The 249,858-nt window shown below is 33.8% G+C and overlaps 13 protein-coding genes and 1 long non-coding RNA gene across 29 annotated transcripts; 4 read left to right on the top strand and 10 right to left on the bottom strand.

Moving 5' to 3' along the window:
* Nucleotides 1-13,436: 13,436 nt before the first annotated feature.
* On the top strand, nt 13,437-17,754 carry LOC107073669 (fatty acyl-CoA reductase wat-like). 3 transcript variants are annotated; one of them, XM_089171475.1, is made up of 9 exons: nt 13,437-13,594; nt 14,153-14,332; nt 14,954-15,047; nt 15,131-15,376; nt 15,520-15,665; nt 15,735-16,037; nt 16,170-16,430; nt 16,518-16,775; nt 16,863-17,754. In XM_089171475.1, the coding sequence occupies exons 2-9, from the start codon at nt 14,163-14,165 to the stop codon at nt 16,966-16,968; spliced, it is 1,584 nt and encodes a 527-aa protein (XP_089027601.1). In that variant the 5' UTR covers nt 13,437-13,594; nt 14,153-14,162; the 3' UTR covers nt 16,969-17,754. The 3 variants fall into 3 exon arrangements, with proteins under 3 accessions (XP_089027601.1, XP_089027600.1, XP_089027599.1); XM_089171474.1 differs by having other exon boundaries at nt 16,167-16,430; XM_089171473.1 differs by having other exon boundaries at nt 16,137-16,430.
* Nucleotides 17,755-28,156: 10,402 nt separating this feature from the next.
* LOC149032909 (putative fatty acyl-CoA reductase CG5065) lies at nt 28,157-35,407 on the bottom strand. The gene is made up of 5 exons (XM_089171465.1): nt 35,397-35,407; nt 29,245-29,338; nt 28,916-29,161; nt 28,627-28,772; nt 28,157-28,557 (listed from the first exon to the last, which is right to left on the bottom strand). Exons 1-5 carry the CDS (start codon nt 35,405-35,407, stop codon nt 28,272-28,274), a joined length of 783 nt encoding a protein of 260 aa, XP_089027591.1. The 3' UTR covers nt 28,157-28,271.
* Nucleotides 35,408-38,788: 3,381 nt separating this feature from the next.
* On the top strand, nt 38,789-42,898 carry LOC149032908 (putative fatty acyl-CoA reductase CG5065). Of its 4 annotated transcripts, none has more exons than XM_089171523.1 (9): nt 38,789-39,001; nt 39,562-39,741; nt 40,363-40,456; nt 40,540-40,785; nt 40,929-41,074; nt 41,144-41,446; nt 41,579-41,839; nt 41,927-42,184; nt 42,272-42,898. In XM_089171523.1, exons 2-9 carry the CDS (start codon nt 39,572-39,574, stop codon nt 42,375-42,377), a joined length of 1,584 nt encoding a protein of 527 aa, XP_089027649.1. In that variant the 5' UTR covers nt 38,789-39,001; nt 39,562-39,571; the 3' UTR covers nt 42,378-42,898. The 4 variants fall into 4 exon arrangements, with proteins under 4 accessions (XP_089027649.1, XP_089027648.1, XP_089027647.1 ...); XM_089171522.1 differs by having other exon boundaries at nt 41,576-41,839; XM_089171521.1 differs by having other exon boundaries at nt 41,546-41,839.
* A 16,661-nt stretch (nt 42,899-59,559) lies between these two features.
* LOC149032904 (fatty acyl-CoA reductase wat-like) lies at nt 59,560-162,854 on the bottom strand. Of its 4 annotated transcripts, none has more exons than XM_089171646.1 (9): nt 162,211-162,854; nt 140,723-140,902; nt 140,009-140,102; nt 139,680-139,925; nt 139,391-139,536; nt 139,019-139,321; nt 138,626-138,919; nt 61,068-61,325; nt 59,560-60,979 (listed from the first exon to the last, which is right to left on the bottom strand). In XM_089171646.1, the coding sequence occupies exons 2-9, from the start codon at nt 140,890-140,892 to the stop codon at nt 60,874-60,876; spliced, it is 1,617 nt and encodes a 538-aa protein (XP_089027772.1). In that variant the 5' UTR covers nt 140,893-140,902; nt 162,211-162,854; the 3' UTR covers nt 59,560-60,873. The 4 variants fall into 4 exon arrangements, with proteins under 4 accessions (XP_089027772.1, XP_089027771.1, XP_089027769.1 ...); XM_089171645.1 differs by lacking the exon at nt 61,068-61,325 and adding an exon at nt 138,283-138,540 and having other exon boundaries at nt 162,211-162,853; XM_089171643.1 differs by lacking the exons at nt 59,560-60,979; nt 61,068-61,325 and adding exons at nt 137,778-138,194; nt 138,283-138,540 and having other exon boundaries at nt 162,211-162,852.
* LOC149032907 (uncharacterized) lies at nt 62,544-67,398 on the bottom strand. Of its 4 annotated transcripts, none has more exons than XM_089171665.1 (4): nt 67,330-67,398; nt 66,426-67,230; nt 65,410-66,244; nt 62,544-63,594 (listed from the first exon to the last, which is right to left on the bottom strand). In XM_089171665.1, exon 3 carries the CDS (start codon nt 66,048-66,050, stop codon nt 65,412-65,414), a length of 639 nt encoding a protein of 212 aa, XP_089027791.1. In that variant the 5' UTR covers nt 66,051-66,244; nt 66,426-67,230; nt 67,330-67,398; the 3' UTR covers nt 62,544-63,594; nt 65,410-65,411. The 4 variants fall into 3 exon arrangements, 2 of the variants coding, with proteins under 2 accessions (XP_089027791.1, XP_089027790.1); XR_016176308.1 differs by having other exon boundaries at nt 66,426-67,391; XM_089171664.1 differs by lacking the exon at nt 62,544-63,594 and having other exon boundaries at nt 65,097-66,244.
* Nucleotides 66,978-84,864, bottom strand: LOC107073617 (putative fatty acyl-CoA reductase CG5065). Its single transcript, XM_089171453.1, has 6 exons — nt 84,732-84,864; nt 68,320-68,413; nt 67,991-68,236; nt 67,702-67,847; nt 67,330-67,632; nt 66,978-67,230 (listed from the first exon to the last, which is right to left on the bottom strand). Exons 1-6 carry the CDS (start codon nt 84,752-84,754, stop codon nt 66,978-66,980), a joined length of 1,065 nt encoding a protein of 354 aa, XP_089027579.1. The 5' UTR covers nt 84,755-84,864.
* LOC149032906 (uncharacterized) lies at nt 82,793-83,703 on the bottom strand. Its single transcript, XM_089171508.1, has 2 exons — nt 83,273-83,703; nt 82,793-82,918 (listed from the first exon to the last, which is right to left on the bottom strand). Exon 1 carries the CDS (start codon nt 83,582-83,584, stop codon nt 83,279-83,281), a length of 306 nt encoding a protein of 101 aa, XP_089027634.1. The 5' UTR covers nt 83,585-83,703; the 3' UTR covers nt 82,793-82,918; nt 83,273-83,278.
* Nucleotides 90,120-94,228, top strand: LOC149032905 (putative fatty acyl-CoA reductase CG5065). Of its 5 annotated transcripts, none has more exons than XM_089171659.1 (8): nt 90,120-90,337; nt 90,892-91,071; nt 91,692-91,785; nt 91,869-92,115; nt 92,259-92,404; nt 92,474-93,169; nt 93,256-93,513; nt 93,602-94,228. In XM_089171659.1, exons 4-6 carry the CDS (start codon nt 91,900-91,902, stop codon nt 92,778-92,780), a joined length of 669 nt encoding a protein of 222 aa, XP_089027785.1. In that variant the 5' UTR covers nt 90,120-90,337; nt 90,892-91,071; nt 91,692-91,785; nt 91,869-91,899; the 3' UTR covers nt 92,781-93,169; nt 93,256-93,513; nt 93,602-94,228. The 5 variants fall into 5 exon arrangements, with proteins under 5 accessions (XP_089027785.1, XP_089027787.1, XP_089027786.1 ...); XM_089171661.1 differs by having other exon boundaries at nt 91,692-91,795; nt 91,880-92,115; XM_089171660.1 differs by having other exon boundaries at nt 91,692-91,795.
* A 2,310-nt stretch (nt 162,855-165,164) lies between the features above and the next one.
* Nucleotides 165,165-165,492, bottom strand: LOC149032903 (uncharacterized). Its single transcript, XR_016176201.1, has 2 exons — nt 165,414-165,492; nt 165,165-165,322 (listed from the first exon to the last, which is right to left on the bottom strand). It is a non-coding gene; the product is annotated as an uncharacterized LOC149032903 (long non-coding RNA).
* A 65-nt stretch (nt 165,493-165,557) lies between these two features.
* Nucleotides 165,558-167,484, bottom strand: LOC149032902 (cleavage stimulation factor subunit 2-like). Its single transcript, XM_089171462.1, has 3 exons — nt 167,276-167,484; nt 165,720-166,294; nt 165,558-165,620 (listed from the first exon to the last, which is right to left on the bottom strand). Exons 1-3 carry the CDS (start codon nt 167,482-167,484, stop codon nt 165,607-165,609), a joined length of 798 nt encoding a protein of 265 aa, XP_089027588.1. The 3' UTR covers nt 165,558-165,606.
* An 18,261-nt stretch (nt 167,485-185,745) lies between these two features.
* Nucleotides 185,746-192,872, bottom strand: LOC149032901 (fatty acyl-CoA reductase wat-like). Its single transcript, XM_089171642.1, has 9 exons — nt 192,671-192,872; nt 191,936-192,115; nt 191,212-191,305; nt 190,883-191,128; nt 190,594-190,739; nt 190,222-190,524; nt 189,823-190,116; nt 189,475-189,732; nt 185,746-189,386 (listed from the first exon to the last, which is right to left on the bottom strand). Exons 2-9 carry the CDS (start codon nt 192,103-192,105, stop codon nt 189,281-189,283), a joined length of 1,617 nt encoding a protein of 538 aa, XP_089027768.1. The 5' UTR covers nt 192,106-192,115; nt 192,671-192,872; the 3' UTR covers nt 185,746-189,280.
* Nucleotides 192,873-209,476: 16,604 nt separating this feature from the next.
* LOC149032900 (fatty acyl-CoA reductase wat-like) lies at nt 209,477-213,268 on the bottom strand. The gene is made up of 9 exons (XM_089171648.1): nt 213,076-213,268; nt 212,341-212,520; nt 211,744-211,837; nt 211,415-211,660; nt 211,128-211,273; nt 210,756-211,058; nt 210,363-210,626; nt 210,019-210,276; nt 209,477-209,931 (listed from the first exon to the last, which is right to left on the bottom strand). Exons 2-9 carry the CDS (start codon nt 212,517-212,519, stop codon nt 209,826-209,828), a joined length of 1,596 nt encoding a protein of 531 aa, XP_089027774.1. The 5' UTR covers nt 212,520; nt 213,076-213,268; the 3' UTR covers nt 209,477-209,825.
* A 10,319-nt stretch (nt 213,269-223,587) lies between these two features.
* On the bottom strand, nt 223,588-231,298 carry LOC149032899 (fatty acyl-CoA reductase wat-like). The gene is made up of 7 exons (XM_089171461.1): nt 231,061-231,298; nt 230,729-230,977; nt 230,440-230,585; nt 230,068-230,370; nt 229,694-229,987; nt 229,349-229,606; nt 223,588-223,681 (listed from the first exon to the last, which is right to left on the bottom strand). The coding sequence occupies exons 1-7, from the start codon at nt 231,223-231,225 to the stop codon at nt 223,588-223,590; spliced, it is 1,509 nt and encodes a 502-aa protein (XP_089027587.1). The 5' UTR covers nt 231,226-231,298.
* A 6,287-nt stretch (nt 231,299-237,585) lies between these two features.
* LOC149032898 (fatty acyl-CoA reductase wat-like) lies at nt 237,586-244,552 on the top strand. Its single transcript, XM_089171460.1, has 6 exons — nt 237,586-237,682; nt 237,933-238,092; nt 243,607-243,700; nt 243,784-244,029; nt 244,175-244,320; nt 244,390-244,552. The coding sequence occupies exons 1-6, from the start codon at nt 237,586-237,588 to the stop codon at nt 244,550-244,552; spliced, it is 906 nt and encodes a 301-aa protein (XP_089027586.1).
* Nucleotides 244,553-249,858: the final 5,306 nt, after the last annotated feature.

The raw sequence follows: 249,858 nt of genomic DNA, 5'->3' as shown, positions 1-249,858 counted from the left end.
AAGCTCTTAATAATTTTTTGTTAAGCCATATCAATTTTATCCACAAAATTAAATAAAATTATAAATTTAATTTGACTGACACTTCATCTTAAATATGTAAATACACTAATTACACTCTATCATATAATTTAGCTATTTGTCATTTTTACAGTTGGATAGGGTATAGAATGTTAAAAAATAAAAAACTTACTCTATAATACAAAAATATATTTCCACAAGGTATTTAATAAAATATAATAAGTATTTTGGAATTGCACTATTAAACAAAAACTTTAGAAAACTTTTTATCCTATGATATACTAAACATGTTGGTGAGTGAATAATAACGATTATAACAATCTAAGTATTAAAAACGTTATCTTGACAAAAATATCTGTTGAACTAGGTACCTTTATTCTACTGTGGTCTTATAACGACGCTGAATATCATATAACTGACCTTTGGATTTATATATGTGAATGTGTAAATGTATATGTATATGTATATGTATATGTATATGTATATGTATATGTATATGTATATGTATATGTATGTGTACCATGAACTTAGGATCTACAGCAGCGGTTCTCAAAGTGGCCGATGGCACGACCACAATTTAAAAGTGAAACTTTGTGCGCGGTTGTGCAATTAGAAAAAAGTCATAAATTCAATAAATAATTTTTTTCATTTTTTAGTTACAACCAAAAAAAAACATGTTTGCCGATCACACGTGTTAGAAGTGAAACTTTCAAAAAACTAAGTTTCGAGAAAATGAGACAAATGCACAGTTTCAAAAGTAAGATAATTGTATGATTTATTTATTGTAAAATTGTTACTATATATATCAAAAGGCACCGGTATAATCTTGGGATTATATTTTTATTATGTTGCTCAACAATAGAAATTCTAATTTAATTAATAAATTTTATTATTGTTTAGACCTAGCGCTATGGTAGACACTTTACCTAGCCTCAACTAGTTTAACCCATTGCCGCACACTTTTATTTGACGATCGTGCTTAGAAATACGAAGATCGGACGGTTATAGCCGTCATTTGCGGCAATGGGTTAAGGATAAGACTCTGCATAAAAACTAATTCCATTTATTTAAACCTAACCCCTATCTTTTACAATGTGAGAAAGCCAAATCTTTTGTGTTCTTTAGAATTTCTATAAACTCGTTAATATTGTAACTTGTCAAAATTCTTCCATATATTTTAACCCACTTGCATCATAAACGTATATATATGCTTAATTTTCTAGTCACTATCACCGAGGCGTATAAATACTTAAATGCGTTTATCATTAAAAATCAAAATATTTAATAAACAAAATAACACACACTCTAACAGTATAAGATTACAGAGAGAAGCACTGATACTGATAATTGTTACATTGCTTGGAGGCAATGATTATTTTTTATTTTTATTCTTTTTCTTATCTTTTATTTTTTTCTGCTTTCATACAATTTTACACCTATATGCATGATAAAAACTTTCTAGCAATATGGTCCTTTTTTCATATTTCCAAATGGCGCAAATAGGTTGAAAATGCTACATCATCGTCAGAACAGATTTAATTATTCTTTGAATATACTTCTGCAACAAATAATATCAACGAAAGCCTTATTAGCATATTCAAGCTACATATTTTTACTGCTTCTTATTAACCTTGGTCTATAAGTTCAATAAGTCAATTTAAATGCTATTACGTATGTCCGATTGTAAAACACTTATATTTTAAAAATATGTACCTGGCTACTCTATGAGACGTATTTTTGTACGTTATTTTTTTTTATGATCGGCTTCTGTATATTCTTATTGAACAATGTTAGACGCATTTGCTATCAATAAAATATAAATCTTATAAAAATATAAATAATAATATTGTAAAATTATCGATATAAAGATTAAATGATAATATAAATTAAATAATAATAAAATAAATTGACTTCTCGTCGATTTCAGCAGATACAATAATTATAATACAATACAAATACATTGCAATATAAAATAATACAATTACAATATTAATATGGTCACCGATCGAGTTTAGAATATGCCTAGTACTTGAACTTTGGTCGTTCGGAATAAAATTTTTGAACGAGTCAGTGTCTTTAGGTATTTAGGATCGATCATAAACCAGACGAACGAAATTAAAGAAAAACTCAAGAAAAGAATCAATTTAGGCAATGCATGCTTTTATTCGGTTAATAAATTACTCAGCTCGCGGTTGTACAATCATCCTTTTGGTAGTCCTTTATGGTAGTGAATCTTGGTCGCTTACGTTACGTGACGAAAAAAAAGTAAGGGTTTTTGAAAACTAAGTTTTTCGTATAATTTCGGTGCAAAACGCGATGAGAAAACCGGCGAATGGAGAAAACTTCATAACTAAGAAGTACATCGAACAAACAAATCGGACATTATTAATGTCATAAAATCACGCCGATTAAGATGGGCTGATAATGTGGCGCGTGTGGGGCAAGATCGAACGACGCATAAAATATTGGTCGGTATACCAAATGGGAAAAGACCACCAGGTAGACCGGGACGTAGATTGGAGGATAATATTAAAGAAGTGATCTGAAAGAAATAAGATATAAAGACCGCGAATGGAAGAATTGCGCTCAGGGACGGGAACAATAGCGGGATTTGGTATTTGAGAGAATAAACTTTCGAGCTTCTAATGTCAACTAATAAGAATAATATTATTCCTGCTTTTATGTACGAAATAATCTACTAATTCATGGCTTACAACGACTACTGATTATTCTTTATAGAGTAGAGTATTTAATCGTTGTGAAAACAGTGAAATGTTCCTGTTGTATTTATTCTTGTAAAATTATTTTTACCAAAATGAAAAATAAAAAAAATATCCCATGAATGCCAGATTCTTTTTTTTTTGCATAATTTGTTTACTTTAATGTCTTTTAAGGCATCCACTTCTAAATCAGCTGCGTTGGACAACGAGAAAAAGAAAAATCTTACACGTTACAGACAAAATTTACTTACTAATATTTAAATTAATTATTATTATTAATTTAGATATTAATTATTATTATTTTAATTAATTATATATATTTATAAAATACTTTTGAGACTTTGTAATAGTTCAACGACAAAATATGCGAATTCCTTTTTATTCCTGGTATATCGAATGTGCAATCGAGTTGGGCCGTCAAAATAGTTTCCTTAGGCCGGCGATACATGTAAACGCCTAAAATTTTACCGTTTTTCAGAGACTTATTTAAAATGGAAGGAATAAATGAATCGTTTTGAAACTCTCTCAGCATGTGTATTCATTACATATTAACACGTTGACTGCCGCGCGCGTTACAGTGAAATCTTCTTCAGGCCACGCGTACCGCGTATACGGAGTGTACGAAGCGTACTCTGTTCGGTATTTCCACCGATATTTAAAAAATGCGAATCGTTGATTATCGCAAGAATAATCTCTCGGAAAAATGATTCCGGAGAAGCATTGGACGCGCATGCAAACAATGTTATGCAGATAACAGACGTCGAATAGGCCGATCAGAGACACGAGGGCATATAAAGAAAACAACAACTTATTGTCCAAGTTGTCCCGACCAACCCCAGCTTTATATTGAATGTTTTAAAGCTTTACATTCTACATAATTTTCTTAATAAACCATGTTCGAATAACTTTTATTACAATAGTTTATATTAATAAAATTCTATTATAAATTTAAGTTTATATTAATAAATATAGTTTATAATAATTATTATTCAATAGTTTTGTTACTTCCTCTGCGAAATGTCTTTTTAAACACATACGAATATCGCAAGTAGTCAAATAAGCGTCACCCCAATACGGTTGACGCAGCTCGATCCGAAACTTGAATGTCACCCGAATATGGGTGACGTGGTAGTCAACGTGTTAAAATATAAGAATCTAAGTTATTTTTTTCAAAATGGCCGCCGTAGTAACTAATCTCCTGAGGCCCTCACAGCGAAACGCATCAATCATGGCGATTTTTAGCTTTAATTACAGCAATCTTAAAGTTAAAAAAAGGGTCATAGCGTGTTTATAAAACATGTATCTTCTAGTTGAACAAAGAAAAAACTAAAAAGTCAAAAAATCGTAAATTTGCACGACTTAGACAAAAAAGTCTGATTTTTGCTTCTTTTTTTTAACGGTTTTTGTGTCAAAACTGGCAATTCCTGAAAATTTTTGAGGCCTTTTTCAATTTCAACTAGAAGCTAATAATATAAAGACAATGTGTGGGTAATTTCACAAGAATCGGCTGAAACCTTTTTGAATTTTCTTTCACCACAGTTTAAAAAAAGTCGTTTCAAGAAAAACGCGTTCAAAATTTAGCTTTCGCGTCTAACGCCAAATTAAGGCGGAGTACTTAAATGAATTTTCAATCGATAAATAATGCGAATTTCATTCTAAAAATTTACAGGCATATTTTTAGGATTGTAAACTAACTATTTATGAAAAATAGGAAAATTCGTTTTTTTTTTATTTTACATCTATCACCCGCCCTAACACTTTCAGTGTCACGCTCATTTTCCAGGAAGTTCCATTTAAGCCACGCTTATTTTTAAGGAATTCCCGTCAGGCCATGCGCGTTGCTTAGAAATATCCATGTTCTACTCTGTCAGCCAGCACTGACTGACGCGGCCTAACGAAAAGTCTAGTGTCTGCCACTGGTGGTGAACGTGGCGCTCAAAGTGTTAGAGAAGTTGTTAAGCACTTTATCGCGTGCAATGTTGCATGCAAATTACTATATGTTCACAACACTTATATTATTCATCTAGTTTTTCTGATCTACTGTATATAATACTACATATCTTTTCACAAAAGTTGTTTATTTAACCCTTGCACTCAAGATGATTTCGGCCAAATTAGGGAAACATTTTACACGTAAGTATTTTAAAGTTATTTATAAACAAACAAACTTATACAAATAATCAAATTTTTCCAATTTATTTTTTTTTCATCAAAAACTACAAAATTTGAAAATTATTATACTCTGTAATTAGTTTTTGTATAATATTTCGTAAAACAATACCAAAGATGCCTCTTAGGTTTATCAGGACGCATATCACAATAACATGTTACTTCCCGCCTACCTACAGACATATTACGATCAGAACAAGCCTTACAGTCCCTTTAAGTATTATCTAACGGGACTAACGAAAATACCGCTATGCTCGCTCACCTCTTCATCATCTCTTTATAGAAGAGAACATACGTAACTTTGACTACGTAATTTGGTATAGAATTTTATTAAATAAGTAAAAAAACTATAAGTAGCTGCTGTTAATTTTTTCCTTTTGAATTAAGGAAAATTGCAGCGGGTTCGGCAAGGTTTTATATTATAATATATTAAATGCAAAGCTTCAGTCTTACTTTATTTTAATATTAAAGATTGTATAACACTTATATTTTATAATAGAACCTTTCTTATAATACGTCCGCGCTTCTTAAGTGATCTTCTTCCACTGTCTAGTAACTATTTCCTGATATACTTCCTATCCCTCTTTTGTCTTACCTATTAGTAACTATTGTTCTTTGGGCGCGCATATTTGAATATTACATTAAGGTTAGATGAAATTGTGGATTACTTTCTTATTCCTTTTTAACACTTCCTCTTAATCCTCAATTTCTTCTTTACATTATATTATATATATACCTTTTTTACAAATATGTAATCCTTTTGTATGCCTAATCAATTATTAACTCTAACAATACTACAAAAAAAAATAAATTTTAGTTCTCTTAATTAGCTATCTCGCAGAAAAAAATTTGGTTGTATTTTACAATGTTATTTTGTTACTAAATATTCTTTAAATCTCTCAAACTTGTTGTAATTCAATGCTTTTGTTAATATATCAGCTATTTGGTTATTGGTGCTAACATGTTTTATGGTAACATTATTTAATTTTATGTGGTCACTTAGAAAGTGATATCTTACATCTATGTGCTTAGATCTTCTATTAAATATACCTGTTTTCATTAACTGAATTGCACTTCGATTATCTACATGCATTATTATTTTAATTGTTTTATCTAGGAGTTCTTCTAAAAAGTTTTTCAAGTATAGCACCTCTTTACAGCAGTCTGCTGCTGCAATAAACTCAGCCTCTGTTGTTGACAGTGCTACTATTGGTTGTTTTCTAGACGCCCAGCTGATTGGTCCGTCACACAGCATTATTACGTATCCACTGGTGCTCTTTCTTGTTTCAGTATCGCCTGCAAAATCTGCATCACAGTAGCAGTGCAGTATATCGTCATTCCCAGTCGATGTGTATGAGATTCCACAGTCCAAAGAACCCTGTAAATATCTAAAAATTCTTTTAACATTTGTTATATCACTACCATTGGGTTTTTCCATTGATCTGCTACAAAAATTTACTGCATAACATATATCTGGTCTTGTTTTCGCAGTAAGATACATCAGATTACCAATGGCCTCTCTGTATGGATAATTTTTATTTTCTTCTTGGACTTCATTTTTCACATTGCTGTTTCCAAGTATGGGTGTGTTTACTGGATTTGCATCCTTCATGTTAAACGTATCCAGAATTTTCCTGGTATATTGTTCTAAAGACAATTTTATTTTACCATCACCGTTTTTTATCTGTATACCTAGAAAAGATTTTGGATTAGTAATTATTGATAGGTCGAAAATTTTTCTTAATCTGGAAACAATGTCTTTTAAAACATCTTCATTATCTCCGAACATTATTCCATCATCAACATGAGTTGCCAAAATTGCTGTGTTGTTCTTCCTCTTGAAGATACATTTTTTAGTAATGAGCTGTTGAAATCCATGTTTCTTTAGTGTTTCAGTAAATTTTTTATTCCAGCAATTTGGTGCTTGTTTCAGTCCATACAATGCCTTTTTTAATTTTCCAAATTTTTCTTCTTTTCCATAACCTTCAGGCAGTTTTATAAATATGTCTTCCTCTATAATTCCATATAGGAATGCTGTTCGTATATCAAATTTTATATATTTCCATTTGTTTTTACATGCTAATGCAAATAGTGCTCTTAAGGTTGCGGTATTGACAACTGGACAGAAGAGTTTCTCGTAGTCTAGTTGGTCCTTTTGTTCAAATCCTCTTGCAACCAAACGTGCTTTGTGTCTCCCGTCTTCCTTTTTTGTAAATATCCATTTTGTGGAAATGCATTGGTTCTTCATTGCTTCTTCTTCATCTACGATGTCCCATGTATTATTCTTATGTAATGAATCCTTTTCATCCTCAATTGCCCTTTTTCATTCTTCCTTTTCATCACTGTTCATAACCTCACAGTATGTTAAATATGCAATGGGTTCTCCATATCGTTCTGGGCTTTTTCTTGGTCTTTTTTGATCTTCTTAGTATCTGTTCCAATCCTTCTTGGTCTTCCTCTACATTCAGCATCTCTTTTTCACTGTCGGATTGTTCTTCATAGATTTTTGTTTCTGGATCCTTCCATTTTTCATCATGCTGTTCTTTCTTTTCATTAAATTCCTCATTGGTCTTAATATTTTCAATTGTATTACAGTTTATTCTTATTGTGCTGTTCACCATCTTTTCTTCAATGCATGCTACTTCTCGCGCAATTCTTATTTTCCTATTCTCTGGATCTCATAGTCGATATCCATTTTCAGTATATCCAACAAATATCATTTCCTTGCTTCTAACATCCAGTTTCTTCAATGGTCCTGGAGTTTTTACATATGCTTTACAACCGAATATTCTTAAGTTTTTGAGGTTAGGTTTTCTTGAGTTCCACAACTCATATGCAGTTTTCTCATTTATGATGGTTGGACTTCTGTTGTGTAAATAAGCTGCAACTCGAACTGCTTCACCCCAAAGGTTTTTATTTGTGTTACTTTCTGTAAGCATTGCTCTTACCTTTTCAGTTAATGTTTTATTCATCCTTTCAGCTTTACCATTTAGTTGAGGTGTGTATGGTGGAGTAAAGTCCATTTTAATTCCTTTATATTTACACCATTGCCTTACTGCATTATTGGCATATTCCTTGCCATTGTCACATCTAATTGTTTTTACCCGTTTCTCCCATTTATTTTCTGCTAATTTTATGTATTCTTTTATTTTATCTTCCATCTCATTTTTATGTGCTAGGAGAAATACCATTGTGAAATTAGTATAGTCATCAATGAATGTGCAGAAATACCTCTTTTTATCCCATGTTACTGGTGTTATTGGGCCGCAAACGTCAGTGTGTATTATCTGCAAAGGTCTTGTTGCTCTTTCTCTTACACTGTTAAATGGTTTCCTTTTCTGATTTGCTTTTATACAGGTTTCACAATTGCTTAGCTGACCAAGTATCCCCTTGTCTATCTCCATTCCAGTTGAGATTTCCAGGAGTTTTTTCATATTATCTACACCCAGGTGTCCAAGTCTTTTGTGCCAAAGTAGTTCTGCATTAATCTTAAGTGATGTTTGCATAGCTTCTTCTCTTGCATTGATAGTATATAATCCAACTGTGTTTTTTCTTCCTTCTAATATAATTTTATTATTTTTACTTATAACTACTTTATCTTTATTGAATGTTACCTTTCCTCCAGCTTTAGTAATTTCGTTCACTGAAAGTAAATTCTGTGTTAAGTCGGGAACATAGAGAACATTTTTTAGTTTGCACCTAGCCATTTCTAGTGATCCGAGCTCTCGTGCTGTCATTGTGCCTTTGGTACTAGCTATGTTGATCTTAGTATCTACTGACTTTGACTTTGTCAGATGATCCTTCTGGTTTGTCATGTGTACCGAGGCTCCCGAGTCGACTATCCATTCTTCCTTGGACTCTTCCATACCTGCCATAAATGCCACTTTTCCACTACTTGTTCCTGGTTCATATTCATTTAATCGCTTTCTAAAAAAACAACTATTTTCAGTATGATTAGTTTTCTTACAAATTTTACATGCTGCAGTTGATCCTTTTCTGCAATTCCTGGTGTTATGATTATTTCTCTTGCAGTTGTGACAATACATAGTGTCTTTTCCACTTTTCTTACAGTTTGCTGCAATGTGTCCTCTTTTGTGACACTTGAAACATTCTCTTGTTTCAACTTTCATTGCTATCTCTTCCTCTTCAGCTACATGGTCCCTTGCTTCTTCAGCTAAAAGACGAGCCGTCAAGTTTGTGAGGGTTCGATTATCTGCTGGTGTTGATTCCCATGCACTGATGAAGTACCTGTACTTTTCTGGTAATGTCGTTAATATTTTGGATATCAACATGCTATTATCGATATTTCCTCCAAGAGATTTTATTTTATATGCTATATTATTTAATTCAGCAATGTGTGTTGCCACATTATGGTCTCTTTTCATTTTATATTCAAAAAATTCTTGCATTGCAGAGCATTTTTGCTGTGCAGTGTCTCTTTCAAAGATTCCTTTTAATTTGTGCCACATGGCATATGCTGAATCACATGTTATTAGATGAATTTTAAGGGTATTATCTATCGTACTTACAATAAATTCTTTTGCTTTCGCATCTTTTCTCCTCCAAACTTCATTGCGTTTTTCTATTGGTGTTTCATCATTTATTTGATTGTGCAGATCAGCTGCTTCTAGAAAGATCGTCATTTGGAATTTCCACATGTTATATCCATTTGCATCTCGCAATTTCTCAATATTATCCATTGTTCCAGTTATATTGTTTTCACTAGCCATCATTTCTCTCTTGATATTCATGTATATTTTCTTGCACACTTAGTTTTATTTTATTTTATTTTATTATATTTTACACGCGGTCGTTTCAATTGCCGAACACGTGCTCTGGGCCCATAACCTGTAAATTTTTCCCTTTTGAATTAAGGAAAATTGCAGCGGGTTCGGCAAGGTTTTATATTATAATATATTAAATGCAAAGCTTCAGTCTTACTTTATTTTAATATTAAAGATTGTATAACACTTATATTTTATAATAGAACCTTTCTTATAATACGTCCGCGCTTCTTAAGTGATCTTCTTCAACTGTCTAGTAACTATTTCCTGATATACTTCCTATACCTCTTTTGTCTTACCTATTAGTAACTATTGTTCTTTGGGCGCGCATATTTGAATATTACATTAAGGTTAGATGAAATTGTGGATTACTTTCTTATTCCTTTTTAACAGCTGCAAATATATTCTTAAACAACCATTCATATCTTGTTAATCATCTATGATGAAAAAGTCATTCCTATTCCTAGTCCTAACTCGTATTTCAAATTAGAAAATTTATTTTCTTTTTGAACATCGAAGCTATTTTTTTTCTATTTATTAAAAGATTTGATACCATTAATTATTAGAAAAGCTCCCAAAGTGGTAAACAAAAAATAATTTAAGGAAATATAATTTATAGCGGATGATAACGTTCGGATCTTGTTTCAAAAATTACCGACGTTTCGGTTGGTAAATGAAAATAGCATTAATCGATAACGAAAAAAAACAAACGAAATTGCATTTTTTATATTAGTATTTAATAACTATCAATTAAGGTTATATTACCTGTGGTACAGTAAATACAGACGTATTTCTCCGATTTAATTAAGCATTCTCATTACGATCCTTGACTTGTCCACTTATACAACTATGAATTTATTTACCATTTTGAAATAAATATTACTTTTTATAAATTAAAAAAACATTAATACAATTGCTAATGATGCAGTATTGTTAACAATTGTCAATGAAAAATATGACGTTTTAAACCTGACATCAGTAGAAACACTATAGGAGGGATGTGCCATGTAGATTGCTGGGGGACAGGAACTAGTGTAGTCACGTGATTGCGCGCGAAATATTCAAACATTGAAATATTTATGAAATAATGAATTGCATCAAATACAGAAAAAAAATGAATTATATTTAATGGTAATTAAAAATTTATATTAAAATAAAATAGGGGACACAAAAAAATTATTATAAATTCAATAAGAAAGATTCAATTAAGTTTGATTTGATATAAGGCAATAAGTCTGTAAACAAACGATAAGTTATAGGTTAGGTTTGTACATTTATACTTGCAATTATTAAATGAGTAAATTAAACTTACACTTATAGAAAGCTACTAAAAAAAAAAAAAAAAAAAAAAAAAAAAAAAACAATTAAACATAAATATCACTATAAAAACTATAAGTATTCCAAACTTAAACTAATCACAGCCGTTAATACATACTAAAGATAAACATGGCTGCGTGTTGATCGGAAGCTGTCCCCCCAAATTTTCAGTCCAGCAATGTGTATAGGGCGTCCCTCCTAAAGGGTCGCTAGACATCAGCGAAATTAACGACTCTTAGCGGCGTATTTCCGAAAATAATCTTTCCTTTTATTTCCCTTCGTATTTGCTAGTTATTTTCCTTTGTCGATCGCCCTCCTGGTATCTGGTTCCGTGCTTTCAATATTAGTAACACATGTTGTAATAGATTGTCACAGACTAAAAGTATAATTATTATACTAAGAACTATGGACTAATACTGACAGGTATGCAGACTGATACAGATTAAGAACTGATAGACTAAAGAACTGCTTTCTTACTTTCTTTCACATATTTATATCATAAATGAGTAACACCCTTTTGGAAAGGGGAGAAGATTTTGAATACTATCGATTAATAACAGAAGGATCCTCCCTACCATAGTGAATCGATGGGTACATCTTTTGTTTTTAATAAAAATCGTAGTGAAATCATGCATAACGGAACTTCATTTTTTTTAAACAACGGAATATCGTTTCCTCCTATAGTCCGAGTGGAGTAACCTTTCACTAAGGTCGATAGCGTATTGAAACAGGAAATAAAATAAGGAAGAAACTACATATTAATTTTATCGCCTAAACTATGTATATACACCTTAAATGTTTATTTCATATATACATACATTTACGTATTTTTCCAAGTTATTTGAATAAAAGAACAAAGTGTTTCTTTTCATTATTTCGAAAAAAACGATGTGTCAGAAGAAAAAAAGAGAATATTAATTAAACATGTAAACTATTATAATTTTGTACAGTCACATTCGCCAAGCATTATTTTTGTTACAAAGTTTACAATTAAATTTAGAAATATCGCGCCAGAGTTTTATTCTGCATCCGGTGAATGATCAACTGGTACAAAAGTACGATTATTAAAATTAGTAGTTGTTTACAAATCAAGATAACGACAGTAATTAATATTTCAATGATTTGTTTAATTCAGATTCTTATTCCGATGTCCAATAAAAAGTCGATGGTCATTGAACTTTGAGATAAGCGATGTCGTATACCACGATCAATACCGATTAAAATCTCACCGCGAAATGGTTTCTGTACTTCCTGATCCACAGTCAAAGATTCTTTATTGACATTTAATTTTCGCAAAAATCCATTTTATTATTTACATTTAAAAAAAGAATATTGTACGCAGATTATATGTGTTCGAAGTGTAACCTTAAAAAAAATAAGTTTCGAGAGATTCAGCCGAATGCACAGTATCAAGAGTAAGATAATTGTAGAAATTATTTATTTTAATATTGTTACCATATATACCTAAGAGCTCCGATACTATCTTGTTATGGGGGTAGCTAATAGAAACGATCAATATCCAAATTGTATCAATTACGATAGAATGCTGAATGCGATAACAATTGATAGAAATACGTCTATATATATAGTTCTCGACACTTATAATAATCACTCAGATTTTCATATCTATGCATAATATATTAGACCCTATGGAAAAATTTTTTATAAAAATCTTTAATTAAAATAAGAGATTAATACCATCTTTAAGTGACAATCTAACGTCAAAGACTGCAAACGGAAAAAGAAAGAAACTAAGTAATTTTCTTATAATTTACTTAAATAACAGTCTTTATTATCAAAAAAATTATCTCGTGAATAGTAGTTTATGTTTACCTATCTAGCACAGATTTAACAATCCTATCGATAATTACAATAAAAAAGGACACGTTTATAATAAAGATCTCGCAAAAAATAACATTACTTTCATTTAAATTGACATAAGTATTATCTTTAGTGTTGTGTTTTCCATTCTTTCTGTTAAAGAGCTAATATTAGATTTGTAGTCAACTATTTCAAAAAAATTCATATACTTATTCTCCAAATAAATCAAACTATATTGTCATTTTTTGGAAACATGTTATAAAATTGGGACTACTGTACGCTGTCTAAATTGCTAGTTTTCTTCGAGAGTGTACCGTGGTCAAAATGGTAATAGTTTACGATAAAACATTGCTATAAGACGGTGTAAAATTTAGAATAATTCAATTAGCATGTTATTGTAAAACAAACATTTTCACGGTGACTAGGATTTTTCCTATTGTATTGTTTGCAAATTGATAATATTAAGCGTCTACATTGTACGCAAGTGGGATTATCTCTATATAAATGCAGAGGCCGACTAACTAATATTACTCAATCATATTTTGGAGTGGAACTAAGCTACTTAGAAAAAGTTCAATAGATATTTTTATCAAGAGGACATTTTTAATACTTAGTTTATTATAATCTTTTTAATAACTAACAAAGATACTTAGTTCTTCATAAGATAAAAAGTTAATAAAAGTTTTTGTTTAATATTTTAAAATCGAAAAACTTGTCGACATATTTTATTATATTCATTGTGATCAAAGTTGTTGAGATAAATAGGTAAGTTTTTTATTTTTTACTATTCTATACTATTCTTAACTGTTAAATTCACAAAAGATCAAATTTTTTAAATAAGTGTTATACCTATAAATAGGGTAAAAGGAGAAACGAGCTAAATTCTCTATTTTAATTTATGTTTCGAATTAAACTAAAAGTTGGATAAGAATTTATTGTGATTTTATATTGAATGAAACACTAAAAAGGCCATAGAATATGAGAATAGCTTCAGTCATTAGAAATATTCATTGGCATGTTTATTTTCAAACATTATGTCAAAAAACTTTTAAGTTTATTAAATAATTACTTTATTAGAATAAATAGACTTATTTTATTTTTGTTTGTTCCTATAGAAAAATTAATTTAAAAAATAAATAAAAACTGAATTCTCCATTTATTTAAAAACTAACAACTTTGAAGCATAATTAGAAATAAAAGCATCTATTTCAATCCCTTATAAATAATTACTTATCTTTAAGATTTGTCTGTCTTCGATAAATACTATAAAGTGAAATTTTTTTTACTTTATTTGTATTTAATGTTTTTTTTTTATTATAAAAGAATTCAAAAAATGGCATTATTAAGCGGACAAACGTATCAAGAGGAACTATTTCCGATGGTAGAAGAGCCAAATTATTATAATCAACGAGGAGAAATTGCTACATTTTATTCTGGAAAGAAAATTTTTATAACAGGAGGCTTAGGATTTATAGGACGGCTTATAATGGAAAAACTTTTAAGGTAATGGTATATTGCTTACCTAGGGAGGTAAAGTAAGAAATGTCTCAGAGTACATGTAATTGTTGGCCGATGCTTCGCGTTGTTGACGTTCGCCTCGGCCAACAATTACATGTACTCTGAGACATTTCTTACTTTACCTCCCTAGGTGAGAAATATACTATTTCGTTCTTAATTAAATCAGTACATTCAATATAAGCTTATAATCATAAATTTTAAATAAATTAGGATTGTATGTACAATCGGATAGTTTTTGTTAGTAGTTTTATTCTCCTTGAGATTCATATTGTGTGGAATAAATACCTACAAATATTGTTCAAGTTTGAAGTCTATTAATTAATTTTATCTTTCGAAGCAATGTAAGCTTTCTAAATAAGGAAAATAGCATAGAATTTTTGTCATGCAAAATGATAACTATTTTTTTTTACAGATTTATTTGCTAGAACATATATCTATCTAATAGTACCTGTATTTAAAGATAACGATTATTATTCTTTATTTTTCTCTTTTTCTACTTCTCGCTTTACTTCTATATATAAGCTTTGACACAATAATGTTTTATTTTATAAGAAATTAATTTCCGCTAAAAACTTTTACTATAAATGCAATTGCTACGGTTTACAGATGTTGTCCAGAAATAACAAGGATTTATTTGCTGGTAAGGGCAAAGAAACAGAAGGATCCGCAAACTCGATTTAAAGAGTATTTCAATGATGTTGTGAGTAACGTTAAACAATATGTATTTATTATGATCGTAATAAAAGATGTCACGAATATTACAGTTTATATTTAAATCTTCAGATTTTTGATAGGTTAAAGAGAGAGCAAAAAGATGTTGAAAAGAAGATTATTGTGATTGAAGGAGACACGAGTCTATTGAATTTAGGATTGTCAGAGAAGGACCGCGATCGCATTAAAGATACCGATGTAATTTTTCACAGTGCAGCATCAGTACGTTTTCTGGACAATATTCGTATTATAGTTAATACGAATATTAGAGGAACAAGGGATCTTCTCTTGCTTGCACAAGAGATGAAAAGCTTAAAGGTATTTTTTTCCTAGTTAAATCATCCGTATAAAAATTCGTAGGTTTAAGCACAGTTCTCGACTAGATCAATTTATTTATATATAAAACTTAGTTTAATTCTAAAAATAAATTGTTCTAATTTTATAATAATTTTGTTCTTTAGGCCTTTGTTTATGTTTCAACAGCTTACTCGCACTGTGTTTACAATACAATCGAAGAAAAATTGTATAAACCACCTATGAAGACAGAAGACATAATTAGATTGACAGAGATTTTAACCGAAGACCAATTAGATTTAATCACCCCAAAGTAATAAAACATGAAACCTATTGCATTCTTTTAGACATTAGTCTATAGGCATATTCGTTTGTTTTACAGGCTACTGGGGAAGTGGCCTAACACTTACGCATTTTCAAAGGCAATCTGTGAAGATACAGTACGGCAATATTCTAATGGAATTCCAACTTGCATTGTTCGGCCATCCGTTGTTGTATCAACAGAAGAGGAACCAATTGCTGGCTGGATAAACAATTTCAATGGATTTACAGGTGTTGTTTTTGGTACCTCAAAAGGTATTTTACGAACACTGTATTGTGATAAAGACTTAACTATCGATATGATTCCTGCCGATTATGTTGTCAACAACATTATTGCTGCAGCATGGGATGTTGCACAAAAACGGTAATTTGTATCTCCTTTTTTTATGTACTACTAAAATAGACTTTTACTAAATCTCTTAAAATATCATTTACATTAAATAAGTTAGAACTTTTTTTGCAGATACATATCACAGAGTGTTAATGTTTCCAGCAGTGATAATAAGTACTTACCTGTTGACGATGAGATTCCAGTTTATAATTCTGTTTCCTCCGTTCAAAGACCAATTACTTATGATACTATAATGAGAAATGTAATTTTTGAGGGACTTCAAGTCCCGTCGAAAAAATTGCTTTGGTACGGCTCATTATGGCCTATCAAAAACTATTATTTCTATATCTTTATGACAATTTTTTTACACTGGATACCAGCAATAATAGTGGACGTTCTATTATATCTAAGAGGAAAAAAGCCAATGTAATTTATTATGATTTTTAGATTAACAAGCTATTTATTATCCGTCGATGTAATAGAGCATAAATAAATAATTGGCATTTTTTTCAGACTGCTTAATATCTACAGAAAAATAGAAAAGTTTAAACATGTAATAAGTTTCTTTTCCATGAATGAATGGGAATTTACAAACGATAATGTCTTGAAGTTATGGGACAAATTATCTATTGTTGATAAAAGTAACTTCTTCTTTAATGTTGCTGATATTGATTGGAAGTGTTTTTCTATTACTTACATCAGGGGATTGCGAGTATTTTTAATTAAAGACCCAATGGATACGGTTGAAGAATCGAGACCTTTTTATAGAAGGTAAATGTTTTATTATCTTTTTTTACAAATAATATTATCTTTATCCTATGTATAATTAATTACTCTTTTATTGTTTATCGTTTCCAGGTTGACAATAGCTCATTATACGTTGAAGTGGTTTAGTTATTTTTTGATTCTTTGGATTTTATATTCTTTATTATATTTTATTTTTACTTACATGTTTTATTTTTGACAATCTGTGAAAAACGACAACAAAATAATCTGTTCATAATTATTAGCAGATAGAATAGGATAATGGTTTTCTTAGAATATAAGTAATTTTCCCTATAGGTTTGAAATATTTTTGCTATTAGATTCATTGTCTTCATTTTTTGAAGAGAAGATGTCTACACGTTAAAACTATTAGCAATTATATAGATGTACGGATCTGTTTTTATAGTTCAAATAATATGTGATGATTATAAGTGAAATGATAAAATGTTTAATGTTTACTTAGAATGATTAAGAACGTAGAAAAAATGGAAATAAAAAAATAAAAACTTATCCATCGGTCCTCTCTCATAAAGAATACAATAACTACAAATAGTTCCTTATAAGAAGAAATTCCTTAACTCCTAACATTTATATAACCAATTACCTCTTAGGCACTACGCACCACTATACTGACTTTCGCGGATGACATCTATTAAAATATATCATATTATGTAATACATGTAATATTAATTATTAAAATAAATTTTTAACGTTAGAGTATATGTGATATATTTTAAAGAAAAATTATTATTCTACCAATAAATACTTTATTTTAATATACTTTCGTAGAGAACGGCATTGTCTGTTGAACCCTTTTGTACAAAAAAACAGCTCCGCGCAAAGTTCAGCAGTGCTTAAAAAATTAAAATAATGCGAATAATATGTAATTACGAATGCTGCATCGATAATATGTTTATATATTTAATAGAAAATCTTTAGATGTACAATTCTTTAAAAATAGTTTAAATGGATCGTTTATTTTGAATGTGGTTTAAGTCTATTTAAAAAAAAAAAAGAGATATCACATAATTTATGCTTAATTTATTGTAAACTTTTTATGTGGATAACTAGTTAATATTTAACTTCTTAAAAAGTGCCCATGTTTTATACAATTTAAAATTGGTCGGCAAAAGAAATTGAGTAATCAATGATATGATAATCTTTAATTATCTCAAAAAAAACTATAGTCTATAACACCCGCGCTAGAGCACTATAGGCATGAGTATTCTCATCCGCCATCTTTGTTCCTCGAGTGAGCGGGCAGTTTAAAAAAATCATATGTAGTGAGTGTGTTGAGGAATTGAGTGGTCTAAATGAGAAGAACGCCGAGCATTTGCTGTGAGTTGTCAAATTTATTAAATTTCGTAGGTGTACATCGCGTGTCGGTTGAGATTCAAAATGAGTAGCCGTTGAGCTAACCACGTTCCAAGCTTTACACAGAGATTATCACAATGAGTAGACTAGAGACGGCCTGATTATATTAATCAGTTATGATCCGGACGATGAGGATTATATTAATCCCACCGAACTTATACTTTTTGAGAAGACGTATGTAAAGTTGAGAAGACGCGTGCGGTTGGAACGAGTTGTAGAGAACAATATGAGAAGACACGTGTTGTATATGCGATAACAAAGAGATGACTGACTGACAAGCCGGCATCAAGATGATTCTTCAACCGCCGTGATGAGTTATGGCGAGTCTGCATCGAGCGACAACTGTGGCGAGTTCTGATTGGGCATTAGAAATCCCAAACAGAGTGTTAGTCTGGGAGTTTTATCGTTATTATTTGAAATTTTTTTAATTATTTGTGAATAAATGAATAAGAAATTTTATTGAAATCGTGTAATAGTCGTAGACAACTATTGATATCTGTTTAAAAACATATTGAAAAATACATTTGCTTTACTAAAAGTATTATTTGAGAAAATCAACATTAATTTTCCAAATTGTTGCTGTGTTAAGTATTAAATAATTGAACACTTTTTCAATGTTCGTTAGTATTGCGCGAAAAATTATCATGAGAACTGCAAACGTCATACCAAATTTTATGGATCTGCGACTATGAAATGAATTGTTTGAAACATTTAATTTAAGCATTTGCTGCAAATATATTTTGCATTATTAATAATGATGTTATTGTATTATTTATAATTTTATAATATTTTTATAACGGAACAAATGATTAAATAAATATAGATATATTCATATAAATAATACCAATTTATTTTATTTCAAATGTACAATTCTAACTACTCATTTATGCTATGTGCAGTTCATTACTTTTTTTAATATTTACAACTTTTACCATGTTTAATTAGTTTCATGATTATGAAACATTGTATTTGCTTCAATATTCTGAAGTTGCTGAATGCGATTTATATTCTCTTAAAATTGCATTCATTCTCTCTATTTAAGCCCTCATAGATTTTCATATAGATAGATTTTCAGCAAGCAAAGACATAATGGTCTCTTCGTCAACAGATTTTATTCCACTTTCATACTTATAAATAAGATACAATTATTATTTTCAAATTTACAATTAATTTACATATTTATATAACATAAACATAAAAACATTAATGTTTCAAAATAAGAATATAATACTATTTTGCTTTTAGCAAAAGACCTTCTTATAGATCGCTGAAAAACTCAGAGCCTCACATGCAGGGGAGAAAAAAATAAAATCTTGTTTTATCTACACCGGACAATTGGTAGCAATGCTTATATATAATAGAAATGTTTTGCGGCTACTACGTAAAAGAGGGTTGAAAAATTCTGCATACTTCTCTTAGTAGATGGTGCAGCACGTTTATCCCGTCAATAATATTTAGTATTAAACGTTTTTAATAGATAGTAGAAGAGGTCGTAAAAGTATTTTTCCTTTCTGTAATGCTAGAAAACGATCTTAATAATCCAACCGTTTCGATTTCTATTGAAAATGTAAAAGAATGTCAAAACTATCATTCCCGGGTAACGTTTCAATTTTTCTCATCAGTACATAAAAAAATTTAGTGTCACATTGTATGTTTACGATGAACTCCAAAACTACTTAACCGATTTTACTGAAATTTTTTCATTTCGTATGATTTTTTCGACCTTAAAATATAGTATAGTTTTTATTGCGTTTTTTTAAATATTCTTTATTACTAATTTACGAATTTATTATTTAGAGGATATCTAGATCTCCATGTTCTGTAAATATTCAATAGATTACGCTGTATTACAATTCAAGTATTATTTCATTTTATTCGGATCACACGTTTTTTTCATATTTATATACGACATAACTAATAGTACTGTTACCTCCTAGAGGACGAGTTTGCTTAAGTAGTATAAGTAGCGCCTGTTTATGGTCACTCTGTTTTCACCGAGTTTAACCGGGACCAGGCTTGTTCGTTTTCTCAATTTAAATAGCGATAAAAGACGACAGAGTAGGTACGTTAAAGAGGTGAATTAAGGAAGGTTCGGTTTGAAGGAGAGTTATTGATAGCCGTAGCTGTGATTAACAATGTTATTTAATGAAAATAAATGGTTGTGACTTACAACCATTACAACTTGTGGTACAATGGTGCCTTGGTTTCAAGATGCCTAGGAGGCTTGGACTGCTTAATTCCAGTCGAAGGTTGAACAACACAATGATTCGACAAGACAATTACAATTATAAACCAGTTAATGAATTAATTAGATCGAGAATTGAGTTGACTGGAATGGATAATGAGTTAATACTTAGGCAGTAGTAGAGAAAGAACACTGGTAATGAACAAGTGATCGTAGAATAATTAACACTGAATAGAACTATAATAAGTAAATAATAAGTAAAGCATTAATAGGTCGTAAGTAACTGTGACATGTATGTAAGTGCCGCGGGAGCAATGTCCTCTGGGTTATATAGCCCCAAAAGGTCCTTCGTGGAAGGGGTAACTTTTGTACCCCTACTCTTTAACTCTAGATGGCTAGCTTAAGCTTTTTATGCATATCTGTTCTAGAATGTTTTAGGAGTAGATTTCCGCTAGGCCTACGTGACTTTGTCAGGCATTTGCTTGCAAGGGTTAGGAACGAAGTAAGTGGTTTGGGACCTATTGTTTATAATTTATTCTATTTATTCAATTGCTCGTCGGTAGGAGTATTCTCTGACATTTTTGAAAGAATACTGTTCCCTGTATTATGATTTCTGTCTTATCTCTAAGTTTCATACAGCTAAGCATTGGCGAAGGTTCCCATTGTTACGTGAATGATGAGAATCTTTAATAAGGATTTTATTTTAGTTAGATGTGTTCCTAAGCCTATGCTTTGTAAAGTTTATTAGGGATGCCATGGTTCCTACGTGAAAGAATAGGTGAGCGTTGGTGCGCTATTAAGTTTGTGCGGTTTTAAGTTTATGAATTTATTTCTTACTTCCTGTGTTCTTCTATCCTCCCGATTCTTATACCGAAAGGCAAGATAAAGGATGTGGTCCATATGGGGTTTAGGAGATAATGTTCGGTGGACAATTTATAGTTTCCGTACTTTTCTTGCGAGGGACAATACTTCAACTAGTTCATTTCAATATAAAGGATGGATATACTGTAGTGTAAGATTTATTGAATTAAAATAAGAAAAAATGTTTATTATAATAAATATTTAAATATTAAGGTTTAAGATAAGAATCGGAAAGAAAAAGTAAGTAATAATAGTTAGGAAACACTCGTATAATACACACTAGTTACACCGAATCAAGAAGGCGAAGATCGCCTTCTTCGCTGCGCTTATATATTCATTCACCCTACCAATGGTCCCAATCACTTCCGTTAATCATTCTCGAGATCTCCAGACTATTCCCAACCGATCAAACAAAAGACTTCTTCCTTATTTTCGGTTCGGAAATATTCGAGAGATTTTACACACACACTCGCATTCTTACCGCTACACGTATTCACACTCATACTCATATCGCTGCGTGCACTCACACTTATATCCATATCGCTGCGTGTTCTGTCAAATCTTTCACATTATCAATTATATTCATGCACACCATACACTCGCACTCTTCGTCTTTCTCTCACCCTTACAGTAGTATATATATATACAGGTGACTCTCCAGCAACACAGTTGCTAGACAACACAGGTTCCTAGAAAAAATGCCGTTATTTGAAACCGTATTGTTTGATACCCAGAGCCAATGTAAAATGAAAGGTTACGTTCTGAAAACTTTTTAAAAACAAATATTTTTTTTTTTAAGTGAAAACTTCTTTAGAATGGAGTAATCTGAAAAGTAAATAAACGGAAACGGAACTATGTAACGGCTGCTATACTAAATAACGAGAGAAAAAGAGACAAACATATAGGATTGAGCCTGCGAGAAAGAGACAGAATATAGCTATACAGTTTTTCCTATTCTCGGTCTCCTCTTTATGCTACGCTTCGTAGTTATCGCTCCTGGTTGTATATGTGTGTGTTTGCGTTCGACTGCATACTACAAAGCGTGGACACGTATTCTTTCGATACTCGAAATGCTTTTAGGTAGGAGCGATAGAAGGGTAGAATGAATAAACAGAGATAAGCACGTAGGTATGCGACAAAATTATAAGGTCTAAACCAACTGACGGTCGAAATAAAGAAAGAAGGTGCGTGGTCTGTTTTTATTTTACCCAACGTGCCATTTCTTTTCTATTTAAAAATGTTTCAATTTTATTGAAAAATTAATATTAAATGATTATTTATTTGGCAAATATTATAATTAACAATTATGAAATATATAGAATATAATAATTGTATTGTCTGCAATATTTTACAAAAAAAAAAATGAAATGATTATCAGATTTATCAGAGAAAAAAATTAATCAACATTGTAGAATACTTTTCTTATAAATATCCAAAGACATGTTTTTTAAATATAATGTTTGCGTATTTAGGAAATTAATACTAATTTTTCAATAAAATAGTAAAGTTTTTAAATAGGAGAAACTAGACCCGTGACAAAAAAAATAAACTCTATTTACTTTATATTTCCAATAGGAATAAAATAATATAGCTTATTTTACAAATATAGAAAAAAAATATAGAAAAAAAATTGTTAATACTATAAAATAAGACAACGAGAATAGAGATAGATTTTAAAATCGTTGTAATTCAAAACCCGATAAAACGAGAAAAATACGACCACAATTGTTCCCTTCTTTAACAGCATCTAGAGTTATTAGTTGCAACACAAAAAGAAATACTTGTCTATGCTAACCCATGATAAAGATATCTTAAATTCAAAGTGTAGAAGAAAAAATTCATCTACCTGAGTTTCAAAAAAAAATAATAGAGCTGAGTGAAGGGCGCGGAACCCCCGCGGGTGGTGCCGAGACGGCGCTGTCTTGTTGCTGGTCGGCGGATTCCAGGTAGGCCGGTTTCAGAGAGGCGGTCGAGAGGGTCCTAGGAACCCCGTCGAACTCGACAAGGTACGCCTGCTCGCCGAGGCGACGAAGAACTCGGTGGGGGCCCGTATAAGGCTGGTTCAAGGTCGACCGGACCGTCTCTACCTTCCTGACGACAAAAGGACAGGAACGCAGCTTCTTGTGAAAGAAAGGCGTGTGAGGAGGGACGTGCCTTGATCCGGGGATGGCTTGCAGCTTCCTCATTAGATTGCGGAGCCCCACGACGAAGGAGGGAGCGTCGGTGTCCGTGAGGCTCTCAGCGGCGAGGAAGTCTCCGGGGACGCGGAGGGAGGCTCCAAAGAGCATCTCTGCAGGGGATGCCTGCAGGATCTGGTCCAGCGGCTGACGTCTTTGTTATTGCCCGGCCAAACGTATTTCTGGGCGACAAGCCGCGTTGTTGAGCGGACGCTGGGGGGCAAGAGGCCGTGGAGCGCCTCGAAGATCGGTCTCCTCAGGCTGCACAGGACGTACGGGCGGATGTAGCTGCCGTTGCGCGCGCAGAGGAGAGAGGTACCGTCGAAGTCCAGAGGCTGCAGAGCGAGAGAGGCGTTGTCGAGGAGGTGCGGGAGGTCGGCATCCTTGGCCTGCTCCCAGGCGAGGGTGGCCGGATCTACACAGGCAGGCATCTTAATAGCCTCGACCCTGGAGAGAGCTTCTGCTGCTGTGTTGACCAGGCCCTTAATGTAGGCTTGCGTGATTAGGAACTGTAGCAGGTAGTTGAGCTGCCTGGCTTGGCGAGGGGAGGCTTTCTCCGAAGGCTGATGGGCTGCGAGAGAGAGAGGCTTAAGGTCCGTAAGCAGTGTGCAAGGGTTCCCCTCGAGGATGCCAGCAAAATGCTTGACCGCTGCTAGAAGTTCCTGATCGTAGGTGCTGTAGCGCCGTTCGGTGTCTGAAAGCTTCCTGAAAAAAAACCCGGAAGGCTTTCAGCGCCCGTCCGGGCCGGATTGCTCCAGGGCGGCTCCGATGGCCACGTCAGATGCGTCGGTGAGGAGACGCAGGCGGGCGTCGCCAGGACGTTCTACGAGCACTGGGTCAGCTCTTTTGGCACCCCTCTGACCATCACGGCCGACCAGGGCCCGCAATTCGAGGCCAGGCTCTTCGCCTCTGAAATATCGATCTACATTTATTATATTTATTATTAATGCGATAATATTCATGCCTATAGTTTTTTTTTACAACGTGTCATATCTTTTCTATTTAAAAATGTTTCTATTTTATTGAAAAATTAGTATTAAATTCGTTATTTCGCAAATATTAAAATAAATAATTATGAAGTACATAGAATATATAATAATTGTATTGTGTGAAATATTAAAAAAATTAATAGATTACTAGATACATCAGAGAAAAAGAATTAGAGAATACTGTGGAATAAATGAGAAGCAGCTGACAAATTCCATTAAAAAGCAAGTAAATTACTATATTTTTATTTTGCTTTTTTATAATATATATTTGATACATAAAGAAAAAATATGTCTATTAAATTTGATTTTTATATGAAAAATATCCAAAGAGATGTACTGACCCATGCATATATGAAAATTATCTTATAAATTATGATATTTGCATATTTAAAAAACTTATAGCTATTTTTCAATAAAAAAAAAACATTTTTAAGATGTTGAACGCCAAGCGTGAATCGGTGGAGCTTACCACGAAACTGAAATTTGAGACTCGTAGTGTACACAGTTAGATAAGCTGAGAGAGCGATACGTTCAATGCATTTTTTAGATTTTTCGTTGTTCAGATCTTTATTTAGACGAGAGTATTTAGAAAAATAAGTTTGTGGTCCAAAGAATAAGGACGAGATATGTTATAAATAATAAGGGTCTCGAAGTGTGATAGGCTACAGAGTTGAAAAAACATTTCTAAAGAATATCTATATTAGATCTTTTGTTGCATTTTACCAGAACCTTCGTTCAGTCCAGCAGTATTTTCCATATGTTTTTCGTAACGTCTTTATTTCATTTATCCTAAAATGTTTGTTAAATAGCGCAAGAATGTAGATGAAAACGGGAAATAGAAAACCATACTAAAAAAAATTTTTATACCTGAGATTCAAAAAAAGGATTACTTATATTTACTTAATTTCTAACGAATTATATTTCCTTTGATAAACATCTTACCATTTTTGTTTCTATCTATGGCTATCGCATCCAGCATTCCTTTTTTATTGCTTAAATTGTGAAAATTTATCAGCTATTTATCAGCTTTTCCACCCAGAGACCATAACGGTGACTCCTATTATATATAGTTATAATATTATATAAAATAAATCCTACAAATATTTTACTCTTAAAACTGTTCATTCGTCTCATTCTCTTGGAACTTAGATTTTGGAAGGTTTCACTTCTAGCACGTGTGATCTGCACACATGATCTTTTTTTTTTTTATAATCAACCTAATGTTTAATAAACATATAAATGTATGAACAATACAAAACAAAAAATATTACTTTAATTTAATTCAACTTTAATTTAATTAATTTCTTCGTCGTCACTGTTCAGTTTAATCAACCGAGAACGTTTTTTCGGTTAAATGGTATCGCTTTCACTTTCAGAGCCTTTTTTTTTACTGAATACGAGCGCTGCTTATAAGCATCGTACGCAATATGACCTGTGGGTACCAGCGCCGCTTAGCAGCGGTGTGTATAATATGACTTGTAGGTACGATGATAAAAGATCCGACTCACGATACGAGTATAAAGAGTGTGATGTTGGCTTATGTATAGATCTGTGCTTCAAAATTTATGATACGTACTTATACTACTAATCACTTTACATTAATATGTTAACTTGTTTGCGGATCATAAATATTTCATTATAAAAATATTACCTATAACTTTGTAAGTTATAAATGTTTTCATATTAAAAATGTAAATTATACTCATTATATTGTAGCAAAGATTTTTTTATTCGGCACAATAGTAATTTAAGACTCAAGAAAACATATATACAGCAGCAACGCGTACTGGACGTATTCGCGGAGCGCGCCTCCGTTTAGTGACAATACTTTGACGAATTGGACAACGGAAGCGAAAGGGTTAAATCTTGAACGTCCACAATAGCCACATCCATAAAACCTTTGACTTCGATTGATTAAGCAATTTCTAATATGCCACGAATTTGATTTTGTGATGATTCACGCATGTTTTCTATATTAACTGAAGAGAGCCAGATCTTCTTCCAACATACATTTAACGTTGATGTTTTCAGATCACAACAGCGTAAGACACCTTTGTTTTTAAGCCATGCTGATGAAAATAAATGCTCTCTGCAACACTGTATCTTTAAGACGGTAATCTTCGCCGCAGCTGTAAGAGTAAAGTGTTGTAAAAAGGTTTTTTGAAAGAAAACCGTTTTACAGGATGTCATGTTGTAGGAGGGTTCCCGATATTATGAATCGTGTTATAGCGATATCGTGTTAGGAGAAACCGTGGTGTTGAAGAGATACCTGTAAATCATATTTATACAGTAAAATACGGTGGTGGGAATGTTAAGATAAAAATAATGTTACCCGAAAGTTTAACATGAAACGATGCCAATTGTGTGACGTATAATAAAAACATTATGAGATAAAACAGAAATTTAGTCGAACTATGTTAGAGAAAACGATGTAAATAATTTTATTTACCTGTCGGTTATTATTTAAAGAATTGTCGATAAGTTAAATACCAACTACTACCCCAATCGACTAGTATGTAAAATAAAGCTTATAAACAGTTTTGTCTGCAAAATAATTCTCTCAAAGTAGTTTGCGCTAGCAAGAAACATATTAAAAGTGTGTCGGGGTGTTGCCAACGAACAGGCGAGCATTTTTATAATTAAATTAATAATTACAAATTGAAAGTATAAATAATACTATTTTAATAATATTATATATTTAATTATCCTGGAAATTTTTTTATTTTAAGGTTTCACTTTTAACTTGTGTGATATGCAAACACATGATTTTTTTTTTATTAAATCTTCATTTTGTTAAGAATAAACTTACAAGAATAAATACAACACGAACATTTCACCGCTTTCACAACGATTAAATACTCTACTCTATAAAGAATAATCAGTAGTCGTTGTAAGCAATGAATTAGTAGATTATTTCGTACATGAAAGGGGAACAAATATTATTACAATTAGTCGACATTAGGAGCTCGAAAGTTTATTGTCGCAAATACCAAATCCCGCTATTGTTCCCGTCCCTGAGCGCGATCCTTCAATTCGCGGTCTTCATACCCTATTTCTTTCAGGTTCCTTCTAATATTATCCTCCAATCTACGTCTCGGTCTACCTAGTGGTCTTTTCTTATTTAGTATACCGACCAATATTTTATGCGTCGTTTGACCTTCGCCTTTCAGAAAATTTTTTTGCACTGGATACCTGTAATTATAGTGGACTCTTTATTATATTTCAGAAGAAGAAAGCCGATGTATTCTATGACGATATTTAGATTTATTATTTGCTGATAAAAAGAAACGTTATTAAATTTTTTCAGATTGCTTAACATCTACCTAAAAATAGAAAAAATTATACATTAGTTTAAAACGGATTCGCGTTAGCAGAACATACAGTGCGCTCGACCGTTTTATTGTCGTTTTTCACAGATTGTGAAAAAAAATCTAAAATAAGCCAATTAATTTATTAACGTTTCTTTTTATTGGCGAATAATAAATCTAAATATCGTCAAACAATACATCGGCTTTTTTCCACTGAGATATGATAAGGAGCTCACTATAATTACAGGTATCCAGTGCAAAAAAATTTTCAGAAAAATATCAAAATAATAGTTTTTGTTCCACATTCAGGAGAAGTATTAAATTGTTTTTTTCCATGGAACATTTAATCCGTTAGTTCTCAGGTAATTCTCCATAGTACTCGAAGTAATTGGTTTTAAAACTCAGGAAACCGCATTATAAACTGTAATATCTTTATCTACAGGTAAATATTTATTACTTCTGCTGGAAAGATTAACACTTTGTAAAATGGATCTACAAAAAAAGTTCTAACTTATTTATTGTAAATGATATTTTAAAAGATTAACTAAAAGTTGATACCAGAGATTATTCAAAAATGAATATGAAAACTACCGTTTTAGTGCAACGTCCTATGATGCAGGAATAATATTGTTGACAACATAATCAGCAGGAATTAGTTCGCAAATAAAGTTTTCATTACAATACAGTGATCGTAAAACACCTTTAAAGCTACCAAAAGCAAAACCTGTAAGTCCATACAAATTGTTTATCCAACCAGCAATTGGTTCCTTTTCTGTTGATACAACAACAATTAGCCGAACGATACAAGTTGGAGTTCCATTAGAATATTGTTGTACTGTATCTTCACAGATTGCCTTTGAAAATGTGTAAGTGTTAGGCCACTTACCCAGTAGCCTATAAAACAAACGAATAAGCTTATCGACTTATCATTAAAAAAATGCAATAGGTTTCATGTTTTATTACTTTTGGGTGATTAAATCTAATTGGTCTTCGGTTAAAATCCCTGTCAATCTAATTATGTCTTCTGTTTTCATAGGTGGCTTATAGAAATTTTCTTCGATTTTATTGTAAACGCAGTGCGAGTAAGCCGTTGAAACATAAACAAAGGCCTAATATACAAAATTATTATAAAATTAGAACAATTTATTTATAGAAATAAACTAAGTTTTATATATAAATAAATTGATCTAGTCGGGAACTGTGCTTAAACATACGAATTTTTATACGGATGATTTAACTAGGAAAACAATACCTTTAAGCTTGTCATCTCTTGTGCAAGCAAGAGAAGATCCCTTGTTCCTCTAATATTTGTATTAACTATAAGACGAATATTGTCCAGAAAACGTACAGATGCTGCACTATGAAAAATTAAATCGGTATCTTTAATGCGATCGCGGTCCTTCTCTGACAATCCTACATTCAATAGACTCGTGTCTCCTTCAATCACAATAATCTTCTTTTCAACATCTTTTTGCTCTCTCTTCAATCTATCAAAAATCTAAGGATTTAAATATAAATTTTAATACTGGTGACATCTTTTATTCCGATTATAATAAATACAAAATGTGTAACTTTACTCACAACATCATTGAAATACTCTTTAAATCGAGTTTGCGGATCCTTCTGTTTCTTTGCCCTTACCAGCAAATAAATCGTAGTTATTACTGGACAACATCTGTAAATGGCAGCAATAGCGCTTATAGTGAAAGTTTTTAGCGGAAAATTATTTTTTATAAAAGAAAACATTATTGTGTCAAAGTTTAAATATAGAAATAAAAAGAGAAGTAGAAAAAGAGAAAAATAAAGAATAATCATCGTTATCTTTAAATACAGGTACTATTAGATAGATATTTTCTGCTGAATTAAATATATTTTCTAGCAATTAAATCTGTAAAAAAAAATAGTTATCTTTTTGCATGACAAAAACTCTATGCTATTTTCCTTATTTAGAAAGCTTACATTGCTTCTAAAGTTAAAATTAATTAATAGACTTCAAACTTGAACAATATTTTTTGTTATTTATTTCACACAATATGAATCTCAAGGAGAATAAAACTACTAACAAAAACTATCCGATTGTACATACAATTCTAATGTATTTAAAATTTATGTTTGGAAGCTTATAACGAATGTACGAATTGAATCGAGAACAAAAACCTAGGAGAAAAATATTTACCCTAAATTTTTTGCATTATAGGCCTTCCTATAAATCCTAAGCCACCTTTTATAAAAATTTTTTTTCCAGAAAAAAATGTAGCAATTTTACCTCGTTGATTATAAAAATTCGGTTCTTTCATCATTGAAAAAAGTTCCTCTTGAAACGTTTGGCCGCTTAATGATCCTGTCTTTTGTGTGTATTCTTTTATAATAAAAAAATATATTACATACAATTAAAGTAAGAAATATCGAATTTTTAAGATCAGTAAATATTTATAAGTGTTTGAAATATATGGTATTGATACTAATTATAGGTACAAAATGTTTGATTTTGGATTCCTGGAAAAATTCAAGTCTATTTTATATAAAAATAATACATTATTCTAAAAAATAATAATGAAGTATTTATATTTTCTTTTAAAAAATTTGTAATCTGTAGAATTTAAAATTTTTTAAACTGACGTGTAATTTATGGTAGCAACTAATATTTGCAATAATTGAAGCTACTTTAATAATCAATGACTTATTTAATATCTTATTGAATGAAAGCTCTTAATAATTTTTTGTTAAGCCATATCAATTTTATCCACAAAATTAAATAAAATTATAAATTTAATTTGACTGACACTTCATCTTAAATATGTAAATACACTAATTACACTCTATCATATAATTTAGCTATTTGTCATTTTTACAGTTGGATAGGGTATAGAATGTTAAAAAATAAAAAACTTACTCTATAATACAAAAATATATTTCCACAAGGTATTTAATAAAATATAATAAGTATTTTGGAATTGCACTATTAAACAAAAACTTTAGAAAACTTTTTATCCTATGATATACTAAACATGTTGGTGAGTGAATAATAACGATTATAACAATCTAAGTATTAAAAACGTTATCTTGACAAAAATATCTGTTGAACTAGGTACCTTTATTCTACTGTGGTCTTATAACGACGCTGAATATCATATAACTGACCTTTGGATTTATATATGTGAATGTGTAAATGTATATGTATATGTATATGTATATGTATATGTATATGTATATGTATATGTATATGTATATGTATGTGTACCATGAACTTAGGATCTACAGCAGCGGTTCTCAAAGTGGCCGATGGCACGACCACAATTTAAAAGTGAAACTTTGTGCGCGGTTGTGCAATTAGAAAAAAGTCATAAATTCAATAAATAATTTTTTTCATTTTTTAGTTACAACCAAAAAAAAACATGTTTGCCGATCACACGTGTTAGAAGTGAAACTTTCAAAAAACTAAGTTTCGAGAAAATGAGACAAATGCACAGTTTCAAAAGTAAGATAATTGTATGATTTATTTATTGTAAAATTGTTACTATATATATCAAAAGGCACCGGTATAATCTTGGGATTATATTTTTATTATGTTGCTCAACAATAGAAATTCTAATTTAATTAATAAATTTTATTATTGTTTAGACCTAGCGCTATGGTAGACACTTTACCTAGCCTCAACTAGTTTAAGGATAAGACTCTGCATAAAAACTAATTCCATTTATTTAAACCTAACCCCTATCTTTTACAATGTGAGAAAGCCAAATCTTTTGTGTTCTTTAGAATTTCTATAAACTCGTTAATATTGTAACTTGTCAAAATTCTTCCATATATTTTAACCCACTTGCATCATAAACGTATATATATGCTTAATTTTCTAGTCACTATCACCGAGGCGTATAAATACTTAAATGCGTTTATCATTAAAAATCAAAATATTTAATAAACAAAATAACACACACTCTAACAGTATAAGATTACAGAGAGAAGCACTAATACTGATAATTGTTACATTGCTTGGATGCAATGATTATTTTTTATTTTTATTCTTTTTCTTATCTTTTATTTTTTTCTGCTTTCATACAATTTTACACCTATATGCATGATAAAAACTTTCTAGCAATATGGTCCTTTTTTCATATTTCCAAATGGCGCAAATAGGTTGAAAATGCTACATCATCGTCAGAACAGATTTAATTATTCTTTGAATATACTTCTGCAACAAATAATATCAACGAAAGCCTTATTAGCATATTCAAGCTACATATTTTTACTGCTTCTTATTAACCTTGGTCTATAAGTTCAATAAGTCAATTTAAATGCTATTACGTATGTCCGATTGTAAAACACTTATATTTTAAAAATATGTACCTGGCTACTCTATGAGACGTATTTTAGTACGTTATTTTTTTTTATGATCGGCTTCTGTATATTCTTATTGAACAATGTTAGACGCATTTGCTATCAATAAAATATAAATCTTATAAAAATATAAATAATAATATTGTAAAATTATCGATATAAAGATTAAATGATAATATAAATTAAATAATAATTAAATAAATTGACTTCTCGTCGATTTCAGCAGATACAATAATTATAATACAATACAAATACATTGCAATATAAAATAATACAATTACAATATTAATATGGTCACCGATCGAGTTTAGAATATGCCTAGTACTTGAACTTTGGTCGTTCGGAATAAAATTTTTGAACGAGTCAGTGTCTTTAGGTATTTAGGATCGATCATAAACCAGACGAACGAAATTAAAGAAAAACTCAAGAAAAGAATCAATTTAGGCAATGCATGCTTTTATTCGGTTAATAAATTACTCAGCTCGCGGTTGTACAATCATCCTTTTGGTAGTCCTTTATGGTAGTGAATCTTGGTCGCTTACGTTACGTGACGAAAAGAAAGTTAAGGTTTTTAAAAACAAAGTTTTTCGTATAATTTCGGTGCAAAACGCGATGAGAAAACCGGCGAATGGAGAAAACTTCATAACTAAGAAGTACATCGAACAAACAAATCGGACATTATTAATGTCATAAAATCACGCCGATTAAGATGGGCTGATAATGTGGCGCGTGTGGGGCAAGATCGAACGACGCATAAAATATTGGTCGGTATACCAAATGGGAAAAGACCACCAGGTAGACCGGGACGTAGATTGGAGGATAATATTAAAGAAGTGATCTGAAAGAAATAAGATATAAGCGAATGGTAGAATTGCGCTCAGGGACGGGAACAATAGCGGGATTTGGTATTTGCGAGAATAAACTTTCGAGCTTTTAATGTCAACTAATAAGAATAATATTATTCCTGCTTTTATGTACGAAATAATCTACTAATTCATGGCTTACAACGACTACTGATTATTCTTTATAGAGTAGAGTATTTAATCGTTGTGAAAACAGTGAAATGTTCCTGTTGTATTTATTCTTGTAAGATTATTTTTACCAAAATGAAAAATAAAAAAAATATCCCATAAATGCCAGATTCTTTTTTTTTTGCATAATTTGTTTACTTTAATGTCTTTTAAGGCATCCACTTCTAAATCAGCTGCGTTGGACAACGAGAAAAAGAAAAATCTTACACGTTACAGACAAAATTTACTTACTAATATTTAAATTAATTATTATTATTAATTTAGATATTAATAATTATTATTTTAATTAATTATATATATTTATAAAATACTTTTGAGACTTTGTAATAGTTCAACGACAAAATATGCGAATTCCTTTTTATTCCTTGTATATCGAATGTGCAATCGAGTTGGGCCGTCAAAATAGTTTCCTTAGGCCGGCGATACATGTAAACGCCTAAAATTTTACCGTTTTTCAGAGACTTATTTAAAATGGAAGAAATAAATGAATCGTTTTGAAACTCTCTCAGCATGTGTATTCATTACATATTAACACGTTGATTGCCGCGCGCGTTACAGTGAAATCTTCTTCAGGCCACGCGTACCGCGTATACGGAGTGTACAAAGCGTACTCTGTTCGGTATTTCCACCGATATTTAAAAAATGCGAATCGTTGATTATCGCAAGAATAATCTCTCGGAAAAATGATTCCGGAGAAGCATTGGACGCGCATGCAAACAATTTTATGCAGATAACAGACGTCGAATAGGCCGATCAGAGACACGAGGGCATATAAAGAAAACAACAACTTATTGTCCAAGTTGTCCCGACCAACCCCAGCTTTATATTGAATGTTTTAAAGCTTTACATTCTACATAATTTTCTTAATAAACCATGTTCGAATAACTTTTATTACAATAGTTTATATTAATAAAATTCTAATATAAATTTAAGTTTATATTAATAAATATAGTTTATAATAATTATTATTCAATAGTTTTGTTACTTCCTCTGCGAAATGTTTTTTTAAACACATACGAATATCGCAAGTAGTCAAATAAGCGTCACCCCAATACGGTTGACGCAGCTCGATCCGAAACTTGAATGTCACCCGAATATGGGTGACGTGATAGTCAACGTGTTAAAATATAAGAATCTGAGTTATTTTTTTCAAAATGGCCGCCGTAGTAACTAATCTCCTGAAGCCCTCACAGCGAAACGCATCAAACATGGCGATTTTTAGCTTTAGTTACAGCAATCTTAAAGTTAAAAAAATGGTCAGAGCGTGTTTATAAAACATGTATCTTCTAGTTGAACTAAGGAAAAACTAAAAAGTCAAAAAATCGTAAATTTGCACGACTTAGACAAAAAAGTCTGATTTTTGCTTCTTTTTTTTAACGGTTTTTGTGTCAAAACTGGCAATTCCTGAAAATTTTTGAGGCCTTTTTTCATTTCAACTAGAAGCTAATAATATAAAGACAATGTGTGGGTAATTTCACAAGAATCGGCTGAAACCTTTTTGAATTTTCTTTCACCACAGTTTAAAAAAAGTCGTTTCGAGAAAAACGCGTTCAAAATTTAGCTTTCGCGTCTAACGCCAAATTAAGGCGGAGTACTTAAATGAATTTTCAATCGATAAATAATGCGAATTTCATTCTAAAAATTTACAGGCATATTTTTAGGATGGTAAGCTAACTATTTATGAAAAATAGGAAAATTCGATTATTTTTTATTTTACATCTATCGCCCGCCTTAACACTTTCAGTGTCACGCTCATTTTCAAGAATGTTCCATTTAAGCCACGCTCATTTTTAAGGAATTCCCGTCAGGCCATGCGCGTTGCTTAGTAATATCCATGTTGTACTCAGTCAGCCAGCACTGACTGACGCGGCCTAACGAAAAGTCTAGTGTCTGCCACTGGTGGCGGACGTGGCGCTCAAAGTGTTAGAGAAGTTGTTAAGCACTTATATTATTCATCTAGTTTTTCTGATCTACTGTATATAATACTACATTTCTTTTCACAAAAGTTGTTTATTTAACCCTTGCACTCAAGATGATTTCGGCCAAATTAGGGAAACATTTTACACGTAAGTATTTTAAAGTTATTTATAAGCAAACAAACTTATACAAATAATCAAATTTTTCCAATTTATTTTTTTTTCATCAAAAACTACAAAATTTAAAAATTATTATACTCTGTAATTAGTTTTTGTATAATATTTCGTAAAACAATACCAAAGATGCATCTTAGGTTTATCAGGACGCATATCACAATAACATGTTACTTCCCGCCTACCTACAGACATATTACGATCAGAACAAGCCTTACAGTCCCTTTAAGTATTATCTAACGGGACTAACGAAAATACCGCTATGCTCGCTCACCTCTTCATCATCTCTTTATAGAGGAGAACATACGTAACTTTGACTACGTAATTTGGTATAGAATTTTATTAAATAAGTAAAAAAACTATAAGTAGCTGCAAATATATTCTTAAACAACCATTCATATCTTGTTAATCATCTATGATGAAAAAGTCATTCCTATTCCTAGTCCTAACTCGTATTTCAAATTAGAAAATTTATTTTCTTTTTGAACATCGAAGCTATTTTTTTTCTATTTATTAAAAGATTTGATACCATTAATTTTTAGAAAAGCTCCCAAAGTGGTAAACAAAAAATAATTTAAGGAAATATAATTTATCGCAGATGATAACGTTCGGATCTTGTTTCAAAAGTTACCGACGTTTCGGTTGGTAAATGAAAATAGCATTAATCGATAACGAAGAAAAACAAACGAAATTGCATTTTTTTATACAAGTAATTAATAACTATCAATTAAGGTTATATTACCTGTGGTACAGTGAATACAGACGTATTTTTCGATTTAATTAAGCATTCTTATTACGATCCTTGACTTGTTCACTTATACAAATATGAATTTATTTACCATTTTGAAATAAATATTACTTTTTATAAATTAAAAAAACATTAATACAATTGCTAATGATGCAGTATTGTTAACAATTGTCAATGAAAAATATGACGTTTTAAACCTGACATCAGTAGAAACACTATAGGAGGGATGTGCCATGTAGATTGCTGGGGGACAGGAACTAGTGTAGTCACGTGATTGCGCGCGAAATATTCCAACATTGAAATAATTATGAAATAATGAATTGACTCAAATATAGAAAAAAAAATGAATTAAATTTAATGTTTATAAAAATTTATATTAAAATAAAATAGGTTACACAAAAAAATTATTATAAATTCAATAAGAAAGATTCAATTAAGTTTGATTTGATAAAAGGCAATAAGTCTGTAAGCAAACGATAAGTTATAGGTTAGGTTTGTACATTTATACTTGCAATTATTAAATGAGTAAATTAAACTTACACTTATAGAAAGCTACAAAAAAAAAAAAAAAAAAAAAACAATTAAACATAAATATCACTATAAAAACTATAAGTATTCCAAACCTAAACTAACCACAGCTGTTAATACATACTAAAGATAAACATGGCTGCGTGTTGATCGGAAGCTGTCCCCCCAAATTTTCAGTCCAGCAATGTGTATAGGGCGTCCCTCCTAAAGGGTCATCAGATAGACATCAGCGAAAATAACGACTCTTAGCGGCGTGTTTCCGAAAATAATCTCTCCTTTTATTTTCATTTGTATTTGCTAGTTATTTTCCTTTGTCGATCGCCCTCCTGGTATCTGGTTCCGTGCTTTCAATATTAGTAACACATGTTGTAATAGATTGTCACAGACTAAAAGTATAATTATTATACTAAGAACTATGGACTAATACTGACAGATATGCAGACTGATACAGATTAAGAACTGATAGACTAAAGAACTGCTTTCTTACTTTCTTTCACATATTTATATCATAAATGAGTAACACCCTTTTGGAAAGGGGAGAAGATTTTGAATACTATCGATTAATAACAGAAGGATCCTCCCTCCCATAGTGAACCGATGGGTACATCTTTTGTTTTTAATAAAAATCGTAGTGAAATCATGCATAACGGAACTTCATTTTTTTTAAACAACGGAATATCGTTTCCTCCTATTGTCCGAGTGGAGTAACCTTTCACTAAGGTCGATAGCGTATTGAAACAGGAAATAAAATAAGGAAGAAACTACATATTAATTTTATCGCCTAAACTATGTATATACACCTTAAATGTTTATTTCATATATACATACATTTACGTATTTTTCCAAGTTATTTGAATAAAAGAACAAAGTGTTTCTTTTCATTATTTCGAAAAAAACGATGTGTCAGAAGAAAAAAAGAGAATATTAATTAAACATGTAAACTATTATAATTTTGTACAGTCACATTCGCCAAGCATTATTTTTGTTACAAAGTTTACAATTAAATTTAGAAATATCGCGCCAGAGTTTTATTCTGCATCCGGTGAATGATCAACTGGTACAAAAGTACGATTATTAAAATTAGTAGTTGTTTACAAATCAAGATAACGACAGTAATTAATATTTCAATGATTTGTTTAATTCAGATTCTTATTCCGATGTCCAATAAAAAGTCGATGGTCATTGAACTTTGAGATAAGCGATGTCGTATACCACGATCAATACCGATTAAAATCTCACCGCGAAATGGTTTCTGTACTTCCTGATCCACAGTCAAAGATTCTTTATTGACATTTAATTTTCGCAAAAATCCATTTTATTATTTACATTTAAAAAAGAATATTGTACGCAGATTATATGTGTTCGAAGTGTAACCTTAAAAAAAATAAGTTTCGAGAGATTCAGCCGAATGCACAGTATCAAGAGTAAGATAATTGTAGAAATTATTTATTTTAATATTGTTACCATATATACCTAAGAGCTCCGATACTATCTTGTTATGGGGGTAGCTAATAGAAACGATCAATATCCAAATTGTATCAATTAAGATAGAATGCTGAATGCGATAGCAATTGATAGAAATATATATATATCTATATATATATAGTTCTCTACACTTATAATAATCACCCAGTGTTTCTATTCAAAGGATAACAAATTAGATCCTATTAAAAAATTTTTGTAAAAAATCTTCAATTAAAATAAGAGATTATTACTATCTTCAAGTGACAATCTCACGTCAAACACTGCCAACGGAAAAAGAAAGAAACTAAGTAATTTTCTTATAATTTACCTAAATAATAGTCTTTATTATCAAAAAAATTATCTCGTGAACAGTAGTTAATGTTTACCTATCTAGCACAGATTTAACAATCCTATCGATAATTACAATAAAAAAGGACACGTTTAAAATAACGATATTGCCACAAATAACATTACTTTCATTTAAATTGACATAAGTATTATCTTTAGTGTTGTGTTTTCCATTCTTTCTGCTAAAGAACTAATGTTAGATTTGTAGTCAACTATTTCAAAAAAATTCATATACTAATTCTCCAAAATATTAAACTATATTGTCATTTTTTGGAAACATGTTATAAAATTGGGACTACTGTACGCTGTCTAAATTGCTAGTTTTCTTCGAGAGTGTACCGTGGTCAAAATGGTAATAGTTTACGATAAAACATTGCTATAAGACGGTGTAAAATTTAGAATAATTCAATTAGCATGTTATTGTAAAACAAACATTTTCACGGTGACTAGGATTTTTCCTATTGTATTGTTTGCAAATTGATAATATTAAGCGTGTACATTGTATGCAAGTGGGATTATCTCTATATAAATGCAGAGACCGACTAACTAATATTACTCAATCATAATTTGGAGTTGAACTAAGTTACTTAGAAAAAGTTCTAAAGATATTTTTATGAAGAGGACATTTTTAATACTTTATTTATTATAATCTTTTTTAATAACTAACAAACATACTTAGTTCTTCATAAGATAAAAATTTAATAAAAGTTTTTCTTTAATAGTTTAAAATCGAAAAACTTGTCGACATATTTTATTATATTCATTGTGATAAAAGTTGTTGAGATAAATAGGTAAGTTTTTTATTTTTTACTATTCTATACTATTCCCAACTGTGAAATTCACAAAAGATCAAATTTTTTAAAAAAAGTGTAATACCTATAAATAAGGTAAAAGGAGAAACGAACTAAGTTCTCAATTTCAATTTATGTTTCGAATAAAACTAAAAGTTGGATAAGAATTTATTGTGATTTTATATTGAATGAAACACTAAAAAGGCCATAGAATATGAGAATAGCTTCAGTCATTAGAAATATTCATTGGCATGTTTATTTTCAAACATTATGTCAAAAAACTTTTAATTTTATTAAATAATTACTTTATTAGAATAAATAGACTTATTTTATTTTTGTTTGTTCCTATAGAAAAATTAATTTAAAAAATAAATAAAAACTGAATTCTCCATTTATTTAAAAACTAACAACTTTGAAGCATAATTAGAAATAAAAGCATCTATTTCAATCCCTTATAAATAATTACTTATCTTTAAGATTTGTCTGTCATCGATAAATACTATAAAGTGAAATTTTTTTAACTTTATTTGTATTTAATGTTTTTTTTTTTATTATAAAAGAATTCAAAAAATGGCATCATTAAGCGGACAAACGTATCAAGAAGAAATATTATCAATGGTAGAAGAGCCAAATTATTATAATCAACGAGGAGAAATTGCTACATTTTATTCTGGAAAGAAAATTTTTATAACAGGAGGCTTAGGATTTATAGGACGGCTTATAATGGAAAAACTTTTAAGGTAATGGTATATTGCTCACCTAGGGAGGTAAAGTAAGAGATGTCTCAGAGTACATGTAATTGTTGGCCGATGCTTCGCGTTGTTGACGTTCGCCTCGGCCAACAATTACATGTACTCTGAGACATTTCTTACTTTACCTCCCTAGGTGAGAAATATACTATTTCGTTCTTAATTAAATCAGTACATTCAATATAAGCTTATAATCATAAATTTTAAATAAATTAGGATTGTATGTACAATCGGATAGTTTTTGTTAGTAGTTTTATTCTCCTTGAGATTCATATTGTGTGAAATAAATACCAACAAATATTGTTCAAGTTTGAAGTCTATTAATTAATTTTATCTTTCGAAGCAATGTAAGCTTTCTAAATAAGGAAAATAGCATAGAGTTTTTGTCATGCAAAAAGATAACTATTTTTTTTTACAGATTTATTTGCTAGAACATATATCTATCTAATAGTACCTGTATTTAAAGATAACGATTATTATTCTTTATTTTTCTCTTTTTCTACTTTTTGCTTTACTTCTATATTTAAGCTTTGACACAATAATGTTTTATTTTATAAGAAATAAATTTCCGCTAAAAACTTTTACTATAAATGCAATTGCTGCGGTTTGCAGATGTTGTCCAGAAATAACAACGATTTATTTGCTGGTAAGGGCAAAGAAACAGAAGGATCCGCAAACTCGATTTAAAGAGTATTTCAATGATGTTGTGAGTAAAGTTACACATTTTATATTTATTATGATCGTAATAAACGATGTCACGAATATTACAGTTTATATTTAAATCTTTAGATTTTTGATAGACTGAAAAGAGAGCAAAAAGATGTTGAAAATAAGATTATTGTGATTGAAGGAGACACGAGTCTATTGAATTTAGGATTGTCAGAGAAGGACCGCGATCGCATTAAAGATACCGATGTAATTTTTCACAGTGCAGCATCAGTACGTTTTCTGGACAATATTCGTATTATAGTTAATACAAATATTAGAGGAACAAGGGATCTTCTCTTGCTTGCACAAGAGATGAAAAGCTTAAAGGTATTTTCTTCCTAGTTAAATCATCTGTATAAAAATGCGTATGTTTAAGCACAATTCCCCACTAGATCAATTTATTTATATATAAAACTTAGTTTAATTCTAAAAATAAATTGTTCTAATTTTATAATAATTTTGTTCTTTAGGCCTTTGTTTATGTTTCAACAGCTTACTCGCACTGTGTTTACAATAAAATCGAAGAAAAATTGTATAAGCCACCTATGAAGACAGAAGACATAATTAGATTGACAGAGATTTTAACCGAAGACCAATTAGATTTAATTACCCCAAAGTAATATAACATGAAACCTATTGCATTCTTTTAGACATTAGTCTATAGGCATATTCGTTTGTTCTACAGGCTACTGGGGAAGTGGCCTAACAGTTACGCATTTTCAAAGGCAATCTGTGAAGATACAGTACGGCAATATTCTAATGGAATTCCAACTTGCATTGTTCGGCCATCCGTTGTTGTATCAACAGAAAAGGAACCAATTGCTGGCTGGATAAACAATTTGAATGGAATTACAGGTGTTGCTTTTGGTTCCTCGAAAGGTATTTTACGAACACTGTATTGTGATAAAGACTTAACTATCGATATGATTCCTGCCGATTATGTTGTCAACAACATTATTGCTGCAGCATGGGATGTTGCACAAAAACGGTAATTTGTATCTCCTTTTTTAGTTTACTACTAAAATAAACTTTTAGTAAATCTCTTAAAATATCATTTACATTAAATAAGTTAGAACTTTTTTTGCAGATACATATCACAGAGTGTTAATGTTTCCAGCAGTGATAATAAGTACTTACCTGTTGACGATGAGATTCCAGTTTATAATTCTGTTTCCTCCGTTCAAAGACCAATTACTTATGATACTATAATGAGAAATGTAATTTTTGAGGGACTTCAAGTCCCGTCGAAAAAAGTGCTTTGGTACGTCTCATTATGGCTTATCAAAAACTATTATTTCTATATCTTTATGACAATTTTTTTACACTGGATACCAGCAATAATAGTGGACGTTCTATTATATCTAAGAGGAAAAAAGCCAATGTAATTTATTATGATTTTTAGATTAACAAGCTATTTATTATCCGTCGATCTAATAGAGCATAAATAAATAATTGGCATTTTTTTCAGACTGCTTAATGTCTACAGAAAAATAGAAAAGTTTAAACATGTAATAAGTTTCTTTTCCATGAATGAATGGGAATTTACAAACGATAATGTCTTGAAGTTATGGGACAAATTATCTATTGTTGATAAAAGTAACTTCTTCTTTAATGTTGCTGATATTGATTGGTACTGTTTTTCTATTACTTACATCAGGGGATTGCGAGTATTTTTATTTAAGGACCCAATGGATACGGTTGAAGAATCGAGACCTTTTTATAGAAGGTAAATGTTTAATTATTTTTTTTTATAACAAATATTATCTTTATCCTATGTATAATTAATTATCCTTTTATTGTTTATCGTTTCCAGGTTGACAATAGCTCATTATACGTTGAAGTGGTTTAGTTATTTTTTGATTCTTTGGATTTTATATTCTTTATTATATTTTATTTTTACTTACATGTTTTATTTTTGACAATCTGTGAAAAACGACAACAAAATGATCTTTTTATAATTATTAGCAGATAGAATAGGATAATGGTTTTTTTAGAATATAAGTAATTTTCCCTATAGGTTTGAAATATTTTTGCTATTAGATTCATTGTCTTCATTTTTTGAAGAGAAGATGTCTACACGTTAAAACTATTAGCAATTATATAGAAGTACGGATCTGTTTTTATAGTTCAAATAATATGTGATGATTATAAGTGAAATGATAAAATGTTTAATGTTTACTTAGAATGATTAAGAACGTAAAAAAAATGGAAATAAAAAAATAAAAACTTATCCATCGGTCCTCTCTCATAAAGAATACAATAACTACAAATAGTTCCTTATAAGAAGAAATTCCTTAACTCCTAACATTTATATAACCAATTACCTCTTAGGCACTACGCACCACTATACTGACTTTCGCGGATGACATCTATTAAAATATATCATATTATGTAATACATGTAATATTAATTATTAAAATAAATTTTTAACGTTAGACTATATGTGATATATTTTAAAGAAAAATTATTATTCTACCAATAAATACTTTATTTTAATATACTTTCGTAGAGAACGGCATTGTCTGTTGAACCCTTTTGTACAAAAAAACAGCTCCGCGCAAAGTTCAGCAGTGCTTAAAAAATTAAAATAATGCGAATAATATGTAATTACGAATGCTGCATCGATAATATGTTTATATATTTAATAGAAAATCTTTAGATGTACAATTCTTTAAAAATAGTTTAAATGGATCGTTTATTTTGAATGTGGTTTAAGTCTATTTAAAAAAAAAAAGAGATATCACATAATTTATGCTTAATTTATTGTAAAATTTTTATGTGGATAACTAGTTAATATTTAACTTCTTAAAAAGTGCCCATGTTTTATACAATTTAAAATTGGTCGGCAAAAGAAATTGAGTAATCATTGATATGATAATCTTTAATTATCTCAAAACGAGAGAAAGTGGACTTAACCACTTTCAAAACGATCGGTCTAAATGTTTTAATTAAAGTAAAAAAGCTATGACCGCCCATGTATTTGATAGACATTCAATTATCGATTGTGAATAACTAAATATATGTGACAAAAAAATGATGTCCGAGAGTTAGAAGTATGTCAATAAATTTTTATATGAATTTGTTAACTATTCGTCATTAAGTACGAAATGTCTGATTTAAGACTGAAAGTTTAGTTTATTATATCTCTGGCAATAAATAATATAATTAATCAAAATATGCACCTAAACTATCAATAAAACGTTGCTTTTTTAACGATAGCGATTAATACCTCTAGCGAAAAAATTTGGAGAGCAGCTGGTGATAAAATCGCGAAAGGCATATTCCATCGCATGTTGGAAACTAAATGTGTTTCCTTGTAAAAAATTGTCTAAAGCTCGAAAAAAATGGTAGCATGTCTGCGCGAGATCTGGTGAGTACAGTAGGTGACAAAGTGTTTCTAGGTCCAGTGCCTGTAGTTTAGGTAACGTCGATCTTGCATCGTGTGGTCGAGCGTTCTCCTGCAGGAGGATTAATCTGTCCCTGTTGACCAATCTCAGCTGCTTAATTTGCAGCTGCCTCATCATTTCTTCCGACTGTTTACAGTACAGGTCCGCCGTTATCGAATGGCTAGCTCTCATAAAACTATAGTCTATAACACCCGCGCTAGAGCACTATAGAGATGAGTATTCTCATCCGCTATCTTTGCTCCTCGAGTGAGCGGACAGTTTAAAAAAAACATATGTAGTGAGTGTTAGTCTATGAGTTTTATCGTTATCATTTGCAATTTTTTTAATTATTTGTGAATGAATGAATAAGAAATTTTATTGAAATCGTGTAATAGTCGTAGAAACCTATTGATATCTGCTTGGAAACATATTGAAAAATACATTTGATTTACTAAAAGTATTATTAGAGAAAATCAACATTAATTTTCCAAATTGTTACTGTGTTAAGTATCAAATAATTGAACATTTTTTCAATGTTTTTTATTATTGCGTGAAAAATAATTATGAGAACTGCAAACGTCATACAAAATTTTATTGATCTGCGACTATGAAATAAAGAGTTTTAAACATTTAATTTACGCATTTGCTGCAAATATATTGTGCATTATTAATAATGATGTAATATTATTATTTATAATTTTATAATATTTTCATAACGGAACAAATGATTAAATTAATATAGATATATTCATATAAATAATACAAATTTATTTTATTTCAAATGTACAATTCTGACTACTCACTTATGCTATGTGCAGTTCATTACTTATTTTTTTTTAAACATATACAACTTTTTCCATGTTTAATTAGTTTCATGATTATGAAACATTGTATTTGCTTCAATATTCTGAAGCTGCTGAATACGATTTATATTCTCTTAAAATTGCATTCATTCTCTCTATTTGAGCCCTCATAGATTTTCATATAGATAGATCTTCAGCAACAAAAGACATAATGGTCTCTTCGTCAGCAGGTTTTATTCCACTTTCATACTTATAAAAAAGATACAATTATTTTTTTTTAATTTACAATTAATTTACATATTTATAAAATATAAACATAAAAAAATTAATGTTTCAAAATAAGAATAAAATACCATTTTGCTTTTAGCAAAAGACCTTCATATAGATTAATGAAAAATTCAGAGCCTCACATGCAGGTGAGAAATATTGTATGTCGAAACTAGCATGTACAATGTATAAACAATATAGCATTTTTGGGGGACAGAAACTCGTGTAGTCACGTAATCGCACGCGAATGATTCATACATTTTAGTCCGTAAACAAACGATAGGTTATAGGTTAGGTTTTTTATATTTATACTTGTAATTATTAAATGAGTAAATTAAACTTAAACTTATAGAAAACTACTAAAAAAAAAAGAAAAAACAATTAATTATAAATATCACAATAAAAACTAAAAGTATTCCAATCTTAAACTAACCACAGCCGTTAATACATACTTAAGATAAACATAGCTGCGCGTTGGATCGGAAGCTGTCCCCCCAAATTTTCAGTCCAGCAATATGCATGGCGCGTCTTTTCTAAAGGGTCTTTAGAGGAACCTGCCCACCGCGATTCACGCGACGCTGCGTGTTGCTAAGTTCCATTTTGACAAAGTTATAGAGGTAAGCGCCATTACCTAGAGAGCGCTATTACCCCTGCTTCCCCTACTCTACTAGGTGGTAAAAAAATTTTTTTATATTTTAATAATATATACTACTGTCCTCCCCCCTTATCAACAAGAGGACAAATTGTTTAATTAGCACAGTTCAGAAAATTAATCATTTCGATGAAAATAAATTTTAATTATTTATAGATGATATGTGCCCACAATTAAGAAAGTGGTCTAAGTCAGAATTAATAAAAAATGAGTTTATCAGTTATTACGCACTACATTATTATAATCTATATAAATTCAATGTTTTTTCACGATATTAACAAAAATTAATCGTTAGATAATGTTTGTTATTCCAATATTGTATAGAATTTATATAGTGTTCAAGTATAAATCTTTAAATATCTCGAAACAAGAGATATATGACTTAGATCACTTTTATCATTATGTGCACGTATCTCGTAAACAAAACATTTCAAAACATAGTCAAATATTATATTAAGGAAAATGTGTTTGAAAACACAGACATTCAAGGTTATCGTGTTGTTGTATATTTCGTTAATTTATAATACTTTCTATCAATTGGCATGAATTATCTTTATGTGCGTTGTGGACCTAAACTGCCCATCGACTTTAGAAGACATAAAAATACAGTTTATATATAGTAGGGCCTAAATATTGTTAACTATCAAGTGAAAATATAGTAAATAAAAAAATTAAATTTAAGGGGACACGTCACCTTAGAGGGTAAAAAAAGGGTTTTTTTTGTGAATTTTTTATGCAGCCGGTTTAATTAATATCAATACAAAGTTTTGGTATATGAAAGTGTGACGTTCCGCCACGATTCGCTACTCAAATTTTTCGCAGTGATTCAAATCCAGTTGTGCGAGACACCATTCCAGTAGTTCACCAAATAAAATTAGAAACAATTATAAGTAGTACATATAAAAGAATAACTATTACTCGGAATTCTTGAATATTCATTTTCTTTATTGAAATAAACTATTGGAAGGACTGTCCCGTGCAAGGCACAAGTCGGAACCATTAAATCATCCCTCGAAGAACCTTTTCCTAGAATATTAAGTACGAATTTTATACATTAATGTCTGACACTACTCCAAGATTTTCCGTAGCGCCAGTAATATTTATTGCTGAACAGGGACCTTCCTCTTAATAAACGTTTAAGGGCAATCAAAGAGTAAATAAATGTCAAAGGAAAAGAGTAAAATTCGAGACTCATCATATAACAAACTAAAAGGTTCTTAATAGCCACCAATATGCTCCAATTTTCTTTCGTGGACCAATCAGCTAACTCATAAATTTTATTGACGCATAGGCATAGAAGCGCTACTAATAAAAATAAGACCTCCCCAAGGATTTCCTCCCACTTCACAATGTCCAGAACCTCCGCCTATATTTTACATATGAAGCCTGTCATAAAAATGCCACCCACGACGCAAGTAGGCAAACCTCACCAAGATCCTGGAGAATGACCATCCCCCTTTGCAACCGAATATTAACCCCTTCAAGTCATTAAACCTTTTCCCGCGACTGAGTGTCGCAAAGCTAGGAGACGCTGGTAAAGGTCACGTAGGCGCAACGGAAAAGTTACTCTTTAGAACCTTATATAAGCAAAGATAATTCTTAAATATTTTTGCTTTGAAACGATGTAACTTGCGAAACTATGCTCCTGATTGAATGAATGACTAGATATACGTAATTAAAGATACCCTAGAATAAAGGATGTCCTAGAATAAAGTATAAATAAACTTCATCGCTAGAATCGCGCCAAGTATGTAGCTAATTAAAGGATAATGAAATGTAATCGTTCAAAAATAACGAATTGATGATTGATTAAGTATTAACAAGATGTAGTTGAGAGTTATTGTCCAATGACGTATAATGAGTATAGGAAGGATGTAAACGCATGAGTATTAAGCTACGAGATTATATGTATGGAATATGTAAGAAAATCTTTTAAACTTAGCTCAATGTGCCAAGGAACTTGTAGAATTTCGAAATACCGTTGACCAGCACTTTTTATGGAGTTTAAGAGGTAAGTAAAAGTTGTTGTAATACAGGGTCATTTTTAAAACGGTGGCGTAAAACACCTTTTTTTTAAGTAACAATAAAAGACAATCACAAAGGAAAAGTTATTTGGCACAACAATTGTCAACTTTCTATGACCCTACTTTTTTTGAAGATGTATTGATGCACCGGCTAGATGCAGTTGCACTTTTTTTTTTAAATAAAAATGTATATTTCTTTTTTTACACTGTTCGATTCTTTTTTTTATTCTGCGTTAAAAAGTATTAGGTGAAGGTCATCGAAATGACAATAGTTTACGAGATATTGGAAGTTATATAAGGAGCGTATAACAATGTATTGTTCCAATATCAATTCAAATCAAATAAAAAATGTAATGAAATATGTAAAAAAGCGCAATAGAATGTGCGCATCTAATTGTTTAGAATGAAATGGAAAAACATTCGAACATTTATTGTAATAAAATACATTACTGTTATAAAACTTCGGATATCTCGTAAACTATTGACATATCAATGATCTTTATTATATACTTTTTAACGCAGAATAAAAAAAGGAATCGAACAGTGTAGAAAAAAATATAAAGTTTTATATAAAAAAAAAGTGAAAAAGAAATTTACGCAAATTCGCGAGGTTCGATGACGCAAATTTCGTAAGATAAGATAAGTGAAAGACAAATATATACACCAGAAATTACGATCTTTTATAAGATTCAAAGGTGCAGTTTTTAGTGAAATTTTAAGAGAAATTGAATATATACATTTAACTTATTTTATAACGTAATATCATAATAATTTGTATAAAGAAAAAACAAATATTATTAAATTTTATTTTTAATTTACTTAATTTGTAATTTACTTACTTAAAATACTTTAATTTAATATAATACTACCATATTTAATGGAGTCAAATTAATATTCACTTAAAATTTCAGAGAGTTAAAATACGGCTCAAAACAAAATAAAATCTTCTATTTTTCATTTTATTTATGTCAAATTTTAGTATAGTTTATTTGAGTATTGTATATTACGTGAATTATCTACAAATTTGTAATTTAAATATATATGAAAATTTAATTTTATAAAAGAAGTAAATAGCGGTTATTTTCAACAATTTTTAGGATTACTTTCATTATTGTAAATTATTATATCTATTAATGTTAATTTAATCAAGCGATAACTATTGCAGAATATTTTTCTGTACCCTGTATTTTGCTAACACTAATAAATTTTACGGTTTCCGCAAACGTGAGCATGCAATAAATAGTTTCTCAAGAGGTAAACATAAATTTTCTAGATCTAAGCCGGGAATGTTAAACCATAAAACTTATTTATGGTCATCGGTAGAGGCGAATGAATTAGGAATGAAAACCTGTATTCCTAAATTCTGATATTCAATGAAAACATTACAATAAATTTAAAAACGTCTAAGTGATAAAATCATTTTTCTCATTTGATAAATTTCTAATTCAAACAATGTCAATTTGTGGTTTAGACAAAGAAAAACAATGTTACTTTAATTTAAGATGTATTAAAATTAGAGTTTAAAATTTTATGTTGTTTTACGATTATTTTTAATTGTCTAAATTATTAGTGAATATTAATTTGACCACATAAAATAGCTTAAAATTATATTAAATAAACGTTTTATAACAAAGCCATAGCAACACGTAGACGGAGCGTTATAGTATATTATTATTATTCATATTAATGACAAACGTAGGACGCTGAAATAAAGTCTCCACACTAAATTTATCTATGAGCAGTAATATTTAAATGGATTAGTTGTTAATCATGCATTGAGTCGTTAAGATATTAATTGAAATTAATAACGTTTATTCGCGTAATCCTTATAATTTATAAACAACTTTTTAACAAACATTAAAACACTTCAATCTTTACGCACAAATAAGCCTAAAAAAATAAAAAAAAATAAAAAATTATATATCTTTTATTAGTTTTTTTTTAAAAAAGTGTTTTGAGTTACTTGAAAAAAAGTGTATTCAAACAATTGATCACAGTGGAAAAAATCACTATTAAAAACTTTTAAAATAATATCGATATAAGTATAATAAACAATATACAGCGATTTCTGGTTAAAGAAAAATGGATGTCGATAATGATTCACTAAAAGACGACGATGAAACAGCACATTATCTAAATGATATACTTCGAAAGACATAATATGATGAAAGAAATAAAAATAAGATTTTTTGGTGGTTGTTAAATAAATTCGAGTATCTAGCAAATATAATCGAAGTACCGGATAACGAAATGGGTAAATTATTCCTAGAGATGGTGAACGAAAATATGCACAAAGATATCGAAAAGAAATATCTTAAAGTCAAATTCATCGAACTATCATATGAAGAGATAATAAACCATTACGTTAGTTACTGCAATTATTCCCATAAAGTTCTTTCGCACAGAAAACCTTTTGCCAATCAAAACTATTATGAACGAAAAGCAATAGAAAAATACGCTGAAAGTTTACAAAGTTTAAGTTATTTATATCTTTTTCTAGAAGGAACAATAGAAAAATTATTGACTTTTAGGTTCAACAATTTGAGACTAACGAAGTATTTAGTAAAAGATCCTGCTTTATCACCTAGTTTTTAGTCTAAATCGACTCATATAGTGGCAAAAAATATTAGACTAGTTTGTTATATTAATCCAGCAATGTTGATAATTAAACTTACAATCCTGCTAATGAAGTCAGCTTTTGTTAATGGTTAAATAAATTTGAGTGCATATCAGACATTATACATGTACCACATTATAAATGCTTGAATTCTTTAATGATATGGTGCATCCTGATATCCATAAATGTGTCAAACAAAATTTTCTTTCTGTCAACTTTTCTGAACATTCATACGAGGATATAATAAATTATTATCTACTGTTACGTCCTAGAGGACGAAGTAAGTTAAGTAGTAATAGTAATGCCTGTTGTGGTCACTCTGCTTTCACCGAGTTTAACCGGGACCAGGCTGGTTCGTTTCTTGTTTAGAATAGTGATATAATCTGGCAAAAAGCGTACGGTAAGAGGGTGGATTGAGGAAGGTTTTGAAGTAAGGGGGAAGATTAGAGGACCGCAGCTCTGGTTTAACAACAATTTATTGATAATAAAAATGATTGGTGACTTACAGTATTTAGTACAGTTGCTGGTTGCTTCCGAGATTGCACGGGAGGCTTGGGCTGGTTTCTTTCCAACGGGGTCGAGACACTCAAAGACCCGAAGTTAATTATTTATTATAATTGATTGATCAAATAATATTTAAATATTAAATAGCTGATAGCTAATAGTTAAATTATAAGTGTTAACTATAAGTGGTAACTATAAGAAGTGACAGTAAGTGAGAACTATGAGTGGAAAACTGTAAGAGAAAACTATAAGTGACTGAAAAACTATAAGTCTTAGCTGTAAGTGAAAAACTATAAGAGAGTGAAAAACCGTAAGTGACAATTTAAAACTATCTGCTTAGAGGAAAAACCGTAAGTGACCGCGGGGGCGATGAACTCTGGCTTATATAGCCCCCGAAAATCTTTCGTGGAGGGGGTAGCTCTCGTACCCCCACTCTTAGTCCTAGCTGGCCCAAGCGTCCCGGGCATCCTCGTTCGAGAAAATTCTCTTGTCTGCATGGACTAAAAATACATTTATATATCTAACATTTTCTTACATATACATATAACTTCGTAGCTTATTACTCGTGTATAAACGTCCTTCTTATGCTTATTATACGTTTTGGACAATAATTCTCGTTTACATCTCGTTAATACTTAGTCAACCATGAATTCGTTACTCTCGAACGATTACATTACATTATTCTTCGATTAGCTACGTACTTGGCGCAATTCTAGCGATGGGGTTTATTTATACTTTATCCTAAGACATTCTCTATCCTAAGGTATCCCTAATTACACATATTCAATCAGGCGCATAATATCGCAAATTACATTGTCTCGACGCGAAAGTATTTTAGAATTATCCTTGATTCTAGAAGGTTCTACAGAGAAAAATTTCGTTGGGCCTACGTGGCCTTTACCAGCATCTCCTAGCCTGGTGGCACTCAGTCGCGGGAAAAGGTTTTATGACTTGAGGGGGTTAACATTCGGTTGCAAGGGGGACGGTCATTCCCAGGATGATGGTGAGGGTTGCCTACCTGCGTTATAGGTGGTGGTTTTATGACAGGCTTGCGAAGGTGGAGGAGTTTCCGGGAAGGTCTTCCCCTTTTATTAGTGGGCCTTTTATGCCTATGCGTTGCTAGGGTTTATGAGTTAGTTGATGGGCCCACGCGAGAAAACCGGAACATATTGATGGCTATTAACACCTTTTAGTTCGTTACATAGCGAGTCTCGAACGTGACTCTTTTCCTTTAGCATTTATTTACCCTTTTATTGCCCTTAAACGTTGGTTAAAAGGAAGGTAGGGGTTCAGCAGTAAATATTGCTGACGCCACGGAAAATCTTGGAGTAGTGTCGGATTTTAATGTATAAACTGGCATTTATTCTTCTAGGAAGAGATTCTTCAAGAAATGTTTCTATAGTTCCGACTTGTGCTTTGCACAGGACAGTCTTTCCAATAGTTTATTTCAATAAAAAGAACGAATATTCGAGAGCTACGAGTAATAGTTATTCTTTTATATGTACTACTTATAATTGTTTCTATTGTTATTTGGTGAACTACTGGAATGATGTCTCGCGCAGCTGGATTTGAATCACTGCGAAAAATTTTGGGTGGCGAATCGTGGCGGAACGTCACACTACGTTATTTTGATCCTGCCTGTGAAAGTAATTTATACAGAAATTGCTTCATATGTCGAATTCAATATAAAAACGAAAAATTAAAAAATTACAGTAACAGTTTACGAAAATTAACCGAAAAGTGTTCCTATACAAGTCAATTAGATGAAAGATTATGCGAACAATTTCTTAACGGAATGCGCGACGATGAAATAAAAACAACTTTAAAGAAATTTCGTGGCTTATCGTTCGATGAAACTGTAGAATATGCCATTGAATTAACTAAATTTAAAGAAACATCTACTTATCTACATCCAGCACTTTCGATGATTAATACTTACAATCAAGAGAATGAAGGCCCATTTTATGATTGGTTAAATAAATTTGAATATGTTGCAAAGGTTATTGAAACATCAAACACTTAAAAGCTTAAATTTTTCAATAACATGGTAGATAACGATGTTCATTCTGTTGTTCGAGAGTATTTTCCTAATGTCAACTTTGCTTCATATGACAACATAACACTTCATTATTTTCGTCGTTTAGATTCAGCTCCAGAATTAGATTTACACGAAAGTCGTTTCAGGCTTCGTAAACAATATAAACAGGAACCGATACGAGACTTTGCTTTTAGCTTATGTGTAATACTAGATGAGTGCTATTATTATCATTATGTGAAGAGTCGGCATGAAACATTACGCGAATAATTCCGTGATGGAATCTATGACGATAGAATAAAAATTTATATAGATAAATACCCTAACCTACAACTCTATAAAATGGTAGCAATTGCAGATATATATTCAAGCTAATAACGTTTTTTAAAAGATGAATAAATTTAACTACAAGTACTTATACAATAAATAAATAAAAACTGATAAGTAGATTGCAATTCTGCAAAATTTTTGGTCTTTTACACTTTACGTAAATAATTATATAATGAAAAATATCTTATTATTATAAGATCCTTTATCTTTTTACATTAGTAATATTTTTCTATGAACTATTTCAGAACAAAAATGATCTGTGTAATTGTTACACATTCAAAGATAAAAAAATGACGTAAGCCAAATGACAGGTTTCTTATTTTTACACAATAATTCTGCAAGTTACTGAAAAAGTTTAAACTACAAATTTTAGATTAAACACAATTATGAAAATATAGTTATATTTAAAAGATAAAAATTTAATTGTGTAAATAAACTTTTGTAAAAATGAAAAATTGACGAAAAATGATAATCGTTATTTAAACGTATATTGTTGTTTATTTAAATTTTGTACTAAATAATTACACCAATTATTTTTGATATGTATGTGATAAGTGTGTAGACGAGTGAAATGAATTTTAATCATTGGTGAGAATATTAAATAAAAGCGTTGATAGAAAATCGGCCAATTGATGTAAACAGTCAAATAACGATAAAATTATTTATGGCGAACTATAGACTCAAAAAAGAGAAAAAGCATCCAAAAGGGCAATGAGCGTTTATTAATCGAACAGAGCATTTGTCTTAATGTATCAGTATTGTGTTTGTGTGTGTTTTTCTATTTTATTTATAAAAATATATTGCATTTCAAAAAAGAATGGTAGTTTTGTTGAACTAAAAAATCACAAATATTATAAGAAATCCTATTGTTTTTTCGTCAGATTTTATTCCGGAAAACTACTAACTAGACAGAAGAAATTGTGGCGTCTCGCACCTGCTCGGTGCTGACACCCCATGGTTGACTATCCGTAGCTCCGATGTCTTGCATGTGGCGATACGTGCCTAGTGTATCGACGCGGCACACTGGCGCCCTTCCTCCCTATGCGGGTACTAGACTAACTAAACCCAAGTTGAACGTAACGGTCGAAATGTAAGTTAGTCCTATATATGGCGTCCAAGAGTTTAGTTGTATCTTGTTAATAAATTTATATATATTTTTGTTACTTTAATTGACGACTATCGCGTAAATCTCCAGATCAACCTTTTCCGTTAACCTTGTTCCCCACATAAATAATTGGTGCCGAAACCCGGGAATATAAAAAAAGGAAAAAAATGGAAATTCAGGGAACAAAGACCGGTACAGCAAAAAATGGCGCAGATAGTCGAACAGAGAACAAAGGACCCGAGATACAGGCAAGCGAATTTCGTAGCGTTAAATTAGCTCCTTTCATGAGAGACGAACCAACGCTATGGTTCATGATGCTAGAGCGTGAATTCGCAGCTTATAATGTACGCTCTGATGCCGTAAAAAGCGCAGCAGTTGTCCGACATTTGGATGTTGCGACCTTGAAAATTGTGGCGGACATAATTGCCACCACGTCTAACGATTCATATACTGAAATAAAGGAGGCATTGATCACACGCTTAACAGCGTCGGAAGAATCAAAATTTCGACAACTCCTTACAGGCTTGGAGCTACAGAACAAAAAACCTTCAGTTCTGCTAAGAGAAATGAAATTATTAGCAGGAGACAATGTAAGTACCCAAGTCCTACAAACCCTATGGTTACAGAGATTGCCAACGAGAATACAGGAAGTACTAGCAGTCGTAGAAGACGTTGGTCTCGAACGTCTAGCAACCCTAGCCGATAAAACAATAGAAAGAACAGGGCATTATGAGGTAGCAACCATAGTTGACAAAAGCTCGGGAGACGAAACACAAGGTAGAAAACTACATGACGAAATGGCACAGCTCACAGAAAAAATGGCCCACCTGGAAGCCTTAGTAAGAGGTAAATATCATGGCAGACAATATGATCGACCAGTTTATCATTCCAGGAATAGATCAAGATCTAGGAGTCGTAATAGGAATAGACCATGCTATTTCCATGCAAAATTTGGCGAAAAGTCATGGAGATGTCGTAAACCTTGTAACTGGACCGGCCCAGATCAGCGAAAACAGGGAAACTAGATACACCATCTAATATTGAGGCGATTGGAGATGGTGCACAGAGACAAAGCCGCCTCATAATTCCAGACAGAATATCCGGAATAAGATTTTTGATAGACACAGGCGCTGATATATCTGTTATCCCAAAAACATCTGGTGACAGGAGAACATTAGACAGCGAATATAACCTATATGCTGCAAACGGTTCAACCATTCATACGTATGGTAAAAAAGTACTTTCCATAAACCTAGGCTTACGTAGACAATTTATATGGAAGTTCACAGTTGCAAAAACAACAAGAGCAATTTTGGGAGTAGATTTCCTAGGATATTATAATTTACTGGTGGACATAAAAAATAAAAAATTGATTGATGGCAAAACGCAACTTTCTAGCAGAGGTGAAATTAGCAATTCCAGTCACCCCACAATTACTACGATCAATAGCAGTAGTGGATGTCACGAGCTGCTAAGGAAATTCGTGGCGATCACCAAGCCAAACTTCACCAATAGTACAAAGCATCGAGTTCAACATTACATAGTAACTAAAGGCCCTCCAATTACAGAAAAAGCGAGACGTCTTCCACCCGAAAAACTTAAAGCTGCAAAAAAAGAATTCGAATTAATGCTAAAACAAGGTATTTGTCAACCGTCAAAAAGTCAATGGGCTAGTCCTTTACATATGGTAAGGAAGAAAACTGGAGAATGGAGACCATGCGGTGACTACCGTAGGCTCAATAGTATAACTCAACCAGATAGGTATCCTCTTCCTCATATACACGACTTTACACATCAGTTAGAAGGCTCAAAAATATACTCAGTTTTAGATCTCGCTCGTGCTTATCATCAAATTCCCATAGCTCCTGAAGACAGAGAAAAAACAGCATTAATTACACCATTCGGTTTATTCGAATATCTGGTAATGCCTTTTGGTTTATGCAATGCAGCACAATCTTTCCAGAGATTTATGGACACGGTATTACGTAACCTTCACTACTGTTATTGCTATATAGATGACATATTAATAGCTTCTAAATCAGTAGAAGAACATTACCAACATCTACAAACAGTATTTAAAAGATTAGAGGAGTACGGTTTATCTATAAATATAGACAAATGCATATTGGCAAAGGAAAAAGTCAGGTATTTGGGTTTTGAAATAAGCTCTGCTGGTATTGCACCGTTGACAGAACGAGTTCAGGCAATTCAGAATTACCCCAAACCTAAAACGATAACAGACCTAAGACGTTTTCTAGGTATACTAAATTTCTATAGGAGGTTTATACCAAAAGCAGCAGAAACTCATATATTGCTAAACTCCTTACTAACTGGAACAAAAAAAGAGACAAACGTCCGATAAAATGGACTCCACTCACAGAAGAAGCATTTGAGTTATGTAAAAAACAAATATCAGATACATCACTGCTACACTATCCTAGGGAAAACGCAAAACTACGATTATCAACTGATGCTTCAGACAAGGCGATTGGAGCTGTCTTGGAACAATTGGAAAATGACGAATGGAAACCTCTCGGATTTTTCTCTAGAAAACTCGAAAAAGCTCAACTCAAATATAGCACTTATGATCGAGAACTTTTGGCCATCTACAAAAGTATAAAATTTTTCAAACATCTTCTAGAAGGCCAAGACATAACTATACAAACCGACCATAAACCATTGACTCAAGCTTTTCACCAGAAATCCGACAAAGCCACTCCAAGACAATTAAGACACCTAGATTATATCGGCCAATTTACAACAAAAATAGTACATATAACAGGCCAAAATAACCAAATAGCAGACACGCTATCGAGAATCGAGCAAATTGACATGCCAACCATAATCTCCACTGAAGAACTCATCAGAGAACAAACTACAGATGAAGAACTTCAACAGATTTTAAAGGGAAGCATGCCTATGTGGAAGCTGTACAAAATTAGAATAAACGATTCAAACTCCTACCTGTATTGTGACATAGAGAAAGATGATATACGTCCATACGTACCGAACAGTCTACGTAAAAGAATTTTCAATGCCACCCATAACTTATCGCATCCCAGTGGTAGAAACACCAAGAGAATCATCGCGAAAAGTTTCGTATGGCCAAAAATGAACGCAGACATCAGAGAATGGAGTAGAACATGCATTAAGTGCCAGAAAAGCAAAATACAACGCCATAATAAAATCACTCCGGAAAAAATAGAGGTACCCAAGGGACGATTCGAACACATCCATATAGATATCGTAGGACCATTACCACCATCAAAAGGATATACATATTGTCTTACAATGATAGATCGTTTTACAAGATGGCCTGAAGCCACTCCAATAAAAGATATAACAGCTGACACAGTAGCAACCGCATTATATAGCACATGGATCGCTAGATTTGGAGCTCCGGTTACGATTACTACAGACCAAGGTACACAATTCGAATCTCAATTATTTAATGCACTGACTAAACTTTTAGGTTGCACAAGAACTCGCACAACAGCTTATCATCCAGCTTCAAATGGAATAATAGAGCGATGGCATCGATCTCTCAAAACAGCTATAATTTGTAGCGGTTCAACAGAATGGGTTGATATTTTACCAACAGTTTTATTAGGTTTACGTACTAGCTATAAGGAAGATTTAAAAGCAAGCGCAGCAGAAATGCTATATGGAGTAACGCTAAGACTTCCCGGAGAATTTTTTCTAAATGAAGAGCTACCAGATAATCCACAGATGTATATAGAAAAATTCAGAGAACATATGAGAAGAATACGTCCTGTACCAACAGCACATCATATAAAAAGCAAACCTTTCGTACACAAAACCTTGTACAGCTGCACCCATGTTTTTGTAAGAGTAGACGCAATGAAAAAGTCATTAGACGCACCATACGAAGGACCATTTCCAATAATAGAAAGACTGACAGATCATGTTTTTAAAATAGATTACAAAGGAATAGCAACAAATATGTCTACAGAACGTTTAAAACCAGCGTTTTTTGAAAACCTACAAGAAAAGAAAACTGTGCAATTTAAAACTTATTAGGTACCAAAGATTATTAACCTCAAAGACTGTACATATTGTTAAGAATAAGATAGGTTAAATGTTAGGGAGGGAGTGGTTGTGGCGATACGTGCCTAGTGTATCGACGCGGCACACTGGCGCCCTTCCTCCCTATGCGGGTACTAGACTAACTAAACCCAAGTTGAACGTAACGGTCGAAATGTAAGTTAGTCCTATATATGGCGTCCAAGAGTTTAGTTGTATCTTGTTAATAAATTTATATATATTTTTGTTACTTTAATTGACGACTATCGCGTAAATCTCCAGATCAACCTTTTCCGTTAACCTTGTTCCCCACATTGCACCAGGACGGTGCCGACATCTCGCGGCTGCCAGCGCCAGGTTCGGCAGACGTATCCAAAAACTACTAGAGGTGCGCGCGTCTAGCAGCGATACTTTCTGCCTCGGCTTTGAAACCAAACCATGATGTAGAGGCGGCCGATTGGTCAGAACTCGCGGCGTAATTGCACCTGGGAATCTGATTGGTCGGGCCTAGTGACAAACATCCCGGATCATCTCCTCGCTCCTCGGAGATCATCGATCCAACGGATTTCTCGATAGGTGTTCAATTTTATTCGCCAAGCTTATCAGTCGACTGCGCTTGCACGCTCTTCCGTATCAATTTATCGTTCTGTATCTCGTCGTGCGTGTGTATATAAATGCTGTATACAATTCTGTATATAAATTCTGTATATAAATTCTGTATATAAATTCTGTATATTGTGGAATAAAATTCGTTCCAAGAGATCGCAAATAAAAAGGTGAAATCCCTTGTTGTGTCCGGCTTCCTCATTGGCTGTTACGGTGGTCAGTAACTAGCCATTCGGCCCGCGGACATTGGATTTTCCACAAAATTCTACACTTGTGGGGTTCAGACAAATATAAAATATATAAAAAATATCATGTTTGAAGATCACACGTGTAAGAAGTTAAACGATCAAAAGTACAAGTTTTGAGAGAATAAGATGAGTGCACAATATCAGGATGAAGATAATTGTGTGCAGGGTTCATTTATTATAATATTGTTATCTTATACATATCTTAAAAGACTCTAAAATGATCATGGGAAATTGGTATTGGAAGAAATAATAAAAAAAAAGTTAGTTTATTAATATCGTTTTCTAGCATTACAAAAAGGAAAAATACTTTTATGACCTCTTCTACTATCTATTAAAAACGTTTAATACTAAATATTATTGATGTGATAAACGTGTTGCACCATCTACTAGGATAGGTATGCAAAATTATTCAACCCTCTTTTACGTAGTAGCCGCAATACATTTCTATTGTATATAAGTATTGCTACCAATTGTTCAATGTAGCTACGAAAAGATTTTATTTTTTTCTCCTCTGCATGCGAGGTTCTGAATTTTTCAGCGAACTATATGAAGGACTTTGATATTTTCAGTCCTCCTATACGTATACAATGTTTCTATTATATAATATATTTCAAATGACGTATATACTACTTAAAAGATTCCTATAATAATTTTATTGAAATATTTCTAATTCTTAAACATCATTTTTGGTCACATATAATTGGATATTCACTATCGATAATTTTATGTTTATCAAATACATGGCAGTCATAACTTTTTTACTTTAATTAAAACATTTGGACCGACCGTTTTGAAAGTGGTTAAGTCTACTTTCTCTTGTTTCGAGATAATTAAGGATTATCATATCAATGATTACTCAATTTCTTTTACCGATCAATTTTAAATTGTACAAAACATGGGCACTTTTTAAGAAGTTAAATATTAACTAGTTATCCACATAAAAAGTTTACAATAAATTAAGCATAAATTATGTGATATCTCTTTTTTTTTTTTTTAATAGACTTAAACCACATTCAAAATAAACGATCCATTTAAACTATTTTTAAAGAATTGTACATCTAAAGATTTTCTATTAAATATATAAACATATTATCGATGCAGCATTCGTAATTACATATTATTCGCATTATTTTAATTTTTTAAGCACTGCTGAACTTTGCGCGGAGCTGTTTTTTTGTACAAAAGGGTTCAACAGACAATGCCGTTCTCTACGAAAGTATATTAAAATAAAGTATTTATTGGTAGAATAATAATTTTTCTTTAAAATATATCACATATACTCTAACGTTAAAAATTTATTTTAATAATTATTAATACAAATAGGAGTATGATATATTTTAAAAGATGGCATCTGCGAAAGTCATTATAGTGGCGCGTAGTGCCTAAGAGGTAATTGGTTATATAAATGTTAGGAGTAAAGGAATTTCTTCTTTTGAGAAACTATTTGTAGTTATTGTATTCTTCATGAGACAGGACCGATGGATAAATTTTTATTTTTTTATTTCCATTTTTTCTACGTTCTTAATCTTTCTAAGTAAACATTAAACATTTTATCATTCCACTTATAATCATCAGATATTATTTGAACTATAAAAACAGTTCCCTACTTCTATATAATTGCTAATAGTTTTAACGTGTAGACATCTTCTCTTCAAAAAATGAAGACAATGAATCTAAATGCAAAAATATTTCAAACCTTTAGGGAAAATTACTTATATTCTAAAAAAACAATTATCCTATTCTATCTGTTAATAATTATGAACAGATCATTTTATTGTCGTTTTTTACAGATTGTCAAAAATAAAACATGTAAGTAAAAAGAGAATATAATAAAGAATATAAAATCCAAAGAATCAAAAAATAACTAAAACACTTCAACGTATAATGAGCTATTGTCAACCTGGAAACGATAAACAATAAAAGAGTAATTAATTATACATAGGATAAAGATAATATTATTTGTAAAAAAAAGATAATAAAACATTTACCTTCTAATATAAGGTCTCGATTCATCAACCGTATCCATCGGGTCTATACCTACAAATACTCGAATTTCTCTCATGTAAGTAATAGAAAAACACTCCCAATCAATATCCGCAACATTAAAGAAGAAGTTACTTTTACCAACCACAGATAATTTGTCCCATAACTTCAAGACATTATCGTTTGTAAATTCCCATTCATTCATTGTGAAGAAACTTATTATATGTTTAAACTTCTCTATTTTTCTGTAGACATTAAGCAGTCTGTAAAAATGGCCAATAATTTATTTATGCTCTATTTCATCGACGGATAATAAATATTAGGTTGGTGCATATGAAATGTCGGATTTTTTTTACGTGCAAACGTTTCCCTTCCTGTTTTCGTTATGCTTTGGTTTTTGGCATAACCTCGTTTATAGTCGTACTGTCCATCTCCAGAGTCACATTTTAACAAAGGAGATTTTCTAAAAAGTCATCCCTTTTGTTATTTGTTTTGAATTTTGTACCGATATGAATTCCACCGAAATTCGTGTCATTTTCTTGTATGAGTATAAAACTTAGTAATAATGCTGCAAAAACTGCACGCAACATAAACCAGGCGTTGTGAGAGAATACTAATAACGATCGAAAAGTGCAGCGTTGGTTTGAAAAATTTCGGTCTGGTGATTTTTCCCTACAAAACGAACCGCGAGGAAGACCCAAAACGACCGTGAAAAATGATAATCTGAAGGCATTGGTGGAAGCGAATCCAACTATATCCACGAAAAACTTGCTACTAGGATGGAAGTTAACCATACAACGATATTGCGACATTTTTCTGAAATTGGCAAGGTGTAAATCCGACATTTCATATGCACCAACCTAATAGCCTGTTAATCTAAATATCATTATAAATTACATTGGCTTTTTTCCTCTGAGATATAATAAAGAATCAACTATTATTGCTGGTATCCAGTGCAAAAAAATTGTCAAAAAGATATAGAAATAATAGTTCTTGATAAGCCATAATGAGCCGTACCAAAGCACTTTTTTCGACAGGATTTGAAATGCCTCAAACTTGACGATTAAACGAACTTACCTGTAAGTGAAGTTCGATCATAATTATACGAAGTGCTCGTTCGAAAAGATTACATGTAGTATCGCCTCTGGGCGCTAGATGTCACAATTTTTGCGTATGAAAATTCACCTTCGTATGTCCCTTCTATGTGATACTTCATTAATTTAGAAACTGTGTGTAAATGAAATTGCTTTTTTTTTTTTTTTTATAAGGGAGGGGATGATGCTGAGTAAGCATTATGGGAGGGATGTAATCTTTTCGAACGAGCACTTCGTATAATTACGATCGAACTTCACTTACAGGTAAGTTCGTTTAATCGTCAATTATACTTCATGCTCGTTCTCAAGATTACATGTAGTTGTTTAGAGTCGCAATTTTATTTTAGGAGGGACAAGGACTAGGATAAATTTAAAAAATAAACAAACTTATATTCTATCAATCTAATATTTGGTCGAACAATCACATATTGTTTTGATTTTTATCTTATAATTAACCTTGCAAATTCCGTATTTTCGCTTATCTCGCGAAGATAATATTTTGCAAAAACTAACGAGTTTCTCGAACAGCCCGCTGTTTTACGAATAACACATACATCTACACCTCGTGACAAAGCCGCCGAAGTTGACGCGTGCCGGGTAGAGTGCCCCGTAAAAATCTCAGTATCTATCCCGCTTTCTTTTAGTGTGGTTTTCAACCACCTGCTTACGGTTTGTGATCCTATCTCTTTATGGGGTTTCTTGAAACTCAAAAACAAATTCTTCTCGCCGTTTCTTACTTCACTCGTCTTCTGAATATAATTTAAAATATTGGAAGCTACACATAAACTAAGTTTCTCTTCAAAGAATGGCAATATAAGGACTGGTTGATTTCTACCTGGGGCCGAAGTTTTAATCAAATCTGTAATCAAAATTTCTATCGAAGAATGCGTTTTTCGAATGTTTTCAATTTTGATTTTTGCAAAGGTTTGCGCTCGGTGCGCCGTAGCAAGAGCGAGTAACATCAAGGTTTTGTAACTAGCTTGTGTAACGTTAAAGATTCTAACGGAAATAATGGCTTCAGGTAGTCCAGTACAATATTGACATCCTATGTAACATTGTACTTTGTTCGTGATGGTCGAAGCTTATACACTCCTTCAAAAAACCGTTTTACTAACGGGTTGTCGCCTAAACTCTTGTTCGATATGAGCGAGATCGCTGATCTAATCGTATTGAGCGTACCATAAAAAGCACCACTGCGAAACTTTTCTGTTAAAAACTTTAAAACCTGATCTACTTGAGTATCGAAAGGATCTAATTGTTTCTTGGCACAAAACTCCCACCATTGCTTTATTCCTGAACTATACTGTTTAATCGACGCGTCTGATAAGGATGCGATCATAATGTCTAATGCTTCTATCGGTGCTCCTTTTCTCAACAGGCTTTGCCTGAAACTCTCGCGGCCACTAATGAAAGGTGTTGCTTCAAAGGGTGCGTTGTCCTGAAAGGTGATAATAACAAATCTTTATTAGGTTTAAAAATAATTAATTCGCTTGTCACTAGCTCTAATAACACAGGGTACCACGGTTGGGCTTTCCAATCTGGGACTACTATTATTCCTTCCGCTTTATCTCTTTTAACTTTGTAAAACACTTTTAAAATTAATGAAAAAGGTGGAAAAGCATAGAAAAAACCGCAACTGACCCAATCTACTGTAAACGCATCTATATTTTCTGCCTGAGAATCCTAACGCCACGAGAAAAAACGGTTGCATTTTGCGTTTAACCTAGACGCGAAAAGTTCAACTGAAGGTTGACCAAACTTTTCAACAATTTCTTTGAATGCGCGGTTCGACAATTCCCATTCGGTGTCTACATTACTGATCCTTGATAAGGCGTCTGCTATTTTATTATCTTTCGATTTGATATACGATGCGTACAACCAAATCCTACTGTTTTCGGCCCACTGCCAAATTTTCTTTGCTAAATAATTGAAATTACTATACTTTATGCCTCTCATTCGGTTTTGATAAGACAAGGCCGTCGTGTTGTCGATTCTCAATAATACCTCGCAGTCATGTAGACCCTCGCCTAAAACCTCAAGCGCTTCGTACACCGCGAGTAATTCTAAATGATTGATATGAAGTTTTTTTCTCTTTTGTTCCAAGTCCCGTGTATTATTTTACTACCACTTACAGCCCCCCAGCCCGAAGTCGACGAGTCTGTAAAAATTTCGGCTTTGAACTTGAAGGTTTTAATTTTACTCTCTGTTTTGAAAATGTTCGCTTGCTACCAACAAATATCTTTGCGGGCCCATTCTGACACGATCATCTTTGCTTCATAATTACCATTATTGAAAATGAGCGCAAAACATTTTTCTCTCTCTGAAAGTTTCGTGTTTGCAAAACCATACTCAGCCGCGGGCCATTTAAGCTGATTAAAATTCCAATAAACTGCTCGAATTCACGAATAGTACACGTTTCTTTAAACAAGAACTCGTTACATAGCTCAAAAACCTTGACTCGTTTATCGCTTGTCGGTCTTATGCAAAACTTTTCTGTGTCGACTTCTAAACCTAAAAATTTACAAGTCTGCTTCGGGCTCAAATTACTTTTCTCATAGTTTATAAGGAAACCAAGACTTTTAAGTAACGCGATTGTTTGAATCGTATTCTCTCGACAACTAGCTTTATCTTTTCCTATGCACAAGAAATCATCTAAATAAACAACCGACTTTAAACCTTTTGACCTAAGATAATTCACAACCGGTTTCATTACTTTAGTAAATACAAAGGGACTTGTCGATAAGCCGAAAGGGAGGACAACAAACTCGTAAATTTTTCCTTCGAATGTAAAGCGTAAAAATTTTCGACTGTCTTCATAAACGGGGATGCATAAATATGCATCTTCTAAATCCAAATTACACATAAAGTCACCCGGGCAAATGATCTTACTGACAGTTCTCATATCTTCCAATTTGAAGTGCGTTGTATCTATAAAAAAATTAAGTTTTTTCAAGTTGAGTATGAATCGGTGTGAACCATCGGGTTTTGGAACCGTAAAATAGGAAGACAGAAAATGCCCCTCAATAGGGTCACATTGTTTAATTGCTTGTTTGTTGATTAACTTTAAGATCGCTTCTTTAACCTTACATGAGTCTTGTTCAGAAAACAATGGCTCTACTGGAGGTCAAGTTTGCACGACCTGCCTTGCAAACTTGATCTTGTATCCCTCTACACACTCAAGGACAAATTTGTCCTTGGTTAACTTGAGCCATTGATTTTTGAACCAGCGCAGTCGACCTCCTGTCTGATGTACCTCTACTTCGGTGTCGTCCCCGTCTTCTGATTCTTCCGTTGAGTCTGGTTCTGAAACTGCCTGTGGGCGAAGGGTGCCTTTCCGGACCTGGAAAACTGCTGTCTCGCCTGTCCGTATGTATTAAAACTCTTTTTGGCCCAGGTGAACGGCTGACGTGCCTGGGCATTGACCCAGTTATTTGTCGTGAACGGTGCCTTCTTGACAGCTGGCTGTGGCTGAGTCTTCATAGTGTTTCCCACTCCGGTGATCGTCCTTGCCTCTTTGATTCTTGCTCCAAGCTCCGGCCCATACAGAAACTTGTCTGTCTTGGTGTTATTCAGGACGTCCTTGACTTGTTTGGTAAGTCCCGGTTCGATGAACACTTTTCTCGCCGTGGTTTGTTTATGGAAAAGTCCAGCAATCAGTTTTCCAGCCTCAAACATCCTTTCAATCATCACCGCTCTGTCCGGTGATTCCTGCGGCTCGTTGATAATCATGGAAATTGCTGAGCCCAACGCGATCATCGCGCTAGCTATCATTTTTTGGTTTTCTTCGAAATGTCCATCTCTTTTAATGGCACTCTCTGAAAGCGTTGCTCGAACTTCGGGGTTCAGCGTTGGAGCACTGAAGGATTCGTCTTGATTATATTTCTCCAACAACATTTCCGTGTCCTATTTTTTGAGGCCCGACGACAGCCAATAATCCCAGTGAGGCTTGAATGACGGGTGAATCTTTGCATCCACCTTGTTGGATTGGGTTGGGTCGTCACCGAACACTTGTAAAATTTCTTCGTCCTCGATCTCTCCCTCTTCTTTCGCGTCGTCACCCGTTTTAGGGACCGTGTTTTCCTTGTCGCCTACAAAAATTAACAAAAAATGTACATTTCCGACTGTCACAATTGACACTTTTAGGTTATGGTCTGACTTGACTCGAGTTCAAGCTTACCACACCTTCTTCTGGCCTGTCCTGCCTCTCGTGCAGGCTCACCAGTGATTTTGTTTTGTTTTTTGTTTTGTTTTTTTGTTTTTTTTTTTTACCTTGAATTATATCTTCGATCAACAATTCATTGTTTCTGATCTCGTTGCTGTCTTCGTTTTCCACCAGTGGCGCGGCAACAACCGCTGAAGGCACGGTTGAAACGACAGGCACCTTCTCGTTGCACGGGGGCGGGGTGTATGTATGCACCCTCGACTTCACTGTCGAGACAGACCACGACCTGCGATCGCGACTCGCACGCTCACCCCGTCCGCGGCTTCTTGATCTCGACCTGAAGCGCTCACGCCTACGTTTTGCGCGGTGTCGCTCGTGTGAGCGGCTACGAAAACGTTTTTCTCTCGATCTCGAACGGGCGCGAGATCTTCGACGCTTTTTGTCCGATCCGCCATGTTGGTCGTCAGATTCTGGCGTCGCTTCTCTTTCCCTCGATTTCTTCTCTGAATTCTTCTTTTTCCTTCGACTTTCATCGTCCTCGCGATCCTCGCGATTCCGTTTACGCGATTTTCTACTCATCTTGTGGTTCGCGACAATTAACACTCGTTAATTTTTTAATTTTATACGCTGTTCGTTGTAACTTCTAACACACAAAAACATTAATGAAGTATCACATAGAAGGGACAAACGAAGGTGAATTTACATACGCTAAAGTTGTGACATCTAGCGCCCAGAGGCGAAACTACATGTAATCTTGAGAACGAGCATGAAGTATAATTTATATTATTCATCATAGTATCCCAGGTAACTGGTCTTTGAACGAAGGAAACAGAATTATAAGCTAAAATCTCATCGTAAACAGGTAAGTATTTGTTTTCTCTGCTGGAAAGATCAACACTCTGTGATATGGATCTACAAAAAAAGTTCTAACTTATTTAATGTAAATGATATTTTAAGAGATTTACTAAAAGTTTATTTTAGTAGTAAACTAAAAAAGGAAATACAAATTACCGTTTTTGTGCAACATCCCATGCTGCAGCAATAATGTTGTTGACAACGTAATCAGCAGGAATCATATCGATAGTTAAGTCTTTATCACAATACACTGTTCGTAAAACACCAGTCGCGCTACCAACAACACCACCTGTAATTCCATACAAATTGTTTATCCAGCCAGCTATTGGTTCCTTTTCTGTTGCGACAACAATAGATGGCCGAACAATGCCAGTGGGAATTCCAATAGAATATTGCCGTACTGTATCTTCACAGATTGCATTTGAAAATGCGTAGGTGTTAGGCAACTTACCCAGTAGCCTGTAAAACAAACGAATATGCTTATAGACTTATCATTAAAAAAATGCAATAGGTTTCATGTTCTATAACATTAAGGTGATTAAATCTAATTGGTCTTCGGTCAAAATCTCTGTCAATCTAATTATGTCTTTTGTCTTCATAGGTTGCTTATACATTTTTTCTTCGATTTTATTGTAAACACAGTGCGAGTAAGCTGTTGAAACATAAATAATAGCCTAAAGAACAAAATTATTATAAAGTTAGAACAATTTATTTTTAAAATTAAACTAAATTTTATATATAAATAAATTGATCTAGTCGGGAATTGTGCTTAAACAAACGCATTTTTATACGGATGATTTAACTAGGAGAAAAATACCTTTAAGCTTGTCATCTCTTGTGCAAGCAAGAGAAGATCCCTTGTTCCTCTATTATTTGTATTAACTATAAGACGAATATTGTCCAGAAAACGTACGGATGCTGCACTATGAAATATTCCATCGGTATCTTTAATGCGATCGCGGTGCTTCTCTGACAATCCTAAATTTAATAGACTCGTGTCTCCTTCAATCAAAATAATTTTCCTTTTAACATCTTTTTGCTCTCTCTTCAATCTATCAAAAATCTAAAGATTTAAATATAAATTGTAATACTGCTGACATCGTTTATTCCGATAATAATAAGTACAAAATGTGTAACTTTACTCACAACATCATTGAAATATTCTTTAAATCGAGTCTGCGGATCCTTCTGTTTCTTTGCCCTTACCAGTAAATAAATCGTTGTTATTTCTGGACAACATCTGCAAACCGCAGCAATTGCATTTATAGTAAAAGTTTTTAGCGGAAAATTATTTCTTATAAAATAAATCATTATTGTGTCAAATTTAATATATAGAAGTAAAGAGAGAAGTAGAAAAAGAGAAAAATAAGGAATAATCATTGTTATCTTTAAATACAGGTACTATAAGATAGATATTGTCTGCTGAATTAAATATATTTTGTAGCAATTAAATCTGTAAAAAAAATAGTTATCTTTTTGCATGACCAAAACTCTATGCTATTTTCCTTATTTAGAAAGCTTACATTGCTTTGAAAGTTAATATTAGTTAATAGACTTCCAACTTAAACAATATTTTTTGTTATTTATTTCACACAATATAAATCTCAAGGAGATTAAAACTACTAACAAAAACTATCCGATTGTACATACAATCCTAATTTATTTAAAATTTATGATTATAAGCTTATATTGAATGTACTGATTTAATTAAGAACGAAATAGTATATTTCTCACCTAGGGAGGTAAAGTAAGAAATGTCTCAGAGTACATGTAATTGTTGGCCGAGGCGAACGTCAACAACGCGAAGCATCGGCCAACAATTACATGTACTCTGAGACATCTCTTACTTTACCTCCCTAGGTGAGCAATATACCATTACCTTAAAAGTTTTTCCATTATAAGCCGTCCTATAAATCCTAAGCCTCCTGTTATAAAAATTTTCTTTCCAGAATAAAATGTAGCAATTTCTCCCCGCTTATTATAATAATTCGGCTCTTCTACCATTGATAATATTTCTTCTTGATACGTTTGTCCGCTTAATGATGCCATTTTTTGAATTCTTTTATAATAAAAACAAAATATTACATACAAATACAGTAAGAAATATTTCACTTTATAGTAATTATCGATGACAGACAAATCTTGAAGATAAGTAATTATTTATAAGTGATTGAAATAGATGCTTTTAATTCTAATTATTGTTCTAAGTAGTTCGTTTTTAAATAAATAAAAAATTCAGCTTTTTTTCTTTTTAAATAATTTTCCTATAGTAACAAACAAATATTATAAGTTTATTTATTCTAATAAAGTATTTATTTTATAGAATTACCATTTTTTTGAAATAACGTTTAAACAAAAACATGCTAATGAATATTTATGCTATTTAATATAACATCAAAAAAATTCTTATCCATCTTTTAGTTTTATTCGAAACATAAAAAAAAAAACTTGAAAATTTAGTTCGTTTGTTCTTTTACCTTTTTTATAGGTATTACACTTATTTAGAAAATTTGATCTTTTGTGAATTTAACAATTGGGAATAGTATAGAATAGTAAAAAATATAAAACTTACCTATTTATCTCAACAACTTTTATCACAATAAATATAATAAAATATGTCGACAAGTTTTTCGATTTTAAATTATTAAACAAAAACTTTTATTAACTTTTTATCATATGAAGAACTAAGTATGTTTGTTAGTTATTAAAAAAGTTTATAATAAGCTATATATTAAAAGTTTCCTTTTGATAAAAATATCTATTGAACTTTTTCTAAGTAACCTAGTTCAACTCCAATTAATGTTTGAATAATATAAGTTAGTCGGTCTCTGAATTTATATAGAGATAATCCCACTTACGTACAATGTGCACGTTTGATATTATCAATTTGCATACAATACAACAGAAATCAACATAGTCATCGTGAGAATGTTCGTTTTACAATAACATGCTAATTGAATTATTCTAAATTTTACACAGTCTCATACCAATGTTTTATCGTAAACTATTACCATTTTGATCACGATTCACTCTTGAAGAAAACTAGCAATTTAGACAGCGTACAGTAGTCCCAAATTTATAATATGTTTCCAAAAAATGACAATATAGTTTATTATTTTTGAAAATTAATATATGAATTTTTTTTAAGTACTTGACTACAAATCTAATATTAGTTGTTTAACAAAAAGAATGGGAAACACAAAACTAAAGATAATACTTATGTCAATTGAAATGAAAGTAATGTTATTTGTGGCGAGATCGTTATTTTAAACGTGTCCTTTTTTATTGTAATTATCGATAGGATTGTAAGGTCTGTGCTAGATAGGTAATCATGAACTTCTATTTACGAGATAATGTTTTTGATAATAAAGATTATTATTTAGGTAAATTACAACAAAATTACTTGGCTTCTTTTTTTTCCATTTGCAGTCTTTGACGTTGGATTGTCACTTGAAGATGGTATTAATCTCTTATCTTAATTGTAGATTTTATACAAAAATTTATCAATAGGATCTAATATGTTATCCTCAGATAGGAAAAACTGGGTGATTATTATAAGTGTCGAGAACTATATATATAGATTGATACAATTTGGATATTGATCGTTTTTATTAGCTACCCCCATAGCAAGATCGTACCGGAGCCCTTTAATATATACGGTAACAATATTATAATAAATAAATCCTACAATTATCTTATTCTTGATTCTGTGCATTCATCTGATTCTCTAGAAACTTATTTTTTTTAAGGTTTCACTTCGAACACATGTGATCTGCGCATAATATTTTTTTTTTTTATATATAAATAATAAAATGGATTTTTGTGAACATTAAATGTCAATAAAGAATCTTTGACTGTGGATCAGGAATTACAGAAACCACTTCGCGGTGAGACTTTAATCGGTATTGATCGTGGTATACAACATCGCTTATCTCAACATTCAACGACCATCGACTTTTTATTGGACATCAGTATAAGAATTTGAATTAAACAAATCATTAAAATATTAATTACTGTCGTGATCTTGATTTGTAAACAACTTCCATTTTTAATAAACGTACTTTTGTACTAGTTGATCATCCACCGGACGCATAATATAACTGTAGTGTGATCTTTCTAAATTTAATTCTAAACTTTGTAACAAAAATAATGCTTAGCCAATGTGACTGTGCAATATTATAAACGTTTACATGTTTAATTAATGTTCTCTTTTTTCCTTCTTCTGACACATCGTTTTTTTCGAAATAATGAAAATAAACACTTCGTTCTTTTATTCAAATAACTTGGAAAAATATGTAAATGTGTGTATATATGAAATAAACGTTTAAAGTGTATATAAATAGATAGTTTTAATAATTTTAGTTATCAAGTACTGTACTAATCTGTAAAAAAATAAAAAAATTATCTATTATTTAATTATTCAATATAAAAATTCGTAACACATACAAATCTTAAGAAGTTTCACTTGAGTCGCGTTGAGATTCTAAGCGTTTTTCTATTTAACGATATTTTTTAATCTGAATAACTAATCTTGACAATCTATTACAACACGCGTTACTAATATTGAAAGCACGGAACCAGATACCAGAAGGGCGATCGACAAAGGAAAATAACTAGCATATACGAATGGAAATAAAAGGAAAGATTATTTTCGGAAATACGCCGCTAAGAGTCGTTATTTTCGCTGATGTCTAGCGACCCTTTAGGAGGGACGCGCCATACATATTGCTGGACTGAAAATTTGGGGGGACTGCTTCCGAGGCAACGCGCAGCCATGTTTATCTTTAGTATGTATTAACGGCTGTGGTTAGTTTAGGTTTGGAATACTTATAGTTTTTTATGTGATATTTATATTTAATTGCTTCTTTTTTTTTTTTTTTAGTAGTTTTCTATACGTTTAAGTTTAATTTACTCATTTAATAGTTACAAGTATAAATGTACAAACCTAACCTATAACTTATCGTTTGTTTACAGACTTATTGCCTTTTATCAAATCAAACTTAATTGAATTTTTCTTATTGAATTTATAATAATTTTTGTGTGTAACCTATTCTATTTTAATATATATTTATAATTATCATTAAATATTGTTCTTTTTTTTTTTTTTGTATTTGATGCAATTCGTTATTTCATAATTATTTCAATTTTTGAATATTTCGCGCGCAATCTCGTGAATACATGAGATCCTGTCCCCTAGCAATCTACATGGTGCGTCCCTCCTATAGGGTTTCTACTGATGTCAGGTTTATAACGTCATATTTTTCAATGACAATTGTTAACAATACTGCATCATTAGCAATTGTATTAATGTTTCTTTTATCTATAAAAAGTAATATTTATTTCAAAATGGTAAATAAATTCATAGGTGTATAAGTGGATAAGTAAAGGATCGTAATAAGAATGCTTAATTAAATCGGAGAAATACGCCGGTACTTACTGTACTACAGGTAATATAACCTTAATTGATAGTTATTAATTACTTATATAAAAAAATGCAATTTCGCTTGTTTTTCTTCGTTATCGATTAAGGCTATTTTCATTTACCAATTGAAACATGGATAGTTTTTGAAACAAGATCATGACGTTATCATCCGCGAAAAAATATATTTCATTAATTTATTTTTTCTTTACCATTTTAGAAGCTTTTCTAATAATTGATGGTATTAAACCTTCTTATAATTAGAAAAAAATAGCTTCGACGTTCAAAAAGAAAATAAATTTTCTAATTTGAAATACGAGTTAGGACTAGGAATAGGAATGACTTTTTCATCATAGATGATTAACAAGATATGAATGGTTGTTTAAGAATATATTTGCAGCTACTTATAGTTTTTTTAACTTATTTAATAAAATGCTATACCAACTTACAAAGTCAAAGTTACGTATGTTCTCTTTTATAAAGAGTTGATAAAGAGGTGAGCGAGCATAGGGGTTTTCCTGGTAGTCCCGTTCAAAAATAATTAATAAACTATATATGGCGTGTTTTTGACCGGGACTACTGGTTGACCTTAAATGATGCTCTAACTGGGCGCTCTCCGCTATCTATCTCGAAAACGATTTAACGTACAAAAAAATTTTTGCGACAAAAGTTGTAGGGAATTTAATCCTCTACAATATCGGTACAAAACACAAATAGCGAATAACCTATAGGAAACGAGATATTTGCAAAAAATGGGTAATAAATCGATTTTTTTGACCTTTGAGTTAATAGAAGCGTGCACCTTACCATATGTAGGTCTTGAGACCACTTTAAGAATGTCATAATACAAGTTTATACGAATTTATAGCTCAGTATCTAAAATTCCAGGATTCTTACCTAATTTGACTGGATTACAAAGTTTGTCAATACCGGAACCCGTAGAAAAAATACAGGATATCGTATTGAAAAATCGTTGAGTGACTGGAAGAGATTTAGTAAAAGCCCTAGACATCTCATTGGATAGTGTAATCAATATTTTGACTGAAGTATTGGGTTTCAAAAAGCTGTGTGCACAATGGATGACGTATTTGCTAACAATGGAACAAAAAAAGATTCGAATGCGACTTTCTCAGCAACATTTAGAGCGTTTTCGAAAGGATAAAGCGGCTTTTGAGCGTCGATTCAACACTATGGATGAGACTTGGATCTATCACCATGATCCTGAATCAAAACAAGAGGCTAAAGAGTGGTATCAAAGTGATTCTTCTGCTCCGAAACGAGTTCGTGTCCAAAAATCGGCCAAGAAGTTGTTAGCATCAGTTTTTTGGGATGCGAAAGGAATTTTGTTTGTGGATTACTTGCAAACTGGTAAAACAATAAATTCTGAATATTATTGTAACCTTTTAGACCAGCTGAAGGAAAAAATTCGTGAAAGAAGACCCGGTTTGCAGAAGAAAAAAATCCTCTTCCATCAGTACAATGCACCGTGTCACAAGAGCATTTTGACAATAGCTAAAATCCATGAATTAAAGATCGAATTGTTGGAGCATCCACCGTATTCACCAGATTTAGCCCCTAGCTACTTTCATCTGTTTCCCGACCTAAAAAAAATCATGCGTGGGAAGCGTTTTTCTTCAAATGATGAGGTCATAACAGCTGTGGAAGCGTATTTTGCAGCCCTTCCAGATTCTTACTTCAGAGATGGAATTTATAAATTGGAATCTCATTGGGACAAATGTATTGATGTTCAGGGAGACTATACTTAATAATAAAGTTTATTTCAAACCTTAAAATTGTGTTTTTCTTATCGAACCGCAAAACTTATTGAACAGTCTTGTACGTAAACAAAAAAAACGAAGATAGCAAGAATAAAAAAGAAAAATCAGAAAATAGTTTACAAGATTTCAAGTCATGTATGTGTGAAATATTTCAAATCACGGTACTACTTAAAGTGTGACTTCACAGGTCGTACACCAAAACCTTGTTCCCTTGCTTTTTCCATTTTCAATTTTAGAAATTTTGCTGGCAATTATCAAATGTCTTTTATCTGCAAAATGCAAAAATTTGCAAAGAAGTCAAAACTTTTCTGCAGTTAACACTTTACTAACAAAAGGTGTTGATACACTTTCTCGTTTCAAAAAATACATTTGTAGTGTTGGCTTTCCGATGATACCTGCAATATTAACATTGCTATAAAACATCTCATTTCGTTATAATTTGTCGAATAGTAATCCTTCATTCTTAACCGTGACTACAACTTATGATTTTTAGGATATTTTTGTGCATACAAAATCGTTTATTCCACAACGATGGATATGAATTTACTACCTAAAAATTTATCCAAATGAAATAAACACTTTTTGAAGTGAAAACTTCTTTAGAATAGGAGTGATCTGAAAATTAAATAAACAGAAACGCAGCTATGTAACGGCTGCTATACTAAATAACGAGAGACAAAGAGACAAGCATATAGGATTGAGCCAGCGAGAAAGAGACGGAATATGGCTATACAGTTTTTCCTATTCTCGGCCTCCTCTTTATGCTATGCTTTATGCTTTTCATAAAATATATTTGATGAATAAAGACAAAATATATCTATTAAGGGTTCATTCTGGTTTATACGCTAAAAAAAAGGCTATTTTCACGATTTTTTTTTAGGCTTTGTAGGAAACATATACATATGAAAGTTGTTGGGTATGATAAATACACTCTAGAAGTACAAGAAAACAATTTTTTTTTATTGTTCAGAACATTTTTTGACATCAAAAATGGCTAACAAACGTGAACCCTTCAAAAAAAGGTATGCTGTTGGCGGGCATCGAAATTTAAAAACGGGTGATCTAAAACAAAAAAATAAGACGGTATTAAATTTAGTATGACAATGGCTATCGGGTATGTCAAAACTATCAATTTTTATAAAAGCAAAACAAAATGACAGCCATTTTTCGAAAAAAAATCGTTGATTTTTTTCGCAGTTTTTTGTAAAAAAAAAAAATAGTAAAAATTAATATTTTGACTTGGTTGTAGCATGCGAGATAGCCATTTATGTTTAGAGTATGTGGTTAAAATTTCAGAAGAATCGGTTGAGTAGTTTCGGAGATATCATGCCCGCCAACCGAAAAAAACGTTGTTTCGAGAAAAACGCGCTTAAAGTTTCTTTTAACAAATTTTTAAAAAGTCTTACTTTACCTTATTCTGCGATGCCTGCACCATACAGTATGCCTTCTGTTTCTTCAAAATACTAATTTTCTTCAACTCTAACTTTTTTTTCGTACTGTCCTTGCTTCTTTTAAAGATTCTCCGCTCAAACGATTGGCTGAACGCACACGCGTGTTGTCGCGGTTACTAGCGTAATTGACTGCGATAGGGCCAAGTTTTATCTCCAAAACGTGCATTATTTTTAGTATTGGATCAAAACCTTCGTTAAATATACAAGCTGCCAATTGACAAGCTATTTCCACAATTTTTTTACAATTAAATAGATGTTTAGGCTCCATAGCCCAAACGCATTTGTTGAAGCACTCATTATTATTTTGAGTGTTGCCACCTAAACATCTTTCAAGCAATTCTGGTTTTGTCAGGTCTTCGTACACTGGCTTTAATACTTCTTGGACATCTTTAGCGAGAGGAGGAGGATGTTTATAAGTATCAAGGGTTTTAGCTGCCTCAACTTTACGATACTTACACCAGTTGCTAGAACAGTATGTATGTTGCGGGTCATCATCAGTAGAAATTTTGTGATAGTACCCCGCCTAAATTTCCTTTCTCATGTTCTCAATTGAATTTTTATTTCTTTGAACAGCTAACCCATAGTTAGTTGACAATTCCTTCATCAACTTTATAGTCAATCGTTGAGTTTTAATCACTGGAACACTTTTATTAATAACTTTTTTCTTTTTTACAACTTTCTTCGGTCCTTTTTTTGCAGCAAGATTCTTGGCTTCCGCTTGTTTCAAAGCTTTTCTCTTTTGAATCAGTGCTTTTCGTGCTTCATTAGCACGGTTGAAAACTCGATTGGCAACATGTAAAACACACTCTAATTTTTTGATAACAAAATCTTCGCCGTAGAGAAAAACATTTAGCAACATTTGAAAAGTTTTCGTGTCGCCATCGCCGATATAAAAACCATATTTTACGGAGAACTTCTTGAGTGATCGAAGAAACATCTCCACGATACCATTAACCTCCATCTTCCTGGCACTACCTTCATGGTTTATCGTACAATGCGTTTTATGCTGTTCGTACCAGGCAAGATAGTTTACTTCCTTCACTTTTCTTTTCCACATCTTACATCCCTTACAGTATGTTGACCTTATAGAAACGTCGACAATTTTTCCACTGTATTTTAAAATTAGAGAAACTATTCCAATCAACGAAGAGAATCCTCTTTTGGCCCAAGACCCGTCGCCAGAAACAGACAGAATATCCTCTGGTTTTCCTCGTTTCTTGTTTTCGAGTTGCTCTTCGGTGACGGCTTTATGCGACACTACGTTAAAAACAGCATTGACCGCGATTAGTATAGAGTCAAGGATTCCATAATATGCAGAGATACTTAAACCTTTTCCGAGGTCCATAAGGTTGCAAAACATATTTATACCATGCACACCAATACCAAGTAGACGCATCACAAAAACAAGGCGACGATTCACTTCATACCCGGTTCCAATCATCGGGCACGAGTCGATAAACTTTTCTCTGCACGCACAAGATAATCGTACTTTGAAGCCTAATCCTCGCAAACCGTATCGACTAAACGAAATTTCTCAATCACAATCTTTACACTTAACATATTTTGACAACATCGAAAAGATCAGAAAGAAACTTAAAATACTGTAACCGGATGTTTTATCGATATTCACGTTAAAATTTGGATCTTTAGACGATCCCAGTCTTTCAGTGGATTTGCTTGTATTTTGTGCGCTGTTAACTTCATCGGAGAATCGATTGCAGTAAAATTTTCGCTTTGCACCTTTTCTACTCGGACGATAATTACTTTTTTTACTAGATTTTCTATCCATTGTGGGATTCCGGACAGAGAGAAATATATATTTACATAAGAGTAGCGGGGCTACAGAAATACAGAATTCAAAAGGGTTAAAAATATATGACCGACTGTCTGATTTGCAGAATAACAGATAACACACAGATAGATACAGATGGACTAATTGAGGACTGAAGACTAAGGACTAATACCGACTAAAACTAACTAAGGAGACTTTCTTTCTTTTTCCCCACATATTTATATCAGAAATGAATTTCTTCTCCCTTTGGAGAAAAAATGAGATTATTAATCTTATTGACCAATAGCATAAGGATCAACTCCAAAGTCCACCGATGGGTACAGCCTATGTTTTTTTTTTGTAGTGGAAACTATACATAAAAAAATCTGATCTAGATTATCGAAATTTTATTTATTTATAATATCGAACGTGTTTACATAGGAATTTGCCACTCCTCAAAGGTCCCGACACCGCAGAAAAGGTTATAATCGCACTAATATATCTCGATAATTCCTAGGTTTGTTTATGGTTTTATGGCCCTCCTAAACTTTCCTTTTAGTCTCTGCATAGAGTTTTCCTTTCCAAAAAAAGAATATAGCGAAAAAAACTGAATACTAGTTTTGTTTTCCTAGACCATTCTGATTAATATGCAGAGACAATTCCACTTAAACAACCGCTTATGGTTTGTCTCCTCTCTCTGTAATATCTCTGTGTTTGGGTCGCAAAATAATATACTTAGACTGCTCGGATCGTTCTAAAATTTTTGTATGATAATTCTACATACGTTTACTTTCGAAAAATGCATAAAAAATTAATTTTTTCAAAATTATAAACCAGAATGAATCCTTAAATTTGATTTTTATATGTTTTTGTAAAAAATATACAAAAAGATGTACTGACCCATGCATATATGAGAATTATATTATAATTTGTGATATTTGCGTATTTAAGAAACTTATACTAATTTTTCAAGAAAATAAAAACATTTTTATTCAGTGAACACAATTACATCAAAATGACGTCAAAATGATTTTGCGCTATGTCAGGATTTACGTAAGATATAAGTCAGATATGAGTCACATGTGACTCATTATTTCACTTTTATTGAGTAAAGACTTTTACATAATAAATATGACGATAAGCTGACTTGACGAAACAAAAGAACAAAAAAGCAATGATGTCATACATATGTCTAGTTGTTGCCAAATTTCTTACTAGTATATGACGTATAATTTTTTTTTCACCCCCGGGACTTGAGAACTCGGGAACATACGATTACTGGATGGACATTACTACTGGGTGGTGATTTGCCTCACTGAGCAATGCAAACTTGTGCTAATTTCTATTATATTACTAATTCATATAAAATTAACAATATTATGTTTTTTAATTATTAAATTATAATAAGTAATAAAATATAACATAAATTAATAATATAAATTATAATTAACACGTTCCATGCCACGTGTACCACCGGTGGTACAATAACCATTAAACACATTTATTTAATGCACTGAAAATATATACTTATAAGGTGACTTACCGTCACCGTTTTTATATATATATATATATATATATATACATATGTTTGTGCGAGTCAAAAAAATCAATTATTTTTTTTTTTACAAGTACTACAGAAAAATGGGTTTGCTAGATACCTTAAAAAATTTCTCACAAAATATGAGCTCTTAATTTTAATAGGAAAATCTACCGCATCGCAGTTTTTTATTTTTTTCTCAGTCCAATAGAATAAAATTCATACCTCATCATTAATTGATTGCACAGAAAAATGTTCTAAAAGAATGTTGTAGGAAATTTAATGCTCTACAAAAAAGATACCTTATATTTTTTCCGTAAACCTCACTATTAGAATGATATTGAAGATTAAAATTTGATGATTTTTAGACAAATTTCATTTTTTTTTTATGAATTTTATAACTCTACAATAAATGACTATTATGAGATGCGCAATACAAATTTTTGTAAGAAATTTACTACTCTATAAAAATAGTGTCTTATGTTTTGGCGATTAAATTAAGCGTTCAAAAGATATTCAGAGACAAAAATCAGTACACATGAAAGTATGATGATGATATATATATATGGGGCATTCTACAGTAAATCGGTCACTTTTGCCCTCGACCCCTTTCGATTTAGCTGAAAGTTTTTTACCCTATGCTACCCTATGAAAAACAATTTTCAGAATTATTTCAAATTTTTTTACCAAACCCAAGAAAAATTTTTAATTTTTGAAAAAAATGGCTCTTTTCTTTGAAATGGCTATAACTTCTTTAAAATTCAACCTGTTGAATCGTTTTTTTTTTAAATATTTGTTTCTAAATGTACTTTTCAGAATAAAATACAAAAAATTTTAAAATTATAAAATCCATGAAATTTTTGTATTTTTTTGAGAAAAACTGTTATTTTCTCGAAGTTCGCCATTTTTCATTTTTTTTTATTTTCTAGAAAAAAACTTTGTCTATATCTGCGATTATCCCCGCCAGTCCCAGAGTAAGCTGAGTTAGTTTCCTATTTTTTTTAATTAATTGAAAACAAATTTTTAATTAATTTCTTTTAAATTAAATTAATGCAATTAAACAATTTTACAATATTATATACTTAATTTATAGTCTCAAAATACAAAGTTTAAAAAAAAAATGTAACCTTTCGTTTTTTGCTGTAAGAATATGATGAAATTATTACGTCATTTTTATGTCAGAACATACGACTTAATATTGAGGTCATAAATAAAGTCACTTCTTACTTCAAAAATTTAAAGATGACTTTATGACATACGTATGACATCATTTTAAAGTCTTGTGTTCACTGGGTTCCGTCATGTGTACGAAAAAATTTAAAGTTGACTTTATGACGTACGTATCACATAATATGAAGGTCTTGTGTTCACTAGGTAAGATGTTGAACGCCCAGCGTGAATCGGTGGAGCTTACCACGGAGCTGAAATCTGAGACTCGTAGTGTACACAGTTCGATAAGCTGGGAGAGCGATATGATTCAATGCATTTTTTAGACTTTTTTTAACTGGTTTTAGATAGCAGGAAACAGCATTATAAACTGTAATATCTTCATCTACAGGTAAATATTTATTACTTTTACTGGAAAGATTAACACTCTGTGATATGGATCTACAAATAAAGTTCTAACTTATTTATTGTAAATGATATATTAAAAAATTAACTAAAAGTTGATATCGAAGATTATTCAAAAAAGAAAAAAAAATTGCCGTTTCTCTGCAATGTCCAATGCTGCAGCAATAATGTTGTTGACAACATAATCAGCAGGAATTATATCGACAGTTAAGTCTCTATCACAATACAGTGTTCGTAAAACACCGGTCAAGCTACCAAAAATAGCACCTGTTAGTCAATACAAATTGTTTATTAATCAAGCGATTGGTTCTTTTTCTGTTGAGACAACAATAGATGGCCGAAAAATGCAAGTGGGAATTCCATTAGAATATTGCCGTACTGTATCTTCACAGATTGCCTTTGAAAATGCGTAGGTGTTAGGCCACTTACCCAGTAGACTGTAAAAGAAACGAATATGCCTATAGACTTATCTCTAAAAGAATGCAATAGGTTTCATGTTTTATTACTTTGGAGTGATTAAATCTAATTGGTCTTTGGTCAAAATCTCTGTCAATCTAATTATGTCTTCTGTCTTCATAGGTGGCTTATACAATTTTTCTTCGATTTTATTGTAAACACATTGATTTTCTCAACAAGTAAACACACAAAGTTATCTTGACCTAAATATCGGTTGAACCAAGTACCTTTATTCTACTGTGGTCTTATAACAACTGCTGAATATCAGATAACTGACCTGTGGATTTATATATGTGAATGTGAATGTGTATATGAATATGTATATGTATATGTACATGTATTTGTACAATGAACTTAGGATCTGCAGCAGCGGTTCTCAAAGTGGGCGATAGCACTACCACAATTGAAACGTGAAACTTTGGGTGCGGGTGTGCAATTAGAAAAAAGTCATAAGTGAAATAAATAATTTTTTTCATTTTTTAGTTACAACCAAAAAAAAACATGTTTGCCGATCACACGTGTTAGAATTGAAACTTTTAAAAAACTAAGTTTCAAAAAAATGAGACAAATGCACAGTTTCAAAAGTAAGATAATTGTAGGATTTATTTATTATAATATTGTTACTATATATATGAAAGGGCACCGGTATAATCTTTGGATTATATTTTTATTATATTGCTCAACAATAGAAATTCTAATTTAATTAATAAATTTTATTATTGTTTAGACCTAGCGCTATGGCAGACACTTTACCTAACCCCAACTAGTTTAAGGATAGAACTTTGCATAAAAACTAATTCCTTTTATTTAAACCTAACCCAAATCTTTTACAATGTAAGGAAGCCAAATTTTTTGTGTTCTTTAGATTTTCTATAAACTCTTTAATATTGTAACTTTTCAAAATTCTTCCATAAATTTTAATCCATTTGCATCATAAACGTATATACATGCTCAATTTTCTAGTCACTATCACCGAAGCGTATAAATACTTAACTGCGTTTATCATTAAAAATCAAAATATTTAATAAATAAAATAACACACTCTCTAACAGTATAAGATTACAGAAAGAAGCACTGATACTGATAATTGTTACATTGCTTGGATGCAATGATTATTTTTTATTTTGCTTCTTTTTCTTATCTTTTATTTTTTTCTGCTTTCATACAATTTTACACCTTAATGCATGATAAAAACTTTTTAGCAATATGGTCTTTTTTTTCATATTTCTAAATGACGCAAATAGGTTGAAAATGCTACATCATCGTCAGAACATAATTATTTATTCCTCGAATATATTTCTGCAACAAATAATATCAACCAAAGCTTTATTAGCATATTCGAGCTACTTATTATTACTGTATCTTATTAACCTTGGTCTATAAGTTCAATAAGTCAATTCAAATGCTATTACGTATGTCCGATTGTAAAACACTTATATTTTAAAAATATCTACCTGGCTACTCTATAAGACGTATTTTTGTATGTTATTTTTTTTATGATCGGCTTCTGTATATTCTTATTAAGGGGACCTTCTACTCTGAGCACCTAAAAAAAGGCTATTTTTGTGAATTTTTTCCAAGAAAACTATAAAAGATATCGATCTAAAAGTTGTTGGGTTTGTTAAATTGAGTCTTAAACTATATGAATGAATTTTTATTTTTTCATTTTAATTAATTTTTTATTGCAAAAACAGTAGTATAAAAAAACACCTTAAAACTTTAGTGCTTTGGTAGCTCCATCAGAACTTGAGAATGGCTTACCTGAAACATAAAAGTAAAATGGTTTTATATTCTGTATGACTTCAGCTACAAAGTGACAGTTTTATATAAAAAATTTTATCAATAAATAAAAAAATGGTGGACAAATTACAAAAAAAACGTAAATTAGACCTTTTTTTTTATTGTTTTTGACTAAAAATAAATAATAAAAATTAAAATATAAGAAAAAACTCTCCGTCACTTTGTTACAGCTCATGTGTAGAATATGTGGATTAGATTTTATAAGAATCGGTTTACTGGTTCGTGAGATACGATGGAGCTAGTATTTCAAAACATAGTTTCGAGATAAACGCGTTTAAAGTTTTTTTTCTACTCAAAATCGTTAAAAATTTTTACCTAAACTTAATCTGCGATGCCTGGACCGTACAATAGACCTTCTTCTTGTTCATATTCTTCAATTTCTTCCAGTCTTGCCTTCTTCCACTTTGATCTGGCATCTTTTGAGCACTCAGAGCTTCGACGGTTCGCAGATTCGATACGTCGGTCGTCGCGTCTTTTAGCAAAGTCGATCGCTCCTGGCCCAAGTTTCATGCCCATCGTTTCCATTATCTTCATCACTGTTTGAAATCCTTCGTTAAAGATACATGCTGAAACTTTGCACGCAATTTCAACAACTTTTTTGCCGTTAAACAGGTGTTTAGGTGCCATGTTCCTTACGCAGTTATTAAAGCTTTATATCGCAGTTAATTATCGGCCCATTAATGGCAGTTATTATCGGCCCATTACCGGCATTTATTATCGGCCCATTACCGGCTATTATTATCGGCCCATTACCGGCAATTATTATCGGCCCATTACCGGCAATTATTATCGGCCCATTACCGGCAATTATTATCGGCCCATTACCGGCAATTATTATCGGCCCATTACCGGCAATTATTATCGGCCCATTACCGGCAATTATTATCGGCCCATTACCGGCATTTATTATCGGCCCATTACCGGCATTTATTATCGGCCCATTAATGGTAGTTGATCATTGGCCGATTAATGGGCCCAGCAATGGGCCACGTTTTATTCAAATTATTAGCCTATTAACATCATCATAATTTAATAATCTATATATCATCATCTTCAGACAGTTATATATTTCTCTATGTCTGATCCCCCGAAAAATATACCTGACAATACGAAGGATTATACAGATTGCAATAAAAAAAACTGCTTGAATAAACAATGAAAGAGAAAGGGATTGAACAAGATAAGAGTCATCCGTGCGCGCCGAACGCTCAGGAAAGCGGTCCGAGGTAGTTACGTTCAGGCACCAAAAATGTAGTTAGAGACATCGGATCTTTTTGAAATTTTAACACAATATTTCTACATATATATACATTCGAAAAATGTAAAAAAAAAAAAAAAAAAATTTTTTTTAAATTGCAGAGTAGAAGGTCCCCTTAAACAATGTTACACGCATTTGCTATCAATAAAATATAAATCTTATAAAAACATAAATAATAATATTGTAAAATAATCGATATAAAGATTAAATGATAATATAAATTAAATAATAATAAAATAAATTGACTTCTCGTCGATTTCAGCAGATACAATAATTATAATACAATACAAATACATTGCAATATAAAATAATACAATAACAATATTAATATGGTCACCGATCGAGTTTAGAATATGCCTAGTACTTGAACTTTGGTCGTTCAGAATAAAATTTTTGAACGAGTCAGTGTCTTTAGGTATTTAGGATCGATCATAAACCAGACGAACGAAATTAAAGAAAAACTCAAGAAAAGAATCAATTTAGGCATTGCATGCTTTTATTCGGTTAATAAATTACTCAGTTTGCGGTTGTACAATCATCCTTTTGGTAGTCCTTTATGGTAGTAAAACTTGGTCGCTTACGTTACGTGACGAAAAGAAAGTTAAGGTTTTTGAAAACAATGTTCTTCGTTTAATCTTCGGTGCAAAACGCGACGAGAAAACCGGCGAATGGAGAAACCCCCATAACTAAGAAGTACATTGAACAAACAAATCGGATACTATTATTGTCATAAAATCACGCCGATAAGGATGGGCTGGTTTCGTGGAGCGCTTGGGGCAGGATCGAACGACGCATAAAATATTGGTCGGTATACCAAATGGAAAAAGACCACTAGGTAGACCGGGACGTAGATTGGAGGATAATATTAGAGAAGGGATCTGAATGAAATAAGATATAAAGACCGCGAATGGAAGAATTGCGCTCAGGGACGGGAACAATAGAGGGATTTGGTATTTGCGACAATAAACTTTCGAGCTTCTAATGTCAACTAATAAAAATAATATTTTATCTGCTTTCATGTACGAAATAATCTACTAAATCATGGCTTACAACGACTACTGATTATTCTTTATAGAGTAGAGTATTTAATCGTTGTGAAAACAGTGAAATGTTCCTGTTGTATTTATTCTTGAGGGTTTATTTTTAATAAAATGAAATATTAAAAAATATCCCTTAAATGCCATATTCTTTTCTCTTTTTGCATAATTTGTTTACTTTAATGATTTTTAAAGCATCAACGTCTAAATCAGCTGCGTTGGACAACGAGAAAAAGAAAAATCTTACACGTTACAGACAAAATTTATATTTAAATTAATTATTATAAATAATTTAAATATTAATTATTAATATTTTAATTAATTATATATACTTATAAAATACATGCCGGAAATATATGTAAACGCCTAAATTTTGACCGTTTTTCAGAGGCTTATTTAAAATGGAAGGAATAAATGAATCATTTTGAAACTCTTTCAGCATGTTTATTCATTACATATTAAAATATAAGAATCAGAGTTTTTTTTTCAAAATTGCCGCCGTAGTAACTAATCTCCTGAGGCCCTCACGGCGAAAAGCATCAATCATGGCGATTTTTAGCTTTAGTTAAAGCAATCTAAAAGTTAAAAAAATGGTCAAAGTGTGTTCAAAAACATGTATTTTCTAGTTGAATTAAGGAAAAACTAAAAAGTCAAAAAATCGTAAATTTCAACGAGTTAGACAAAAAAGTCTGATTTTCGCTTCTTTTTTTTAACGGTTTTTGTGTCAAAACTGGCAATTTCTGAAAATTTTTGAGGCCTTTTTCAAGTTCAACTAGAAGCTAATACTATAAAGACAATGTGTGTTAAATTTCACAAGAATCGGTTGAAACCTTTTTGAATTATCTTTCACCACAGTTTGAAAAAAGTCGTTTCGAGAAAAACGCGTTCAAAGTTTAGCTTTCGCGTCTAACGCCAAATTAAGGCGGAGTACTTAAAAGTAATTTTCAATCGATAATTAATGCGAACTTCATTCTAAAAATTTACAGGCATATTTCTAGGATGGTAAACTAACTATTTATGAAAAATAGGAAAATTCGATTTTTTTTTTATTTTACATCTATCACCCGCCTTAACACTTTCAGTATCACGCTCATTTTCAAGGAAGTTCCATTTAAGCCACGCTCATTTTTAAGGAATTCCCGTCAGGCCATGCGCGTTGCTTAGAAATATCCATGTTGTACTCAGTCAGCCAGCACTGACTGACGCGGCCTAACGAAAAGTCTAGTGTCTGCCACTGGTGGCGGACGTGGCGCTCAAAGTGTTAGAGAAGTTGTTAAGCACTTATATTATTCATCTAGTTTTTCTGATCTACTGTATATAATACTACATTTCTTTTCACAAAAGTTGTTTATTTAACCCTTGCACTCAAGACGATTTCGGCCAAATTAGGGAAACATTTTACATGTAAGTATTTTAAAGTTATTTATAAGCAAACAAACTTATACAAATAATCAAATTTTTCCAATTTATTTTTTTTTCATCAAAAACTACAAAATTTGAAAATTATTATACTCTGTAATTAGTTTTTGTATAATATTTCGTAAAACAATACCAAAGATGCATCTTAGGTTTATCAGGACGCATATCACAATAACATGTTACTTCCCGCCTACCTACAGACATATTACGATCAGAACAAGCCTTACAGTCCCTTTAAGTATTATCTAACGGGACTAACGAAAATACCGCTATGCTCGCTCACCTCTTCATCATCTCTTTATAGAAGAGAACATACGTAACTTTGACTACGTAATTTGGTATAGGAATTTTATTAAATAAGTAAAAAAACTATAAGTAGCTGCAAATATATTCTTAAACAACCATTCATATCTTGTTAATCATCTATGATGAAAAAGTCATTCCTATTCCTAGTCTTAACTCGTATTTCAAATTAGAAAATTTATTTTCTTTTTGAACATCGAAGCTATTTTTTTTCTATTTATTAAAAGATTTGATACCATTAATTATTAGAAAAGCTCCCAAAGTGGTAAACAAAAAATAATTTAAGGAAATATAATTTATAGTGGATGATAACGTTCGGATCTTGTTTCAAAAATTACCGACGTTTCGGTTGGTAAATGAAAATAGCATTAATCGATAACGAAAAAAAACAAACGAAATTGCATTTTTTATATTAGTATTTAATAACTATCAATTAAGGTTATATTACCTGTGGTACAGTAAATACAGACGTATTTCTCCGATTTAATTAAGCATTCTTATTACGATCCTTGACTTGTCCACTTGTAAATCCTTAAATTTATTTACCATTTTGAAATAAATATTACTTTTTATAGATAAAAAAAACATTAATACAATTGCTAATGATGCAGTATTGTTAACAATTGTCATTGAAAAATATGACGTTATAAACCTGACATCAGTAGAAACCCTATAGGAGGGACGCACCATGTAGATTGCTGATGGACAGGATCTCATGTATTCACGAGATTGCGCGCGAAATATTCAAAAATTGAAATAATTATGAAATAACGAATTGCATCAAATACAAAAAAAATAGAACAATATTTAATGATAATTATAAATTTATATTAAAATAGAATAGGTTACACACAAAAATTATTATAAATTCAATAAGAAAGATTCAATTAAGTTTGATTTGATAAAAGACAATAGGTCTGTAAACAAACGATAAGTTATAGGTTAGGTTTGTACATTTGTACTTGCAATTATTAAATGAGTAAATTAAACTTACACTTATAGAAAGCTACAAAAAAAAAAAAAAAAAAAAAAAACAATTAAACATAAATATCACTATAAAAACTATAAGAATTCCAAACCTAAACTAACCACAGCTGTTAATACATACTAAAGATAAACATGGCTGCGTGTTGATCGGAAGCTGTCCCCCCAAATTTTCAGTCCAGCAATGTTTATAGGGCGTCCCTCCTAAAGGGTCGCTAGACATCAGCGAAAATAACGACTCTTAGCGGCGTATTTCCAAAAATAATCTTTTCTTTTTATTTTCATTTCTATTTGCTAGTTATTTTTCTTTGTCGATCGCCCTCCTGGTATCTGGTTCCGTGCTTTCAATATTAGTAACACATGTTGTAATAGATTGTCAAGACTAGTTATTTAGATTAAAAAATATCGTTAGAAAGAAAAACGCTTAGAATTTCAAGGCGACTCAAGTGAAACTTCTTAAGATTTGTATGTGTTACGAATTTTCATATTAAATAATTAAATAATAGATTATATTTTTATTTTTTTACAGATTAGTACAGTACTTGATTACTAAAATTAATAAAACTATCTATTTATATACACTTTAAACGTTTATTTCAAATATGCATACATTTACATATTTTTACAAGTTATTTGAATAAAAGAACGAAGTTTTTCTTTTCATTATTTCGAAAAAAACGAATTGTCAGAAGAAGGAAAAAAGAGAACATTAATTAAATATGTAAACTATTATAATTTTGTACAGTCACATTCGCTAAGCATTATTTTTGTTACAAAGTTTACAATTAAATTTAGAAATATCGCGCCAGAGTTTTATTCTGCATCCGGTGAATGATCAACTGGTACAAAAGAACGTTTATTAAAATTAGTAGTTGTATACAAATCAAGATCACGACACTAATTAATATTTCAATGATTTGTTTATTTCAGATTCTTATTCCGATGTCCAATAAAAAGTCGATGGTCATTGAATGTTAAGATAAGCGATGTCGTATACCACGATCAATACCGATTAAAGTCTCACCGCGAAATGGTTTCTGTACTTCCTGATCCATAGTCAAAGATTCTTTATTGACATTTAATTTTCGCAAAAATCCATTTTATTATTTATATTTAAAAAAAGAATATTGTACGCAGATTATATGTGTTCGAAGTGTAACCTTAAAAAAAATAAGTTTCGAGAGATTCAGCTGAATGCACAGTATCAAGAGTAAGATAATTGTAGAAATTATTTATTATAATATTGTTACCATATATACCTAAGAGCACCGATACTATCTTGTTATGGGGGTAGCTAACAGAATCGATCAATATCCAAATTGTATCAATTAAGATAAATGCTGAATGCGATAACAATTGATAGAAATACGTCTATATATATAGTTCTCGACACTTATAAGAATCACTCAGTTTTTCTTATCTATGGATAACATATTAGACCCTATGAAAAAATTTTGTATAAAAATCTTTAATTAAAATAAGAGATTAATACCATCTTTAAGTGACAATCTAACGTCAAAGACTGCAAACGGAAAAAAAAGAAACTAAGTAATTTTCTTATAATTTACCTAAATAATAGTCTTTATTATCAAAAAAATTATCTCGTGAATAGTAGTTCATGTTTACCTATCTACCACAGATTTAACAATCCTATCGATAATTACAATAAAAAAGGTCACGTTTAAAATAACGATCTCGCCACAAATAACATTACTTTCATTTAAATTGACATAAGTATTATCTTTAGTTTTTTGTTTCCCATTCTTTTTGTTAAACAACTAATATTAGATTTGTAGTCAAGTACTTAAAAAAAATTCATATATTAATTTTCAAAAATAATAAACTATATTGTCATTTTTTGGAAACATATTATAAATTTGGGACTACTGTACGCTGTCTAAATTGCTAGTTTTCTTCAAGAGTGAATCGTGATCAAAATGGTAATAGTTTACGATAAAACATTGGTATGAGACTGTGTAAAATTTAGAATAATTCAATTAGCATGTTATTGTAAAACGAACATTCTCACGATGACTATGTTGATTTCTGTTGTATTGTATGCAAATTGATAATATCAAACGTGCACATTGTACGTAAGTGGGATTATCTCTATATAAATGCAGAGACCGACTAACTTTTATTATTCAAACATTAATTGGAGTTGAACTAGGTTACTTAAGAAAAAGTTTAATAGATATTTTTATGAAGAGGCCATTTTTAATACTTAGTTTATTATAATCTTTTTAATAACTAACAAACATACTTAGTTCTTCATAAGATAAAAAGTTAATAAAAGTTTTTCTTTAATAGTTTAAAATCGAAAAACTTGTCGACATATTTTATTATATTCATTGTGATAAAAGTTGTTGAGATAAATAGGTAAGTTTTTTATTTTTTCTATTCTATACTATTCCCAACTGTGAAATTCACAAAAGATCAAATTTTTTAAAAAAGTGTAATACCTATAAATAAGGTAAAAGGAGAAACGAACTAAGTTCTCAATTTCAATTTATGTTTCGAATAAAACTAAAAAGATGGATAAGAATTTATTGTGATTTTATATTGAATGAAACACTAAAAAGGCCATAGAATATGAGAATAGCTTCAGTCAGAAATATTCATTGGCATGTTTATTTTCAAACGTTATGTCAAAAAACTTTTAATTTTATAAAATAATTACTTTATTAGAATAAATAGACTTATTTTATTTTTGTTTGTTACTATAGAAAAAAATAATTTAAAAAATAAATAAAAACTGAATTCTCCATTTATTTAAAAACTAACAACTTTGAAGCCTAATTAGAAATAAAAGCATCTATTTCAATCACATATAAATAATTATTATATTTTAGATTTGTCTGTCTTCAATAAATACTATTAAGTGAAATTTTTTTTACTTTATTTGTATTTAATATTTTTTTTTATTTTAAAAGAATTCAAAAAATGGCATCATTAAGCGGACAAACGTATCAAGAGGAACTATTTCCGATGGTAGAAGAGCCAATTTATTATATTCAACAAGGTGAAATTGCTACATTTTATTCTGGAAAGAAAATTTTTATAACAGGAGGCTTAGGATTTATAGGACGACTTATAATGGAAAAACTTTTAAGGTAATGGTATATTGCTCACCAAGGGAGGTAAAGTAAGAGATGTCTCAGAGTACATGTAATTGTTGGCCGATGCTTCGCGTTGTTGACGTTCGCCTCGGTCAACAATTACATGTACTCTGAGACATTTCTTACTTTACCTCCTAGGTGAGAAATATACTATTTCGTTCTTAATTAAGTCAGTACATTCAATATAAGCTTATAATCATAAATTTTAAATAAATTAGGATTGTATGTACAATCGGATAGTTTTTGTTAGTAGTTTTATTCTCCTTGAGATTCATATTGTGTGAAATAAATACCAACAAATATTGTTCAAGTTTGAAGTCTATTAATTAATTTTATCTTTCGAAGCAATGTAAGCTTTCTAAATAAGGAAAATAGCATAGAATTTTTGTCATGCAAAAAGATAACTATTTGTTTTTACAGATTTATTTGCTAGAACATATATCTATCTAATAGTACCTTTATTTAAAGATAACGATTATTATTCTTTATTTTTCTCTTTTTCTACTTCTCGCTTTACTTCTATATATAAGCTTTGACACAATAATGTTTTATTTTATAAGAAATAAATTTCCGCTAAAAACTTTTACTATAAATGCAATTGCTGCGGTTTGCAGATGTTGTCCAGAAATAACAACGATTTATTTGCTGGTAAGGGCAAAGAAACAGAAGGATCCGCAAACTCGATTTAAAGAGTATTTCAATGATGTTGTGAGTAACGGTAAACAATATGTATTTATTATGATCGTAATAAAAGATGTCACCAGTATTACAATTAATATTTAAATCCTTAGATTTTTGATAGGTTAAAGAGAGAGCAAAAAGATGTTGAAAAAGAAGATTATTGTGATTGAAGGAGACACGAGTCTATTGAATGTAGGATTGTCAGAGAGGGACCGCGATCGCATTAAAGATACCGATGTAATTTTTCACAGTGCAGCATCAGTACGTTTTCTGGACAATATTCGTATTATAGTTAATACAAATATTAGAGGAACAAGGGATCTTCTCTTGCTTGCACAAGAGATGAAAAGCTTAAAGGTATTTTTTTCCTAGTTAAATCATCCGTATAAAAATTCGTATGTTTAAGCACAGTTCCCGACTAGATCAATTTATTTATATATAAAACTTAGTTTAATTCTAAAAATAAATTGTTCTAATTTTATAATAATTTTGTTCTTTAGGCCTTTGTTTATGTTTCAACAGCTTACTCGCACTGTGTTTATAATAAAATCGAAGAAAAATTGTATAAGCCACCTATGAAGACAAAAGACATAATTAGATTGACAGAGATTTTAACCGAAGACCAATTAGATTTAATCACCCCAAAGTAATATAACATGAAACCTATTGCATTCTTTAAGACATTAGTCTATAGGCATATTCGTTTGTTCTACAGGCTACTGGGGAAGTGGCCTAACAGTTACGCATTTTCAAAGGCAATCTGTGAAGATACAGTACGGCAATATTCTAATGGAATTCCAACTTGCATTGTTCGGCCATCCGTTGTTGTATGCACAGAAAAGGAACCAATTGCTGGCTGGATAAACAATTTGAATGGTATTACAGGTGTTGTTTTTGGTTCCTCGAAAGGTATTTTACGAACACTGTATTGTGATAAAGACTTAACTATCGATATGATTCCTGCCGATTATGTTGTCAACAACATTATTGCTGCAGCATGGGATGTTGCACAAAATCGGTAATTTGTATCTCCTTTTTTTATGTACTACTAAAATAGACTTTTACTTAATCTCTTAAAATATCATTTACATTAAATAAGTTAGAACTTTTTTTGCAGATACATATCACAGAGTGTTAATGTTTCCAGCAGTGATAATAAGTACTTACCTGTTGACGATGAGATTCCAGTTTATAATTCTGTTTCCTCCGTTCAAAGACCAATTACTTATGATAGTATAATAAGAAATGTAATTTTTGAGGGACTTCAAGTCCCGTCGAAAAAAGTGCTTTGGTACGGCTCATTATGGCCTATCAAAAACTATTATTTCTATATCTTTATGACGATTTTTTTACACTGGATACCAGCAATAATAGTGGACTCTTTTTTATATCTCAGTGGAAGAAAGCCAATGTAATTTATAATAATATTTTGATTAACAAGCTATTTATTATCCGTCGATGAAATAGAGCATAAATAAATTAATGGCTTTTTTTTAGACTGCTAAATGTCTACAGAAAAATAGAGAAGTTTAAACATGTAATAAGTTTCTTCACAATGAATGAATGGGAATTTACAAACGATAATGTCTTGAAGTTATGGGACAAATTATCTATTGTAGATAAAAGTAATTTCTTCTTTAATGTTGCTGATATTGATTGGAAGTGTTTTTTTATTACTTACATCAGGGGATTGCGAGTATTTTTAATTAAAGACCCAATGGATACGGTTGAAGAATCGAGACCTTTTTATAGAAGGTAAATGTTTTATTATCTTTTTTTTATGAAAAATATTATCTTTATCCTATGTATAATTAATTACTCTTTTATTGTTTATCGTTTCCAGGTTGATAATAGCTCATTATACGTTGAAGTGGTTTAGTTATTTTTTGATTCTTTGGATTTTATATTCTTTATTATATTTTATTTTTACTTACATGTTTTATTTTTGACAATCTGTGAAAAACGACAACAAAATGATCTTTTTATAATTATTAGCAGATAGAATAGGATAATGGTTTTTTTAGAATATAAGTAATTTTCCCTATAGGTTTGAAATATTTTTGCTATTAGATTCATTGTCTTCATTTTTTGAAGAGAAGATGTCTACACGTTAAAACTATTAGCAATTATATAGAAGTACGGATCTGTTTTTATAGTTCAAATAATATGTGATGATTATAAGTGAAATGATAAAATGTTTAATGTTTACTTAGAATGATTAAGAACGTAGAAAAAATGGAAATAAAAAAATAAAAACTTATCCATCGGTCCTCTCTCATAAAGAATACAATAACTACAAATAGTTCCTTATAAGAAGAAATTCCTTAACTCCTAACATTTATATAACCAATTACCTCTTAGGCACTACGCACCACTATACTGACTTTCGCGGATGACATCTATTAAAATATATCATATTATGTAATACATGTAATATTAATTATTAAAATAAATTTTTAACGTTAGACTATATGTGATATATTTTAAAGAAAAATTATTATTCTACCAATAAATACTTTATTTTAATATACTTTTGTAGAGAACGGCATTGTCTGTTGAACCCTTTTGTACAAAAAAACAGCTCCGCGCAAAGTTCAGCAGTGCTTAAAAAATTAAAATAATGCGAATAATATGTAATTACGAATGCTGCATCGATAATATGTTTATATATTTAATAGAAAATCTTTACATGTACAATTCTTTAAAAATAGTTTAAATGGATCGTTTATTTTGAATGTGGTTTAAGTCTATTTAAAAAAAAAAAAGAGATATCACATAATTTATGCTTAATTTATTGTAAACTTTTTATGTGGATAACTAGTTAATATTTAACTTCTTAAAAAGTGCCCATGTTTTATACAATTTAAAATTGGTCGGCAAAAGAAATTGAGTAATCATTGATATGATAATCTTTAATTATCTCAAAACAAGAGAAAGTGGACTTAACCACTTTCAAAACGATCGGTCTAAATGTTTTAATTAAAGTAAAAAAGCTATGACCGCCCATGTATTTGATAGACATTCAATTATCGATTGTGAATAAATAAATATATGTGACAAAAAAATGATGTCCGAGAGTTAGAAGTATGTCAATAAATTTTTATATGAATTTGTTAACTATTCGTCATTAAGTACGAAATGTCTGATTTAAGACTGAAAGTTTAGTTTATTATATCTCTGGCAATAAATAATATAATTAATCAAAATATGCACCTAAACCATCAATACAACGTTGCCTTTTTAACGATAGCGATTAATACCTGTAGCGAAAAAATCTGGAGAGCAGCTGGTGATAAAATCGCGAAAGGCATTTTCCATTGCATGTTGGGAACTAAATGTGTTTCCTTGTAAAAAATTGTCTAAAGTTTGAAAAAAATGGTAGCATGTCTGCGCGACATCTGGTGAGTACAGTAGGTGACAAAGTGTTTCTAGGTCCAGTGCCTGTAGTTTAAGTAACGTCGATCTTGCAACGTGTGGTCGAGCGTTCTCCTGCAGAAGGATTGGTCTGTCCCTGTGGACCAATCTAAGCTGAATAATTTGCAGCTGCCTCATCATTTCTTCTAACTGTTTACAGTACAGGTCCGCCGTTATCGAATGCCCAGCTCTCATAAAACTATAGTCTATAACACCCGCGCTAGAGCACTATAGAGATGAGTATTCTCATCCGCCATCTTTGCTTCTCGAGTGAGCGGACAGTTTAAAAAAACATATGTAGTGAGTGTTAGTCTGTGAGTTTAATCGTTATTATTTGCAATTTTTTTAATTGTTTGTGAATGAATGAATAAGAAATTTTATTGAAATCGTGTAATAGTCGTAGACAACTATTGATATCTGTTTGAAAACATATTGAAAAATACATTTGATTTACTAAAAGTATTATTTGAGAAAATCAACATTAATTTTCCAAATTGTTGCTGTGCTAAGTATCAAATAATTGAACATTTTTCAATGTTCGTTAGTACTGCGCGAAAAATTATTATGAGAACTGTAAACGTCATATCAAATTTTATGGATCTGCGACTATGAAATAAAGAGTTTTAAACATTTAATTTACGCATTTGCTGCAAATATATTGTGCATTATTAATAATAATGTAATATTATTATTTATAATTTTATAATATTTTCATAACGGAACAAATGATTAAATTAATATAGATATATTCATATAAATAATACAAATTTATTTTATTTCAAATGTACAATTCTGACTACTCACTTATGCTATGTGCAGTTCATTACTTATTTTTTTTTAAACATATACAACTTTTTCCATGTTTAATTAGTTTCATGATTATGAAACATTGTATTTGCTTCAATATTCTGAAGCTGCTGAATACGATTTATATTCTCTTAAAATTGCATTCATTCTCTCTATTTGAGCCCTCATAGATTTTCATATAGATAGATCTTCAGCAACAAAAGACATAATGGTCTCTTCGTCAGCAGGTTTTATTCCACTTTCATACTTATAAAAAAGATACAATTATTTTTTTTTAATTTACAATTAATTTACATATTTATAAAACATAAACATAAAAAAATTAATGTTTCAAAATAAGAATAAAATACCATTTTGCTTTTAGCAAAAGACCTTCATATAGATTAATGAAAAATTCAGAGCCTCACATGCAGGTGAGAAATATTGTATGTCGAAACTAGCATGTACAATGTATAAACAATATAGCATTTTTGGGGGACAGAAACTCGTGTAGTCACGTAATCGCACGCGAATGATTCATACATTTTAGTCCGTAAACAAACGATAGGTTATAGGTTAGGTTTTTTATATTTATACTTGTAATTATTAAATGAGTAAATTAAACTTAAACTTATAGAAAACTACTAAAAAAAAAAAGAAAAAACAATTAATTATAAATATCACAATAAAAACTAAAAGTATTCCAATCTTAAACTAACCACAGCCGTTAATACATACTTAAGATAAACATGGCTGCGCGTTGGATCGGAAGCTTTCCCCCAAATTTTCAGTCCAGCAATATGCATGGCGCGTCTTTTCTAAAGGTTCTTTAGAGGAACCTGCCCCCCGCGATTCACGCGACGCTGCGTGTTGCTAAGTTCCATTTTGACAAAGTTATAGAGGTAAGCGCCATTACCTAGAGAGCGCTATTACCCCTGCTTCCCCTACTCTACTAGGTGGTAAAAAATTTTTTTATATTTTAATAATATATACTACTGTCCTCCCCCTTATCAACAAGAGGACAAATTGTTTAATTAGCACAGTTTAGAAAATTAATCATTTCGATGAAAATAAATTTTAATTATTTATAGATGATATGTGCCCACAATTAAGAAAGTGGTCTAAGTCAGAATTAATAAAAATGAGTTTATCAGTTATTACGCACTACATTATTATAATCTATATAAATTCAATGTTTTTTCACGATATTAACAAAAATTAATCGTTAGATAATGTTTGTTATTCCAATATTGTATAGAATTTATATAGTGTTCAAGTATAAATCTTTAAATAACTCGAAACAAGAGATATATGACTTAGATCACTTTTATCATTATGTGCACGTATCTCGTAAACAAAACATTTCAAAACATAGTCAAATATTATATTAAGGAAAATGTGTTTGAAAACACAGACATTCAAGGTTATCGTGTTGTTGTATATTTCGTTAATTTATAATACTTTCTATCAATTGGCATGAATTATCTTTATGTGAGTTGTGGACCTAAACTGCCCATCGACTTTAGAAGACATAAAAATACAGTTTATATAAAGTAGGGCCTAAATATTGTTAACTATCAAGTGATAATATAGTAAATAAAAAAATTAAATTTAAGGGGACACGTCACCTTAGAGGGTAAAAAAAGGGTTTTTTTGTAAATTTTTTATGCAGCCGGTTTAATTAATATCAATACAAAGTTTTGGTATATGAAAGTGTGACGTTCCGCCACGATTCGCCACCCAAATTTTTCGCAGTAATTCAAATCCAGTTGCGCGAGAAACCATTCCAGTAGTTCACCAAATAACATTAGAAACAATTATAAGTAGTACATATAAAAGAATAACTATTACTCGGAATTCTTGAATATTCATTTTCTTTATTGAAATAAACTATTGGAAGGACTGTCCCGTGCAAGGCACAAGTCGGAACCATTAAATCATCCCTCGAAGAACCTTTTCCTAGAATATTAAGTACGAATTTTATACATTAAAGTCTGACACTACTCCAAGATTTTCCGTAGCGCCAGTAATATTTATTGCTGAACAGGGACCTTCCTCTTAATAAACGTTTAAGGGCAATCAAAGAGTAAATAAATGTCAAAGGAAAAGAGTAAAATTCGAGACTCATCATGTATCAAACTAAAAGGTTCTTAATAGCCACCAATATGCTCCAATTTTCTTCCGTGGACCAATCAGCTAACTCATAAATTTTATTGACGCATAGGCATAGAAGCGCTACTAATAAAAATAAGACCTCCCCAAGGATTTCCTCCCACTTCACAATGTCCAGAACCTCCGCCTATATTTTACATATGAAGCCTGTCATAAAAATGCCACCCACGACGCAAGTAGGCAAACCTCACCAAGATCCTGGAGAATGACCATCCCCCTTTGCAACCGAATATTAACCCCTTCAAGTCATTAAACCTTTTCCCGCGACTGAGTGTCGCAAAGCTAGGAGACGCTGGTAAAGGTCACGTAGGCGCAACGGAAAAGTTACTCTTTAGAACCTTATAGAAGCAAAGATAATTCTTAAATATTTTTGCTTTGAAACGATGTAACTTGCGAAACTATGCTCCTGATTGAATGAATGACTAGATATACGTAATTAAAGATACCCTAGAATAAAGGATGTCCTAGAATAAAGTATAAATAAACTTCATTGCTAGAATCGCGCCAAGTATGTAGCTAATTAAAGGATAATGAAATGTAATCGTTCAAAAATAACGAATTGATGATTGATTAAGTATTAACAAGATGTAGTTGAGAGTTATTGTCCAATGACGTATAATGAGTATAGGAAGGATGTAAACGCATGAGTATTAAGCTACGAGATTATATGTATGGAATATGTAAGAAAATCTTTTAAACTTAGCTCAATGTGCCAAGGAACTTGTAGAATTTCGAAATACCGTTGACCAGCACTTTTTATGGAGTTTAAGAGGTAAGTAAAAGTTGTTGTAATACAGGGTCATTTTTAAAACGGTGGCGTAAAACACCTTTTTTTCAAGTAACAATAAAAGACAATCACAAAGGAAAAGTTATTTGGCACAACAATTGTCAACTTTCTATGACCCTACTTTTTTTGAAGATGTATTGATGCACCGGCTAGATGCAGTTGCACTTTTTTTTAAATAAAAATGTATATTTCTTTTTTTACACTGTTCGATTTTTTTTTTATTCTGCGTTAAAAAGTATTAGGTGAAGGTCATCGAAATGACAATAGTTTACGAGATATTGGAAGTTATATAAGGAGCGTATAACAATGTATTGTTCCAATATCAATTCAAATCAAATAAAAAATGTAATGAAATATGTAAAAAAGCGCAATAGAATGTGCGCATCTAATTGTTTAGAATGAAATGGAAAAACATTCGAACATTTATTGTAATAAAATACATTACTGTTATAAAACTTCGAATATCTCGTAAACTATTGACATTGCAATGACCCTCATTTGATACTTTTTAACGCAGAATAAAAAAAAGGAATCGAACAGTGGAAAAAAAATATAAGGGTATATTTAAAAAAAAAAGTGATAAAGAAAATTACGCAATTTCGCGAGGTTCGATGAAGCAATTTTCGTAAGATAAGATAAGTGAAAAGCAAATATATATATTTTATTTTATTAATGAAAAAAAAAAAATATATATATATATATAATAAATATAATATAAAAGCAAATATATATATATATATATATTTTACCCTGTATTTCGCTAACACTAATAAATTTTACGGTTTCCGCAAACGTGTGCATGCAATAAATAGTTTCTCAAGAGGTAAACATTAATTTTCTAGATCTAAGCCGGGAATGTTAAACCATAAAACTTATTTATGGTCATCGGTAGAGGCGAATGAATTAGGAATAAAAACCTGTATTCCTAAATTCTGATATTCAATGAAAACATTACAATAAATTTAAAAACGTCTAAGTGATAAAATCATTTTTCTCATTTGATAAATTTCTAATCCAAACAATGTCAATTTGTGGTTTGGACAAAGAAAAACAATGTTACTTTAATTTAAGATGTATTAAAATTAGAGTTTAAAATTTTATGTTGTTTTACGATTATTTTTAATTGTCTAAATTATTAGTGAATATTAATTTGACCACATAAAATAGCTTAAAATTATATTAAATAAACGTTTTATAACAAAGCCATAGCAACACGTAGACGGAGCGTTATAGTATATTATTATTATTCATATTAATGAAAAACGTAGGACGCTGAAATAAAGTCTCCACACTAAATTTATCTGTGAGCAGTAATATTTAAATGGATTAGTTGTTAATCATGCATTGAGTCGTTAAGATATTAATTGAAATTAATAACGTTTATTCGCGTAATCCTTATAATTTATAAACAACTTTTTAACAAACATTAAAACACTTCAATCTTTACGCACAAATAAGCCTAAAAAATAAAAAAATAAAAAAATATATATATCTTTTATTAGTTTTTTTTTTTAAAGTGTTTTGAATTACTTGAAAAACAGTGTATTCAAGCAATTGATCACAGCGGAAAAAATCACTATTAAAAACTTTTAAAATAATATCGATATAAGTATAATAAACAATATACAGCGATTTCTGGTTAAAGAAAAATGGATGTCGATAATGATTCACTAAAAGACGACGATGAAACAGCACATTATCTAAATGATATACTTCGAAAGACATAATATGATGAAAGAAATAAAAATAAGATTTTTTGGTGGTTGTTAAATAAATTCGAGTATCTAGCAAATATAATCGAAGTACCGGATAACGAAATGGGTAAATTATTCCTAGAGATGGTGAACGAAAAAATACACAAAAATATCGAGAAAAAATATCCTATTAGGTTGGTGCGTATGAAATGTCGGATTCTCTTTACATGCGGACGTTTGTCTCCCTGTTTTCGTTATACTTTTGTCTTTGGCATAACCTCATTCATAGTCGTATTGTCCATTGCCAGAGACTCATTTCAGCAAAATAGGTTTTCTCGAAGGTCTTCCCTTTTGTTATTTCTTTTGAGTTTATTGCCGATATGAATTCTGCCGACATTCGCGTCATTTTCTTATATGAGTACAAACTTGGTAATAGTGCTGCAAAAGCTGCACGCAACATAAACCAAGCGTTTGGGGAGAATACGGTTAACGATCGGAAAGTGCAGCGTTGGTTCGAAAAATTTCGGACTGGCGATTTTTCACTGCAAAATGAGCCGCGCAGAAGACCCAAAACGTCTGTGAAGAATGATGACCTGAAGGCTCTAGTGGAAGCGGATCCAGCCGTATCCACGAGGGAACTTGCTATCTGGATGAAAGTTGACCATACAACGATATTGAGACACCTTTCTGAGATTGGCAAGGTTAAGAAGATGGACAAGTGGGTACCGCACGCACTGACAGAGCGAAATAAGCTGGATCGGTTAAACGTATGCTCATCATTGCTAACCCGATTTCACCGAGAGCCATTTTTCGATCGGATCATTACGTGTGATGAAAAATGGGTTCTTTATGACAATAGAAAGAGGTGTGCTCGGTGGATTGAGAAGGATGAGGTTTGTGCCCATACTCCAAGGCCATCGCTTCATCCACGGAAGATTTTGATCACAGTTTGGTGGAACGCGGCTGGGGTAATCCATTATTCGTTCCTTCGACCTAGGGAGACAATTACGGCCGAAAAGTACTGCCAGTACATTGATGAGATGCACGATAAGTTAAAAATTGTACGCCCATCGCTTGTGAATCAGCATGGCCCGCTACTGCTCCATGACAACGCTCGGCCGCATACATCGCACAAAACAATTGCGAAACTGAACGAACTGGAATATGAAGTTTTGCAGCATCCACCATATTCACCGGATCTCTCGCCGACCGATTTTCATTTTTTCAAGCATTTAGAGCTGTTTTTAAGGGGCAAACACTATGAAAATGAAGACAGTCTAAAAAACTCGATATCAGAGTTTATTAATTCTAAAGACCAAAATTTTTTTAAGACAGGCATCTACGCTTTAAAATCTCGTTGGGAGAAGTGTATTGAAGCGAATGAAGCATACTTTGATTGAATAAACAGCTTTTGAAGAAAGATATGCAGTTTTATACAATCACTTAAGAATCCGACATTTCATACGCACCAACCTAATAAAGTCAATTTCATCGAACTGTTAGGCCCAACGTGAACTATACCTGCTTGGGTGTATTCTCTTGATCCCTTGGAAAACCTGTTTAAACCTGCAAGGTTTAGTAGATATAACCTACACCTGCGCTTCATACTAATTTAAGATTTCTATTTTATTACGCCGAGCATAAAATTTGGAATTTTAGGCAATCCCCCACTGCACCGTGGGAACACCAATAAGAAACCCTTAACCTATGAAAAAACGCCCTTTTTCTAGAACATTCCTTGTTCCAATTTCCCTTAAAAGGGGCTCCCTCGACATCTGAAACTCTCTTCTATCCTGGCCGTTACGCTTGTAAGTTGTTTGTATCCGAACGTGAATCCGTTTTCAATAAAAGTTATTCTTTCCAAAACCTAATAATCCTTGTTTTTAATACAATTACAAGAATTCAATAGGCCGAATTCTTACGTTATCCAGAAATCAACGCGAATTTAACTTCACGAGAACATTTCCGCGTAACAATTTGGTGGCAGCGGTACGGGATTTCTAAAGGAAAGAATCAGCGACTTGAGGGTCCTGAAGAAGATAAAGTTCGGCAAGTCGACCCGAGGGCACTTGAGAAAGCAAACGACGCATCAATTGTACAGTAAGTACAAGTTTTTATTAACCCAAATACCGATATAGACGTGTCTAGTATCCCTACTGACGAGTCAGTAGTTAAGTATTTGAGAGATTATTACTAAAAAAATAATAATAAATAAATAAACATAAAATGGCTAAGAGTATAGAAGTAGCAGAAATACAAAAATTCTCCGAAATCGTATCGGAAAGAATGAATCAGATGGGTGAACTTTTAGTGCAGCTACAGAGTAAAATAGCGGCAATGGATAAAGAAATGAAAAGCACGTCGAAGAAATCAGCTCTGCCGGAACAGAAAATAGAATCGGTAGATAATATAGACGATAAGGAAAATATAACGGAAGACGAGGAAGAAAGTTGCGTTAGTATTATTAGTCAAGGCAGTAATATTCGAAGTTTAATGGAGTATTTGAACTTTATAAACGAATTCGACGGAAAAACTACGTCAGTCGAAGGATTTATTTCAGAAATAATAGGTGTTTTAGCTATACTTACCGAAAATGAAAGAAAACTATTGGTTAAACTAGTCCGGACAAATAAAATAATTGGCGAAGCAAGTATGCTTGATGGGTGTGATATCCGCACCATAGATGAATTTATTGAAACTCTCCGCTTATATTTCGGTGAGGTAAAAACCCTTTCAAGCTGTAGAATAGATAGGAATAAATGTATACAAAAAAGAGACACGGTATTAGCTTACAATAGAAGACTTACAGCAGCCTATCTAGACGTAAGGAGGGCAATTATTAACGACTCTTCTTTATCAGCATCACATAAAAAGATTAGCTTATCGGACGAGGACAAACAAGGACTAGCAGAATATATTTGCGGACTAAATCAATATATAAGAATTGCAGTACGGGCTTGTAGACCGGAAATATTAAAAAAAGCACAGAATATGGTATTAGATATAGAACGAGAGGAAAAAGTGTCGCAATTAGCTCACAGCTAAGCCAACCGATATTCAATACCACAAAATAATAGGAATTACAACCCAGGTATGAATCGTAATCCTTTCATAGACAAAACTAAACAGCATTTATCACCGCGGAATTTTAACATACCAAATACAAAACAGACCCTGAGAAATTTGCACACTCAAATTAAATGTTTCAAATGCGGGAGTACACAACATCTCGCTAACGAGTGCCCAAAACGAAATTTTTACATAACAGACCTCAATCGGGCCCCGCCCGACAGCGTAGAATCTATCTCGCAAGAGATAGAGCAAACCCAGGAGCCGAACTCAGAATTAGAATCGGAGGAGATTATCGAAGATTCTTGGCCGATACCGGAGCCTCAGTGAATGTAATAAAAAATTTAGCAGCTGTCTTTACCACAACGAGAAAAACGCAATAAAATCATAGGAATAAACCTAGAACCCGTTATTACAGATCACGAAGCACTAATAAAAACAAACGGAAATTTTTACATATTTACCGTTGTAAAAGATGATTTTCCTTTAGATACGGATGAAAACCTCGGACGCCCATTTTTAGCACAAGAAAACGCACTTGTTGAAGTGAAAAATCGCGCAATAATCTTCAGAGGGAGAAAGGTGTAAAAACGCTCTGTATATCACACGAAAACAAATGAAGATAGGTTAGAAATCCTAAGGCAAATTATGCGTCTCCAACACATAGTCTTTTAACGAACAGCAAGCAATATGGAATATAATATCGAAATTTTCGGATGTATTCGCGCTACCAGGAGATCCATTACCATGTACGAAGTTAACTTCCCATACTATTGAGACTACAGATAAAAGGATAATAAATCAAAAACAATACCTTTATCCTTATTGTCACCAGACTGAGGTAGAAACTCAAATAAAAGAAATGCTGGATAAACAAATAAATCAAGAGAGTTCGTCACCATGGAATGCACCACTTTTGGTGGTACCCAAAAAAACCGACGCAAGCGGTAGAAGGAAGTGGAGAATTGTCATAGATTTTAAAAGATTTAACGAATTAACTAGGCAAGATGCCTATCCGATTCCTAAAATTGAAGAAATCCTCGAACAATTAGGACGAGCACGATATTTTTCTGCGTTTGATTTAGCAAGCGGATTTCATCAGATCCCGTTAGAAGAAAAAAGTCGAGAGAAAACTGCATTTTCTACGAATCAAGGGCATTTTAAATATTGAAGAATGCCATTCGGATTAAAAAATGCCCCTGCTACATTCCAGCGAATGATGGACCAAGCCTTGAGACGTTTGATAGGGACAGTTTGTTTTGTATATTTAGACGATGTTGTAGTTTACGGAAGCTCTTTAGAAGAACATAATGAAAAACTTGAAATTTTATTATTACAAAGAATTAGAGATGTCCAATTAAAGTTACAACCTGATAAATGCGAATATTTAAGACCAGAATTACAATATCTGGGTCATTAAATATCGTCTGAAGGAGTAAAACCTAATCCGGAGAAATGTCGAGCTGTAAAAGAATTTCCGCAACCCCGAAACGCGAAACAAATAAAACAATTTCTAGAATGGGCCGGATATTATCGTCGGTTCATTAAAGATTTTAGCAAAATTGTCAGACCATTGAACAGATTGCTTCAAAAGAATGTAGATTTTGTATTTGGGAAAGAAGAAGAAAATGCTTTCAATACATTAAAAAATGAACTATGCTCTGATAAAATATTACAATACCCGGATTTTTCAAAAGAATTCATACTTACGACGGACGCTAGCAACGACGCGTTAGGCTCGATCTTATCACAAGGAGAAGTAGGAAGAGATTTGCCATGCGCATACGCTAGTAGAACATTAAACAGCGCCGAACGTAATTATTCAACTACGGAGAAAGAACTGTTAGCAATAGTCTGGACAGTCAAACATTTTAGACCATAATTATTGGGACCAAAATTTAAAATAATTTAATTAATAATAAAAATTAATTTAAAATAATACATCACCAACCGCTTCAATAGTTAATGAAGAATCGAGACCCTTCATCGCGATTGATGAGATGGAGAATAATGCTTGAAGAATACGACTACGAGATAGTATATAAGAAAAGCAAGTTAAACGTAAACGCTGACGTATTATCGCGCAATCCAATACTAAAAGTCGAGACTTTAGTTAGGAATATTAGACTCACGGACAAGTCGATGCCCCAAGCAACTGAAAAAGATAAAGTAGTGCTATACGAACTACACGATATTGTAAACGAACACGAAGAAGTCCTCTTCCCCGAACCATATGTTTTGGTACTTAAAGTAAAGCCAGGATCAATAAGGTTACCCCACGGAAACACGAATACTCACGTATATTTACGACACTTCGAGAGGGTCGCGGGTGAGAATAGGCAATCCTTGCTAAAGAAGATAAAAACAAGATTCAAAGAAGATACCGAAGGAACAATATTTTTACACGATGTAAATTTATTATTACCTGATAAAAAGGATATAGAAAGAATTTTGAAGGAAAACCATGACTCTCCTGTAGGTGGACCTCGAGGTGTCCACAAAACTTATCTAAGAATTATAAATCAATATTATTGGAAAGGGATGCTCCGAGATATAAAAGAATACGTAGGGCACTGCGAAATTTGCCAAAGGACAAAAACTAATCGTAGGCCAACAAGAATGCCAATGGTAATTACAGACACGCCAACTACCTTTACCGAAAAAATCGCTATGGACATTGTAGGATTATTAAAAGAGACACAAAAGGGAAATTTTAACGTGGCAATGTCTACTTACAAAATATATTACTATATAAAATATACTACTTACAAAATATTGTTGGGCATAGCCCCTAACTAGTTACACCGCAGAAAGTTGTACAGCCGCATTCCTAAAGCATTACGTATGTATTTATGGAACTCCAAAGAAAATATTAACAGATAATGCACAAAATTTTACATCCAAATTCATGAAAGAGTTTAAGAAACGATTAGGGATCCAACATATAAGAACTACAGCTATACACCCCGAGAGCAATGGTAGTCTTGAAAGAAGTCACCAAATGCTAAAAGACTATTTAAAAAGCTATTGCAACAAACAACAGGATAAGTGGGATAATTTTGTCGAATTTGCAACTTATAACTATAATACTTCTTTTCATGAGTCCACAGGGTATACACCATACGAACTAGTATTCGGAGCACCACCAAATCCAATAAGTAGTCACGCAAACGAGCTCAAAAACACATACGAAAATTATATCCAGGAACTTGGAATTCACCTAAAGGAAATGCGTAACAATGCACGAGAAGCATTGAAGGAGGCAAAGAGGACTTCCAAAGAAAGTTACGACCGATTTGCCCGTTCCAACGTTTACAGACAAAGAGACATGATTTGGTTAAAACGAGAAAAAAGAGATAAAAATACCGGTCCTAATGTCCCTTTCGAAGGATCCTATAAAGTGCTCGATGTACCGAGTGACGTCAACATATTAATAAATGTTAAAGGGAAACCCTTACTTGTACATTGTAATCGGTGCAAATTCGCTAACACTAATTTGTTGCAGGAATGCTGCTAACCATAATATTCATGAGCCTGTTGCCAGGCCAATCATCCAGCAACCTACAGGAGAAGAAGCCTCCATACTACATTCATACGTTCACTACATTACCCGCAGTCTACTTGGAGCAACTAGACGAGGTTCGTCTTTATCATTCTACGTGGACTCTGCTCGCATACGTCGACCTCAACGATCTCGAGGTCCATGAGCGTCACCTTATCCGAGGAACGACACTTGTTTTAAAAACTTGTAAAGACTGTCTTCAAAAAACGTCTATCCGCAACCTGCAACATCAACTATTAATTGCTAAGGACAGTCGCGAGCGACTATGCTCCTCTATTGAAATAGATTTAGTACATAAGGATAGCAAGTGTAACGCGGAATTATTCAAAAATCAAACCCAACTAGTAAAGATATCTTTAGAAAAAATCAACGAAATGTTAATAGCCTATAAAAATAAGTAAAGGGTAATAGAGGAAAATTTTAGCACTCTTTCCAAGCAGAACGCAAACTGTAAAGAAATTGAACAAATATTTAGTCATGTATTTGATTTAGAAGTAGCAACCACCGAGTATGTACGAACCTTAGACCTACTACACCAGGCAATCATAAATGCTAGAAGGGGTTACATATCTCCACAGTTAATTGAAGCAGCGCTCTTAAAAGACGTCTTATTACAAATTAGATCAAAGGAAGGCTCCGATCGCTTACCGATAGAAATCAACGATAATAATTACTTTGAATATTTAACCGTTAGTAAAATAAGCATAGCGTCTATCAAAAATAGACTACTGTATCACATAAAAGTCCCCATCATGGAATAAGATATATTTATAGCAACTAAACTAGTAGTCATACCTGGTAGAAGTAAGGAAGGACGGTTCATCTATATAGATAATCAATATGAATACATTTTAACAAACTTAACTAGAACTATAATCACACCCATAGACAAGGAATATCTAAAAGATTGTAAGACATTAGAGGGTAAATATATTTTTAAAAGAAAAGCAGCCAAGTTTCTCACAAATATGCAAAATGCATGTCTAAAATCAACTATAAATTCTGTAGATTACGTAGATGTCTCCAAATGCACACCTCACATGCTTGTCATAAACTCACTCACATTCATTGCCTTATCAAATGGCCGGTCTTGGGTTGCTATACCGCCCACCGAACAAGAAATAAGAATCATTTGTAATAATTTGTTATACAGTATTACTATAAGAGAACCATGCATATTATCTATGAGACCTGGTTGCACTGCTCAACAGATACAGCAATATTAGACGCGCAAAGTAACATGAACAGCGAAAATCAAGAGAAAATCAAATTGGATATTATTCACTTTAATATAACATCATTACAAGACGATCTTAACAAAATCGATAATGCAACATTATATAGTCTTAAATCCTTAGAATCACCGAAGATAGACACATCCGACTTTAAATTATATGGCAAAAAATTGGACGAACTAGTAAATGAGGCTGAAATGATAGGTAGTCATATGCGAACTCGCCCTCTTATAGAAACAGCTTGGTACTGGATGCCTTATGCGGGTTAGGGCCTCCTGGCAACCCTTTGTTTGTACATTGGAATCAAATGCAAAATATTCAAGCTATTATCAAGATCAGCAGGACCTTGTACCGTAGTATATAAAAACTGTTTCAATTTAGGAGGAAAACACAGGATTTCAAAACACACAGAGTGCTCTATAGCTCTAGAAAGTATTAGGGACGTAAGACCAAGTACTTCCGTTCATGTACAATCACCAATGGCGAAAAGAAAGCGTAGTTTTAGATTAGCAATTCCATTATCAGAATTTGATGAAAATTCTATATAAATCTATAATTTTCATTCTTATCTATTATTAATAATAATATTTTGGAAAAGTCGATCGTTCAATCTGTTAAGACACATCTATACAAGGTATTTGCATTGATTTTGTTTATTTCAGATGATCCAGTAAAAAGATTCTTTACTCACCGCAAACCATCTTTTTTTTGGACACCACGCAGATTGGTTATAACTCGGTTGTGTCTAAATATTTTTACATTAAAAAATTACTGTATTGTTACGTCCTAGAGGACGAAGTGAGTTAAGTAGTATAAGTAATGCCTGTTTATGGTCACTCTGCTTTCACCGAGTTTAACCGGGACCAGGCTGGTTCGTTTCTCGTTTAAAACAGTGATATAGTCTGGCAAAAAAGCGTACGATAAGAGGGTGGATTGAGGAAGGTTTTGGAGCAAGGAGAAGATTAGTGGACCGCAGCTCTGATTTAACAACAATTTAATGATAAAAATATGATTGGTGACTTACAGTGTTCGGTACAGTTGCTGGTTGCTTTCGAGATTGCACAGGAGGCTTGGGCTGGTTTTTTTCCAAAGGGGTCGAGACACTCAAAGACCCGAAAGTTAATTATTTATTCTGACTGATCAATTAATATTTAAATATTGAATAGCTGGTAGCTAGTAGTAACGATCGAAGTCAAACTATTGTAAGTAGAAAACTTTAAGTGAAAACTGAACTGAAGCTGAAGTGCAGGGATGAAGTAGAAAACTGAAATGCTAAAACTGAAGTGAAACTGAAGTGACTAGGTGAAAACTAAAAACTCGAGTAAGTCAGACTGAAACTGAAACGCTCAAACTGAAGTGAAAAACCGAAGTAAGTGCTTGGGGGCGATGGACTCTGGCTTTTATAGCCCCCGAAAATCCTTCGTGGGAGGGGTAGCTCTGGTACCCCCACTCTTAGTCTCTAACTGGCCCAAGCGTCCTAGGCATCCTCGTTCGAGAAAATTCTTATGTCCTCATGGACTACTAATACATTTACATCTCTAACATATTTTTACATATTACACATATATATATAATCTCGTAGCTTAGTATTTGCGCATTTATACCCTTTTATATTCATTATACATCTTTTAGTCAATCATTCTTAAGTACATCTTGTTAATCCTTAATCAATCATCAATGCGTTGTTCTCGAACGATTACATTTCGTTATCCTTCAATTGGCTACATACTTGGTACGATTCTAGCGATGAGGTTTATTTATTCTAGGACATCTTTATTCTAGGTTTATATCTAGCTATATTCTTTATATCTAGGTTTATCTAGCTATTCCGCATATTTAGTCGTTCATCCAATTAGGCACATAGTTTCGCGAGTTACATTGTCTCGGGCGAAAATATCTAGGAGTTATCTTTGGTTCCAGAAAATTCTAGAGTGTAAGATTTCTGTTGGGCCTACGTGACATTTACCAGCGTTTCTTAGCTTGGCGACACTCAGTCGCGGGAAAAGGTTTTATGGCTTGAGGGGGTTAATATTCGGTTGCAAGGGGGGGATGGTCATTCTCTAGGATTTAGGTAAGGGTTGCCTACCTGCGTCGTAGGTGGGATTTTTATGACAGGCTTCATATGTATATGGCATTGTGAAGGTGGAGGGAAACTTCAGGGAGGTCCTTTTTATTAGTGGTGCTTTTCAGTAAGATTTATAGGTTAGCTAATGGGTCCATGTAAAGAAATTGGAGCATATTTGGTGGCTATTAAAAACCTTTTCGTCTGTTGCGTTCTGAGTTTCGAATTTGACTCTTTTCCTTTGACATTTATTTATTTTTTTATTGCCCTTAAATATTTGTTAAAAGGAAGGTCTCTGTTCAGCAATAAATATTACTGGCGCCACGGAAAATCTTGGAGTGGCGTCGGAGTTTAATACATAAACCGGTATTTATTCTTTTTAGGAAAACATTCTTCAAGGGATGCTTTGCACGGGACAGTCCTTCCACTAGTTTATTTCGATAAAGAGAACGAATGTTCGAGAGTTACGAGTCATAATTATTCTTCTATCTGTACTACTTATAATTGTTTCTATTGTTATTTGGTGGACTACTGGAAAGATGTCTCGCGCAACTGGATTTGAATCACTGCGAAAAATTTTGGGTGGCGAATCGTGGCGGAACGTCACAGTATTATCTTCAAACATGTATATTTTAAACTAAAGATTATTCGTCAAAAAATATAAAGCCAGTTTTCCAACAAAAAATCGTAAAAAAAACGTTTTTTTCGGGCCTCTAAAGGTATATCCCCCCTTAACGCGAACATTTCCGCGTAATAGTACAATGCTTCAAATTATGTGACATGTACGATAATTATCGTACGAATGTGATCACTGCCTACAAATAAGCCGTTTAGTCCACACATCGAATAACTCTATAAAACAAAAAGTTAAGAAATGCAATGAAATAATGTATTGGGATCTCTGGCAGGGGCGTGGCTTACCCTAGCGGCAAAAATATGAACAAGAGACTGGATGGTGCTGTGCATTACTTGTATAACCAAAATAGAGAACAACGTGTATAACAATATTATTTATATTTTATTTATTTATTATTTATATTATTATTATTATAATTTTTTTTTGTAATTAAATTAAATAAAATAAAACCTATATTGCAAGAAATTTGTAAATTTGCTTGCACAAAACTAAGCAATAAAAATTTTGTTGGTCGTGAAAGTGTATTAAATACTGGACATGTTATTAAGTGTAGACAAGTACCAAGTCGCGATTGTAATATTATAAGTATTTTAGCTTTTTGTTTAAAAACTTCCTATATTAAAGATAATCTACATAAAATAACTGGTGAAATATTAAAAAATGGTCGAATAATTAGAATGACTTGTTCATGCAAGGCTGGTTTAGGTGATATTTGTAAACATGTTGTGGCAGTTTTGCAATATCATTAACTGTCACTAGTCCCGGGCTCACCGGGCCTCGTGTAGAAGTCCAGGGGCATGGGTGAGGCCAACCGGGCGCGTCTTCAGGTAGCGGATAGACGGACGTCCAGAAGGAAGTTTGTTTCTCGTGGCGGGAAACGGAGTGTCTTTGGCGACTTCGACCCCGAGCACGAGGACCTAACCCCAGGATAGCGCAGGCTATAAGGGACTCAGCTGACGTAAAAATCGGCCTGGGCGACCGAAGGCTACGCCGCGGACCACTCCCCAAACTAAAGTGAAAGCAATCGTGCCGATATCTGGATGGCACTTGGGTAAAGTGTCGCAAACGATGCCCTTGGGGTACCAGGCTACCCCCAATTGTATCTTGCCTTATCATCGCAACAGGCTCTGGTGTGACGCTCCGTTTAATTCCTGACTACTTGTGGAACTCGTATGGAACCATATAAAACAAGCATTCAAACTAAAACACAAGCTAGCGTGGGGACTTCGCATAAAGAACACACTCCAGTCGTTACAGATACGACCTTGAACGGTGGGGAAGAAGGATCAGCGAAAGCTGGACCCACGGACTCATCGCTTAAAACAAAAAGAAGAAAAACCGGAGCGGGGCTGCGAAGAAAAAGGCACGCAAAGCCAGATGGGCTTTGCAGGGCTCAACCCCTAAGTCCCAGCGCGAAGATGAGGAAAAGGGGCAACCGCTGGTCAGGGCCCTACCAAGAGGCCCAGACCTTCGAACAGCACCCCGCCGGAAAGATCCGCAGCTATCAAGAAGAGCGGGATCGCCGCAAGTTCTACTAATTATGCGGATGCTGTGACTGGGAATATGAGGCTGGCCATCGCGCCGGCTGATTTCCCAGAAGTGACTCTCGGCCAGGAGAGGGGTGTGTTACTAGTGTAAGCACTCCACGGGGCGCTGGACTCGATCCCAATGGATCAGGTAGTCCCACGCTTCGAGAGGACCCGTTACGGGCAGGGAGTCCTCTGGATAACTTGCTCGGACGAACAGGCGAAGACATAGCTTAAGGTCATTGTCATGAGTCTTAAACCCTGGGAGGGAGCTCAACTCCAGGTGTTGGAGAGGGAATACCTGCAAAGGCTTAAGAAGATGACGGCGGTGTTCCCTGACACGAACGAGAACATGCCAACAATCTTTAGGAGACTTCAAAGGCAGAACCCGGGACTCTCAGCCTCCTTGTTGAGGGTGTGGGACCGAAGGGCTGTCCAGGGCAAGATCCACGCTGTGTTAGGCGTGGATGCAGCCTCTTTAGATCAGCTGAAAAAGCTGAAGCTCGCCCCTCACTTCGGCCTCAGGCAGGGCCCGTTTCTACGAAGCCCTGGTCGGAGCGAAGGCGGCAGGGCGGGCACCTGCTCCTGTGAGGACCAAGAGTGATCCAGGAGCAAACGCGCAGAGGGGTGGAGAGGGGTCTGGTGAAATCGACTGCGGCTACAGGGACCACCGCTACGCAGAAAGCCGTCTCCAGGCTGACGCCGAAGACGCGGGAATTTGCCAACGCGTCACAAGCGCCTACTGACGCAAAGGACGCGGTGGCAGGGGCTCAGTCCGATGAAAAAACATGGGCGGAGCGAAGGCTAGAGGTAGACCGCCCAAATCCATCGCCCTGTTCAAGACGACCCGTGAGGAGACCCGTTGTGGTGTCCAACGGACTATTGCTAGGTCCCTAACGGGGCCGTTAACAATGCCCCTGGGGATCATAGAGGCCCGGAAGGCATCTGAGAGCCCTTTTTCCCTATCTACACCCCCTCTAATATCTATTCTCCTCCCCTCCCTTTCTTTCCCCTTTCTTCTCCCTAAATCAAAACAGAGTGAGAAGAGCGCACGCGCTATCACTTAGGGGGGCAGCGTGCCTCCAACTCTCACAAATTAGCCTGCAACACTGCATAGCAGCCTCGGCGGTTCTCAGCCAGAACCTAGCAGTGGAGCAAACAGACATATCCCTCATACAAGAACTCTGGATCCATGGTGGACTTGTTAAGGGGATAGATCGCAGCATGGGGACATTGGTATATGACCCATGCGAACCCGGCTAAAAGGCGTGTGTCTTTGTATCTAAAAGGCACCACGCCCTGAAGCTAAGTACGATCCGGAAAATCGGTGCTATAGCGTTTCATGGGAGCTTATGCGGAGGAGGACTAAGAAGTGGGCCACGGACCACTTCAGGGATCTCTGAGTGCAAGGCTCTGGCATGAGGCACACGAAGGCTCTGTTCTTAGGGCCCTCGGAGAAGCAAGGTACCGAGTTGATCAACCTAGACCGAGCCCAATTGAGGCTGGTTGTAGGATTGGTCCCCGGGCACTGGCACTTTGGAAAGCACCTTACGCGACTCGGCCTTGCAGAAGACTCGGTCTGTGGCAGGTGCGGCGAAGGGAATATACCCCCCTCCATCTTATAAATCAATGCGCTGGGCTCACAGACGTCAGAAATGATGTCCTTGGGACCACCGCCAACAACATTTTTGACCTAGTGGGCTTAGGGGCAGCCAGACTGCTGCGCTTTGCAAGGGAGTCAGGGCTACCCGCGGGACCGCCACGATCATAGGTTTTTCCGCGCAAGGGGCCCGGGCACAATGGTCCAGAAACTGAGCGCCCGGGTTAACAAACCTCAATAAAAAAAAAAAAAGTTCTATTGAGAGTGATAAACCAGGTAATCTAGGTAGAATAAGAGTCCTAATAGGTGGAGGGATAGAAAATGTAAATAGTATGGATAATCCTAAATATTTTGGAATTGCGGAGCTCAAGTATATTGTTAATGGACTCCCAAAGAGAAAAGAAACGATAAAAAATGGATTAACAAGTCAATAGTGAAAATGGCATTCAGTGCAATTAAACAGGAGTTTGTTGATATAATCAATGAATCCCTATGAGAGGGCTGTTTCCCGGATAGCAGGAACATGTCTACAAATATACCAATCCCAAAAATAGAGAAGCCAAAAAATGCGAAAGATTTTCAACCAATAAATCCGTTGCCCTTATACAAGAAGGTTCTAGAATTAGTAGTAAGGGAGCAAATTGATAAAATTTTTGGAAACAAATAAGATTATTACGGAGCATCAGTCGGGTTTCAGAAAACAATTCTCGTGCGAAACGGCTATTCAAACAGTGATAGACGAATTAAGCATCAGTGAAGGGAAATTGGTTAGGGTAATTTTTATGGACTTAAAGTGAGCGTTCGAGACAGTAGATAGAGAACTGCTAATAAATAAAATGTTTCAATATGAAATCAGGGGTAAAGTGCTGGATTGGTTTAGATCGTACTTGAGCAAAAGGACACAACAGGTGATGTTTAATGGGGAATTCTTACAAATTATTCCAACGAAACAGATTCTCCCGTTTCTCTCGCTGTCTTTCGCTTTTCTTCTTTTCTTTTTTCCCCTTTTTTTCATTTCTTCTCTCATTATGCCGATCACGCGGGCTAAAGCTTCACTGCGCGCCACCGGCGATTCGTCGGTCGCGTCTGCTGGACGGGACTCGCCTTCGACTGACCCCAGTGGTCAGCAGGCTGCTCCTAGTTCGTAGTTCGGCCGCAACGCCGATCGGAGTCTCCGTCTCGGAGGATATCGTTCAAGCACACTCGGGCTCACCCGCCCCCGCCACCGCGGTTCCTTCCTACGCTCAGCGCCACGCTGTCTACCCCTGGCCGCGCTTCTACGTCGCAACACGGAGCTCTGGTTGCTAAAGATGGAATCGTTAGTCCACACGAACGACGTTATTTCGAACAATGATCGTTACTACGCGGTGATTTCGTCCCTGGATTTTGAGACGTTGGAAAAGATGCTTGACGTACTGCAACGCCCGGAAGCAATTGTTAGCGAGATTCGGCGATACAATGGCGCAGCACCTTCATAGTTTGTTTTCGGGGCTGTCGATGGCGGACCGCACACCGTCTAAACTTCTTCGGCGGATGCGCCACTTTGCCGGTAGTAGCGTCGGCGACGTCGTTATTCGGGTTCGGTGGCTTGACTTGCTGCCCACCCCCCACATCACACAGCTCCTCCGCGTGACTAGCGCCCCCTGGATGAATGTGTGTAGGACGTCTCCACGTCGGTCCGTTTTCTACCAGTGGAATCATAGTGATTAGGTGAATACTTAATAATAAGAGTGTGTTCAGTGTTAAGTGTAAAAAATTCTCTACAATATAAACTAAAAAGTTATATTGGTTTACGTGAATTAAGAAAAATATCAGCGAAAACATCTATCGCATCCTACTAGCAACGTGTTCGGCCATCTTGATTTAGGTATCTTGTTTTCGCGCGCGTGGTGCGCCGCCTAGCGCCGCAGCATTAAGCTACTCTGATTTCGACGAAGCTTTGTGATGCACCAATCGCTGGGGCGTCTTGAGCAATCGAAAATGAGTAACCTAATCAATGCCGTGGATTTTCCTGTGCTAAAGAATAAATCTTTGGAAGACATGGACATCTGTGAAAACCATACTCCGTGCAAAGACAAAGCGAAAAAGAGAAAGGATAGAAGTGACGAGGAGATACATTTTAAAGAAATTAGCTCTAAAAAGAAAAGAAAAAATGCTTTGTAACAGAATCCACAGAACAGATGTCACCTTTAAGTAACATTGAGAAAGATATCAAGAGCTACAAACGGTTTGAAAGAGATCTTAAAAATATGAAGTTAGAGGAGATGGAAAATGAAGATCTTGAAGAAGTTAAAATTAGGTTCTCCGAAATGTATAAAATGATAAATCTCCTTAAAGAGAAGAACGATAACTTAAAACTAAATCGGTCGAATTCAAACTCAAAAGACGATAAACTAAAAAAATTAGAGGAGGCAATTCATGTTGCTACTACTAGCATCAAGCAACTAAAAAATAACCCAAAAAGTACGATGAGTTATGCTGACAGAGTGAAAATCCCTGCTGTTGCGAAAGAAAATATTAACTTTACCGACACTAAACGGCACGTAGTAGAGATCTACCCAAGCACTAAGAAAAATATAAAGTCAAGTGATGAACCGAAAACTACGGTCATGAGTTGTATGGCACCTACCAAAGAAAAAATTGAAGATCTGTGCCGTTAAGAAAATCTCCAACAATGGAATTTTAATAGAAACAAAAACTAGAGAAGATCTAAAGCGTGTTCTCAAATCTGAGAAGTTGCAAGCAGCAGGTTTAAGTACTGGAGAACCCAGTAAGAAGAAACCTATGCTATTCGTCTACAATGTGCCTAAAGAGATGAATGATAAGGAGTTTGCCCAAGCGCTCAGGAATCAGAATATGGATTTTTACTAAAAGAGCAAGTTTACTGAAGAGGTAATTATCTCTCACAGATCCGGTAGTAGAAGTGCAGATACAGTTAACCTGATTTTAGAGATCTCACCTAATGCCAGAAGCATCTTATTGAGAAACGATAGGGTCTATATTGGCTGGAATGCTCTTCGGATCCGTGATTACGTTGCAGTAAGCAGATGCTATAAGTGCTAATCTTTCGGACGCGTAGGTAAATACTGTAAGGCAAAAAGTGACACCTATGGACATTGCGGAAATGAAGGACACACCTTTAAGGACTGTAAAGCCAAAGATAAGAACCAAGTGTGCATCAACTGCAAGAGAGCAGGTAAAGTGTGTGACCACTTCTCGCGCTCACCTGATTGTCCAGCCTACAAAATTGCCGTGGCAAATTACTTAAAAAGGGTAGACTATGGTAAGTAAAACAATTAGCTTTACTAACAGAAAAGTTTTAAACATAGGGCAGATAAATGCTCAAAACTCAAAGTTTGTAGCAGACGAACTCAGGCAACTAACACATAAACAAAAAATTGACATTCTTACTCTCCAAGAACCTTATACTTACCAAGATAGAGTTGTGGGAATGGGAATATGTACAAAAGTCGTCGCGGATATTAAAACATTCTCGAATATAGAGTCATCTGGTAAGATTAAAGCAGCAAAAGTTATCTTTAATAATAGAATTGACGTCCTTAAAATTGAACAACTAAGCAATACCCACATAGTCTGCGCAGAGGTAAGGATTGATCAGTTAAAATTTTACCTAATTAGTGCGTATTTTTAACACTGCGAGAAAATTGAACCGTACCTACTTCATGTAGAAAAAATCCTAACAGCATTAAATCAAGAAAAAATAATCTTTTGCATAGACTCAAATGCCAAGTCGACGACTTGGTTTAGCAAACAAACAGATGTAAAAGGAAAGGCGCTTGAGGAACTCGTATCGCAAATTTAATTTTTCATATAGTTAACAAACAATCTCCAACCTACATCTTTGACAATACACGGGGACAGGAAAACATTGACATCACAATTGCTAGCAGCAACTGTACTAAAACCATATCAGAGTGGAAAGTACATGATGGTGATACAACAAGCGAACATAATCTCTTTTAATATAACGTTCGCCTCGAACGAAGTCCTAAGTATGAAAGGGGAGAGATTTAATTGCAAGAAAGCAGATTGAAAAAAATTCAATGAAAACCTAAAAGATCATATAAAAAGCAATACGAATGAAGAAAGAACACAGAATGCTGCAGAAACTGCCAATGAAATTAAGCTTGCTATACTGCAAGCTGTTGGTACTTCCATTCCGAAAAAGAAACGCTTTTCCAAGTCTGCTCCATGGTGAAATAGGGAGTTAACAAAACTCCAAAAGGATTTTGCCAGAAGATTATATAACACAACAATAGACACAAGGCTAAGAGCGAAGCAAAAAATAGAATACAATAGAATAAGAAACAAGTATATAAAAAGCATTCGCAAAGCGAAACAAGATAGCTGGGAGAAGTTTTTCATAGAAACAGGAAATAAGGAACCATGGAGTATTGTGTACAAAATCCAAACTAACAAGCACCGGGTCGAAAATGTTTTAGAAACGATTAAACATAATAACGAGCGAACTTTAAACATTGACGATACGATGGGTACTCTACTTCACGGAATGATTCCTGACGATAATGTGAAAAATTAAACTGAATAGCACCTTAATATAAGAAGTGACATTCAAATAGAACCAAATGTAGAGGATGCTCCACCCTTTACCGAATATGAAATCAGCCACATTATCAATAAGTTAGGAAACAAAAAGGCTCCTGGTCATGACTAAATTGAAACTGAGATGATCAAAAAGGCATAGCCAGTTCTTCAGAGAAATTTAAAAGATCTTTTTAACAAATGCCTAAATCAAGGGATCTTTCCTAATCAATGGAAGTTAGCTGAAATTAGGATTCTTCGGAAAAGTATGAATAAGCCAGCAACGGAACTAAAATCATATAGACCTATATCTCTGCTCCCAGTCTTGGGTAAAATCTTGGAGAAACTGATCGCCGGAAGACTGCAGACTATCTCGCACTTTCATCACCTGGCTTCAAATAGACAATACGGTTTTAAGCCAGGTAGATCATCTGAGGATGCCATAGTTACATTAAGGAACATAGTAAATCAAACCAATGAAAAATACGCTATTGGCCTTATGTTTGATATTTCAGGCGCGTTTGACGGGGTCTGGTGGCCCAGCGTTCTTAGTAATCTAAAGCGAAGGGACTGCCCTAAGAACATATACAACCTGATCGCGAGCTACCTCTCTCATAGAGTGGCTAGAATTACAATTAAAACAGGCCAGATATCTAAGGACATAAGCAATGGCTGCCCACAGGGTTCGGTCTTGGGACCGCTTATGTGGAACGTGATCCTTAATGAGGTTCTTAAAGATGTTTCAGAAACAGGAAATGAGATTATTTCTTACGCCGACGACATCGTGATAGTCGTCAGGGGTAATAGTAGAAAAGAATTGGAACAAAAGGCTAATGTGGTAACTGTTATTCTAAGTGAGTGGTACTTACGTCAAAAACTAGAAATATCAGTCACAAAATCACACATACTGCTACTCAATGGCTTCATGGATATTAAAAGACCACCCACAGTAAAAATAGGATGCAGATCTTTAAAAATGGCTTCAGGAACGCAGTATCTGGGAATATGCTTTAGTACGAGAATGAACATAACCCCACATGTTAATTATGTCACTAATAGGAGTAAGGTCGTCTTTTGTAAGCTTGCAAGGGTAGCTAAGAACACTTGGGGACTTAACAACAAGATAATGGGAACAATTTACCGGGGGTTTTCATCCCGATTATTGCATATGCTGCAGCTGGCTGGGCTGACAAAGTCAACACGCATCATATTAGGAGATTGAAACAAACACAAAGATACGCGCTAATTGGAGTCATAAAAGCCTATGGGACCATATCTACGGACGCTCTCTGTGTAATAGCAGGAGCAACTCCCATTGAACTGCTACTTAAAGAAAAGGTAAGTCGGTATCTTTTACGAAAAAACGTCACATTTCAGCATTTTAGAAAGCGATTTGAAGCACAAGAAACTATAAATAAAAGCGTGTCAAACAGAAGGGCTAATGACGTTAAAGAAGAAACAATAAAAATATGGCAGGAGAATTGGAACGCCAGCCAGAAGGGAAAGCTGACTTCCTAATTCTATGAGAACATAGATAATATGCTTAACGCGAAATGGATAAAACACAACCACTTCCTAGTGCAAATGCTGTCTGGACACGGAAATTTTAAACAGAAACTGAAAAGTCTTAATCTCGCAGACACTGATACTTGCACCTGTGGGGAAAAGGAATCAGTGTATCACATAATATTCGACTGCAGATTGCACAATGAAGATAGGTATAGGCTAGAGCAGTTAGTTAGGGAAATATATCTTACGTAGCTATGTGAATATAGGCACTTGGTGACTGAAGCCATCTTTGACGTTTTTAATGAGTACTCCGTAAAGGGGCTGAAAAGCAGGAATCAAATTATTAGTATAGAAAATTCTCAGTAGACTTAGTGCATAAAATGCCGTAGAGGTTCTCGCAAGCACCAATAAGTGTACCGATACGGCAGGGTATATGCGTAATTAATTGCAACCCAGACTCTAGCAGATAACATCAATGCTAGCCTCCACAGGGGGAGTCTGTAACCCCTACGTGGCACGTCCCTAGGTGGCGGATAGGGGAATGCCTACTAGATATAGCAGGTAGGAGGAACTTTCCCTCCGCGGACCAAACAGACTAGGGGAAGAAACCCCGAATATTAAACCAAAAATGGAAAGCACGACAAGTGTAGTACCGGTTACGGTGCAGAGGCTCGAAACCCCAATACCGGCGGCCGGGAGTGGGCAAGCAGGCTCCTTGGCATCGTCATCCAACGACTGCAGTGCGACTGTTGTGGTCAACTTGGCTTCAGCCAGCATCGATGCGATAAGGAAGAAGAAGCTCGAGGCATATGAGCGCCTCGGTAGCAAGCTGGAGAAACTTGCTGATTACATGGACGGCAAATCGAACGTCCACAAGGAGATCAAACAGCTCATTGCTATATGCCGAAGTAACTATAGAGCAATGGAATTGCCGGAAACTGTGCATCAACAGGCAGTGGTGCCAAGGCCCCCATTGGGCAGACGACGCAAATAACGCCAAGCCTGGACACGCAGAGTGGCAAGCGTCGCAGAGGTTCGTCCACCCCTCAGGAAGTTAAACCGTCAGGCAAAAGGACCAAGCGACGAGTGCAAGCGGCAGTACTAAGCACCTTCGCGTTGCTAAGTACTCGACCCGCTCCGGAGCCGAAAAAGGACGCAACGTGGACAACAGTAAGAAAAAAGAAGAAGGCCCCACGCCCGAAACCTCCTTGACCAGATGCCCTTGTCATCAAGGCTGAAGAAAACAAGACATATGCCGACATTCTGCGCTAAATGCGTACGGATGATACGGTAAAGGGTGTTGCAACCGACGTTGAGAAAATTCGGCGAACGGCAGGGGGCGAGCTGCTCTTGGTCCTGAGCCGCGCCGCCGCAAAGCCGACGCACGAGCTCAGGGGCTCGATGAAAACGTTCCTTGGGGACCGTGCGGAGGTCCGTGCGTGGACCCAAGAAATGCAGCTCGAGATCAGAGATCTTGACGAGGTCGCGGACAAAGAGGAAGTTGCGAAAGCACTGGCTCTGCAGTTGAATATTGACAGCATCGCAGTCTCGGCAGTGAAATCGCTGCGGAGGGCATATGGTGGCACACAAACTGCCGTCGTGGGCCTTTCAACTGCGACTGCAAGAGCAGCCCTAAAGCTGGGGAAAGTAAAGATTGGCTGGACGGTCTGTTGCATCCGCGAGCGAGACAACAGCCACCTGCCCTTAAGGTGCTTTCGGTGCTACGATTTCGGCCACCGGGGGCAAAGCTGTCGAGGCACAGATTGATCTAAACAGTGCCTACGCTGTGAAGAAGACGGCCACATTGCGAAAATGTGCGAAAGGGAGCCTACCTGCATGCTCTGCAAAGAGAAAGGTGCAGAGAAAGTAGACCATGGAACTGGAAGCAGCCGGTGTCCGGTCTACCTATTGGCCCTTGAGAGAAATAAGCAGAAAAAGAGGCAATGAGATTTTTACAAATAAATCTCAACCACAGCGAAGTAGCACAAGACCTGCTAATGCAGACGGTGCTGGAGGAGTGCATTGATGTAGTAATATTTTCGGAACAATACCGTAATAGGTTGGACCCCTCCTGGAGGGCGGATGCAACAGGCCCAGCTGCTATCTGGGCTTGCGGTAACCGCCCTATCCAGGAGTCCATGAAAAAACCTGCAGAATATTTCGTGCGCGCGAAAATCAATGGTGTGCTCATATACAGCTGCATATGCCACCACGACTGACGCAGCAGGTGTTTTAAGAGACCTTGGACCGACTAGTCAACGATGCTAGCAACCGAAGTTCAGTCGCTATCGCCGGTGACTTCAACGCCTGGGCCGTGGAATGGGGCTGCAAGCGGACAACAGAGCGAGGGCGAGCACTTCTGGAGGCGTTCTCGGTACTGAACCTCACGCTTCTCAACGACGGTAGAGTCCTAACGTTCACCAGAGGTGAGAGCAGGTCCATCATCGACCTCACGTTTGTCAGCTCAGGACTTTCAAAGAACAGCTGCTGGCAGGTAACAGAGATATGTACGCATAGCGACCACTGTGCCATAACATGGCTTATACAGCTCCAAACGAAGTGTGGAAATCGCGTCCTAAAGCAGACCAACACCATCCGCTGGAAGGCAAACACCCTCGACAAAGACTCTCTACGTGCATGCATCGAGGATGCTAAGATCACCGCCGAAACAGCAGAGGAGAAGACCAAGCAAGTCATGGACGCTGTAAAGAGGGCATGTGACGCTGCTATGCTGCGACGCAGCAATAAAAACCAGCACGTCTCGGCATACTGGTGGAATGACAAGATTGCTGAGCTCCGCGCTCATTGCAAGCACGCCAGGAGACTCGCTCAAAAAGCCTGAAAAAGGCCAACTTTTCCGCAATGGGCCTTTAAGGAGGCACGGTCCCAACTCGCTAAAACTATCAAACATAGCAAGAGAGAGGGATGGATCAGGCTTATGGCGGAAGTCAACAACGACCTATTTGGGAGACCGTATAGGACTGTTATGGCAACAATCAAGACGCAGTCACGGCAGCAGCCCACCTGCCCAACGCAGCTAGGAGAAATCGTCTCGGTGCTGTTTCCCAAGCGACCAGCGTACGACTACCCGGTGCCGCGGAACGAGAGTGACGTAGTCCCTCCGATTACCCAAGACTAATTACTCCGAGCTACCAGAAGAGTGGGCAACACTAAGGCGCCAGGGTTGGACAACATCCCCAACACTGCCCTAAAGGCAGCCATTGAAACTGCCCTGGAACTGTTCCTGGAGATGTATAACGCGTGCCTCTCTGAGGGAGTATTTCCGGCACAGTGGAAACGACAGCGTCTCGTGCTGCTCCCCAAAGGTAACAAACCGCCGGAGGAAGCCTCGTCGTATCGACCTTTATGTATGCTAGACACAACAGGAAAGATCTTCGAGAGGATTATCTCCAACCGAATCGATACCTCTGTCGGACACCGCCTCTCGGAAAACAAATACGGTTTTCCGAGGGGCATGTCAACCATCGAAGCCATTGGTCGCGTGGTAGCTACAGCGAAAGATGCAATCTCTGGAGTGCGCTTGACCCGTGGAGCCAAGAAATACATTCAACTCAGCCAGATGAGATAGTATATGCAAGGCACTAGATCACCTGGGAACGCCAGCCTACCTGAGAGCGATGATTAAGAGCTATTTCTGCGGTAGGCGCTTGATGTACGATACCGAGAATGGGCCTGAGTATTACGAAGTCTCTGGAGGAGTTCCACAAATCTCGGTCCTGGGGCCGCTGCTGTGGAACCTGATGTATGACGCGCTGCTGAAGACCCAGCTACCGCAGGGAGCAGAGATGGTGGCGTTTGCTGACGACGTAGGACTGGTCATTACAGCTAAGACTCTTGAAGAGGTAAGCTGCGCCTTTGGGGAGACATAAAAAATCGTAGGAGAGTGGATACAGTCGGTCGGTCTGGAGCTTGCGCACCATAAAACCGAGGCCGTATTCTTCACGAGTCGAAAGAAGGTCGAAACCATTACCCTGGACGTCGGCGATTGTGAAATCACATCGCAACCCTATATCAGGTACCTCGGAGTGATACTAGATGCAAGGCTCAGCTTAAGGCAGCATATGGAGAGCGTGGCTGTTAAGGGTGCAAAAATCGGCACGGCGCTAGCACGACTTATGCCGAATATCGGAGGGCCCAAGCAGGCAAGAAGAACACTGCTCGCAACAGTTACAACGTCGATACTGTTGTACGCTACGCCGATCTGGCACGAGGCACTCAAGGTTGCTTCATACCGAAGAGAAATGGTGTCAGTATACCGCAGAACTCTTTTGAGAGTTGCTGCTGGGTACCGCACCATATCGTACGAAGCAGGGTGTGTAGTGGCAGGCATGCCACCGGTGGAAATCCTCTTGAACGAGCCAAGCAGGATTTACACCCAAAGACGGCGGACTTCACTTGACAAGGAGAACATTGCCAAGGAGGAAAAGGCAGCGTCACTACTACAATGGCAGCAGCGCTGGGACGAGTCACCCAAAGGCAGATGGACACACCGGCTGATTCCATCGCTTGAGGCGTGGGTGAAACGCAACTATGGGGAGGTAGGCTTCTATCTTACCCAGCTCCTAACGAACTATGGCTGCTTCCGGAAATATCTCCACAGTTTTAAGCTGGACGACAGTGAGGACTGCCTGGCATGCAACGTGGCCGAAAACGCGGAGCATGTATTTTTCGTGTGCCCACGTTTCAACAACGAGCGTGACCAACTTCAGGAGCACCTCAAAGAAAGGGTCACCCCAAATAACGTTGTGAATCTCATGCTCAATACAGTAGACTCATGAAACAGCATCGAGGACTTTGCAACAGTTGTCTTGAAGAAGAATAAGAGAATATGAAGAAGAATTTGCAAGAATAAAACCTTGGCGCGGCCGTAGCCGATTCCTTGCCCCTCGAAGTAATGCCTGACGGCGGTCCCGAGGGGTAACACAATGCAGTGACCAAGGGAGGTTGTTTTAGTGGGTAAAAATCCCACACTCCTAGGTAACGCGGGTTTTCTAGGGTCTTATCGTTGAAGATTTCCACCTACCCACGGGAAAAAAAAACTTCAATGCTAGCCTGCATGAGACCGAGCAATAGCTGGTGACCCCGCCTCCTCGTGGCCTCCACTGGACAACTGGCTAAGTGGGTCACTTCCCAAGTTTGGGACGGTCTATCTCCCTGATGACCCAGAAATGGTAAAGGGGGGTTTTTCCAAACCTAATGGTCATAACATCTACGGTCATTATTTTCTTCACAATGGTTTTACGCATTAAACATCACGTGTAATAGGCTCATGCCTAAGGCACAGCTGAGCGAGCGCAAGCTCGATGCATGCTCAGAGATATACATTAGACTCCTCCGCATTCTCCGCTCCGCGGATCTCGTCGAGCTCGCTACCACGGCAGATAGCCTAATGAAGCACGCGCCACGCGACATTTGTGTCGTTCGGCAGGCACCCTCCAGCTAGTTGCTGGCCGCTGGTACTAAACCAGCAATTACCTCGCAGGAGTCCGGTGCACTGCTGGATCAGGTCGCTGCAGAGCTGGCTGCCATGCGCTCCAAGTTGTCACGACTAACAGTTGCGATCAATCGCTCTATTGATCAGCAGCAGGAGATCCTGGCTGCATTTAGTCGGGTCAAGATATCCTGTTCGTCGTCGCCCCCGCGACGCCTTTTAATCGCGCCGCCTTCACCTTTGTCGAGACCCTTACCTTCGGCGAGACCTCCACCGACGGTGAGAGCTCTCGCTACATCGCACCGGTGGTGCCTCTATTACAAACAGTATCGTAGTCGGGGGGCTAACTGCAAACCCGACTGCAGTTATCAGGAGGACAATAATAAAAAAAAACATATTTCGCTACCGCACAAGTCGGCGGTAGTCGGTGGCTCATTTTCGTCCATTTCGGACTACCGCCTTCATGTCTTCGAGAGCTCGTTGCAGCATTCCATGCTGGTCGACTGCGGCTCGGTGGTTTCGCTCCTACCTCGCCGTTTTCGAACTTCGTCTGAGCGCTGCTAACGGCACCCCCATCCGCACTTTCGGTCGCCACCTGCTGACACTCTCGCTTGGTCTTCCGCGAGAGTTTCAGTAGATGTTTGTGGTGGCCGACGTGCCAGAGCCCATCCTAGGGGTAGACTTCTTTAATCTTTCCGGCCTCTTGGTGGACATTCGTGGCCAACGCCTTGTCGATCCTACATCGGCTCGGGAATCGGCCTTGCATTTACGGTAGGTTGCCGTCCACGGGGTAGCTTCCGTCGCAGCTTCGTCAGATTTACGCCATCGAGTCGCCTACGACTCGTTGCTCGCCAAGTTTGCCGACCTCGCTCTGCCTTCAAAATCCGGGGCTGTGCTTGAGGGCTGCAATGTGGTGCATCGCATTGTTACGGCTGGACCGCCCGTTGTGGAACGTCCGCGTCGCCGTCCGTTCGTCCGCGGCGAACGCTTAACCGCGGCTACGTCCACGTTCGACCGCCTGCTTCAGCAAGGAGTTATTCGGCCATCTTCTAGCCCATGGGCCAGCCCACTTCACCTCGTGGCAAAAGGCACAGGCAGCTTCCGAGCGACAGGCGACTATCGTCGTTTAAACGCCATCACTGGATCGTTATCCTCTCCCCGTCATCGAAGACTTGCTCGAGGATGGCTACGGTAACTCGGTCTTCTCGGTCATTGACTATCAGGAGGCCTACTTCCAGATTCTGATAGCTGAATCCGACGTCGAGAAAACAGCTGCGACTACGCCTTTGGCTTGTTTGAGTTCCTTCGAATGCTGCTCGGCCTTTGCTACTCCTCTCAGAAATTCCAGCGGTTTATGGACTCGTTGCTTCGAGATCTTCCATTCGTCCGCTGCTATATCGACGACCTTTGCGTGCGGTCCTCTTCGCACGAGGAGCACCTTCACCATTTTCGGGTTTTCTTCTCTCGTTTGCGGGAGGCCGGACTTGCGTTCAAGGTCAATAAAATTCAGCTCGGACTTCCTAGTGTTGTCTTCTTGGGATATCGGATCTCTTCGAGTGGCATTCGTCCTCCGGAGCGTAAGGTCCTCGCAATTCAAAACTTTCAGAAACCCGCTATGCCAAGGAGCTTGCGGTTCTTTTTGGGTATGCTTAATTTTTTCAGACAGAGCTTGCCGCATGCCGCTCATACCTAGGCACTGCTCAACCAGCTCCTTCGTGGTCTTCCCATCAGCAGCCGTCGACCGCTCATCTGGAACGATGCAGCTCACCGCGCCTTCGCCAACGGAGACAGCCTTCCTTTCACCGTCCGCCCCGCTTCGTCTTGCTACCGACGCCTCCAATTCGGCTGTCGGCGCTGCGTTACTGCGGCTCGTCGACGAAGAATAGCGGCCCATCGGCTTCTTCTCTCAAACGCTGTCTTCAACGCTGGCTCGCTACAGCACCTACGATCAGGAACTCCTGGTTGTCTTTCTGGCGGTGCATCACTTTAGGCGAATCCTGGAGGGACGTCTGTTCACGGTGGTGACGAATCATCGGCCGCTCATCTATGCAGCTCGCCAACCCTTTTTTTTTTTTTTTCGACAGGAGTAAAAATCTTCCAAAGACCCCCTGGGCCCAGTACCCAAAGGAGTGTCGGATTCGATGTACTACTACATCGCCTACCGACTAAAAAACCTCCTGTTTCCTTTCACCAGTTGGGAGTGGACGGGCAGCATCTCCACGCAAGTGGATTTCCGTCGCCCTGTGTCCACCCCGAGCAATCTGGGGCGGTATTTCCCCGATCTCGTCCATTGATACTAGCGCGGATAAGGCGCTAGTATGCCAGTGTTCCTCGATATATGTCACCCCTCAATGGAGATTAACCCCAGAGTAGTGACTTTTCTCTGCCAGGATGACTAGCTTTGTTACCCGCCTAACGGCGCAGTTACAACTCTAGTCCTGACGCCATGCACATATTGTGCTCATTCTTCATATAATTACAGCAGCGCACTAGGATGGGCCAGACGCTGCTGGGGTTGGCCGAAGCCTCGCCCGTGGCGGCCGCATTGGAGTCATACTCCTTTGCGGCCCCTCGCGAGCCCTCCCAGGCACTCTGCGCCTTTCTCTTCTTCTCTCTTCTTCCAACTTCGTCTTTATGACGCGTTCAGCGAAGGATTGGAAGGCGGACCACCCTCCCGGAGTATCCAGAGAAGCCCTGATTATTTCAGGGAGTGTGGGCCTTCCCGCTCCTATTGCAGCAGCCAGATTGTCTCTGGCGTCAACCCATGCCGGGCAGTCGAGCAGCGTGTGCTCCACATCGTCGCACGGTGCCTCGCAGTGGAAGCACTGCGTGGATTCTCTTTTCCCGATCCTGTGTACGTATGCCGAGAAGCATCCATGACCGGTCATCAGCTGGGTGGTGCGGAAGGTCGACTCAATAGAGTGTGGCCTCTCGACCCACTCAACCAACCTACCGGCCAGAGCCTCCCTCACACGTACTCCCGTTGCGACTGGGGAATCCAGTAGCCCAAGCTCTTCTTCCCTCCATGCTGCGATTGCACCGCGCCTGGCAAGAACCCCCAGCCTGGCCCTAGTGCCTGGAAGGACTAGTCCCTTCAGATCCCTAAGGGCGGCATAGGCCTCCGCCAGCCGAGGGGCCAAGTGATCGAGGGGAATAATCCCCGCAACCATCATGACCGCATGGAAGGAGGCTGTCCGGTACGCACAGCACACACGGATAGCGATTCTGCGCTGCACAGCCCGAACAGCCCTCTTCACCCTTTGGTCCTCTACCACCGTGCGCCACCACACGGGGGCCCCATACAGGAGCATGGAGTGCACAACACTACTATAGAGCCTCCGTTTCTTTTCCCTCGGCCCGTAGAGGTTCGGGAGAATCTTCCGGATAGCCCTAAAGGTTCCGTCTATCCTCGGGATCAAGGACTCGAAGTGGGGCCTGAACGTCATGTCTGAGTCTAGCAAAACCCCCAAATACTTCACCCTAGATCCCACGGGGATAGAGGACCCCCTTATTCTGATCTCGGGAGGGGCAGCCCCCCTGCGTCCACGGAGGGCGGAGGCAGGGAAGGCCATCGCCTCCGTCTTCTGCGTGGCTACTACGAGACCTAATCTTTCGATCGCATCTACAATGCCCCGAAGGTCCCGCTCAGCATTTTCTATGGCCAATGACAGGTTCGGCCCCACCGACAAGAGGGCCGTGTCGTCCGCATAGCAGACCACACGGGAGCCTCCAGCCAGCGGGACACGAAGGACGCTGTCATAGGCCACGTTCCATAGCGTAGGGCCAAGGACGGACCCCTGTGGCACCCCGCATCGTACAGTCCTACTTGCGAGCCCACCGTCTCTGGTGCAAAACACCAACTTTCGGTCCCGGAATTAGCTGTGTATAACTCCTTGAATGTGTGGCGGGAGGCCCTTGCGTTCGCAAGTTCGAGAGATTCAGTTCGCTCCAAGAAACTGTTTATCCGGTTCACCAGGACCCGTTCAAACAGCTTGGCTACCTTATTGACGAGGCAAATCGGTCTATATGACCCAGGTTTATCCAGTGGCCTGTCTCTTCCCTTCTTCAGGAGGACTAGTTTGGTCTCCTTCCAGCCGGTCGGGAACAGGCCACTGTTCACGCAGGCCGAGAAACATCGCACCAGGCCGCGGCAACAAAGTGTCGCTGCCTGCTGCACAACACAGCCCGGCACCCCATCGGGGCCAGGAGCCTTTCTTCTTGCGATCTTGGAAGCGGCAGCCGCGACCTCCTCCTCTGAGATGTTGACATCCCCAGTAGTAGTCACAGGCGGTGGGACATATTCCGGATGGTTTGGGAATAGCCCCGCCAAGACCCGCTCCAGATTTTCTTCCTCCAACATCTCTGTGACAGGCGGGGTAAAGGGCCTCAACTTGCCCATGACCATTTTGTATGGTCTACCCCATGGGTCCTCTTCAAGCAGGCCCAAGAAGTCCTGCCACGCACTCTTTTTGGCCCTCTTAATGGCCCTGGCAAGAGCCCTTTTGCAGCTTGCCGAGCCTCCAAGAGTTGGCCTATCTCCTGAGGGTTCTGCCTCCTCCTAGCTCTGGTAAGCCGCCTTCTCGCAGCCGTCGCAGACGCTCTAAAGTCGGCAATCTCACCTGACCACCAGGGAGCATTTCTCCTTCGGTTGAACCGAGCACCGGACCTGGACATGGCCATGTCACATGCCTGTCTCAGGGTGTCCCGAGCCCATCCAACCAGACTGGCCACACCGCTCTCATCGCCGGTGTCAGGCCAGACCAGATTCCCAGTTAGGAGCGCCGCGGACAGCTTGTCCTGATCCAGAGTTCCGACGGCCCAGCGAGGGAGCTTTCTCCCGCGTAGGTGCAGACCTCCGGACCCCACGGGCCCCTGACCATAGAGGAAGGTGATATATGAGTGGTCCGATAGGGACTCAGCTTCATCCACCTTCCAGTCCGAAATCCGGGCGCCAGCAGCGGCTGAGCCCAGCGTTAGGTCGATTACACTCGACCCGAAAAATCTAACGCATGTGGGGTGGCCAACTCTATTTAAGAGCCGAAGGTTTTGCCCATTAGCCCAGTCATAGAGTAGGGCACCCCTACGGTTACCCCTGCCATCTGGATCCCAGAAAGGAGCCCGGGCGTTAAAGTCCCTGGCCAGCAGTACTGGGAGGGCAGGGTAATCCGCAATAAGTGCCTGGAGCTCGTCAAGGAGCCCCTCGAATAAGGCAACATCCCCGCTAGGTGGGAAGTACACTGATATTACCAGTGTGTCCCCCCACCTGACAGCGACGTAGAAAGAACCCTGTCGCACCAGGCTACATGTCCTTCCACTTCGGCCCACAATAATTGCGGAGAGCGGGTCACCACCCAGAGACGGAAACCAACTTTCATCTCCCTCGGGGACCCACCACGGCTCCGATATAATCGCGATGCCGGCCTCAAGCTCCACCATGCGTTGCGCAAGGAGATCCTGAGCCCGACGCGCATGATTTAGGTTAATTTGTATAACCTTCTCCATCGTTTTCAGGGTTGGTTTCTACAACCGTTGGCTTTTCGGGGCCCTCTTTCCCCTTGCCGCCCTCATTGAGTGCAGCGGTGTCGGGAGCGAGAGCCTCCATTTCCACCTCTTCCAGCGTTTTCGTTAAACCACTGGGCCCACTATTACCTTTAGGCGCATCGGCCTTTGGGGAGGACTCTGCCCTTTCTTCCCTCCTAGGAGGAACAATCGGACAGTCCAACGAGCCAGCCTGGTGGTTTGTCCGAGGGCGTCCCGCGGACGAGCATACCGGGCAGCATGGCTTTTTCTCCTTGCACTCTCTGGCCTTGTGCCCCGGCTTGCCACATACAAAGCACAGGCCCTCTCTGCTAGTTGTCGATGGGCAGGAGGTCACTACATGACCTCTGGCTCAACACTTAAAACACTTTAGTGGCCTTTGTTTCAGTTCCCTTACGCGAACTGTCGACAACCCGACCACTAGTTTCCCCTTCTTAAGTGCCGCATGGACCATGGCAACGGGAACGGAGACAGTTACTTCTCCAGCCCTTCCACGGCTCACGCGGATCTCTCCAACTTTGATGGAGTTCGGGTCTATGCCCGACTTCACCTCCAACAAAGCACATCAAATTGACGTGCTTGTTGCAACCACATCTAAACCGACGAGCCGCACGTCAATCATTCGTTGAGGTCTCGCGACTTTGACCTCAGAGAGGACCCTCTTAAGAGCCTCCGCGACACCGTCTGCCTTGTTGGCAGCATCAGCTCCCCGTATCTGCCAGATCAGGGAACCCGACAGACCTCTCCTATACCTCATGTCTGTCACTCCGAGCTCCTTCAGATTTATTTTCTCCGTCGCTCGGAGGACAGCATCCCGGTAGAAGATCTGACCTGGACACGTAAGGGAGATGACCGCTGACCGGTTCCTTCCCTTGTCCCACTTCTTCTTCGGATTTACTTTATCCGTAGGAGCATTTCTAGCTCCTTTTTTTGCGCTGGTCCCCTTTGAAGGAGCCCTTTTGGTGCTGGGGACAGTGCCGTGGTAGGACTCCGGTTTGGAGAGCCTTGCCACGGCCCTGCGCTTCTTCCTGCCGAGCACCACCGTAAAACTTGCGTCCTCCTTGGACGCTGGTTCCTAGGTATCCCTAGGTGTAATCCGTGGGGTCGGGCACGGAGCCTTGCTCGCGCCCGGTGCGGACACCGGCCGTGGAGCAGCCCCTATTCCCGACCCGGGTGCGCTGCCCGTCCCCAGCCCAAAGCTGAACTTTACCGCAGCTGGAGCCGCAGGCATAGTCGCAGCCGGAGCCGGAGCCGCAGGCATAGTCGCAGCCGGAGCCGGAGCCGGCACCTCCCTCCTTGATCGCTGTAATTCAGCGACCGTTTTTGCAAGAGCTCGCACCTCCACGAGCACCTTTTCGTTGATGTTACCTTCGCTCTGAGCCCCAGAAGGAGCGGGCAGAGCGCACTTCTTAGGCTTTTGGCCTCGCTCTAGAGTCTTTATCTTCTCTAGAGCAGCCTCATGGCGGGCTTCCAGCTCCCTCAACTCCCTCCTTAGGGACTGGATCGCCTCGCTCTCGGAGGGCTTCTTGTCCCCTTGAAGGAGACGCCGCTTTATTTCGGTCACCAGGCTCAGGGCCCCCCTAAGGCTGCCCTTTATACGCCCAGAGACCTCTCCCTTAATGTTCCTTGACCTCCTTCTTTCCTCCTCTGCCGCGGAGATCAAGTTTCTTGCTTTCTCGGCAAGTCGTCCTGACTCTATTAGCCGCACCGACGTCGCCGAGCACACTTCATTTCCCACCGGTGTCACTCTCACTGGTGTCAATGTCACTGTCACTGGTTTCATTCTCACTGGTGTCACCATGCATGATTTTTCTTCTTTTAAAGATCCCGGTACTGGGTCCTCTTCTTCGTCCGACGAGATGATCGGACGTCTTCTTTTCCTGCCTTGAGTGGAGCCAACTGAGAAAGTCCCACTTAGGTTAAGCTTCTTGATGGCGCGGGCAGCCTTCTGCCATTCTTCTAGTTCCACGCCATCGTCGTTATTCAACTTTCTTGTAGCTTTGCTGTCACTGCAGGCCAGGTTACTCACCTGCAGAGACCTTCCCGTCGCCTTTTCCAGAGTCGAGGCCGGGTTGCCTGCCTCAGGCTCATGACAGTCGCTGGTTGTCGACGACCGGGGACCTATCAGACCACCCCCTGAAGCCGCCGTGGATCGGGTATCCCTCCCGCTCCGTTCGCTACTTCTAGTAGTTGTACTTTCCATAGTTTATTTAAATTTGGAGACAAGCTCCTTTTTAGTGAGGAAAGGAGGAGGGGTTGAGCGATTAAGAGGAGAGGAACAAGGGTTTAGGATCATGCTTAACTCAGCAAAAGGAGTAAGTGTTAGGCATGCCTAGCGAAGGCAAGGGCGGAACCTTGAGTCAGAGCAATGTCCTGTCAGGACCACAGGACAATGATGACCGCTACCTTGGTCTACTCTTGGTCAGTGCTCCCCACCAGTGTGAAGAAGTAATCCCTCACAGAGCCTCCCCACCACGACAAGGTGGTAGACCTTCGGGGAGGAGCTCGCCAACCCTCAGATAAGGCCTCTTCCCGACAACAACGGCAGCTGGACTTTCTGCTTGCAGAGCTTCTCGCCAGGACGGTGCTGACACCTTCCTTCACACCGGCACCAACCTACACAGAAGTCCCTAGCAGCCGCCGGGAGTGCGCGCATCCGGTGGTGGCAACATCTGTCCGGCCACGTAGCCGGTCCAGGAAGTGGCAGCACCTGATTGGCCGAAGCATGTGGCGTGATTGTGACCTGAGGTTTCGATTGGCGTGATCTCGGCGCGTCTGCCTCCGCGCCCCGATGATCTAGGATTCAGAGGAAGTTGAATCGATATCGATCATTATCGTGCGGTTAGTTGAATCATACAGTCGACACTTTTGCTTTCTTACGTGATTAATTATCATTATCTTTCTGTTCTCAATTTTGTGTCTTTCGTTTCGTGTGCTTTTTTCTCTATTCATCGTCAAATTTGTTCTGTGAAGTCAGTAGTGACAAAAAAGGAATTTTTCCCAGGTCATTGTCCGGCGTTGGTGATTGGTCAATTCAGTGGTCAGTAACTAGCCACGCGGCGCCGCCTCTGGACAAATTTCCACAGATATATTAACTCTCCAGGAACCCATTACGCATCAAAATAGAATTGTAGGAATGGGAATATGCACTAAAGTTATAACTGATCCTAAAAAGTTCTCGAATGTAGTAATGACTGGTAACATTAAAGCAGTAATAGTTATTTTTAACAATAGAAATGACGTACTTAAAATCGAGCAACTAAGTAATACCCATATAGTTTGTGCCGAGGTAAGATTTTTCATTTCACCAGATTTGCATATATATTATGCTCAAGAAATCAAAACGCCCAAGATTTCATAAGATTAATCAAAAAGGTTCCACAAGAAAACACAATCCAAGTACTATTTTCAGATCAATACCCAGCTCTTAATTCAAAAAAATTTAAAAATTATCTTAATAATAGAAATATAAAACAAATTTTTACAGCAATCGACGCGCCTTTTTCTAATGGTCTGAATGAAAGACTAAACCAAACGCTAATCAATAAAATACGCTGTAAACTAAACGAGAAAAAGAAGAAGTTAGCGTGGGCAAATACAGCAGAAGAATGTGTAAAAAAATACAATGAAACAGACCACACGGTTACAGGATTTTCGTCAAAGTACCTCCTAAGTGGTGAATCTACTGATTTATTGCCAATAGAATTAAAGGAAAAACTTAACCACACAAAACATTTACAACAAGATAGAAAAATAGCACTTCTCAGAACAAAAAAATACCATGACTACAACAAATCTATATTTAACAAGAATAGGAAAAAATACACATTTGAAGAAGGAGATTTGGTTTAGGTACGTAGTCAATGGAAACAAATTGAATAGGAAAAAGATGGATGAAATTAGGATTGGCCCTTTCGAGATGATAGAAAAAGTCTCAGATTCGATCTATAAAATAGATATAAGGGATATAAAAACAGATCATTGGGTTTGTATCATGTCACAAAGCTTGTTCCTATCAGTGACGATATATGATAGGATGCTTAATTTATCTCCTCGAAATTAAGCAACTCCTTGACGGCGGAGATGTAAGCTTTGAGTATACATTGTACGTTTATATATCTACGGTTATACTTGAGAGGTCGACTTAACGGATGAGTGGTTTAAAAGGAGAGAGTAGAATATCAGAGCAGAAGAGATAGATAGACTAGATAGATAGAAGGATTTTTTTTAAGCAGCTGATTGCGGTACACCTTTTTAAAAAGAATTTAGGAAATAATATAAAACAGTCAATATAGAGAGGCATAAACATTAAATTGTTAATTTTTTATATTTTAGGTAAGTAGGACACATATACGTTAGGGTAAGTGAATTTGTTGCGTTGTTAATAATAAAATAATAAAACTCTATATTTTAGACGAATCAATCTTGTGTTTCTGCTTCAATTTGACCTTTCCACACATTATAAATATATCTATATTTATTTAATAATTTGTTCCGTTATAAAAATATTATAAAATTATAAATAATAAAATTAACATCATTATTAATAATGCATAATATATGTGCAGCAAATGCGTAAATTAAATGTTTAAAACTCTTTATTTCATAGTCGCAGATCCATAAAATTTGATATGACGTTTACAGTTCTCATAATAATTTTTTGCGCAGTACTAACGAACATTGAAAAATGTTCAATTATTTGATACCTAGCACAGCAACAATTTGGAAAATTAATGTTGATTTTCTCAAATAATACTTTTAGTAAATCAAATGTATTTTTCAATATGTTTTCAAACAGATATCAATAGTTGTCTACGACTATTACACGATTTCAATAAAATTTCTTATTTATTCATTCACAAATAATTAAAAAAATTGCAAATAATAACGATAAAACTCACAGACTAACACTCACTACATATGTTTTTTTAAACTGTCCGCTCACTCGAGGAGCAAAGATGGCGGATGAGCATACTCATCTCTATAGTGCTCTAGCGCGGGTGTTATAGACTATAGATTTATGAGAGCTAGCCATTCGATAACGGCGGACCTGTACTGTAAACAGTCGGAAGAAATAATGAGGCAGCTGCAAATTAAGCAGCTGAGATTGGTCAAGAGGGACAGATTAATCCTCCTGCAGGAGAACGCTCGACCACACGTTGCAAGATCGACGTTATTTAAACTACAGGCACTGGACCTAGAAACACTTTGTCACCTACTGTACTCACCAGATCTCGCGCAGACATGCTACCATTTTTTTCGAGCTTTAGACAATTTTTTACAAGGAAACACATTTAGTTTCCAACATGTGATGGAATATGCCTTTCGCGATTTTATCACCAGCTGCTCTCCAGATTTTTTCGCTAGAGGTATTAATCGCTATCGTTAAAAAGGCAACGTTTTATTGATAGTTTAGGTGCATATTTTGATTAATTATATTATTTATTGCCAGAGATATAATAAACTAAACTTTCAGTCTTAAATCAGACATTTCGTACTTAATGACGAATAGTTAACAAATTCATATAAAAATTTATTGACATACTTCTAACTCTCAGACATCATTTTTTTGTCACATATATTTAGTTATTCACAATCGATAATTGAATGTCTATCAAATACATGGGCGGTCATAGCTTTTTTACTTTAATTAAAACATTTAGACCGATCGTTTTGAAAGTGGTTAAGTCCACTTTCTCTCGTTTTGAGATAATTAAAGATTATCATATCAATGATTACTCAATTTCTTTTGCCGACCAATTTTAAATTGTATAAAACATGGGCACTTTTTAAGAAGTTAAATATTAACTAGTTATCCACATAAAAAGTTTACAATAAATTAAGCATAAATTATGTGATATCTCTTTTTTTTTTTTAAATAGACTTAAACCACATTCAAAATAAACGATCCATTTAAACTATTTTTAAAGAATTGTACATGTAAAGATTTTCTATTAAATATATAAACATATTATCGATGCAGCATTCGTAATTAAATATTATTCGCATTATTTTAATTTTTTAAGCACTGCTGAACTTTGCGCGGAGCAGTTTTTTTGTACAAAAGGGTTCAACAGACAATGCCGTTCTCTACGAAAGTATATTAAAATAAAGTATTTATTGGTAGAATAATAATTTTTCTTTAAAATATATCACATATAGTCTAACGTTAAAAATTTATTTTAATAATTAATATTACATGTATTACATAATATGATATATTTTAATAGATGTCATCCGCGAAAGCCACTATAGTGGCGCGTTATACTGGAAGATGGCATCTGCGAAAGTCAGTATAGTGGCGCGTAGTGCCTAAGAAGTAATTGGTTATATAAATGTTAGGAGTTAAGGAATTTCTTCTTATGAGGAACTATTTGTAGTTATTGTATTCTTCATGAGAGAGGACCGATGGATAAGTTTTTATTTTTTTATTTCCATTTTTTCTACGTTCTTAATCATTCTAAGTAAACATTAAACATTTTATCATTCCACTTATAATCATCACATATTATTTGAACTATAAAAACAGATCCGTACTTCTATATAATTGCCAATAGTTTTAACGTGTAGACATCTTCTCTTCAAAAAATGAAGTCAATGAATCTAATAGCAAAAATATTTCAAACCTATAGGGAAAATTACTTATATTCTAAAAAAACTATTATCCTATTCTATCTGCTAATAATTATAAAAAGATCATTTTGTTGTCGTTTTTCACAGATTGTCAAAAATAAAACATGTAAGTAAAAATAAAATATAATAAAGAATATAAAATCCAAAGAATCAAAAAATAACTAAACCACTTTAACGTATAATGAGCTATTGTCAACCTGGAAACGATAAACAATAAAAGAGTAATTAATTATACATAGGATAAAGATAATATTTTTCATAAAAAAAAGATAATAAAACATTTACCTTCTATAAAAAGGTCTCGATTCTTCAACCGTATCCATTGGGTCTTTACCTAAAAATACTCGCAATCCCCTGATGTAAGTAATAAAAAAACACTTCCAATCAATATCAGCAACATTAAAGAAGAAGTTACTTTTATCAAAAATAGATAATTTGTCCCATAACTTCAAGACATTATCGTTTGTAAATTCCCATTCATTCATTGAAAAGAAACTCATTACATGTTTAAACTTCTCTATTTTTCTGTAGACATTTAGCAGTCTAAAAAAAGCCATTAATTTATTTATGCTCTATTTCATCGACGGATAATAAATAGCTTTTTAATCAAAATATTATTATAAATTACATTGGCTTTCTTCCACTGAGATATAAAAAAGAGTCCACTATTATTGCTGGTATCCAGTGTAAAAAAATCGTCATAAAGATATAGAAATAATAGTTCTTGATATACCATAGTGAGGCGTACCAAAGCACTTTTTTCGACGGGACTTGAAATCCCTCAAGCTTTAAATTATTCATCATAGTATCAAACGTAATTGGTCTTTGAACGGAGGAAACAGAATTATAAATTGGAATCTCATCGTCAACAGGTAAGTACTTATTATCACTGCTGGAAAGATTAACACTCTGTGATATAGATCTGCAAGAAAAGTTGTAACTTATTTAATGTAAATGATATTTTAAAAAATTTACTAAAAGTTTATTTTAGTAGTAAACTAAAAAAGGAAATACAAATTACCGTTTTTGTGCAACATCCCATGCTGCAGCAATAATGTTGTTGACAACGTAATCAGCAGGAATCATATCGATAGTTAAGTCTTTATCACAATACAGTGTTCGTAAAATACCTTTCGAGGAACCAAAAACAACACCTGTAATTCCATTCAAATTGTTTATCCAGCCAGCAATTGGTTCCTTTTCTGTGCATACAACAACAGATGGCCGAACAATGCAAGATGGAATTCCATTAGAATATTGCCGTACTGTATCTTCACAGATTGCCTTTGAAAATGCGTAAGTGTTAGGCCACTTACCTAGTAGCCTGTAAAACAAACGAATATGCTTATAGACTTCTGTCTAAAAGAATGCAATAGGTTTCACGTTTTATTACTTTGGGGTGATTAAATCTAACTGGTTTTCGGTTAGAATCTCTGTCAATCTAATTATATCTTCTGTTTTCATAGGAGGCTCATAGAGATTTTCTTCGATTTTATTGTATACACAGTGCGAGTAAGCCGTTGAAACATAAACAAAGGCCTAAAGAACAGAATTATTATAAAATTAGAACAATTTATTTTTAAAATTAAACTAAGTTTTATATATAAATAAATTGATCTAGTGGGGAATTGTGCTTAAACATACGCATTTTTATACAGATGATTTTACTAGGAAAAACGTACCTTTAATCTTTTCATCTCTTGTGCAAGCAAGAGAAGATCCCTTGTTCCTCTAATATTTGTATTAACTATAATACGAATATTGTCCAGAAAACGTACTGATGCTGCACTGTGAAAAATTACATCGGTATCTTTAATGCGATCGCGGTCCTTCTCTGACAATCCTAAATTCAATAGACTCGTGTCTCCTCCAATCACAATAATCTTCTTTTCAACATCTTTTTGCTCTCTTTTCAGTCTATCAAAAATCTAAAGATTTAAATATAAACTGTAATATTCGTGACATCGTTTATTACGATCATAATAAATATAAAATGTGTAACTTTACTCACAACATCATTGAAATACTCTTTAAATCGAGTTTGCGGATCCTTCTGTTTCTTTGCCCTTACCAGCAAATAAATCGTTGTTATTTCTGGACAACATCTGCAAACCGCAGCAATTGCATTTATAGTAAAAGTTTTTAGCGGAAATTAATTTCTTATAAAATAAAACATTATTGTGTCAAAGCTTATATATAGAAGTAAAGCGAGAAGTAGAAAAAGAGAAAAATAAAGAATAATAATCGTTATCTTTAAATAAAGGTACTATAAGATAGATATATGTTCTAGCAAATAAATCTGTAAAAAAAATAGTTATCTTTTTGCATGACAAAAACTCTATGCTTTTTTCCTTATTTAGAAAGCTTACATTGCTTCGAAAGATAAAATTAATTATTAGACTTCAAACTTGAACAAGATTTGTTTGTATTTATTTCAATCAATATGAATCTCAAGGAGAATAAAACTACTAACAAAAACTATCCGATTGTAAATACAATCCTAATTTATTTAAAATTTATGATTTTAAGCTTATATTGAATGTACTGATTTAATTAAGAACGAAATAGTATATTTCTCACCTAGGGAGGTAAAGTAAGAAATGTCTCAGAGTACATGTAATTGTTGGCCGAGGCGAACGTCAACAACGCGAAGCATCGGCCAACAATTACATGTACTCTGAGACATCTCTTACTTTACCTCCCTAGGTGAGCAATATACCATTACCTTAAAAGTTTTTCCATTATAAGCCGTCCTATAAATCCTAAGCCTCCTGTTATAAAAATTTTCTTTCCAGAATAAAATGTAGCAATTTCTCCTCGTTGATTATAATAATTTGGCTCTTCTACCATTGATAATATTTCTTCTTGATACGTTTGTCCGCTTAATGATGCCATTTTTTGAATTCTTTTATAATAAAAACAAAATTCGTTTTTAAATAAATGAAAAATTCAGCTTTTTTTCTTTTTAAATAATATTCCTATAGTAACAAACGTAAATAAAATAAGTATATTTATTCAAATAAAGTAATTATTTTATAAAATTAAAAGTTTTTTGACATAACGTTTGAAAATAAACATGCCAATGAATATTTCTAATGACTGAAGCTATTCTCATATTCTATGGCCTTTTTAGTGTTTCATTCAATATAAAATCACAATAAATTCTTATCCAACTTTTAGTTTTATTCAAAACATAAATTGAAATTGAAAATTTAGTTCGTTTGTCCTTTTACCTTATTTACAGGTGTTACACTTATTTAGAAAATTTGATTTTTTGTGAATTTCACAGTTGCGAAAAGTATAGAATAGTAAAAAATAAAAAACTTACCTATTTATCTCAACAACTTTGATCACAATGAATATAATAAAATATGTCGACAAGTTCTTCGATTTTAAACTATTAAAGAAAAACTTTTATTAACTTTTTATCTTATGAAGAACTAAGTATATTTGTTAGTTATTAAAAAAAGTTTATAATAAACTATGTATTAAAAATGTCCTCTTCAAAAAAATTTCTATTAAACTTTTTCTAAGTAACCTAGTTCAACTCCAATTAATGTTTGAATAATATAAGTTAGTCGGTCACTGCATTTATATAGAGATAATCCCACTTACGTACCATGTGCACCTTTGATGTTACCAATTTGCATACAATACAACAGAAATCAAAAGAGTCATCGTGAGAATGTTCGTTTTACAAATACATGCTAATTGAATCATTCTAAATTTTACACCGTCTTATAGCCATTTTTTATCGTAAACTATTACCATTTTGACCACGGTACACTCACGAAGAAAACTAGCAATTTAGACAGCGTACAGTAGTCCCAAATTTATAAGATGTTTCCAAAAAATGACAATATAGTTTATTATTTTTGAAAATTAATATATGAATTTTTTTAAGTACTTGACTACAAATCTAATATTAGTTGTTTAACAAAAAGAATGGGAAACACAAAACTAAAGATAATACTTATGTCAATTTAAATGAAAGTAATGTTATTTGTGGCGAGATCGTTATTTTAAACGTGACCTTTTTTATTGTAATTATCGATAGGATTGTTAAATCTGTGGTAGATAGGTAAACATGAACTACTATTCACGAGATAATTTTTTTGATAATAAAGACTATTATTTAGGTAAATTATAAGAAAATTACTTAGTTTCTTTTTTTTCCGTTTGCAGTCTTTGACGTTAGATTGTCACTTAAAGATGGTATTAATCTCTTATTTTAATTAAAGATTTTTATAAAAAATTTTTCCATAGGGTCTAATATGTTATCCATAGATAAGAAAAACTGAGTGATTATTATAAGTGTCGAGAACTATATATATATAGATGTATTTCTGTCAATTGTTATCGCATTCAGCATTCTACCTTAATTGATACAATTTGGATATTGATCGTTTTCATTAGCTACCCCCATAGCAAGATTGTACCGGAGCCCTTTGATATATATGGTAACAATATTATAATAAATAATTTCTACAATTATCTTATTCTTGATTCTGTGCATTCATCTGATTCTCTAGAAACTTATTTTTTTTTTGGTTTCACTTCGAACACATGTGATCTGGGCATAATATTTTTTTTTTTATATATAAGTAATAAAATGGATTTTTGTGAAAATTAAATGTAAATGTAGAATCTTTGACTGTGGATCAGGAATTACAGAAACCACTTCGCGGTGAGAATTTAATCCGTATTGATCGTGGTATACGACATCGCTTATCTCAACATTCAACAACCATCAACTTTTTATTGGACATCGGTATAAGATTCTGAATTAAACAAATCATTGAAATATTATTTTCTGTCGTGATCTTGACTTGTAAACAACTACCATTTTTAATAAACGTACTTTTGTACCAGTTGATCATCCACCGGACGCAGAATATAACTGTAGCGTGATCTTTCTAAATTTAATTCTAAACTTTGTAACAAAAATAATGCTTAGCCAATGTGACTGTGCAATATTATAATATTTTACATGTTTAATTAATGTTCTCTTTCTTCCTTCTTCTGACACATCGTTTTTTTCGAAATAATGAAAAGAAACACTTCGTTCTTTTATTCAAATAACTTGGAAAAATATGTAAATTCATGTATATTTGAAATAAACGTTTAAAGCGTATATACATGGATAGTTTTAATAATTTTAGTTATCAAGTACAGCACTAATGTGTAAAAAAAAATAAAATAAAAAAAAATCTATTATTTAATAATTCAATATCAAAATACCTAACACATATAAATCTTAAGAAGTTTCACTTAAGTCGCGTTGAAATTCTAAGCGTTTTTCTATTTAACGATATTTTTTAATGTGAATAATTAGTCTTGACAATCTATTACAATATGTGTTACTAATATTGAAAGTTTATTTTTAATGACTTCATTTTTTTCTTCGTTATCGACTAATGCTATTTTTATTTACCGACTGAAACATCGATAATTTTCAAAACAAGATCCGGACGTTAGCATCCGCGATAAATTATATTTCATTAAATTATTTTTTGTTTACCATTTTTGGAGCTTTTCTAATAATTGATGGTATTAAACCTTTTAATAATTAGAAAAAAATAGGTTCGACGTTCAAAAAGAAAATAAATTTTCTAATTTGAAATACGAGTTTTGACTAGGAATAGGAATGACTTTTTCATCATAGATGATTAACAAGATATGAATGGTTGTTTAAGAATATATTTACAGCTACTTATAGTTTTTTTTACTTATTTAATAAAATTCTATACCAAATTACGAGGTCAAAGTTACGTAGGTTCTCTTTTATAAAGAGATGATGATGAGGTGAGCAAGCATATTTGTTTTCCCGGTAGTCCCGTTCAAAAATGATTAATAAACTTTATATGGCGTGTTTTTTACCGAGACTACCGGGTGACTTTAAATAATGCTCTAAAATAGAGGATTTTTTTCTTCTGTAAACCGAGTGTTCTTTCACGAATTTTTTCCTTCAGCTGGTCTAAATGGTTACAATAATATTCAGAATCTATCGTTTTACCAGTTTGCAAGTAATCCACAAACAAAATTCCTTTCGTATCCCAAAAAACTGATGCTAACACCTTCTTGGCCGATTTCTGAACCCGACCTCGTTTCGGAGCCGAAGAATCAGGTTCATACCACTCTTTAGACTCTTGTTTTAATTCAGGATCATGATGATAGATCCAAGTCTCATCTATAGTGATCAGTCGACGCTCAAAATCTACTTTATTCTTTCGAAAACGCTCTAAATGTTGCTGAGAAAGTCGCATTCGAATCTGTTTTTGTTCGTTTGTTAGCAAATGCGTCATCAATTGCGCACACAGCTTTTTGAAACCAAATACTTTAGTCAAAATATTGATTACACTACCCAATAAGATGCTTCAGGCTTCTACTAAATCTCTTTTAGTCACTCGACGATTTTCCAATACGATATCCTTTAATTTTTCTACGATTTCCGGTGTTGACAACCTTTCAAGTCCAGTCAAATTAGCTAAGATTCCTGGAATTTAGGATACTGAGCTATAAACTCGCATAAACTTGTTTGTCGACATTCTAAAAGTTGTCTCAAAACCTGCATATGGTAGGGTGTACGCTACTATTATAATCTAAGGTCAAATGTCAGATAAATCGATTTATTGCACATTTTTTGCAAATATCTCGTTTCCTATAGGTTTTTTGCTATTTGTGTTTTGTATCAATATTTTAAAGGATAGAATTCCCTACAACTTTTGTTTTAAAAATTTTTTTTTACGGTAAATCGTTTTCGAGATAGATAGCAGAGAGCGCGCAGTTAGAGCATCATTTAAGGTCACCCGGTAGTCTCGGTCAAAAACACGCCATATTTAGTTTATTAATTATTTTTGAACGGGACTACCGGGAAAACCCCTATGCTCGCTCACCTCTTCATCATCTCTTTATAAAAGAGAACCTACGTAACTTTGACCTCGTAATTTGGTATAGAATTTTATTAAATAAGTAAAAAAAACTATAAGTAGCTGTAAATATATTCTTAAACAACCATTCATATCTTGTTAATCATCTATGATGAAAAAGTCATTCCTATTCCTAGTCAAAACTCGTATTTCAAATTAGAAAATTTATATTCTTTTTGAACGTCGGACCTATCATTTTTTTTATTTATAAAAAGGTTTGATATCACCACTTATTAAAAAAGCTCCCTGAATGGTAAGCAAAACAAATTCAATAAAATATAATTTATCGCGGATGATAACGTCCGGATCTTGTTTTGAAAATTATCGATGTTTCAGTCGGTAAATAAAAATAGCATTAGTCGATAACGAAGAAAAAAAATGAAGTCATTTAAAATAAGCTTTCATTATTAGTAACACATTTTGTAATAGATTGTCAAGACTAATTATTCAGATTAAAAAATATCGTTTAAAAAAAAATTATGTGTGCAGATTACACGTGTTAGAAGTTAAACCTTTAAAAAACTAAGTTTCAAAAGAATCTGACGAATGCACAGTTTCAAAAGTATAAGATAATTGTAGAATTTATTTTTTATATTAGCATAAAGAGGAGACCGAGAATAGGAAAAACTGTATAGCCATATTCCGTCTCTTTCTCGAAGGCTCAATCCAATATGTTTGTCTCTCTTTCTCCCGTTATTTAGAACAACAGCCTTTACATAGCTGCGTTTCCGTTTATTTACTTTTTAGATCACTCCATTCTAAAGAAGTTTTCACTTTAAAAAGAATTTTGCAAATCCGTCTACATATGACGGAGTTATGCCCAAAAATACATGAAAAAAAAAAAATACAAACATCCGAATTGAGAACCTCCTCCTTTTTGAAGTCAGTTAAAAACAGAAAAATGCTAGTTTATTATATTCTATGGATTTTTCAGTTATTTGTCTGATCACAAACGCTGCATCTGTGCATGATCGTCCACTTCGGAAACCTTGTTGCTCATCAGTTAGTTTGATTCGCTCGTTTATCAGGTTCCTTATGAACTTGGTCACTAATTTCAGGGTGGAGGATAGTAGATTTATTCCTCTGTAATTTGCGGGCACCTTCTTGTCGTCTTTCTTAAAAAAAAAAAGGATCGTTGTGCTTGTTCGCCACTCGTCGGGAATTTTTTGTTGTTCAACAATTCTGGCGTTGAAACCGTCAACTCTTAAAGCAATCTTTCGCCGTCATACTTGAGGAGTTCGCTAGTGATATCATCCTGACCCGGACTTTTCCTATTTTTGAGCTTATTTAGTGCTTTTTTAATGTCCGACTAATTTATTGATATCTGGACGTCTATTAATCACACTCGGTGCTGATTGTAGCATGGATGAACCTTCATATAGATCCTTTAAATAACTGGTCTACGTTTCCTTTCTAATTTAACTAGCGGGTATTACCTAACTTGTTTCTTTCTTTTGGCTTCTTTTGAATCGCCACATCTGTTTCCGGAGTCCGTAAAAGTCTCTTTCTAGTCGCTTTGAAAAGATTTCTCAGTACCTGTCTTTTAGTTATCTCACCACAGTACCGGTTTCATTCCGAATTTGTTAATATGCGTTGTATGTCTCAGCAGTTCGGGTTGTTAGATACTCTATGTATGCTTCTTTCTTCTTTCTGCACTGTTTTTTAACTTCTTCTCAGAACCATGGTGTTTTATTTATTGTAAAACCTTGGCTTTTGTATGTCATTGTTCCTAAAGCTTCTATAGCGGCAGTTCTGATGTTTGTCTTTAGTTTGCTCCAAATTGTGTTGAGATCGTAAAAGTTAGTGGTTGGATGCAGTTTAATTTTATCTTTTAATCGTTTCCTCTACAAATCTCGGATTGTTGTGTCCCAGCGAGCTTCTACTCTAATTTTTTCTCTTGCTCTAAATGGGTGTTGTTGTTTTCTTTTGAAGATATAATTAAATCTAAATTTGCTAAGGAGTAAACCATGGTTGCTTCTTACATCAGCTGAGTTAAGCACTCTGACATCTAAAATTTTAGAAGGTGGTATGCATCTGTTCGTCATAATGTAATCAATCAATGACTTTTGACCTCAGGTGTTACCAAACTCATATTTGTTTTGGGCTTTACGGTGGAAGTAGGTGTTATTGATTCTAAGCCCTGTCAGAGAACAGAGGTTGAGCATAAGTTTCCCGTTATCGTTAATTATGTGTTCATTGAACCGTTGCATGACTTCGGAGATTGGCTCATTACCGATGCGAGCATTAAAATCTCCGAGGATGATAATGGATTCCCTTGGTGGTATTGACTCCCCGATACTCTCAAGTTCGTTAAAAAAAATTTTCTTCTCTTGTTTCAGCTTGTTGTCTTCTGGCGCGTAGACCGATATTATAAGCTGAGGTTGTGGTTTGGTAATCAACTTTATCATTACTATACGTGGTGATATATATTAGGATTTTTCGACTTAGTTAGTGTATTTCTTATGTAAGGCGATAGCTACACCTTCCTTAGCTCTTTCGTTCTTGTCAGCAAAACTATATATAACTACGTATTCCCCGTAACTTTTGGACCTTTGCCCCTTTGTCCATTTTCGTGCCTGGATCGTTTTCCGTATATCAGTCGTAATCCTAGGCGATTCTGCGGCTCTGTAAGCGTGTTGTATGTTTTACGTCAGGCAGGGAGGTAACCTAACCTAACAACCCTCATCCATTATCTGGGCTTGGGACCAGCAACATGACCACTGAACTACGCAGTGATCATGCAGGCGGACTGGACATAGAATCAAAAGTAAGAGGACAAGCTATCAAGGCAGCAAGAAAAGCCTCCCTATTAAACGACACCATATTCCGAAACAAGCATCTAAGAATAGATGCAAAAGCGCGTATATACAAAACCGCTATAAGGCCTATAATATGATTTCCGGCAGGAACAAGACCTGAAACATCTAAAACACGCCAAATCATGGAAGCAACTGAAGTGAAGATAGTTCGCAGAGAAGCTGGGAAATCACTATGGGACAGAGTACGAATCGAAGGCCTTAGGAAAGCATGCCAGATCGAGAACATCAACGACTAAGTATTAGGCAAAAAAGTTGAGATGAATGAAAACATAACTCGCATGACTGATGACCGAGTGGTTAAAATATCCCGAGATAAGTCACTGTCAGGGAGACGAAGCGTTGGAAGACCTCAAAAGCGCTGAAGCGACATTCTGACTACATGGAGCGCGTCGCGATGAAGAACAGGCATTGTGCTTACTTAGAAAAGAAAAAAAGAAGAACATAATAATTACATTTGGGCATGGTAGTGCTCTGTAGGTATGATAGTGTTCTGTTTTACCTGAGAGGTAAAATGGGACTTAAATGGTAATCTGACTTTATCTGGAAGGTAAAGTAGAGATTAAAATTACTCAAATTTACCCGAAAAGTTAATTAAGAGTAAATAATAGACTATCTTATTTAGTACAATTGTTAACTTAACTAATGTGTGGAAATCTATAATAAAATGACCTAGATACACAGAGACTGCGTCAACTAGGGATCAAGCCCCGAGTGAGCAGCAAATGGCAGAAGAAGAGAATTCTCAGCCTGAAACGATTAGCAGAGTTGTCCCACTGGGATTAGAGCGAGTTGGAAGCGCTGAAACAGAGAATCCATAGGAGCTGGATGCGGATGCTCTCCGTATCTTCGAAGAGAACCCGGTGCAGGAAGAACCTAGATTACTCCTGCACTCCAGTGTTGCTAATCGTTGGACAAAATATTTAGCCGAAGGACTAAAGAAAGAGGTTAGGGAGTCACTCCTAGGAAAATATCCCAGGAAGGGTAAACTTTTGTTCGAGCTGCAAATTGTGTATGAAGAAGTGGCAGCTAACCTAAAAGAATCGGTTTTGAAGTAGGACAAGTACTTTGGTGGTACGCAGAAGCTAGCAGGGTCTGCTTTGTCAACTTTAGCTCCAGTAGTTGAGTCTCTAGCATCTTTTGGGATCCAGACAATGTTAAGAGATTGGAACAAATCTGGTATGCAGCAAAATTACTAGTTGAGATCCACAGATCTCAAATGGTTGCACACAGAGCTTGCATCTTACCGGCGTTGTCAAGACAGTAAGCGACGGCACTAGAGAAAAGAGAAGCTAATGATTTTTTGCTTAACGATAAATTAGGTGACAAGGTTAAGGAGATCGAGGCCCATTAGAAAAGACTGAGAAGAGTTGAAGCCTGTTCCGCCCAAGAAGCCGTTCGTGCCCTTCGAGTCTTTAAACTGAAAGAGCGCGTCGAGTCAAAGGAAGCCAGTGTCTCAGACAAGCGGGAAAAAATCATAAACGAGAAAATTACTGACTCATCTTATCCCAAGTCGAGCAAATATCGTCAGCAAAACCAGCGGCCTCAGAACTGTTAACCTCAGAATAGAATGTAAGTAGGTTTGCAGGACGCCTAAAGAATATCTTGAAGGCCTGGAAAACAATCACTGAGGACAAGTTTGTCACTTAATGTGTGAAAGGTATAAAATACCTTTTAAATAGGTCCCTGTACAAACTTGTTAACCACCTGACAGGTTTTGGTCGGGTCAGGAACTAGCCAGCATCCAATCAGACATTAACACAGACTGCTTTCGATAGGCGCGATTGAGGAAGTAAAAGAGGTTCCTGGAAATTTCCTTTCACCGTTCTTTTTGGTCCCTAAGTCGGATGGTCAGCAGAGGTTCATTTTAAATCTGAAGGATCTGAATACGTTTATTGACGCAGAACACTTCAAAATCGAAGACCACAGATCCGTTTACAGCCTTTTGGAGGGTGATATTTTCATGGGTACGGTGGATCTTAAAGAATCTTACTTTCTGATTTCAGTATGGAAGCTACACCGGAGATTTCTGAGATTCATCCTTAAAGGGAAAATTTATGAGTTTGTTTGTTTGCCCTTCGGCTTATGCACGTGTCCATTAGTATTTACCAAGTTGTTGAAGCCACTGATAAACTATCTTCGGCTAAGAGGTTTTTTGTCGGCTGTATACTTCGACGACTTTCTATGTTTTGGTCATTCGATTGCGGAGTGCAGCAAGAATCTTAGTCGGACGATCAAGTTCCTTGACAGGTTAGGATTCATTGTGAATTTTGATAAGTTCAAGTTGAAGCTCAAGAAAAGATGTAAGTATTATTTAGGCTTTTTTCTTGACTCATCTACAATGAGAGTAGAGCTTCCAGGAAAAAAAATAGTCTCAGTACAGGAATCGATCGAGGATCATAAGGAGAAGGACGCGGTGAAAATTCAAAATTTTGCCAAGGTTTTGGGGTCAGTGGTAGCGTGTTCTCCAGCAGTTGAGTACAATTTGTTACACTGTAGATCATTCCGATGTATACTAAATATACTCTAAAAGACTGGGATTAGTGGTTAAAGGTTTTACTTAAGGCCAGTAGAAAGGTAAGAGATAACCAATTTGAGAGAACAATCTACTCAGACGCATCACTGTCCGGGTGAGGTGCTTCTTGTGAAAATTAAAGCGCCAATGGGTTATAAAGTCAGGAGGAGAGAAGTCTTCATATAAGCCACCTTGAGCTTAAAGCGGCGCTATTGGCTTTGTAGTGTTTTGCGACGGACCTGAGGGACACTGATGTCTTACTAATGGTGGACAACACGACAACGATGGCATATATCAATAGGATGGGTGGTGTCTATTATGCCGGGCTACATAGCTTGACGAGTGAGCTATGGAATTGGTGCAAGAGCCGCCAGTTATGACGGCCCTGTACATCCCGTAGAAGGAAAATGTGGAGACTGACCAAACATCAAGAATCGATAACTCAGACGCGGAGAAGAATTAGTCGACTATGCGTTTAAAAGAATCATCAGAAGATTCGGGAATCTAGAGATCGATCTATTTTCTTCGCAAATCAATACCAAATGCGCGGTTTATTGCTCGTGGAAGAGAGATCCGGAAGCCTTCACGTTTAAAGCTTTTACAGTTAGTTGGTCTGATTGGATATTTTATGCCTTTCCCCCCTTTTTCATCATAACTAGAGTGATTAAGAAAATCGAAGAGGATGAGGCAGAAGATATTTTGGTTGTACCTTATTGGCCTACTCAGATTTGGTTTCCGGCCTTTAGGGAACTTTCTGTGAGAAACTGGGGTTGATTTGATGCAGATCCTAATCTCTTGATTACTCCGTTTAGGTCAAGGCATCATCTTTTAGCTGCGAGACTTACCCTGGTTGTCGCCAGGTTATTAGCCAAGCACTTGTAATCAAGGGCATGCCTAAGGAAGCAGTGGATATATCGCTAACTTCACAAGCAGAAGCAATATTAAAAAATTACAATAGAACTTTGAAGCTCTGATGGCGTTGGAATAATCAGGTCATCGGAGATCCATATAATGTGTCTGTGGAGAAGGTTTTGAAATATTTGATGGAAAGATTCGGTGATGGAGTTGGACATAGCGCACTTAACTCAACCAAGGCGGCGTTATCTTTTATATAAAACGGAGATATCACGAACTGCCCTTTAATAAGCTGATTTATCAAGGGTTCTTCGAAGATAAGACCTGAATGTCCTAAGAACGAATCTACTTAGGACGTTAACCCAGTTTTGTCCAAGCTGGCGAAATGGGGTCCAGTGAAGGAACTTTCTTTGAAAAAATTGACGGAAAAGCTTGTTGTGTTATTGGCTTTGGGTACAGCGCATCGCTTATCAAACCTCAGAGGATCAAAACCTCTCGATCAGGAGCCCCGCAGCCAAATTCAAGACCTCCATTTTGTTTGGACAAACCAGAACTATGTATTGAAAGAACTTTAAATCAATATCTGTTGGTGACTAGAAATCTGCGAATAAAGAACATTTTGATGCAGTGCGCAAAATGCTGCCATATTTCCACACAAGTGGTCACTTCTTATATGCAAAATCTGCCCACTTATATCTTCAAGATATGCTGAAATTGGAAGAAACTATGGATGAACAAACTTTTGAGAACTTCAAAAATTGATTCTTCATTGTGTAACGAACCGAAAAATTTAATTCAGGTACATGAACAGATATGCTGATTGAACAAAGTCTCATGAAATCAATAAAAACAGAAGGAGGAGTATCTCGTGGTCGACGTAAGCAAGAAAGTGTTTTGTGTAATTGAGTATATGCTATGTACGCCACAAACACTGTTTGTGAGGAAATGGAGAAGTTCTGTAATATTTCCTTGGACTCGACAGAGCAACACGTAGATTCCAGACATTCAAGAGTAAAAAGAGACAATTTTGACGTGAATAAACTAGTTGCATGGTTTAAACTTCATGATTTTTTTCCTAATACCACACACTTAATATCATTAGCTTCTTGAATAGTTGAAAATGAGCAAAATAACTGTCACAGAGCTTACAAAATTGGATTAGAGTCAATGACGAAGATCACGGGCTTACAATTTCATGTGCTTCACAATCACATAGCTTGCAATTTTCAATGCCGCGTTCAATTGTTACCAAACTTGTAATAATTATTGACTGTAAAGTTTCCGTGGATCCATTATTACTCTTCCAAAGAATTACTGTCAGCAAACAATTTGAAAGTAATCTTGAAGAATATCTTCAATATGAATTGAGTCCGTATCCAACAACCCTAATTGATAATGATGCTATGAGAAAAACCACAAAATCGTTATTGTATGACAATATGACGCCAATCGATTTTATTCTCAATGAAAATAATGTGATGTTCATTATTGATAGCGGATTTTTTCTGCATCGTGTTGTATGCAGTAAAGAAGATACTTTTTCTATTATTTTAGATAAATATGTAAAGTATTTACAAACGCATTACAGTTCAAAAATTATTGTTGTATTTGACGGATATTCAGACTACAGTAAGAACATAAAAGCAATGGAGCAGCTGACAAGAACTGCTGCAATTTCAAAAACATATGAAGATTGTTTCGACGAAACAATGGTTGTATCAATTACGCAAGAAAAATTCTTATCAAATCGAAGTAAAAAGAGAAGCTCATTAATATGCTAATTGAAAAATTACAAGCTGTAAATATTACTACCAAACAGGCTAGAGATGATGCAGATGTACTTTTTATTGAAACAGCAATAAAAGAATCAAAACCTAAAAAAAATTGCAGTTATAATGGGAGAAAATATTGATTTACTTGTCATTTTAATTGGGCGTACACTATCCCATCAGGGAGAAATTTTCTTTAAAAGAGTTGGCAAAGGAAATGTATTTTTTCCATTGTAAAAAAATACTGTGACACGTAGATACTAAATCGCTTGTAAACAAAGAATTAATTGACAGATTGAAATGAAACTTCACTTACGCTCATATGAGGAGTGTACCAACATAACAAAAAAAATATGTGCAGATCACATGTGTTAGAAGTAAAACCTTCAAAGAACTCCGTTACATTTGTTTCATATCACATCCATTCTAAAGAAGTTTTCATTTCAAAAACATTTTTAACACGCGAAACGCCTATCGTGAATCGGTAGAGTTTACCACGGAGCTGAAATTCAAGACTTGTTGTGTAAACAGTTCGATAAGCTGAGAGAGCGATACAATTCAATGCATTTTTTACATCTTTTGTTGTTCATATCTTTATTTAGACGAGAATGGTTGGAGAAGATAAGTTTGTGGTACAAAGAATAAAGACGAGATATGTTATAAATAATAAAGGGTCTCGAGGTGTGACAGGCTATGGAGTTGAAAAAACATTTCGAGAAAAGATCACAATTAGATCTCTCATTGCATTTTACCAGATCCTTTGTTCAGTCTAGCAGTATTTTCCATATGTTTTTCGTAACATCTTTATTTCGTCTATCCTAAAATGTTTGTTTTACAGCGCAAGAATGTAGATGAAAACAGGTAATTGAAAACCATACAAAAAAAAATTTTATACCTGAGTTTCAAAAAAAGGATTATTTGTATTTACTTAGTTTCCAACAAATTATATTTCCTTTGATGAACATCCTACGATTTTGGTGTCTATCTATGACTATCGCATTCAGTATTCTATTTTCATTACTTGTATTTTGAAAAGTGTATTTTTTATCGGCTATTCCATCTACTTATCATACCGGTGACCTTTATTATATGTAGTAATAATAATATAATAAATAAAACCTACAATTATGTTACTCTTGAAACTGTGCATTCGTCTCATTCCCTCTAAACTTAGATTTTTGAAAGTTTCACTTCTAACACGGGTGATCTGCACACATGATTTTTCTTTCTCTCTTTTAATCAAGTGTCTAATCTTGATGGCAACTTTATTATTATCAGATATTTTATTAGTTTTTATTTAATATTTCTTCACACTCTTTTACTTTAAACCATACACTTTTTTGTTTTCAACAAAATACAAGAGAGTTGTTTGAAACAAATTGATGATAAATACCTACTAAATCACTCGTCATTTAATTAACGCTTTCAACAACGGTTTAAAATTAATTTAAATTCAAATACTTTTCGAAGGCGTCCTAAAATTGTATGTACGAAAACAAATATAAACAAATATAAAACTACAAACAACTAAACAAAAACAAATATATTATTTAAAAACTTTCTTATCCACATTATGTCGTATATTATTATTTTCTAAATTATATTTCTGACAATAACAAAATATTAGAATATAAAGTTTCAAACATTTTAGTCACACTTCATATTACGAGATTATATTACATAAAACATTTGGTTTTATGTAATGCACGAACGCATCCTGTTGAACTTTTTGGAACCTCCATAATTCTTTTCCCGTTTATTTTCACACTCTTTGATTTTAGTTTGCGGCATACTTAGTATTATTAAACAGATATATAAAAAATAAAGTCTTCTGGCGATGAAACAGTCACAATACTAAGTAAGAAGAGAAAAAGAGATAAACATATAGGATTGAACCTACAAGAGAATGAGACAGAATATAGTTATGTAGTTTTTTCTATTCTCGGTCTCCTCTTTATGCTCTGCTTCGTAGTTATCGCTCCTGGTTGTATATATGTGTGTTTGTGTGCGACTACATACTACGAAGCGTGGATTTATATCATCTCGATACTAAGCCTGTATGTAGATATATAGGAGCGATATAAGGGCAGAATAATAAACAGAGATAAGACATAACAGAGAATAGAAGAGACAGAAGAATAGAGAAAGACAGAAATAAAAGAGATGTTGCGTGTAGGTGACAAAAGAATAAGGTACAAACGAAATCAACGGTCGAAATAAAAAAAGAAGGTGTATGGTCTGTCTTTGTAAGTTGTGTAAGTGAGTCTGGAAGGTTTTTGAACGATACCAATGCTTTGTCTATTAGTATACCTATTTTTTAAAAATATATCTTATCAGTAGGATTAAACTGGGTGTACGTAAACCTCGCTCCTCTACACTAAACCCAATCCTACATGTAGATATAAACGATATATATAAAATAAATATATTAAATAAAAATTTTAAGCTTTGTTTATTTATTGTACATTCCTAGTAAACACAATTACATCAAAATGACGTCAAAATGATTTTGCGCTTTGTCAGGATTTACGTAAGATATAAGTAAGATATGAGTCACATGTGACTCATTATTTCACACTTATTGACGTAAGACTTTTACGTAATAAATATGACGTTAAGCTGACCTGACGAAACAAAGAACAAAAAGCAATGATGTTATAAAGATGTCTAGTTGTTGTCGAATTTCTTACCAGTATATGAGACGTTTAATTTTTTTGTTCACCCCTTGGGATTTGAACTCGGGAACAAACGATTACTGGATGGACATTACTACTGGATGGTGATTTGCCTCACTGAGTCATGCGAACTTGTGCTAATATCCATTATATTACTAATCCATATATAATTAATAATATTATTAATTATAATTAATAATTAATATTAAATAATAAAATATAACATAAATTATTAATATAAATTATAATTAACATGTTCCGTGCCACGTGTACCACCGGCGGTACAATAACCATTAGATATATTTATTTAATGCACTGAAAATATATACTTATCAGGTGACTTACCGTTACCGTTTTTTTAAATTTATATATATTCGGGTGGGTCAAAAAATCAATTATTTTTTATTTACAAGTGCTACGGAAAAATGGGTTGCTAGACACCTTAAAAAAATTCTCACCATTTATGAGCTCTTAATTTTAGTAGGAAAATCCTTCGCATCGCAGATTTTTATTTTTTTCTCAGTCCAATACAATAAAATTCATACCTCATCAAATAAATAATTGTACAGAAAAATGTTCTGGAAGAATTTTGTAGGAAATTTAATGCTCTAAAAAAAGGTATGTTATAATTTTTCCGTAAATCTCACCATATTAATGATATTGTAGATTTAAGTTTGATTATTTTATTTTAGGACAAATTCATCATCAAACTTTAATGTGTAATGATTTCTGTCTCTGAATATCTTTTGAACGCTTAATTTAACCCTTTCGCTACGGTGGGCCTCGCTGCGAAGTACCTCGTCTAGAACGGAGCGCCGTACCGAAAGTGGGAACATTAAGCGCGCGCTGTCTTTAGCATTCGGAGCCTTTTGTCTCAAAAACGACTTTGTGACATTACTTTTAAAAACAAAATAATTTGTGTTCATAATTATGTGACTATAGTCACCCGTAGTAATGAAAGGGTTAATCACCAAAACATAGGACACCATTTTTATACAGCAGTTAATTTCCTACAAGAATTTGTATTGCGCATTTTACAATAGTCATTTATTTTCGAGTTATAAAATTCATAAACAAAAATGAAATTTATATATATATATATATATTGGTTATTCCACATTAAATCGGTCACTTTTGCCCTCGACCCCTTTCGATTTGGCTGAAAGTTTTTTATCCTATGCTACCCTATGAAAAACAATTTTCAGAATTATTTTAAATTTTTTTACGAAACCCAAAAAAATTTTTAATTTTTGAAAAAAAATTGCTCTTTTCTTTGAAATGGCTATAACTTCTTTAAAATTAAACCTTTTGGAACGTTTTTTTTAAATCCTTGTTTTGAAATGTACTTTTCAGAAAAGAATACAAAAAAATTTCAAAATTATAAAATCCATGAAATGTTCGTATTTTTTGAGAAAAACCGTTATTTTCTCGAAGTTCGCCATTTTTAATTTTTTTTTATTTTCTAGAAAAAAACTTTGTCTAAATTGGCGATTATCCCCGCCAGTCTTAGAGTAAGCTGAGTTAGTTTTCTATTTTTTTTATTTAATTGAAAACAAATTTTTAATTAATTTTTTTTTTAAATTAAAATAATGCAATTAAACAATTTTACAATATTATATACTTAATTTATAGTCTCAAAATACAAAGTTTTTCAAAAAAAAAAATTCAACCTTTCGTTTTTTGCTGTAAGAATATGATGGAATTATTACGTCATTTTTAAGTCAGAACATATGACTTATTATTGAGATCATAAATAAAGTCACGATTCCGTCATGTGTACGAAAAAATTTGAAGATGACTTTATGACATACGTATGACATCATTTTAAAGTCTTGTGTTCACTGGGTTTATATATCTACAGTTATACTTGAGAGGTCGACTTAACGGATGAGTGGTTTAAAAGGAGAGAGTAGTATATCATATTAAGAATAACTGAGCTCAGCGCATTTATGTTAGCGACTGTACTCCGACTCTAGCCGAGCTCGACTCAGATAACTTCGGCAACTCTCGTGCTACGAAGCGAGCCGAACAGCCAGTGATCCCATTCGTACGATAATTATCGTACGCGTACGATAATTTGAGGTCCTGTACGATCGAAAATTCGTGGCGTACGATCCATTATGAATTTCGAACCCCACCCCAACCCTTACTCCCACCACGACTCCCACCACGACTCCCACCACCACTCCTACCACAACTCCCACTACCATCTTACCGCCGCCCCCAGTACGATCTCCCGTTCGTACTGGGACCAAAAATTTGGGACTTGGACAGTTGTTTGGACTTTTTCAAAATTCTGTCCGAGAAATTGTCGGATTTCAAATTTTCCCGGGGCGTACGATAATTTTGTGCCGCGTACGATAATTTTGCGCCCCTGTGTCCATCAAACGAATTAAAGTCTCTGGGATCACTGCGAACGGCTGCCTATTCTGTCTTTCTCGAACCCCGAAGCGGAGCACATGTTAGCGCGGCTTTATATCTACGAATATACTAATCAATAAATAGTTAATCATCATTCATACTAGCAACCTCAATTTATTTGTTTATCCGTTCACAATCTCATGCTTTAACATATCAGAGCAGAAGAGATAGATAGACTAGATAGAAGGGTTTTTTTCTAGCAGCTGATTGCAGTACACCTTTTTAACAAGAATTTAGGAAATAATATAAGACAATAAATATAGAGAAGCATAAACATTAAATTGTTGATTCTCTATATTTTAGGTAAGTAGGACACATATGCGTTAGGGTAAGTGAATTTTTTACGTTGTTAATAATACAAACTCTATATTTTAGACGAATCAATCTTGTGTTTCTGCTTCAATTTGACCTTTTAACACATTATATATATATATTATATTTGTATCTACCTATGGCTATCGCATTCGGCCTTCAGTACTATCATATAGAGAGACTCTCTCACACTATTCTTAAAACATTTTTTTCTTTCTAATTTCAAATAAAATAACCCCTTAAAAATTTGTTTACCTTCCTAAAATTTAATAATTTACAAGATAGTAAAAAAAATGTTTTTTTTAACTTGAAAAATAAAGAAAAAAAACTATTAACTTATCAACTGTAAGATTTTCTCACATCGCGTAAGTAAAGTCAGGCACAAAAAAAAACGTAAACGACAAGAAATATTTGAATGTGTGTGTCTGTTATGTATGTATGATACAAAGAGAGAGAGAGAGAGAGAGAGAGAGAGAGAGAGAGAGAGAGAGAGAGAAAGAAGAAAAAAAAATGATCCAATGATAAAAACACGAAATTATTATTCTTTGTTACTTCTTTATAATTAAAAACAATAAAAATGATACTGAATAAAAATATGTTATAAATGGTTTTATTTAAACCATAAAACAAAATGTTTTACGTAATACAATCTCATATTGTGAAGTGTGACTAAAATTTTTAAAACTATATATTCAAATATTTTGTGATTGTCAGTAATATAATTTAGAAAATAATAATATACAACATAATGTGGATAAGAAAATTTTAAATAATATATTTGTTTTTTTTGTTTAGTTTTTTATAATTTTATATTTGTTTATATTTATTTTCGTTCATACCATTAGAGGACGCCACCGAAAAGTATTTGAATTTAAATTAATTTTAAACCGTTGTTGAAAGCGTTTATTAAATGACGAGTGATTTAGTAGGTGTTTATCATCAGTTTTTTTCAAAAAACTCTCTTGTATTTTGTTGAAAACAAAAAAGTGTAAGGTTTAAAGTAAAAGTGTGTAAAGAAATATTAAATAAAAACTAATAAAATGTCTGATAATATTAAAGTTGCCATCAAAATTAGACCCTTGATTAAAAAAAGAGAAATTATAATCATGTGTGCAGATCACACATGTTAGAAGTGAAAACAGACGACGCATCTTCTTTCTTTATTTCGACCGTTGGTTGGTTTGGACCTTATACCTATGTGCTTATCTCTGTTTATTCTTCTACCCTTCTATCGCTCCTATCTACAAATAGGTATAGTATCGAAATAATATGTGTCCACTCTTTGTAGTATGCAATCGCACACAAACACACACATATACAACCAGGAGCGATAACTACGAAGCATGGTATAAAGAGGAGACCGAGAATAGGAAAAACTGTATAGCTATATACGGTCTCATTCTTTCGCAGGCTAAATCCTATATGTTTGTCTCTTTTTCTCTCATTATTTAGTATAGCAGCCGTTTCATAGCTTCGTTTCCTGACCGATCGCGTTTTTTTATTATTTAGATCATTTATTATTATCATTATTCAGATTATTCAGTTTTATTTCGGCTGTCTCCGTAGTTTCTAGCCGCCATCTTGAATATATATATAGATATACGAATACATAGTATTTTAAAAGTTGTGTTTACAAGTGTACCTATAGTTTTCGATGATAATGACATTTATTACGTCCTCGTCCGAAATAAGATAATTTTTATTTTTATTTTTAGGTATTCTCGTGGTAAAGTGTCTCCACAAAATGCCCAGTCAATTTTGAAGAAAAGAGCTTTTAAAATTTCGCTCCTTCTTATTTTTATCTTATGTTTTTTTAAACATAAACTGTTATCAAATGGCGTTGTGGCGTAAATATACCGTGTTCTTGCTTCTCACTTCGACGATTAGTGTTCGATTCTTTGTAGGGAAAGTTTTTGGTGGAAAATCCCTGATGAGACACCCGCAATGTCGTCTAGTAAGTTTATTTCGGCATCGGAATTTGAACTTTTGTAAAAATATTTAACCGCGTATAAAAGTATGACAAAATAGAGTAGCCAATTTATGATCAAGATATAAAAGTCTTGATTAAAAAATAAAAACATAAGGAATTGTATAGATAAAATAAATTCAAGAATAAACAGGATGAATCATATTTCGTGTCTCTTACGAAAATGTGCGTATATAAAACAGAAGAGTAAGGCTACAAGAAATGTTATTCTTTTTTTTGTCACCTTGTCATAGCGTGAGTACAAATATATGAAAAAGTGCGCGCGTGTGTGTGCTTAACCGCAGTGGTTCTTAACCGATGTTCCGCGAAATTTTATGAAAGTTCCAGTGTATATTATACCTATTTAGTAAATATATTGTCAAAATCTGCAAAAATCAGTAAGCTTAGATATAGCACGAAAATTAACGAATTACAATTTTAGAAAAGAGTTAAAAGTTAAAACTTTTACTAATATAATATTTTTAAATTAATGTTCTCTTTTTTTAATTTTCTATTTTTATAATTATCTATTACCTTTATAATACCTATAATTAAATGTTAAATATATAGGTTGTATTATATTATGTTATGTATAATGTATAATCTATAATTTCCAATAGTAATAAAAGTTAAAAGTTTACGCACATTTTCTCTTCTTAGTTTTACTATCTTAATCGTCTTAATGATTTTGGTGTTCCGCAAATTGGCCTTCTAATCAAAAATGTTCAGTGACTTCGAAAAGGTGGAAAACCACTGGCATAACCGAAAACAACAAAACGATCATAACATCGAGTGTGAACTTCAAAGAAAGGGAAAGTTAAGAAAAAAGATCATGAAAAAAATGACAATAGACGATAGAGGGGGTAAAGAAGAGGTAGCTTAAATAAGAATTTAAAATTGAATCATATTGCGTTTATATTCCGTTTAAAATAAATTAATGTCGCCATTTCGAGAGCGTAAAAATCAGATGGAAAAATTATAATAATTATAATTTTGTATATATATGTAAAGAAAGTGTACTTTCTTCCGTTTGAATTACGCGCAATTTTATAAGTAAGAAGGTAGTAGAAAAGACGTTACGTGTATAGACCAGATTGAATATTTAAATAAGACAAATGAATTTAATAGTCTACACATGGGCGCTCGTCCGGGATGAAGGGTCTGTTTCGTAACACGTTCCACAGTCTTACAACGCCACGAAAAAAAATTAAAGACGAAAGATTTAATAGACTAAGAAAGTGAGTGTGAAAAGTGAGGAATAGACATAATTCTCGTTGTTTTTTTAGGTAATATTAAATTGTTCGTTTTTGTAAATATTTTATATAGGAAAATAAAGTTAATGTAGTAATAAATTCATTTCAGAACAACACCTCGTGCTATTCTTGAACATTCTTTTTGAAACACTCCTATTTTGGTCTTATATATATATATATATTTTTTTTTTTTTTTTACTATTTGATAGTAAAGTAGCCCTCCTGTAGCACGGTATCCTATAACACAGTTTTCTTTCAAAAAACCTTTGCCCAACACTGTACTTCTACAGCTGCGAAGAGGCTTGCGGTCTTAAAGATACAGTGTTGCGGAAAGTATTTCTTTTCATCTCCTTGACCTGAGAACAAAAGTCTCATACAAAACGGTTTCGTAACACACGGTATTTTTTAGGAACCTATCTACCGTGTTATAGGAGGGCTACTATATATATTTTATACCGTACCTTATAAAATTGTTTATTGTTGTTCAGCATTTGATTATTTCAAAAATCGTATATTATAATTTGTAGGGAAAACAGCTTTAAATATAAAATAATACTTTTAATGAAAAAGAACTTTATGATTATAGCAAAATTCTTGAATTGAGTAATATTAATTAACGCAAAAGAGCACCATGAAATATGTGTCCCATGAAATAATAAAATGCCGTATGCAATTTATTAAAAATTTAAATAAGATTCTTACCCTTTTTTGTAGTAGCTCTCGTGGATTGGACCTCTAGCACACACACATTTTCAATAGCCAATAATAAAATAATTCTAGTCGCGAGTAATATTTAATTTTACTAAAATATATTATCTCAAATTTGATTATCGTTAAATTTATACTTTTACATCATTGATCAATCTTGATTAAAAATTTCACAGATTTAATATAAAAGAATTACAGACCTACCAACGAATGAAATGGCACGCTTCGCTTTCTGACCTTATTTATAAACCTATGCTGGTCCCCACTCCCTTAACCGGTTACTTCCCATCAACAACGAATCGTTTTTAGGATATGCGAACTTTGTTCCTTATTGGATACTAATACCAACTTCCACGAAGCTCACTGGCTTAGGAACTGACAATAATAAAGCTAACAATTCCTGACCTTCGATTACGAAACTTTCGAGCATATTAGATAAAAACAGAAAATTGTCTAGAACATTACAATAAAAATAATTTTTCAAGTAAAAAGAAATCCATGTGTATACAAAGAACCGCTTAAATTAAGTGTATATTACGTGATAAGCTTAACTCCTGGATAAACTGTTAAATATTCAGATATTTTACATATTACCTACTAGTTACTCGTTAAAGTGAAAATAAGATTTTTGCTGGAGCAACAGCAATGTTTTTGTAATTGCATAAATTAATATATAATTATTTATTTATTTTTCGATATCTAAAAGATCAAGTTTAATACAATCAACAAATTAATTTATAGAATCAATCACTAATCAATTAAAAAACTATAATAAAAAGAATTAAATGAATTAAATTATTATTACAATTAACGAAATGAATTTACAAAACATATGATAATATTATGCTTATTAGCGCGATATAAAATTATTTTTTTTTCTTCATTAAATAGCAAGATGTAAGATAGTAAATTGCAAAAAAACTCTTGATTCTGCACTTTTAAAAAGCGTATCCATTATTCTACAGATTAAATTAGTAATTTGTACATAAACTGTTTTCGAGCTTTAGCGGTAACATATATACATGAAACACACTTGTAACAAAATCATATTTATAAGTGTGAGAGTTCGTCGCTTTTATATACCTATTATTGGTAATCGCAACTTCCTATGTTTTTTATCGGAATCTCCAGACCATTTCGGATAAGATAAAGACTGGATCTTTCGATACTTTCTGACCGAGAATATTCGCAGACTTAGGAGCATTCATAATGCACAAAGCAATATTATCTGATGATGTAGTATTTCAAACACGATGAAACGCGCTCGCTTTCTTTCAGTCGCGACGCTATTACATGCGCATTCATATTCACATTCATATTCACATTCAATTGCTGCATGCACCAAATAAAGGCATTTACTTGACTCTTATAGAAACTTCCCAAAATGTTCCTGCATACACACGCACACACACTCTTTATCCCTCATTTTTTCCTCATCCTTACATATTTTGTAGGAAGGGATTCTATCTTAACAGTTAGATTTCTTAATATTCTCTTTAAACATCTTCAAAAGCGTTATTTTGATGTAAAAGACAAAACAGGGTCTCAGATAGCAGAAAAAATTTTACAAATTGCAATTGCAAAAGTAACTAAATAAAAATTCAATTAAAACGATTTTAGAGTTTTGAAAAGCGTTAAGTGTTACTTCAAAGACTATTTCAAAATGCTTTCATGCAATGAGAAAAATTCATAACGAAGAAAAATGACAATCTCGCAGGAAATGAATTTACCACTTTAAATATTTGAAAGGAAATTTAAAAGAAAATATAAATGTTTATTTACATATTTTTTAACTTTTATTTAATGTCAAATTAAAAAAATTGGTATAAAAATACATAAGAATTAATACAAATAGGTATATTGTTAAATAATATTTTAATAATAGAGACTCATTTCATTTAAAGTAATATTTTTAACTGGCATATATAAATTCAATTGAAATTAAAAAAAAAATAAAAAATAATCAATCAAAACTTAGTTTTTTTTAAATATCCATTCTACGTCAATTCTGTTTAAACAAAATGTTGACAAAAATATACTTAAATTTAAAAATATTTATATTTAACAAAAATTATATACAACTAATAGAAACTAGCTTTTCTTGAATCAGTAAATTCGACTGACTTTGTCCGTATAGTTTCAGTGTTAATAATACTGTAAGCACATTCTCAAAAAATATGAATAATAAACTACTAACTCTGATTGTGAGCACTTGTTATACTACTCGCTATTTATATACATATCTTATAACAGGATTTTCAGGTGGTTCCCGATTGGTCCAACGATTCTTTATACATATATCTGGCATAATTGTGGTAGTTCACGAAAATTTTCATTATGGCTTTAAACTTAGCGTATATATTTGAGCTATTTGTTAAAAAAAAAGCGGTTTGAAATTTCACAAAGATATGTATTCCTTTAGCTATAGTAGTAGTGTAGTAGTCTACAATCTAAGAGGCACTTTGTGTATGTGTGTCTCAGAAGCCGCCAATATCTACACATCTTATCTCGACAGGGAAAATTATATTTTTCATTTTCTTCTTTCTTTCTTTTTTCATTATTGTGAAGTAAGCGTAATAAATCTTCTCTTATAAATGAGTATTTTATATTAATTTTATAAAGAAAATTACTAGTATACTATAGACTAGTATACTTTTAAAAAGGATAATACAAATATAATATATTGTTAACGCTGGCTTTTGGCAATTTGTTCTTTAAGAAGTAAAATACTTTGCCTTTGTTCTGGTAGAAGCATGGCCATTTGTTCGTTTGATAAAAGTAATACCATAGATATTAATTCTGACTATAAGTAAAAATAAATAATTATTTTGAAACATATAGAAATATTTTTTGTTGTGTATCATTGAGAGAGCTGTATTTTTACATACCTTTTCTTTATCCAACCTACTGTCTGGTATATTAGCTGCTGGCGACATTCCCCTCATAAGTCAAGAAGTAGGAGTACTTGTAGATGTTGTAAGAGCGGTGGTAGGAGGTACACCTTTATTCGTATTCAAAACAACCACAGGTGGTGGTGGAACTGTAAAATCTGCTACTATATGATGGGAAGTGCTTGTTATGATAGAAGGTTCTACGGTTACAGGAGCTGTAAGATCATCGCATGTATATAAGATAGATATTTATCTGTAAAATCTTTTGCATATATTGATTTGCAATATTTATATATAAAAACTTACGAGTAGGTTTAGCGATTATTGGATCAATAGACATACGAGGATTTCTTGAATCTTTTGGATCTCTACCAAATCCATTAACTCTTAGATCACGGTAAAAGCTAAAAAGTCATAAAAGAATAAATTAATATAATAAATGAGAATTATTAGGTAATAATTACTTAAAAATATTAACAATACCTCTTATTTTTTTCTACTACAGAAAGGTTGCTGCCAAAAATAATATATATTTGAAAAAGATAAAAATTAATTGTCTTAAATTTATTTATTCCTAATTATACTGAATATCTTAATTAATTGTAGTAATACCTTCAAAAAGAGGTTCAGAAGCAATGACAACTACTGGTGAAGGTCTTGCTGCTGCCGATGGTTCTTTGATACGTGGTGGAATCTCATGTACCACTGACTTTTCTGAAGATGTCAAAACGCTTAGCTTTGGATTAGCTTTACGTAACATACTAACAGCAGTATGAGGATCCACTATTCGCATTGCTAACTGTGCTTGTAATGAAGCATAGGTAAATTGTGAATTCTGAAGTAACATCTGTCGTACTTCTTTAGGATTATTCTCCACACATATCTTCATGTGTTGCATTAATTCAAACATTTTTTCAGGTGGAAGGGAAGTTACTACTTTATTAATTGTTTCGGAAGCTTTGTCAACTTGAACTGCCTCTCCATACAGATTCTCAGTTTTCTGTCCCTTTAAAAGACTCCGCATTTCTATACGACTCTTTTCTGTACACGCAATTCTTACGCATAGCGTACTTTTTCCACTTTTGTAACAATTAAAATTTTCTAACGCACTAAATGCTGTCTCTTGATCCTTGTATTCGCAGAAACCATAACCCTTAGGTTTCCCTATCTCACGATCACATCTCAATCTACAAATAATTTAAGATTTTAATTATTACAGACATTTAATTCATATACCAGAAAAATTCTTTATTGTTAGATAATGCATCATCAATAAAAAAAACAAGAACAATTTGTTTTCTAAGAAAAATTAATGAGAAGATTTACTTGAAGGAAAGTACTGGGCCAACTTTGCTGAATATATCTTTGGGAATTTCTTTCCCTAGTTACTAGACGCGTTAGGGTGCGTTCTCCTTAACGCGTGGAACGGGCCGCGAAGAAAGGAATAGGCCAATGAGACTCCGTGCGGAGGAAAGAAACTTCCGATTTTATTTTCGATCCCTTGGGACGAGATTTTATTTATCGGCGTGGTGTGCCACGTGTTTACGTACAGATGATACACAGAAAATACTTTTTACACAAGAGCGCGATGAGAATAGTGCGACCAGCCGGTACGACGGACGAAGTAGAAGTGATGTGGTTTTCTGCGTATGCACCGCCACTCTTCCGCTCTGACCAATCAACGGCGTGGTCAGGCCAATCAGATGCCCCTGCGGAACCGCATTACGAGGTGCTTGCGTAAGTTAGTGCTGTCGGCCGAGAGGTGTCAGCACTAACTTACGCAAGCACCTCGTATCGCGGTTCCGCAGGGGCATCCGATTGGCCTGACCACGCCTTTTTGACTGGCCAGAGCGGAAGAGTGACCACTGCGACCGTTGCTCTCCCCACTTCCGGATGCCGGGATCGCCGTGGCGGTGCACACGCAGGAAAAACCACATCACTTCTACCTCGTCCGTCGCACCGTCCGGTCGCACTCTTCTCATCGCGCGCTTGTGTATCTTCTGTGTATCAACAGTATCTTCTGTACGTGACCACGTGGCACACCACGCCGACAAATAAAATATCGTCCCACGGGATCAAAGAAATAAACGGAAATTTCTTTCCTCCACACGGAGTTCATTGGCCCATTCCTTTCTCCGCGGCCTGTTCCTCGCGTGGTGAGAACTCACCTTAACGCGCCTAGTAACCTTAGGGAAAGAAGTTCCCAAATTGGTGACCCCGACGTGATCCCGAGGACCATCTTCTCAGCACCACGTGCTCTCCATACCACTGGACTCTCAGCACCACGTGCTCGGCAACACCACGTGTTCTGCATCACCACGTGCTCATTAACGCTACGTGCTCTCCGGCGCCATCCATCTTCGCGTGAGTACCACATTTTCCTTTATCACCGGCACCTCTTCGCCTTCAAAAGGAAAGAAAAGAGAGGAAGATGCCCATCACACGCGCCAAAGCTTCCCAGCGCGATACCGAACGCCAGAATACGGCACCGGCTGCTACGCCGACCTCCGACGCTTTGACCACCGCCTGCACCTGCACCTGCACCTGCGCCGAGGCCAGCCAGCCCTGCAACGCCGGACGCCGACCTTGCCGCCTTCCACCCTTCACGCGTCAATACCCGGACCTCTGGTTCGTGCAGCTAGAGGCCATCTTCGGGAAATACGGGATGCACTCGGACGACGACCGCTACTACGCCGCCGTAGCAGAGTTTGATCAGCACACAGTCGGGGAGCTCCACGATGTGCTGAGGACGCCACCCGCTACCGGCAAATACGAGCAGCTGAAGAAGCACGTCATCGCTCTTTTCGGCGACACCGTGGAGAAGCGGCTGCAGAGGCTGTTCTCCGGCCTCACCATGGGCGACCGCTCGCCGTCTCAGCTTCTCCGCTACATGCGCCACCTCGCCGGCGACAGCGTCAGTGACGACGCCATCAGGGTCCGGTGGCTCGACCTCTTGCCTCCGCAAATCTCCTAGCTGCTGCGACTCCGGCAGACCATGGGCCTGGGCGAGCTCGCCGCCAAAGCCGACGGCGTCTGCGAGTTCGCGAAGGGCGTCTGTGCCACCCGACGGGGGTGCCATCTCTCTCCGCCAGGCACCGCCCTTCTAAGGCCTCCACCTCAGCGGGATAACGTGGACGGGGAACACACGGCAACGCACGCAGTACTCGCCAACCTGACCATCTAAAACAACCGGATGGCCGATCAACTCAACCGGATGACCGATCAATTCCACCAGCTGACCGTCACCCTCAGCGCTCAATCACGCTCTTAATCACGCGCCCGGTCACGCGCAGCCTCGGGGGGCAGCGCGCCAGCAAAATCATCCTGGTGTCGTTACCATCGGAAATTCCGGGAGAAGGCTCGGAATTGCACTCCACCATGCAGCTACGAACAGGACAGGGCGTTAAACTAGTAGCGCCGCCGCACAACTTGGCGGTACACGGTGACGCCGCTCGATCCTTCTCGGACTTCCGCCTCCACGTCCACGAGCGTTCGCTCAGACAAGCGATGCTCATCGACTGCGGCTCCGTGGTATCACTCCTGCCGCGCCGTCTGGTTTCCGGACCGTTGTCCCAGGACAGTCTCCAGCTCATCGCGGCCAACGGGTCACCGATCCACACCTACGGACGACGCCTACTGACGCTCAACCTGGGTCTTCAGCGCGAGTTCCCCTGGGTTTTCACCGTCGCCGACGTGCCCGTGCCTATCCTAGGAGCAGACTTCCTAAACCACACGGGCCTCCTTGTGGACATTCAGAAGCAACGACTGATCGACCCGGCCTCTTCCAAGGAATCGACGATGCACTATCGGAAGGCTTCCGTTCACGGGGTCGACGCCATCGTGGGACCCTCGGATCTCTACTATCGCACCGCCTACGACAAGCTGCTCGCTGAGTACGCAGACCTCGCCCAGCCCTCAGAGAGGGGAGCGGCGCTTCAGGGCTCCTCAGTGGTGCATCGCATCATAACCTCCGGACCGCCTGTCTTCGAGCGACCACGCCGCCTCTCCGGCGAGCGCCTAGCAGCGGTGAAAGCCACGTTTGACCGCCTCCTGCGTCAGGGAGTCATCAGGCCTTCATCGAGTCCATGGGCCAGCCCTCTGCACCTGGTGGAAAAACCTACAGGCGGGTTCCGGGCTACGGGAGACTTCCGCCGTCTCAACGCCATCACGCTTCCGGATCGCTATCCCCTTCCTGTCATCGAGGACCTACTCGAGGATAGCGGTGGCTGCTCGGTCTTCTCGGTACTGGACCTCCAGGAGGCATACTTCCAGATTCCGATGGCCAAGAAAGACATCGAGAAAACAGCGGTCACGACGCCGTTCGGACTGTACGAGTTCCAGAGGATGCCGCTAGGTCTTCGAAACGCATCACAGTCGTTCCAGCGGTTTATGGACTCCTTACTCCGGGACCTACCGTTCGTCCGAAGCTACATCGACGACCTCTTTATCCGGTCCTCCTCGCACGAAGAACACCTACGTCACCTACGGGTGCTCTTCGACCGTCTACGGGAGGCCAGCCTATCCTACAAGGAGGACAAGGTCCAGCTCGGACTGCCCAGCGTCACTATCCTGGGCTACCAGGTCTCCGCCAACGGCATTCGCCCTCCGGAGCGCAAGATCGACGCTATCAAGAACTACCAGAAGCCTACCACACTAAAAGGCCTTCGACGCTTCCTGGGCGTCATCAATTTCTTCAGAAGGAGCTTACCGCATGCTGCTCACATCCAGGCGCCGCTCAACCAGCTTCTTCGGGGTCTTCCCAAGCACAGCCGGCGTCCGCTGGTTTGGAACGACGCAGCAGATCGAGCCTTCGAGGACGCACGACGCAGCCTTGCCGGAGTAGTGGAAACCGCTTTCCTGTCACCTACTGCTCCTCTTCGACTGGCTACCGACGCATCCAGCACGGCCGTTGGCGCCGCGCTCCTACAATTGGTCAACGGAGAATGGCAGCCTGTCGGTTTCTTCTCACAGACATTGTCACCAACGCAGGCTCGCTACAGCACCTACGATAGGGAGCTCCTAGCCGTCTTTCTGGCAGTTCACCACTTCCGGCGTATCCTCGAGGGTCGCCCATTCACCGTACTGACAGACCATCGTCCGCTCACCTTCGCGGCCAACCAACCCTCGGACAAGGCCTCACCACGTCAACAACGTCAGCTGGACTTCCTGCTCCAGTTCGACATCACGTTCCAGCACGTGGACGGCGCAGACAACATCGTCGCCGATGCTCTCTCCCGGACAAAGGAGGACGCTCCAGCTCCGGATGGGCCAACAAGCGCCACTACGTCATCGCCGACGCCGCCAACCTCAACCTGCGCCACCATCAGCCTACCTTCGGCACTCAGCCCAGAGGCCATCGCCGCAGCACAGGACAGGGATGACGAGCTCCCAGCGCTCGCAGCACGCACCTCACTCAACCTCCAGCGACTCAACATCGAGGGATTCGAGGTGACCTGCGACATACACGACGGGCGAGTACAACCATACCTACCCCGCTCGCTCCGCACAGCCGCTTTCGAAGCCATTCATAGTCTGGCTCACCCGGGTGTCCGCGCAACGGTACGAGAGGTATCGAGGCAGTTCATCTGGCCCGGTCTACGTAAGGACATCACCGCATGGGCACGCGCCTGCCTACCGTGCCAACGCTCCAAGGTCGCGCGACACAACCGCGCAGAGCTTTCCCGCTTCCAGACCACGGAAAGTCGATTCGAGCATGTGCACGTCGACCTCATCACGCTGCCCCAGGTAGGAGAATACCGGTACTGCCTTACCATCATCGACCGATTCACCAGATGGCCAGTAGCTGTTCCTCTCAAGGACATCCGGGCGGAAACCATCGCCAGGGCATTCACATCGGCTTGGATTGCGGACAAGGGATGTCCGCTCACCATCACCTCGGACCAGGGTACCCAGTTCAAATCAGCACTCTTCGCCGCACTCGCTCAGGCCTCGGGGGCCACCAGGATCCGCACCACACCTCATCACCCTCAGGCCAACGGCATGGTAGAGAGGTTCCACCGAACACTCAAGGCAGCACTAATGTGCGCTCGAGCTCCTTGGCCCGACGCACTTCCTCTTGTGCTACTCGGCCTACGGAACGCATACAAGGAGGACTTGCAAGCCTCGCTGGCAGAGATGGTCTACGGCACAACGCTTCGCATTCCCGGCAGTTTCTTCACGCCCAGCAGTTCACCCGTCGACCCGACCTCCTTCGTCGGCCAGCTACGGGAACTCATGAAGACACTAGGTGCTACACCGGCAACGGACCACTCGCGCCACCGCCCGTTCTTCTTTAGGGACCTCCAAACATGCTCGCACGTTTTCCTGCGAGTCGACACGGTTAGGAAACCGCTCGAACCTCCGTACACAGGACCACACCAAGTCATCCGCCGCATCAATGACAAAGTATATGTCATCCTAGTGAACGGCGCTGAAAAAGCCGTGTCCACAGACGCCTTGAAACCAGCATACCTGGACACCTCGGACGACCACCCGTCAGACGCACCCACCCATTCGCCTGCTCCGGAGCTGTCGACATCCGCCCAGACTCCAGAGGATCTGGACCTTGCACCGGCTCTCACCACGACGCAGTCTTCGGCACCGCCTCCGCCGTCGTCAACTTCATCGTCCTCACCACTGCCAGCACCTGAAACTCGGCTAGTGACTCGGGACCCACCTCCGGCGTCCAGACCTCTCATCGTCTCGCCACCGCCCTCCACCGAACCAGGCATCGTCATGCCTAGCAGCGGAGCGCTCAGATAGAAGCATCGGCCCAACATCCTCCGCAGAAGTACCTTCCGCCTGCCTCCGGCAGCCGGTCCAGAGGGGGAGTGGCTGTGGCGTCTCGCACCAGCGCGGTGTCGACACCTCTCGGCCAACAGCGCGCAGCTGTAGCAGCGCGCGCAGGAAATGTGCTGACATCTCTCGGCCGACAGCACTAACTTACGCAAGCACCTCGTATCGCGGTTCCGCAGGGGCATCCGATTGGCCTGACCACGCCTTTTTGACTGGCCAGAGCGGAAGAGTGACCACTGCGACCGTTGCTCTCCCCACTTCCGGATGCCGGGATCGCCGTGGCGGTGCACACGCAGGAAAAACCACATCACTTCTACCTCGTCCGTCGCACCGTCCGGTCGCACTCTTCTCATCGCGCGCTTGTGTATCTTCTGTGTATCAACAGTATCTTCTGTACGTGACCACGTGGCACACCACGCCGACAAATAAAATATCGTCCCACGGGATCAAAGAAATAAACGGAAATTTCTTTCCTCCACACGGAGTTCATTGGCCCATTCCTTTCTCCGCGGCTTGTTCCTCGCGTGGTGAGAACTCACCTTAACGCGCCTAGTAACCTTAGGGAAAGAAGTTCCCAAATATCCTTCAAGTTCTCCTCGGTTGCTTCATACGGGATATTTTCAACTGTAAACAAATTCTCAATAAATCTTCATATTTTATTTCTATTTAAAACTTTCAAAATTGTCAACTGATAAACATTAATATACGAATATGTCCTTTAAGTCAAATCAAAAAGATGCATGCATATAGAAAACTTAGCATAAATTGATGTATCCTTTAAGGCCGGCGATACATGTAAACGCCTAAATATTGACCGTTTTTAAGAGACTTATTTAAAATGGATGGAATAAATGAATCGTTTTAAAATTTAGCATGTGAATTCATTACATATAAAAATATAAGAATTGGATTTTAAAAAAATTTTTTTTTTAAAATGGCCGCCGTAGTAACTAATCTCCTGAGGCCCTCGTGGCGAAACACATCAAACATGGTGATTTTTAGCTTTAGTTACAGCAATCTAAAATTAAAAAACGGGTCGGAGCTTGTTTATAAAACATGTATCTTCTAGTTGAAATAAGGAAAAACTAAAAAGTCAAAAAATCGTAAATTGGCACGACTCAGAAAAAAAGAGTCTTATTTTGACCTTATTTTTAACGGTTTTTGGGGTCAAAAATGGCAATTTTTCAAAATTTTTGTAGTATTTTTGAAGTTTAACTAGAAGGCAATACTATAAAGAAAATGTGTGCTAAATTTCCTAAGAATCAGTTAGAACCTTTTTTAGATATCTTTCACCACAGTTTGAAAAAAGTCGTTTCGAGTAAAACGCGTTCAAAGTTTAGCGTTCGCGTCTAGCGCCGAGTTGAGCCGGAGCACTTAAATAAATTTTTAATCGATAAATAATGCGAATTTATTCTAAAAATTTACAGGCATATTTTTAAAATATTAAACTAACTATTTATGAAAAAAAAAATTCGATTTTTATTTTATTTTACATGTATCGCCGGCCTTAATGAAAAATAGAAAATAATGTATTAATTTTTTTATAGAAAAATAAATGAAACCTATAAATAGATTGAAAGATTAAAATTAGAACTACCAACAATTGTTATTTACCTATTTTTACCAAATCGGTCATTTTGACTGGTGCGATTTAGTTGGCTAAACATAAAAGTTAAAAGAAAAGTTTTAAAGAAAATAAAATATATTTTACTTTAATATTGCAATTACGTAATATATACATCTGTTTACATGAAAGGTAAATAGATAATATAGATAATAGTAAATAGATATAGGGTAAAAAGTACCCATTATTTGTTTTTTATTTAGGCCTAGTTATTATTTTGATCAAAACAATTTTTACATAAAAATATTTTTTTCAATGTACATTCCCCACAAACATGTTTCTTACGGCCAGCACATATATTCATAGTTTTATTTTCATTACAAAAACCTATTTGGCCAGTTTTTCGTATATTAGAACTCTTGGGGCTTTTCAAGAGGTTATTCAAGTTTTCCAGTTCAAATGGATCTTTATACTCTACGCTAAGTTCTTCTGCTAATTAAAACAATCATCGATATATTTTCACCAATTGTTTCGTTGTGTAAAACCTAGGCATTTATTCCTGCTAAGTCGAGAATGTTAAAAAATACTTGAAGAGATCCTGACTTCACACTATACTTTCTGGACATCTAATTCGTCATGTCTACCCTGAATTTGGTTTTATTATAAAAAATTATGGTTTTAAGCAGTTTTTCATTGTCTTTTTTGATATTCACTGAATTATGTTTCGTATTCAGTAGTAGTACTTTGTTCGTTGGCTTACTTTTATACACTGTCAAAGTTCAATTATCTGTTTTATATATTTTAGATGAAAATCGAGGTACATAATCTTTTTTTTGTTTGGCCAGTTTCAGCAATTCTTTTTTATTTGCACGAATCATTCCAATCAAAGTAGTCCGTTTTTCCAATAATTTTGATGCCAGTGATTTGCTAGTAAAAAAATTATCGGTTGTTACATTTTTTCCCGCACCGGTAAATAGTTCAATTAACTTCAGGGCGACAAACTCATTTAAAAGAATTGATGACTCTCTTGTTTCGTCCTTTCCCAAATACGGGAACCCATTTATTATAAATTTACTTGGGACATTAGATGTCAATCAAAAATTTATTCCGAACTTATCGGGTTTGTTCGGAATATACTGCATGAATCGGCATAGCATCTTGCTTTGCTTAGGAAAAGTTGTTCTTCGACTGTAATATTTTGTCCTATTGCGTAACAATTCTTGCTATTTTCATTGAATATAAGTTAAACATTTGAAATCAATGCAAATTTAACCGTTTAAAATCGTACACTCTGTTCATTTCTTTTATCGAAGCGGGTAAATCTTAAAATATCCATAAACTCCTTTCTACTCATAGTTCTTGAAAAATACGCTGGTCCCCACTTTTTAGGCCATAAATAAGATAATTCCAAATTCTTTGCTTCATAAGCACCACGTTTATTTAAAATTCCAAGAAAAGCGTAAAACTTTTTTGAGATAGATCCCATTTTTCACCAAAAACTCGGAAAGCTTCTAGTTTTGTGCATGTTCTGATATGATCTATCATTCGTCGATTGATTATCAAAAACAAAGAACTAACACTGCCCTTCATTTTACTTTGTTTTGTATATGCTGTTGGTCCAGTTACTGCTTTGAAAATACTATTTATTGATCTTCTTCCTGGAGTGGATCAAGGTTTTATTTTTATCTAGATATTTCCATCAGCAGCAATTTCAGCTTTTCGACGGTTATTCTCATCCAAAGATTACGACAATCTAAAAAGTCTTCTTGGTCTAGGTACATTCAGGATGTTCTCTTTTTCACTATTGCTGTCTGAGAAAATACACACTTCATCTGATTGATATCTGCTGGCTCAATTTCAGAATCAAAATCATCTTGGTTTATATCCGAAAGATCTTCTCTTATATTTGTTACGACTTCTAAAATTTCAGGTTTTTTTTCTCGGCATTTCTAGAATAGAGTTACAAGACTGAATAAAAATTGTAGATTAGTTATTCACGCGTGCTCGCTGTATCCTTATATATGTAGGACATTATTTCGTCATATTTGTCCCCTCTATTCTTTTATCACCGTATAATCGTCTCTCTTTTCAAAACCTTCTATTTATTATAATGTTTATGTAATCACATTTAAATTAAAGAAAAATATATTTTGTAACAGTCGCAGTAGCGGATTGACGTAATTTCTAAGAAATTTTCAAATTAGAAACATTAAAAATGACGACCGGTCGAATTGATCAGTCGGTATATATAGGTATATCACACTTATATATCAGAAAAATGGAAGCAGAAAATCAAAATAATTCATTTATATTATGAAATACATGAATTTAGAAAAAGTCATAACATAATTACAAAATATTAAATTAAATTTCCAAACGAAATCTTGTTAACAAATGATACAACCAGTCATTTTGATCAGTCGGTAGTTCTAGTGTTAATATATCAATTGTTCAATAAAAATTGTATAACCTCTTACCGAATACACTCCGCACTAATTTATCCATGAGGGATTGATCGGAAATATTTAAATTACTCATTTTTGTATTATTCTTTTGTCTTTTTTATTAAAAAAAATTAAATAATACTAATATTTATAAAAATGTCCTAACAATGCACTTAATCAAACTATTATGATCTCGTCACCATTGAAAAATAATTATTCATTCTGTACTGCTATCAAAGATCGCGAAACAAACCACTTTTCGTGTAAATAATTTTAGTTAGCACCGGAACCTCTAGTGGGCGATAGTATCTACTAAACGCGATGATGCTGCAAGCTATCAAAGATGAGTACAATACTATCAAAAAATACAGTATTTTACATACTATCATCAATTGCTTGTTCCGATGCTAAGATAATTTTTTTACATGAAAAATCGTCTTGAAATGTTCTATATATTTCTATATTCTTCGTTCAATTTATGGAATTATTTAACTGTCTTATTGATAAGTTAGGAGTTTACCTTATTTAGCAAGTTATCCGGTCGGTAAAAGTAGACATCTGTTTTTACTTACTCAATTAAATTTCAATTAGAAAAATGAAAATTTAAATATAATAAAAATACTTATGTGTTAATGTAATAACATAATAATGAACAAGTAAATTATATTGATTATTAAAAAAATATATTTTTTCAAAGTGTCACGTATCTAATCATAAATTATGTAATAATGCATATTCATTATTACATTTACATCTATAAACTAATGCATATATATTTTCTATTATATATTTCTGTTCATACTTTAGATTTCTCCGGGACCTATTGACATAAATTATTTTTGATCAAAATCATCTTGGTCGATATCCGAAAGGTCTTCCCTTATATTTGTTATGTCCTCTAAAATTTTAGGTACTTTCGCACGTCTCGGCATATTCAGGGTAAAGTTACAAGACTGGATAAAAATTGTAGACTAGTTATTCACGCGTGCTCGCTGTATCCTTATATATACAGGGTGATTCTTGTAACGGGGAAGGGTAATAACTTTTTTTAAGTAACAATAGACAAAAATAATAAAGCAAAAAGTTATACGGCACAATAAATGTCAATCGATGCTAGATGCAGTTTCACTTTTTTTTATAATAAAACTTAATATTTTTTTACACTATTCGATTCCTTTTTTTATTCTGCGTTAAAAAGTATTAAGTGAAGGTCATCGAAATGTCAATAGTTTACGAGATGTTTGAAGTTTTTTATCAGTAATGTATTTTATTACATTGATTTGAATTGATATAAGAACAATACATTGTTATACGCTCCTTTAAATTATCGACTGATACAAAAAGACGTGAATACACATCCGTATCGTTATTCGATAGGACACACTTTATATGTGGGGGATGATATTAGATGAATGCACTTTTACGAATAATCAAATGTTTAATAGACGCAATAAACATACTAAGGTCTAAAGGAGCGTATAACAATGTATTGTTCCAATATTAATTAAAAAATGTAGTAAAAAATGTAAAAAAGCGCATTAGAAAATGTTTAGAATGTAATGGAGCAACATTCGAACACTTATTGTAATAAAATACATTGCTGATAAAAAACATCAAATATCTCGTAAGCTATTGACATTTCAATGACCTTCACTTAATACTTTTTAACGCAGAATAAAAAAAGGAATCGCACTGTTTGAAAAAAATAATCAGTTTTATTTATAAAAAAAAGTGCAACTGTATCTAGCGGGTGCATCGATGCATTTTCAAAAAGGTAAGGTCATAGAAAGTTGACATTTGTTGTGCCATATAACTTTTTCCTTTATGATTTTTTTCTATTTCTATAATTCAATAATTCGTTATATTTGTCCTCCCTATTCTTTTATCACCGTATAACCGTCTCTCTTTTTCAAAACCTTCTATTTAAAAACCATAGAAAAATAATTATTCATTCAGTTCTGTCATCAAAGATCGCTAAACAAACCACTATTTGTATGAGTCATTTTAATTAGCACCAGAACCACTAGTGGGCGATAATAGGTACTAAACGCGATGACGGTTCAATACTACCAAAGAAGGGTACAATACTATCAAAAAATACAGTATTTTACGTACTATCATCCATTAATTGTCCCGATGCTAAGATAATTTTTTTACATGAAAAATGGTCTTGTAATGTTTTATATATATTTCTATATTCTTCGTTCAATTTATGGAATTTATTTAACCGCCCTATTGAATAATTAGGAATTTACTTTATTTAGCAAGTCATCTGGTCGGTAAAAGTAGACATCTGTTTTTGCCTACTCAATTACATTTCAATTAGTAAAACGAAAAGGGTATAGCCGGATAATTATGGGAAATCTGCCCCCGTGGCTTTTTTGACTCGCACTTGGGGGATCGATTTGGTGTCGAATAAAATTAATTCACCTCAAATTTTAGCTCTTTTACTCAAACGGTTCTCGAGATTTAAAAAAAAAACCTGTTTTTTCGATTTTATTTTTATTGTTATATAGTAAAATTTAAAACTAATCAATGATGATTTTTTTTCTAGTTCTTAGGTGTCCAAGACATGAAACAAAAGTATGATCATAATATTTTAACGAATAACCGATTTTTGGCGGAGGAAAGAAAATTAAAATCTTTTTTTTTAACTTTTTTGGAATATGTCAGTCACAAAAATTTTTCATAAAATGTCTTTTATACTCCTCTACACTCAGAAATTTTCTTGAACTTTTTGAAGTGGTGGAACAATATGAAAAAAATTAAAAACTCATTTTTTTTTCAAGATCTCCAGTTTTAACTAACTTATATTTTTTTTTTTTCAATTAAAAAAAAATGTGAAAAAATATTTTTTTACTCAAAATACACTTTGGCAGAAATAAACATAAAGATTATTATAAAACAATTAGGATATATTCCTTCTAACGTAATTAGAAGAGTTATTGATTATTGAAAATACACTTAAAGATGGTACTTATATATTCTTTATACGGTTAGATATTATTCTAAATCTTATGCAACAAAAATAAAAATTATATTAAAAGATGTAACTATATTAGTCCTCATCACTGTCTTTATTCACTACGACACTAATTTTTTCATTGATGAACAGGCGATTCAGGATCTCAGCAGGTCTTACAATTTTCGCCAAATATCGAGCGTAAGATAAATAATATATGATAGTAGCAATGTGAGAGCAACATCCAACAGTCTAACATAACACGATGAGTTTTCAAATCTTTTAGCGAAATTTTCGTAAAATATTTCTAAAAAATCATTCAGAAACCTTGCAGGCATCATTCTTAAATATTTTGAAAAAGATTTATAAAAGATTTTGCAAAAATATTTTAAAAACATTTCTAAAATATTATACTGATAGAGTAATCTTTTGCAAGTCTCTTAACACGGACATTTTAACCTTCTAGAAAGATTTTTTAGAAACCTTTTTTTATAAACCTCGCCTCCTTCGTACTTTCTTGAGTGGGTATATGTATACCTGTATAGACAGCTGCTCGTATACCCATCCTGGCCGCGCTACGGCGCGCGTCGCTTAAACTAGTACAGTTTCGTAAATAATGCGCGGATCGTTACAATAATTTAAGAGATTATTTTTGAAATAATATTCTTTTAAAAAATCAAAAAAAATTTGACTTTTTGGGTGACGTGTCCCCTTAAAACTTTTCGGAGGAATTTCATAAGACGACAAGTGTCCTCGTGACAGTCCGTGCTTGTTAATAAATAAAAAAATTAACGGGTATTGTAAAAGTTATAGAGATAGTAGAAGGGATGGATTTTAGGAAGGGGTAGATTTTAAGAAAGGACGGCAGTCTATTCAGACTTCGGCAGTCTAACAGAAGTTTTACTTCAGTTTGGGTTGTGTGATAACATTCTAACAGATGTGCTCGTGTATATTTTCTTTTTAAATATTTATATGATTATTATTTCAAATTATTTCACTGGAAGTTATATTAGGAGCGTATAACAATGTATTGTTCCAATATCAATTCAAATCAATTAAAAAATGTAATGAAAAATGTAAAAAAGCGCAATAGAATGTGCGCATCTAATTGTTTAGAATAATATGGAAAAACATTTGAACATTTATTGTAATAAAATACATTACTGATATAAGACTTCGAATATCTCGTAAACTATTGACATATCAATGACCTTTATTATATACTTTTTAACGCAGAATAAAAAAAGGAATCGAACAGTGTAGAAAAAAATATCAAGTTTCATTTAAAAAAAAAAGTGAAAAAGAAAAAAACGCAAATTCGCGAGGTTCGATGACGCAAATTTCGTAAGATAAGATAAGTGAAAGACAAATATATACACCAGAAATTACGATCTTTTATAAAATTCAAAGGTGCAGTTTTTAGTGAAATTTTAAGAGAAATTGAATATGTACATTTAACTTATTTTATAACGTAATAGCATAATAATTTGTATAAAGAAAAAACAAATATTAATTAATTTTATTTTTAATTTACCTAATTTGTAATTTACTTACTTAAAATACTTTAATTTAATATAATACTACCATATTTAATGGAGTCAAATTAATATTCACTTAAAATTTTAGAGAGTTAAAATACGGCTCAAAACAAAATAAAATCTTTTATTTTTCATTTTATTTATGTCAAATTTCAGTATAGTTTATTTGAGTATTGTATATTACGTGAATTATCTACAAATTTGTAATTTAAATATATATGAAAATTTAATTTTATAAAAGAAGTAAATAGCGTTAATTTTCAACAATATTTAGGATTACTTTCATTATTGTAAATTATTATATCTATTAATGTTAATTTAATCAAGCGATAACTATTGCAGAATATTTTTCTGTACCCTGTATTTTGCTAACACTAATAAATTTTACGGTTTCCGCAAACGTGAGCATGCAATAAATAGTTTCTCAAGAGGTACACATAAATTTTCTAGATCTAAGCTGGGAATGTTAAACCATAAAACTTATTTATGGTCATCGGTAGAGGCGAATGAATTAGGAATAAAAACCTGTATTCCTAAATTCTGATATTTAATGAAAACATTACAATAAATTTAAAAATGTCTAAGTGATAAAATCATTTTTCTCATTTGATAAATTTCTAATTCAAACAATGTCAATTTGTGGTTTGGACAAAGAAAAACAATGTTACTTTAATTTAAGATGTATTAAAATTAGAGTTTAAAATTTTATGTTTTTTTACGATTATTTTTAATTGTCTAAATTATTAGTGAATATTAATTTGACCACATAAAATAGCTTAAAATTATATTAAATAAACGTTTTATAACAAAGCCATAGCAACACGTAGACGGAGCGTTATAGTATATTGTTATTAATCATATTAATGAAAAACGTAGGACGCTGAAATAAAGTCTCCACACTAAATTTATCTATGAGCAGTAATATTTAAATGGATTAGTTGTTAATCATGCATTGAGTCGTTAAGATATTAATTGAAATTAATAACGTTTATTCGCGTAATCCTTATAATTTATAAACAACTTTTTAACAAACATTAAAACACTTCAATCTTTACGCACAAATAAGCCTAAAAAAATAAAAAAAATAAAAAAATATATATCTTTTATTAGTTTTTTTTTTTTTAAGTGTTTTGAATTACTTGAAGAAAAGTGTATTCAAACTATTGATCACAGCGGAAAAAATCACTATTAAAAACTTTTAAAATATTATCGATATAAGTATAATAAAAATATACAGCGATTTCTGGTTAAAGAAAAATGGATGTCGATAATGATTCACTAAAAGACGACGATGAAACAGCACATTAACTAAATGATACACTTCGAATGACATAATATGATGAAAGAAATAAAAAAAGATTTTTTGGTGGTGGTTAAATAAATTCGAGTATCTAGCAAATATAATCAAAGTACCGGATAACGAAATGGGTAAATTATTCCTAGAGATGGTGAACGAAAATATGCACAAAGATATTAAAAAGAAATATCCTAAAGTCAAATTCATCGAACTATCATACGAACAGATAATAAACCATTACGTTAGTTACTGCAATTATTCCCATAAAGTTCTTTCGCACAGAAAACCTTTTGCCAATCAAAACTATTATGAACGAAAAGTAATAGAAAAATACGCTGAAAGTTTACAAAGTTTAAGTTATTTATATCTTTTTCTACAAGGAGCAATAGAAAAATTATTGACTGTTAGGTTCAACAATTTGAGACTAACGAAGTATTTAGTAAAAGATCCTGCTTTATCACTTAGTTTTAAGTCTAAATCGACCCATATAGTGGCAAAAAATATTAGACTAGTTTGTTATATTAATCCAGCAATGTTGATAATTAAACTTACAATCCTGCTAATGAAGTCAGCTTTTGTTAATGGTTAAATAAATTTGAGTGCATATCAGACATTATACATGTACCACATTATAAATGCTTGAATTCTTTAATGATATGGTGCATCCTGATATCCATAAATGTGTCAAACAAAATTTTCTTTCTGTCAACTTTTCTGAACATTCATACGAGGATATAATAAATTATTATCTACTGTTACGTCCTAGAGGACGAAGTAAGTTAAGTAGTAATAGTAATGCCTGTTGTGGTCACTCTGCTTTCACCGAGTTTAACCAGGACCAGGCTGGTTCGTTTCTTGTTTAGAATAGTGATATAATCTGGCAAAAAGCGTACGGTAAGAGGGTGGATTGAGGAAGGTTTTGAAATAAGGGGGAAGATTAGAGGACCGCAGCTCTGGTTTAACAACAATTTAATGATAATAAAAATGATTAGTGATTTACAGTATTTAGTACAGTTGCTGGTTGCTTCCGAGATTGCACGGGAGGCTTGGGCTGGTTTCTTTCCAACGGGGTCGAGACACTCAAAGACCCGAAGTTAATTATTTATTATAATTGATTGATCAAATAATATTTAAATATTAAATATCTGATAGCTAATAGGTAAATTATAAGTGTTAACAATAAGTGGTAACTATAAGAGGTGACGGTAAGTGAGAACTATGAGTGGAAAACTGTAAGAGAAAACTATAAGTGACTGAAAAACTATAAGAGAGTGAAAAACCGTAAGTGACAAGTTAAAACTATCTGCTTAGAGGAAAAACCGTAAGTGACCGCGGGGGCGATGAACTCTGGCTTTTATAGCCCCCGAAAATCCTTCGTGGAGAGGGTAGCTCTGGTACCCCCACTCTTAGTCCTAGCTGGCCCAAGCGTCCCGGGCATCCTCGTTCGAGAAAATTCTCTTGTCTGCATGGACTAAAAATACATTTATATATCTAACATTTTCTTACATATACATATAACCTCGTAGCTTAATACTCGTGTATTAACGTCCTTCTTATGCTTATTATACGTTTTGGACAATAATTCTCGTTTACATCTCGTTAATACTTAGTCAACCATGAATTCGTTACTCTCGAACGATTACATTACATTATTCTTCGATTAGCTACGTACTTGGCGCAATTCTAGCGATGGGGTTTATTTATACTTTATCCTAAGACATTCTCTATCCTAAGGTATCCTTAATTACACATATTCAATCAGGCGCATAATATCGCAAATTACATTGTCTCGACGCGAAAGTATTTTAGAATTATCCTTGATTCTAGAAGGTTCTACAGAGAAAAATTTCGTTGGGCCTACGTGGCCTTTACCAGCATCTCCTAGCCTGGCGGCACTCAGTCGAGGGAAAAGGTTTTATGACTTGAGGGGGTTAACATTCGGTTGCAAGGGGGACGGTCATTCCCAGGATGATGGTGAGGGTTGCCTACCTGCGTTATAGGTGGTGGTTTTATGACAGGCTTGCGAAGGTGGAGGAGTTTCCGGGAAGGTCTTCCCCTTTTATTAGTGGGCCTTTTATGCCTATGCGTTGCTAGGATTTATGAGTTAGTTGATGGGCCCACGCGAGAAAACCTGAGCATATTAATAGCTATTAACACCTTTTAGTTCGTTACATAGCGAGTCTCGAACGTGACTCTTTTCCTTTAGCATTTATTTACCCTTTGATTGCCCTTAAACGTTGGTTAAAAGGAAGGTAGGGGTTCAGCAGTAAATATTGCTGACGCCACGGAAAATCTTGGAGTAGTGTCGGATTTTAATGTATAAACTGGCATTTATTCTTCTAGGAAGAGATTCTTCAAGGAATGTTTCTATAGTTCCGACTTGTGCTTTGCACAGGACAGTCTTTCCAATAGTTTATTTCAATAAAGAGAACGAATATTCGAGAGCTACGAGTAATAGTTATTCTTTTATATGTACTACTTATAATTGTTTCTATTGTTATTTGGTGAACTACTGGAATGATGTCTCGAGCAAATGGATTTGAATCACTGCGAAAAATTTTGGGTGGCGAATTGTGGCGGAACGTCACACTACGTTATTTTGATCCTGCCTGTGAAAGTAATTTATACACAAAATTGCTTCATATGTCGAATTCAATATAAAAACGAAAAATTAAAAAATTACATTAACAGTTTACGAAAATTAACCGAAAAGTGTTCCTATACAAGTCAATTAGATGAAAGATTATGCGAACAATTTCTTAACGGAATGCGCGACGATGAAATAAAAACAACTTTAAAGAAATTTCGTGGCTTATCGTTCGATGAAACTGTAGAATATGCCATTGAATTAACTAAATTTAAAGAAACATCTACTTATCTACATCCAGCACTTTCGATGATTAATACTTACAATCAAGAGAATGAAGGCCCATTTTATGATTGGTTAAATAAATTTGAATATGTTGCAAAGGTTATTGAGACATCAAACACTGAAAAGCTTAAATTTTTCAATAACATGGTAGATAACGATGTTCATTCTGTTGTTCGAGAGTATTTTCCTAATGTCAACTTTGCCTCATACGACAACATAACACTTCATTATTTTCGTCATTTAGATTCAGCTCCAGAATTAGATTTACACGAAAGTCGTTTCAAGCTTCGTAAACAATATAAACAGGAACCGATACGAGACTTTGCTTTTAGCTTATGTGTAATACTAGATGAGTGCTATTATTATCATCATGTGAAGAGTCGGCATGAAACATTACGCGAATAATTCCGTGATGGAATCTATGACGATAGAATAAAAACTTATATAGATAAATACCCTAACCTACAACTCTATAAAATGGTAGCAATTGCAGATATATATTCAAGTTAATTACGTTTTTTAGAAGATGAATAAATTTAACTACAAGTACTTATACAATAAATAAATAAAAACTGATAAGTAGATTGCAATTCTGCAAAATTTTTGGTCTTTTACACTTTACGTAAATAATTATATAATGAAAAATATCTTATTATTATAAGATCCTTTATCTTTTTACATTAGTAATATTTTTCTATGAACTATTTCAGAACAAAAATGATCTGTATAATTGTTACACATTCAAAGATAAAAAAAATGACGTAAGCCAAATGACAGGTTTCTTATTTTTACACAATAATTCTGCAAGTTACTGAAAAAGTTTAAACTACAAATTTTAGATTAAACACAATTATGAAAATATAGTTATATTTAAAAGATAAAAATTTATTTGTGTTAATAAACTTTTGTAAAAATGAAAAATTGACGAAAAATGATAATCGTTATTTAGACGTATATTGTTGTTTATTTAAATTTTGCACTAAATAATTACACTAATTATTTTTGATATGTATATGATAAGTGTGTAGACGAGTGAAATAAATTTTAATCATTGGTGAGAATATTAAATAAAAGCGTTGATAGAAAATCGGCCAATTGATGTAAACAGTCAAATAACGATAAAATTATTTATGGCGAACTATAGACTCAAAAAGAGAAAAAGCATATAAAAGGGCAATAAGCGTTTATTAATCGAACAGAGCATTTGTCTTGATGTATCAGTATTGTGTTTGTGTGTGTTTTTCTATTTTATTTATAAAAATATATTGCATTTCAAAAAAGAATGGTAGTTTTGTTGAACTAAAAAATCACAAATATTATAAGAAATCCTATTGTTTTTTCGTCAGATTTTATTCCGGAAAACTACTAACTAGACAGAAGAAATTCTACACTTGTGGGGTTTAGACAAATATAAAATATATAAAAAATATCATGTTTGAAGATCACACGTGTAAAAAGTTAAACGATCAAAAGTACAAGTTTCGAGAGAATAAGATGAGTGCACAATATCAGGATTAAGATAGTTGTGTGCAGGGTTCATTTATTATTATATTTTTATCTTATACACATCTCAAAAGACTCTGAAATGATCTTGGGAAATTGGTATTGGAAGAAATAGTAAAAAATCAGTCACCTGTGACTCTAGTCTCCACGAGTTAGCTACATTAGTGTCCCGACTTAATTACATATTCAATAGAAATCGAAACGTTTAGTTTATTAATATCGTTTTCTAGCATTACAAAAAGGAAAAATACTTTTATGACCTCTTCTACTATCTGTTAAAAACGTTTGAATACTAAATATTATTGATGTGATAAACGTGTTGCACCATCTACTAGGAAAAGTATGCAAAATTATTCAACCCTCTTTTACGTAGTAGCCGCAATACATTTCTATTGTATATAAGTATTGCTACCAATTGTTCAATGTAGGTACGAAAAGATTTTATTTTTTTCTCCTCTGCAGGCGAGGTACTGAATTTTTTCAGCGATCTATATGAAGGACTTTGATATTTTCAGTCCTTCTATACGTATACAATGTTTATATTATATAATATATTTCAAATGACGTATATACTACTTAACAGATTCATATAAAAATTTTATTGAAATATTTCTAATTCCTTAACACCTTTTTTTGGTCACATATAATTAGTTATTCACTATCGATAATTTAATGTTTATCAAATACATGGCAATCATAACTTTTTTACTTTAATTAAAACATTTGGACCGATCGTTTTGAAAGTGGTTAAGTCTACTTTCTCTTGTTTCGAGATAATTAAAGATTATCATATCAATGATTACTCAATTTCTTTTACCGATCAATTTTTAATTGTACAAAATATACCCAGTGAACACAAGTACGTCAAAATGACGTCAAAATGATGTTGCGCGATTTCATGATTTACGTAAGATATAAGTCAGATATGAGTCACATGGGACTCATTATTTCACTCTTATTGACTTAAGACTTTTACGTAATAAATATGACGTTCAGCTGACCTGACGAAACAAAAGAACAAAAAAGCAATGATGTCATACATATGTCTAGTTATTGCCGAATTTCTTACTAGTATATGACGTATAATTTCTTTTTCACCCTCGGGATTTGAACTCAGGAACATACGACTACTGGATGGACATTACAACTGGATGGTGATTTGCCTCACTGAGCCATGCGATCTTGTGCTGATTTCTATAGTATTACTAATTCATATATAATTAACAATATTATTAATTATAATTATTAATAATATTAAATAATAAAATATAACATAAATTAATAATATAAATTATAATTAACACGTTCCGTGCCACATGTACCACCGGTGGTAGAATACCCATTAAACATATTTATTTAATGCACTGAAAATATATACTTATAAGTTGACTTACCGTCACCGTTTTTTTTAATACATATTAGGGCCGGTCAAAAAAATCAATTATTTATTTTTTACAAGTGCTACGAGCAAATGGGTTAACTAGACACCTTAAAAAAATTCTCACCATTTATGAACTCTTAATTTTAACAGGAAAATCCTCCGCATCAAAGTTTTTTATTTTTTTCTTAGTACAATAGAATAACATTTATACCTCATCATTAATTGATTGTACAGAAAAATGTTCAAAAAAAATTTTGTAGGAAATATAATGCTCTACAAAAAAGATATCTTATATTTTTTTCCGTAAACCTCACCATTTAAATGATATTGAAGATTAAAATTTGATGATTATTAGACAAATTTCATTTTTTTTCATGAATTTTATAACTCGACAATAAATGACTATTATGAGATGCGCAATACAAATTTTTGTAGGAAATTAACTGCTCTATAAAAATAGTATTTTATGTTTTGGCGATATAATTAAGCGTTCGAAAGATATTTAGAGACAAAAATCAGTACACATGAAAGTTTGATGATATATATGGGGCATTCCACGTTAAATTAGTCACTTTTAACCCCGACCCCTTTCGATTTGCCTGAAAGTTTTTTATCCTATGCTAGCCTATGAAAAATAATTGTCAGAATCATTTCAAATTTTTTTACCAAACCCAAAAAAAATTTTTAATTTTTGAAAAAAATTGCTCTTTTCTTTGAAATAGCTATAGCTTCTTTAAAATTCAACCTATTGGAACGTTTTTTTTTAATATTTGTTTTTAAATGTACTTTTCAAAAAAAAAATACAAAAAAAATTTCAAAATTAAAAAATCCATGAAATTTTCGTATTTTTTGAGAAAAACTGTTATTTTCTCGAAGTTCGCCATTTTTCAATTTTTTTTTTATTTTCTAGAAAGAAACTTTGTCTAAGTCTGCGATTATCCCCGCCAGTCCTAGAGTAAGCTGAGTTAGTTTCCTATTTTTTTTATTTAATTAAAAAAAAATTTTTAATTAATTTATATTTAAAATTAAAATAATGCATTTAAACAATTTCACAAAATTATATACCTAATTTAGACTAAAAATACAAAGTTTAAAAAAAAAATTCAACCTATCGTTTTGTGCTGTAAGAATATGATGGAATTATTACGTCATTTTTATGTCAGAACATATGACCTAATATTGAGGTCATAAATAAAGTCACTTTTCACTTCAAAAATTTGAAGATGACTTAATGACATACGTATGACATCATTTTAAGGTCTTGTGTTCACTGGGTTCCGTCATGTGTACGAAAAAATTTGAAGATGACTTTATAACGTACGTATGATATCATATGAAGGTCTTGTGTTTACTGGGTAGGCACGTTTTAGGAAATTAAATATTAACCAGTTATCCACATAAAAAGTTTACATTAAATTAAGCATAAATTATGTGACATCTCTTATTTTTTTAAATGTACTTAACCCACTTTCAAAATAAATGGTGTATTTATACTATTTTTAATCAACTGTACATGTAAAGATTTTCTGTTAAATATATAAGCAAATTATCACATATAAACACATTAAAAATATTTTCATTCCACTTATAATCACCAGATATTATTTAAACTATAAAAACAGATCCCAACTTCTATATAATTGCTACTAGTTTTAACGTGTAAACATCTTCTCTGAAAAAAATGAATTCAATGAATTTAATAGCAAAAATATTCCAAACTTATAGGGAAAATTACATTGATTCTAAAAAAACAATTATCTTATTCTATCTGCTAATAATTATGAACAGATTACTTTGTTGCCGTTTTTCACAGATTGTCAAAAATAAAACATGTAAGTAAAAATAAAATATAATAAAGAATATAAAATCCAAAGAATCAAAAAATAACTTAACCACTTCAACGTATAATGAGCTATTATCAACCTGGAAACGATAAACAATAAAAGAGTAATTAATTATACATAGGATAAAGATAATATTTGTTTTAAAAAAAAGATAATAAAACATTTACCTTCTATAAAAAGGTCTCGATTCATCAACCGTATCCATCGGGTCTTTACCCATAAATACTCGCAATCCCCTGATGTAAGTAATAGAAAAACACTTCCAATCAATATCAGCAACATTAAAGAAGAAGTTACTTTTATCAACAATAGATAATTTGTCCCATAACTTCAAGACATTATTGTTTGTAAATTCCCATTCATTCATTGTAAAGAAACTTATTACATGTTTAAACTTCTCTATTTTTCTGTAGACATTAAGCAATCTGAAAAAAGATATGCCATTAAATTATTAATGTTCTATTTCAACGACGGATAATAAATAGCTTGTTAATCTAAATATCATTATAAATTACATTGGCTTTCTTCCACTAAGATATAATAAAGAGTCAACTAATATTGCAGGTATCCAGTGCCAAAAAATTGTCAAAAAGATATAGAAATAATAGTTTTTGATAAGCCATACTGTGCCGTACCAAAGCACTTTTTTCGACGGGACTTGAAGTCCCTCAAAAGCTACATTATGCATTATAGTATCATAAGTAATTGGTCTTTGAACGGAGGAAACAGAATTATAAATTGGAATCTCATCGTCAACAGGTAAGTACTTATTATCACTGCTGGAAAGATTAACACTCTGTGATATAGATCTGCAAAAAAAGTTGTAACTTATTTAATGTAAATGATATTTTAAGAAATTTACTAAAAGTTTATTTTAGTAGTAAACTAAAAAAGGAGACAGAAATACAAATTACCGTTTTTGTGCAACATCCCATGCTGCAGCAATAATGTTGTTGACAACAAAATCAGCAGGAATTATATCGATAGTTAAGTCTTTATCACAATACATTGTTCGTAAAATACCTTTCGAGGTACCAAAAACAACACCTGTAAATCCATTGTAATTGTTTATCCAGCCAGCTATTGGTTCCTTTTCTGTTGATACAACAACGGATGGCCGAACGATACAAGTTGGAATTCCATTAGAATATTGCCGTACTGTATCTTCACAGATTGCCTTTGAAAATGCGTAAGTGTTAGGCCACTTACCCAGTAGCCTATAAAACAAACGAATAAGCTTATCGACTTATCTTTAAAAAAATGCAATAGGTTTTATGTTTTATTACTTTGGGGTGATTAAATCTAATTGGTCTTCGGTCAAAATCTCTGTCAATCTAATTATGTCTTCTGTCTTCATAGGTGGCTTATACAATTTTTCTTCGATTTTATTGTAAACACAGTGCGAATAAGCCGTTGAAACATAAACAAAGGCCTGAAGAACAAAATTATTATAAAATTAAAACAATTTATTTTTAAAATTAAACTAAATTTTATATATAAATAAATTGATCTGGTCGGGAATTGTGCTTAAACATACGCATTTTTATACGGATGATTTAACTAGGAAAAAAATACCTTTAGGCTTGTCATCTCTTGTGCAAGCAAAAGAAGATCCCTTGTTCCTCTAATATTTGTATTAACTATAATACGAATATTGTCCAGAAATCGTACCGATGCTGCACTGTGAAAAATTACATCGGTATCTTTAATGCGATCGCGGTCCTTCTCTGACAATCCTAAATTTAATAGACTCGTGTCTCCTTCAATCAAAATAATTTTCTTTTCAACATCTTTTTGCTCTCTCTTCAATCTATCAAAAATCTATAGATTTAAATATAAATTGTAATACTGGTGACATCATTTATTCCCATAATAATAAGTACAAAAAATGTAACTTTACTCACAACATCATTGAAATACTCTTTAAATCGAGTCTGCGGATCCTTCTGTTTCTTTGCCCTTACCAGCAAATAAATCGTTGTTATTTCTGGACAACATCTGCAAACCGCAGCAATTGCATTTATAGTAAAAGTTTTTAGCGGAAAATTATTTCTTATAAAATAAATCATTATTGTGTTAAATTTAAAATATTGAAGTAAAGAGAGAAGTAGAAAAAAAGAAAAATAAAGAATAATTATCGTTATCTTTAAATACAGGTACTATTAGATAGATATTGTCTGCTGAAATAAATATATGTTCTAGCAAATAAATCTGTAAAAAAAAATAGTTATCTTCTTGCATGACAAAAACTCTATGCTATTCTCCTTATTTCGAAAGCTTTGAAAGGTAAAATTAATTAATAGACTTCAAACTTGAGCAATATTTTTTGTTATTTATTTCACACAATATGAATCTCAAGGAGAATAAAACTACTAACAAAAACTCTCCGATTGTACATCTTATTTAAATTTATTTGAAATTTATGATTAGAAGCTTATATTGAAAGTACTGATTTAATTAAGAACGAAATAGTATATTTCTCACCTAGGAGGTAAAGTAAGAAATGTCTCAGAATACATGTGATTGTTGGCCAAGGCGAACACCAACAACGCGAAGCCTCGGCCAGCAATTACATGTACTCTGAGACATTTCTTACTTTACCTCCCTAGGTGAGTAATATACTATTACCTTAAAAGTTTTTCCATTATAAGCCGTCCTATAAATCCTAAGCCTCCTGTTATAAAAATTTTCTTTCCAGAATAAAATGTAGCAATTTCTCCTCGTTGATTATAATAATTCGGCTCTTCTACCATTGATAATATTTCTTCTTGATACGTTTGTCCGCTTAATGATGCCATTTTTTGAATTCTTTTACAATAAAAACAAAATATTACATACAAATAAAGTAAGAAATATTTCACTTTATAGTAATTATCGATGACAGACAAATCTTGAAGATAAGTAATTATTTATAAGTGATTGAAATAGATGCTTTTAATTCTAATTATTGTTCTAAGTAGTTCGTTTTTAAATAAATGAAAAATTCAGCTTTTTTTCTTTTTAAATAATATTCCTATAGTAACAAACGTAAATAATATAAGTATATTTATTCTAACAAAATAATTATTCTATAGAATTAATAGTTTTTTTAAATAACGTTTGAAAATAAACATGCCAATGAGTATTTCTAATGACTGAAGCTATTCTCATATTCTATGGACTTTTTAGTGTTTCATTCAATATAACATCACAATAAATTCTTATCCAACTTTTTGTTTTATTCAAAACATAAATTAAAATTAAAAATTTAGTTCGTTTGTCCTTTTACCTTATTTATAGGTATTACACTTATTTAGAAAATTTGATCTTTTGTAAATTTAACAGTTGGGAATAGTATAGAATAGTAAATAATAAAAAACTTACCTATTTATCTCAACAACTTTTATCACAATGAATATAATAAAATATGTCGGCAAGTTTTTCGATTTTAAACTATTAAAGAAAAACTTTTATTAACTTGTTATCTTATAAAGAACTAAGTATGTTTGTTAGTTATAAAAAAAGTTTATAATAAACTATGTATTAAAAATGTCCTCTTGATAAAAATATCTATTAAACTTTTTCTAAGTAACTTAGTTCAACTCCAAATTATGATTGAGTAATATTAGTTAGTCGGTCTCTGCATTTATATAGAGATAATCCCACTTACGTACAATGTGCACGTTTGATATTATCAATTTGCATACAATACAACAGAAATCAACATAGTCATCGTGAGAATGTTCGTTTTACAAATACATGCTAATTGAATTATTCTAAATTTTACACAGTCTCATAGCAATGTTTTATCGTAAACTATTACCATTTTGACCACGGTAATTAGTATATGAATTTTTTTGAAATAGTTGACTACAAATTTAGTATTAGCTTTTTAACAAAAAGAATGGAGAACACAAAACTAAAGATAATACTTATGGCAATTTAAATGAAAGTAATGTTATTTTTTGCGAGAGCGTTATTATAAACGTGTCTTTTTTTATTGTAATTATCGATAGGACTGTTAAATCTGTGCTAGATAGGTAAACATAAACTACTATTCACGAGAAAATTTTTAGGATAATAAAGACTGTTATTTAAGTAAATTACAAGAATAATACTTAGTTTCTTTCTTTTTCCGTTTGCAGTCTTTGACGATAGATTGTCACTTAATGATGGTATTAGTATCTAATTTTAATTAAAGATTTGTATAAAAAAATTTTCCATAGGGTCTAATATGTTATCCTCTGAATAGAAAAACTGGTTGATTATTATAAGTGTCAAGAACTATTTATATAGATTTATTTCTATCAATTGATATCGCATTTAGCATTCTATCTAAATTAATACAATTTGGATATTGATCGTTTTCATTAGCTACCCCCATAGCAAGATTGTACCGGAGCCCTTTGATATATATGGTAACAATATTATAATAAATAATTTCTACAATTATCTTATTCTTGATTCTGTGCATTCATCTGATTCTCTAGAAACTTATTTTTTTTTGGTTTCACTTCGAACACATGTGATCTGGGCACAATATATTTTTTTTTATATATAAATAATAAAATGGATTTTTGTGAAAATTAAATGTAAATGTAGAATCTTTGACTGTGGATCAGGAATTACAGAAACCACTTCGCGGTGAGAATTTAATCCGTATTGATCGTGGTATACGACATCGCTTATCTCAACATTCAACAACCATCAACTTTTTATTGGACATCGGTATAAGATTCTGAATTAAACAAATCATTGAAATATTATTTACTGTCGTGATCTTGACTTGTAAACAACTACCATTTTTAATAAACGTACTTTTGTACCAGTTGATCATCCACCGGACGCATAATATAACTGTAGCGTGATCTTTCTAAATTTAATTCTAAACTTTGTAACAAAAATAATGCTTAGCCAATGTGACTGTGCAATATTATAATATTTTACATGTTTAATTAATGTTCTCTTTCTTCCTTCTTCTGACACATCGTTTTTTTCGAAATAATGAAAAGAAACACTTCGTTCTTTTATTCAAATAACTTGGAAAAATATGTAAATTTATGTATATTTGAAATAAACGTTTAAAGTGTATATACATGGATAGTTTTAATAATTTTAGTTATCAAGTACTGCACTAATGTGTAAAAAAAAATAAAATAAAAAAAAATCTATTATTTAATAATTCAATATCAAAATACCTAACACATATAAATCTTAAGAAGTTTCACTTAAGTCGCGTTGAAATTCTAAGCGTTTTTGTATTTAACGATATTTTTTAATGTGAATAATTAGTCTTGACAATCTATTACAATATGTGTTACTAATATTGAAAGATTATTTTTAATGACTGCGTTTATTTTTTCTTCGTTATCGACTAATGCTATTTTTATTTACCGACTGAAACATCGATAATTTTCAAAACAAGATCCGGACGTTAGCATCTGCGATAAATTATATTTCATTAAATTATTTTTTGTTTACCATTTTAGGAGCTTTTCTAATAATTGAAGGTATTAAATCTTTTAATAATTAGAAAAAAATAGCTTCGACGTTCAAAAAGAAAATAAATTTTCTAATTTGAAATACGAGTTTTGACTAGGAATAGGAATGACTTTTTCATCATAGATGATTAACAAGATATGAATGGTTGTTTAAGAATATATTTACAGCTACTTATAGTTTTTTTTACTTATTTAATTAAAGTCTATACCAAATTACGAGGTCAAAGTTACGTAGGTTCTCTTTTATAAAGAGATGATGATGAGGTGAGCGAGCATAGTTGTTTTCCCGGTAGTCCCGTTCAAAAATAATTAATAAACTTTATATGGCGTGTTTTTTACCGAGACTACCGGGTGACTTTAAATAATGCTCTAAAATAGAGGATTATTTTCTTCTGCAAACCGGGTGTTCTTTCACGAATTTTTTCCTTCAGCTGGTCTAAATGGTTACAATAATATTCAGAATCTATCGTTTTACCAGTTTGCAAGTAATCCACAAACAAAATTCCTTTCGCATCCCAAAAAACTGATGCTAACACCTTCTTGGCCGATTTCTGAACCCGACCTCGTTTCGGAGCCGAAGAATCAGGTTCATACAACTCTTTAGACTCTTGTTTTAATTCAGGATCATGGTGATAGATCCAAGTCTCATCCATAGTGATCAGTCGACGCTCAAAATCTACTTTATTCTTTCAAAAACGCTCTAAATGTTGCTGAGAAAATCGCATTCGAATCTGTTTTTGTTCCATTGTTAGCAAATGCGTCATCCATTGCGCACACAGCGTTTTGAAACCAAATACTTTAGTCAAAATATTGATTACACTACCCAATAAGATGCTTTAGGCTTCTACTAAATCTCTTTTAGTCACTCGACGATTTTCCAATACGATATCCTTTAATTTTTCTACGATTACCGGTGTTGACAACCTTTCAAGTCTAGTCAAATTAGCTAAGAATCCTGGAATTTAAGATACTGAGCTATAAACTCGCATAAACTTGTTTGTCGACATTCTAAAAGTTGTCTCAAAACCTGCATATGGTAGGGTGTACGCTACTATTATAATCTAAGGTCAAATGTCAGAAAAATCGATTTATTGCACATTTTTTGCAAATATCTCGTTTCCTATAGGTTTTCTGCTATTTGTGTTTTGTATCAATATTTTAGAGGATAGAATTCCCTACAACTTTTGTTTTAAAATTTTTTTTTTTACGTTAAATCGTTTTCGAGATAGATAGCAGAGAGCGCGCAGTTAGAGCATCATTTAAGGTCACCCGGTAGTCTCGGTCAAAAACACGCCATATTTAGTTTATTAATTATTTTTGAACGGGACTACCGGGAAAACCCCTATGCTCGCTCACCTCTTCATCATCTCTTTATAAAAATAAACATACGTAACTTTGACCTCGTAATTTGGTATAGAATACTATTTAATAAGTAAAAAAACTACAAGTAGCTGCAAATATATTCTTAAACAACCATTCATATCTTGTTAATCATCTATGATGAAAAAGTCATTCCTATTCCTAGGTCTTACTCGTATTTCAAATTAGAAAATTTATATTCTTTTTGAACGTCAGACCTATCATTTTTTTTATTTATAAAAAGGTTTGATATCACCACTTATTAAAAATCTCCCTGAATGGTAAGCAAAACACATTCAATAAAATATAATTTATCGCGGATGATAACGTCCGGATCTTGTTTTGAACATTATCGATGTTTCAGTCGGTAAATAAAAATAGCATTAGTCGATAACGAAGACAAAAAACCAAGTCATTTAAAATAAACTTTCATTATTAGTAACACATTTTGTAATAGATTGTCAAGACTAATTATTCAGATTAAAAAATATCGTTTAAAAGAAAAATTATGTGTGCAGATCACACGTGTTAGAAGTAAAACCTTCAAAAAACTATGTTTCAAAAGAATCTGACGAATGCACAGTTTCAAAAGTATAAGATAATTGTAGGATTTATTTTTTATATTAGCATAAAGAGGAGACCGAGAATAGGAAAAACTGTATAGCCATATTCCGTCTCTTTCTCGCAGGCTCAATCCAATATGTTTGTCTCTCTTTCTCCCGTTATTCAGTACAGCAGCCTTTACATAGCTGCGTTTCCGTTTATTTACTTTTTAGATCACTCCATTTTAAAGAAGTTTTCACTTTAAAAAGAATTTTGCAAATCCGTCTACATATAACGGAGTTATGCCTAAAAATACATGAAAAAAAAAAATTACAAACATCCGAATTGAGAACCTCCTCCTTTTTGAAGTCAGTTAAAAACAGAAAAATGCTAGTTTATTATATTCTATGGATTTTTCAGTTATTTGTCTGATCACAAACGCTGCATCTGTGCATGATCGTCCACTTCGGAAACCTTGTTGCTCATCAGTTAGATTGATTCGCTCGTTTATCAGGTTCCTTATGAACTTGGTCACTAATTTCAGGGTGGAGGATAGTAGATTTATTCCTCTGTAATTTGCGGGCACCTTCTTGTCGTCTTTCTTAAAAAAAAAAGGATCGTTGTGCTTGTTCGCCACTCGTCGGGAATTTTTTGTTGTTCAACAATTCTGGCGTTGAAACCGTCAACTCTTAAAGCAATCTTTCGCCGTCATACTTGAGGAGTTCGCTAGTGATATCATCCTGACCCGGACTTTTCCTATTTTTGAGCTTATTTAGTGCTTTTTTAATGTCCGACTAATTTATTGATATCTGGACGTCTATTAATCACACTCGGTGCTGATTGTAGCATGGATGAACCTTCATATAGATCCTTTAAATAATTGGTCCACGTTTCCTTTCTAATTTAACTAGCGGGTATTACCTAACTTGTTTCTTTCTTTTGGCTTCTTTTGAATCGCCACATCTGTTTCCGGAGCCCGTAAAAGTCTCTTTCTAGTCGCTTTGAAAAGATTTCTCAGTACCTGTCTTTTAGTTATCTCACCACAGTACCGGTTTCATTCCGAATTTGTTAATATACGTTGTATGTCTCAGCAGTTCGGGTTGTTAGATACTCTATGTATGCTTCTTTCTTCTTTCTGCACTGTTTTTTAACTTCTTCTCAGAACCATGGTGTTTTATTTATTGTAAAACCTTGGCTTTTGTATGTCATTGTTCCTAAAGCTTCTATAGCGGCAGTTCTGATGTTTGTCTTTAGTTTGCTCCAAATTGTGTTGAGATCGTAAAAGTTAGTGGTTGGATGCAGTTTAGTTTTATCTTTTAATCGTTTCCTCTACAAATCTCGGATTGTTGTGTCCCAGCGAGCTTCTACTCTAATTTTTTCTCTTGCTCTAAATGGGTGTTGTTGTTTTCTTTTGAAGATATAATTAAATCTAAATTTGCTAAGGAGTAAACCATGGTTGCTTCTTACATCAGCTGAGTTAAGCACTCTGACATCTAAAATTTTGGAAGGTGGTATGCATCTGTTCGTCATAATGTAATCAATCAATGACTTTTGACCTCAGGTGTTACCAAACTCATATTTGTGTTGGGCTTTACGGTGGAAGTAGGTGTTATTGATTCTAAGCCCTGTCAGAGAACAGAGGTTGAGCATAAGTTTCCCGTTATCGTTAATTATGTGTTCATTGAACCGTTGCATGACTTCGGAGATTGGCTCATTACCGATGCGAGCATTAAAATCTCCGAGGATGATAATGGATTCCCTTGGTGGTATTGACTCCTCGATACTCTCAAGTTCGTTAAAAAAAATTTTCTTCTCTTGTTTCAGCTTGTTGTCTTCTGGCGCGTAGACCGATATTATAAGCTGAGGTTGTGGTTTGGTAATCAACTTTATCATTACTATACGTGGTGATATATATTAGGATTTTTCGACTTAGTTAGTGTATTTCTTATGTAAGGCGATAGCTACACCTTCCTTAGCTCTTTCGTTCTTGTCAGCAAAACTATATATAACTACGTATTCCCCGTAACTTTTGGACCTTTGCCCCTTTGTCCTTTTTCGTGCCTGGATCGTTTTCCGTATATCAGTCGTAATCCTAGGCGATTCTGCGGCTCTGTAAGCGTGTTGTATGTTTTACGTCAGGCAGGGAGGTAACCTAACCTAACAACCCTCATCCATTATCTGGGCTTGGGACCAGCAACATGACCACTGAACTACGCAGTGATCATGCAGGCGGACTGGACATAGAATCAAAAGTAAGAGGACAAGCTATCAAGGCAGCAAGAAAAGCCTCCCTATTAAACGACACCATATTCCGAAACAAGCATCTAAGAATAGATGCAAAAGCGCGTATATACACAACCGCTATAAGGCCTATAATATGATTTCCGGCAGGAACAAGACCTGAAACATCTAAAACACGCCAAATCATGGAAGCAACTGAAGTGAAGATAGTTCGCAGAGAAGCTGGGAAATCACTATGGGACAGAGTACGAATCGAAGGCCTTAGGAAAGCATGCCAGATCGAGAACATCAACGACTAAGTATTAGGCAAAAAAGTTGAGATGAATGAAAACATAACTCGCATGACTGATGACCGAGTGGTTAAAATATCCCGAGATAAGTCACTGTCAGGGAGACGAAGCGTTGGAAGACCTCAAAAGCGCTGAAGCGACATTCTGACTACATGGAGCGCGTCGCGATGAAGAACAGGCATTGTGCTTACTTAGAAAAGAAAAAAGAAGAACATAATAATTACATTTGGGCATGGTAGTGCTCTGTAGGTATGATAGTGTTCTGTTTTACCTGAGAGGTAAAATGGGACTTAAATGGTAATCTGACTTTATCTGGAAGGTAAAGTAGAGATTAAAATTACTCAAATTTACCCGAAAAGTTAATTAAGAGTAAATAATAGACTATCTTATTTAGTACAATTGTTAACTTAACTAATGTGTGGAAATCTATAATAAAATGACCTAGATACACAGAGACTGCGTCAACTAGGGATCAAGCCCCGAGTGAGCAGCAAATGGCAGAAGAAGAGAATTCTCAGCCTGAAACGATTAGCAGAGTTGTCCCACTGGGATTAGAGCGAGTTGGAAGCGCTGAAACAGAGAATCCATAGGAGCTGGATGCGGATGCTCTCCGTATCTTCGAAGAGAACCCGGTGCAGGAAGAACCTAGATTACTCCTGCACTCCAGTGTTGCTAATCGTTGGACAAAATATTTAGCCGAAGGACTAAAGAAAGAGGTTAGGGAGTCACTCCTAGGAAAATATCCCAGGAAGGGTAAACTTTTGTTCGAGCTGCAAATTGTGTATGAAGAAGTGGCAGCTAACCTAAAAGAATCGATTTTGAAGTAGGACAAGTACTTTGGTGGTACGCAGAAGCTAGCAGGGTCTGCTTTGTCAACTTTAGCTCCAGTAGTTGAGTCTCTAGCATCTTTTGGGATCCAGACAATGTTAAGAGATTGGAACAAATCTGGTATGCAGCAAAATTACTAGTTGAGATCCACAGATCTCAAATGGTTGCACACAGAGCTTGCATCTTACCGGCGTTGTCAAGACAGTAAGCGACGGCACTAGAGAAAAGAGAAGCTAATGATTTTTTGCTTAACGATAAATTAGGTGACAAGGTTAAGGAGATCGAGGCCCATTAGAAAAGACTGAGAAGAGTTGAAGCCTGTTCCGCCCAAGAAGCCGTTCGTGCCCTTCGAGTCTTTAAACTGAAAGAGCGCGTCGAGTCAAAGGAAGCCAGTGTCTCAGACAAGCGGGAAAAAATCATAAACGAGAAAATTACTGACTCATCTTATCCCAAGTCGAGCAAATATCGTCAGCAAAACCAGCGGCCTCAGAACTGTTAACCTCAGAATAGAATGTAAGTAGGTTTGCAGGACGCCTAAAGAATATCTTGAAGGCCTGGAAAACAATCACTGAGGACAAGTTTGTCACTTAATGTGTGAAAGGTATAAAATACCTTTTAAATAGGTCCCTGTACAAACTTGTTAACCACCTGACAGGTTTTGGTCGGGTCAGGAACTAGCCAGCATCCAATCAGACATTAACACAGACTGCTTTCGATAGGCGCGATTGAGGAAGTAAAAGAGGTTCCTGGAAATTTCCTTTCACCGTTCTTTTTGGTCCCTAAGTCGGATGGTCAGCAGAGGTTCATTTTAAATCTGAAGGATCTGAATACGTTTATTGACGCAGAACACTTTAAAATCGAAGACCACAGATCCGTTTACAGCCTTTTGGAGGGTGATATTTTCATGGGTACGGTGGATCTTAAAGAATCTTACTTTCTGATTTCAGTATGGAAGCTACACCGGAGATTTCTGAGATTCATCCTTAAAGGGAAAATTTAAGAGTTTGTTTGTTTGCCCTTCGGCTTATGCACGTGTCCATTAGTATTTACCAAGTTGTTGAAGCCACTGATAAACTATCTTCGGCTAAGAGGTTTTTTGTCGGCTGTATACTTCGACGACTTTCTATGTTTTGGTCATTCGATTGCGGAGTGCAGCAAGAATCTTAGTCGGACGATCAAGTTCCTTGACAGGTTAGGATTCATTGTGAATTTTGATAAGTTCAAGTTGAAGCTCAAGAGAAGATGTAAGTATTATTTAGGCTTTTTTCTTGACTCATCTACAATGAGAGTAGAGCTTCCAGGAAAAAAAAATAGTCTCAGTACAGGAATCGATCGAGGATCATAAGGAGAAGGACGCGGTGAAAATTCAAAATTTTGCCAAGGTTTTGGGGTCAGTGGTAGCGTGTTCTCCAGCAGTTGAGTACAATTTGTTACACTGTAGATCATTCCGATGTATACCGAATATACTCTAAAAGACTGGGATTAGTGGTTAAAGGTTTTACTTAAGGCCAGTAGAAAGGTAAGAGATAACCAATTTGAGAGAACAATCTACTCAGACGCATCACTGTCCGGGTGAGGTGCTTCTTGTTAAAATTAAAGCGCCAATGGGTTATGGATTGAGAAGGAGAGAAGTCTTCATATAAGCCACCTTGAGCTTAAAGCGGCGCTATTGGCTTTGTAGTGTTTTGCGACGGACCTGAGGGACACTGATGTCTTACTAATGGTGGACAACACGACAACGATGGCATATATCAATAGGATGGGTGGTGTCTATTATGCCGGGCTACATAGCTTGACGAGTGAGCTATGGAATTGGTGCAAGAGCCGCCAGTTATGACGGCCCTGTACATCCCGTAGAAGGAAAATGTGGAGACTGACCAAACATCAAGAATCGATAACTCAGACGCGGAGAAGAATTAGTCGACTATGCGTTTAAAAAAATCATCAGAAGATTCGGGAATCTAGAGATCGATCTATTTTCTTCGCAAATCAATACCAAATGCGCGGTTTATTGCTCGTGGAAGAGAGATCCGGAAGCCTTCACGTTTAAAGCTTTTACAGTTAGTTGGTCTGATTGGATATTTTATGCCTTTCCCCTCTTTTCCATCATAACTAGAGTGATTAAGAAAATCGAAGAGAATGAGGCAGAAGATATTTTGATTGTACCTTATTGGCCTACTCAGATTTGGTTTCCGGCCTTTAAGGAACTTTCTGTGAGAAACTTTGATGCAGTTGGTTTGATGCAGATCCTAATCTCTTGATTACTCCGTTTAGGTCAAGGCATTATCTTTTTACTGCGAGACTTACCCTGGTTGTCGCCAGGTTATCAGCTAAGCACTTGTAATCATGGGCATGCCTATGGAAGCAGTTTATATATCGCTAACTTCACTAGCAGAAGCAACATTAAAAAATTACAATGGAACTTTAAAGCTCTGGTGGCGCTGAATAACCGGTCATTGGAGTTCCATATAAGGTGTCTGTGAAGAAGGTTTTGAAATTTTTGATGGAAAGATTCGGTGATGGAGTTGGACATAGCGCACTAAACTCAACCAATGTGGCGTTATCTTTTATATAAAACGAGGATATCACGAACTGCCCTTTAATAAGCTGATTTATCAAGGGTTCTTCGAGGATGAGACCTGTATGTCCTCAGTACGAATCTACTTAGGACGTGAACCCAGTTTTGTAAAAGCTGGCGAAATGGGGTCCAGTAGAGGAACTTTCTTTGAAGAAATTGACAGAAAAGCTTATTGTGTTATTAGCTTTAAGTACAACGCATCGCTTACTAACGTTAACGCTGATTAATATCTCGATCATTATCAATTTAGAGTCAAAAATTGAAATCCAAATTCCTAGGAGGATCAAAACCTCTCGATCAGGAGCCCGGCAGCCGGATTCAAGACTTCCATTTGTTTTGACAAACCAGAACTATGTATTGAAAGAACTTTGAATCAATATCTGTTGGTGACTAAAAATCTGCGAATCAAGAACATCTTGATGCAGTGCGCAAAATGCTGAAATAATTTAACGCAAGTGGTCACTTCTTATATGCAAAATCTGCCCACTTATATCTTCATGATATGCTGAAATTGGAAAAAACTGTGAATGAACAAACTTTTGAGAACTTCAAAAATGGATTTTTCACTTTAAAACGAACAGGAAAATTTAATTCAGGTACATGGACAGATATGGTGATTGAACAAAGTCTCATAAAATCAATGAAAACAGAAAGAGGAGTATCTCTTGGTAGAAGTACGCAAGAAAGTGTTTTTTGTAAATGGGTATATGCTATATACGCTACAAATATTATTTGTGAGGAAATGGAGAAGTTCTGTAATATTCCTTAGGACTCAACAGAGCTCCACATAGATTCCAGAGATTCAAGAGTAAAAAGAGACAATACTGACGTAAATAAACTAGTTAAATATTTTAAACTTTATGATCCTTTTCAAAATACCATACACTGTATATCATTAGCTTCTGGAATGGTTGAAAATGAGTATGTTAACTGTCACAGAGCTTATAAAATTGGATTAGAGTCAATGACGAAGATCACAGGCTTACAATTTCATGTGCTTCACAATCACATGGCTTGCAATTTTCAATGCCGCTCTCAATTGTTATTAAGCCTGTAATAATTAATGATTGTAAAGTTTCAGTGGATCCATTATTACTCTTCCAAAGAATTACTGTCAGCAAACAATTTGAAAGTAATCTTGAAGAATATCTTCAATATGACTTGGGTCCGTATCCAACAGCACTATTTGATAATGATGCTATAAGAAAAACCACAAAATCGTCATTGTATGACAATATGACGCCAATCGATTTTATTCTCAATGAAAATAATGTGATGTTCATTATTGATAGCGGATTTTTTCTGCATCGCGTTGTATGCAGTAAAGAAGATATTTTTTCTATTATTTTAGATAAATATGTAAAGTATTTACAAACGCATTACAGTTCAAAAATTATTGTTGTATTTGACGGATATTCAGACTACAGTAAGAACATAAAAGCAATGGAGCAGCTGACAAGAACTGCTGCAATTTCAAAAACATATGAAGATTGTTTCGACGAAACAATGGTTGTATCAATTAAGCAAGAAAAATTCTTATTAAATCGAAGTAAAAAAGAGAAGCTCATTAATATGCTAATTGAAAAATTACAAGCTGTTAATATTACTACCAAGCAGGCTAGAGATGATGCGGATGTACTTTTTATTGAAACAGCAATTAAAGAATCAAAACCTGAAAAAACTGCAGTTATAATAGAAGAAAATATTCATTTACTTGTCATTTTAATTGGGCGTACACTATCCCATCAGGGAGAAATTTTCTTTAAAAGAGTTGGCAAAGGAAATGTATTTTTTTCTATTGTAAAAAAATACTGTGACATGTAGATACTAAATGGCTTGTAAACAAAGAATGAATTGACAGATGAAATAAAACTTCACTTACGCTCATATGAAGAGTGTACCAACATAAAAAAAAACATATGTGCAGATTACATGTGTTAGCAGTGAAACTTTCAAAGAACTTCGTTACATTTGTTTCATAACACATCCATTCTAAAGAAGTTATCATTTCAAAAACATTTTTAACACGCTAAACGCCTATCGTGAATCGGTGGAGTTTACCACGGGGCTGAAATTCAAGACTTGTTGTGTACACAGTTCGATAAGCTGAGAGAGCGATACAATTCAATGCATTTTTTACATCTTTTGTTGTTCATATCTTTATTTAGACGAGAATGGTTGAAAAAGATAAGTTTGTGGTACAAAGAATAAAGACGAGATATGTTATAAATAATAAAGGGTCTCGAGGTGTGACAGGCTATGGAGTTGAAAAAACATTTCGAGAAAAGATCACAATCAGATCTCTCATTGCATTTTACCAGATCCTTTGTTCAGTCCAGCAGTATTTTCCATATGTTTTTCGCAACATCTTTATTGCGTCTATCCTAAAATATTTGTTTTACAGCGCAAGAATGTAGGTGAAAACGGGAAATTGAAAACCATACTAACAAAAAAAATTTTATACCTGAGTTTAAAAAAAAGGATTATTTGTATTTACTTAGTTTCCAACGAATTATATTGCCTTTGTTAAACATCCTACGATTTTGGTTTCTATCTATGACTATCACATTCAGTATTCCATTTTTATTACTTGTATTTGAAAGAGTGTAGTTTTTATCGGCTATTCCATCTACTAATTATATCAGTGACCTTTATTATATATGGTAATATTATTATAATAAATAAATCTTACAATTATATTACTCTTAAAACTGTCCATACGTCTCATTCTCTCGAAACTTAGATTTTTGAAGGTTTCACTTCTAACACGTGTGATCTGATGACACACTGTCATCTGATGTCACATGTCATGTGATTGACACATGATTATTCTTTCTCTCTTTTAATCAAGGATCTAATCTTCATGGCAACTTTAATATTATCGGACATTTTATTAGTTTTTATTTAATATTTTTTTACACACTTTTACTTTATTCCTTACACTTTTTTGTTTTAAACAAAATACAAGAGAGTTTTTTGAAAAAAACTGATGATAAACACCTACTAAATAACTCGTCATTTAAAAAACGCTTTCAACAACGGTTTGAAATTAATTCAAATTCAAATACTTTTCGGTGGCGTCCTTAATTTGTATGTACGAAAACAAATATAAACAAATATAAAACTACAAACAACTAAACAAAAACAAATATATTATTTAAAACTTTCTTATCCACATTATGTCGTATATTAATATTTTCTAAATTATATTTCTGACAATAACAAAATATTAGAATATGAAGTTTCAAACATTTTAATCACACTACATATTACGAGATTATATTACATAAAACATTTGGTTTTATGTAATGCACGAACGCATCCTGTTGAACTTTTTGGAACCTCCATAATTCTTTTCCCGTTTATTTTCACACTCTTTGATTTTAGTTTGCGGCATACTTAGTATTATTAAACAGATATATAAAAAATAAAGTCTTCTGGCGATGAAACAGCCACAATACTAAGTAAGAAGAGAAAAAGAGATAAACATATAGGATTGAACCTACAAGAGAATGAGACAGAATATAGTTATGTAGTTTTTTCTATTCTCGGTCTCCTCTTTATGCTCTGCTTCGTAGTTATCGCTCCTGGTTGTATATATGTGTGTTTGTGTGCTACTACATACTACGAAGCGTGGATTTATATCATCTCGATACTAAGCCTGTATGTAGATATATAGGAGCGATATAAGGGCAGAATAATAAACAGAGATAAGACATAACAGAGAATAGAAGAGACAGAAGAATAGAGAAAGACAGAAATAAAAGAGATGTTGCGTGTAGGTGACAAAAGAATAAGGTACAAACGAAATCAACGGTCGAAATAAAAAAAGAAGATGTATGGTCTGTCTTTGTAAGTTGTGTAAGTGAGTCTGGAAGGTTTTTGAACGATACCAATGCTTTGTCTATTAGTATACCTATTTTTTAAAAATATATCTTATCAGTAGGATTAAACTGGGTGTACGTAAGCCTCGCTTCTCTACACTAAACCCAATCCTACATGTATATATAAACGATATATATAAAATAAATATATTAAATAAAAATTTTAAGCTTTGTTTATTTATTGTACATTCCTAGTAAACACAATTACATCAAAATGACGTCAAAATGATTTTGCGCTTTGTCAGGATTTACGTAAGATATAAGTAAGATATGAGTCACATGTGACTCATTATTTCACACTTATTGACGTAAGACTTTTACGTAATAAATATGACGTTAAGCTGACCTGACGAAACAAAGAACAAAAAGCAATGATGTTATAAAGATGTCTAGTTGTTGTCGAATTTCTTACCAGTATATGAGACGTTTAATTTTTTTGTTCACCCCTTGGGATTTGAACTCGGGAACAAACGATTACTGGATGGACATTACTACTGGATGGTGATTTGCCTCACTGAATCATGCGAACTTGTGCTAATATCCATTATATTACTAATCCATATATAATTAATAATATTATTAATTATAATTAATAAATAATATTAAATAATAAAATATAACATAAATTATTAATATAAATTATAATTAACACGTTCCGTGCCACTTGTACCACCGGTGGTACAATAACCATTAGATATATTTATTTAATGCACTGAAAATATATACTTATCAGGTGACTTACCGTTACCGTTTTTTTAAATTTATATATATTCGGGTGGGTCAAAAAATCAATTATTTTTTATTTACAAGTGCTACGGAAAAATGGGTTGCTAGACACCTTTAAAAAATTCTCACCATTTATGAGCTCTTAATTTTAATAGGAAAATCCTTCGCATCGCAGATTTTTATTTTTTTCTCAGTCCAATACAATAAAATTCATACCTCATCAAATAAATAATTGTACAGAAAAATGTTCTGGAAGAATTTTGTAGGAAATTTAATGCTCTAAAAAAAGGTATGTTATAATTTTTCCGTAAATCTCACCATATTAATGATATTGTAGATTTAAGTTTCATTATTTTATTTTAGGACAAATTCATCATCAAACTTTCATGTGTAATGATTTCTGTCTCTGAATATCTTTTGAACGCTTAATTTAACCCTTTCGCAACTACGAGCGACTATAGTCGCTCTCCATGTGATGCCACTCAGGTACTACGGGCGACTATAGTCGCTTTCCATGTGATGCCGCTGAGATACTACGAGCGGCTATAGTCGCTCCCACTAAAGATGTCGCGTAATTGTATATATGATAAGCGCCTGCAGTTGCTATGTATAGAGTATCTCACTCTAGACATGCCGCGTGAGTCTTTCGTTTTGCATCATTTGTTTTTTACGGGCTTCAATAATAAACCAAATGCCTCGATCATCAGTCTTACGACACCGACTCGAACGGTCTGTGCGGATTACGTTAGTGCTTACAAATCGTAAGAACCCGTTGCAAAAGTGTGTAGTCTGTACTAAAAATGATAAGAGGAGGGAATCGCGATATCAATGTAAGATTTGTGATGTCGGCCTATGCGCAACACCATGTTTTGAAAAATACCACACGCAGTATCATTATTAAAATCAATTCTAATCATACGCTTATATCATGTTGTATAATATTATTATATTGTGTAATATCATTTGATCTCAGTAAATAAAAGTGCGCATGTTAATAAATTATAAATACTCAGTTTTAAAACAAGTTTTTTCGTCGAAAGTACCAGCCAAGAACGCAGGTTACAATAAGGCGTTGATGCGACCGCTGCGATCGGTTGCGTGCACCGTGCACTGTTTCGGTGTAGCGCGCCGTACTGCGGGAGTACCGCGGCGGAGATCCGCCCCGTAGCGAAAGGGTTAATCACCAAAACATAGGACACCATTTTTATACAGCAGTTAATTTCCTACAAGAATTTGTATTGCGCATTTTATAATAGTCATTTATTTTCGAGTTATAAAATTCATAAACGAAAATGAAATTTATATATATATACATATATATATGGGTTATTCCACATTAAATCGGTCACTTTTGCCCTCGACCCCTTTCGATTTGGCTGAAAGTTTTTTATCCTATGCTACCCTATGAAAAACAATTTTCAGAATTATTTTAAATTTTTTTTACCAAACCCAAAAAAAATTTTTAATTTTTGAAAAAAATTGCTCTTTTCTTTGAAATGGCTATAACTTCTTTAAAATTCAACCTGTTGAATCGTTTTTTTTTTAATATTTGTTTTTAAATGTACTTTTCAGAAAAAAATACAAAAAAATTTCAAAATTATAAAATTTATGAAATTTTTGTATTTTTTTGAGAAAAACCGTTATTTTCTCGAAGTTCGCAATTTTTCATTTTTTTTATTTTTTAGAAAAAAACTTTGTCTAAATCTGCGATTATGCCTACCAGTCCCAGAGTAAGCTGAGTTAGTTTCCTATTTTTTTATTTAATTAAAAAAAATTTTTAATTATTTTTTTTTAAAATTAAAATAATGCATTTAAACAATTTTACAAAATTATATACCTAATTTAGACTGAAAATACAAAGTTTAAAAAAAAAATTCAACCTATCGTTTTGTGCTGTAAGAATATGATGGAATTATTACGTCATTTTTATGTCAGAACATATGACCTAATATTGAGGTCATAAATAAAGTCACTTTTTACTTCAAAAATTGGAAGATGACTTAATGACATACGTATGACATCATTTTAAGGTCTTGTGTTCACTGGGTTCCGTCATGTGTACGAAAAAATTTGAAGATGACTTTATGACGTACGTACGATATCATATGAAGGTCTTGTGTTTACTGGGTAGGCACGTTTTAGGAAATTAATTATTAACTAGTTATCCACATAAAAAGTTTACATTAAATTAAGCATAAATTATGTGATATCTCTTTTCTTCTTAAATGTACTTAACCCACTTTCAAAATAAATGGTGTATTTATACTATTTTTAATCAACTGTACATGTGAAGATTTTCTGTTAAATATATAAGCAAATTATCACAAATAAACACATTAAAAATATTTTCATTCCACTTATAATCACCAGATATTATTTAAACTATAAAAACAGATCCCAACTTCTATATAATTGCTACTAGTTTTAACGTGTAAACATCTTCTCTTCAAAAAATGAATTCAATGAATTTAATAGCAAAAATATTCCATACTTATAGGGAAAATTACATTTATTCTAAAAAAACAATTATCCTATTCTATCTGCTAATAATTATAAACAGATTACTTTGTTGTCATTTTTCACAGATTGTCAAAAATAAAGAATGTAAGTAAAAATAAAACATAATAAAAAATATAAAATCCAAAGAATAAAAAAATAACTAAACCACTTCAACGTATAATGAGCTATTTTCAACCTGGAAACGATAAACAATAAAAGGGTAATTAATTTTACATAGGATTAAGATAATATATGTTATAAAAAAAGATAATAAAACATTTACCTTCTAAAATAAGGTCTCGATTCATCAACCGTATCCATCGGGTCTTTACCTATAAATACTCGAATTCCTCTCATGTAAGTAATAGAAAAACACTCCCAATCAATATCAGCAACATTAAAGAAGAAGTTACTTTTATCAACAATAGATAATTTGTCCCATAACTTTAAGACATTATCGTTTGTAAATTCCCATTCATTCATTGTGAAGAAACTTATTACATGTTTAAACTTCTCTATTTTTCTGTAGACATTAAGCAGTCTGAAAAAAGGCCATTAATTTATTTATGCTCTATTTCATCGACGGATAATAAATAGCATGTTATTTTAAATATCATTAAAAATTACATTGGCTTTTTTCCACTGAGATATAATAAAGAATCAACTATTATTGCTGGTATCCAGTGCAAAAAGATTGTCAAAAAGATATAGAAATAATAGTTTTTGATCAGCCATAATGAGCCGTACGAAAGCACTTTTTTCGACGGGACTTGAAGTCCCTCAAAAGCTACATTATGCATTATAGTATCATAAGTAATTGGTCTTTGAACGGAGGAAACAGAATTATAGACTGGAATCTCATCGTCAACAGGTAAGTATTTGTTATCTCTGCTGGAAAGATTAACACTCTGTGATATGGATATACAAAAAAAGTTCTAACCTATTTAATGTAAATGATATTTTAAGAGACTTACTAAATGTTTATTTTAGTAGTAAACTAAAAAAGGAGATACAAATTACCGTTTTTGTGCAACATCCCATGCTGCAGCAATAATGTTGTTGACAACATAATCGGCAGGAATCATATCGATAGTTAAGTCTTTATTACAATACAATGTTCGTAAAATACCTTTCAAGCTACCAAAAGCAACACCTGTAATTCCATTCAAATTGTTTATCCAGCCAGCAATTGGTTCCTTTTCTGTTGATACAACAACGGATGGCCGAACAATGCAAGTTGGAATTCCATTAGAATATTGCCGTACTGTATCTTCACAGATTGCCTTTGAAAATGCGTAACTGTTAGGCCACTTACCCAGTAGCCTATAAAACAAACGAATAAACTTATCGACTTATCTTTAAAAAAATGCAATAGGTTTCATGTTTTATTACTTTTGGGTGATTAAATCTAATTGGTCTTCGGTTAAAATCTCTGTCAATCTAATTATGTCTTCTGTCTTCATAGGTGGCTTATACAATTTTTCTTCGATTTTATTGTAAACACAGTGCGAGTAAGCCGTTGAAACATAAATAAAGGCCTAAAGAACAAAACTATTATAAAATTAGGACAATTTTTTTTTAATTTAACTCTCGTCTATATAAAAATAAAATGATCTAGTCGGGAAATGTGCCTAAACATACGCATTTTTAAACGAATGATTTAACTAGGAAAAAAATACCTTTAAGCTTGTCATCTCTTGTGCAAGCAAGAGAAGATCCCTTGTTCCTCTAATATTTGTATTAACTATAATACGAATATTGTCCAGAAAACGTACTGATGCCGCACTGTGAAAAATTACATCGGTATCTTTAATGCGATCGCGGTCCTTATCTGACAGTCCTAAATTTAATAGACTCGTGTCTCCTTCAATCAAAATAATCTTCTTTTCAACATCTTTTTGCTCACTCTTCAATGTATCAAAAATCTAAGGACTTAAATATAAATTGTAATACCTGTGACATCGTTTATTCCGATTATAATAAATACAAAATATTTAACATTACTCACAACATCATTGAAATACTCTTTAAATCGAGTTTGCGGATCCTTTTGTTTCTTTGCCCTAACCAGTAAATAAATCGTTGTTATTTGTGGACAACATCTGCAAACCGCAGCAATTGCATTTATAGTACAAGTTTTTAGCGGTAAATTATTTCTTATAAAACAAAACATTATTGTGTCAATGTTTAAATATAGAAGTAAAGAGAGAAGTAGAAGAAGAAAAATATAAAGAATAATCATCGTTTTCTTTTAAAAAAGATACTATTTGATAGATACTGTCTGCTGAATTTAATATTTTTTCTAGCATTTTTTTTTTCTAAGAAAATAATTTTTTTTTTTTATGACAAAAGCTCCAGGCTTATTTTCCTATCAAGTAATCTTACATTTCTTAGGTACAAAAGTTTAAATAATTTATAGCCTTTATTTCAAAAAATATTTTTTCTTATTTGTTTCAAACCATATGGATCTCAAGGAGAATAAAACTACTAACAATAACTATCCGATTGTAATTACAATCCTAATTTATTTAAAATTTATGATTGGAATCTTATAACGAATATACTAATTTAATCGATAACGTGAACATATAGGAAAACTTTTTACCTTAAAAGTTTTTCTACTATAAGCCGTCCTATAAATCCTAAGCCTCCTGTTATAAAAATTTTCTTTCCCGAAAAAAATGTAGCAATTTCACCTCGTTGATTATAATAAATTGGCTCTTCTACCATTGATAATATTTCTTCTTGATACGTTTGTCCGTTTAGTGATGCCATTTTTTGCATTCTTTTATAATAAAAACAAAATATTACATACAAATAAAGTAAGAAATATTTCACTTTATAGTAATTATCGATGACAGACAAATCTTGAAGATAAGTAATTATTTATATGTGATTGAAATAGATTCTTTTAATTCCAATTATTATTCTCAGTTGTTCGTTTTTAAATAAACGAAAAATTAAGCTTTTATTCTTTTTAAATAATTTACCTATAGTAACGAAAATAAATAAAATAAGTATATTTATTCTAACAAAATAATTATTCTATAGAATTAATAGTTTTTTTAGGTAACGTTTCAAAATAAACATGTCAATGAATATTTCTAATGACTGAAGCTATCCTCATATTCTATGGCCTATTTAGTGTTTTATTTAATATAACATCATAATAATTTCTGATCCAACTTTTAGTTTTATTCGAAACATAAATTGAAATTGAAAATTTAGTTCGTTTGTCCTTTTACCTTATTTACAGGTGTTACACTTATTTAGAAAATTTGATCTTTTGTGAATTTCACAGTTGCGAATAGTATAGAATAGTAAAAAATAAAAAACTTACCTATTTATCTCAACAACTTTGATCACAATGAATATAATAAAATATGTCGACAAGTTCTTCGATTTTAAACTATTAAAGAAAAACTTTTATTAACTTGTTATCTTATAAAGAACTAAGTATGTTTGTTAGTTATAAAAAAGTTTATAATAAACTATGTATTAAAAATGTCCTCTTGATAAAAATATCTATTAAACTTTTTCTAAGTAACTTAGTTCAACTCCAAATTATGATTGAGTAATATTAGTTAGTCGGTCTCTGCATTTATATAGAGATAATCCCACTTACGTACCATGTGCACCTTTGATGTTATCAATTTGCATACAATACAACAGAAATTAACATAGTCATCGTGAGAACGTTCGTTTTACAATAATATGCTAATTAAATTATTCTAAATTTTACACAGTCTCATAGCAATTTTTTATCGTAAACTATTACCATTTTGACCACGGTTCACTCTTGAAGAAAACTAGCAATTTAGAAAGCGTACAGTAGTCCCAAATTTATAATATGTGGCCAAAAAATGATAATATAGTTTAATAAATCGGAAAATTAATATATGAATTTTTTTGAAATAGTTTACTACAAATCTAATATTAGTATTTTAACAAAAAGAATTGGTAACACACAACTAAAGATAATAACTATGTCAATTTAAATGAACGTAATGTTATTTGTGGCGAGATCGTTATTTTAAACGTGTCCTTTTTGATTGTATTATTGATAGAATTGTTAGATCTGTGCTAGATATGTTAACATGAACTACTATCCACGAGATAATGTTTTTGATAATAAATATTATTATTTAGGTAAATTACAACAAAATAACTTAGTTTCTTTTTTTTCGTTGGCAGTGTTTGACGTGGGATTGTCACTTGAAGATAGTAATAATCTCTTATTTTAATTGAAGATTTTTTACAAAAATTTTTTAATAGGATCTAATATGTTATCCTTTGAATAGAAAAACTGGGTGATTATTATAAGTGTCGAGAACTATATATATACATAGATTTATTTCTATCAATTGCTATCGCATTCAGCATTCTATCTTAATTGATACAATTTGGATATTGATCGTTTCTATTAGCTACCCCCATTACAAGATAGTATCGGTGCTCTTTGATACATATGGTAACAATATTATAATAAATAATTTCTACAATTATCTTACTCTTGATACTGTGCATTCGGCTGAATCTCTCGAAACTTATTTTTTTTAAGGTTACACTTCGAACACATATGATCTGCGTACAATATTCTTTTTTTAAATATAAATAATAAAATGGATTTTTGCGAAAATTAAATGTGAATGTAGAATCTTTGACTGGGGATCAGGAATTACAGAAACCACCTCGCGGTGAGACTTTAATCGGTATTGATCGTGGTATACGACATCGCTTATCTCAACATTCAACGACCATCGACTTTTTATTGGACATCGGAATAAGAATCTGAATTAAACAAATCATTAAAATATTAATTACTGTCGTGATCTTGATTTGTAAACAACTACAATTTTTATTAATCGTACTTTTGTGCCAGTTGATCAATTACCGGACGCATAATATAACTCTAGCGCGATCTTCCTAAATTTAAATGTAACCTTTGTAACAAAATTAATGCTTAGCCAATGTGACTGTGCAATATTATAATATTTTACATGTTTATTTAATGTACTCTTTCTTCCTTCTTCTGACACATCGTTTTTTTCGAAATAATGAAAAGAAACACTTTGTTTTTTTATTCAAATAACTTGGAAAATTATGTAAATTTATGTATATATGAAATAAACGTTTAAAGTGTATAAACATGGATAGTTTTAATAATTTTAGTTATCAAGTACTGTACTAATGTGTAAAAAAAAAATAAAAAAAAAAATAAAAAATCTATTATTTAATAATTCAATATCAAAATGCCTAACACATATAAATCTTAAGAAGTTTCACTTAAGTCGCGTTGAAATTCTAAGCGTTTTTCTATTTAACGATATTTTTTAATCTCAATAATTAGTCTTGACAATCGAGTACAATATGTGTTACTAATATTGAAAGATTATTTTTAATGACTTCGTTTATTTTTTCTTCGATATCGACTAATGCTATTTTTATTTACCGACTGAAACATCGATAATTTTTAAATCAAGATCCGGACGTTAGCATCCGCGATAAATTATATATCATTAAATTATTTTTTGTTTACCATTTTAGGAGCTTTTCTAATAATTGATGGTATTAAACCTTTTAGTAAATAGAAAAAAAATAGCTTTGACGTTCAAAAAGAAAATAAGTTTTCTAATTTGAAATACGAGTAAAACCTAGGATTAGGAATGACTTTTTCATCATAGATGATTAACAAGATATGAATGGTTGTTTAAGAATATATTTGCAGCTACTAATAGTTTTTTTTACTTATTTAATAAAATCCTATACCAAATTACGAAGTGAAAGTTACATATGTTCTCTTTTATAAACAGATGATGATTAGGTGAGCGAGCATAGGGGTTTTCCCGGTAGTCCCGTTCAAAAATAATTAATAAACTATTGATGGCGTGCTTTTGAATGAGACTACCGGGTGACCTTAAATAATGCTCTAAATAGAGGTTTTTTTCTTCTGCAAACCGGGTTTTATTTCACGAATTTTTTCTCTCAGCTGGTCTAAAAGGTTACAATAATATTCATAATTTATTGTTTTACCAGTTTACAAGTAATCCACAAACAAAATTCCTTTCGCATCCCAAAAAACTGATGCTAAGACCGTCTTGGCCGATTTTTGGACACGAACTTGTTTCGGAGCCGAAGAATAAGGTTTATACCATTTTTTTGCCTCTTGTTTTAATTTAGGATCATGGTGATAGATCCAAGTCTCATCCATAGTGATGAGTCGACGCTCAAAACCCACTTTATTCTTTCGAAAACGCTCTAAATGTTGCTAAAAAAAGTTGCATTCGAATCTGTTTTTGTTCCTTTGTTAGCAAATGCGTCATCCATTGTGAACACAGCTTTTTGAAACCCAATACTTCAGTCAAAATATTGATTACACTATCCAATGAGATGTCTAGGGCTTTTACTAAATCTCTTTCAGTCACTCGACGATTTATCAATACGATATCCTGTATTTTTTCTATGGATTCCGGTTTGACAAACTTTCTAGTCCAGTCAAATTAGAGAAGAATCCTGGAATTTTAGATACTGAGCTATAAATTCGTATAAACTTGTATTTTGACATTCTAAAAGTTGTCTCAAAACCTACATATGGTAAGGTGCACGCTTCTATTAACTCAAAGGTCAAAAAAATCGATTTAATGCCCATTTTTTTGCAAATATCTCGTTTCCTATGGGTTATTCGCTATTTGTGTTTTGTATCAATATTGTAGAGGATTAAATTCCCTACAACTTTTGTTTTAAAAATTTTTTTATTCGTCAAATCGTTTTCGGGATAGATGGCAGAGAGCGCGCAGTTAGAGCATCATTTAAGGTATGTAATAACTATTACATTATATTTAATAATTTTTTCCATTACTAAATATCTATCTATTCAATAACACTTATAACCAATTCGTAAAAATAAAAAATTATCAAGGGACAAACTTAAATTACATTTTAATTATATTCTCATTTCCACTAATTACATTTAAAATAGATAAATACGACTTCTGCGCTTTTTAAACAAGGGAACAAAACATTTTTAAAAGCATTTGAGAAACTGCCGAATTTTGATCAACTTGCAGTAGCATTTGAAGAAGCAAACTGTCTGATTCAAAGATTATTTGAAAATGGAATTCAAATCTTGTTGGCAGTCTATAATGCTCCAAAATCTGTGGACAATATAGATCATCTTCATTATGCACAATATGTCAAGTCTACAAAACTGAATAAATCTGTGCAGTTATCAAATATTCCACCAACAAGTGCAGCAGCTCACCAACATTTCAATCGTGTTTATTATCCAGTTCAAACGTGGTTAGGGCATGATTTTGAACCCCAGGAATAGGGTTGGACAATTCGTAACGAACTCTTGGAACATATCACGACAATTTTAGCACCTGCTTCAGAAAAATTGCTCAACACAATATTTTGCAATTGCATGAGTGGTTGTGGTTCGCGATGTGGATGCGGGAAATCGGGGTTACAGTACTCTTTAGCTTGTGGCCAGTGTAATGGGCAAGCTTGTCTCAATGCTTTACCATATCAGAGCGATGTCAATGAAGACAGAACTTTTGACCCTGAAATCATGCAAGACCGGAAGACAAATGTCGTTGAAGAAGATAAAGAAGGGGACTTTGAAATACTACAGCGGTCGGAAGACGACGATCAAGAAAAAGAAGATAATCAAAATTATAAGTTGTAGTTCATGTAATTTTTATTCAATTTTTTTAATTTTCACAATCTTAAATGTATGGTATGATATTTTTTTATAAAAACATAAATTAAGGATTTCTTTCTTTCATTTTCTTTTATCTGTTAAGAAGTTATTAATATAAATTACATTAGAATTGAAATATAATTTAAGAATTTTCCTTAACAATTCTATAACTACACGGGTAGGTAAGTGTTATTAAATAAATTGATACTTAATTAAAAATAAATACGTAAGTAAAATAATTATTAGCTATAATATAATACTCAGTAAGAAATAAACAATATTAATAATTATGTATTTGTAATAATTAATAAACTTTATATGGCGTGTTTTTGACCGGGAATACCGGTTACCCTTAAATGATGCTCTTACCGCGTGCTCTCCGCCCTATATCTCAAAAACGATTCAACGTATAAAAAAATCATGTGTGCAGATCACACGTGTTAGAAGTGAAACTTTCAAAAATCTAAGTTTCGAGAGAATTAGACGAATGGACAGTTTAAAGAGTAAGATAATGTAGGATTTATTTGTTATAATATTACTACTATATATAATGAAGTTCACCAGTATGGTCTCTGGGTGGAATAGCTGATAAAAAGTGCACTTTTCACAATTCAAGCAATAAAAATAGAATGCTGGATGCGATAGCCATAGATAGAAACAAAAATTGTAGGATGTTTATCAAAGGAAATATAATTCGTCAGAAATTAGGTAAATATAAATAATCCTTTTTTTGAATCTCAGGTATAAAATTTTTTTTGTCAGTATGCTTTTCAATTTCCCGTTTTCATCTACATACTTGTGCTATTTAACAAACATTTTATGATAGATGAAATAAAGACGTTACGAAAAACATATGGAAAATACTGCTGGACTGAACGAAGCTTCTGGTAAAATGCAATGAAAGATCTAATAAAGATATTCTTTAGAAATGTTTTTTCAACTCTGTAGCCTACCACACTTCGAGACCCTTATTATTTATAACATATCTCGTCCTTATTCTTTGGACCACAAACTTATCTTTCTAAATACTCTCGTCTAAATAAAGATCTGAACAACGAAAAATCTAAAAAATGCATTGAATCATATCGCTCTCCCAGCTTATCGAACTGTGTACACTACGAGTCTCAGATTTCAGCTCCGTGGTAAGCTCCATCGATTCACGCTGGGCGTTCAACATCTTAAAAATGTTTTTTATTTTATTGAAAAATTCGTATAAGTTTCTTAAATACGCAAATATCATAATTTATAATGTAATTTTCATATATGCATAGGTCAGAACATCTCTTTTGATATTTTTCATATAAAAATCAATATATAATGTGCTGTTTCATCGTCGTTTTTTAGTGAATCATTATCGACATCCATTTTTCTTTAACCAGAAATCGCTGTATATTGTTTATTATACTTATATCGATAATATTTTAAAAGTTTGTAATAGTGATTTTTTCCGCTGTGATCAATAGTTTAAATACACTTTTCTTCAAGTAATTCAAAACACTTTTTAAAAAAAATCTAATACAAGATATATATTTCTTTATTATTTTTTTTTTTTAGGCCTATTTGTGCATAAAGATTCAAGTGTTTTAATGTTTGTTAAAAAGTTGTTTATAAATTATAAGGATTACGCGAATAAACGTTATTAATTTTAACAAATATTTTACGATTTATTGCATGATTAACGACTAATCCATTTAAATATTATTGCTCTTAGATAAATGTATTGTGGGGACTTTATTTCAGCGTCCTACGTTTGTCATTAATATGAATAATAATAATAAACTATAACGCTCCGTCTACGTGTTGCTATGGCTTTGTTATAAAACGTTTATTTAATATAATTTTAGGCTATTTCATGTGGTCAAATTAATATTTACTAATAATTTAGAGAATTAAAAATAATCGTAAAACAACATAAAATTTTAAACTCTAATTTTAATACATCCTAAATTAGAGTAACATTGTTCTTCTTTGTCCAAACCGCAAATTGACATTGTTTGAATTAGAAATTTATCAAATGAGAAAAATGATTTTATTACTTAGACGTTTTTAAATTTATTGTAATGTTTTCATTGAATATCAGAATTTAGTAATACAGGTTTTTATTCCCAATTCATTCGCCTCTACCGATGACGATAAATAAGTTTTATGGCTTAACATTCCCGGCTTAGATCTAGATAATTTATGTTTACCTTTTGAGAAACTATTTATTGTCTGCTCCCTCCAAACGATTCTCAAAACGTCTCGTCCTCTCAGAAGTAGCACAGATATTTAATCCATTAGGCTTCGCCTCTCCAGTCATAATAAGAGCTAAAATATTTCTTCAATCCCTCTGGTTGCACAATCTTGACTGGGACGACTCACTCTCGGAACAGCTCATTTCTCAATAGCTCAGCATCCGACAAGATCTCATTAGCCTGGCCAGGCTCTCTATCCCACGTTGGTTCAACACTCTCGCTAATTCAGCTGTTGAACTACATGGCTTCTCTGATGCATCGCAATTCGCAATCGCAGCTGTTGTGTATCTCGTTGTCAACTCGCCGTCCTCTGGCGCCAAGGTCTCTCTCATTTGCTCAAGGACAAAGGTCTCCCCACTCAAGCGGCTAACCATCCCGAGGTTAGAACTCTCAGCAACGCTGCTACTCTCCACGCTCATGAATCATGTTTGCGCTACTCTAAACATGAACATAACTAAGACAAATTTGTGGACGGACTCTCAAGTAACACTCATATGGATCAAGGCTCATCCATCAAGATAGAAGGATTACGTACGCAACCGCGTAATCAAAATTCAAGAACTCTCAAGGAACGCTCATTGGAGGTATGTGCCAGGCACATCAAACCCAGCTAACTGTGCATCCCGTGGGATTTCCACAGACCAACTGGAAAAGCACACTTTATGGTGGAAGGGACCACCATGGATCACTCAATCAATGGCATCATGGCCGGCTCAGGTCGAAGAAGCTCCTGAAGACTCATGCGCGCAAGAAGCTCGTGCTCGTGTCGCACTTCACACACTACGATCTTCTTCGAGTTATCAGTGGGATCTTATTCATTGATTCCTAACGCTCAATAGGTTGCTCCGAGTTACAGCTCTCTGCAGTAGATTTATCAAGAGGCTCTCAGGAGAGCTTGACTCGACACCAACAGCCTGTATCTCAGCCGGAGGAATGGAAGACTCACGATTCTTTTGGGTCAAGACTACTCAATCGGCGTACTATCCAGAAGAAATCTCAGTGCTCTCAAGAATATCTCAACTGCCAAGCTCGCACCCACTCTCTAGGCTCACCGCATTCATTGATGCCGGCGGTGTGCTCAGGGTGAGCGGTCGCCTTTCAAGGTCCGAACTCATGTACGAGGCCAAACATCCAGCGATTCTCCCTCGTAACTCCAGGTTCTCAGAACTCGTCATCGCCCATGCTCACAAGAAGACGATGCATGGAGGCACTCAGTCGACTCTGGCACTCATCTGACTACTCTACTGGATCATCGAAGGAAGAGCCCCAGTAAAGTCATATGTTCTCAGGTGTGTGGTGTGTGCTCGTTACAGGGGGATCCGTGCTCAGCAACTGGTGGGCCAACTACCTCTGGCGCGAGTCACCCCATCACGCCAATCCTCTCACACAGGCATTGACTACGCTGGATCGCTCACGCTCAAGACCACTCGAATAACTCAACGATGATCCAGAAGACACCTCGGTGCTTACATCAGGGCACTTTCTCATTGGAACGGTTCCTGAAGGCTCATTGTTAGACATCTCAGCAAGTCGGCTTTTCAGATGGTAGTTCATCCAGCAACGCGTTCAACAGTTCTGGCGCATGTTGTCAACTCAGTACTTACAGCAATTACAAGCCATCTCAAAGTGGCATCACGCTCACAACCACATTCAGGTTGGTTCACTCGTTCTCTTTACTAATGAGCGTTTGCCTTCAGGAAAATGGCCTATAACTAGGATGCTTAAGTTGCTGCCAGGGGAAGATGGACTCACCAAGGTGGTATCACTGAAGACGGCTACCACAACATCCACCAGGCAGATCGCCAAGCTCGCAGTCCTCCCAGTAGCCCCTCAGAAGACAGCGTAACTCATCATCAACTTCGTTGCTGATGGCGGGCGGAAATGTTTGGGATTTAATCTGCCCAATGAGAACTCGCGACAGTTGTCGCTCTGTGCGGACTCGCCATAACTCATCACAACGGTTGAAGAATCATCGTGACGCCGGCTTCTCAGTTAGTCATCTCTTTGCCATCACATATACAACACGTGTCTTCTCATTATATTCTTAAATGTCATCTATTAGTACTCTCGATCTCGTTCAAACAACACGTGTTTTCTCAGTTTTATCATAAGTCTTCTCATAAAGTACAAGTCCGGTGAGATTAATACAATCATCATCGGTCGGATCTTATCTGATTAATATAATCAGGCCGGCTTTAGTCTGCTCATTATGCTATATTCATTGTAAAATACGAAACGTGATTAGCTCAACGGCTTCTCATTTGAATCTCAACCGACACGCGGTGCACGCTTAATTTTAAATAAATCTGACCACTCAATGCAAATGCACGGCGTTCTTCTCTTTAAGCCTGCTCATTTCCTCAACAATAAGTTAAATGTATATATTCATTTTCTCATAAAATTTCACTAGAAATTGCACCTTTAAATCTTATAAAAGATCGCAATTTTTGGTAAATATATTTGCCTTTCACTTATCTTATCTTACGAAAATTGCGTCATCGAACCTCGCAAAATTGCGTAATTTTCTTATTCACTTTTTTTTTTAAATGAAACTTTATATTTTTTTCTACACTGTTCGATTCCTTTTTTTATTATGCGTTAAAAAGTATATAATGAAGGTCATTGATATGTCAATAGTTTACGAGATATTCGAAGTTTTATATCAGTAATGTATTTTATTACAATAAATGTTCGAATGTTTTTCCATTTCATTCTAAACAATTAGATGCTCACATTTTATTGCGCTTTTTTACATTTTTCATTATATTATTTAATTGATTTGAATTGATATTGGAACAATACATTGTTATACGTTCCTTATATAACTTCAAATATCTCGTAAACTATTGACATTTCGATGACCTCCACTAAATACTTTTTAACGCAGAATAAAAAAAGGAATCGAACAGTGTAAAAAAAGAAATATAAATTTTCATTTAAAAAAAAAGTGCAAGTGCATCTAGCCGGTGCATCAATGCATTTTCATAAAAAGTAGGGTTATAGAAAGTTGACATTTGTTGTGCCATATAACTTTTCCTCTGTGATTGTTTTTTATTGTTACTTATAAAAAAAGGTTTTTTCCGCTACCGTTTTAAAAATCACCCTGTATTACAACAACGTTTACTTACCTCTTAAACTCCATAAAAAATGCTGGTCAACATCATTTCAAAATTGTTAGCATTGCATAAACTGGCAATGTATGTGTCCTCCATGATTTCGTTTCATTTGCCAAAGAATAATTAAAAAACAAAATAAATACTACAAAATACACGAGCAATGGAAATCCTGAACGTGCCATTTTCACTGTGTAAATGTTCACTATTCTAGTTACTTTCGTTGTATTTTTTTTTACCCTGATAAAATACTAGTTAGAAAATATCTATTATTTGTTTTTTTGAAAAGTGTCTCTTTTGATAGTTCATTAGATTAACAAAAATATTGTGAAATAATTCGAAATAATAATCATATAAATATTTCTAAAGAAAATATACACGAGTGCATCTGTTAGAAAGTTATCACAAGACCCAAACTGAAGTAAAACTTCTGTTAGACTGTCGAAGACTGAATAGACTGCCGTCCTTTCTTATAATCTACCCCTTCCTTAAATCCATTCCTTCTACTATCTCTATAACTCTTATGATACCCGTTAATTTTTTTATTTATTAACAAGCACGGACTGTCATAAGGATACTTGTCGTCTTATGAAATTCCTCTGATATGTTTTAAGGGTACACGTCACCCATAAAATCAAATTTTTTTTCGATTTTCTGAAAGAATATTATTTCAAAAATAATCTCTCAAATTTTCGTAAATATCCGTGCATTATTTACGAAACGGTACTAGTTTAAGCGAAGCGCGTTGTAGCGCGGCCAGGATGGGTATACGAGCAGCTGTCTATACAGGTATACAAGCCCACTCAAGAAAATACGAAGGAGGCGAGAAAATCTCGACGGCAATCGAAAGTCACTTCTGCAGAGGTTGCTGATACAGTGAGGGTACCTCTTATGGCCCTGGAATCGATAAATCAATGTAAATATGAATGCAAAAGTTATCTTAACTTTGACCGTTTATTTCTCCTATTCGCGTTTTTAAATCGGTTGCCTTTGCTATGTCCAGAATATTCGGCCGATCTTTATCAAAATTTGTACAGTAATGCTAGATACACGTATCTAGTGAATGAGCGAAAGGTTTTTTTGAAAAAATGCAAATTTTTTTTTTTAAATGGACGATTTTTTTGCAAAAAAAAAGTCAATTTTTTCGTAAAAAGTCTACTTTAAAAAAAAAAAAAATAAAAAAATAAAAATTTCCTTCTGCTCATTCCCTGAGCAAACATCTCAATTGAAAGTAAACGCTCGGTATTTTTTTTTTTTTAAATGAACCAATTTTTGCCAGTGAGGGCCACCGCAAATCACCTTTTTTTTTGGACTCTTGGAAGAGTGACCACAGACAACACAATTTATCATATTTTTACACACAAAAATTTATAAATTTAATTCAGATATATAACTTTCATATACAAAAACTTTGTGTTGATATTAATTAAACCGGCTACATAAAAAATTCACAAAAAAAGATCCTTCTTTTTTTACCCTCTAAGGTGACGTGTACCCTTAAATTTAATTTTTTTTTATTTACTATATTATCACTTGACAGTTAACAATATTTAAGCCCTACTTTATATAAACTGTATTTTTATGTCTTCTAAAATCAATAAGCAGATTAGATCCATAACTCACGTAAAGATAATTCATGTTCAATTGATAGAAAGTATTATAAATAAACGAAATATACAAGAACACGATAACCTTGAATGTCTGTGCTTCCAAACACATTTTAATTAACACATTGTCAGCCGGCGACCTAAGAGACATTTAAACCCCGAACGCCGGCCTTATTTACTTGTTTCTGATCACTGAATAGTCAACACAATGGCAAGTAAATACAAATCGATGTGTAAGACTCTCATACAACCAAAAGAAAAAAAAAACTGTGCTAGTTAAACAATTTGTCATCTTGTTGAGAAGGGGGGGGGACAGTAGTATATATTATTAAAATATAACAAGATTTTTTTACCACCCAGTAGAGTAAGGGAAGCAGGGGTAATAGCGCTCACTGGGTAATGGCGCTTACCTCTGTAACTTTGTCAAAATAGAACTTAGGAACACGCAGCGTCACGCGAAGGGCGGGGGGCGAGGTCCTGTAGAGACCCTTTAGGAGGGACGCGCCATGTACATTGCTAGGCTGAAAATGTGGGGGACAGCTTCCGTTGAATCGCGCAGCTATGTTTATCTTTAGTATGTATCAATAACGGCTCTGGTTAGTTTAAGTTTGGCATACTTTTAGTTTTTATTGTGATATTTATATTTAATTGTTTTTTTTTTTTTTTTTTTTTTTTTAGTAGTTTTCTATAAGTGTAAGTTTAATTTACTCATTTAATAATTACAAGTATAAATGTAAAAACCTATCCTATAACCTATCGTTTGTTTACGGACTAAAATGTTTGCATCCTTCGCACCTAATTACGTGACCGTAACAATGGGAACCTCCGCCAATGCTTAGCCATATGGAACTTAGAGATAAGACAGAAATCATACTACAGGGAACAGTATTCTTTCAAAAATCTCAGAGATTAACCCTACTGACGAGCAACTGAATAAATAGAATAAATTTTAAACAATAGGTCCCGGACCGCCTACTTCGTTCCTAACCCTTGCAACCAAATGCCTGACAAAGTCACGTAGGCCTATCGGAAATCTACTCCTAAAATATTCTAGAACAAAAATCCATAGGAAGCTTAAGCTAGCCAGCTAAAATTAAAGTGTAGGGGTACAAAAGTTACCCCTTTCCACGAAGGACCTTTTGGGGCTATATAACCCAGATGACATTGCCCCCGCGGCACTTACTATCTTGTCACAGTTACTTACGACCTATTAATGCTATACTTATTATTTACTTATTATAGTTCTATTCAGTGTTAATTGTTCTACGATTACTTGTTCATTACCAGTGTTCTTTCTCTACTACTGCCTAAGTATTAACTTACTCATTTTCCATTCGAGTCAACTCAATTCTGAATCTAATTAATTCATTAACTGGTTTATACTTGTAATTGTCTTGTCGAATCATTGTGTTGTTCAACCTTCGACTAGAATTAAGCAGTCCAAGCCTCCTAGGCATCTTGAGACCAAGGCATTATTGTACGACAAGTTGTAATGGTTGTAAGTCACAACCATTTATTTTCATTAAATAACATTGTTAATCAGAGCTACAGCTATCAATAACTCTCCCTCAAACCGAACATTCTTCAATTAACCTCTTTAACCTACCTACTCTGTCGTCTTTTATCACTATTTAAATTGAGAAAACGAACAAGCCTGGTCCCGGTTAAACTCGATGAAAACAGAGTGACCATAAACAGGCGCTACTTAAACAAACTTGTCCTCTAGGAGGTAACAGTACAATTAGTTATATCGTATATAAATATGAAAAAACGTATGTTCCGAATAAAATGAAATAATTGAATTGTAATACAGTGTAATCTATTGAATATTTACAAAACATGGAGATCTAGACATCCTCTAAATAATAAATTCACAAATTAGTAATAAAAAATATTTTAAAAATCGCGATAAAAACTATACTATATTTTAAGGTGGAAAAAATCATACGAAATGAAAAAATTTCAGTAAAATCGGTTGAGTAGTTTTGGAGTTCATCGTAAACATACAGTGTGACACTAAATATTTGTATGTACTGATGAGAGAAATTGAAACGTTACCCGGGAATGAAAGTTTTGACATTCTTTTACATTTTCAATAGAAATCGAAACGGTTAGTTTATTACGATCGTTTTCTAGCATTACAAAAAGGTAAAATACTTTTATGACCTCTTCTACTATCTATAAAATAACGTTTTAATACTAAATATTATTGACGGGATAAATGTGTTTCAGCATCTAATAGAAAAAGTATGCAAAATTTTTTTACTCTCTTTTACGTAGAAGCCGCAATATATTTCTATTATATATAAGCATTGCTACCAATTGTTCGGTGTAGATACAAAAAGATTTTATTTTTTTCTCCCCTGCATGTGAGGCTCTGAATTTTTCAGCGATCTATATGAAGGACTTTTGCTAAAAGAAAAATGGTATTTTATTCTTATTTTGAAACATTAATTTTTTTATGTTTATGTTATATAAATATGTACAATAATTGTAAATTTAAAAATAATAATTGTATCTTTTTTATAAGTATGAAAGTGGAATAAAATCTGTTTACGAAGAGACCATTATGTCTTTGCTTGCTGAAAATCTATCTATATGAAAATCTATGAGGGCTCAAATAGAAAGAATGAATGCAATTTTAAAAGAATATAAATCGTATTCAGCAGCTTCAGAATATTAAAGCAAATACAATGTTTCATAATCATGAAACTAAATAAACATGGAAAAAGTTGTATATGTTTAAAAAAAAAATAAGTAATGAACTGCACATATCATAAGTGAGTAGTCAGAATTGTACATTTGAAATAAAATAAATTTGTATCATTATATGAATATATCTATATTTATTTAATCATTTGTTCCGTTATAAAAATATTATAAAATTATAAATAATAAAATTAACATCATTATTAATAATGCATAATATATGTGCAGTAAATGCATAAATTAAATATTTAAAACTCTTCATTTCATAGTCGCAGATCTCCAAAATTTGGTATGACGTTTGCAGTTCTCATAATAATTTTTCACGCAATACTAACGAGCATTTAAAAAATGTTCAATTATTTGATACTTAACACAGCAACAATTTGGAAAATTAATGTTGATTTTCTCAAATAATACTTTTAGTAAATCAAATGTATTTTTCAATATGTTTTCAAACAGATATCAATAGTTGTCTACGACTATTACACGATTTCAACAAAATTTCTTATTCATTCATTCACAAATAATTAAAAACCACACGTTGCAAGATCGACGTTACTTAAACTACAGGCACTGGACCTAGAAACACTTTGTCACCTACTGTACTCGCCAGATCTCGCGAAGACCAACTACCATTTTTACCGAGGTTTTGACAATTCTTTACAAGGAAACATATTTAATTCCTAACATGCGGTGGAAAATGCCTTTTGCGATTTTATCACCAGCTGCTCTCCAGATTTTTTCGCTAGAGGTGTTAATCTCTATCGTTAAATTGGCAACGTTGTATTGATAGTTTAGGTGCATATTTTGATTAATTATATTATTTTCTGCCAGAGATATAATAAACTAAACTTTCAGTCTTAAATCAGACATTTCATACTTAATGACGAATAGTTAACAAATTCATATAAAAAGTTTATTGAAATACTTCTAACTTTCGGACATCATTTTTTTGTCACATATATCTAGTTATTCACAATCGATAATTGAATGTCTATCAAATACATGGGCAGTCATAGCTTTTTTACTTTAATTAAAACATTTGGACCGATCGTTTCGAAAGTGGTTAAGTCTACTTTCTCGTGTTTCGAGATAATTAAAGATTATCATATCAATGATTACTCAATTTCTTTTACCGATCAATTTTAAATTGTACAAAACATAGGCACTTTTTAAGAAGTTAAATATTAACTAGTTATCCACATAAAAAGTTTACAATAAATTAAGCATAAAGTATGTGATATCTCTTTTTTTTTTTTAAATGGACTTAAACCACATTTAAAATAAACGATCCATTTAAACTATTATTAATTAATTATACATGTAAAGAATTTCTGTTAAATATATAAATATATGATGCAGCATTCGTAATTACAAATTATTCGCAATATTTTAATTTATTAAGCACTGCTGAATTTTGCGCGGAGCTGTTTCTCTGTACGGAAGGGTTCAACAGACAATTCCGTTCTCTACGAAACTATATTAAAATAAAGTATTTATTGATTCAATAATATTTTTTCTTTAAAATATATCACATATACTCTAACTTTAAAAATTTATTTTAATAATTAATATTACAAATAGGAGTACGATATATTTTAAAAGAAGTCATCCGCGAAAATCATTATAGTGGCGCGTAGTGCCTAAGACGTAATTGGTTATATAAATATTAGGAGTTAAGGAATTTCTTATTATAAGGAACTATTTGTAGTAACTGTATTCTTCATAAGAGTGGACCGATGAATTAATATTTATTTTTTTATTTCCTTTTTTTCTACGTTCTTAATCTTTCTAAGTAAACGTTAAACATTTTATTATTCCACTTATAATCATCAGATATTATTTGAACTATAAAAACAGATCCCAAATTCTATATAATTGCTAATAGTTTTAACGTGTAAACATCTTCTCATTGAACAATGAAGTAAATAAATCTAATTGCAAAAATATTTCAAACCTATAAGGAAAATTACTTATATTCTAAACAAACAATTAGCCTACTCTATATGATAATTATTATGAAAAGATCATTTTGTTGTCGTTTTTCACAGATTGTCAAAAATAAAACATGTAAGTAAAAATAAAATATAATAAAGAATACAAAATCCAAAGAATCAAAAAATAACTAAACCACTTCAACGTATAATGAGCTATTTTCAACCTGGAAACGATAAACAATAAAAGGGTAATTAATTATACATAGGATAAAGATAATATTTGTTATAAAAAAAGATAATAAAACATTTACCTTCTAATATAAGGTCTCGATTCATCAACCGTATCCATCGGGTCTTTACCTATAAATACTCGAATTCCTCTCATGTAAGTAATAGAAAAACACTCCCAATCAATATCAGCAACATTAAAGAAGAAGTTACTTTTATCAACAATAGATAATTTGTCCCATAACTTTAAGACATTATCGTTTGTAAATTCCCATTCATTCATGGAAAAGAAACTTATTACATGTTTAAACTTTTCTATTTTTCTGTAGATATTAAGCAGTCTGAAAAAAATGCCAATTATTTATTTATGCTCTATTTCATCGACGGATAATAAATAGCATGTTATTTTAAATATCATTAAAAATTACATTGGCTTTTTTCCACTGAGATATAATAAAGAATCAACTATTATTGCTGGTATCCAGTGCAAAAAGATTGTCAAAAAGATATAGAAATAATAGTTCTTGCTAAGCCATAATGAGCCGTACCAAAGCACTTTTTTCGACGGGATTTGAAATGCCTCAAACTTTACATTATTCATCATAGTATCCCAAGTAACTGGTCTTTGAACGGAGGAAACAGAATTATAAACTGAAATCTCATCGTCAACAGGTAAGTATTTGTTATCTCTGCTGGAAAGATTAACACTCTGTGATATAGATCTGCAAAAAAAGTTGTAACTTATTTAATGTAAGTAAGTTAAGTAATGTAGTAGTAAATTAAAAAAGGAGATACAAATTACCGTTTTTGTGCAACATCCCATGCTGCAGCAATAATGTTGTTGACTACATAATCAGCAGGAATTAGATCGCAAATTAGGTCTTTATCACAATACATTGTTCGTAAAACACCTTTCGAGCTACCAACAGCACCACCTGTAAATCCATATAAATTGTTTATCCAACCAGCAATTGGTTCCTTTTCTGTTGATAAAACAACGGATGGCCGAACAATGCAAGTTGGAGTTCCATTAGAATATTGCCGTACTGTATCTTCACAGATTGCCTTTGAAAATGCGTAGGTGTTAGGCCATTTACCCAGTAGCCTGTAAAACAAACGAATATGCTTATCGACTTATCTTTAAAAGAATGCAATAGGTTTCATGTTTTATTACTTTGGAGTGATTAAATCTAATTGGTCTTCGGTCAAAATCTCTGTCAATCTAATTATGTCTTCTGTTTTCATAGGTGGTTTATACAATTTTTCTTCGATTTTATTGTAAACACAGTGCGAGTAAGCCGTTGAAACATAAACAAAGGCCTAAAGAACACAATTATTATAAAATTAGAACAATTTATTTTTAAAATTAAACTAAATTTTATATATAAATAAATTGATCTAGTCGGGAATTGTGCTTAAATATACGCATTTTTATACGGATGATTTAACTAGGAAAAAAATACCTTTAAGCTTGTCATCTTCTCTTGTGCAAGCAAAAGAAGATCCCTTGTTCCTCTAATATTTGTATTAACTATAATACGAATATTGTCCAGAAAACGTACTGATGCTGCACTGTGAAAAATTACATCGGTATCTTTAATGCGATCGCGGTCCTTCTCTGACAATCCTAAATTCAATAGACTCGTGTCTCCTTCAATCACAATAATCTTCTTTTCAACATCTTTTTGCTCTCTCTTCAATCTATCAAAAATCTAATGATTTAAATATAAATTGTAATACCTGTGACATCGTTTATTCCGATAATAATAAGTACAAAATATGTAACTTTACTCACAACATCATTGAAATACTCTTTAAATCGAGTCTGCGGATCCTTCTGTTTCTTTGCCCTTACCAGCAAATAAATCGTTGTTATTTCTGGACAACATCTGCAAACCGCAGCAATTGCATTTATAGTAAAAGTTTTTACCGGAAAATTATTTCTTTTAAAATAAATCATTATTGTGTCAAATTTAAAATATTGAAGTAAAGAGAGAAGTAGAAAAAGAGAAAAATAAAGAATAATTATCGTTATCTTTAAATACAGGTACTATTAGATAGATATTGTCTGCTGAATTAAATATATTTTGTAGCAATTAAATCTGTAAAAAAAAAAATAGTTATCTTTTTGCATGACAAAAACTCTATACTATTTTCCTTATTTAGAAAGCTTACATTGCTTTGAAAGTTAATATTAATAATTAGACTACAAACTTAAACAATATTTTTTGTTATTTATTTCACACAATATGAATCTCAAGGAGATTAAAACTACTAACAAAAACTATCGGATTGTACATACTATCCTAATTTATTTAAAATTTATGATCGGCAGCTTATAACGAATGTACTAATTGAATCGAGAACAAAAACATAGGAGGAAAATATTTACCTTAAAAGTTTTTCCATTATAAGCCTTCCTATAAATCCTAAGCCGCCTGTTATAAAAATTTTCTTTCCAGAAAAAAATGTAGCAATTTCTCCTCGTTGATTGTAATAATTCGGCTCTTCTACCATTGATAATATTTCTTCTTGATACGTTTGTCCGCTTAATGATGCCATTTTTTGAATTCTTTTATAATAAAAACAAAATATTACATACAAATAAAGTAAGAAAAATTTCACTTTATAGTAATTATCGATGACAGACAGATCTTGAAGATAAGTAATTATTTATAAGTGATTGAAATAGATCCTTTTATTTCTAATTATGGTTCTAAGTTGTTCGTTTTTAAATACATGAAAAATTCAGTTTTTATTCTTCTTAAATAATTTTCCTATAGTAACAAACATAAATAAAATAAGTATATTTATTCTAATAAAGAATTTATTTTATAGAATTAAAATTTTATTGAAATAACGTTTAAACAAAAACATGCTAATGAATATTTATGCTACTTAATATAACATCAAAAAATTTCTTATCCATCTTTTAGTTTTATTCGAAAAATAAAAAAAAACTTGAAAATTTAGTTATTATAAACACTTATTTAGAAAATTTGATCTTTTGTGAATTTAACAGTTGGGAATAGTATAGAATAGTAATTATTAAAAAACTTACCTATTTATCTCAACAACTTTTATCACAACGAATATAATAAAATATGACAAGTTTTTCGATTTGAAAATATTAAACAAAAACTTTTAATAACTTTTTATCTTATGAAGAACCAAGGATGTTTGTTAGATATTAAAAAAGATTATAATAAACTAAGTATTAAAAATGGCCTCTTCATAAAAATATCTATTAAACTTTTTCTTAAGTAACCTAGTTCAACTCCAATTAATGTTTGAATAATAAAAGTTAGTCGGTCTCTGAATTTATATAGAGATAATCCCACTTACGTACAATGTGCACGTTTGATATTATCAATTTGCATACAATACAACAGAAATCAACATAGTCATCGTGAATTGTTCGTTTTACAATAACATGCTAATTGAATTATTCTAAATTTTACTCTGTCTTATAACAATTTTATATCGTAAACTGTTACCATTTTGACTACGGTTCACTCTCGAAGAAAACTAGCAATTTAGACAGCGTACAGTAGTCCCCAATTTATAATATGTTTCCAAAAAATGAAAATATAGTTTAATATTTTGTAAAATTAGCTTATGAATTTTTTTGAAATAGTTGACTACAAATCTAATATTAGCTTTTTAACAAAAAAAATTGAAAACACACAACTAAAGATAATACTTATGTCAATTTAAATGAAAGTAATGTTATTTGTGGCGAGATCGTTATTTTAAACGTGTCCTTTTTTATTGTAATTATCGATAGGATTGTAAGGTCTGTGCTAGATAGGTAAACATGAACTTCTATCCACGAGATAATGTTTTTGATAATAAAGATTATTATTTAGGTAAATTGCAACAAAATTACTTGGCTTCTTTCTTTTTCCATTTGCAGTCTTTGACGTTGGATTGTCACTTGAAGATGGTATTAATCTCTTATCTTAATTGTAGATTTTATACAAAAATTTTTCAATAGGATCTAATATGTTATCCTCAGATAAGAAAAACTGGGTGATTATTATAAGTGTCGAGAACTATATATATAGATTTATTTCTATCAATTGCTATCACATTCAGCATTCTATCTTAATTGGTACAATTTGGATATTGATCGTTTTTATTAGCTACCCCCATAGCAAGATCGCACCGGAGCCCTTTGATATATATGGTAAAAATATTATAATAAATAAATCCTCCAATCATCTTATTCTTGATTCTGTGCATTCATCTGATTCTCTAGAAACTTATTTTTTTTAAGGTTTCACTTCGAACACATGTGATTTGCGCACAATATTTTTTTTTTTCTATATAAATAATAAAATGGATTTTTGTAAAAATTAAATGTAAATGTAGAATCTTTGACTGTGGATCAGGAATTACAGAAACCACCTCGCGGTAAAACTTTAATCGGTATTGATCGTGGTATACAACATCGCTTATCTTAATATTCAACGACCATCGACTTTTTATTGGACATCGATATAAGAATCTGAATTAAACAAATCATTGAAATATTAATTACTGTCGTGATTTTGACTTGTAAACAACTACCATTTTTAATAAACGTACTTTTGTACCAGTTGATCATCCACCGGACGCATAATATAACTGTAGCGTGATCTTTCTATATTTAATTCTAAACTTTGTAGCAAAAATAATGCTTAGCCAATGTGATCGTGCAATATTATAATAGTTTACATGTTTAATTAATGTTCTCTTTTTTCCTTCTTCTGACACATCGTTTTTTTCGAAATAATGAAAAAAAACACTTCGTTCTTTTATGCAAATAACTTGGAAAAATATGTAAATGTATGTATATATGAAATAAACGTTTAAAGTGTATAGAAATAGATAGTTTTAATAATTTTAGTTATCAAGTACTGTACTAATCTGTAAAAAAATAAAAAAATAATCTATTATTTAATTATTCAATATGAAAATTCGTAACACATACAAATCTTAAGAAGTTTCACTTGAGTCGCCTTGAAATTCTAAGCGTTTTTCTTTCTAACGATATTTTTAAATCTAAATAACTAGTTTGGACAATCTATTACAACATGTGTTACTAATATTGAAAGCACGGAACCAGATACCAGGAGGGCGATCGACAAAGGAAAATAACTAGCAAATACGAATGGAAATAAAAGGAAAGATTATTTTCGGAAATACGCTGCTAAGTGTCGTTATGTTCGCTGATATCTAGAGACCCTGTAGGAGGGACGCGCGATGTATATTGCAAGGCTAAAAATGTGGGGGGACAGCTTCCGTTGCATCGCCTAGCCGTGTTTATCTTTAGTATGTATTAACGGCTGTGGTTAGTTTAAGTTTGGAATACTTATAGTTTTTATTGTGATATTTATATTTAATTGTTTTTTTTTCTTTTTTAGTAGTTTTCTATAAGTGTAAGTTTAATTTACTTATTTAATAATTACAAGTATAAATGTACAAACCTAACCTATAACTTATCGTTTGCTTACAGACCTATTGTCTTTTATCAAATCAAACTTAATTGAATCTTTCTTATTGAATGTATAATAATTTTTGTGTGTAACCTATTCTATTTTAATATAAATTTATAATTATCATTAAATATTGTTCTATTTTTTTTTTTGTATTTGATGCAATTCGTTATTTTATAATTATTTCAATGTTTGAATATTTCGCGCGCAATCTCGTGACTACATGAGATCCTGTCCCCCAGCAATCTACATAGTGCGTCCCTCCTATAGGGTTTCTACTGATGTCAGGTTTATAACGTCATATTTTCCAATGACAATTGCTAACAATACTGCATCATTAGCAATTGTATTAATGTTTTTTTAATCTATAAAAAGTAATATTTATTTCAAAATGGTAAATAAATTCATAGGTGTATAAGTGGACAAGTCAAGGATCGTAATAAGAATGCTCAATTAAATCGGAGAAATACGCCTGTACTTACTGTACTACAGGTAATATAACCTTAATTGATAGTTATTAATTACTTATATAAAAAAATGCAATTTCGCTTGTTTTTCTTCGTTATCGATTAAGGCTATTTTCATTTACCAATTGAAACATCGATAGTTTTTGAAACAAGATCATGACGTTATCATCCGCGAAAAAATATATTTCATAATTTTTATTTTTTGTTTACCATTTTAGGAGCTTTTCTAATAATTGATGGTATTAAACCTTTTAATAATTAGAAAAAAATAGCTTCGACGTTTAGAAAGAAAATAAATTTTCTTATTTGAAATACGAGTTTTGACTAGGAATAGGAATGACTTTTTCATCATAGATGATTAACAAGATATTAATGGTTGTTTAAGAATATATTTACAGCTACTTATAGTTTTTTTAACTTATTTAATAAAATTCTATACCAAATTACAAAGTCAAAGTAACGTATGTTCTCTTTTATAAAGAGATGATGAAGAGGTGAGCGAGCACAGGGGTTTTCCCGGTAGTCCCGTTCAAAAATAATTAATAAACTATATATGGCGTGTTTTTGACCGGGACTACTGGTTGACCTTAAATGATACTCTAACTACTCTATCTATCTCGAAAATGATCTAACGTACAAAAAAATTTTTTAAAACAAAAGTTGTAATAAATTTAATCCTCTAAAATATTAATACTAAATACAAATAGCGAATAACCCATAGGAAACGAGATATTTGCAAAAAATGGGCATTAAATCGATTTTTTTGACCTTTGAGTTAATAGAAGCGTGCACCTTACCATATGTAGGTTTTGAGACAACTTTTAGAATGTCAAAATACAAGTTTATACGAATTTATAGCTCAGTATCTAAAATTCCAGGATTCTTCTCTAATTTGACTGGACTAGAAAGTTTGTCAACACCGGAATCCATAGAAAAAATACAGGATATCGTATTGATAAATCGTCGAGTGACTGAAAGAGATTTAGTAAAAGCCCTAGACATCTCATTGGTTAGTGTAATCAATATTTTGACTGAAGTATTGGGTTTCAAAAAGCTGTGTGCACAATGGATGACGCATTTGCTAACAATGGAACAAAAACAGATTCGAATGCGACTTTCTCAGCAACATTTAGAGCGTTTTCGAAAGAATAAAGTGGGATTTGAGCGTCGATTCAACACAATGGATGAGACTTGGATCTATCACCATGATCCTGAATCAAAACAAGAGGCTAAAGAGTGGTATCAAAGTGATTCTTTGGCTCCGAAACGAGTTCGTGTCCAAAAATCAGCCAAGAAGGTGTTAGCATCAGTTTTTTGGGATGCGAAAGGAATTTTGTTTGTGGATTACTTGCAAACTGGTAAATCAATAAATTAGGAATATTATTGTAACCTTTTAGACCAGCTGAAGAAAAAAATTCGTTAAAGAAGATCCGGTTTGCAGAAAAAAATCCTTTTTCATCAGTACAATGCCCTGTGTCACAAGAGCATTTTGACAATAGCTAAAATCCATGAATTAAATATCGAATTGTTGGATCATCCACCGTATTCACCAGATTTAGCCCCTAGCGACTTCTATCTGTTTCCAGACCTAAAAAAAATCATGCGTGGAAAGCGTTTTTCTTCAAATGATGAGGTCATAATAGCTGTTGAAGCGTATTTTGCAGCCCTTCCAGATTCTTACTTCAGAGATGGAATTTATAGATTAGAATCTCATTGGGACAAGCGTATTGATGTTCAGGGAGACTATACTAAATAATAAAGTTTATTTCAAACCTTAAAATTGTGTTTTTCTTATCGAACCGCAAAACTTATTGAACAGCCTTGTACGTAAACAAAAAAAAATTGAAGATAGCAAGAATAAAAAAGAAAAATAAGAGACAACTTTTAGAATGTCAAAATACAAGTTTATACGAATTTATAGCTCAGTATCTAAAATTCCAGGATTCTTACCTCTTTGACTGGACTAGAAAGATTGTCGTCGGATTAGCCGGATCATGCCGAGGCGTCCCGAAATTCAAGTGCGGAAGCTCCAGTTAGTGTAGCTACCGTGAAGCGCAGCCTTTCTTCCGTCAATAGTTAACATTTTTTTCATTATTTTGTCTATTACAATCGCGAGTGTCTTTTAATAAATCAAGTCGAGCGAGACGTCATTTATAAAGGAAAATACGTTATTTCAACTCACGGCTTATGTTCACTTTCCCCCGTTCCTTTATATTTTTAACTTTAGTCTCCATAATCTTCCTTTTATCTCGAAGTTTGCTTTTTCAGAAATCAAAGGACTTACATACACCACATACACACACACACACACACACACACACACATTTAATACGTGTATCGAACAGCAAGTTTCGATGAATTGTCTAGTACAAAATGCCGCGACGTGACGCCGCTAGAGAGTCATCGTCTTGTGACAAAGGTGAATCGGTTGTGGTGACAAAAGAACATTGCGAACATCAAAATCGTTCCAGTAATCATCATTAAAGTACGTCAATCGGTACGATGACTGATAGCTGACGGATGGATTTTTTATGCTTTACATTTTTGAAACGTCCATAGGATTAACAATTGAACAACGGTGGAAGGTATAACTTATTTTTCTTTAATTTATGATGTTTTGTGCTATTTCGTTACCTTTTAATCTCATAAATTGTGCAAAAAGTAATTTCATTTTTCTTTTGTAAAAATGAAGACAATTTTCGCTTCGAGATTAAACCTAGGCCTTTCAAATGGACATAAACAATCTGCTGCCTATTGCGCAACGTGTGGCATGGATCGTATAAAATATTTTCTAGCACGTTCTAGAGCGATTGGAACTCTTAACGCAACACTGAGATCAAAGATACACAACAGCGTCGGGCCTCTTTTGAATGGGATCGGGTTACTGTGAAAACACATGCGATACAATGGGGGAAAACGAAATTCCTTCCTAAGGACAAAGTTCTCTATGCGTCTTAGTTTCGCAACACAATCGAATTTGATAAATTTAACTTCTCACCGATCTCACGTGTTGTTATTTGCCGGTTTGCATCAACTTATGCCAAAATTGTTGCAGGAAAAAACGAAATTACTTTGCGGACAACCTAATAAATTTTGGGCTTGGTTTTTGTTCATGATAAAAGTTCTAGCTTGTCAGACCGTTTTGTTTTTTTTACAGCTTTTGATCACTTTTTGTATACCTTTTTTTCGTGTATTTGCAATACTCGTAAAATATATCAACCTTTCAAATGTATAGTCATCATTCTTTTCAATATTTTTGTTTTTTTCTGTGAATTACAGAAATGTTTTTCTCTTCTTTGTTTTTGTTTTTCTTTTAATTTAAAAAGAAGTGCATCCGACATGTCGTTGATAGAACTATGTCCAATCTTATTTTTTTAAATAATAAGTAAGTGTTAGACATAAGAATTAGAGTTAAGACCGGCGATAGATGTAAAATAAAAAAAAATCGAATTTTTTTCTTTTTCATAAATAGTTAGTTTATCATCCTAAAAATATGCCTGTAAATTTTTAGAATGAAATTCGCATTATTTATCGATTGAAAATTCATTTAAGTGCTCTGCCTTAATTTGGCGTTAGACGCGAAAGCTAAACTTTGAACGCGTTTTTCTCGAAACGACTTTTTTCAAACCGTGGTGAAAGATAATTCAAAAAGGTTTCAACCGAATCTTGTGAAATTTAACACACATTTTCTTTATAGTATTAGCTTCTAGTTGAACTTGAAAAAGGCCCCAAAAATTTTCAGAAATTGCTAGTTTTGACCCAAAAACCGTTAAAAAAAAGAGTCAAAAATCTGACTTTTTTGTCTAAGTCGTGCAAATTTACGATTTTTTGACTTTTTAGTTTTTCTTTAGTTCAACTAAAAGATACATGTTTTTAAACACGCTCTGACCATTTTTTAAACTTTTAGATTGCTTTAAGGGGTTATATACAGTTAGAATTTTCAAAAAATCGATTTTTTTTTTATTTTATTTTCTTAATGTACATATATTTAAGAATACACACAGAAAATTTCATATCGTTCCGGTGAATATTTTCAAAGTTACAAGCTAATTTGAAAAGGCGTTTCAGAGTGCTTGAAGTACAAGGTACAAACTTTAAACGCGTTTTTCTCAAAATGGTGTTATCAAAGTCGGTGACCAACATTACTCGAAAACGGCTAAACCGATTAGTCTCAAATTTTAACACGACCTTCTTAAATATATTTTTTAGTAATTAATCGAAGATTTTTTCTCTCCGATAGATATTTTTTTTTTATAAACAATTTAAGGCCAAAATTTCGGTGAAGAATCGATTTTTTTTTTTGAGAAACCGCCATTTTGTCAAAAAATTTTATTTTGCTTATTCCTTCGATTAATTACTAGATTTAACATTATTTTAACGAAATCTGTTTGGTTTTTTAATTTAAGATGATCCAATTCTGAGATATAGTGGTCACCGCAAAACGTCTTTTTTGAGAGGAGCTCCTGGAGATCAGCTGTATCTCTTTTTCAAATAAATATTTTTACTAGTACTAAGTCTTAAAATACAGTTAAAAGATACCATATTATGTGTATAAATTTTTGGATCAATAAATTTAAAAGGTTTCTCAGAAAAAATTCTGGAAAATTCACTTTTTTTCGGCCGTCTAACTGTATATAACCCCTTAACTAAAGCTAAAACTCGCCATGATTGATGCGTTTCGCCGTGAGGGCCTCAGGAGATTAGTTACTACGGCGGAAATTTTGAAAAAAAAAACTCTGATTCTTATATTTTAATATGTAATGAATAAACATGCTGAAAGAGTTTCAAAATGATTCATTTATTCCTTCCATTTTAAATAAGCCTCTAAAAACGGTCAATATTTAGGCGTTTACATATATTTCCGGCATGTATTTTATAAGTATATATAATTAATTAAAATATTAATAATAATTATCTAAATTATTTATAATAATTAATTTAAATTTAAATTTTGTCTGTAACGTGTAAGATTTTTCTTTTTTTTGTTGTCCAACGCAGCTGATTTAGACGTGGATGCTTTAAAAAACATTAAAGTAAACAAATTATGCAAAAAAAGAAAAGAATCTGGCAATCAAGGGATATTTTTTTAATTTTTCATTTTGTTAAAAATAAACGTACAAGAATAAATACAACAGGAACATTTCACTGTTTTCATAACGATTAAGTACTCTACTCTATAAAGAATAATCAATAGTCGTTGTAAGCCATGATTTAGTAGATTATGTACGATCCGAAAGGATCATACGGTAATTAGCAGTATTCAAAATTCGCGCGCATTCACCTCCATCGATTAAAACTCTAGATCGATACTCATTGTGTGCATCACTCCCAGTCGGTACGCCCTGCTGGGCCAGTACCACAGGACATTCTTCCAGTCCATTATCGGAAGCCTGGGAATATATATCGAAATCAAAGGAGTTAAGTTAAATTAGTTAAGGAACGTAAGCGAAGCGAGCGAGAGCATACTATCAATGATCAGAGGAATTTTCATTGAAGAGTCCTTTGGTCAAAACAGATTATTTCGTACATGAGAGCAGATAAAATATTATTATTGTTAGTTGACATTAGAAGCTCGAAAGTTTATTGTCGCCAATACCAAATCCCTCTATTGTTCCCGTCCCTGAGCGCAATTCTTCCATTCGCGGTCTTTATATCTTATTTCTTTCTGATCCCTTCTCTAATATTATCCTCCAATCTACGTCCCGGTCTACCTAGTGGTCTTTTCCCATTTGGTATACCGACCAATATTTTATGCGTCGTTCGATCCTGCCCCACGCGCGCCACGAAACCAGCCCATCTTAATCGGCGTGATTTTATGACATTAATAGTGTCCGATTTGTTTGTTCGATGTACTTCTTAGTTATGGGGTTTTCTCCATTCGCCGCTTTTCTCGTCGCGTTTTGCACCGAAGATTATACGAAGAACATTGTTTTCAAAAACCTTAACTTTCTTTTCGTCACGTAACGTAAGCGACCAAGTTTCACTACCATAAAGGACTACTGAAAGGATGATTGTACAACCGCGAGCTGAGTAATTTATTAACCGAATAAAAGCATGCATTGCCTAAATTGATTCTTTTCTTGAGTTTTTCTTTAATTTCGTTCGTCTGGTTTATGATCGATCCTAAATACCTAAAGACACTGACTCGTTCAAAAATTTTATTCCGAACGACCAAAGTTCAAGTACTAGGCATATTCTAAACTCTATCAGTGACCATATTAATATTGTAATTGTATTATTTTATATTGCAATGTATTTGTATTGTATTATAATTATTGTATCTGCTGAAATCGACGAGAAGTCAATTTATTTTATTATTATTTAATTTATATTATCATTTAATCTTTATATCGATTATTTTACAATATTATTATTTATATTTTTATAAGATTTATATTTTATTGACAGTAAATGCGTGTTACATTGTTGAACAACAATATATATAAGTCGATCATAAAAAAAATAACGTACGAAAATACGTCTTATAGAGTAGCCAGGTAGATATTTTTAAAATATAAGTGTTTTACAATCGTACATACGTAATAGCATTTGAATTGACTTATTGAACTTATAGACCAAGGTTAATAAGAAGCAGTAATAATAAGTAGCTCGAATATGCTAATAAAGCTTTGGTTGATATTATTTGTTGCAAAAATATATTCGAGGAATAAATAATTATGTTCTGACGATGATGTAGCATTTTCAACCTATTTGCGTCATTTAGAAATATGAAAAAAAGGACCATATTGCTAAAAAGTTTTTATCATTCATTTAGGTGTAAAATGTAAAATTGTATGAAAGTAGAAAAAAATAAAAGATAAGAAAAAGAAGCAAAATAAAAAATAATCATTGCATCCAAGCAATGTAACAATTATCAGTATCAGTGCTTTTCTCTGTAATCTTATACTGTTAGAGAGTGTATTATTTTATTTATTAAATATTTTGATTTTTAATGATAAACGCAGTTAAGTATTTATACGCTTCGGTAATAGTGACTAGAAAATTGAGCATATATATACGTTTATGATGCAAATGGATTAAAATTTATGGAAGAATTTTGAAAAGTTACAATATTAAAGAGTTTATAGAAAATCTAAAGAACACAAAAGATTTGGCTTCCTCACATTGTAAAAGATTTGGGTTAGGTTTAAATAAAAGGAATTAGATTTTATGCAGAGTTTTATCCTTAAACTAGTTGGGGTTAGGTAAAGTGTCTGCCATAGCGCTAGGTCTAAACAATAATAAAATTCATTAAATAAATTAGAATTTCTATTGTTAAGCAATATAATAAAAATATAATCCCAAGATTATACCGGTGCCCTTTCATATATATAGTAACAATATTATAATAAATAAATCCTACAATTATCTTACTTTTGAAACTGTGCATTCGTCTCATTTTCTCGAAACTTAGTTTTTTGAAAGTTTCACTTCTAACACGTGTGATCGGCAAACATGTTTTTTTTTTTGGTTCTAACTAAAAAATGAGAAAAATTATTTATTGCTCTTATGACTTTTTTCTAATTGCACACCCGCACACAAAGTTTCACTTTTCAATTGTAGTCGTGCTATCGCCCACTTTGAGAATCGCTGCTGCAGATCCTAAGTTCATGGTACACATACATGTACATATACATATACATATACATATACACATTCACATTCAAATATATAAATCCACAGGTCAGTTATCTGATATTCAGCATTTGTTATAAGACCACAGTAGAATAAAGGTACTTGGTTCAACCGATATTTTTGTCAAGATAACGTTTTTAATACTTAGATTGTTATAATCGTTATTAATCACTCATCAACAGGTATAGTATATCATAGGATGAAAAGTTTTCTAAAGCTTTTGTTTAATAGTGCAATTTCGAAATACTTATTATATCTTATTATATTCCTGGTGGAAATATTTTTTTGTATTATACGGTAAGTTTTTTATTTTTTAACATTCTATACCGTATCCAACTGTAAAAATCACAAATGGCCAAAATATATGATAGAGTGTAATTAGTGTATCTACATATTTAAGATGAAGTGTTAGTCAAATTATAATCATGCAACTGTCGAAGCAATGTAAGCTTTCTAAATAAGGAAAATAGCATAGAGTTTTCGTCATGCAAAAAGATAACTATTTTTTTTTACAGATTTAATTGCTACAAAATATATTTAATTCAGCAGACAATATCTATCTAATTGTACCTGTATTTAAAGATAACGATAATTATTCTTTATTTTTCTCTTTTTCTACTTCTCTCTTTACTACTATATATTTTATTTTTATATATATTTTATATTATATTTTAAATTTGACACAATAATGATTTATTTTATAAGAAATAATTTTCCGCTAAAAACTTGTACTATAAATGCAATTGCTGCGGTTTGCAGATGTTGTCCAGAAATAACAACGATTTATTTGCTGGTAAGGGCAAAGAAACAGAAGGATCCGCCGACTCGATTTAAAGAATATTTCAATGATGTTGTGAGTAAAGTTACACATTTTGTACTTATTATTATCGGAAAAAACGATGTCACCAATATTACAGTTTATATTTAAATCTGTAGATTTTTGATAGATTGAAGAGTGAGCAAAAAGATGTTGAAAAGAAGATTATTTCGATTGAAGGAGGCACGAGTCTATTGAATTTAGGATTGTCAGAAAGGGACCGCGATCGCATTAAAGATACCGATTTAATTTTTCGTAGTGCAGCATCTGTACGTTTTCTAGACATTACTCGTCTTATAGTTAATACAAATATTAGAGGAACAAGGGGTCTTTTCTTGCTTGCACAAGAGATGACAAGCTTAAAGGTATTTTTTTCATAGTTAAATCATCCGTATAGAAACGAGTAGGTTTAAGATCAATTGTTCAATATATTAATATATTTATTTATAGACATTAGTTTTATTTGAAAAAAAAAAATTGTTCCTGTTTTACAATAATTTTGTTCTTTAGGACTTTGTTTATGTTTCAACGGCTTACTCGTACTGTGTTTACAATAAAATCGAAGAAAAATTCTATAAGCTATCTATGAAAACAGAAGACATAATTAGATTGACAGAGATTTTAACCGAAGACCAATTAGATTTAATTACCCTAAAGTAATACCACATGAAACCTATTGCATTCTTTTAGAGATAAGTCTATAAGCATATTTGTTTGTTTTACAGGCTACTGGGTAAGTGGCCTAACACCTACGCATTTTCAAAGGCAATCTGTGAAGATACAGCTCGGCAATATTCTAATGGAATTCCAACTTGCATTGTTCGGCCATCTATTGTTGTCTCAACAGAAAAAGAACCAATTGCTGGTTTAGTAAACAATTTGTATTGACTAACAGGTGCTATTTTTTGTAGCTTGACCGGTGTTTTACGAACGCTGTATTGTGATGGAGATTTATTTTGCTATATAATTCCTACTGATTATGTTGTCAACAACATTATTGCTGCAGCATGGGACATTGCATAGAAACGATAATTTTTTTTTCTTTTTTGAATAATCTCTGATATCAACTTTTAGAGAATCTTTTAAAATATTATTTACAATAAATAAGTCAGAACTTTATTTGTAGATCCATATGACAGAGTTTTAATCTTTCCAGTAGTAGTAATAAATATTTATCTGTAGATGAAGATATTACAGTTTATAATGCTGTTTCCTGCGTTCTAAAATCAGTTACTTGGAATACTATGGAGAATTACCTGACAACTAACGGATTTAATGTTCCATGGAAAAAAACAATTTAATACTACTCCTAAATGTTGACCAAAAACTATTACTTCGATATTTTTCTGAAAATTTTTTTGCACTGGATACCTGTAATTATAGTGAGTTCCTTATTATATCTCAGCGGAAAAAAGCCGATGTAATGTATGACGATAATTAGATTTATTATTCGCCGATAAAAAAAAAAACGTTAATTATTTAATTGGCTTTTTACAGGTTATTTTATCGCAATCTTTGAAAAACGACAATAAAACGGTCGCGCGCACTGTATGTTATGCTAACGCGAATCTGTTTTAAACTAATGTATAATTTTTTCTATTTTTAGGTAGGTGTTAAGCAATCTGAAAAAGTCTAGTAACGTTTCTTTTTATCGGAAAATAATAAATCTAAATATCGTCTTAAAATACATCAGCATTTTTCCCCTGAAATATAATAAAGAGTCAACTATAATTACAGGTATCCAGTGCCAAAAAATTTTCTGAAAGGCGAAGGTCAAAAGGGGCATAAAATATTGGTCGGTATACCCAATGGGAAAAGACCACTAGGTAGATCGAGACGTAGATGGAAAAATAATATTAGAGAAGGGATCTGAAAGAAATAAGATATAAAAACCGCAAATTGAAGGATCGCGCTCAGGGACAGGAACAATGGCGGTATTTGGTATTTGCGGCAATCAACTTTCGAGCTCCTAATGTCAACTAATAATAATAAAACATGTGTGCAGATCACACGTGTTAGAAGTGAAACCTTCAAAAATCTAAGTTTCCAGAAAATGAGACAAATGGATAGTTTTAAGAGTAAGATAATTGTAGGATTTATTTATTATAATATTAATACTATATATAATAAAGGTCACCGGTATGGTCTCTGGGTGGAATAGCTGATAAGAAGTGCACTTTTCACAATTCAAGCAATAAAAACGGAATGCTGAATGCGATAGTTATAAATAGACACCAAAATCGTAATGATGTTTATCAAAGGAAATATAATTCGTCAGAAATTAGGTAAAAATAAATAATCCTTTTTTTGAAACTCAGGTATAAAATTTTTATTGTTAGTATAGTTTTCTACGTCCCGTTTTCATTTACATTCTTGCACTATATAACAAACATTTTAGGATAGATGAAATAAAGACGTTACGAAAAACATATGGAAAATACTGCTAGACTAAACGAAGGTTCTGGTAAAATGCAATGAAAGATCTAATAAAGATTATCTCTAGAAATGTTTTTTCAACTCTGTAGCCTACCACACATCGAGACCCTTATTATTTATAACATATCTCGTCCTTATTCTTTGGACCACAAACTTATCTTTCTTAATACTCTCATCTAAATAAAGATCTAAACAACGAGAAATCTAAAAAATGCATTGAATCGTATCGCTCTCTCAGCTTATTGAACTGTATACAGTACGAGTCTCAAATTTCGGCTACGTGGTAAGCTCCACCGATTCACGCTGGGCGTTCAACATCTTACCTAGTGAACACAAGACCTTCATATTATGTGATACGTACGTCATAAAGTCAACTTTAAATTTTTTCGTACACATGACGGAACCCAGTGAACACAAGACTTTAAAATGATGTCATCCGTATGTCATAAAGTCATCTTTAAATTTTTGAAGTGAGAAGTGACTTTATTTATGACCTCAATATTAAGTCGTATGTTCTGACATAAAAATGACGTAATAATTTCATCATATTCTTACAGCAAAAAACGAAAGGTTACATTTTTTTTTTAAACTTTGTATTTTGAGACTATAAATTAAGTATAAAATATTGTAAAATTGTTTAATTGCATTAATTTAATTTAAAAGAAATTAATTAAAAATTTGTTTTCAATTAATTAAAAAAAATAGGAAACTAACTCAGCTTACTCTGGGACTGGCGGGGATAATCGCAGATATAGACAAAGTTTTTTTCTAGAAAATAAAAAAAAATGAAAAATGGCGAACTTCGAGAAAATAACAGTTTTTTCTCAAAAAAATACAAAAATTTCATGGATTTTATAATTTTGAAATTTTTTGTATTTTATTCTGAAAAGTACATTTAGAAACAAATATTTAAAAAAAAAAAACGATTCAACAGGTTGAATTTTAAAGAAGTTATAGCCATTTCAAAGAAAAGAGCCATTTTTTTCAAAAATTAAAAATTTTTCTTGGGTTTGGTAAAAAAATTTGAAATAATTCTGAAAATTGTTTTTCATAGGGTAGCATAGGGTAAAAAACTTTCAGCTAAATCGAAAGGGGTCGAGGGCAAAAGTGACCGATTTACTGTAGAATGCCCCATATATATATATCATCATCATACTTTCATGTGTACTGATTTTTGTCTCTGAATATCTTTTGAACGCTTAATTTAATCGCCAAAACATAGGACACTATTTTTATAGAGTAGTAAATTTCCTACAAAAATTTGTATTGCGCATCTCATAATAGTCATTTATTGTAGAGTTATAAGATTCATAAAAAAAAATGAAATTTGTCTAAAAATCATCAAATTTTAATCTTCAATATCATTTAAATGGTGAGGTTTACGGAAAAAATATAAGATATCTTTTTTGTAGAGCATTAAATTTCTTACAAAATTTAAGTAAACATTTTTCTGTACAATTAAATAATGATGAGGTATGAATGTTATTCTATTGTACTAAGAAAAAAATAAAAAACTTTGATGCGGAGGATTTTCCTGTTAAAATTAAGAGCTCATAAATGGTGAGAATTTTTTTCAGGTGTCTAGCAAACCCATTTTTCCGTAGCACTTGTAAAAAAAAAAATAATTGATTTTTTTGACTCGCACTAATATATATATATATATGTGGGATTCCCCTTCTCCTGTTAGTCTTCCTAAAGGATATCTAATGAGTAAAAAGGAAAGAATTCCGCGGTGTTATTAATAGGTTGATGTAGAAAGAAAAACCTCTCTTCACGGATATGCAATATATTTAATATAAAGAAGTAAAAATACAGTGATGGTAAAACGCCTTCTTTGCTCGGCTACTAAACGATGACTGCCTCTTGGTTTCTTTTCTTTAATTTACTTTCTTGGGTGACGCTCTTTCTATCGTTATTCGGCTGTTTATATTACATAGTTTATCCTTTGCCTAACTATATCCGATAAGTACTCTCTGGCCCACTCATGCTTAAGTGTTCTCACTCACATTCTCGCACCCCACACTCGGCCATTCTGCTATTTCTTCGGTCCCCGAAGAAAACCCTTCGAACGGTTTCATATAATCTGCCGCCGTTGTGGTTATTTTTGGTCCTTCACCTTCACCCACACGAATCACCTCATATCTATTTTTTCCTTTACATCTAGATATTTTGTACGGTCCTAAAAATTTCTTTTGTATTTTTAATCCTGCACCAAATTGCGTACGTTTTATCGCCACTAAATCGCCTTCATTATATACAGTCGCTTTCTTACATTTACGGTTATAATTACGCCGATTCTCTTCTTGAACTTTTAACAAACTTTCTTTAGCTGCTTGTCTTAATTCTATACGTTCGTCTGAAAACTGCGCTATTGCTTCCTTCTCTATTAATGTTAAAACTGTCAAATCTTCTCGCTGTTTCATTTTCGTACCGAACATTACCTCGAAAGGTGACCTATCTATGCTACGCTGATGAGTACTATTAATCGCTCTCTGAACTTTATCTACATGTTTATACCATTTATCTGGCGCATCTATTGATAATTTAGTCAATACCGAGATAATAATGCGGTTGACCCTCTCGACTTGACCGTTTCCTCTTGGTATACCGGTGGTAGTTAAAATATGTTCAATGTTTTCTGCCATACAATACTCTTTAAAATCTACTGATGTGAATGCTGTCCCTCTGTCTGTTACTATACGCGTCGGGTTACCGAACGTCCTCTGTTGTATCGTCAATTTGTCTATCGTCTCTCGTGAAGTCGTCGACTTAGTCGGATATAACCAAACAAACTTAGAAAATCCATCTACGATAACCAGAATATGTTTATACGTCTTGTTCGTCGCCGTCATTGGTCCTAAGTGGTCAATATGATAAGTTTCAAGTGGTCTATCCCCCTTCGGTATCGGTTCTAACAAACCTTCTTTCTTTCCCTGCTTACGCTCTGCTAATATACACGGTATGCAACAACTAACTATTTTTTCTATCTTTTCATTTAAGTTTGGTACATAAAATTCCTCTTTCACTCTTTCAGCCACTTTACGTACAGAAAAATGTCCATTCTCGTGAATCTTTTTAATTACATTAACCTGCATGCTCGTAGGTAACACTATTACCTTTTTGCCGCTTACATTTTTCATTAGAACATTATTTTCCAAAAAATAGTCTTCGTATGGTTCTTTTTCGACTATTTGACGTATAACACGTAACCTTTCCTCCTCTTCCTGTTTCTTTCTAATATTCTGTAAAAGCGTGTCTTCGATACATCTAACTGGAAAACGACTAAGCGCGTCTACATGTTTCAATCTTTCTCCCGCACGGTGTTCAACTTCATAATCGAATTCTTCTAGTGACAATGCCCACCTGGCCACTTTAGGCGCTAAATCCTGTTTTTTAAGTGTCTTTTGAAACGCCTGACAATCGGTAACTAATTTGAATTTAATCCCTAACAAATAAACTCGAAACTTCTGAACTGCCTTAATTATCGCCAAAATTTCCAACTCGTATGAGTGGTATTTTCACTCGGCTTCTGATGTTTTACGACTCATGTAATAAACTGGATGAAAATCGTTTTCATTGCTGTACCTTTGCAATAATACGGCACCTAATCCATCTATATTTGCATCTGTATGTAACTCCGTTATCGCTTCGGGATCGTAAATACGGAGTACCGGTTCTTTAGATAATAGATATTTTAACTGTGAAAATGATCTTCTTTCGTCTGTATCGAAAATGAATGCCCTATTCGACTTTAACAA

This window comes from Polistes dominula, unplaced genomic scaffold (assembly GCF_049000335.1).
Source record: "Polistes dominula isolate Pdom_NZ unplaced genomic scaffold, Pdom_raw_medaka contig_26, whole genome shotgun sequence".
Classification (NCBI taxonomy): Eukaryota; Metazoa; Arthropoda; class Insecta; order Hymenoptera; family Vespidae; genus Polistes; species Polistes dominula.
Note: the sequence above shows the minus strand (reverse complement) of the source record. Positions and strands in the feature narration are given on the sequence as shown.

Excerpts from the sequence above, each read along its gene's own strand:
- LOC107073669 (XM_089171473.1), top strand. The coding sequence starts at position 14,163 with ATGGCATTATTAAGCGGACAAACGTATCAAGAGGAACTATTTCCGATG. Across the intron at positions 15,377-15,519 it reads AAGAGATGAAAAGCTTAAAG|GCCTTTGTTTATGTTTCAAC; the intron begins GTATTTTTTTCC and ends TTTGTTCTTTAG. Across the intron at positions 16,038-16,136 it reads TGGGATGTTGCACAAAAACG|ATACATATCACAGAGTGTTA; the intron begins GTAATTTGTATC and ends CTTTTTTTGCAG.
- LOC149032909 (XM_089171465.1), bottom strand. Across the intron at positions 29,162-29,244 it reads AAGAGTATTTCAATGATGTT|ATTTTTGATAGATTGAAGAG; the intron begins GTGAGTAAAGTT and ends TTAAATCCTTAG. Across the intron at positions 28,773-28,915 it reads AAGAGATGACAAGCTTAAAG|GCCTTTGTTTATGTTTCAAC; the intron begins GTATTGTTTTCC and ends TTTGTATATTAG.
- LOC149032908 (XM_089171521.1), top strand. The coding sequence starts at position 39,572 with ATGGCATCATTAAGCGGACAAACGTATCAAGAAGAAATATTATCAATG. Across the intron at positions 40,457-40,539 it reads AAGAGTATTTCAATGATGTT|ATTTTTGATAGACTGAAAAG; the intron begins GTGAGTAAAGTT and ends TTAAATCTTTAG. Across the intron at positions 42,185-42,271 it reads TCGAGACCTTTTTATAGAAG|GTTGACAATAGCTCATTATA; the intron begins GTAAATGTTTAA and ends TATCGTTTCCAG.
- LOC149032907 (XM_089171664.1), bottom strand. The coding sequence starts at position 66,897 with ATGAGTAGAAAATCGCGTAAACGGAATCGCGAGGATCGCGAGGACGAT. Across the intron at positions 66,245-66,425 it reads GATCGAAGATATAATTCAAG|GCGACAAGGAAAACACGGTC; the intron begins GTAAAAAAAAAA and ends TAATTTTTGTAG.
- LOC149032906 (XM_089171508.1), bottom strand. The coding sequence starts at position 83,584 with ATGGCACCTAAACACCTGTTTAACGGCAAAAAAGTTGTTGAAATTGCG.
- LOC107073617 (XM_089171453.1), bottom strand. The coding sequence starts at position 84,754 with ATGATTGTACAACCGCAAACTGA. Across the intron at positions 68,414-84,731 it reads ATTGTACAACCGCAAACTGA|ATGTTGTCCAGAAATAACAA; the intron begins GTAATTTATTAA and ends TGCGGTTTGCAG. Across the intron at positions 67,633-67,701 it reads TTAGATTTAATCACCTTAAT|GCTACTGGGTAAGTTGCCTA; the intron begins GTTATAGAACAT and ends TTTGTTTTACAG.
- LOC149032905 (XM_089171659.1), top strand. The coding sequence starts at position 91,900 with ATGTTGAAAAAGAAGATTATTGTGATTGAAGGAGACACGAGTCTATTG. Across the intron at positions 92,116-92,258 it reads AAGAGATGAAAAGCTTAAAG|GCCTTTGTTTATGTTTCAAC; the intron begins GTATTTTTTTCC and ends TTTGTTCTTTAG. Across the intron at positions 92,405-92,473 it reads TTAGATTTAATCACCCCAAA|GCTACTGGGGAAGTGGCCTA; the intron begins GTAATATAACAT and ends TTTGTTCTACAG.
- LOC149032904 (XM_089171646.1), bottom strand. The coding sequence starts at position 140,892 with ATGGCATCATTAAGCGGACAAACGTATCAAGAAGAAATATTATCAATG. Across the intron at positions 140,103-140,722 it reads ATAATGGAAAAACTTTTAAG|ATGTTGTCCAGAAATAACAA; the intron begins GTAATGGTATAT and ends TGCGGTTTGCAG. Across the intron at positions 139,537-139,679 it reads AAGAGATGAAAAGATTAAAG|GCCTTTGTTTATGTTTCAAC; the intron begins GTACGTTTTTCC and ends TCTGTTCTTTAG.
- LOC149032902 (XM_089171462.1), bottom strand. The coding sequence starts at position 167,484 with ATGTGGTACTCACGCGAAGATGGATGGCGCCGGAGAGCACGTAGCGTT. Across the intron at positions 166,295-167,275 it reads AGGTTACTAGGCGCGTTAAG|ATTGAGATGTGATCGTGAGA; the intron begins GTGAGTTCTCAC and ends AATTATTTGTAG.
- LOC149032901 (XM_089171642.1), bottom strand. The coding sequence starts at position 192,105 with ATGGCATCATTAAGCGGACAAACGTATCAAGAAGAAATATTATCAATG. Across the intron at positions 190,525-190,593 it reads TTAGATTTAATCACCCCAAA|GCTACTGGGTAAGTGGCCTA; the intron begins GTAATAAAACAT and ends TTTGTTTTATAG. Across the intron at positions 189,387-189,474 it reads TCGAGACCTTTTTATAGAAG|GTTGATAATAGCTCATTATA; the intron begins GTAAATGTTTTA and ends TATCGTTTCCAG.
- LOC149032900 (XM_089171648.1), bottom strand. The coding sequence starts at position 212,519 with ATGCAAAAAATGGCATCACTAAACGGACAAACGTATCAAGAAGAAATA. Across the intron at positions 210,627-210,755 it reads TGGGATGTTGCACAAAAACG|CAGAGATAACAAATACTTAC; the intron begins GTAATTTGTATC and ends TAATCTTTCCAG. Across the intron at positions 210,277-210,362 it reads CTCAGTGGAAAAAAGCCAAT|ACTGCTTAATGTCTACAGAA; the intron begins GTAATTTTTAAT and ends GCCTTTTTTCAG.
- LOC149032899 (XM_089171461.1), bottom strand. The coding sequence starts at position 231,225 with ATGATTTATTTTAAAAGAAATAATTTTCCGGTAAAAACTTTTACTATA. Across the intron at positions 230,586-230,728 it reads AGAAGATGACAAGCTTAAAG|GCCTTTGTTTATGTTTCAAC; the intron begins GTATTTTTTTCC and ends TGTGTTCTTTAG. Across the intron at positions 223,682-229,348 it reads TCGAGACCTTATATTAGAAG|GGCCATAAGAGGTACCCTCA; the intron begins GTAAATGTTTTA and ends TATCGATTCCAG.
- LOC149032898 (XM_089171460.1), top strand. The coding sequence starts at position 237,586 with ATGCCGCGACGTGACGCCGCTAGAGAGTCATCGTCTTGTGACAAAGGT. Across the intron at positions 237,683-237,932 it reads CGAACATCAAAATCGTTCCA|GCCTTTCAAATGGACATAAA; the intron begins GTAATCATCATT and ends GATTAAACCTAG. Across the intron at positions 244,321-244,389 it reads TTAGATTTAATTACCCTAAA|GCTACTGGGTAAGTGGCCTA; the intron begins GTAATACCACAT and ends TTTGTTTTACAG.